The sequence below is a fragment of the Acomys minous genome (genome assembly GCF_964271855.1).
Source record: "Acomys minous genome assembly, chromosome: 12".
Lineage (NCBI taxonomy): Eukaryota > Metazoa > Chordata > Mammalia > Rodentia > Muridae > Acomys > Acomys minous.
In genome coordinates, this window is record NC_140493.1 from 98943522 (window position 1) to 99187314 (window position 243793).

The 243793-nt window shown below is 45.1% G+C and overlaps 4 protein-coding genes, 1 long non-coding RNA gene and 1 pseudogene across 21 annotated transcripts in view; 2 read left to right on the top strand and 4 right to left on the bottom strand.

Annotated features, from left to right (window-relative positions):
• The window catches only part of SMURF2 (SMAD specific E3 ubiquitin protein ligase 2), a 101469-nt gene extending 69393 nt beyond the window's left edge, over positions 1–32076 (bottom strand). For both annotated transcript variants that reach the window (XM_084748519.1, XM_084748518.1), the window contains exon 1: positions 31515–32076. In XM_084748519.1, coding sequence (XP_084604645.1) covers positions 31515–31566 — 52 coding nt within the window. In that variant the 5' untranslated portion in view covers positions 31567–32076. The remainder of the gene's footprint in view (positions 1–31514) is intronic.
• A 63894-nt stretch (positions 32077–95970) lies between these two features.
• On the bottom strand, positions 95971–107999 carry KPNA2 (karyopherin subunit alpha 2). The gene is made up of 11 exons (XM_084749224.1): positions 107831–107999; positions 105970–106066; positions 105023–105160; positions 100933–101021; positions 100223–100491; positions 99773–99867; positions 99412–99675; positions 99007–99240; positions 98424–98606; positions 96742–96891; positions 95971–96307 (listed from the first exon to the last, which is right to left on the bottom strand). Exons 2-11 carry the CDS (start codon positions 106042–106044, stop codon positions 96215–96217), a joined length of 1590 nt encoding a protein of 529 aa, XP_084605350.1. The 5' UTR covers positions 106045–106066; positions 107831–107999; the 3' UTR covers positions 95971–96214.
• A 17547-nt stretch (positions 108000–125546) lies between these two features.
• On the top strand, positions 125547–129884 carry LOC311578605 (UPF0450 protein C17orf58 homolog). Of its 4 annotated transcripts, none has more exons than XM_084748555.1 (4): positions 125547–125680; positions 127488–127952; positions 128050–128244; positions 128985–129884. In XM_084748555.1, exons 1-4 carry the CDS (start codon positions 125605–125607, stop codon positions 129176–129178), a joined length of 930 nt encoding a protein of 309 aa, XP_084604681.1. In that variant the 5' UTR covers positions 125547–125604; the 3' UTR covers positions 129179–129884. The 4 variants fall into 4 exon arrangements, with proteins under 4 accessions (XP_084604681.1, XP_084604683.1, XP_084604682.1 ...); XM_084748557.1 differs by having other exon boundaries at positions 128050–128152; XM_084748556.1 differs by having other exon boundaries at positions 128053–128244.
• Positions 129885–134093: 4209 nt separating this feature from the next.
• On the bottom strand, positions 134094–236455 carry BPTF (bromodomain PHD finger transcription factor). 12 transcript variants are annotated; one of them, XM_084748478.1, is made up of 33 exons: positions 235671–236455; positions 210869–211691; positions 197431–197654; positions 194764–194967; positions 194061–194249; positions 186501–186683; positions 182091–182278; positions 180101–180456; positions 179509–179640; positions 176742–176871; positions 176075–176213; positions 174796–174975; positions 170686–172963; positions 166017–166141; positions 164600–164728; positions 162072–162222; positions 161763–161805; positions 158701–158944; positions 158220–158381; positions 157850–158001; positions 156285–156393; positions 155428–155645; positions 152474–152690; positions 151797–151882; positions 150993–151571; positions 149783–149865; positions 149348–149573; positions 145149–145489; positions 142798–142971; positions 141932–142124; positions 141136–141220; positions 138723–138909; positions 134094–134991 (listed from the first exon to the last, which is right to left on the bottom strand). In XM_084748478.1, the coding sequence occupies exons 1-33, from the start codon at positions 236314–236316 to the stop codon at positions 134955–134957; spliced, it is 9213 nt and encodes a 3070-aa protein (XP_084604604.1). In that variant the 5' UTR covers positions 236317–236455; the 3' UTR covers positions 134094–134954. The 12 variants fall into 12 exon arrangements, with proteins under 12 accessions (XP_084604604.1, XP_084604599.1, XP_084604606.1 ...); XM_084748473.1 differs by having other exon boundaries at positions 150993–151882; positions 186501–186680; XM_084748480.1 differs by having other exon boundaries at positions 151416–151882.
• LOC311579039 (large ribosomal subunit protein eL30-like) lies at positions 199232–200384 on the bottom strand (annotated as a pseudogene). Its single transcript has one exon. The product of its transcript is annotated as a large ribosomal subunit protein eL30-like (transcript).
• Positions 201231–210861, top strand: LOC311578622. The gene is made up of 3 exons (XR_014772912.1): positions 201231–203061; positions 207047–209363; positions 209552–210861. It is a non-coding gene; the product is annotated as an uncharacterized lncRNA (long non-coding RNA).
• Positions 236456–243793: the final 7338 nt, after the last annotated feature.

Consider the following 243793-nt stretch of genomic DNA (forward strand, 5'->3'; position numbering starts at 1 on the left):
GTCTCCTTGGGCACCAGGCACACACTTGGTACACACATACGTAGAATAAAAATAAATAAATCTAAAAAAAATTAATATACCTAAACTACACTGCACAATAATTTATTCTTCCACAGAATATCAAATGAGATGCGTTATTACTGCAGGGTTCAAGTATGTAGTATTTGTAATCAAGTCTAAAACATTATGTATAGACATGTCTGCATCATTTCCCGGACATTCCCAAATGTCCTTTACCTTGTATTTCCAGCAACACTTTAAAGAATGTGGTTTTGTTTAAGCTCTAAGTACCACACAAGAGTTAAACAAGGGCCGAACACCTGCATTTGAGCCTGGTGCTGCCGTTTACTGGTGTGTAACCCTGAACACTAATGCGCGCTATGCCCCAAAGATACTTCATTTGAAGATGAGACTTCTATAAGTTACCTTACACTGTTGTTTTAAAGACTAAACAAACATGAAATATTCAGAGAAGTACCTAAAATATGATATAGCAAGTGCTCAGTATATATTAGCTATTTTTATTCTTTCTCCTCTAAAATTTCTAGTTGAGATATGTTTACTAACAAGAAAGGAGTCTTCTCGTAATCTAATAAGATGTTTATCTTAGTGCTAGCCTAGGTGGCTTAAACATCAAACACTAATTATTGGGCTGGAGAGATGGCTCAGCAGTTAGGAGCACTGTCTGCTCCTCCAGAGGTCCTGAGTTCAATTCCCAGCTATCATATAGTGGCTCAGAACCATCTATAGTGTGATCTGATGCCCTCTTCTGTCATGCAGGTGCTCATGCAAATGGAGCACTCACAGACACAAAATAATTCTTTTTTTAAAAACCACTATTTCTCAAAATTCTGGAAAATGTAAAGTCCAAGATCAAGTGCCAGCACACTGAGCGCCTGCTGAGAACCTTCTTCCTGGATTGTAGGCAGGCATGTTCTTGCTATATCCCTATAAAGCAAAGGGGGGAACCTTCTCTTGCATCTATTACTAATCCTATTCATGAATGTTCTACCTTCATTGACCTAATTCCTTTCCAAAGGCTCCATCTATAGACAGCATCCATCCCTTAGCAATTAAGCTCTGACATACGACCTGGCATGGGGGAAGAACACTCCGTAGCACAGCTTACGCACTCACCAAGTTTTCCAGTAAATGCTGACAAGTAAGTCCCCATCTGCATGTCAAGCTTCACTTCTCAACCAAACTCGAAGTCAATGTCAACTGCCCAGCACACACTCCTTACTTAGACGTTTCCCTACAGATTTTATTTATTCAAGATGGAATTCAGTTTCCCTAGTGAGCTCCCTTTTTCCTTATGGCCCCTCTAGTTCTATAAACTTCGTGACATGTTTTCAAAACACCCAGAAAGCAAATGTCTAACCTTCTATTTAAAGAAGGTGACAAATGGTATTGCTTATCACTTATCTGTTTCCATTTTCAATGTTCACATGTGTGTAATATATCTAGCATATTTTATAATGTGTAAAAACTTCCCCAGAGTATACTGAACCCTACAAGTACGCGCGTTACATTTGTTACATTTTCTTTTCTTCTTCTTCTTCTTCTCCTCCTCCTCCTCCTCCTCCTCCTCCTCTTCTTCTTCTTCTGAGACAGGGTTTCTCTGTGTATCCTTGGCTGTCCTGGACTTGCTCTGTAGACCAGGCTGGCCTCGAACTCACAGGGATCCACCTGCCTTTGCCTCCCCAGTGCTGGGACTAAAGGCGTGCACCACCATGCCCAGCAAGTTATATTTTCTTATACACACAAAAGAAAAACAGGATTTGTCAGCAAGCCTGGCACACTGAATTCAATCCCAGAAGCCACACGGAGGACGGGGTGGAGGGAGAGAACTGACTCCGTAAGTTGTCCTCTAACCAATACATATGAGAAGGGCCACACGGGCACCGACACACAGACACCAACCAACCAACCAACCTCACAAATAAATGTGATAAAAAGGAAATATAATAATTATAACTCCTCCTACTCTGTCACCTCATAAATAAGATGAAGACCTTTCTACCTTGGCTTTATCCCTGATAATCCTACTACCTCAAATGTGATTATTCCAAGTAACCCTAAAAACTATACCCACTCTATTAAACTTCAATTCCACGTTAAGAACTTTTCTGGCTGGCTGGCTGTTTCATGTATGTGTGCAACTCTGTCTGTCTGCCCCTCCCTCCCTCCCTCCACCCTCAAATTCTAGATTCAATTTTCAACCTTTAATCAAAGGGCATAGTGACTTCCCTACTCCTACAAAGATGTGTCCTAGGGAACAGCATGGGTGCCCCATGACTATCATAGGCAAGCCAATAGTATGCATCTATTTTAAAAATGTACATCTCTTTAAGAAAGCTCTCTTCTATTTTACTATTGTATTTTTGATCATGTGTCTGTGTGTGAGTTTGTGGATGTGGATGCAGATGCTGAGAGGCAAGGAGAGCTGGAGCCGCAGGTGGCTGTGAAAAGCCTGAGGTGGATAATGGGAACCAACTCAGATCCTCTGCAAAAGCATATCATTCTCTTTAAGTACTGGCTGACTCTATTCTTTCTCACTTGGATTTTGATTTTTCCTTTCCTGTGAACCTCTAAGAACACTTTGACTTTACCTGTTTCCAAGGTCTTTCTCACAGTGATATATCAGTAGTTCATGTGACATTTTTATCTTACCTTCTGTCTCACAAAGCTGTTTTTGTTTTTGTTTTAATGTGGCTTACTCATATATCGCCTACACGTTGTTACATAACTTAAAATATAATATGCACTCAAATATTTATCAAATCAACAAAAATACTAAGAAAATCACTGACAAAGCATTAGGATTAAGAAACTACTAACTAAATAATGAAACTCACCCCTTGATCCCTAAGCTAATAACATTTTTTGTTCAAATCAAGATGGTCCCAAAATTACTTGTATTTGTTTAGCCATCTCTGTTAGCCCTACTATCTACTGGAGTCCTTTACACATAACAGCCCTCACCGAGCCTTTCTCTAATACACAGCAGAAAGAGATACTGATGCATAAGTCTCTAGCTACATTAGTCTTGTTTCTACAACAATGTGAATAGGATAAACTTTCTGACTGTCAAAACTGTAGTTCTCCAATATCTCATAATCTCCTAATAAAGCAAATCACCAAACAGGCTCCATTATAAATGCAAGCCACTAGAAAACATGGTATAGAAAACTACAAGTGTAAAAAGAATTACAAAGGCCAGAAGACCTACTGAGACAGGCAAAGGTTCTTGCCATGCAAACCTGACCTCTCTCTAGCATCTACATCCTTGAATCCAAATGCTACTAACCCAGGCCACCTAACTGCTGACCACAGTGTAAATATGAACTGGGTGGCATAATCCTAACTCAGACATACCATAAAACTAGGAACCACTAATGTCCTAATTTCATACCATATATATACTACAAACCACCTACACCAACCAGACCTGAACTTACCCACAATAAATGCAGGTATCACCAGACAAGACCACTCAAAGTTTTGGCTTATCCAATGGGATTCTTGGCTGTAAAGGACTACCCCGCCTCTCCACGCCTGAGCTTAGACGCTGTGCTGGATCAGGTTCTCTGCTTGACAGCCAAGCCTTTTCACTTAGTGCACTATCTTTGAGCTCTAACAACTTCTACATTTTAAAAGTTTTGAAGGCCTCTGAAACATCATATAATTAAGTTAACCCTGACAAAGGCAGTCCTGATTTTGCCAGGTTCCTTGCACCTAATAGTGGTGATTCTGCTGAGTCATCTGTCCTGCTTTCACAACTTTATAGTTTTGATTTTGTTTTTGTTTTTCTTTCTGGTTCAGGACCATCTAAGTACCTCTGGGTAGACATGGAAAACAAATTTAGTCTCTTCTTTGTTTAACCTAAATCAGATGGATGTTATTCTGTGTATGTTCTGTCATCAGCCACCTAAGGCCTGTCTCTGGGACATGGTATGGGCGAATACAAAGGACACGAATACCGGACTACAGGATCATCCCAACTGCATAGGTACTGTAATCACAATTTGTCTATAAAATGACAAATGAAACACAGACAAACAAATCCTGTGTGTGTGTGTGTGTGTGTGTGTGTGTGTGTGTGTGTGTAATACTACAGTATAATCATACCAAGGACAGTTTATACTTTCAGAGGTACTTTGGAGAAACTTGCAATTCCAACAAAGGCCTTATATTCCCACTACCTACCCCCGCCCAGTATCTTAGAAGCAAAGAAGGTAAAGCCCACAAAGCAGAACTTTGCCTTCTTACTGACTTACGAGACAGCTAAAGCTTCAAGTGAGTCATGTCTCCGAATGACTCCCTAGCAAAGTTAACAAGTCAACTCTCTGTCCTGACTTCCTGCCTTCAAAGTTCATCCTTTACTCCATCGTCTGGAATCCTAACATTCTAACTCTTCATGTAAACACCTGACATTTCTTACCATAATAGAGTTTCCTTGTGTCTTCCCGCCTTAGTTACTATGTCCTCCTCTGTTGTGGAGCAAAGCTAATACAAGACAAGACTACCTCACAGTTACAATTAAAGACCTAAGTCATTTTGCTTTGGTTGGCTGGTTTTTGAGACAGGTCTTGGGTAGCCTAGGCTGGCCTGAAACTCACTATGCAGATAAGGATGACACTGGACTTCTAATCATCCTGCTTCCATCTCCCAAATGTTGGTGTTCCATGTATGTGTCGCCATCCCATGTGGTGCTGGGAGTACTACAAGCACTCTACCAAACTGAGCTACATCACTGCTGCCCATCATTACTGTCTGTAAACCCTGGCCCCAAGAGACGGTAGTCATGTTTTCTGAGGTTAGATTACTTTTAGACATTTATATACCCAGGCCAAACAAAACATCACAAACTTATAAACTACCAGTTTCTCTTAAAATGGTCCCCAAGAACGAGGCTGGAGCCGGGCATGGTAATACACGCTTGTAATTCCTGCCATTTGAGAGACAGAGGTAGGATGATGAAGTGTTCAAGACCAGCCTTGGCCACAGAAGTTTGAAGACAGTCTGGACTATATGAGATCTTGTTTCAAAAAACAACTACAAAAACCTTCACCAGAGTAGGAACCTAATATGCAGATCAGTTATCATTAATGAAAAGGAAGTTGTTGTTTTAAGCTAAAGAAAAGGGGCATGCTCACTTAGAGCAATGCCGGATTTTCTTACCAAAATTAATTGGACAAAGTCCAAATTGCAAGCACAATCATTCATAAACACAAAATTTAAAATTTTTTCAGGTAGTATTTTTAGGAAGTAACACTAAGGGCCACTTCAGTCCCCGTTAGTAGATCAACACCAGAAATAACCATATTGGTAAGTAAAACGGCAATGAACTTGCAAATATGTTATTCAGATGAAATACAACAAAATACTGTCTAAATAGCATACAATAATAAAATCTCAAAAACCCTCATGTCACATGAAATTAAACAACTTACTCAAATACTCACTATCTTCATCTCTGATTGATAAAGGCAATAATTATACAAGGGAAAATACTGACTACACACACACAAAAAGAAAGAAAGAAAGAAAGAAAGAAAGAAAGAAGAAAGAAAATCAGTACTAGAAGTCTGTCTTTAAAATTGAGTGAGTGAGATGTAAAGTGAACAAATTAAAAAAAAAAAAAAATAGGAGTCAGGCATGGTAGCATACACTTTTAATCCCAGCACTAGGGAGGCAGAGGCAGGTGGATCGCTGTGAGTTCCAGGCCAGCCTGGTCTACAGAGTGAGTCCAGGGCAGCCAAGGATACATAGAGAAACCCTGTCAAGAAAAACCAAAAAATAAAATAATAAAAAAATTTTTAAACTGGGTGAGCTCTTGTTGCCAGATTAGAAATACGGGAATGGTACCCTGCTGAGCAGCATTTTGGTAGCACTTTTGTATGTTGTGCTCTTATTAGTCAAAATGAATTTAATCTTCTGTTAAGGGCCAGTTATTCATGGATACAGAGACTTCTATTTCTATTCCCACTGTGCACTAGTAAAATAAGTATAGTATTTCCAACATACCTATTAGCCTTCCAGTCTCACAACTTTTGCCAATTTTAATTAGCTCAACAGAAAAGGATATGTGAATGCCTCTGCTAGCTTTTACAGGGTTGTGTCTTGTTTTGTAATATCTTGTCGAATTGAATACAGAAGGTACATTCTCAGTGACCCCAGAAAGGTAGAATCAAAACCAAATTACACCCAGTAAACACCTCTGCTTCCTGTGCTTACTGAACACAGATCAGATCAGACTGCAGATCACCCTGAAGATTCTATCAACATGAACAATGTATGGAAGCTGGCCCCAATTAAGAGTTCAAACTGATCCCCAGACTCTGATCCTACAGACTACTCCATCCCTTTTTGACAACTCTGGCTAAATACTGTTGTTGAACAGTTTATTTTTAAAATGGCAATGCTGGGCTGGAGAGACAGCTCAGCAGTTAAGAGCACTGACTACTCTTCCAGAGGTCCTGAGTTCAATTCCTGGCAATGACATGGTAGCTCACAGCCATCTATAATATGATATGATGCCTCTTCTGGCGTGCAAGTGTAAATGCAGATAGAAAACTCAAATACATAAATAAATAAATCTTAAAAAAGAAAAAAGATTTTAAAAATCTTTTATTACCAGTACTTGGGAGGCAGAAGCAGGTAGATCTCTGAGTTCAAAGCCAACCTGGTCTACAGAGCATGTTCTAGGACAGACAGGGCAACACAGTGAAGCCTTGTTTAAAAAGAAAGAAAAAAAGAAAGGAAGGAAGGAAGGGCTGGAGAGATGGCTCAGTGGTTAAAAGCACTAACCGCTCTTCCAAAGGACCCAGGTTCAATTTCCATAACCCGCATGGCAACTCACAACTGTCTGTAACTCCAAGATCTGACACCCTCACATAGACATACATGCAGACAAAACACCAATGCACATAAAATAAAAATAAATTATTTTTTAAAATAAATAAATAAAAAATAAGAGGCATTATTCACGAAGGTCCTACCCTTACCACTCAAGTAAACACTCAGCTCGCTGCACCTGTGAAATCCTATCAAAAAACTTCTTTCACCAAGAAGTTTAACAGAATTTCTAATATCTTCAATACAGAAACTATCATTCATATTATCCTTGAAGTTTCAGAAAATTCTGTTTTTTTCTAACCTCAAGTTTTACTAGCAGCATTAATAGACATGCAATCACTCCTCAGTTGATTTTCTCAGTCTTATGTCCAAAGGGTACATTAACTTTCCTCAAAGAAAAGGAACACACTTAAACAGCTGTATCAGGTCCTCCCACCAACAGCTACAACAGTCAAATTTCAAGGTGTTGGTGCACAGGTTTAGGTGAACATACTGCCAGTCCTAACCAATGGATGTCTATGTCCTCAAACAATCTTAAACCGAATCCAACAACAGTCTCCAGAAGCAGAGAAATATGCAACTTGCCCCAGAACTTCAGATCAAGCCGATAACAGCTCCTGCACAGGATATTACTGGGAAAAAACAAAAACAAAAACCAAAAAACTAACTTGTTCCTTTTAAGTATTGTTATAGCATTCATCTGGTGATTTAGTTCAAATATGACTGTCCAGCCATGTTACACAACAGTCTGGACACTGGCCCTGCATTACACCATAATTTCAAGACACACGGGACACTTACTGGCTAAATCACTGTTTCTCTGTATCACCAGCAGATCACAGAGACCTTGTTTCCTCTTAGAGAAGAGGAAACAAGAGACATTCTGTGGCTGCTTAACTTTAAAAGACCTACTACAGTTTTCCTTCCCCAAAGCCCACTATTAAACTCTGTTGGATCAAGTTCCCTGCAGGGCAGTAAAACTTTTCAATGCTCAATTTTTGGTCTTAGTCTTTTTCTTGTAACTGCTTTAAGGGGTTTCCCCACTATTAAATTCTATTTTTCTCTCTCCTCAAATTTAACAGCGTCATCAATCCACACAGAGTCACACACACACACACTCTCCCCGCCTGCCCCCCCAATCCACTAACTTCTTACAGTAAACTCTCTAAAACATAAACCAGACCACATCACTTGCCTAAAGAGGCTTGAGGCTTGCCAACTCACTTAAACACACATGGTACTTTATGACTTGCTCCCTGACCACCATCTTCTCCAGCCTCCTCTTTCACTACCCCCACAAGGATACCTTTTGTCTACCATTCTCCTTCAGAAACAGAATGTCTCATTCACTATTCCTCAGCTTCCATACCTACATAAACCCTTACAAATGGAGCACAAACATCACTAACCAGCTACTCAGAGTGATCCTTACCATATGTTCAGATGACCTGGTTTTTATTTCTCAGTCTTCTCAGGATACAATGTGTATCTCTGCCACAGCACTTACCAATGCACACTGAAATACTGCCCTGTAAGCTGTCTTAACAACAAAGGCAATATCCAAGTATCTCTTATCCTACTTAGTGCTGACACATATCAAGTACTCAGTGAATATTTTTTACTGAATAAATAATGCTTTCAGTATTTTGGACTTGTATTGTGTTAATGGACTAAGTCTATTTTTTAAGAAGGAAACAAAATCTTTAAGTATATGATGTGTATAATGTGTATGTGTCTATAATGTATACATGTACAGAAATGTATACATGCATTCAAAAATGCAGCTCCTCCCATAACATTTTGCTATTTACTTATTTCAAGGGCTACAAAGAAAGTATCTTCCCTCTGCTACACCAGTTTCATCTATCCCCAAAACATAACTATAAAGAATACAGAAGAACACATAACAAAGTAAAGCAACTAGCACTGCAGCAGCCCAGGGTAAGCCACAAGTTTCTAAAGAGATTAAATTTCCAGAGGGGCCAATAGAGAAAGAATCCTGAAAAAACAATCTTAGAGTAGAAATGGATATTCAAGGACCAAATCTTTAAGATGGCTTCCTAGTAACACTGTAGTAGAAAGAAAAGTGCAAGAGAATAAACTGATGTCCACCCACCAACCCCCCCCAAAAAGATAAGCAATGCTAAAAGAATCTGAAGAGCAAAGTAGTGAAGAGAAACAGAAAGCAGTGTTGGAAAGACGGACCGGCTCAATGGGTAAAGAACTTGCCACACAAGAGTGAGGATCTGAATTCAAATCTCCCGAACTCACACAGAGTCAGGCCCAGCATATCTGTAATCCCAGTGCTCCTATGGGGGGAGAATCCGAGTTTGTAGACAGCAAGCCTGTCATAGACTAGTTAGCTTTTTGAGATCCTGTCTCGCACAAGGTGGAAGGCAGGGACCAGGACCCAAGGTTCTCTGACTTGCACACCACAATGTAGTATTGTGTGGGTATGCACACACTCATACACATGCACATAAAGCAACAGGACAGAACTAAGAGAACCAAGGACAGCATTTATAATAAAAAGGTAAAATAACTTTCCACAATCAAAGAAATCCTATTTGAGCTACAGGAAGAGCTTAGAGCAAACTAGTCTATAAAAAAGATAAATGTGGTGACAAACTAAAAGAGAAATGTTTACTTGAGTCCAAAGAAAAATACAGAGAAAGCTATCAAAAGCAACAACTCTAAGTATCAGCTGAGTGCAGAACACTTTGGAAATCAAGAAGAAAGTAACACACTGAGTGCCTAGAAAGAGCTGTTTAATATTTTAAACAAGTGTCAGGTGTGGTAGTGTACATCGTTAGTCCCAGGGCCTAGTAGGAGAGACAGGCAGATAGATCCCTGAGTTTGAGGCTAGCATGGTCTATAGACAGAATTCCAAAATAGCCAGACCTACACAGAGAAACACAGGAAAAAAAATTTTTTTAAACAAGTGTTTAAAGCTAAGAGGCCCGAAACTAGCCAGGCGTGGTTGAACACACCTTTAATCACAGCACTCCATAGACAAAGGCAGAGGCAGGTGGATCTCTATAAGTTTGAGGCCAGCTTGGTCTACAGAGCAAGTCCAGGACAGCCAGGACTATAACAGGAAACCCTGTCTCAAAAAACAAACAAACAAACAAACAAACAAACAAAATATAAAGTCCTGAAACTATCTGTATTGCAACTATACTCTGAGTCCCTCTCAAAAGTATCTATAAATCCCACCTCAGAAAATAAAAGCCTTACAATAGGACAATCAGTGACAGAATAGTCGTCTGAGGTGACTGGAGATATCATTTAGTTTTGTCTCCAAGCAGAGGTAAAGTATATAGTTAAAGCACATGAAATAGTAAAATCCTGGGAAGAGGTTGTGTTGTTTTGTTTCTGAAGTCTTCATGCCTGGATGAAGAAGAAAATCTTTGAGAGATTATCACCAAACTAGAAATCTCTATCAATCTGTGGTTTTGTTCAAATTAAATGCCACAGAAGAAACGGAGCCAGATGCTGTGTAAGTATAAAGAGAGCTCACCCACCAAAATGCAAACCAGTTCCTGCTGCCCCACCCAAACTGGCCCAACAGGCTGGGTGCAAACAGCAAGAGAATTGTCTGTTAATATCATCAAACCTAAATATTCATATTTAAAGAACACCTATGGCAGGAGGAAAAGATATAAATGACAATCCAGTGTTGAAACAAGCTGAACATAAAGGTTTCAAACTGTTCTTGCTCAACTCTGAACATGGGTGGGGTGTTAGAAAACTGTAAGATCTACCCAGAGTTTACCTCTCATTAGCTGAGCCGGGCAAATTGCCTTTATATGCTTCTTGAAGGCTCTCACTAAGGACTTTCTGTACATGAATAGTGAGAACCTAACAACACAAGCCCAACACCTTCTTCGACCAGCACGCAAACAGCTCTTGGGTGTCTCTGAATAGCATCTGTAAGTAGTCAAATGTCGTAGTGAGGTAAAGAGAGGTAAAGAAGGCCAGTGGGATAACTCGGTGGGTAAAGGTTGCCACCAGGCCTGAATTCAATCCCTGAAATGCACATAGTAAAAAGAGAAAACCAACTCCCAAAAGTTGTCTGCACACCGTGCACAATACCCCCACACAAATAGTTTTTTTTAGAGGGTCAGGGAAACAAGGGAGTGTCTATTAGACTACCCTGGGCAAAAGCAACTTTAGCAGAGCACTGGACAAAGCCTGAGTTTGTACATAAATAAAAAGTGAAAACAAGGCAGAAGTGAAAGCAGACTACTCTTTTTTAGAAAACAAATGCAAGAAAGAGTTAACAGATATGGGCTACATCAGGACTCTTACAATGAGAAACATATATAGATTATTACAAGTTCCTGGTGAGGGAATTAACCGATTTTGACAGATGGAGAACACACCTTGACTGGTCTTTGAAAACCAAGTCAGCTCCAATGATCTACTCTTTCAGAAGATAAAATGTACTTAATCACCTCCTTAAAAAAAAAGAAAGAAAGAAAGAAAGCTGACAACACTCCATATTCTACTGCTGCCCTCTGCTCAGGCAGAGGAAGACTGTGAAGAGCAACAGCACTCATTAAGTGCACAGTACTTCCCAGGCCCTGTGCAGAGCACTCCGTATATTTCATTCACATCTCTGAGTTTACAGCCTTAGTCCTGCACTACAGAAGGAACCAGAGATCAGAGAGAATCCACATTTCACGCTACACACTACCTCTCATCATGTTAGCCACCCCTATCACTCCAGGGTGACTCTAAGTGTCTCTTTTTTAAAACGGGGAAAAGACAAAGCTTTTACTTTCTAGAAGCTTCAACTGTTAGCATTAATTGCAAATGTCTCTATTAGCTCCAATGTCTGAAACTAAACTAACCAAAACATCCTGTTTAAGCCACTCCTCATGGTTAAGAAGGGTCCGTGCCCCTGCACACTCCTAACCTCAGCTCACACAGGGAGCATGTGCCAGTTCAACTAAATGCATCCAACTGACTTGTACTCAGACAGCTGCCAAGAGGAGCCCAGGTGTGGGGTGTACCTAACCCATCCTTTTCCCCTTCAGCTACAAGAAAATGAACCTAAAAGTATCTTTTTTGTTTGTTTTTCGAGACAGGGTTTCTCTGTGTAGCTTTGGCTGGCCTCACTTTGTAGACCAGACTGGCCTTTAACTCACAGAGTCCACTTGCCTCTGCCTCCCTGAATGCTGGGATTAAAGGCATGTGCCACCATACTGGTCTACAAAAGTAACTTCTTAAAGAAAGCAAAACAAAAAACTGGGGTGTCCAGACCTCTGTATCAGGAGAACTAAAGAATTTGGGAAGACTAACATAACTTAGAAACAGGAGTAAAAGATATCTGTCTCGGTCCAAACACTTACCTAGCTTGTGCCTAGGGACAAATCACCGTGACATCAGTAGGGTTTTGTTTTGTTTTGTTTACTCATCTGCTTTGCAGTATGGATTTAAGATTAAGTGAAATGGTTTAGCTAAAGAACTTCTTAAAATATAGAAAATAAAGCCTGGTGTTGTGTCACACGCCCAGAGGCAGAGGCAGGCAGATTGCTGTGAGTTCGAGGCCAGCCTGGTCAACAAAGCGAGTCCAGGACAGTCAAGGCTACACAGAGAAACCCTGTCTCAAAAAACCAAAAACAAACAAGCAAACATATAGAAGGGCAGCTAAGGGGTAACATCTGGAAAAGCCCTAGATTCAACCTCTGGTGGTAGGGGAGACAGCCAGAGAACAACCTAAGGGATCAGCTCTCTAGTTCTACCATGGAAGTCTACAGAATTAACCTCAAGTCTTCAGACTTGGCAGCCGTGCTTTTACCTGCTAAAGCAGTAGTTCTCAACCTTCCTAATGCTGCAACCCTTAGGCACAGCTCCTCATACTGTAACCCTCACCCATAAAATAATTCACTGCTACTTCCTAACTGTAATTTTGCTACTGTTATGAGTTGTAATGTAAATATGATATGCAGGATATCTAATATGCAACCCCCATGACAAGGTTGTTCAACCCCCAAAATGGTCACAATCCACAAGTTGAGAACCACTGTGCTAAGACATCTCCCCAACCCACATGGTAATGACTGGAGTAAAAGGCAGTCTGTCTGCACTCGGGTCATAGCAGCTGAGCAGGTTCCCTTGAGACAGACAGCAAACCCTTGGAGGTGATGCATACCTGTAATCTCAGCTCTTGGGAAGCAGAGAATCAGGAGTTCAGGGTCATCTCAGCTACATAGTTCAAAGCATACCAGGGTACATGAGATCTCAAAAAACAAGCTAAAATTTAAAAAGTAAACAAATTTTTATACAGTATAGAAATGGAAACAGAAAAATGAAATACTTTTTACTAGCATCTTCATTTATACTTACCCTACTATTATTCCAAATTCTAAAAATGAGTTTGTATTACCTTAGTAAAAATAATATTGAACAAATATTAAGCAAACAACAGAATAACTTCTAATTGTGTTAAAGTCACTCTAGTGAAAGCTTAACTTCCAAACTCTATTACCTTCATGGATTTGTTATTAACATAATACAAATTATTTCTCTAGGTGTGGTGACACATGCCTTTAATCCCAACACCCAGAAAGTAGAGTTCAGTTATTCTCTGTCTAGGCTAGCGTAGTCTGTTTACGTGAGTCCCAGGATCCTAGGGCTACACAGTAAAACTCTGTCTCAAAAAAGAAAAGAAAGAGAGAATGAATAAAAGAGGAAAAAAGAATTATTTTACAATTTCAATTAATTAGATGCATTGTAGCTGACACTAAGATTCTTACCCTATAATTCTGAGACTTCAATATGCCTGATATGCTTAATATGCCTAAGAGACAATAATATGACTAAAAGGCCAAACAAATCTTAAGAACATAGGCAATTAGACAAAACAAAATACTGCAGAGTTTTATATTATCAATGTAAAAAGCCCTCATATTAAACAGAGATGCTAGGGAGCCTGAAACAAGACTGACTGAGTCCAGTAGCTTAGGACCAGCCTACACATCATAACAGAACCGTATCTCAAAAAACTAAAGGCATGTGAGGCGACACAGCTATATGGGAGGCTGATGTAGGAGCCCCACAAGCTCAAGGCCTGCCTGGGTAACTTAGTTGAGACCCTATCTTTAAAAACAGAACGAACTGGGGATATATAGCTCAGTAGTAGGGCAATTGCATAGCATGCACAAGCTCCCTCATCTACTTCTTCAGTACCACAAGCAACAAAGGGGTGGGCGCTCATATTATGTATTTGTACAAAAGGAGGGGAGGAGACTTTTTGAATCGCTATTTCCTCAAAAATGTAACGTATAGCTCTAGAAATGCTATGTTTGTACTTATTTATTTTTCATATGTATGTTTGGAGCTAGAGATGTAGTTCAGTTAGAATATTTGCCTAACATATCCAAAACCCTGGGACAAATTATATGTAGAACCTAAATTATATGTAGAAATTGCACAGGGGATATAGAATTTTAACTAAACTCTAATTATAGGAATGGTTATAATTTTGAGCAGCATAGATGAAACTGAAGAATGACCCAGAAAGAATGGTCCTCTGAGAACAAACAAACAAAGATGGGAAAGGAAAGTGATATCTAGGAGGGTGAAAAGGATGGGACGAACTATGTTAATTTTTGGTGTCTTTATTGACAAGCTAAGAAGCATGAATCCAATCCTGTCCACAAAAGAAGATTAACAATTTCTAAGCAGGGAGAAGACAGGATCAGTGTGCTGCTCTGGAGGAAATAATCTGTCAGTGACGTCCAGAATAAGCTACAGGAGAAAGGAAAAACCATGTATGGGGAGAGTGCTCAGCAGCTTGGTAGGGAAAGGAACTTGCCACCAAGCCTGACAACCTGATTTTGATCCCCTGATTCCACATGGTAGAAGGAGAAAACCAACTCCCACAAGTTGTCCCCTGACTACCTGTCTTAGTTAGGGTGAAGAGACACCATGACCAAGGCAACTTTTACAAAGGAAAACATTTAATTGAGGCTGTCTTACAGTTTCAGAGATTTAGTCCATGGAAGGAAAACATGGCAGCATGCAGGGAGACCTGGTGGTGGAGAAGGAGCTGAGCACTATACACCTTGATCCACAGGCAGCAGAAGGAGACTGTGTGTCACACTGGGTATAGCATTAAGAATATGAGACCTCAAAGCTGACACCCACCGTAACATGTTTCCTCCAACAAGGCCACACCTCCTAATAGTGACGCTCTTTATGGGCCAAACATTCAAACACATGAGACTAGGAGGCCATAACTATTCAAACCACTACACTGCCATATGTAGGCTGTGGCATGTGGCATGTGTACATACACACATACACATACATACACACAATAAATAAGTAAATATAATGAAACTTATTTCAAATGTATACTTTTATAATCAATTTTTAACTGATACTATAAAAATGGCAAACATTTCAGACTTCAAAATATAGCTTCATCTCAACAAGTTTGTATCTATGGACTCAATAAAGGACTAGAAATTACTCAAGAAAAAAATGAATTTATAATGAACATGTATGTAGACATTTTCTCCCTCATTATCAATCAGCTATTCAACTTGTTTTTGTTTTTGTTTTGTTTGTTTGTTTGTTTTTGTTTTTGAGACAGGGTTTCTCTGTGTAGCCTTGCCTGTTGTGGACTCACTTTGTAGACCAGGCTGGCCTTGAACTCACAGTGATCCACCTGCCTCTGCCTCCCGAGTGCTGGGATTAAAGGCGTGCGCCACCACCGCCCTGCTGCTATTCAACTATTTAATTCATTTATATCAATTAACTATTCAAGCATCAACTATTTGTAACTATTTAATTCATTTACCCTGTATTAGGAACTATGTATGGATGGTTTATGATATATGAGAGGATATATGTAGGTATTATGTAAATATTACATAATATAAAATTTTATATAAAGGGCTTGAGCACCCATGAATCTTCATACATGTGAAAGTTCTTGCAACTAGTTTCTCACAAACACTAAGGGAAGAGTATCAAACTCAGATTTGACTTTATTTGCCTGGTTGGTTGGGGTTTTTGGTTGGTTGGTTGGTTTGAGTTTTTTGTTTTGAGGCCAGGTCTTAGGTAGCTTAGACTGGCCTCAAACTCACTAGATAGTTGAATATGACCTTGACTCCTGGTGCTACTGTATCTACCATACAAGCACTGGGATTGCAAACAGGCACCATCACTCTCAGCTCTCAGACTCAGACCTCATTACTTAGTACAAAGCATTGAATTACTAACTTTATACAATTAGTACAAATCACACAGAATAAATCCCAAATTTTCAGCCTAAGAAAAACAAAGCATAACATTTAAGAATAGTAGTTCAAAGGACAGGTCATTAAAAAAAGTTATCTCCAAAAGTAAAGCTTATGAGTTTGTAGTTTATATCCAATCTATATTAATAAGGCTCTGATGCTAAAATCCATTCAATAACAAACGGTAAGACTGCAAGATCCTGAAAGTAAACATATTACTAAGACAGGAAAAGTTTACATTTTAGAAAAAATATTTAATCCAATAAACAAAGCAACCCCAAAGTGTTCCTGACAGTCATTCTCAGCAAATAAAAAAACAGTGTGTCTGTGTAAGAGTGGGAGCTCTTATCTTTTTTCCATGGCAGGCAAGATCACTCGGTGGATACAGGTGCCTTGCCACCAAGGCCAACAACTTGAGTTTTACTCCTCGGTCCCACATGGGAAGGAGAACCAACTTCCCCAAGTTATCCTGACTTACACCTAACACACGCACACACAGAAATGTAAATTATTTATAAAAATATTTTTTTCTGTTCAGTGGCACAGTGCTTGGCCCAGGTTTCAATCCAATAAGGCCACAAAACAAAATAAAAATTCTTTTTTGCCAGGAATGGTGGCATATGCCTCTAATCCCAGCACTCAGGGAGAGAGGCAGATGGATCTCTGTGAGTTCAAGGCCAGCCTGGTCTCCAAAGCAAGTCCAAGACAGCCAGGGCTACACAGAGAAACTCTGTTTCAAATAAAATAAAAACCAAATAAGTAAATAAAGTCATTTGTGGGTGATAGGGCAGAGTCTCTCTATGTAGTCTTGGCTGTCTGGAGCTCACTGTGTAGACAAAGGCTAGCCTTGAACTCACAGAGATCTTTCTGCCTCTGCCTCCTGGGTGCTGGGATTAAATGTTTGCACCACCATACCAGCCTAAAGGTTCACAATTTTTAAAAGGACTGTTTCTATGATCTACAAAACTGAAATACTAAATAATTTACACTGTTCATTGCTGAATATTTGCATAAATATTTATATAATCAATTTTCACAAGTTTGATTTTTGGTCATTTGTAAACAGTTTTACTCTAGACCCTCTACCAAGAAAAACAACAACACTGCCCAGAACTCCAGGGCCCTATCCTGGGTCAGTCTGCTTCCTAGCACATCATCCCAGGATTTCCTCTGCTCTGCCTCTCTCTCTGCTTCGCCCTTTGCAGGTGGGATTTCGACCGCCCTTCCACTCTTCTTTCACATTAAGGCCTTCGCTGGACATACCCTTTCAGTAGCTCTCTAAGACAGCAGGAAGCTTAAATAATTTTTTTCTGAGAACTGGCAGTTCCAAAATGCCCTTATTTCAGCATTTGTGAGCATCACTGGGTTCTGACAAGAAACTATCTTCCTTCAGAGCTCCAAAGGTACCTTCCTCTCATCTTCCTGCTGATGGTACTGCTGTTGGAAGTTCTAATTCTTCTTTTACGTGAAAGCACATAGGTGAAAAGGCTCTTCCTCTCCAATTTGGCAACAGATGGTAGCATCTGGCAAGGTAACACAACCATCTTCATTGGAAGACTCCAAAATTCACAGTGTTTTCTCTGGGGCTGTTTAGTTTTGACAGAAAACCCTTGTTCATAAAGTATAAAATACATAATTAGCTGCTACTGTTCTGGAAGATGAACAGTGGTGAGGGGCTGGAGATTTATCATTTAAGCTATAATCAGAGTCCTTGTTTTCAGACAAGCATTTCTTTTCGACTCCCACAATGCAATGTATTCCTGAGTCTGGAACCAACTGGGTAAACTTTTCTCACAAAATAAGACTTAAACTTCGTGCAGGGTGAGAATACAATCACCTGCCTGACCCAGGGGAAGTGTAGAACCTTTCCAAGACTTCCTCTCACCAACACCCTCAGAAACAGTTTGCCATCTCTACCTCCCGTCTTTCTAGAGAGCCATGACAGGAACTGGCTACACTCTGCACCAACTTGCTAGTTTCCTTTGCACCATCTACAATCATGGATTTCAGATTTAAATTAATACTGCATCAAGACTGATTCATCAATTTTAGCAAATACACAATACTGTAGTAAAATAGTTGACAAATAAGGAAAAGTGGGTTTAGAAAATATAGGCGCTATCAGCATCATAATTTTTCTGTAAGTTTAAAACTATTCATAATTTAAGTTCATTTTAATTAATTATGGATGGGTATCTTGCCCACATGTACATGTATGTACATGCAGTGCCCACAGAGGTCAGAAGAGGGACATCAGATTCCTGGGACTCAAGTTATATATAGATGGTTGTGAGGTGTCGTGTAGGTCCTAGGAATTGAACCCAGGTCCTCTGGAAGAGCAGCCAAGGCTCTTAACCATTAAGCCATCTCTCCAGCTCCTACAGTTCATTTTTAAGATAATAGAAAGCAATAGTAGAAATAATTCAAACTTATTTCTTTCCTTCTACTTTAAGAAGCTGCTCCATAGAAGTGTTTTGTAGAATGGCTGAAGAAAAAGCACACTTGAGGGGAACACTAACATTCTTTGATTCTTTTACTATTTTTATTTTACATATATGGGTGTTTTTGAATGCACGCATGTCTGTGAACCACATGTGTGCCTGGTACCCATGGATGTCCAGAACCATTACAGACAGCTGTGAGTCATTGTACAAGTGCTGGGAATAAAAGCCCAGGTCCTCTACAAGAGCAGCCAGTGAGTGCTCTTACCCCAGAGCACCCCTCCAGTCCCATTCTGTGATTATCTCTTCTTCTTCCTCCTCTCCTCTTTTACTTTTTCGAGACAGGGTTTCTCTGTGTAGTCTTGGCTGTCCTGAACTGACTTTTGTAGACCAGGCTGGTCTCAAACTCAAAGAGATTCACCTGCCTCTGCTTCCTGCGTGTTGGGATTAAAGGTGTGCACCAACACTACTTAGCTCCATTCTTCAATTCTTAACCCTGAAGTATAAGCTTTTTCAGTATAAAAATCAACAGAGAACTAAGAAATTCACATTATATAAGTTGTTCCACTCAGATGTGTCTGTCTTCCTGTTTTCCATTGTGTGTCTTTTTAGTCCTTTACCAATAACATTGGACTTTTATAGTCAATAAAAAAAAAATTGTCGCAGCCAGGCACAGTGGCACATGCCTGTAATCTCAGCACTTGGGAGGCAGAGGCAGGTGGATCTCTGTGAGTTCGAGGCCACCCTAGTCTACAAAGGGGGTCCAGGGCAGCCAAGGGTACACAGGAAAACCCTGTCTCGAAAAAAAAAAAAGTCATAAGTCTTGAGACTGTTGACAGTAGGTAATCTAGTAAAATGCCATGACATTTCAGAGGTAGAATAAAGAAACAAAAGCTAGAAAATGAGGCAAGCATGGTGACCCATGCCTTCACCTTAGCACTATGGAGGAAGAGGCAATAGGATTGAGCTCAAAGCTAGTGTGATCTACAGACCAAGTTCCAGTACACAGAGAAACCCTAGCACAAAAAAAAAAGAAAAAAGAAAAAAAAGAAAGAAAAGAAAAGAAAAGAAAAAGAAAAAAGAAAAGAAAGAAAAAGAAAAGGAAAAGGCTGGAAAATGGTATCTGTTAGATCCGTATACAAAAACATATACAGGAGTTAAAGACATGATTTAGCAGTTATGGGTACTTGTTGGAGAGCATACAGGTTCAATTTCCAGCACATACAGGGTAGCTCACACCTGTCTATAACTCCAGGGGATCAAACATCCTCTTCTAATTTCCATGGTATACATGTGATGCACACACATACATGGCAGCAACTCATAAACATAAAACAAATATTTAAAAAATAAATATAAGCTGGGCGAGGTGGCACACGCCTTTAATCTCAGCACTAGGGACACAGATGCACGCAGATCTCTGAGTTTGAGGCCAGCCTGGTCTACAAAGGGAGTCCAGGACAGCCAGGGCTGTTACACAGAGAACCCCTATTTCGAAAAACACACAAATAAATATAGTACCACCTAAAACCCCAAAAAGTAGTATCAGCTGCTGCCACTGCCACCACATACAACAATTGTTAAAATGCCTGTAAATTCACATTTCTTTGATCCAGAGACAGGGAAGTCTACATTCCCTCAGCATGAATTTAGAAAAACTTGTAACTCACTTGCTTGTGACTAACATATAGTAAGGCCTTTTCCAAGCTTGGTCAGAAAAGAAAACACTACTTACGCCTTGTTCCCTGGACAGTTCCTTGCAAACCCCCTTGTCAGCAACAGAACTGCCCTAAAGCTGCCTAACGGGATGACCTGTCTGCAAAGAGAGGCCATATGGAAGCTTGGACGTGACCTGCAGAGAAAGAAATGCCTGGCCAGCCCTCAGCTATGCTAGTTCCAGCTGCCATCTGAATAAGCACATGACAGATACAGAGCCAACAGTGTCCAGTGGATCCTCTTCCCAAGTTCCTGACCCACTAGAGTCATGAGATAATAAAATTATTGGGAAGAGGGCAAGTTTGAGAGTTACATTTTATAAAGAAACACTAAAAACCTTTTACACAGCAAATATAATTTTGTCGAAGACTTTTCTTCATATCATATAAATCACTCAAGTTTTTGTTTTGTCTTCTTTTGTTCCAAATAACTGTGAGAATAATTTGTTTGGCTAGCAATAGGGTGATTTTTTTCCCAATAGAAATTAGTTTTTATACATTAAGAGATTTTAAAAATCTAAGGGATAGGTTGTGTGTTGCTCTTACAGAAGACCTGAGTTCAGTACCCAGTACCCATGTCAGGCAGCTCACAACCACCTGTAGCTCTAGAGGGATGCAATGCCTCTGGCCTCAGCAGGCATCTCCCTGACATGCACATACCCACACGCATATACATACAACACATAACTTAAAATGATTTTTTAATCTAAAAAAAGCTATCTTTTGGCAAAGAGGATAAATTAAAACAAAGTATAATGACTCATTTGTGAAAATGCCATAAAGAAACCTATCACTTTATATACTAACTCAAAAATTAATTTACAAAAAGGAAAGACAGCAAACAAAAACTTATTTTTTAGAAGACATTGAGTGCATTTTAAATGACTTGTCCAAAAAGCAGATACTGGTAAATAAGCTAGGATTTCTTATTAAATCAAGATAGTTTTCATTATTTCACTGAACTAGCAGCTACACTGATATGGGCTGCCCTCAGTAATGGTCATCTCATTTTATCTTTTTTTTTTAAGTTTTATTTATTGATTATATATACAGTGTTTTTGCCTGAATGTACACCTGCACACCAGATCTCATTGTAGATAGTTGTGAGCCAACATGTGGTTGCTGGGAATTGAACTCAGGACCTTTGGAAGAGCAGCCAGTGCTCTTAACCTCTGAGCCATCTCTCCAGCTCTGTCATTTTATCTTTTAATTACAAGTTTAATTTTTTAAAAAAAGTTGCAGACATTCAAAACAAACCCTACTGGGGGGAAAAGACAGAAAAAAGAAAAGAAATGAAAAGCAAGATACATTCTGGTGTATCAACACAGCTGGCCTACAGCCTCTACAGACTGCTTTGCACCATGGTTCTTATAAAGAGGAAAGGGGATAATATTCTCAGCCTGGCCACTGAACAGAGCTTGTTAATCCAGAGCCTGGTGTTACAAGCCTTCTAAACATGATTATCTATTATATCCTTAATGTCATCACTGGATCTTTCTTAATCAAAGCAAGCCTGTCATTTATTACATGAACATCAACTATCAAGCAGAGCAAGTTATTAAATTTACTCTCTTTAGAACTATATATTATTACATTACCCCTAAGAATGACTAGCTTTTAAAAATGTTTTTTCCTTTTTTCTTTGTATGTGCAATGGTGTCTGTACAGAACGTATGTGTGTATGTATGTGTGTGAACATGGGCAGGTGCATGCCTCGGTGTGCATATGGAAATCAGAAGACAACCTTCAGGAGTTAGTCTTCACCTTTCTACCTCGTTTTTGAAGTAAATCTCTCGGTTTGTTGTGGTGGTTTAGTTTTCTGAGACAGGATTTCTCTACGTAACTATGACTGTCCTGGAACTCATTCTGTAGACTAGGCTACCCTCAAACTCACGGACCTGCCTGCCTCTGCCTCCTGAGTGCTGGGACTAAAGGCGTGTGCCACCACTGCAAAGCATTTTTGGTTTTGTTTGGGGCTTTGTTTGTGAGGCTAGCTGCTCCACAAGTTTCCAAGAGACTCTCCTGTCTGTCTTCTACTTCCTATATGATTACGAGGATGACAGATACCTCAGCTTTTTACAGGGTCCAAAGGACATCAAGTCTGTGCTGCTTGTGTTTCTACCCAGTCATTTTCCCATTCCCTATGCCTGTCTTTCAAGTCTCACTGTCTTGCCTTGGTTGGTTGGTTCTGTAAGATCCTATAGCCTCAGCCTCCCAAATAGCTGGAATCACAAGTGTGTCCCAATGTACTGGCTCAGATTTTTCTTCTATTTTTTGGGGGGGTGGGGGTGGGGTGGCGCAGGGTGTTTCCAAACAGGGTTTCTCTGTGCAGCCTTGGCTGTCCTGGACCCGCTTTGTAGTCCAAGCTGGCCTTGAACTCACAGAAATCCGCCTGCCTCTGCCTCTGCCTCCCCGGTGCTGGGATTAAAGGCCTGCAACCACCACCGCCCGGCCAGATTTTTAAGATTTATTTTTATGTGGATGAATGTTTTGTCTGCATGTACGTCTGTGTACTGTGTACCACATGCATGTCTGGTATACTTGAGGTCAGAAAAGGGTGTTAAGAGTCCCTGGAAATGGAATACAGTTGATTCTGCTATGTGAGTGCAAGGAACTGAACCCAGGTAGTAGGTGCTCTTGACCCTGGGGCACAAACTTTTTAAGTATGTTTGTCACATATCCTTTTTTTAAAAAACATTTTTACACATTCAGTTAAAAAAAAAAAAAACAAAATTCTGAAATACAAATTATCTTCCTATTACTGACAGATTGTGCATATAAATTTTTCTTTCTTCTTTCTTTTTGGGTTTGTTTTTGTTTGTTTGTTTGTTGAGACAGGGTTTCTCTGTATAACAGCCCTGGCTGTCCTGGACTCAATTTGTAGACCAGGCTGGACTCGAACTCACAGAGATTCACCTGCCTCTGCCTCTGAGTGCTGGTATTACCAGCATGCACCACTGCACCTAGCTCATTTGCACTTTTTTCAATTCCACTCACCTTGAATTCACAAATACAATACTAAAGTAACATGTATCAAGTATTGCTAGATACAGTGTTCTTTTTATTTTTTAAAGATTTATTATTTTTTATGTATACGATGTTCTGCCTGCATGTGTGCCTGCCCACCAGAAGAGGGCACCAGATCTCATTACAAATGGGTGTGAGCCACCATGTGGTTGCTGGGAATTGAACTCAGGACCTCTGGAGGAGCAGTCAGTGCCCTTAACCTCTGAGCCATCTCTCCAGGCCTAGATACAATGTTCTGAATGTACTGAATACTTCATGACTTCTTCAGAAATTTAAACTATTGTTTCACCCTTCCTTTACAAATGATCAATTTAACCAATCCATATTTTGCTTTGGTTGTTTGTTTTGGTTTTTTGAGACAGGGTCCCTCTGTGTAGCCTTGGCTGCCCTAGACTCACTTTGTAGACCAGGCTGGCCTCAAACTCACATTGATCAGCCTGCCTTTGCCTCCCAAGTGCCAGGATTAAAGGCGTGCGCCACCACACCTGGCTTCCAATCAATCCATGTTTTTCTTTCTTTACAAAGTTTCTAAGAAAGTTATTAGAAAGCCAGGTGTGTGGGAGCTGGAGAGATGGCTCGGTGGTTAAGAGCACTGATAGCTCTTCCAGAGGACCAGGGCTCAATTCCCAGTACCCATATGGCAGCTCACAACTGTCTGTAACTCCAGTTTAAGGGAATCTGACACCCTCACATAGATATACTTACAGGCAAAACACCAATGTACAATGTGCCACCATGCCTGGCTTACATGTTTATTTTTAATGGAAATAGGAGTTGCCTTTCTCAGTGTCTAACCCTTCAGTCCCATTTATTCCAAGTACACTCATTTTGTCTTTGGTTTACATGCCTTCAACTGGACAACTACCTACCTGTGCAGAAAGGGCTCCATCTGCTGGTAGGAGAAAACCTACTACCATTATTCTGCTAACTGAACAAGCAACAAAATATAAAATGACTCCTAATAACGTACTGCTATACAGACACATCAGTGCGACCCTGAAACCTCATCAGAGATGCAGTCTCCTGCAGTAAATTAATATGGAGACCCACGATGGACAATGTGAAGAAAGTAAAAGACTCTAGAGCACTCAGTCCTAAATGAGATGTCTATCAAACACCTCAAGGCTCAGGCAGGACCCATGTGGAAAGACTGTAAGATCAAGAGATGGTAAATGACTCCAGGGAAACACTGGTGCGTGTATGGACTCAGAGACTGTGGCAGCATGCACAGGGCCTGCACAAGCCCAAGACCTGCACAGACAAAAGTCTAAGCACTGAGAAGCGGAAAAGGACACAAAGTCCCACCCCTAACCAAGAAGCTACTTGCAAATGAATCTGCTGGGAGAGAGGAAATCAGTTTTCTCCAATGGCGCGAATACTAGGTACATCGAACAGGGCAGGTGTATGCGCAGGAATGCTTGCCCAACACAAGAGACTCCATGGTTTTTGTGTGCTTTTTTGTGTGTTTGTTTTGTTTTGTCCTTTTAGGCATTTAGTTTGTTTTGATTTGTTTTTGAGAGAGAAAAGAACATGAAATTGGGTGAGCAGGGAAGTGGGGAGAGCTGAGAAGAGCTGAGGAAGGGAAAATATATTGTATGGAAAAACTTTAAACCAATAAATACACACAAAAATGTTTTTTTAAAAAAATCTTAAAAGGCCAGGCGTGGTGGTGCATGCCTGCAATCCCAGAACTCAGAGGCAAGTTCAAATACAACCTGATCGTGCCAGGCGTGGTGCCACACGCCTTTAATCCCAGCACTCAGGAGGCAGGAGCAGGCGGATCACTGTGAGTTCAAGGCCAGCCTGGTCTACAAAGCGAGTCCAGGACAGCCAAGGCTAACACAGAGAGAGATCCTGTTTCGAAAAACAAAACAAAAAACAAAAAAACAAACAAAAAAAAACAAAACAAAACAAATACAGCCTGATCTACAGAGTGAGTCCAGCACAGCCAAGGCAACACAGGGAAACCCTGTTTCAAAAAACAAAACAAAAAAACAAACAAACAAAAAATTGGGGGAAATGTTCAAAAACAAAAAACAAAAAAAAGCCTGACAATGGTTTCTATCAAATTCTCTTACCTGGTTCTCCTAAAATCAGTCTGCAGAACTTCTGTTACAGTCTAACTGCCATATTACTGCTAGGCTACTTTTAGTAACAAATGTAATAACACTTCAGCTACTTCAGTGGATCCCATCACCTTAAAACACTCGCAAACTTCTTTGCAAACATAACAAGATCCTAAAAGGAGCAGTCTCTGTCTCTTGCCAACTCCTACCCAATGCAACAGTCATAACAATTACCTGTGGGACTGTGTAGAATTACAACAGGTCTCCAGCATTCATTCAGTAAAGTGTCCAAATCTCCCAACTTATGCTGACACAGGGACCTTGTCTTCGTGGAGTTTACAGCATAGAAGTAACTACACCAGAGAAAGGGTCTCAGAGTCACAGAGCAAAGACCAATGCAAGTCAGAAAAAGTTCGAAGGATAATAGTAATTTTTGACTGACCCCTAAAACAATTAATTAATTAATTTAATTAATTATAAAGTGTAGGAATAACTCCCAGGGCCAGAGAGATAGCTCAGAGGTTAAGCTCACTGAGTGCTCTTTCAGAGGTCCTGAGTTCAATTCCCAGCAACAACATGGTGGCTCACAACCATCTAAAATGTGATCTGATGCCCTCTTCTGACCCACAGATGTACATGCAGGCAGAGCACTGTATACATAATAAATAAATAAATAAATAAATATAGATAGATAGATAAAAAAGAATAGCTCCCAATAATTATTTTTCCACACAACTCATAAGTTTTTAACACACTCTCTAGTCAGGTAACTTGAGTTCTGGAATGTATTTAACTTCCTACTTCATACAGCTGTTATGTTATACAAACAAAAACTGACAACAGATGGAAATATGACTGTCTAATTTTTTGTTTATCTGTGTGTTCACACCCGTGTATACAATTTGCCAGATCATAAGTGTGAAATCAAAGGATAACTTTCAAAAAGTAGTTTCCTACTTCTATCATGTGAATCTGTCATTCAACTCAGGTCATCAGGCTTGGTGGCAACCTTTGCTTGCAGAGCCATCTCATTAGCTCCAGGGTCCAATACTTAACACACGTCAAGTATACAAAACATTTAATAATGCGGATTACAGCAAGAATTAGAGCCGCACACCTGTAATCCAGTACAGAGGAGGTAAAAGCAAGAGGACTGCTACAAGTTCGAAGCCAGTCTAATCTACACAATTAAAACTCTGTTGCCTTACAAAACAAAAGAAAATTTTTAAAAATGCTGGCGAGATGGCTCAGCCGTTACGAGCACTTGTTGATCTTAGAAAGGACTCAGAATTTGATCCAAGCACCAACATGGTGGCTTGCAATCATTTATAACTCCTGTTCCAAGAAGTCCAATGCTTTCTTCTGACTTCAGAGAGAACCATGCACACACATACATGTAGGCAAAACACCCACACAAAGTAAATATTCTAAAATGTTGACAACAACAGTATATTTCAAAGGTTGAGTTTTTTTTTTTAATAAATAAATAAATAAATAAATAAATAAGGCCTGGATGTGTAGTCTGCAACTCACTATACGCACCAGGCACAAATCAAACTCAGAGAGCAGTCTGCCTGTGGCTCCCACGTGCTGTGACTGAAGGTATTACACCACCACACCCATCGATTTTAGCATTCTTAAATATGAAAGTAACAGTGAACAAAAATGAGAGCCAGTGAAAAAACTACAGGAACAAAGTTAAACAACTTATCAACATTTACCCAGGCCCACACTTCTCTACACAGACCATGTAATTCTTACCCTACACATTACAATAATACAATAACTTACACTCAAAATTATAATGAATCATAAGTAGAACTTCACATTCTATTAAATATTATCTATTTTAAAAGAATAAGATATATTAGGGCCAAGACATATAGCTCAGTGGTAGAATGATAGCTTGGCATGCACAAGACTCTAGATACAATCCTAGATAGATAGATAATCAAGCTTATGTGCCTCACGTTTGACTACTCACTTTACCTTGAAAATTGAAGAAAAAGAAAGAGCGGGGAGGGAGAAAATTGAATTATATCAGAAATGGTGGCACACACCTGTAATCCTATAATTTAGGAAATGGAGGCAGAGGGGTCAGAATTCCAAGGTCATATTTAGTTACACAGTGAGTTTGAAACCAGCAAACCACATAATCTGTCTAAAAAATATATGAACGAAAAAAATTGAGTTATATGCTAAATGTGCTGTTATATGCTAAGTAAGATGTTGACATGCCTTTTTAAAAAAGATTTATTTATTATTTATACAATATTTGCCCACATGTGTGTCTGCCCACCACAAGAAGGAACCAGATCTCATTACAGGTGGTTGTGAGCCACCATGTGATTGCTAGGAATTGAACTCAGGACCTTCGGAAGAGCAGACGGTGCTCTTAACCGCTGAGCCATCTCTCCAGCCCTGACATGTTGTCTTTATACGGTTCCTACTGCTATGACGAAACACCATAACCAAAAGCAAGCTGGGAAGGAAAGGATTTATTTAGCTTATACTTCCACACACATCATCGAAGGAAGTCCAGACAGAAACTTAAAAGGCAGAAACTTAGGAAACGGGAGCTGATGCAGAGGCCATGGAGGGGTGCTGCTTACTAGCTTGCTCCCCATGGACTGCTCAGCCTGCTTTCTTTTAGAACCCAGGACCACCAGCCCATTGATGACACCAGCCACAATGGGTTGGACCTCCTCTGTCAATCACTAATTAAGAACGTGCCCTACAGGCTTGCCTGCAACCAGACATTATGACTGTATTTTCTCAATTGAAATTCCTCCTCTATGATAACTCAAACTGACATAAAACTAGCCAGCACACATGTTATTTAAACTGACATAAAACTAGCCAGCACACATGTTATTTTAAAAAAAGAAAAGGGGGGGAGGGGTGGGTAGTGGTGGCACACGCATTTAATCCCAGCACTCGTGAGGCAGAGATGTGAGTTCAAGGCTGGCCTGGTCTACAAAGTTAGTCTAGGACAGCCAAGGCTACACAGAGAAACCCTGTCTTGAAAAACCAAAAAAAAAATAAATAAATAAATAAATAAATAAATGATAGAACATATCGTATATTCACCAATGGCCTATGGGATCTCAAATTTTATATTAAATTAGTTCCACCTTCTTAGCATAAATAATATTGCAGTTTACTAATGGGAAATATCTGTGGAAAATATCCATTGTGGGCAGAGATCTCATGGGGGGTGGCAGCTGAGACAGAGACAGGCAGTGACTGGCTATGAAAGAATTGTTAACACCTTTCCAGCAATGGGTAATTCTCCATTAAGGATATAATTAACTACAGCCCATAAAGCACCTTGGAATCAAAGGTATTCTATAAATGTAAATTTTTAAATGGTTTTAACTTAGAGCAAAGAACAGTGATCTTAAAACAGCTTACAGCCCAAGTGTATTATAAACCAAATAAATGTTAACTGTAGGATATTTTTTTAAGTTAGTTTTTTCCTCCATTAGAGAACTCAGATATAAATGAACTGCTAAACACTTAATCTAAAGGTATGCCAAACATTTCTTACGGTCTTAACAAAGAATCAACATTTTTTTTTAAAACAAAAAGAGGCCTAGGTTAAATATTTTATTTGGCTTCTCAAGATGGACTGAGAAGTTGGGCACCAGCTCCAGACCAAGTCCTGGACGCACATCAAACACAGCCCTGTCATTTATCCAGTCAGTCAAAACAATCTTTTCCATCTAACCCTTTTATGTTTGTGTCCTAAAAAGCTGCTAATTGAATCCAGCTCTTGAGATCTATTTGTTAAAATCCATACTGTTTAATTTGCAAATGATGAATAAAAATGAAAAAAAGTTAAGTTAAAGTTCCTTACAAAACAGGAGATTCCCCCATTTGTAATCAAAGAGAACAATATTTTTAGTATTTGTCAGATTTTGAGAAAAATATTCACAGGCAAATTCCCAATGGCTTTAAGAAATTGGGATTAGTTCAACTGTTTTTACAATTAAGAAGAGAAGACAGAGTATTTAAAATTCTTGAGAAAAAGCTAAGTATACAAAATCACTCTATAAATTTAGTCTAAAATATCCTCTTGCTCTGAAACTAAGTGTGATCTTTTTCTTCTCAAACTTCACTCGCGGGAAGTTTCCACAGTGCAGTGGTGATCATGTTCACCTAACAAACTTCACTTGTGAAATTTTGTAAACTATCACATGCTGCAAGAAATGATGGATAAATAAATATAAGATCTACTCAGTCACACTAACTCTCAAGCACTGAGGTGGCTGGAGGTGTGATCAGACGGACTCACAGGTGGAAGGAGATCGATCCGACAAGCTGCCCTGGCCATACTGCTCCACCGCCGTGAGACCACAGACAGACAGACAGACAGACAAATGAGGAGAGGGGGAGGGGGACATAAATGTAATGAAAACCCCAAAACTAATTTTACCTGAAGAAAATCACAATCTCCACCGCCCATATATATATCCAAGAAGAAAATAAATTTTAACAGCTTGTATCTGATGGTTTTGCGCACCTACACTCACAATTTATTTCTATAATTACTGACCTAATAAGAACATCAACAGGTAAACTAGAGCAACGAAGACCTTTTATAGTTGTGTTCCACTGACTCCCTCAAATGAAGGCAATAAAGATGACAAGCAAAGTATCCCCAATCTAGCTTTTCCACTAAGAAACAGTTTATGATATCTTGTAATCTTCCCTAGGGAAAGAAACACTTTCAGGTCAGATATGTGTGTGTGTGTGTGTATTTTTTTTTTAAACTACTGGAGATGAGGGTGGCGTGTGTATATGAGCACAGGTGCCTGTGGGAGGCCAGATGCATCAGGTCCGGTGGAGCTAGAGTTACAGGTGGTAGTACGCCAAGGAACAGGGTTGGGGGCGCTGGGAATAGAACTCAGGTCCTCTTAACCACTGAACCATCTCATTTTTAAGCTGCAGCCAACATCCATTCAAACTAAATTCTCAAATACCAAATTCACTTCAAGTTTTCTAAAAAGTACAGCCAATGGACAGGCATTTAACACACAAGTATTTAACTACAAGATCTGTCCACATAAAGTTCCGAGTTTAGTGTGGGCAAACATAATTACGGTTTATTCTTCAACGGCACAAATACATACAAACCCTCTACAAAATGCCATCTTCTTCACCACACACATCTGAATATAAATGTGGACAATTTAATTATTGTGAATGACGTGACTAGCATAGGGACAGTACTTTCAATTACACTCTTTAAACCAAATACAATTTTTCCTTAAAATGAGGGTGATGTGGCCACGGAAGACTGTCACAAGTGGCATCGTAAGCAAATTATAACTGTAATATGTTAACAACTCGATGCACCTGGGAACATAAACAGTTTTGTCTTCTCTTTAACAAATCCCTCTGAGCATTGTTTTCCATTTAGAAAAGAGCGAGAACCGTAGAGAGAACCAGAGAAAAGTCCGCTTATAAAGTTTGTATGAGCCCAGACTTAGAAACACATCCAAAGCAAGTGTTTCTAAACCAGGTCTAGAGTTAAGACGTGAGCCACCAGTCCTGCGGCCTACGAGGAACAACCCCAAACACGCTACCCTACAATCAAACAACTTCCAAAACACAGAGCGTACAACGAGCCGGGAGTCGTGGGATCAGGCAGACACACCGGAAAAGCCAACCACAGAGTCGTGCGTTTTAAGGTGTGTGGCACTGGCCACAGAGACTGGCAGCTGGAGAGCAAAGGTTTCACAGCCGGGCACAGAGGAGGGGTTGTCCAAGTTAACAACCCGGGAACACACACACACTCCCGTTAAGCACTCACTCCATATTTAAGGAGTGTTTACTGCGCGCAGTCAGCAACCGGATTCAGTAATCCCCCTTCACGACCCCACCTGGGCAGTAGCCCCGGGGCTGCTGCTGTGACCCCAGGAAACAAGACTTCGGGACCTCAAATCCGCCCTCCACGGGAGACCCACGGGCCACACTTGGCGTTCTGAAGAATTTCCCAACCCCTGTTAAGTGGTTCTCCAATGGGTGCCCGAACTAGGCCTTCCCACTCCCGGATTCCCCTCCAACGCACCACTGACCGCGACCCCGGCCCTCCGCCTGGCCACCGGCGCCGCAGCCCGCCCGCCCGCCCGCCCTGCTCACCTGTCAGGCGCAGCTTGACCGGCCCGTTCCTCCGGCCTCCGGGGTTAGACATGTCCCCGGCGGTGGGTGGGGAGGAGACGGCGGCGGAGGCGCTCGCGGCCGGCGGGCGGGCTAGGCTGGGCTGGGACGACGGCGAGGCGCGGAGGAGTCACCACAGCGGCCGGGGCCGGGGCCCGAACAGCCCGCGCCGCGTCCGCCAGGGCCGAAGGGTCCCGGATGTGCCGAGCGCCGTCGCCATGAGCCGCGGAGGGAGCGGGACGCAGAGCTCCCCCCTCCTCCCACTTCTGCTTCCTCGGCCCGGCCGGGCCGCACAACAAAGCGGCAGCCGCGGCCGGCCGCGCCGCCTCCGCCCCGCGCCCCCGCCGCCTCCTCTCCTCGTGGCCCTCCTCGGTCTCTCCTTCTCGGTGCCGCGAGGCCCGGGAGACGACGGCGCGAAGTCTGCTGAGGCGGGCGGGTGCTCGGCCGCTTCCTCCTCCGCCCGCCCTCTTGTCTGAAGGAACCCGGTCCTGGGGCTGCTGCCGCCGCCGCCGCCGCCGCAGCCGCCGCCACTCGTCGGATCCTGGGGGCGGGGAGGAGACGGGGGGCGGGGCCGGCGGCGGGGCGGGGTGGGCGTGGCTGTCGCGGGGGCGGGGTTGTGGGCGAGGTCTCCTGCGCCTGGGGCGAGGGAGGAAGGCGGGACCCCGCGCGGGCCGCGGGGAGCGCGTGCGCCGCGGCCCAGACTCGGCTCCGAACTCCACCGCCCGGCGGCGCCGGCTCTGTGGCACCAGACAGGCCTGCTGACCAGCTCACTAAAAGAGAGCCTGTTTCCCTACAGGGCAGACTGCCCAAATTAGACGCCACTGCGCGCCCTGAGAGGCTGGCGAAAGTAAAGTTAGACCCGAGTTAGAAGAATTAGTTCGACGAGTCGCTATTCCCACAGCGAACGTTCCAGCAAATTCCCAGGAGTGCACAGCTCTTAGTTTTGTAGTTGCCACCTCCACAGGCTCACCGGGTGGACCAGATCCGGTTACTTACCTGCTGGGGCTCCTCTTTTTCCAGCAGCAGGACAAGGAGAGGGAGATGATACAAATAGCGCCAAAGATTGTGAACACGATAGGTGGGCACTGTGTAAAAAGCTCACGGGGTACTGTACTTTGCTATCTCAGGAGAAAAAAAAAAAAGATAGTGAATATGACTGCCATTCCGGCAAGGTAACTACACTAATGTGAACTTATTTTTGATGACTAGTACAGGTGTTTTTTTGTTTGTTTGTTTGTTTGTTTGGGTTTTGAGTACAGCCTAACAGTGAACTGTATTACATCAGCCACAACGCATGTTTATGCAACTGTGTTGACCATGTAACATGGAAGATTTTATATGTGATGCAGGGTTCAAATGGAGAATACAAGTGATATGTGTACCCAACGGGAACAATGAAAAAAAAACGAAGGATAAGGGTGTGGGTTTGTATCCGTGTTAGTTTTGCTTAAGGCTGTTAGAACATTAACGCCATTTAAACTGGTCGCTGAAATCTGGTACATTTTAATCCTAAACATTGTAAATGGCTCATTCTCCAGATGAAACCCAAAAGGGTTTTATCAGTGTGAGCACACTCCTACGGATTAAAGTGATGCTGAAATCATAAATTCTAGCAGTAAGACTTAAAATACAAGAGGCAGCTCTAGAAAGTCAATCAAGAAATAATGAGTGCTTCTTATTCACCAAGCGATGAACAAGGGCCCTTAAGAAACACTTCTTTGTGCTATGGTAGGAGCTGAAGGCTCAGGAAACAGTTCCCACAGGAGTTATTGCAGCGATGGAACAACGGCTACATCGCTGTTTCAGACGCTGGGCTGTGACAATAAACTGAGCAGGCTGATGTATGCATTCATATTTTCCTGGTTCTTACGGCACGCACTTTGTTCCCAACCACCCACTAGCATAATTTGTAGCTTGGTATTGGGAGATGGAAGTTAAATGTCAGAAAAAAAACGGTGGGAAGCCTGGCAGGGGATGTGGGGGGCTGGAGGGGGCAGACCGACTGGTGTGAATTTTAAGCAATACCTTCGAATATGGGACAGCTCTGGGGGGAAATGGGCATAGGCATAATGTTCAGACAATTTTGTTTGGGCTTCCCTAAGTATAATGCTTTAAAGCCATTCAGTACGGGCTGGGGAGAGGGCTCGGTGCTGAGGAGGGTTTGTTGCTCTTGAAGATGATCTATCTGGGTTTAGTTCCCAGCACCCACATGGCGGCTCACCATCACCTGTAATTCTAATTCTGGAGGATATGTGGTCTTTTCTAACCTCTATGGGCACCAAGCATGCATGTAATGCACACAGATACATGCAGGCAAGACACGCATACACATGAATATATCTCCTTTTTTTTTTTAGCTCAAAATATAAATAATAAACAAAAGCACTCAATATGTTGATAACCTCTGCGTGTGAGTGTTAGGGATCAAACCCATTGTTTTACGTGTGATAGGCAAGCGCATATCACTGAGCAACGTCTGAAGCCCCTATAATGATCCTTGATTTATTATTTTATTTTTTATTTCACAGACAGAGTCTCACTGTGTGACTCTTGCTGACCTGGAAGTTATTATGTAGACCAGGCTGGCCTTGAATTCACAGAGATCCATCCACATGTGCCGCCGCGCCCATTATTATCCCAGTAATAATCTTTTCAAAGCTGGGTACATGGATGTTCATTTTATTATTATTGTGTTTTCCTTAACACTTAAATGTTTAATGTTGACTTTAATTAGTAAATGAAATAAAGATCTTAGATGGCTTTTAAAAAATGGTAAAATCCAAAGGACTAGTGTTAATAGGAAAGTCACTCCCAATGCAGCTCTTGACTAAGAAGCCACAACTAGTGTATGCCCAAATCAGAGATGTGTGTGCCAGAAAGCTTTAAGTGAAAAAGCTTTTATGCACACACACCTTTGGATATTTTGAAAGTACACAGAAACTATGCAGGGACTATCAGTTTATCCCTAGAAATTGGTAAGAACAAAGATGAAAAGCAAGGCACATGCCTTTAATCCCAGCACTCAGGAGGCAGAGGCAGGCGGATCGCTGTGAGTTCGAGGCCAGCCTGGTCTACAAAGCAAATCCAGAACAGCCAAGATAACATAGAGAAACCCTGTCTCAAAAAAACAAAAACAAAAAAAATCTTTCAAGAAAAGGAAATAACATTGCACAGGAAGAAATGGCCATTCTCTACCCAGAAAAAATATTACTATGAGATTCATTCATCCATCTAATGATTTTTTGAACTCCTTCTATGTACCGGACACAGTAGTAGGCCTGTACTGAGATTAAAAAATAATAATAATTAAATATCAGTCTAGTGAAGGAAAACTGTTAGGCTGAGAAATGGCTGGGGATGTGGATTGCTATGTCTAATGTACAAAGCCCCAGGTTCAATCCTCAGCTTGTATAAAACCTATACGGCACATACTTATAATCCAGTGCATCATTGGCTATACAATGGATTCAAGGTCAGCCTGGGATACATAAGATTCAATAATAATGATGATGATGATGATGATGATGATGATGATGATGATGATGAAGAAACGAGAAAGAAGGGAGGGAGGAGGAGAAGAAGGACTCATTAACTGACAGGGTTTAAACATCTAAATAATAGGACTTTTTCTTTTTCTTTTCTCCCCCCCCCCCCCCCCCCCGAGACAGGGTTTTTCTGTGTATCCCTGGCTGTCCTGGACTCACTTTGTAGACCAGGTTGGCCTTGAACTCATAGAGATCCATCTGCCTCTGCCTCCCGAGTGCTGGAATTAAAGGCATGCACCACTGTGCCTGGCCTGTGTGTGTGTGTGCGCACACGCGTGTGTGTCCTGGCCTGTGTGTGTGTGTGTGTGCGCACGCGTGTGTGTCCCAAAGCCATCTGACAATGAAAATGCAGGTTCCTAAAGCCCATCCATGGCCCAATGAAACAGAATCCCCTGCAGTCAAGGTGAGGGCTGTTTGTAAAAAGCTCTATGGACATGCAGACGAATAACCAAGTTTAGAAACTACCAGCCCATTGGTTCTGGGACTTGAGTATGCATCAGCATTACCTGGAGAACTTGTAAAACCCAGAATCCTGCACCCCACACCTGGGGATGGGGCTGATGGGGGGGGTCGGTCTAGAGTGGAACTCTGTATTTACTTTCATTTATTTATGCATTCATTGTTATTGTGTATGGGGGCAGCAGAAGCACGCACGTGTGTATGGAGTGTGGTGTGTGTGTGTGTGTGTGTGTATGTGTGTGTGTGTGTGTAGGTCAAAGGATAACTTTGTAGAGTTGGCCTCCTTTCAAACCTTTACATCAAATTCAATTCATCTGGCCTGCAAGGCAAATTCTATTACTCTTTCCAAAGGCCCTATTATTTCCTCCCTTCCCCTAACCCTGCCCCACCCCCATCCCCTTGCCAGAGATGGACCCTAGAGCCCTATGCCTGCTAGTCAGGCACTCTGCCACAGAATTATACCCAGCCCTGGTTCAGGGTTTCATGGAGACAGTGTCACTCTGTGGTTTAGGCTGCTAGGAACTCACCAGCAACCCAGGCAGACCTCACACTCACTGCAAACCTCCTGCCTCCCCCTCCAGATTGCTGGCCCAGGTGCTGCAGTTGCCCAGGTGATGCAGTTCTTCTCGCCAGAGCGCTTTGCTTTGAGAGCACCTGCGCCGCCGTCTAAACGGCAGCACTAAGAGAAGCCGGATGCTCATTAGAGTTGATCTCGGCGTCAGGTGCACCTTGAGCTTCATCACAGCAACAAGTTAGGCACGGTTTTGAGGGCAAACAAAGGAAAGATAACAACTCTTGAGGAAATCATCCTTTGCTTTCTCCCTTCAGTTGAAACCCATTTCCAATGTAAATTGTGTCAGCACATACCTTGGGCACGTATGGGAATTGCAGAAAGCTTTTCAAAGCTACTTTTCTCCCATGTGACTTCTAATTTGCTCTCTGCAGGATTGTACCGTGAACCTTTTATGGAATCGTTGGTTTAAGCATTTGTTGTAAGTATACTAACACCACCAATTTTATACCGATGAAATCAACCTTCGGGACTGAGGAGATGGCTCAGAGGCTAAAGCACTTAGCACACAAGTGTGAGGACCAGAATTTTAATCCCCAAAGCACACATAAAAGTCAGGAAGGTATGGCGCGCCCCCGCCCAACCCCAGTACAGAAACAGGAGGTCCCCAGGGCAAGCTGGTTAACTAGAGTGCCCAAATCCACAAGCTCTGGATACGTCAAGAGACCCTGCCTCAGAACTCAGCATCTGTTTTTGGCTTCCATAAGCACATACACACACCCACATACATGCATACCACAGATATACACATGCAAAAACATTTTTTTCCTCATAAATACCACTTAACAGAACCTTCCATGTGGTAAGTTGGATGGGAGAAATCTACAGCTTATAGCACTTATCACCACGCTTTAGGACCTGAGTTCGAACCCGACCAACAGAAAGAGGAGCAGAAAGCTTCCTCTGGCATGCACTTTTGTTCCTGCTCTTCACAAGCTGGGATGGGGAGCGAGGTGGACCGGCAGGGGTTTGGAGACCACAGGCGTTGGTGAGCACAGGAGAAACAGACTTTTAGGGAGACAGCTTCAGTGAGACAGCTCCTTTAACTCGGGGGAGGGGGGCCAAACAAAGGCTATTTAAACCTTTAGGGAGTGGGTGAGGGCTATTGGGGTGAGTGTACATCATTGGCTAGGGTCAAGGTGCTGAGGATGCCTCATTTGCATAAGGAGGAATTCCAAGTAGTGCTGGACATAAGGAAACCTGTAGCCCAGCCACCAGACTATGTGACCACAAGGGTGTTGTTAGAGGCGGGAGCCATAAGGCTACCTGCATAAGGCTACTCGTATAAGCCAGGTGTGGTGGCTCATGCCTTTAATCCCAGCACTCGGGAGGCAGAGGCAGGTGGATTGGATCACTGTGAGTTCGAGGCCAGCCTGGTCTACAAAGCAAGTCTAGGACAGCCAAGGCTACACAGAGAAACCTTGTCTTGAAAAACAAAGCAAAACAAAACAAAAGGCTGCTCATGCAGACCCAGGGGAGAGAGGGAATGGTCCTACTCCCGCCAGTCTCAAGGAGAGAGTTTCAGGGTTTGGACGCGCCTTGACCTCATTCTTGCTCCTGGCCAACTCCCCTAGTTGCACAGCTCCTCAGCCCCACATGCACACACCCACACATATATACACATACACAAATGAATAAGTAATTTTAAAGATATTATTAACAGCATGGGCTAAGGAATATTTTTTAACCAAAAGATTCATATATTGTATTGTATTGCATATTTTACTAATAACTTAGTATGGTGTCCTAGACCAGTGGTGAAAATCCACACACAGCTATAAGAATACTTAAAATCCTTTGTTTAAAACACGTTTCTGTTTTCCCAGGCTAATGTTAAATGTGATGTGACTTGCAAGAAAATGCTTACCATCTGGACTTGGTATTTCTTCTGTTCCAGCCATTAATATATTTTTACATGGAGGTACAGTCTTCGCTACTAAAAAAGAAAAATGTCTGAAGTAAGGTTATGTTAATAATGGCACTCCTGCAAAGCTATTTTTATATTAGTGTGAATTTCTAATTTCATACAGCATATGTGCCCTGGAAAAAGCAGGCATCAGGTACTCAGTTTTACCACTTTTTTTATTTTTTATTTTTAAATCAGCCCTAGCCGGGCGTGGTGGCGCACGCCTTTAGTCTCAGCACTCGGGAGGCAGAGGCAGGTGGATCACTGTGAGTTCGAGGCCAGCCTGGTCTACAAAGTGAGCCCAGGACGGCCAAGGCTACACAGAGAGACCCTGTCTCGAAAAACCAAAAAAAAAAAAAAAAACCAAAATAAAAAAAATCAATCAGCCCTTTTCTTTTTTTTTCCTTTCTTTTTTTTAAGATTTATTTATTTATTTATTATGTATACATTGCTCTGCCTGCTTGTACCCCTGGAGGCCAGAAGAGGGCATCAGATCACATTATAGATGGTTGTGAGCCACCATGTGGTTGCTGGGAATTGAACTCAGGACCTCTGGAAGAGCAGTCAGTGCTCTTAACCACTGAGCCATCTCCCCAGTCCCCTTTTTTTTTTTTTTTTTTTTTTTTTTTTTTTTTTTTTTGAGACAGGATCTCTCTGTATAACCTTGACTATCCTGGACTCACTATGTAGACCAGGCTGGCCTCGAACTCACAACGATCCGCCTGCCCCTGCCTCCCGAGTGCTGGGATTAAAGGTGTGCGCCGCTACGCCCAGGCCCCCCCCCCCCATTTTTAAAATGTTATGAATTCAACTTAACATTAAGTTGTCACCAGACACAACAATACTCTCCTACAATCTCAGCACTGGAGACTGAAGTCGAGGATTACCTCGAATTCAAGGCCAACCTGGGCTATTAGTGAATCACAGGCTAGTTCAGCTGCTTCCAGACCCATTCAGCACTGGTGAGACAGCACCTCCCACCACCCCCACACCCAGAAGCTACCCTCAGTGTGAGTGAGCCTCCCTCTCCCACCACTGTGCACTCTTCCTTGCTTCTGCCTTTGGGCTGGCAGGCGCACTCACACTTAGTCCTGTTCCACCAGGGTTCGCAGCTAAGTCACATTCTGAACTGCCCCACGGCTTCTTCCCACTGTGGATCTGCTCTCCAAGATGGAAACTGAAGTCCCATCTCCTTCTAATGTCTCTCCAGACCTGTGTGCCCCACCCCACACCCCCATGCTACGCATTTGTCTTGATATGCTAAGCTGACAGTCCCTGAACACCTCCCCTCCTGAGGAAATCTGCCCAGCTAATGACTGGAGAAGAGAGAGTACCTTGGGCTCCACTCCAGAGATACTGAGTCAGTCTCTGGGTCGAGCAGTGACTTTGCATTTCCCACAGCTGCTGGAGGAGCAGAAAGCATGCTGTGAGAATCATTATGTCATGTAAGCAAAGCCCCCCGGGTAGCCATGTCCACAGTAGGTGAGTGTGGCATCAGCTGATTTGGAAATGGTTAACTGAGAAACCAATCTAATTCCCTGCCCATGGAGTGTGAGATGGCGACACTGGCCGACTGAGCAAGCCATGGGGAGCTGGGTTGATAGATCATAGGGTTGGCAGCTGATGAAAACCATGGGCCTTTCAAACAGAGAAGAGCAGAGAGGTCTGTAGAAGGAGACTGGCGTGGCAGGTAGGAAGGCACTGTCAGTCTAAAATCTCATGAAGGAGATGAAGAGAATGAGCAATTTGTGCCATTATTTCTAACCGTGTGTACACCTATATTTCATCCCCAAAAGATCTGGCCTGGTTAGTTCTTTTGGTGGTGGTGGTGGTGGTGGGTTTTTGTTAGTTAGTTTTGTTTTGTTTAGTTTTCTCCACCTTGACACAACATAAAGCCACTTGGGAAGGAAGAACAGCAATTAAAGAATGGCATCTGTCTGACTGGCCTGTAGGAAAGTCTGTGAGTGTTGGTTGATGATTCATGTGGGCGGGCTCAGACCACTATGGGTGACACCATCACCAGACCGGTGGGCCTGGGCTGTATAAGAAAACTAGCCAAGGGCCTGCAGAGATGGCTTGGGGGGGGGCGTGAAAAATGGTGGGAGCCTGCCCTTGCAGAGAACCCGAGTGCAGCTCCTGGCCCCCACACGGTGGCTCACAACTGCATTTAACTTGAATTGATGCAATGCCCTCTTCTGACCTCTGATGCATGTAGTTTACACACACACACACACACACACACACACACACACACACACACACACACTGAATAAAGACTTTTAAAGTTCTGAAATGAGCCGGGCGGTGGTGGCGCACGCCTTTAATCCCAGCACTCGGGAAGCAGAGGCAGGTGGATCCCTGTGAGTTCGAGGCCAGCCTGGTCTACAGTGCGAGTCCAGGACAGCCAAGGCTACACAGAGAGACCCTGTCTTGAAAAACCAAAAATAAATAAATAAGTAAGTAAAATAAAGTTCTGAAATGACAAATGTTGCTTGTGGTATGTTGCACAGGGGTGACCACAAAGCAATCACCAGGTACCCATGGATTTCAAAAGATTCATCACCCACTAAATTCTGCCCAGCATCAGATTTTTCGTATATAACCCTTTAGAAGACCTTGCCTGATTCAACCGGTTCTCCGGCCACTTTCTGTAGCTGGTTTAATTCAGCTCTAACTATCCACTAACTGTCCACAGGACAGAAACAAAAAAAAACAACAAACAAACAAAAAACGTCTGCAAAAGACCCATTACCTATCCCCTCACACCTACGTGGTTTTGTCTTAAATTGACTGTCATCCCCTCCGCCTAAGTGTTAAAGCGAAAGCAGATCTCTATTTCAAAGTAGTGTCTAGGCAGTCGCTCTTATGGGCAGAACTGTGCTCCCAGAAGTGATGTGTCAAAGCCCTAACCCTAGGCTTCCTGGGAATATGACCTCAGGATCTTTGCAAGTGCAGCCAAGTTAAGCTGAGGTCATTAGAATGGGTCCAAACACAGTGTGAATGGTAGCTTTCCTCATTTGCTTTTAAGTGGTACCTTTTTAAAAAGTTGAGAATGCTAAAAAACAGACTGGAAAATTCCATGTGATGACAGAGACAGAAACTGATGTGATGCAGGGGGATGGCAAGGAATACCAAGGACTGTTGACCACCACCAGAAGCTAGAGTCTTTTTGTCTTGTTTTGTTTCTTAATAATGGGACTTTTTTTTCTTTTTTTTTTTGTTTTTTGAGACAGGGTTTCTCTGTGTAGCCTTGGCTGTCCTGGACTCACTTTGTAGACCAGGCTGGCCTCCAACTCACAGTGATCCACCTGCCCCTGCCTCCTGAGTGCTGGGATTAAAAGTGTGCGCCACCACGCCCGGCTGAGGCTAGAGTCTGAGAGGGGGCAAGTTCTAGTTTGCTTTCTGTTGCTGTGAGTTACAAAAATAAATTAAATTAAATTAAAACCAACCAAACAAACACTGTCCAGTGCTGCAGAGATGGCTAAGTGGTTAAGAACACTGGCTACTGTTGGGGAATAGTGGCACATGCCTTTAATCCCAGGATTTAGGAGGCAGAGGCAGGCAAATCTCTGTGAGTGTGTGGCCAGCCTACTCTGCATGGATGAGCAGTGAACCCCTGTCTCAAAACCAAAAAAACAGCCAGGCGGATTGCTGTGAGTTCGAGGCCAGCCCAGTCTATAAAGTGAGTCTAGGACAGCCAAGGCTACACAGAAAAACCTTGCCTCAAAAAAATTAATTAATAAATAATAATAATAATAATAAATAAAATAAAAATTAAAAACAGACAAAGACTGACTGCTCTTGGAGAGAACCTGGTTTTGAATCCCAGCACCCTCATGGTGGTTTACAACCATCTGTAACCCCAGTTCAGAAGGCTCTGACACCTTCCTCTGGACCCCACAGGCACTGTGTACATGTTGCACAAACACATTCAGAAAAAAACACTCATACACATAAAACATAAAAAAATTAGCTGAGCGGCATACAAGCCTATAATCCCAGTACTCTGGGAGGAAGAGGCAGGCAGATCTCTGTGAGTTCAAGGTCAGCCTGGTCTACAAAGTGCATCTAGGACAGCCAAGGCTACACAGAGAAACCCTGTCTCGGAAAAACAAAACAAAACAAAACAAAAGACTACACAGAGAAATCCTGTCTTAATAATAATAATAATAATAATAATAATAATAATAATAATAATACCGGGTATGGTGGCATATGCCTTTAATCCCAGCACTCAGGAGACAGAGGCAGGTGGATCACTGTGAGTTCGAGGCCAGCCTGGTCTCCAAAGAGAGTCCAGGTCGGCCAAGATAACATAGAGAAACCCTGTCTTGAAAAACCAAAAATAAAAATAAAAATAAATAATAATAATAACAACAACAACAAATAATAATTTAAATTTAAGACAAAAACAAAACGGTTATCCAAAATCAAAACCAACTTAAGAAGAAAACTTTTTTTTTTTTTCAGTTTACACTTCCAGATCGTAGCCCATTACTGAAGAAAGCCAGGACAGGATCTGAAGCAAACAGCATGAAGGAATGCTATTTAGTGGCTTGCATTCAGGCCCAGAGTTTTATTACCTGTGCGTCCAGTGCCCACCGGCCTACGGATGATACCACCCATAGTGTGCTGGGCCCCCCTACAACAATGAGCAATCAAGAAATTGCTCCACAGACAAGTCTCCAGGCCAGCCGATGCGATGGCGGCAGCGCCTCACTGGAGGACTCTCAGGTATTGTCAAGTCAACAAAAGATTAGCTATCCTGGAGCACCTTGAATTTACACTTCCTGCCCTCAGAACTGTTGCCTCACATGCTCAGGGCCCTGGGTTAACTCACAAGTACTGGAGGCTGGCGTGGGAAACAGAACTCTGTGAGAATAATTTCCAGTTATTTCGTGCCATCCAACTTGGACTACTTCATCACAGAAGCGCTGAGAAACAAAGCCAGGGCTTAAGCCCTTTCTGTACCAACTCAGATACAGTACAGGTGACAAGGCTTGGGCACACTGCACGGCTGATTGTCATTATTCCTTGACTTGATGTTACTGTGCTTGTACGTGTGTGGGTGTTTGCGTGTGCAGTATACACGTATGTACTTGTCATTGTGTATGTGCAGGAAGAAGTCAGAGGTCAACATCAATTGCTCTCTACCTTTTCTTTTCTTTTTTTTTTTTGTTTTGTTTTGTTTTTTTTGTTTGTTTGTTTGTTTCTCAACACAGGGTTTCTCTGTGAGACCTTGACTGTCCTAGACTCACCCTGTAGACCAGGCTGGCCTCGGAACTCACAGGGATCCACCTGCCTCTGCCTCCCGAGTGCTGGGATTAAAGGCGTGCACCAGCACTGCCTGGCTATGTACAGTATTTTTTGAGACAAGGTATCTCCATGAGTGCAGACCTCACATTTTCAACTAGACTGGCTGGCCACCAAGCTCCTGAGACGTGCCTGTCCTTCACCTTCCTAGTTCAGCAGATTACAGCGCACCCTGTACGTGAGGGCCGAAGGGTACCAGAGATCCGACCTCGGTGTACCCACTGAGCCATCTCCTCCATCCCAATACTATGCCTTTTTGTTTTGTTTTGTTGCCTGAGAATCATGAAACTCAAGGCCAATTTGCATACCCATTTTTGAATGTCTAAAATATACAAAACTAGCTTGCTAGCCTGTGAATTCTGAGCTAGAAGAAAATGTAATTTGAAGAGATTGCGTATTTTCCAAAGCCAATTTGGTGATTTAAGCATGGAAGAATTACAATGAAATGTTTGCGGAGTTATCTGTGCGTGCTGAGCTGTAAGCCGATCTCATGAAGCAACGCGTCTTTTCGAGGTGAGGTAGCAGTCCTGTCCGCCCCCCACCCCCACCCCACCCCACCCCACCCCACTCCGCGCACCCCTGGGAAAGGGAGCGAGCCACCACTCCGAGGCAACTACTTTGGACAACTGAGCTACACGAGCAGACCAAAAGGAAGTCGCTTCCAATTATCTTCAAAATACACGCTGTAGTAGCTACAACACGATTCTCTAAGGGCAGGGGAGGAGATGGGGAAATATTTGTGCGATGCAGTCTTTATGGGTAATGCAGAGACTATGGGCCAGAATGAGATCAACATGACTCCTAAGCTCATGTGTCAATGTCAAGCCACAGCTTAAAAAAAAACCCTCAATGGCTGTGTAACCTTTTGGACCCAGCCCACACTACTCTGAGTGGCATTCCTGGCATTGCCTCTGCCAGTTCCTCCTCCTCAGCGCTACCTGAACACTCTCGCCTTCCTGGTTCCTGGTTCAGTTCTCTTCTCACCTTCAGCTGTCTGCCTGCCTTCCAGGGTGTGTGCTGTGTCACAGCAGGAGGGTCGACGTGTGTGTGTGTGTGTGTGTGTGTGTGTGTGTGTGTGTGTGTGTGTGTGTGTGTGTGTGCGCGCGCACCTTTCACATAATACAATTGACTACTTACTTGATAGATGGTAACAGTTTCGTGTGAATTTGCCTGCTCCTGTGTTTCTTAGAGGTGTGTCATGTTGCTTAATTGTAATTAATTGGGATAACCACTAGAGAACCTTTTCCACCTTCCTTCTCCTAGATGAAAAGAAGCAGCAGCAGCAGCAGATGGTGTGTGTCTGTCTGTTTGTCTGCCTGTCTGCCTGTCTGTCTGTCTGTCTGCATCTGCGTGTCTATGTCTGTGTTAGAAGTTAATCCCAGGTGCCTTCTTCAATCTCTCTTCACCTCACTTTTGAGACAAGGTTTCTCACTGAACCTGGAGCCAGACTGGCAGACCAGGCCCCAAACTCTCGGACACCCACCTGCCTTTGCCTCCCCACACCAGGCTTCCTGCCTGACTTTTTTTACATGCCTTCTGGGGGGCTTCGTGCTTGTTCTGCGAATTCGTTACTAACTGAGCCATTTTCCCAGCCCCTGTCATCTTAAAAGGCAGTCATAGCCTGCTGTTGTGGCACACTTCTGTGATACCAGCACTTGGAAGGCTGAGACCATGGAGTGGTGAGTTCCGGGCTAGCCTGGGCCACATAGTGAAACCTTGGTTTTCAAGGTGGCAGCCCTAAAATGTCTCCCTAAAAATCTAGGCTTCTCTTTGAGGTAGGGCTGGGTTATGGCAGAGCCTCCATGGAAGGTTGTCCAAGTAAGACGGACAACATGGAAAAAGTACACAGGGTAGGTATACTAAAGGTCACGGGAGCCGGGCGTGGTGGCACACGCCTTTAATCCCAGCACTTGGGAGGCAGAGAGACAGGCGGATCTTTGTGAGTTCAAGCCCACCCTGAGCTACAAAGCAAGTACAGTACAGTCAAGGCTACACAGAGAAACCCTGTCTCAAAAAAACAAAAACAAAAACAAAAAACGTAGGGGAAGTCAGTCATGTTAACTGACATCCAGTTGAGTCAGAAACAAAGAGCCCTATTGAAAACTTATTCAATGACTTTTTTTTCCCAAGACAGTTTCTCTGTGTTAGCCTTGACTTCCTAGACTCACTTTGTAGACCAGGCTGGCCTCGAACTCACACCAATCCACCTGCCTCTGCCTCCCAAGTGCTGGGATTAAAGGCAATGACTTTTTTAAATAATTTATTTATTTTTATTTTATATGTATTGGTGTTTTACCTGCATGTATGTCTGTGTGAGGATATCAGATCTTGGAGCTACAGACAGTTGTGAGCTGCCATATGTGTGCTGGGAATTGAACCCAGGTCCTTTAGAAGAGAGTCAGTGCTCTTAACCACTGAGCGATCTCTCCAGCCCAAGGCAATGACTTTTAATGTCATTACAAAACAACATAGTGCCGGGCATGGTGGAGCATGCCTTTAATCCCAGCACTCGGGAGGCAGAGGCAGGTGGATCACTGTGAGTTTGAGGCCAGCCTGGTCTACAAAGTGAGTCCAGGACAGCCAAGGCTATACAGAGAAACCCTGTCTTTAAAAAACAACAACAACAAAAACAATATAGTCTTGTTTTTTTCCAAAGAGGAAAATGCTAGAATGTATCCACTTCTTGAAACAGTAGATAGTGTTAACTATGGAGCTATTTCCTTACCTGCAGAGAAGCATTAAGACCTTAAAACAGTGGTTCTCACCTTCCTAAGGCTACACTCTTGAATACAGTTCCTCATGTTGTGGTGATCCCAAACATAAGGATAGTCTCACTGCTACCCCATAACTGTAATTTTGCTACAGTTATGAATCATAATGTAAATATCTGTGTTTTCCGATGGTATTAGGCAACCCCTGTAAAAGAGTCACTCACCTCCAAAGGGGTCACACAACTCATAAATTGGGAACCACTGCCCTGGAAGATGCCAACCACATTGTCGTGTGCCTGCAGCCCCAGCTTCTGGGGTTTGGGGGGGTTTGTTGTTTTGGGGTTTTATAGTCCAGGTACTTTGCGGGGAGGGATGTTTTGTTTGGTTGGTTTTGAGACAGGATCTCATTTTATAACCTAGGCTGGCTTGGTACTCACTAAGTACCCAGGCTGGCTTGGTGATCATTAAGTACCCAGGCTGGCTTAGTACTCACTAAGTACCCAGGGTGGCTTGGTGCTCATTAAGTACCCAGGCTGGCTTAGTACTCACTAAGTACCCAGGGTGGCCTAAATGATCCTCCTCCTTTAGCCTCTAGCGTGCTGGGATTACAGGCATGAAGCACCACACCCAGTTTAGAATTTTTCAAGAATTGTTTTCTGTATTAAACCCTAGGTGGCCTTTCCTTTTTTATAACTTGTTATTGTGGCTTTAAACTCCTACCCACTGAATTGGTTTGGACCCTATTGAAAATGAAACCTACAAATAGATATCAAGACACATGTTGTACCCTACAGTCCCACACTAGGAACCTAAATTTAAGGAAACAATCAGGTGTGCATAAAACAAGGTTACTCATCCTAACACTACACAGGAGAACAAGTTGAGAAAAAAACACAGAGATGTACAAAAGGAGATTGGTTTAAAAATAATTGGTATAGTCACATGATAAACTATTATGCAACCATGGAAAATCGTGTTCCCAAAGATTTTATTTTTTTTTCCTTCAGATGTTTTTATATTTAAAAAACATGAAAAATTCCCCTCCCTCCCTCTCTCTTTTCCCTAAGGGCAACAACCGTCATGAATTTGGCATGCGATCTTTCTGTGCAGGTTTTCATGTTTCATTTTATTTAATGACAAAAAAGGAATGCATTTGTAATATAAATATATGAAAAAAAATTTTAAGAAAGGAAAAAAATGTGTGAGGAATAATCCCAAACCCCATCATTAACCAAATATACTTTTCTGTTCATGAATTCAAAATGACATTTACTAAGAATATGAGATTCGCACCACTGTGCCGGAGCGTGTAATCAGTAGAGGGGGTAAAATAACCAAAAAGGATGCCAAACAGGCACACTGTTTAGATCTCTCAATGATCTTTGTAAGGGTAAATGCATGTGAGTGCAGGTGCCCGAGAAGGGCCACAGGCATCAGCTCGCCCTGGGCCTGGAGTTAGAAGTGGTTGAGAGCCATCTGGGTCCTGGAAGAGCAGCACCTGCTCTTAACCACTGAGCCATCTCTCCAGGCCAGCCTGTATCTTTTGTAAACATTGTACAAAGGAGGTGGAGTGATGCACACCTGTGATCTCTGAATTCTAGAGGTAGAGAGGCAGGAGGATCAGACATTCAAGGCTGCCGTTACCCAACAAGTCAGAGGCCTGTCTTGGCTACTTAAGATCCTGTCTCAAGGGATGGGATGGCTCAAGCCTTTAACCCTAGGCAGAGGCAGGCAAATCTCAGTAAATTCGAGCCTAGCCTGGTCCAGGACAGCCAACTCTACACAGAGAAACCCTGTCTCAAAAAACAAAACAAAATAAAAACAAAAGATCTTGTCTCAAGCCAGGCAGAGTGATGGTGGTACACGCCTATAATCCCAGTGCTAGGGAGGCAGAGGCAGTCAGATCTCTGAGTTTGAGGCCATTCAGGTCTACAGAGTGAGTTCCAGGACAGGACAGTCATGGCTACACAGAAAAACCCTATCTTAAAAAAAAAGGCCAGGTGGTGGTGGTGCACACCTTTAATCCCAGCACTTGGAAGGCAGAGGCAGGTGGATCACTGAGTTCGAGGCCAGCCTGGTCTACAAAAGCGAGTCCAAGACAGCCAAGGCTACACAGAGAAACCCTGTCTTGAAAAAACAAAAACAAAACAAACAAAAAAAGATCTGTCTCAAAAATCAAAACAAACAAATAAAGGGTAAGAGGAGAATACCCATTACCTCTTAGAATGACTTTTTAATGTTTCCAGTACCCATCAGAGTGAATCTCATTTTACTGAAAATGTTGCAACAAAGATTTTTCTTGAACTTCTTTGCCACTGGATATAAACTAGCCCAACAGACTTCATTGGGACCTGTTAGTGTCCCCAGTGTCAGACATTGTCTGAGTGGGAGGGAACAACAGAGAAAACGTGATGGTTTGAATAAGACCTATCCCCCACAGCCTGGAGCATTTGACAGGTTGGTCCCCAGTTCACGGCACTGTTTGGGGGCATTTAGGAGGAGGGGTCTTGTTGGAGAAAGTGTGTTGCTGGAGGCAGGCTTTGAGAGTTAAGTGATGAGGTAGTCTGTTCTCTGCTTCAAGTTCAAAATATGAGTCTCGGCTTCTGCTCTAGCCACCATGCCTGCCTCCTGCTTCCTCTGTTCCACCCCCACCCCTGGATTCTATCCCTCTGGGGCTGTAAGTACAAATAAGCTCTTTTTAAAAGTTGTCTTGGTCACAGTGAATTATCATAGCAATAAAAAAAGTAGCTAACGCGGGCTGGAGAGATGGCTCAGTGGTTTACAATACTTGCTGCTCTTGCAAAAGACCCAAGTTCAAGACCCAGACTCCACATGGTCACTCACAACTGTCCATAACAGTTCCAGGAGATCCAATTCCAGGGGCTCTGGGAGTTGTCTTCTGGCCTCTGCAGGCACCAGGCACTACATGGTACATAGACATACATATAGGCAAAATGCCTATACCTATAAAATGTAAAAAGTTTCAAAGTTGCTGTTAGTTTTGGGTTTGGTGTTTTTTTTTTTTGTTTGTTTGTTTGTTTTGTTTTTCTTTTTTTTTTTAAGATTTATTTATTATTATATATACAGTGCTCTGCTTGCATGTACTCCTGCAAGCCAGAAGAGGGCGCCATATCACATTATAGATGGTTATGAGCCACCATGTGGTTGCTGGGAATTGAACTCAGGGCCTTATGGAAGAGTAGGTGGCGCTCTTAACCACTGAGCCATCTCTCCAGGCCTTGGTTTGGTTTTTCAAGACAGGGTTTCTCTGTGTAGCCTTGACTGTCCTGTAGACAAGGCTGGCCTTGAACTCACAGCAATCCACCTGCCTCTGCCTCCCTGAGTGCTGGGATTAAAGATGTACACCACCACGCCAGGCTTTGAGGTCATTTTTAAAAGATGGAAGGAGTGAAAACTGGTCTCCACATAAGGCCCTATACTGGGACATTCTATGATGATGATGATGATGTATGCAGTGTTCTGCCTGCTTGTACACCTGCAGGCCAGAATAGGGCACCAGATATGATTATAGATGGTTGTGAGCCACCATGTGGTTGCTGGGAATTGAACTCAGGACCTTTGGAAGAGCAGTCAGTGCTCTTAACCTCCGAGCCATCTCTGTAGCCCTACTGGGCCATTCTTAAAACTACCATGAAGTGGGGGGGTCAGGTTTCTAGTCACCTGCCCACAGCATCCTGACTACGCCATCCAGTGAAGCCCAGGCTACCTGGTAGACATCACATCTGCATCAGTCAGCAGGTCCCAGGCAAATCGTCACTGAGAGGCGAGTGCTGGGAACAAGCAAGATTTGACAGACTTTTCCAGGTGATAAACATCTTACTACAGGAGCCATAAACATCCCTGTTGTAAGCACTCAAGGCAAAACGCAGGCCAGTGAGATAGCTCGGCAGCAAAAAGCTACAACCCGGGTTCAGTCCCCCAGACATTAAAAACCCAGATGTAACGGGGTGCATCTGTAATCCCTGCATCCTATGGCAAAGTGGAAGATGGAGACAGAGGAACCATCTAGAACTGTGCTGGCTAGCTAGCTTGGAATACACAGCATGGTAGAAACAAGAGAGACACCACGCCAAAATGAGTGAAAGAATGGACCCTCCCAAGATGTCCTCTGACCTCTGCACACATATGGTGACACACAGGCACCCATTTTTTGTTTGTTTGTTTGCTTGCTTGCTTTTTGAGACATGGCTTCTCTATGTAGTCTTGGCTGTCCTAGACTTTACTTTATAGACCAGGCTGGCCTTGAACTCACAGCCATCTGCCTGCCTCTGCCTCCCGAGTGCTGGGATTAAAGACATGTGCCACCACGCCTGCCTATAGGCACACATTTTTAAGATGCTAAAGTAGTAGGAGTAGGTATGGTTGTGTGTGTGTGTGTGTGTGTGTGTGTGTACATTTCAGAAAGGGGGGTTAGAGTTGCCTCCTGGATGCCAATCCCTGCGCCAGGACTACGACTGCAAGAAAAACACAGGCACCAAACCAGAAAGGGTCGATAAAGTTCAGTTAATCATTTCCCCCCAACACTTGCAAAATCTGAAACCAGTTAATAGTTGAAGGAAAGAATTCAATATAATTATAATTATAAAAGTATTTATTAAGAGACAGATCATGGCCGGGCGGTGGTGGCACACGCCTTTAACCCTAGCAGTTGAGAGGATCTCTGAGTTCTAGGCCAGCCTGGACTACAGAGTGAGCTCCAGAACCACCAAGGATACACAGAGAAACACTGACTGGAAAAAGAGAGGCACAGAGACAGAGAGACAGAAAGGGGGGATCTTTTAGGACTGGGGACGTAACCAGGCGGTGCCTGCTTACTTAGTATGACAAAGCTCTGACTTCCATCTCCAGTGACCCATAAAGATGACATTGTGGCACACATCTGTAATCGCGGTGTTAAGGTTGTAGAAATAAGAGGGCCAGGAGTTCAAAAGGCCCCGACAAGAGTGTAGGTCGGGGAGAGAGAAGGAAGAGGAAAAGAAGGAAAGGAAAAAAGGGGGAGTCCCGAGTGAGGAACAGGAAACAGATGGCATATCACCTCATGTAACAAGATGGTTTTAGACAGAGTTGGTTTTTCATGGTTGGAGTCTCGGTGGGTCAGTAGGTCCTTCATGTTTGTGCCTCTATCTCCCTTTGGGGCTTTGCCCCCATCAACTCTCCCCACGACCACAGGATGATGGCTCCAGCATCATGCCCCATCTACAAACGAAGAAGCCCAGCTTCGTCTCTATCCCTGATCTTCTGTTTATGGGGGGGGGGGGGGAGGGGTTGTTCTATTTTGTTTTGAGACGGGGACTCACGTATATCAGGCTAGTCTCAAATGAATTTTCTATGTCCTCAGGGATGGCCTTGAAATCCTGATCCTCCTGCTTTGGCCTCCCAAATGCTAGGGTTATAGGCATGCTCCCCACAGCTGGCTTCCTCTGTCTTCTTCTCAGACGTGAAGGAATCTCTACCAGAAGCAACTTCGCAGCCACCTGTTTGCTCTCACTAGAATCTGATATGTTCCCACTTAGGCTAAACACTAGAAATGGTGACGGGGGGGGGGGGGGAAGGGGGGCGCTGGAGAAGGGTCTCCACTGAGAGGCCGCTTGCCGAGCACGCGCGAGGTGCCAGGTCCAAGGCCCGGGCTGTGAACTGGGCTTGGCAGTAGCACGACCCTGTTATTTTAGCACTTGGAGATGGGAGCAATGCGACATTATCTTCAAGGCCAGCCTGAGCTACATGAGACCCCCATGTCCAAATAAGTAAGTCATTAAATAAATAACCTTTCTAAATATGGCCAGGGATAGAGGTTGGATTGAGCCTCAAAGACTGACTGGCATGTAGAAGACCTAAGTGCGGGCAGAGTCTGTTAGGAAGTAAATATGGGGGCTAAGAATGGATATTGGTTTGTTTTTTTGTTTTGTTTTTTTTTTTGTTTTTTCGAGACAAGGTCTCTCTGTGTAGCCTTGGCCATCCTGGACTCACTTTGTAGACCAGGCTGGCCTCGAACACACAGCGATCCGCCTACCTCTGCCTCCCGAGTGCTAGGATTAAAGGCGTGCGCCACCACACCCGGCTAAGAATGGATATTGGATATGTTATTTCAAACGATATTAGTTTCCATGTTTCACAAGTGAGAAAATAAAGTTTGGAGGCATGAAAATGAATTGCCCAGAGTCACCCAACTAGTCCATGGAAGAGGCTGGATGCAGGCCCAGGTCTATGACTACAGTGCCTAAGACCTCAGCCACTACTACATCAAGGGCGGTATCTACGATGCGGGAGCTGGGAATATTTGGCAAGAACAGAGGATCTCCAAACTGGCCTTGACATCAAGTCAAAGGAAGCCGGGCAAATGTGACTTGATCTCCCTAAGAGGGCATAACACTCAGCTCGGCTTTGCAATAAACACACTCATAATTTAGTGAGTAAAGCCACAACAATGTATTTAGCTTGCAATTAGATGGGTCAGCGACTTGGGCTGAGCTTCCCGATCTCAGCTGGATGTACTCAAATCTCTTTGGTGAACGGAAAGGTCAACCAAGGACTACCTGGCCTAAGAGGGCCGCAGTTGGAGTGGCCGGCTTATTGTTCTACAAGGTCCATCATCCCCTAACAGGCTAGCCTGGGCTTGTTCACACGCAGGCTGGGCAGGATACCAAGAATGGGGGCGGGGGGAGAAATACATGTGACCTCTTGAGCTCTAGCTAGGCTCTAAGAAGAATGACTTTTTAAATAAGAATTAAACTTAATAAAGAAGTCTTCCTCCCAGAAAGACTGATGCCCTGACACACTACCATGCTGCAATAAATACTCTGCTCCCTTGGTACCTAGGAAGACGTCTCAGTGGCTTAAAGTGTTTGTTACCCAAACATAAAGGCCAGAGTTCAGATCCCCAGCAATAACAAAAAAAAAAAAAAGCAGGGTGGGTGGGTAGCCCAACTATAGTCCCAGCACTGGGGAGACAAGGACAACAAGCCCCTAGGACAAACTGAGAAGAAAAAAAAAAAGAAACAGTCAACATATTTGCAGGTTCAGGGAGAGACCGTGTCTCAAGAAATAAAGTAGAGAGGCATCAAGAAAGGCACCTGATGTCAGCCTCTGGCGTGTGTTGCATGCACACACGTGTACCTACATATATACAGCATTTATTCACACCTGCACACACTACACACACATTAAAGAAAAAGAGCCAGGCGTGGTGGCACGCGCCCTTAATCCCAGCACTCGGGAGGCAGAGGCAGGTGGATCACTGTGAGTTCAAGGCCAGCCTAGTCTACAAAAGGGAGTCTAGGACAGCCAAGGCTAACCCAGAGAAATCCTGTCTCAAAAAACAAAACAAAGAAGAAGGAGGAAGAGGAGGAGGAGGAGGAGGAGGAGAAGAAGAAGAGAACAAAGCATCCCCACATTTGCAGTACAAGGGGTATTCACTTGGCTAGCCTAACTCATAGTCAGCATCCCCTGGGCTCCTTGGGGACAAGGACACTGAGCCAGAGCTGTGCAAGGAGCAGTAGAGCATTGGTTCAATCTGGAGAGCTACAAAAACAGCTCCACGGTCAGCAGACTGAGGCTGGGACAAGGCCACCAGAGGGGAGCGTCTAGAAACCAAATATTTAAGACCAAACCCAAAATTCCACCCACTCTATTTGTGCCCTGCTTCAAAAACATACTCCATATGGCAATCAACCAGGAACATCCTTTCTACTATGCTGGCAAAATAAGCATAAGGTCTGCACTCATCCAACAAATATTTATTGGCCAAACCCCATAAACTTCAAAGAAATTGAATTCCCTCTTAATTAGCAAGTCGGTCTCTGTTAAAATACGCTGCAGAGGGGTCTGGGGATGTGGCTCAGTTAGTAGAGTGCCTGCCTAGTATCCAGGAAGCCTTGGGTTTGATCCCTAAGTACCCTGTAAACTGAGCACAGTGGTGCAGTCTTGTAATCTAAGCACTTGGGTGGGGGGTGCCTAGAAGACCCAAAATTCAACAGCACATCCTGGGCTACCTAGGAAGTAGAGGCCAGCCTGGGCCACACAAGACCCCGGCTCAAAATAAAATCCTTCAGAATGATTCATGATATCTTTATAGGGGCCATGGGAGATTCCTTTTAATATCAAAATTTTTTTTACTTATACAGCTGTTAGAGCAAGCCCCTAGGGTGAAGACGAATAGTTCACTTGGTAGAGTGCTTGCCTAGCACACTTGAAGGAACCCTGAGTTTTACGTCCAGTACCAACCACACAGAGTATGTATTATGGGGCATTCCTCACCTTCAGCTACAAAATGAGGTTGAGTTCTATGAAAACCTGCCTCAAAGGCTGGAGAGATGGCTCAGCGGTTAGGAACACTGACTGCTCTTCCAGAGGTCCTGAGTTCAATTCCCAGCAACCACATGGTGGCTCACAATCATCTATAACGTGATCTGATGCCTTCTTCCGGCCTGCAGGTGTACAGGCAGACAGAACACTGTATACATAATAAATTAATAGATTTTTTAAAAAGAAAGAAAATCTGTCTCAAAGAAAATGTGCATGTGTATATGTGGGTGTGTGTCTGTGTGTTAGAGAGATGGCTCAGTAGTTACAGAGCATGTACTACTCTTGGAGAGGACCCAAGTTTGGTCTCCAGCACCCTCTTTGGGCAGCTCACAACAATCTATAACTCCTCCTCTAGGGAATCTGATGCCATCTTCTGGTCTCCAAGAGTACTGCACTCATATGCACAAACCCACATACAAACACACACATATTTACATAGTAAAAAAAAATAAAAATAGCCAGGCGTGGTGGCGCACGCCTTTAATCTCAGCAGTTGGGAGGCAGAGGCCAGCCTGGTCTACAGAGTGAGTCCAAGACAGCCAGAGCTCCACAGAGAAACCCTGTCTCAAAAAACCAAAAATATTAAAAGAATAAAAAATAAATAAAATAAAAATAAAGCCAGCTATCTGGAGGCAGAAGCAGGTGAGTAGTGAGTTTGAGAACAGCCTAGTCTACACAGTGAGTTCCAGTCCAGCCGGGGATTCATAGTGAGGCCCCATTCAAAATATAAATGAATTAACAAAATAAAAACATTAAAAAATTATATGTATTGGGGCTGAAGAGATGGCTCAGCAGATAAGAGCACTGTCTGCTCCTCCTGAGTTCAATTCCCAGCCACCGCACAGTGGCTCACAACCATCTATACTGGGATCGGATGCCCTCTTCTGGCATGCAGGTAGAGCACTCATATACATAAATAAGTAAATATATATCTTTAAAAAATAAAAATGTATGTATTTTAATAAATCTGAATAAAAGCAGATGAACCATTTTTTCTGAATTTATCTAAGCTCGTTCAGTGCTTTCCCTCACACTTTACCTCTTTGTACTTAGAGGTTTGACACATTCCGGATCTGACATCTACGGCAGCAAGCACAGCTGTCCTGCATTTCATCTAATGAGCCCATTCAGAAAGTTGCCCACCATGGGGCTAAGCCTGCACAGTGTGAAGCCTGGCCCATAGCATTTCCGAACGCAGAATCTGGTTCCTGTGAATTCTCCTAACAAAAGAAGTTTGCCAAAATAAGCAACTCCCTCCAAATACAGGTGAAATAATAGTCTTGCCGAGCGAACCCTCGCAACAGGAAAACATACGGAGTTAGTTCACCCTATGTTCTCAAAAAGCAGTTTCCATAGGACCAAAGCCACAGAAAGCCATCCGTGCAGTCTAGAATAGGAGGGAATTCCTGTCCTGCCTAGTTGTGCTGGGACTCCATGCTTCAGGGTAAACTCAAGGGACTGCCCACTCCAAGGGCAGAGTACCCAGAAGAGTAGAGGTTCTTGGGTTCTTCTTTGGCTTGTTCTTGAAGAGGCAGGAGTATAGAGACCAGGCATGGATATTAATGTAGAAAATACGTAGAATGTAGAAGCTGGAGAGATGGCTCAGAAGTTAAGGTGCCTGTGTGGCAACTGACAACTGTCTGGAACGCCAGTTCTAGGGCACTTGACATGGTCTTCTGGCCTTTGCAGGGACCAGGCATGCAGGTAGTGCACAGACATACAAGTAGGGGAAACACCCAGATACATACATGCATGCATACACACACACACACACACACACACACACACACACACACACACATATATATATACATGCATACATACATGCATACATACATACATACATACATACATGCAATATACAATATAAAGCTAGGACCTATCAGCTGCATTGCTTAGTATCCACTGTGAGTTCTTTTGTTAAAAAGAACAATTTCTATCTCAAAAAAAAAAAAACCAAAAAGAAAAAAGAAAAGAACAATTTCTAATATGACATTTATGATCATATTACAGCTAAATAATCTCTAATACATTTAATTTACAGACCATCATGGGCCACTAAAAAAAAAAAATACCATACAGGTGAACTACTAAGAACTAGCATTGGCCAGGCGGTGGTGGCACCTACCTTTAGTCTCGGCACTCAGGAAGTAGAGGCAGCTAGATATCTGAGTTCGAGACTACAGAGTGGGTTCCAGAATATCCAGGGCGTTGAAAAACAAAACAAAAATAGCATTAGTGGGCTGCAGACATGCTCAGTTGGTCTGAGTCTGCTGTACAAGACCTGAGTTTGAATCCCCAGCACCCATGTAAAGTGCAAGATACCGTGGTACCCAGCTGTAATTGTCTGGAGTGCCGGGGTGAGGAGGCTGAGGAGTTGAAGAGAGACACGGGTTGCTGGAGCCCTAGTCAGTCAGACTGTGAGCTCCAGGTTCCAAAAAAAATAAGATCAGGGAAGCTATCTGACATGGACCTCTTGTCTCATACATGTGCTCACCAACTGTACACATCCACTCAAACAAGTAACACACACACACACACACACACACACACACACACACACACACACACTTAATGCCAAGGGCTGGCGATACGGCTTAGCTGGTAAAGGGCTTCCTAACATGCACTTCATGAACCCAGGCATCATAGTGTACACCTGTAGCCCCAGCACTGAGGAGCTGGAAGCGGGACGGTCAGAAGTCTATGGTCATACTTGGCTACACAGGAAGCCTCGAACCCATCTGAATTGCATGAGACCCTGATTTTAAAAAAAAAAAAAATACAAAATAAAAGAATCAGCACCATCATCCTAACATTTGTTTGGGAGGTCTACGTGGGAGGCCTGGGAGTTCAGGTCATCCTCAGCTATACAGCAAGTTCAGGGCTAGCCTGGGCAAACGTAAACCCAGAGACAAAGAGCAGAAATAGGAGAAGGACCATCAAGGACCAAAGTACAGTCAAGGGCACCGAGGTGGTGCTGGAGGTGTGAAAACTGCTCCTCTCACCTCCAGCTCCTGAAGACTGCAAGTCCATGCACGCGCCTCATGTCTGGCTTATATGGAGAAAGTGGAACGCAAGGCTTCTTACTTCTACGCAAAGCATTCGACCAACACAGCTTTATCCTCCGTGGCCTAGCATGGCCGGTGGCCCTGAGTTAGCTATCCAGAATGAGGTGGGAATTAACTGAAAAAGAAAAGCTACATGATTCACATTATCATCAGCTGCTATACATCCTGTCTCTAGAAGAAGAAGAAGAAGAAGAAGAAGAAGAAGAAGAAGAAGAAGAAGAAGAAGAAGAAGAAGAAGAAGAAGAAGAAGAAGAAGAAGAAGAAGAAGAAAGTGTGATTTCCAAGTTCCAAAAGGTGAAAGATCCCTAACTACACACACACCCCCTCCCTGTGTCTCTCAGTGAGTCACGGCACTCCTCCCTCCTGCTCCCCCCCCCCCCACGGCAAACGGAAAGAGCAAGATCGAGAGGGTCTTGAGTGTCTGCCGCTTGGGTAGAAGTTGACGGAGAGACGTGAGTCAACAGCAGCCGAGGTGGAAATGACCTCAGGCGGTTAGTTGACAGTGGGGCAACTCTGAATCATTGCAGTGGCACGGGCTCCTGCCTGAAACCAGGGGGTCCGTGGATGACCTGACAGCGCCCCTGTACTCACTCACACGTTCTGTGCAGAATCAAACCAGGCCAGCAGCAGACCTAGCAACGCGGAAACACTTGCGGGTCTGGGTGCTGTAAAAGAGACCCTCGGGATGCCGAGGGATGTGAGGAGCAGCGTTCGGAGATGCTGAGAACGAAGGCCTGGGAGCATTGTGATGGTCCACACCTGCCACCTCAGAACCGAGGCGGTAGAGGTGGTCAAAGCCATCCTCCTTGTTAGCTACACAGCGAGGGCCAGGAGAGATGAAAATTTGAATTTAAAAAGGGTGGAGGGCGATGAAGAAACGGCTCAGTGGTTAAGAGCACTTGCTGCTCTTGCAGAGGGTGGAAGTTGGTTTCCCAGCACCCACTTCGAGCAGATCACCATCTGCCATAACTCCAGCCCTAGGGGGCTGGACACCTCCTTCTGCCTTCTGGGAAGGGGAACCCATACACACACAGGCACAGACACCCACAGACTTAGACAAAGACACAGAAATAAAGAGGTAGGGAGGCTAGGGAGATAGCTGAGTCAGTAAAACGGTTGTAAGCAAGAGGACCCGAGTTCAGTCCCCAGTTCCCATGCGAATGTGATGGAGACGTATGCTTGTGAGCTCAGTGCTGGGGGAGTGGAGAGACACTAACCCCTGGGCTTACTGGCCCGCCAACCCCCACTAATTGGAAAGCTCCAGATGAGAGACACTGTCTCAAAAAAAAAAATCCTGTTATTTGTAAATTAAACAGTGATAATACTAATGAAAAAAAATCAAGTGTTATCTAGCTTATGGATATTGTTGTTATAAATGTTTACCATAATTGGAGCTGGCTGTGGTAGAGCATGCCTTTAATCCCAGCACTCTCGTGGCAGAGAGGCAGGTGGATCTCCGTGAGTTCAAGGCCAGCCTGATCTCTACAACAAATTTCAGGCCGGTCTGGGCTACACAATAAGACCATGTCTCAAAATCAAAACAAAACCAAGTAAAGTAATAATTGTTGTTTATAAAATTAGAAAGTGAGGGCTGGAGACATGGCTCAGTGGTTAAGAGCCCTGGCTGCTCTTCTAGAGGACCTGGGTTCAGTTCCCAGCACCCATACGGTGGCTCACAGCCATGGGTAGGTTCATTTCCAGGGAATCCAGGGCCCTCTTTTCACCCCTGTGGGCATGTGGTACACATACATACATGCAGCCAAGACACTCATATGCATAAAATAAACAAATCTAAAAAACAAAAATGCATTAAAATGTATTTTCTAGCTGGGTGTTGGTGAAGCCTGCCTTTGATCTCAGCACTCAGGAGGCAGAGGGAGGCAGATCTCTGAGTTCCAGGCCAGGATGGTACAGAGCGAGTTCCAGGACAGTCAAGGCTACACAGAGAAACCCTGACTCAAAAACACACACAGGCAGAAAGAAAGAAAAAAAAAAGAAGGGGGAAAAAAGGTATTTTCTGCTATTCCCAGTGATTATCACTCTTATGATTTTTATATGATTTTGAACCTTATGTTATGCAAACATAACTTTTTAAGTAATATTTTTCTGGTTAATGAGTAATGTATGTCCAATTTAGAAATTTTAGGAAATTAGAAAAACACAAAGGAGAAAATTTGAAGTGCTCAAACATGACCAGTTTTTTTTAATCGTTTGTTTGTTTGTTTGTTTGTTTGTTTTTTCAAGACAGGGTTTCCCTGTGTAGTTTTGGCTGTCCTGGACTTGCTTTGTAGACTAGTCTGGCCTCGAACTCACAGCAATCCATCTGCCTCTGTCTCTCAAGTGCTGGGATTAAAGGAATGTGCCACCACCGCCTGGCCTACTACTATTATACATGCTCTCTATCCACTTTTTTTTTTTTAATGTCACCTGAATAAATTCCATAATTCATGATTATCCTATAAAATTAGGTTTTTTTCATTTAGCACAAGACTCTTTCCTAGCATTAAGTAGTACTCAAATGCAAACAATGGGCCGCATCCTATCTTATCCCGTAAGTGTGCCTTCCCCTATTGATTTTGTTTAAGTTGTTCCTAAGTTTTCACCAGCATATGTCTGTAGTGATTAGTCTTGCTCAGAACCATTGGTCACTTTGTTAGACTGAGCCCTGGGACTGGGGATGCCCTGAGGCCAGGGCATGAACTCCAGCAAAGAAAGGTCGTGTCTCCTCACATGCTCCCTGTAGCCTTCCCAGTGTGTGTCTTGAAAGCTGACAGAACAGAAGGGGAAATTCTCCAGAAGCAGATTTTTCTCTAAACTAATTTTTCGAAAGACACCTTCCATGCTTTTTTTTTTTTTAAGATAAACATTGGTAATTTAGATTTTCCCAGATAAATTTTCCATTTCTTTAGGAATTTTCCATTTCTTTAAAAAAAATATCTGCATGGGGGTTGAGTAGGTTTCTGTTTGCTCTCTTGGTCTACAGATGCTTATTTTCATTGGGAGTTGGTTATAAGTTATTATTGGTCTTATACAGAGAGGAAACTAGGTTGGACTCAGAGACGTCTCTCTTCTCCTTTATCTTTCTTTCATAGGTAAGGAGATAGGAGCTGAAAAGAAGGAAAGGGGGATATAGAAATATAGAGGGAGGATAGAACAAAAGGTAGATTATTGAATCTACTCCTCAACTCAAGGCCTTAATTATTACTCACAAATAAGGTTATTTTAACTTATTGGTATAGAATTTTGTATATTGATGCAAATCATGGTCACGTCAAATACTAGTCTAATTTTATCACAAGAATATATATCCTAGGTCTAACAGATAAATATGATTCTATAGATATATAAGGTAAAATAGTTAACTAAGGTCTTCAAAAGCCTCAGAGTCCTACAGAATATGGCACTTAAAGATGTTTTTATTATTATAAAGATTCTTTGACAAGATAAATTAACTCCTGGCAACACCCAGCCTGCCTCAAAGAAAATGATGAGCATCAAAGAACCTCCTTATGGCCTCAAATGTGGCACCCCCGGCACTGGACAAAATGTCCTCGTTTCTGCCACAGACAGAGTTGATGGCTGAACTCTGCCAAGACAGGGTAAGCAAGTCCTCAATAGTTCCTGCCTCACAAATATGTCTCTTAGATATATTGGGACAGAAGGCTGAAGATGACGTTCCAATATTATAGAAAGTATTGGGTAGCTGTTTAGAAACCAAACTGTTTCTGTCATTTTTTTTTCCCACTTTGGAAGCTGCTAACCTGCACTTCTGGTTCACTCAGGTATTTAAGTTTTATTCCTTGTCAAGTCTCTGATGGGGTTGAAGACCAGATAGTTTAGTCTTACAATTAAGCTTAGTTGGTTAGGGGTTAAGATGTTTTTAGATCACGATAGATGTTTTAAGTTAATAGAGATGAGATATGATAGATATTTATTTTCATTCAGAAATTTAGGCCCAACAGGATAGGAAAGAGGTTTACTTCAAGTTTGCCAAATACAAATAGCCAAATCACTATGAACGGAGCATTTATATAATTCCTTATTGTCTCATGGTTCTTCCTGTTGTGTGTAGCTTATTTTATTCGTGGATAATAAAATAAATTTATATTTAAAAAATACAGAATAAAAAATCTGCAATTCACTGAAAGAGAATTGGTTTTATATGCTGTCACTTTATGTTGACTTATTTATTTTATTTATTTTAAGGCGAGTTGTCACTACGTTGCCCAGGTTTGCCCTGAACTCCCAGGCTCAAGCAATCCTCTTGCCTCAGTTTTCTTATATTAGGAAGAGTTTCATAGAATTAGTTACCTCTTATTTAATGGAAAAAGTAATAGTTTTATTAAGATATATTCCACGCATCATCCTACATCCTTTTAAAGAGTGCGTTTCAGGGTTGCGAATACGACTGAATGGTACAGTGCCTATTGCACATGTGTGAGATCCTAGGCTCAGTTCCAGGCAACATAAAAACAAATACATAGATGTCAGCAGGACGGCTGAGTGGATAGAATAACTTGCCACACAGGCCTGATGACCCAAGTCCAATACCTGGAGCCCATGGGGAGAAGAGAGACCTGACGCCCAAAGCCGCCCTCTGGCCTACACATGAGTACTACTGTGGCACACGTGTCACCTCCCACTTACATCATCCGCATACACAGTAATAAACAACGTGCACGAGGGCTGAAGGGATTGCTCAGCAGCAGTTAAGAGCACTAGCTGCTTTTCCAGAGGACGCAGTTTCAATTCCCAGTTACAACCAGGTATAACTCCAGTTCCAAGTGATCTGATGCCTTCTCCTGGCCTACATAGGTATTAATCTGGCTCGCACATGGTACACAGATATACATCAGGCAAACACCCATACATAAAAAATAAACTGAAATATACAAAATTCCATAGTTTTAGTATTTGCAGTCATACAGCCACGCCACTCTCTAATTTTATATGTACATATGTTATTTATTTATTTAACTGTTTTCTTATTTATTTAAGTATTTTGAGACAGACTCTCATTGTGTAGCTCTGGTGGGCATGGAACTCGATATGGGGACCAGGCGTAGTGACATGGTAGAGCACTTACCTAGTATGTGTGACGTCCTAGGTCAAATCCCAGGAGGCCACCCAAAAAAAGACATTTTAGCATTTTGGGGTACAGCTTTGCCAAGGGTTGCACTAACATTCATCTATTTCCAGCAATGGGTAAAACAGTTTCTTCCACATGAAAGCATGCACACAGTGTTCATAGCAGCGTTATTCAAAACAGCCAGAGATCAAAACAACTCACAAAGCCACTAACTGAGGAGTTGATAAACAAAATGTGCCAGCTACAATAGAAGGACAGAGAATGTTCTTCTCAGACATAAGAAACAGGGAAACACTGATTCGTGGTACAACGTGCAAGGACCTTGAAGGCATCCTTGCCTGGGTGTGGCCATGCCAGCAGTCTCAGCATTTAGGAGGCTGAGGCAGAGGGATTGCTAACTGTAGGCCAGGCTGGGGTACACTGCAACGATGTGTCTGTAAACAAAACAGTCGTATATTGCATGGTCCCATTTATATAAATTGCTCAGAATCAGCAAGTCCATAGAGGCAGAAGGGAGATGAGTGGCTGCAGCTGGGTTGGGAGTGGGTGACATGCCAGTTAATGTAAGGGCTCTTTCTGGGTTGATGAGAATCTAAAATAAGACACTGGGTATAGTGGGCACACATGGCCACTTTAATCTCTTTCATCTCAGCACTCAGGAGGCAGAGGCAGGCATATCTAGTGAGTTGGAGGTTGTACTGAGGATTGAACCTAGGGTCTCATGTCCAACTCGCATATGTACACACACACACACACACATACACAGACACACACACACACACTGTTGTATGACAAAACTTTTCCCAGAAGCTGCAACACACACACCCATCTGCTCACCCCACATAGAGAACACATGACAGACTAAAGTATGGATACGCCCAAAGTTAAACTTGGTGAAACATGAGTTTTACTGATGTTACTTACAGGCCTTGGATGAGGAGTCGCAGTAGCAGAAGTGACTCAAAAACGGCTGCATCACCAAAGTCATGGATAACGGCTCACAAAGCTGGGAACCGGAAGCGCACTGCACACAGCCCAGAGGCAGGCAGCTCAACAGACTAGCGCTTTAGTTGGTCTACAACCCTTCCAGGCAGCTGGGCTGGGTTCTGCTTCTTCCGGGCAGCTGGTCTGGTCTGGGTCTTCTTTGCGCCTTGGTTTCATACCTCAGAGTAAGGCTCTCAGCTTTTGTTGCCTACTCTGGTAGGACAGAACGTAGTGAGTCTCATCAGTTCCGGGGCCTTCCTGAAGCTCTTTTGTTGTTCACCTTCCTGTTTCAGGAGTTTCCCTATAGGCTGAAGTGTTTCAGTCTCAGAGAAAACTGTTCTACAACCACAACACAAAATACACACATGTGCACGCGAGCACGCACGTGTTTGGTTTTATTTTATTTTAGCTGTGTGTGTATGGGTGTTTTGCCTGCACGTATGCCTGGGAATGTATGCCTGTGTCTGGTACACACAGTGGCCCGAAGAGGGCATGGATGGAATTGCAGCCAGTTGTGAGCCACCATGTGGGTGCTAGAAATCAAACTCAGGTTCTTTGGAAGAGCACCTTAACCAGAAATGACTCAAAAATCGGCTTGACCCATCTCTCCAGTCCCTGGGGCTTTTGTTTTTGAGACAAAGTCTCTAGCCCAGAATTACCCTAATCTCTTTAAGTAACTGAGGCTCTCCAGGAACTTTGGCTCCTCCTGGCTCCGCCTGCTAGATGCCGAGATTATTGCAAGCAATCACCACATGTAATTTTTTTTTTCAAGACAGAGTCTCTCTGTGTAGCCTTGGCTGTCCTGGACTCGCTTTGTAGACCAAGCTGGCCTCGAACTCACAGTGATCCTCCTGCCTCTGCCTCCCGAGTGCTAGGATTAAAGGTGTGTGCCACCACGTCCGGCTTCATGTAATTTTTTTTCAAGTCTCATATTTTTTTTAACTCCATCATCCCATTTCTCAAAATCTGACTCAAATAAATACTGTACAAAGCAGGAAATCATTCAGCATACAGTTGCTAACCGTATCACTTAAGTACCACTGCCCCCCCCCCCAACCCCTGGCTTCTCCAGTGAAAGAGACAAAATAAGGAGAGCAGGTTCTTTAATCATTAAAATATCTCCAGAGACAACCTGCTATCTTTCTTTTCTCCAAAGGGAAAAGCAGCCAGTCTCCAAAGGGGCCAGCCTGGGTGACATTTGCTGCGTGGCTTTCCCATAAGGTCTCTGGAAGGAGGCTTACAGAAACCTGGCCACCTCTACCCACTTCTCCAGGATTCAATAAAGTTAACCCTAAGTCAAGAGGTGGAGCAAGAAACCAGCTGACAGGGATTAAACAGAAAGGAGGGACTTTGAGTTGAAGAGTATTTAAGACAACCTGGAAATAAAAGGGATCTTTGGCTTTTAGCTTTTGGCTTTTTCCTCCTGGACTGTCCAGTGAGCTAGCAGGCCTTTTCTTCCTGGCTTGTCAGCTGAGCTAGCAAGCTTTTGGCCTTGAGCTTTTGGTTTTTGGCTTTTTCTTTTGGGATGTGAGCTGAGCAGGAAGGTCAGCTGGGTGCTTTCTCTGCTTCTTTGAACTAGCAAGTTTTCACCCCAGCATCTGGCTCCTGAGCCTTCATTGGCAAAACTGAACGATTTGGGATTTTCATTCATTATAAAAATAGGGTATAGGATAACTTACTTCTTTTGTTTTGTGTTGTTTTTCGAGACAGGGTTTCTCTGCGTAGCCTTGGTTGTCCTGGAACTCACTCTGCAGACCAGGCTGGCCCCTAACTCACAGAGATCCACCTGCCTCTGCCTCCCAGGTGCTGGGATTACAGGTGTGGTGCACCACCACTGACCGACAGGATAACTTACTTTAAATTTCTGTACACACATTTATTTGTTGTTTATTTGCTTGTGCTCATGCCTGTACATGCCGTGCCATGCGTTCAGAGGTCAGAGAATAACTTCCAGAGTCAGTTTTCTCTTTCCACTCTGTGAGTTGCAAGGCTTCCTGAGGCTTGTGCGGAAGTCTCAACCCACTGAGCCTTGTTGACTAAGGATAACTTAGTCCATTTTTTAAAACGGTGCATGACACTTTATTCAGTCATCTTGTTTACAATTGGAACTCGGGGAATTTAAAATTATCATCCTTCCCCATGAAACTTCTAATTCACACCAGAAAAGGTTTTGACCTCGCAGCTCTCGCTGTCCTGCGGCACTCTGTCTAAATGAAGCCTGATGAGCCGGCACCACCCAGTTTCACCCAGTTCCCCTTACCCACGATTTTGCGTGGGAAGACTAAGTCCTTGAGGGTGGCATGTGCACCGCAGTTAGTCGGGGTGCGGCTTCTGGCGCTCCTCCCGCTCAGCCAGAGTCCCTCTCTGAGCCACGAAGACTACGCGCATCCCACTAAACTTTGTCTCCAACTCACCAACTATGCAGGCTGGGATTTTCTGGGAAATTTTCAGCTGAGGAATTGTTGCAAAACTTACGCTAGCATTCCGACCACCACCAGCTTCAGTCGCCCTGGCAGAGGTGACAGACAGCGAGTTCCGCATCCGCGTGGGAGATCTACGCTGAGCTCTGCAGGGCCTGATGCCTCCAGACTGCAATCCTCCAGCCTCTCCCCGTCGAGATGCACAATCTTTGGGGAGCACCTGCTTAGAAAAAGGCCCCGCTTTCCCATTATCTGGGTGGCCTAGTCAATCTTTCTTTTGCCAATTCATCAAGACTGTAGTATATACAGACACGCCGTGTGCACGTCTCTCATATGTTTACAGCGGGTTATGTTTCCTTTCCGGGCTGGTCTGGTATAGCCTGCCCGTTTCCCATTAAGAGAATGGGTCTGTACTTTGTCAGTTTATGGGAGCCTTGTGTACATTAGGGAAACGAGCACTTTCTGTATTCTAAATTGAAAATATATTTCCCCGGATTGTCTTCTGACTTCGCTTGATTTCCACCATGAAGAAATTATATTTGTATGTAATCATTATTTACCCATTTATTTTATGGATTCTGGCCTTAGTTACACACTTGGATGAAATTTCCATTATTAAATAATAAAATAGTCTCCAATGACTTTTTCAAGTGTTTATATAGGCTTCCTTTTTCCTTTCTCTCTTTTGACATCCAATTCATTTGGAGTCATGCCAAAGATAAAATTTTGAATGTTTCCCCTAAATAGTTACTCAGTTGCCCCCACACTATTTTTTAAATTATCAGTATTTTCCATTAATTTATCGTATGTTAAATTCCACTGTCAACATTCAGGTGATATTTCTTTACAAAAATATATGTGTGTGTGTATTATACTGAATGTAGTCATTCCCTTTCCACACTACATTAACATTTTGAATATTCTTTTTTTTTTTTTTGGTTTTTCAAGACAGGGTTTCTCTGTGTAGCCTTGACTGTCCTGGACTCACTTTGTAGTCCAGGCTGGCCTCGAACTCACAGCGATCCACCTGCCTCTGCCTCCCGAGCGCTGGGATTAAAGGCATGCGCCACCACGCCTGGCTTCAACATTTTGAATATTCTGTGGGAGAGGCCTACTATACAATTCTGGCTAAACCCTAGTCTTGTGATTTCCCTTGATGGATATTACACATTAAAAGCTACAACTATAGCCGGGCGTGGTGGCGCACACCTTTCATCCCAGCACTCAGGAGGCAGAGGCAGGCGAATCACTGTGAGTTCGAGGCCAGCCTGGTCTACAAAGTGAATCCAGGACAGCAAAGGCTACACAGAGAAACCCTGTCTTGGGGGGGGGAAAAAAAAGCTACAGCTATAAAGATCAGTGAGATGGTTCAGCCAGTAAAGACGCTTGGGCCTTGGGACCTGGGTTAGAGTCCCTAAGAGCCACATGATGGAAAGAGACAACCCACTCTTGCAAGTTATTCTCTGACCCCCACCCAGGAACAGCAGTACACACACAGTAAGTAAATAAGAATTTTTTTTTTTAATTCAAGCTATAGTTATGAAGAATAGGCCAGGGCTGGAGAGATGGCTCATCCGTCAAGCTCACTGGCTGCTCTCGCAGAGGACCAGGGTTCAGTTCCCAGCACCCACAAGGTGGTTCACAACTGTCCATAACTCCAGCTCCAGGGGGTCTTACCTCCTCCGGCACTAGCTATGCACATAGTTACACACACACATACATGTGGGCAAAACACTCATCCACGTAAAATAAAGTGAGTCTAAAAAAAAAATGTTTTTAAAGAATTTGTCAAAACATGGGAGGAAATGCTTCCAATGAAATTTGCCAAGTGAAACAGGAAGGAAACTTTACAGAATCCAAGAGTATGACTACATTCGGCAAACACGCACAGAGGCGAGTCACATGGCCAGACCCCAGAAGGCAGAGCCATGTTGCTGGAATGTGGGAGGACTGATTCTTTCCCCCCCCTTCCCCCCTCTTCAGCTTCTCTGTGAAGTGGTGACATCAGCATAATTTTCAAAGTTTTGCTTTTTTAATAACGGCATTTTGCCCATGTGTGTTTTTCTTTTCTGCCTCAGGAGACTTTATGAAAACGATAGTCAAGAAATAAAAGCTTGTAAACCCACAAATATGGGGATGGGGGTGGGGGTAAGGGAAGTGGGGAAGGACAGAGGAAAAAGATCTCAGGGTTGGAAAATTCCAGAATGTCTTGGGAGGGAAGGAGCCGGTGGCGGAGCGGTAACAGACACCACAGAGCTGTGAAGGGAGAGACCAGAAAGCCTAGGCGGGGTGGTGATTAAAGTGAGGTATGTCACTTGTGGACAGGACAAGAGACTCCTCTGCTGGGACACAGGGCTGACTCACTGTGTGTGCCCTGGGGCCCAGACACCTAAAAGCACCCTTGCCTCTTTTCTCCCAACTGCACAAGGGCCGCTCTGTTTAACACCCCAGGCTTCGACTCTGGAGAGGCAGGAGAGCCGCTTAGTGTTGGGGAAGGTATGTGAACTGGCTGGAACAAAAGATACAGAGCCGGTGGGGGAGGGGCACTGCCAGTCAAGAAACCCTTCAAAGCATCCAGGAGCCTGCCGTAAAGCTGCAGGTGCAGTCTCAGGCAGGAGCGCAGGCGTGGCCCAAATGCTCCTGTCCTGATCCCCCAAAAACACAGAGAAGGCTGTGGAGGTAGCGCCATCTCCAATATTACAGGAGAAGGAGGAGGAAGAGGAGGAGGAGAGTTTTAACTGGAGCAGTGATGTCCCACTGTGTAGACAGGATCGAGGTGAAACTCCTAGACCAGGTGGGTATCCACCTCTAAAAGCTGATGACGTGGTCTCCTTGGTCCCCACTTGCTCACTTTATTTTCCCTTAGTCTTATCTTTGTTTGTTTGTTTGTTTGTTTGTTTGTTTTTCGAGACAGGGTCTCTCTGGGTAGCCTCGGCCGTCTTAGACTCACTTTGTAGACCAGGCTGGCCTCGAACTCACAGCGATCTGCCAGCCTCTGCCTCCCGAGTGCTGGGATTAAAGGTGGGAGCCTGGCCTGCCTCTACTTCTCAGATCCTGGGATTACAGATGTGTGCAATCCCGCCCAGCTTCTGCAGTGGCAGGGAGTGAACCTAGCACTTCGTGTGTGCTTGGCTAACCCACCGAGCTGCATCCCCAGGCCTCAACTTCATGTATTTTTGTCCTAGTGATAGAGAGCTGACCCCTAGTGTGCGATGTTGTTGTCGTTTGTGAGTCACGACCCAGGGACTCTTCTACTGACTATACTCCCAGCCCTTTTTTTAGTTTGGACATTATTTTATTAAGTGATTGGATTTTACTTTTCTGTTATATTTATAACTTGGGGGGGGGTCTGTATGTGTCATGGTGTAAATGTGGAGGTCAGAACTCTGGGGTACTGGTTCTCTCCTTTCACCAAGTGGGCCCCAGGGATCAAGTGCGGGTCATCGGGCTTGGCAGCTTTGCCCACTGAGCCATCTCACTTGCCCTTATTTATTGTTTTAGGGTCAGGGTCTTACTACATAGTCCAAACTGGTTTGGGACTCTCTATCTAGCTGAAAACGGTGTCACACGTGTGCTAAGGCTACAGGCATGCACCACCATACCTGGCCAAACATTGATGTTATCTTTGTCTCCCTGTGTTCCCATGCACCCCACCTTTTGGCCTCCTAGCAGATCCTGTGACAACCCCTTCAATCTGCTGCCTACCAATGGCTACCACCATGTACCCAAGGCACCAACCTCTCCCTAAACTACACAGGTCCCCTCAGAAGGGGTCTCCCTGCTTCCGCATTCTGCCCTCGCCCCCTTCAGGTAACTGTCACTATAGCTCCCCAAGAATCCCTTGTTGGTGGCGCACGCCTTTAATCCCAGCACTTGGGAGGCAGAGGCAGGCCGATCGCTGTGAGTTCGAGGCCAGCCTGGTCTATAAAGTGAGTCTAGGACAGCCAAGGCTACACAGAGAAACCCTGTCTCGAAAAACCAAAAAAAAAAAAAAAAAAGACACAAGTCACATCCCTCTTTATTAAAAGCCAGTGGCCTCCTGTACAATGTGGAAGGCATTGGTGGCACACACCTGTAATCCCAGCACTCAAGGAGACAGAGGCAGGTAGAGCTCTATGAGTTCAAGGCCAGCCTGGTCTACTCCAGAACAGCCAAAGCTACACAGAGAAAGCCTGAGATTTTGTTTGTTTTATAGGCTGGCCTCGGAACTCACAGAGATGCGCCTGCCTCTGTCTCCCGGAGTTTGGGATTGAAGACATGTGCCTCCATGCCCAGCTGAAGGCTCTCTGATTTTAATGCCTACAACTTTCCTCCCCTCACTCACTCTATGCCAACTCACCTTTGCACCAACTCCTCCCTTTGCCCAAGAAGGTTCTTGGCCTCCCACAGCTCCAGCTCCTCTCCTCTTTCTCCAAGTGTTTGCCCAAAATTCCTTTTTGCTCCAAAAGCTTCTCTAGCCATCGAGCGTAACGATTTACACTTCCCCTGTACCCAGAATTCATATGGGCTTTCTCAGCTTTGTTCTCTCTTCTTAGCATTTATCAGGATCTCGCACGCTATAATATTTTAGATTTACATTTAGATTGCCAATTGTTCCTTCCCGTGGAACAGGGTTGCTATGAGGACGTTGATGTCCAGGCTTTGTTTACTGCCGTAGCCCAGCATCTTGAACGGGGCTTGGCACATAGTAGGCGCACAATAAATATTTATTCAATCAGTGAATGGATGGACCCTTGCCCTAGGTCTTTTCCTGATTACCTGTGCCCAAGAAGCTGTCGATCAATAATGGTTGCTAAGCACCTGCCAAAGGTCAGATGAAAATACACGTCCCTTTGTGCTCTCCTGCCGAGGCATGCAGGGACCTGGGAAAGGCAGAGAGCTGCGATGGATATCTCTGATGGGGGAAGGAAGATGGGATCCCCTACTAGAAATAAGAGGAAGGATGTCTCCGCCCGTCTGAGCTCTGCCTGGCAGGCTGCCTGCTCCCAGAAACAGGAAGTATCCAGAGGGAAGTGACTGCAGACATGGAGAGGGATAAAATGCCCTGCGCCTGAGACAGAACACTTGAAGCTAGTCATTCTGGAGCCTTCCAAGAGTCCATTCCTGGGGGATGAGTAAAATCCGTTCCACAGTGCCTCCATGACTCATTTTGGACGGCAAGCAATCTGCAGCTTCAAGTCAGGGCGAGCGGGAGAGCAGGTGCTTCCTCCTCTGGGGTCTCCAGCTGGGGTGACTGGAAGATGAAGGTGGGGGCGGAGGTAGGTGGTACCATTGGCCTGCTTCTGTGCCAGCACCTCCTAGAGAGGAAAATGTACCCCCACACACAACAGGCTAGTAGGAATTGGTGCTGCATCAACCACAGCTTCTAGAAACACCTATGCAAGAAAATATTCCTGAGGTTAAGATCTAAGGACTAGTCAAAGCAGAGGCAAGTCACCTCATCATCTTGTCTTCCTTGGCCTGAGGCCAGAGGCAAACAGCCTACAAAGCCACTACCCAAAGATCTGTCTCTTTTTTTTTTTTAAAGATTTATTTACTTATTTATTATGTATACAGTATTCTGCCTGCACATGTGCTTACACACCAGAAAAAGGCCCCAGATCTCATTATATAGATGGTTGTGAGCCAACATGTGGTTGCTGGGAATTGAACTCAGGACCCTTGGAAGAATAGCCAGTGCTCATAACTTCTGAGCCATCTCTCCTGCCCAAGGTCTGTCTCCCTAAAAACCTGTTTTCTATTTGTTCAGCTATGTGTTTTGAGACGGGATTAAAAACACACTGATAAAAACAACTTGGGAGAGAAAGGGTCCATTTTAACTTACAGTTCCGGGTTACAGTTCATCAGAGCAGGAAAGTTAGTTACAGGAGTCTGGGAAAACTGATCACATATCTATAGTCTGAAGAGAGTAGGAAACGCAAGCTTGCCTATACTCAGCTCGCTTTCTCCTCTTCCACAGATCAGGATCCCCTGTCTAGGGAATGGTTCCACTCACAGTGGATCTTCTTACCCCGGCTAACATTGAGAGATAGCTCAGCCATTAAGAGTACTTGATGCCCCTGAAGAGTACCTAGATTCGGCCCCTAGTACCCATACAGTGGCTACTTCAGGGGATCTGCTGTAGCCTTGCTGGGCTCTGAAGCTCAAGCCCTGATTGTTGGCCAAAGGACAGTAAGGTCATAAAACACATTCCAGGAAACTGATGAAAAATAAGTTGGCCAAGCTGGGGGTGGTGGCACACACCCGTGATCCCAGCACTCAGGGAGGCAGAGGCAGGTGGATCTCGGTGAGTTCAAGGCCAGCCTGGTCTACAGAGTGAGTCCAGGACAGTCAAGGCTACACAGAAAAACCCTGTCTCAGGAAGGAAGGAGGAGGAGAAGGGGAAGGAGAAGGAGAAGAAGAAGAAGAAGAAGAAGAAGAAGAAGAAGAAGAAGAAGAAGAAGAAGAAGAAGAAGGAGAAAGAAGAAGAAGAAGAAGAAGAAGAAGAAGTTGGCCATTTAAGGACAGCACTACAAACACAGTGCTCAGGTGGAAACAGGTCAACACATCAATTCACTTCCAGAAGAACAGATAACCACCCTGAGTAACCACACTGATCTACCTACGGACAAGGCCTGGGCTTCATGTTAATGATGAAACACAGTGGGCAGCTCAAAGCTTAGGATGTTATTATGAGCACTTAAATCATGCTAATAAAAGCTGCAGTTGTTTTCAGTCCCTCCCTGAAAACCAGAGCAAGCCATCTGCAAGCCTGCCCTTTGATAAGGCTTTAAAGATAGCAGGAGGTGTCATTCCCATGTGTGGCTTCTCACTTGCTTATTTACAGAGCAGAGCTCATACTTTAAGAATTGCATTTGTGATTTCTCTTGGGCATGCACTGACTGATAGGTAGAGGGAAAAAAGAATTTCAAAGGATTTCTCAGCCTGGTATTTTGCATTTGGTCTTGAACATCTTTGCAGTGGTCAGTGTACCTATCTCTACAGTGTGCATGCGGGCCTGAGTTCAACCCCCAACGTGGGTGATGGCGCACACCTGTAATGCCAACAGGAACATGAGGAGTTCAAGGCCATCCTCAGTGAATTTGGGGGCCAGACCCTGTGTCAAGGGAGAAAGGCAGGCACTTTTGGGAGATACCCAGAAAAGCAGAGGAAGGAGTGCCAGCTCTTGGGATGTCTTTTTTTCTTTTTTTGATTTTTCGAGACAGGGTTTCTCTGTGTAGCCTTGGCTGTCCTGGACTTGCTTTGTAGACCAGGCTGGCCTTGAACTCACATCACTCCTCCTGCCTCTGCCTCTGGAGTGCTGGGACTAAAGGCATGCGCCATCATGCCCGGCCTGTCTTTGGCTCCCTTAAGACTTTGCTTTCTAAGCCAGGCATGGTGGTGCATGCCTTTAATCCCAGCTCTCAGGAGGCAGAGGCAGAGGCAAGTGGATCACTGTGAGTTCAAGGCCAGCCTGGTCTACAAATCGAGTCCAGGACAGCAAAGGCTACACAGAGAAACCCTGTCTTGAAAAATTAAAAAAAAAAAAAAAAAAGACTCTGGTTTCTCCTCATGTCTCCCTGGAGCCTGGAGATGCAAGCAAAGCAGCCATTCTCCCTTGAAGAGTCAACAACACTTCCTAGCTGCCTGGGACTAAAGGTTTTCCCAGGAGGTGGAGCTCAAGTTTGAAAACCAAGTTAGGACACCCTAGGACAACCTGGACAGTTGTTTCCTCTATGCCCAGGCAAAGGAAGCCTAGTCAACGACTGGATTGCTAGGTACCTCTTCTTCACAGTTTCACCGTAGTCAGTTCGGAAATTTCTAGAATGTATACCTTCAGAGACTCCCATCGCCTGGGCCTACTTAAGTCTCATGTCTACCTGTGAGGCAACTACCCTGACAGGAGATGGCAGCTGGCAGCAGATGCCTGGAAAACGGCTGAGACCAGCAAGTATGTCCCACTATGCAAAGCCATTTCCCCGAACCCCGGGGTGGCGTCAACCTCTCTCAAGTTTATCCTCAAATGAAGCCATTCCCAGGCTCTTCTCTGTGGGGTCAGAAGAGGGGTCACTTTCACTGCCACTTGAGGGCTGGTATCCTCACAGGACACGTCTGGAAAGAAGAGAAACCACCCAGAGAGGAGCCAGGGTTGATGTCCAAGCTGCCAGAGACAGAAGCCACAGACCTCAGTCCACTGCTGAGGAGCCTGAGACACAGCCACCCAGGATCAGGGCACGCATGTCAAGCAGCACATCAGTGACATCTTCACATACTTGTCTCCAGAACCGGAGGGAGGGCTCGGGAGCTCAGAGCACAACTGCTCTTGCAGAGGACTCGAGTTCCATTTCCAACAGCTCTTGATCACCTGTCACCACAGCTGTAGGGCATCCAACATCTATGGTTTCCAGGAGTAACTGCACTCACAAGTCCACGCCACCATACCAAATCTCTTTACGTGTGGCCGTGTACCGCCTGTGTGCCAGGTGCTCTCTGAACCCTGGAGAGGATGTCGGATTCCCCGGACCTAGAGTTAACAGATGGTTGTGAGCCATGGTGTGGGCTCTGGGAACTGAACCTGGCTTATCTGCAAGAGCATCTGGTGCTCTTAACCACTGAGGCCCTTTTCCAGCCCCCAAACGCATATATTTTGAGAAAAGAAATTACTGAGGGCCTGGGAATGTAACTCAATGGTAGAATGCTTACCGTGCACCCGGCTTGGTCCCCAACGCCTACAAAACATTGAAACAAGATTGAACAAATAAAGAAATGGGAGGCAGAGGACAAAGCTCCCCTGTAAATGGAATCTGAGCAATCTCCGTAGATGTGGTCCCTCTCGGGTGAGAACTTCACCCCGCTCAACCGTGGGTGCTGTGCAATGCCATCCAGTCAGAGAGCACAACACGGAAAAGCGTGGTTTTCTGGTGGAGACACCGGTCAAACACCATCGGAGCCAGGTAACTTTAAAAGAGAGAGACAGCAACCAGGTGTACTGCATGCCTGTAATCCCAGCACTCGGGGGAGGCAGAGGCAGGTGGATCTTTGTGAATTTGAGGCCAGCCTGGTCTACAAAGCCAGTTCAGCACAGCCAGGGCTACACAGAGAAACCCTTTCTTGGGGGAAAACAAAGACAGACAGACTAACAAGATGGTTCAGCAGGTAAAGGTTTTGCCACCAAGCCTAATGGACCTGAGTCCACACCCAGAACCCACATGGTGGAACACGGTGGAAAGAGAGAACTGACTCCCACAAGATGTCTCCTCTCTCTCTCTCTCTCTCTCTCTCTCTCTCTCTCTCTCTCTCTCTCTCTCTCTCTCTCTCGACGTCCTACATGAAGGCAAAGAAACGGGGTTGGCTGGGTCAAGTCCCAGTCCTACCTCTGTGCATTCCTGGGGCAGTGAGCCTCAGCTTGCCTATCTGTGAGAAGACCAGAATGCAGCGCCCTTTCTCAGGCCTCAGTAGTAGCAGGTGCCGGGGAAATCTCCCGCAGCATTTGAGAGAGCTGGAGTGGAGGACAGAATAGCCTAGCAGAAGGAATTTGTGGTCACTTCTCTGCACTGGGGCAATCCCCTCTCCCTCCCCCACCCACGTCCATCAGCCCTTCCTCCAATCTCTGCTCAAAGCAGCAAATTCAAGGGCCTTTCAGACTCTCTTGGTCAGCTTGACTTTGTCGGCTTTTTGCAGCCCAGAGGGCACACTCTTCAGAACACAATGTTCACGGCAGCGCCTCTAACCACAAAACCCCAAGAGTCTGAACACTGAGACACTCAGGAAGTGTAAGGGTCCTCTCGAATTCAGAGGCCCGGCCCAGCGCGCATAGCATGGGAATCGCATGCATCAAAGGCAGGAAGTCCCTGACAAGTCTATCCCATAAGCCACCAGACGCTGGTTACCTTCATGTGGCTGAACAAGAGGTCGAGTTCTCAGGGTGGGGCGAGGTGGTCTGGGGCCTTGGCAGCCAGGGCGGAGCCCAAGCCTGAGGAACTAGACCTGAGAAGCAAAGCCTGAGCTCTCCCCGACCTTCACCCTCACCGCCCCCCACCCCCACCCCCAGGAAGCCTGGCTCCTGGCTGCTCAAAGAGAGGCTGGTAGTTTGGGTCTCTGCCTCCCGCTCTGGGATAAGTAGTATTTGAATTCCTGCTTCCTTTCCTGTTTTTCTTTTCTTTTTTTCTTTTTTTTTTTTCCCTATACATTCCACAAAGAAATATTAAGTGTGTACTGCAAATCCTAAGGGTAAGACCCTAGAGAAACATCTAGAAGAGCAGGTGGCCTTCCTTGAAGTTCCCATTTGTCAAATGTCTTGCCGGTCCTGGGTAGCTCAGTGGCCCAGGGTGCCAGCGCCCTGCCCTGGGAAGGAGAGGGAGGATAAAGGAGGTTAGGGATGGGCACAGTGCAGGGCTAGTCTAGCAGGTGACGGAGGTCTGACACAGTCACCTGCCTGTGGCGATGTCCCTGCCGCCACACTGGCCCCAAAGGAGAGAAAAGTCAGTGTACCATGGAGCCCTGGTAGCCAGCTTCCCAAAGGCAACTGTGTATTTAAAACACCTAAAGCCACACAAACCGAGCAGAAAGTGAAAGCAAAGAACAGACCGTAAGAAAAATCAGAATGAGACCGGGCGTGGTGGCGCACGCCTTTAATCCCAGCACTCCGGAGGCAGAGGCAGGTGGATCTCTGTGAGTTCGAGGCCAGCCTGGACTACAAAGTGAGTCCAGGACAGCCAAGGCTACACAGAGAAACCCTGTCTCAAAAAACAAAAAAACAAAAACCAACAACATAGAAAGAAAGAAAGAAAGAAAGAAAGAAAGAAAGAAAGAAAGAAAGAAAGAAATATCAGAATGGAGGGGCAGTGGGCCAGAGGGAGATGGCATGCCAGCTCCTGTTTGCAAGGCCTGATTGAGGGCCTTCTAGAAGATTTAGTTATGATGCTATCGGGCATGCTCACCACTCCCACAGCGAGGGAAGCCCACAGCCCACCGTAGCTAATCCTTGTGAATCAGACCAGAACCCAGGGCAGCCACAGGGCTTTTTGCTTTTTGTTTTTTCCTAATTTTATTTGTGTGGGTGTTTTGCCTGTATGTATGTGTCTGCGCACCACATGTATGCAGTGCCCTCAGAGGCCAGAGGAGGGTGTTAGTCCTGGATTAACAGACAGTCGTGAGCTTCCATGTGGAAGCCAGGAACCCAGGTCCTCTGGCAGAGCAGCCAGTGTTCTTAACCACTGTGCCATCTCTCTGGCCCCAACATGCAAGTTTTTAAATTTTGCTTGGTTTGGTTTGGTTTTTCTGAGACAGGGTTTCTCTGTGTAATGCTGGCTATCCTGGAACTCACTCTGTAGTCATGGCTGACCTCAAACTGAGTGCTGGGATTAAAGGTGTGTGATCCAATGTGCACTGTATACATAATAAATAAATCTTTAAAAAAACAGAAAAATTTAGATATTAATATATATGTATGTATATATAAAGAGAGATAAGTATAAATATACAGGTTGTTTTATTGTGTGTATCTCATTGTGTCTGTGTGCGTGTGTGTCTGTGTATGGATATGTGCACCTGAGTGCAGGTGCCCTTGCAGGCCAGAAGAGGGCATAAGCTCCTCTGGAGGCAGAATTACAAGTGGCTGTGAGCTGCCTAATGAGGGTGCTAGGAGCTAAACTCAGGTCCTCTGCAAGAGCGATACTTGCTCTTAACCATTGGGCCATCTCTCTGACCTCAGATGTACAGAATTTTAAGGTGTAAGCGTGTGATAATTCTGAGCACTCCTAATGAACACATGACAAGTGACTTCATAGGGGAATAAAACAATAAAATGATTGTCAAAGATTGATCTCAGAAACCCAAGAATCCATATGATAATAATAAAATAGCTTCCCTGGCTACCCTGGTTCAAGGTGATTTGCTGAAAATTGGTGGTATAGAGGAAGGAGTTTGAAAGCGCAACAAAATAGGAACGCTTAGATGGATTACTTATATATGACATCTCGGCGAATCAAAACCATCTCCCCTGGCCCAGAGGATATTGCCTTTACTAAGACTTTGAGAAAGTCTGGCACAGTGGCTTAAGTCTTTAATCCTAGCACTTGAGAGGCAGAGAAAGGTGAGTCCTGTGAGTTCAAGGCCAATCTAGTCTACATAGTGTGTTTCAGGATAGCTACAGCTATATACTAAGAGCCTGTCCTGGAGAGAGAGAGAGAGAGAGAGAGAGAGAGAGAGAGAGAGAGAGAGAGACAGACAGACAGACAGACAGACAGACAGAGACAGAAAGAGACAGACAGAGAGACAGACAGAGACAGAGACAGAGAGACAGACAGAGAGACAGACAGAGACAGAGACAGACAGACAGACAGAGACAGAACAAACCACGTTGAGAAATGTACTGTAAGCGGGGCATCCATATCCTACATTATCTCTGCCATGACTGATTTACTGTTGCTGTGAATCAGAGATGAGGCTAGGGATGCTGCAAAGAGTTTGGGGCCCTTGTTATTTTTCCATGAATGTTTATGTACTGCAAGTGTGTGTGTGTGTGTGTGTGTGTGTGTGAGAGAGAGAGAGAGAGAGAGAGAGAGAGAGAGAGAGAGAGAGAGAGAGAGAGAGATCCAGAGAGAGATCCTGTGATCCTGTGTCAGGGGAGTTTAAGTGTGCATGAGTTTGTGTGTGTGTACACGCATAGTGACTAGAAGTTGATGTCAGTTGTCTTCCACACTCACTCTTCATCTCGTTCCCCCCCACACACACTTCTTTATTGTAGATTGTTTAAACTATTTCGTTTATTTACTTTGTGTGTGTATGTTGGGACAGGGCTGGCAAGTGCCATAGGACGCATGTAGAGGGCAGAGGCCACGTTGTGGGAGTTAGTTCTTCCTTGCAAGCATGTTAGCCCAGGGACTGAATTTAGATCCGGACGGCTTCCCGGCTTAGTGTGTGAGGGAAGGCTTGTTACTGACTGAACCTGGAGCCCACTGGTCTGTGCAGCTTTAGAGACTGGTCCATCACACACCACACATGAGGTGTCCACATCCTGACCCTCAGGACCTGTGCCTACATTACGCTGTGGGGCAGAGAGGAATCAAGGTTGCTATTAGAATTAGGTTTGCTAATGAGATTACCTTGAAATAGAAAGGTTAGCTGGCTTGTTGAGTCCCATAAGTCGCCTTAAACACAGACAAGAGGGGCGAGAGCAGTGTCCAAGCAGAGCCACAGAGAGTTACGGCTGCCTAGGAGGGGAAGGCTATGAGCCACAGAACACACGCATCCCCTAGGAGCTGGGGAAGAACACCTTCTCCCCAGAACCCCAGGAAAGGACATAGCCCTGTGCATTCTTTAATTGGCTTAGTGGGTCCCACTTCAGACTGATTGTCTCAACTCTAAGAAAATGGGGGGTGGGGGGCGTGTCTGAAACCTACAGTATAGACCACTACTTGTTGCATCCTTTTGCCTCTGCCTCCAGAACGCTGGATTTACCAGCACACACCACCATGCCTGCTATGAACGCGTTGTTTGAAGCTACTAAGTTTGTGACAACTTGTGACAGCAGCCTGTAGACTATTAATATACTCCCCAGTGGTGCTCTGAGCCAAGGAGGGAGGAGGTGATAGGAATGGCTGAGAAGAAACAAAAGATTGCCTCCAACCCCCCAGTAAATCACCAAACAGCAAACCAGCCAGGCATGGAGGCCGAAGAGCGAGTTCGAGGCCAGCCTGGTTGACAGAGTGAGTTCCAGGACAGCTAGTGGCTGCACAGAGAAACCTTGTCTCAGACAGACAGATAGGCAGGCAGACAGATGGACGCATGGACAGACAGACAGACAAATAGATAGATTAAAAAAATTTAAAACCCAGAGCACCTCATCTGAGCATCATGTAGTTCAGTGAGAAATATTGTCTCTCCCTGAACCTGAAGCTTTCCAATGTGACCAGCCTGGCTGGTGGTCTCCAGGGATCTGCCTGTTGTCTGTTTTCCCACCAGCACTAGGATTACTGGTGCATGCTGCTGTGTCTGGCTTTTATGTGGCTACTGGAGACTCCAGACTCAGGTAGGTCCTCGTGTCTGTGTGGCAAGCTCTCTATTCACTGAGCCGTCTCCCTAGCCCCAGTTCTTGGAGGTCATTAAACACTCTGAACTTACATAGCCATGGTTACTGTATAACTTTACTAAATTTACTAAATTTACTAAAAGTACTGAAACGTATGCCTTTAAAGGGTCAGTTTCATGACTCATGAATCATATGCCTTAATTTAAAACCTATATGGGGTTTACCATAGCAACAGAAATAAGGGAGGGTGCAATATTTGAAACAGAAACAGACACTTTAATAAGAAAGGAAAAGCTAGCTGGGCATGGTTGCGCATGCCTTTAATCCCAGCACTCAGGGAGGCAGAGGCAGGTGGATCGCTGTGAGTTCGAGACCAGCATGGTCTACACTGTGAGTCCAGGACAGCCAAGGCTACACAGAGAAACCCTGTCTCAAAAAACAAAAACAACAAACAGAGCTCTGCCTGCATGTACACCTGCAGGCCAGCAGAGGGCATCAGATTATACATTATAGATGGTTGTGAGCCACCAGGTGGTTGCTGGGAATTGAACTCAGGACCTAACCCGATGTGCACAGTACAACAAACAACAGAAAGCCCTGTCTCAAACAGAGTGGAAAGCAAGGGCAATGCCAAGGTTGCCCTCTGGCATCCACATAGGCACAAACTCACACTTAAACACGTAGAGACACGAAGGCCAAAATACTTAGTATTATGCATATATTATCATAACAAAAGAGACGATAATTGATATTAGACCTTCTAGATAATAGGTATTTTAATGGTTAATCCCCACTGTCATTTGTCCAGATTTGGAGTCACCTGGGAGACGTACCTTTGGGGGTATTGAAGGTATTTCCAGGATGTAACAGTAAAGAGAAGACACGCTCTGACTATGGTTTGAGTAAGAGTGGCTGCCATTGGCTGATACATTTGAATGCCTGGTCATCGAGGAGCGGCACCCCTTGAGAAGGATCAGGAGCTATGTGTGCTCCTGTTAGAGTAGATGCTGCCTTGTTGGAGGAAGTGTGTCACTAGGCCCAGGATCTTTTCCCCTTCCTTCTCCCTAGAGGTCCCGATACACATCTCTCAGCCACCTCTCTGGCACCGTGTCTGCCTGTGCGCTGCCACGCTCCCCACGATGATGTTAGTGGGCTAAGGCTCTGCCCCCGGAAACAAGCCCCAGTCAAACGCTTTCTCTTGTAAGAGTTGACCATGGTGTCTCGTCACAGCAATGGAACAGTCACCCCAACAACGGACAACACAACGAGCTGCAGCATTCCTCACTCTCAGCTCCTGACTGCGGATGTGGCTGGACCAGCTGCTCTCCACGTCCCTACATGTGACTTCCCCATCAGGACAGACTGCCCCAAACCATGAGCCAAAACAGACCTTTCCTCCCTTAAACAGCTCTGGTAGGTATCCTGTCACAGCAATGAAAATCAAGAAACTACTACAGGGGCTGGGGAGACGGCTCAGCGGTTAGGAGCACTGGCTGCTCTTCCAGAAGAGCTGAGTTCAATTCCCAGCAACCACATGGTGGCTCATAACCATCTGTAATGGGACCTGATGCCCTCTTCTGGTGTTCATGAAGTCAGAGCACTCATGTACATAAAATACATGAATTAATAAATCTTTGAGAAACTATTACAGATCAATTCTGCATTCAGAAGAAACGGTAATCACACAGCAACATCCAGTAGATCAATCTCTTTCCCAAAAGTTTCAGAGAAAGGCAATCTTAAAGATGGTGGGGAGTGCCGGGTAGTGGTAGCACATGCTACCAGCACTCAGGAGGCAGAGGCAGGCAGATCGCCATGAGTTCAAGGCCAGCCTGGTCTACAAAGGGAGTCCAGAACAGCCAAGGCTACACAGAGAAACCCTGTCCCCCAAGAAAACCAAAAATTAAAAAAAAAAAAAAAAAAAAAGATGGGGGCTGGAGAGATGGCTCAGAAGAGCACTGACCGCTCTTCCAAAGGTCATGAGTTCAATTCCCAGCAACCACATGGTGGCTCACAACCATCTCTTCTGACCTGCAGGCAGAATGCTGTATACATAATAAATAAATAAATCTTAAAAAAAAAAAAAAGATGGTGGAGAGTGGAGAGCTGGCTCCAAGGTTAAGGTATGTCCTGCTTTTACAGGGCTGGAGAGAGAGCTCAGCAGCTAAGGAACACTTGCCACTCTTCCAGAGGACCCAGGTTCAGTTCCCGGCACCCACATGGGGACTCACAACCACCCTGCAACTCCAGATCCAGGAGATCAGACACCTCCTTCTAGCACAAAGCACACATGGTGCATAGACATTCCTGCAGGCAGCCAGGCGTGGTGGCACACGCCTTTAATCCCAGCACTCTGGGAGGCAGAGGCAGGAAGATATCTGTGAGTTCGAGGCCAGCCTGGTCTACAAAGAAAGTCCAGGACAGCCAGGGCTACACAGAGAAACCGTGTCTCAAAAACAAAAACAGAAACAAACAAGCAAACAGAAAGACATTCATGCAGGCAAAATACTTAATACACATAAAATAAAAATAAGTAAATTAAAGAAAAAAGTGTGTGTATTGCTTTTACAGATGACTAAAGTTGGGTTCCCAATACCCCTGTCAGCCCACAACTTTCAGCTCTATGGAATCCTATTCTCTCTCTGGCTTCTGTAGCCCATGCACTCACATTCACAACCTCACACAGAGACACACATGTATCATCATCATCACAAAACAATAACAATAACAATAATGCCAGCTGTGGTGCCTGTTCTTGGTTATCAACTTTACTACATTTGGAATTAACTAAAATCCAAAAATAAAGGACACACCAGTGAGGGATTTTTGCTTCATTTGAAGTACATAGATTCACTTTTTGTTGTTGTTGTTTTGTTTGTTTGTTTGTTTGTTTGTTTTCGAGACAAGGTCTCTCTGTGTTAGCCTTGGCTGTCCTGGAGTCACTGTGTAGACCAGGCTGGCCTCGAACTCACAGCGATCCACCTGCCTCTGCCTCCTGCGTGCTGGGATTACAGGCGTGTGCCACCATGCCCGGCTCATAGATTCACTTCTTAACCAGATATTGATCCCAGAAGACACACCATTGGTCTAGGCCACACCTTCTGCTGGAAGCCTATATAAGGATTTGGAGAAAGGACGCTACGCTCTTCGCCTGCTTGCCCCTGCCTTGCTAGGGCATCCATTCTTCACTGACACTAGAGCCTGCTTCTGGATCCCAGCCTATACTGAAGACCAGCCGAGACGTTCAACCTCATGGTCTGACTGAGCAACTAATGGATCCTTGCCACAAAAAATTGGACATGGTGACATATGCTTTGTAACCTTCGCACTGGGAGGTCGAGGAAGGAGGATCAGAAGTTGAAGGTCATTTCAGCTCCACTGTAAGTCCTAAGGGCTATCCCAAAATATGCAAGATCCTGTCTCAGAAAAACAACAGAGAACTATACTGTATTAATAAATGAAGGAACACTAGGCATGGGGGCGTACTCCTTTAATCCCAGCACTTGGGAGGCAGAGGTAGGAGGATTGCTGTGAGTTCGAGGCCAGCCTGGTCTACAAAGTGAGTCCAGGACAGCCAAGGCTACATAAAGAAACCATGTTTCCAAAATAAATAAATAAATAAATAAATAAATAAATAAATAAATGAAGGACAGTGTGATGGCATACCTTCACAATCCCAAATATCAGAAGCAGGGAGATTGGAATTTCCAAACCAGTCCCGGGTGTAGAACAAGATTTTTGTCTTAAACAAATCAACATCAACAATAATAAAACCAAAGGCAAGGTTTGCGGGGGACGGGGGGAGCCATTCTGAAGCCTCAGGATGCTGCAGACCCTTGACAGAGCACTTGCATACTATGAGTGAGGCCCAGGGCCCAATGCTGACACTATTCAAAATAAATAAATAGAAAAGAACAGTTGTATACACGTTACCTTGAGGGGAAGGATACAGGAAAGGTGAGAAAGGTGGGTCACAACAGCAAGTATCCAAGCATCTGTAGAAAACCCTACAATAGGGGCTGTAGAGATGGCTCGGTGGCTAAGAGCACTGGCTCATCTGGGTTCAATTCACAGCATCCACATGGCAGCTTACAACTCTGTGTAACTCCAGTTCCAGAGGGGATCCAATGCTGGACATCAAGCATGCGTGAAGTGCACACACAAACATGCAAACAAAACACTTATATACGTGGATGAACCGGCTATGGTGGCGCACGCCTTTAATCCAGCATTTGGGAGACAGAGGCAGGCGGATCACTGTGAATTCGAGGCCAGCTTGGTCTACAAAGCGAGGCCAAGGCAGCCAGGACTACACAGAGAAACACTGTCTCGAAAAACCAAAACAAACAACAACAACAACAAAAACCTAGAGTAGTCTTCACCAGGTAGACACCCCAAAGCCACCAACAAAACTGTGGGAGTCTGAAGGACACACAGTCACCTTTACTCTGCAAATAATCTTATCCCAGGCCGCCAGACGTTATTTCTCAAAGGAAGGAGATTGGAGCTATCTTGCTTATGAATTCATGTTTCGGGGTGGAGTGATTAAAGAGCTTGGGTTGTTTCCTGGCAGTGCACACTGAGCCAGCCTGGAAGCCTCAGGCCCCAGCCTGGCTGACCAGGAGCCAGCGTCAGCTTCGTCCCACGCTTCCTGTCCGGCCCAAGCAGCCTGAGTTTCCTGGTGACCCTTCCCTGCACCCAGCTGATTCAAATGCTTGGCAGGGGCTCAATGCCAACTTGAAAATCAGAGGCAGCCAGGTTTATTTCAGATCTCCAAACCAACAGACGAGAACTCAGCTTCTACGTGTGAAAGTTAGTAACAAACATGCCTGTGACAAGTAGGAGAAAGCCCCCCTGCAACTTCAGCATTTCAGAGGACAGTCCATCTTAAAAGCTAACCCACCAGCATAATCAAAACAAATAACAAACAAGCCTGGCGTGGTGGCACAGACCTTTAATCCCAGCACTTGGGAGGCAAAGGTAAGTGGATCGATGTGAGATCAAGGCCAGCCAACAAAGCAAGTCCAGAACAGCCAAGGCTACACATAGAAACCCTGTCTCAAAAAGCAAACAAACAACAATAACAACAACACACAAACAAACAAACAAAAGAAAGAAAGGCCAGCGGTGGGGATGTACAATGGTGCTGCATCTTCTACGCCTGCCTTGGTTTTCTTGTTTTGGTTTTGGTTTTGGTTTTGGTTTGTTCTGTTCTGTTTGAGACAGGGTTTCTCTATGTAGCCCTGCCAATGCTAGACCTGTGCTGTGCTCTGTAGACCAGGCTGGCCTGGAACACACAGAGATCCGCCTGCCTCTGTCTCCAGAGTGTTGGGATTAAAGGTGTGCACCCCCACCCCACCCCCCAAACTATATGAGTTTTAGCACAGCAACAGAAATTGACATATAAGTCACACATGATATTGACAACAGTCTTGTGAGTATACAATACAAAATGTCCCCATTTTATAGATAAAGAAATGTTCAGCGACTATAACAAACAGACCTGGGTGGCCACACAGCTGGTAAGCAGTAAAGCCAGACTTCAGCAAGTCCTTATGACCCCAAGATTTTGGCTCTTTCTCATCTCATCTCCTGCCAGTCACTAACTGCTAAGACTGGGGGCTCCATGTTTCCTGTGAGAGAGCATCAGTGTCTGTGGTGTCATCTCATACCACAGCCAACCACCCTCTACTTGCCCATCCACCATGTCCTGACCCACTTACAGATGCCCAAGGCCCAAGACAAACACAAAGCTCTGCTCTTGGGAAGAGGAGACTGAAGATATGGCTCAAAGGTTAAGAGCACTGACTCCTCCTCCAGAGGTCCTGAGTTCAATTCCCAGCATCCACATGGTGGCTCACAGCCATCTATAATGTGATTGGGGGCCCTCTTCTGGCCTGCAGGTGTACATGCAGACAGAACATTATATACTTAATAAATAAATCTTTAAAAGCACACACCTTTAATCCCAGCACTTGGGAGATGGAGGTAGGTGGATTGCTGTGAGGCCAGCCTGGTCTACAAGGTTACACAGAGAAACTCTGTCTCAAAAAGCCAAAATAATAATGATAATGATAATGATGATGATGATAATAATAATAATAATAATAATATAAAGTGCCCAGACAGAGTTTAAGACCACTATTCCATGCGCCTATATTAGCAGGGCCAACTTTCTCATGTCCTCCTCAACATATACTTATAGGGTCAACGGAGAATATAGAAAAGCCTGTAGTTGACCTGAAACCTGGAGGAGAACTTGGCCTAGAAGAAGCTTCATGTTTGTTGAGTAAATAAATATGCATCAAGTTGTGGGTTCAAACACTTTAAAATGCCAGGCAGACAGTCACAATGAGCAGTATATTAGGGTGCAGCAAGGACTGGTACAGAAAGAGTACATATGTCATAGCCAAGGGGACAGCCACTGTTCAGCTCTGGCTATGGGAGAGCGGGCCCACTTATTGCTACATCTGAGTTTTTCCAGACTAGCCAAAATCTGAACTCTTCATGAGGAGCTCTTGATTTTTTTTCACGTTGTGAACTAATTTTTATAAATTCTTTTAATTAAGTGAGGGCCAAATGAAACACGCGTGCTGGATGAAGGCCTGCTCAGAGGACAGGCTTGGAACTTCAGCTCTGAAACTGCAGAGCATCCCAGCGTTTCGGGTGCCAGGCACTGAGTTTTGCTTTACATGCTAGGCAGAGAAGGCCACAGCAAGTGAAACAGATCCAGGCTCACCAGCTGCCACGAGCCATCTCCATCCAGATGCTCCCTTTGGAAAGATCTGATTCAGGCATGCCCAAAGTACAGGCAGGAACTCTAAGGGCAGGGCCACTGGCTGGTTTGATGATGTGATTTACTGAATTTAGGGGAAGTGTCTCTCTTTGAATGATCAAACCCCAGAGCATCTCTCGTGCTAGAGGCACAAAGACCAGACAACCCCTAATGGCCACGCCTGCTTAAGGGGAAGTCATTCTGAGAGAACTGAAGACAGACCAGAAACAGCATGCTGGTGCCCTAATATGGAGGTTTAAAAAGTCCCCACCTTAAAGCCAGGCATGGTGGCCCACACCTGTAATCCCAGCACTCAGGAGGCAGAGGCAGGCAGATCACTATGAGTTCGAGGCCAGCCTGGTCTACAAAGTGAGGCAAGACAGCCAAGGCTACACAGAGAAAAACCCTGTCTTAAAAAAACAAAAAAAACCCAAAAAGTCCCCATCTTTTACCCAGTGGTGGCGCACGCCTTTAATCCCAGCATTCAGGAGGCAGAGGTAGGCGGATCTCTGTGGCATCAAACACAGCTAGTAGATGCTATTGTGCAATGGGAAGGGGAGGTCATCTCAGTTTTCTGCCCAAAAATCTGTCTCCTGGGTCTAATCACGAAAGGACACCAGAAGGAGCACCCTGACTCAGAGGCTGCGGAGATCTGACCATAAAACACAGTGGCCGTGTCCTGCCACTGGAGCGGGAAAGGAAGACAACAGGGCACAGGAAAGTCTGAGGTGTAGGGTTTGGGGTTTGGATTTTGGTTTTTGTTGTTGTGGTTTGGTTTGGGGGGCAGTTGTTGTTGTTTTGTTTGTTTGTCTTTCCGAGACAGGGTTTCTCTGTGTAGCCTTGGCTGTCCTGGACTCACTTTGTAGACCAGGCTGGCCTTGAACTCACAGTGATTCGCCTGTCTCTGCCTCCCAAGTGGTAAGATTAAAGGCGTGCGCCACCACACCCAGCTCCCCTGTCCCTTCTAACCATCTTTCTCTCCTACTTAGTGTTGGGGAGTTGGAAGAGAGGTAGAGACATAAGACACCACAATTAAGTAGATAAAAAGTATGCTTACAGGCCTCGCTCTCTGTTCAATTTTTTAAAAAGTGTCTCTGTATGTAGCCTGCCAGCCTGGAACTCTCTATGTAAACCAGGCTGACATCAAACTCATGTCAATCCCCCTGCCTCAACCTCCTGGAATTATCAGTGTGACCCATAACACCCAGCTTCCCCCTACAACAACAAATAACAACGAAGGTATGACAGACTGTGCACAGGCATGTGTCCACACCCCTGTTGACACTGACCTGGGATGCTGAGGACAGGGGACAGGTCATCCCAGCAACCATGAACACATGCAGCAAGCAGAACTTGACTTCCAAACACCATTTTCACCAAACAGAACCAGGGTCCTTGGAGAGAACTGGCTACTGCAGTGGCCAGGACAGGAAACGCACAAAGGAGCCTGGAGTGACTTGTGTTGAGATGCTCCAGGAAGGACGGATCATGGCAAAAATAGGCCTAGCAACCAACTTACCAGGTTTCCAGTGGCCAAACACGGTATGAATTCAATTGCTAAACAGTAGGAGTAAAAAGGTTATAGCCCGTGGAGTCCACGCGGCCGCTCAGGCTTGTCCAAGAGCACGGAGTGAGGTGGTGCCACAGATGTCAGACACTCAGTCCTCCTTTTACTTTCAGGTTTTTTTTTCTTTCACTCTTTTTTTCCTTTTCCAGATGTGAGAAGTGAAAAAGATATGACACACGACACAAGCTATCATCCCCAGAATTCCCAGACAGACCCTCCAGGACATATGGACTTTGCATGTTCGGCCAGTGTCCTTTTCAGCTTCCTATCGCGTTTGGGGGGTGCCAGTGAGGACCAGCTGTGAGGGTAAGGCAGGCAGAAGGCCAGGGGAGGCTGGCCAGCCACCCTTGCTTCCCATGAGCCTAGGGCCAGCACTGAGGGTCGGGCAGGGGCCCTCCTGCAGAGCGAGGTCCCCCACATCTGCTTCACATTGCAGGATAAAAACAAACGGGTGTCTCAGCTGGAAAAGGCCCAGTAGACTTAGCCAAGCCATGTAGCTCGGACAGCAGGGCACAGCGTCACCTCTTCCATGGGTCACCAGGCCTGGAAGCCTCCCAAGGGTTTTGCAGAGGGAACTGCAGTTGGGAAAGAGGCTGGTTTTCTGCAAAGAACTACATTATCTGGACCCAGCCCCACCTAATGTACAAAACAGCTTCGTGTGTCATCTGTCCAGAGGGGCTGGTTCTCGGACTTGCGGGTGACTCATTTCAGCATAAGGCTGGAGTGACACAGCCCCTCCACCTCTGTCTGCCCAGAGTGCCTCATGTGGTGTAGCAGAGCAGCACTGCTGTGGCGTCTCTGAGCCCATGTCCCCAGCAGTAAAGAGGTATGGTTCTTTCTTTACAGTGCCATGGAAGTCTGTTCAAGTGACTGGTAGAAGGCACAGCTTTGAATCAGAAACTCCATGCTCACTCGGGTACCAGTCTGTTTTCTGTTGGCTCTGAAAAAGTTTAAGAAGTAACACAAGAGCTCACTTTGGTAGCATATATACCAAAATTAGAATGATACAGAGAAGATTAGCATGGCCCCTGTGCAAGGATGGCACGCAAATTCCTGAAGTGTTCTGTTAAAAAAAAAATTAAAAAGTTGCCGGGCGGTGGTGGCGCACACCTTTAATCCCAGCACTCCAGAGGCAGAGGCAGGTGGATCTCCGTCAGTTCAAGGCCAGCCTGGACTACAGAGCAAGTTCCAGGACAGCCAAAGCTGTTACACAGAGAAACTCTGTCTCCAAAAACAAACAAACAAGAAAGGAAGAAAGAAAGAAAGAAAGAAAGAAAAAGGAAGTAACACAAAAGAAAGACCTTTCCTTCCAAGCTTTACACCCTGGCTGGGACAGGGGGTGGATAGGTTCATCATGCCAGTCCTGCTGTGTGGCTGTAGGAGACATTTTATTTATTTATTTATTTGTTTGTTTGTTTTTTTGAGACAGGGTTTCTCTGTTATCTTGGGTGACCTGGACTCACTTTGTAGACCAAGCTGCCCTTGAACTCAGAGCGATCCGCCTGCCTCTGCCTCCCGAGTGCTGGGATTAAAGGCGTGCACCACTAAACCCAGTTTGTAGGAGGCATTGCTAATCTCCCGGAGACTGTTTCTTCTTGCTCCTGCCTCCCAGGTGCTTATGGGAAAGGGAACTGAAGGGGCGTATTCGCCAGAGAGTGACATGGTGTGAGGTGAACGCTATTCTTCCTTGCTTCATCGTGAAGACTCTGTTCTAAAAGGAAGTATGTCGGGCTGTGCTTTAAAACCAGCAATGGCCCTGCAGTAAGTCAGGAGCAGACAAAAGCAAGCCAGGTTGACTCTGCCGGCAGACCAAAGCCGAGCTCCCCCTGGGCTCTACACAGTATTGGGGCGGGCGTTTCCATGAATGCACATATCCTTTTTCAAAAGCCAAGACCCAGAGCCCTTTATGGATAAGATCCAGGAGACCGCTTCCCTGGAGGTTTGAAAATGTAGAAGTTGACTATGCTTCAACAAATCATCTGGCCTCATAGTAATGGTCTGGTGTGTGTGTGTGTGTGTGTGTGTGTGTGTGTGTGTGTGTGTGTGTGTACACATGTGGGTACAAGTGTTGTACCTGTGCACACCCAGAGGCCAGAGGAAGAGCCCTCAGAACTGAGTTACAGGCGGTTGCAGATATCCAGTTTGTTACATGGGTGCTAGGTTCTCAACTTAGGTTCTTCTGATCCAGCTGCTAGAGCTTCTTGGTTGTTTATTTTATTCTGAGGCGGGTTCTCTGTGTAGCCCTGGCTGGGCCGTGTCCCGAGCGCAGGAACTAAAGGCACATATGCATTCACCACCCAGCCTGCCAACGTACTCAGCCCCACTCACGATATTTTTAAAAAGATTTATTTATTATGTATACAGTATCCTGCATGTACAACTGCACAACCGAAGAGGGCACCGGATCTCACCATAGATGGCTACGAGCCATCATGTGGCTTCTGGGAATTGAACTCAGGACCTTGGAAGAGCAGACAGTGCTTCACTTACTGTTCTTGCAAAGAACCTGAGTTAGGTCCCCAGCAGCCACGTGTTTGGCCTCCTCAAGTCCCCACAAACTTTGTACATATTTATACAAACATGTATAATTTTTAAAACAATAAAAATAAGAGGCAGGGTGTAGTGGCACATGCCTTTAATGCCAGCACTTGGATGGCAGAGGTAGGCAGATCACTGTGAGTTCGAGGCCATCCTGGTCTACAAAGTGAGTTCAGGACAGTCAAGGCTACACAGAGAAACCCTGTCTCAAAAAACCAAAATAAATAAATAAAATAAATCTCTAAAAAGAAACCCCACAGTGACTCCTGGTGGCAAACTGAGCAAAACCAGAGCACATATAGAGGTTAGGTATCATCTGAAAATTCAATTTAGAGGGTGCCCTCCTCTGGCCTCTGTGGACACAAGGCACAGTATACATACATAAATGCAGGTCAACCCTCAATACTTTAAATTAAATAAACATAAATTTCATTTATTCATCAAGAATGGTGGCATGTACCTTTAATTCCAGCATCCAGAGGCAGAGACAGGTGGCTCTTTGAGTTCAAGGCCAGCTTTCAATGTTGGGCACTTGGGAGCAGAGGCATAGTCTAGACCACATTCCTAAGCAACCTCCCTTTACATTGGATTTGATTCAGAAATTTAGACCTGCCCAGCGGTGGTGGCATGCCTTTGATCCCAGCACTTGGGAGTCAGAGGCAAGCATATTGCTGAGTTCAAGGCCAGCCTGGTCTACAAAAGCTAGTCCAGGACAGCCAGAGAAACCCTGTTTCAGGAAAACAAAACAAAACAGAACAAAACAACAACAACAACAACAACAAAAAACACAGAAATTTAGACCCAAGAAGATGGAAAGATGTTTAAGTTTGACAAATACAAATAGCCAAATCACTATGAATGTAACATTTATATAACTCATGATTGCCTCACGGTTCTCCCTGCTGTATGTAGCTTGTTTTACTCATGTGTAATAAAATAAATGTTAAAAAATAAAATATGAAAAAGAAAAGAAACCTTCCTTCAAAGGCCACTGGACACTAAACCCTTGTGATATTGTACCCCAGTGCATTTAAACTAATAGAAATGGATTTATTGGGAGAGAAAAAGGAAGAAAAAAACAAAACAAAAACAAAGGGGCTAACTCTATGTGCACACCTGCAATGCTTTGGAAGTAGAAACAGGAAGATCCAATGCTACCCTCAGCTCCGGACGTTGTGAGTTCAAATCCAAGTTTTGCTTCCCCCTTGCCCCCCACCACCCCCTCTGCACCATCCCTGGTTTGTTTGTTTTTTTTCCTTTTTGATCCTAATATTAACTGAGAACTGGTATCATATAACTTCATTAGGAAGTAGGTACTAGTTCTATCTTTGTTTTACTGAGCTGTGAAGCACAGAGAAGTCAAACAAGTTGCTGAAGGCCACACAGCAGGGTCAAGTGTCCAGCAACTCAAACGCGGTGTAGTTCAAGAGCCAGACTCTGAGTGCCTAAACGCTACTGCCTCCCTGTGGTGACTTTTCTAGTTGCAAGGGATCTTCCCAGCTTTTAAACCCCTCCTTTGCTGAGACTACACAGCCAACCTGGTCTACAAGAGATTTGCCTCAAAACAGACAAAATGAATGAGTAAAGAAATCTCTGGGTGTCTCTGGGGGCTTTTCCCTAGTGGCTGACTCTGGCTTAGCCTAGGGTACCTGAGTCTTTAAACCAGGGTTCATATCTGTAACTCCAGCATTTGGGAAGCTGAGGCAGGAGTATCATTGTGATGTTCTGGCAAGACTGGGTTGCAGAGTGAGGAATTACACTCAACAATAAGACAGCATCTGTAACCTCCAAGCTACTGACATCTGGGCTGGACAGCTCTTCACTGAGGGCTAGTGTGTGCATTGTGGATGGTTTAGAGGAGTGACATGGCCCTGTCTCACATGTGACAACCAAAAATGTCTCCACACTGAGAAATGTCCCCCAAGGGACATTTCAAAATCTGCCTATAGAACCAACACTTTAAATAAACTAAGATCTGAGCCAGCATAGCTTTAATCCCAGCACTCGGGAGGACCTCCGAGTTCAAGGACAACCTGGTCTACAGAAAAACCCTGTCTCGAAACAAACAAAAAAAAAAAACTAAAATCTTGTTTTAGTTTTTTAAATTATTATTTGTTTTCCCTTAAGCCATTACCTGAAAGCTTGCTCCAAGGCTTCAACGACCCAATTAGAAATGCCAGCCATTTGAAGGCTGCTGAAGGCTAAAGCAAAGGAAGGGGGCAATTAATTACACACTGCCTAACTCACTTCTTCCTTGCAGTGTTTTGGGCCTCTGGCTTCCCATCTGGCCACTGTTTGAATTACTGTTGTGCAGGGTGGCCAGTCTATCTCAGAGCTGGCTGCCTTTCAATATGGCAGAGAGAACTGTCCAGCTTAATTAGCCCAGACTCCTAAGTTTCCCTAAGAAGACAAGATACAATGGAAGCCCAAGATTCTCCAGCAACCACATTCTTAAAAATAACATTCCAGCCTGGTGTGGTGGTGCGTGCCTGTAACCTCAGCACTTGGGAGGCAGAGGCAGGCAGATCTATTGAGTCTGAGGCCAGCCAAGTCTGTTGCAGAGAAACCCAGTCTCGAAATACACAAACAAAAGGGCTTACTGTGCAGTGTGCATGTGTTTGGACAGTGAAGGTCCCTTGTGAACTGCATTTGAGACCAGAGAGGCAGAGACAGAGAAACGGGACACACAGAAACAGAAAGACAGAGTCAGCAAGCACACACTTTTTTTCCAGTTTGCTGACCCTCCTAGTCTCTGGAGCAGGAAATTATTTTAAGTATTTCCTGAACAGCTGAAGTATGTTAGAAACCTGCGAGCTCTCTCCACATTAGCTCCAGGAAGTGGGCGATGGATAGTTTCTTTACACAACGGTCTGAGCCCTCTTCCCCCATTTTTACCTGAAAGGGACAGAATAGTGTCAATGTGGAACGTTCAGAACACAATCTCAAGGTTTTTTGTTTGTTTGCTTTGGTGCTTTGTTGTTTGGTTGGTTGGTTTTGAGACAGACTATCATGAGCCGGGCTGGCTTCAAACTTGCTGCGTAGTCAAGAATGAGAAAAATGATCTTGAACTTCTGATTTGTCTTTCCCAGAGGCAAGAGCATCCTAGTCTACACAGGGAGTTCCAGGCCAGTCAGAGAAATCTTCAGGTGGGGTAAAAATGAAATTAGCTTCTTCTAGTTCAGGCAGAATTCTACAACATATCCCAAGAAGAAACTGCAAGGCCCCACCCAGTCGATCTCCCCATGCCTGCCTATAAATCTCCCAGTGTGGGAGTTAGCATTGTGTCCAAGCAAGTGTGAACCTCCCAAGCACTGTACTGGGGTACTGTTGGGAGACACCTGGGAATCAGCTGCAACCTTAATTAGCAAATTCCCCCAGGATGATTACCACAGCTGAAACACTGGGGTGTGGCGGGGTACCTCCAGGGCAAAGAGGAAGGCCGGGAAAGCAAGTACCCCTCAGAAGAGAGACAGCTCCCAGGGCTCCCCAACACACACATGAGGGGACCTGCAGGGAAACAGCCTAGTGCCAATCCTGCAGCTCCCCATTCTGAGGAGACAGAGGCTGCTCTGAGTTTTAGTGTTTCATCAAGCTTTTGGAATGCTTGTCAGCTGTTCCTCTAACAAAGAGACCAAGATGATTAAGTTATAAAGGGGTTTGTTTTGGCTCCTGGTTTGGGGCCTCTGGTAGGGATGCTGGATGGCAATGAAAGGGGCTGTGTGGCAGAGAACACTGCCTACGTCATAGCCAGCAAGCAGAAGAGAAGAGATCAAGGTCCAAAAACTGTGACTGCAGGCAAACCATCACCCAGTTGGACTGGGGTATCTTATGCAACTGTTCTAATGGCCAGCAAGGTAAAGTAAAACTCCAATTACTCTGTCCAGGAGTGCGGAACAGGACTAAAAAGTAACCATAAAGGACACCAACATGGAACTCACCGGAGACAGCTGCAAAGTCTATGTAATTCAGCCAGCCACTTGGGGTGATGGTGGGCTTCCCACCCTGGGAGTATGGTCAGTTTGTCAGTAACCTCTGGTAAGCACTGCTCTGGTTTCCTTAAGTCCTCATGGCCCTAAGACAAGGTTGAGCAGATTCTCTGGCCCTCGCTGTGAGCCTGAGAAGAGTCCACAGTGATCAACTGGTACCTTTAACAACTCAGTTAAGAACCTATGCTGAGCTGGGCAGTGGTGGTGCAAACCTTTAATCCCAGCACTTGGGAGGCAAAGGGGGGCAGATCTCTGTGAGTTCGAGGCCAGCCTGGTCTACAAAGTAAGTCCAGAACAGCCAAGGGATTACAGGTGTATATCAGCGCTCGGCTGTGACTGACAAGGAGGACCTGGCAAAGCGGCACATACCTGTAATCCCAGCATTTAGAGGCTATATGGGAAAATCCTTGGTTTGAGGCCAGCCTAACAAGAAATAACTAGAAAAACAATACACTTAGCTAGGGAGGCAAGATCAACACGGAACAGAAGATGCTCCTGATGAGCAGCTGGAAATGTCTGCCAGACTGAGGTGGAAGGTTTGGATTGTTTTGTTTAGTTGAGGCAGGGTCTCACTATGTAGCCCTGGATGGCCTGGAAGTTATGTAGACCAGGCTGGCCTCTACATCTCCTCAGTTATCTGCCTACCTCTGCCTCCTAAGCACTGGGATTGAAAACTATCACACACCTGGCAGGGTATTTGTCAGACACCTAGCACGGAGAGCCTGGAAGCAATGTATGAACTCATTGGTTCCAAGGGCTTGGTGCATAAACCTCACATACGGTGTTAGTTAGGGGTTTGCAGACATCAGAATAATACTTCCAAACTATGCCAACACAGCATTTAGCACACACAAATGCTCAGAACTAAACTTCCCTAATTGATAGCCTGGGTATTTCTTTGACTGGGGTTATAAACGTTGTTAAATCCCTGAGCTGGAGCGATGGCTCAGAGGTTATGTGAATCCCACTGAGACCCAGAGACTCATGACTGAATGTGGACCTTCATCAGAAGGTATCTGCTAGTCAGAGACAGGTAGTGCTGGTTGTCTCGTCATGTGGGGGATACAAGGGCAAGCCCCGAGACTCAAGTGCTCACACCACATCCTTGGTGACTGCAAGCATGGCCACCTGTGGTTAGCCATTGCAGGAAATTTCCAACAGCAAAGCACAGAGTAAAGAAGAGTGGAACTTAATCTTTATTTACAGGACACTGTAGGGTACGAAATTCCACAGAGAAGTAAGAAACTCAAGAGGACAGCTTCATACAGTATGTACAGTTCACAACTGTTCAAGTATAGTTTCTTTGTTAAAAAGTGCTAAATAACAAACCACATTTAAAAAGAGTTCTTAGTAGAGAAACAGTAAGACAAATTTATGAGGAACACAGCACACAGAAACAACTTTGTGCCTCTAGACATTAGAAGTTAAAGGTGCCGGGAGCCCCATCCTGAACTTGAAAGGCAAAGCCTTCAGAGGTAGTTTCTGGAACAACGTTTTGATCTTCCTCTTCCTAGAAACAGTAAAACAAGATAGAACCATAAGCATGGTGCATTCTTAGCAGTACCCTGTCTCAAAGCCTAGCCCTGGTACAACAGAACTGGCTGCCAAAGCTTAGCTGATTCCTTAGTGCTGAGAGAAGGCTCTGGATGGGCTGAAGCACCCATCACTGTACAATAGGAGACCTTTCAGACAGAGAAAGGTTCTGGGGTTGGTCCTTCTCCATAAACTCATGTCTCAGAATTCCAGGTATCTATGGCTGTTCACATATCATCAAGCCAATACTATAGGAGCAAATACATACATACAGCAAGTCTTAGCTGTAGTGGTGCTTGCTCTCTGTGAGGGCATGGAGCAAACCATTCACAAAGGATCAGAATTTAACGGGCTTGAACATACCATCAACTTTTGTATATGTTCCAAGCTGTTAACATGGCCATTACTCACCTCCACTGAGAAGTACTTCTCAATTAAGCTTAGCGAGGCCTTGTATACAGACTCATTTTCATGGCTCTGTAGTGCTTCAATTTTGTCCAAGCCTCCACATTCTTCAATCATTATACTGAGTTTTTCTGTCTCACCTAGTTTCTCAGCAGCCTTGAAACAAACACAATTCAAGTTTACTACCTTTACTCTATAAAGGTTAATATCAATCATATATAAATACGCTTCTTTTTTTTTTAATTTTTAACCTTTACATGTGCATTGGTGTAAGGGTGTCAGAATCCCTGGAACTGGAATTACAGACAGTTGTGAGCTGCCATGTGGGTGCTGGGAATTGGAAGAGCAGACAGTGCTCTTAACCACTGAGCCATCTCTCCAGTCCAAGTTTTTTGTTTCTTTTCCAATTATTTATACAGTATTCTGCCTGCATGTATGCCTTGAGGGCACCAGATCTCATTATAGATGGTAGTGAACCACCATGTGGTTGCTGGGAATTGAACTCAGGACCTTTGGAAGAACAAACAGTGCTTGTAAGCACAGAGTCTTTCTATGCGGCCCTGGCCTGCCTAGAATTTGCCATATGTATACCAGGCTGGTCTCAAGCTCAGGGATCTGACTCTGCCTCTCTTATACCACACTTGGCTATTTTTTTTCCTTTCCCAGAGACAGAGTTTCTCTGTGTAGCCCTAGCTTTCCTGGATCTCCCTCTGTAGACCAGGCTAGCCTCAAAACAGTGTTTTTTGAGACAAGGTTTCACAGCTTGGTAGGAACATTACAGCTCTGTGACACTGCCAACATCTGCTGTACACAAAGTTCACAGTAAAAAACCGCACAATGGAAATACAAAAACAATACTTTAGAAAGCAGCCAGGCATGAGGGTGCTCTCCTTTAATTCCAGCCAGGTTGATCTCTAGAAATAGTTTAGTAGTTAAGAGCACTTGCTCTTCTTGCAGAAGACCTGGGGTCAGCTCCCAGCACACACACTGCAGTTCACACCTCTAACCTCAGGGACTGAATGCCCTCTTCTGAACTCCTCAGGCACCAGGCATGCAGGCACATGGTGCACTTACATACATGTAGGCACAGCACTTATACTCAACAAGCTAAATAAATTATTTGTTTTGAAACAACTTAACATGGGCAAGAAACTTGGCTAACTGGAAACAGATTTACATGCATGGATAAAAACGCTAGTGTCTCTTAACTCCAGACTCAACTTTATTTTGTGAAAGGATCTCATTCTGTGGTCCAGACTGGCCTTCAATTCATGGCAGTCTTCTCCTATGTGCTAGGATTATAGTTATGAGCTACCAATACCAGCTTAGTTAACTCAACTTTAAGGTTCCAGAATCAGAAATATATTTGTAACACCAGTTACCATATAAAACTGACTGTCATAGAGAACATCTGGGGCAGAGGAGTAGGATCAAAAAAAGAACTTCCTAATTGGGAGTTCAAACCAGACTATGCTACTTGATATCCTGCCATTAAAGAAAATATTTGTTTTTCAATATATGGGGTCTCTGTACAGACCAGACTGGCCTCCCTACACTGGGATTTATAAAGAGCGAGGCTGCACCTTCTTACTCGGACCATCAGTAAGCAAACTTCCCTGGTCATCTTTCAGTACTTAAGAGTCAATGCCAACCCAGACTCAAGCCAACAAGGCCTTGCTAGGACTTACCTGGAAGATATTTGCAATGGCATCCAGAATAACCAGAATAATTTTGGTATCTTTCGCACTCAAGAGGTTCATCAAAGGTTCTATTATGCCACAATGAACAAGATACACAATCTGCTCAACAGTGCCACCACTGGTATAGTTGGTTACGGCCCACACAGCTTCCTTCTGTGTCTTGAAGTCAGCCTGACAAGAAGAAAATGGGTTTTAGTTCAGAAGTCCTAACAGTGAGACTCCAAAAGGTTCTGTTCTACAGACACCAACTCACTACCTACTGGTTCCACCCAGCACTGTGTGGTGCTGTCTGTTCCCTAACAAAGGGTCAGGGCACAGACACTGATGGCCTTTCAGACTCTTCAGTAGTTATTGTTGTTGGGTTTTGAGACAAGGTCTCTCTATGTAGTCCTGACTATCCTAACACTTGCAGCTTAGATCAGATTGGCCTTAAACCCAAAGATCCTCCTCTCTCTGCCTCCCAAGCTCAGGGATCATAGGTGTGCAGCCACGCCCAGACTCTTTTAAGATTCTTATCAAGCACAGGTTGCCATAAATGTAATCCGTCTCGGAACTGCTGAACTCTCCTTACCTTAGAGAGGACACCAACAAGAAACGGCACTAGACCATGATTCACAACTTGCTGTATCTGGTCCTGGCGTCCAGCTGTGATGTTTGACATTGTCCACGTGGCCTCCTTCTGAATGTTAGTTTTGGGGTTCGTTAGCAGGCTGGGGAAGACTGCAAGTGCTCCTGCATCTATCACAATCTGCGTCTGTTCATCTGTTCCAGTGACAATATTCCCTATGGCTCTTAGTGCAGGAGTCTAAAAAGAAAGAAAAACTGATGTTGATTAATTATAGATACTTTGTATTTTTTTTCTAGTACTGCTAAAAAAACTATCTACTCTAAAAGTTCTGTGACAGTCACAGGCAGTATCTCAATACTATCAACTGATTATGCTCCTGTACTCATTAATGAAAAGGCTAACACCTACCACAATTGGCAATTCAGTAGCTCCTAGAAGCTTCACAAGCTGTGGCACAACTCCTGTCTTCACAACCATCTCAATGCGCTCGTTCGGGCCGTCAGTCAGGTAGGAAATAGCCCAGCAGGAATCTGCTAATACTTCTGGATCGTTGTGATGCAGGAGACGAACTAAAGTAGGAAGAATCTGCTCAACAGCTTCTAAGGGGGGTGCGGGATTCTTGTTTCGACAAAGGTTTGAAAGGGTCCACGTAAGATTACGTAAGTAACCACACTGGGGGAAAGAAAAATTAGTTAAAAGCCTTGTCTTTGAAAAAACGGGGAAAATAAGAACCGAACACTAAGTGACGTTGCTTATGGTATTAACTTACTGCCAAGGATGACAGATCAGGAATTGCAAGAAGCACCACCAGCGGGTCAACTGCACCGTATTTGATAACTAAGTCTCGGAAAACTGAACCATCACCTGAAATAGAAAGCAAGATTAGCTGGGCATGGTTGTAAACACCTTTAATCCCTTTAATCTAAGGATCTATTTCTGTTGAGTTCCAATCTAAATAGTGAGACCCTGTCTCATAAAAATAAAAGAGCAGATTAACGAGCATACTTATCCTGAGTAATCAACATTCAGCTACTGAATGCACTATCAGACAGCCCTAGCGCAAATCCTTCTCCAGTAGCATTGTTAAATACCCCTTCCGCTCCTAATAAGGGCTTAAAGCAAGCGCAAACCTTGACACAAAAGTCACCAGGACTTTTAACACCGTCCCTCTTTAATCACATTGGACACATTCAGTCCAAAGAATTCTAAGTGCAAGTACCTGCAATGTTTCCAAGTGCCCACACAGCTTGCTCGCTGATGTGAGCATGGGGAGACGCCAAGAGAGAAATAAATGCTGGGATAGCTCCTCCGTCCACCACTGCCTTGGTCTGTTCAGATGTTCCAGAAGCAATGTTAGTGAGCGCCCAAGCAGACTCAAACTGAATGGGACTACAATCAGTTTTGCCCAAGAAGGACACAAATTTGGGGATCAAACCAGCTCTGATGATGTTGTCTATAGGAGGCTGTTTCTCCCTAGAAAGCAGTTTCCTAAAGGGTAAACAAAAAGACGTTGAAGTTGATTTCTTACATGCCTTGAAAGGTGTCTAAAAATCTGAACAAAGTAATTGATACATGCATAATATCAATATAGGAAGGCTGAGGCAAAAGGAACGTGAACTTAAGGTCAACCTTGGCTACATGAGATCCTGTTTAAAGGGACGGTGAGATGGTTTAACAGGTAAAAACTGCTTGCCACCAAGCCCGACACCCTCAATTCAATGCCCAGGACTCACATGGTAAAGACAACTCCTGCAAGTAGTCCTCTGATTTCCACAATAAACAAACAAATAAATAAACTTAAAGTAAAAATTGATGAAACCAGGACTGTATAAGCTTTACTTTACTCATCCTGTCTGTTTCACCACACCTCCCACCCCATCTCAAATGGCTACTTTCTTAGGTTACACATGCCAAAGCCTGCAGACCTACCGAGCAGCTTGTGTAGCTTGGAGCTGGCTTTCCAAATTGTTGCTGTTTATGCCTTTAACAATGTCCTCAACAGACCAATTTACAGTGCCCTAAAAGAAATGCAGTATTTTGCAAATTATTATTTTTTACTAAATACCGAGTTCTGTTCCTGATTTCCCTCATTAATAAATTATGACCTGAGCTGGTGTAGTGGTGCACGCCTGTAACCCCAGCACTCAGGGAGACAGAGGCAGAAGGATGTCTGAGTTGGAAGCCAGCCTGGTCTACAAAGTGAACTCAAATATACTTTTTTTTGCTTCCTCTCTTTCTCAGATATACTTTCAACAAAGATACATGGCACTACAGTCAATGTCTTAGATCATGTATGTCTGTTTTTGACACAGGATCCCTCCGCGTAGGCTTGGCTGTCCTGGAACTCGTTATGTAGACCAGGATGGCCTAGAACTCAGAGATCTACTATCTCTACCTGCAAAGTACTGGTGTATGGTGCGATAATAGGCAGTGGTGGCGCACGCCTTTAATCCCAGCCCTTGGGAGGCAGAGGCAGGCAGATCGTGAGTTCAAGGCCAGCCTGGTCTACAAAGCTAGTCCACGACAGTCAAGGTCACACAGAGAAACCCTGTCTTGAAAAAAACATAACAAAACAAAACGTGTATGGTGAGCTGGGCATGGTAGCACACATCTATAATCTGAGTTGAAGGCCAGCCACGGCTGCACAAAGAAATCCTGTCTTGAAAAACCAAAAGAAGGCTGTATCCTACCACTCCTGGCCTCATTTCTTGGATTTTTATTTAAGATTTTCATCTATAAATCCCCATAATAGTTAACTTTTATGTTTTGAATCATTGCAGAAAGGCTTGCAGTGCTCAAACAAGTATAAGCTATTATTGTTGCTCTTGGCTGCCCACCAAAACTTTATGCTAAGACTCGAACACTGAAGACACCATACATTTTGGCTACAGGACATGAGAGTGAAAAAAAAAATCAAGTTCATCCTGCCTAGCATGGGGTACCCACTGGTTCAATAGTGACACCAATACTATGGAGGTAACCAACTGCTCTCTGGTTGTATTTAAAACCTGCTCCACAGCCAGGCGTGGTAGTGCATGCCTTTAATCCCAGCTCTAGGAGGCAGGGGCAGGTATATCACTGTGAGTTTGAGGCCAGCCTGGTCTACAAAGCAAGTCTAGGACAGCTAAAGCTACATAGAGAAACCCTGTCTCAGAAACAAAACAAAACCCACAAAAAAAAAAAAAAAAAAAAAAAAAAAAACCTGCCCACAAAGGGAGATCTTTTCCTGAAAAGTCTGGCAAGGAATCCCTGCTGAGAGGTCATAGGCCCTAGGGGAAAGGCTCATGACATCATGTCTGTGTAGCCTTAGCTACTCTGGACTCAGTGTGTGCACCTCACTGCCTCCCCAGTGCTAGAAATAAAGGGGTTCAGCTCTGTGCCTTATTCAGAGAAGCTTCTTTTGGCAATGGATGGTGGTTAATACAGAGACTCACAGATAGCTAAAGTGTTGAGAATTAGTGATGATATGCTAGCTGCTAGCTGTAAAAGGAACATCTGTAAAACACACACACACACACACACACACACACACACACACACACACACACCCTGTCTCAAAAAAACAAAAAAAAAAAACAACAACAAAAAAACAGGGAACTGAAATACCCATGGAAGATTAGGCATTTTACTACATCATCATGAAACGGGGAAGAGCGCATCAGGCACTGCTCCTTCCTGGGGGACTACTGCTGACAGTTAATGGAGTGGGGACTTGCATAGGGGTATAGCCACTGACAAGCCATCCATGCCCAGACAACAAGCTGCCGCCCACACTCTTGCAAGCAACCATAACTAAGCTCAGTGGGTCAAATATCAAACAGACATGAAGAAAGCAAGCATTGTTGGGAAGAAGAGTTTCAGCAGAACAAGATAGGGTGAGACCAGGAAACAGGGTGAAAAGGACTCATGATGCAAGCATATAAACATTCAAATAATACTAATAACAAATAAGATAATGTCTATGAGATTAAAGGCTAACAAGAAAATTTTAAGCAGCAAATTATAAGACAAAGAATGGTAAAGGAAGGTAAATGTAAAAAATATACTAGTAAGTGCCCAGTATTGCCTTCCTCCTGTACTGTGAATCAGAGACTAATCTGGACCATGTAATAATATCCTGCTCCACAGGACAGTACTGGTAAATCTAAGATAGGCCTCACTCATGGGAAGGCTATCATGAAGCAGTATTTCAAGCAGAGAGACCATGTCAACACACAGTACATTTTAAGAGATGTAGCATCATGCAGTTTTGTTGTAGTAAGTGTTAAGTATCTAAACTATATAACGCAAGACTATTTTGCTTCCTGGACTACAAAGCTATGGAGCATGTTATATTGTACGTCGCAGGCAATTCTCACACAGTGGGAAGTTTATATGTATCCAAATGTATAAGGCCGGACATGGTGGCGCACGCCTTTAATCCCAGCACTCGGGAGGCAGAGGCAGGCAGATCGCTGTGAGTTCGAGGCCAGCCTGGTCTACAAAGCGAGTCTAGGACAGCCAAGGCTACACAGAGAAACCTTGTCTCAAAAAAAAAAAACAACCAAATGTATAAATGTAGAAAAAGTACAGTAAGTGATAGACTAATGAACTGGGTGTGGTGGCGCACGCCTTTAATCCCAGCACTCGGGAGGCAGAGGCAGATGGATCTCTGTGAGTTCGAGGCCAGCCTGGCCTACAAGACAAGTCCAGAACAGCCAAGGTTACACAGAGGAACCCTGTCTTAAGAGAGAGAGAAAAGAAAGAAAGAAAGAAAGAAAGAAAGAAAGAAAGAAAGAAAGAAAGAAAGAAAGAAAGGCAGGCGTGGAGGCACATACATCTTTAATCCCAGCTGTGAGTTCAAGGCCAGTCTGGGTTGTCTGTGTAACAGCCCTGGCTGTCCTGGACCTGCTTTATAGACCAGACTGGCCTCAAACTCAGAGATCTGCTTGCTTCTGCCTCCCAAGTGCTGGGATTAAAAGTGTGTACCACCACCACTGTGATTCTTAACAGTAGTAAAATTACAGTTATGAAGTAGTAATAAAAATAACTTTAAACATAAAGAACTGTATTAAAGGGCTGCAGCATTAGAAAGGCTGAGAACATCCAAGGACGCCAAGCACCCAAGGCCAAGGGAGGACTAACAGTGAGGTCCAGACAGAACAGGCTATATAGAATATATCACACCAGCCAGGGTTACAGCCAGGGTTATACAGCCAGACACTGTCTCAAACATTAAAAATAAAAAAGGAGCTAGAAAACTTCAAGTGGAACTAACATGTCAAAGTATTTAGCTAGTAGCCAGAAATACAGGGACGTCAGAAGAAAGGTCAGAAATAAATAAAAGAAAGCTATGTACTTAGTGTAGTCATGTGGTAGAGAGCTACCCTGGCCTTCATCTCCAGCACTGCCAAAAACCAAAACAAAACAAACAAAACAACCTGGTGCTAGAGAGATGGCTCAGTGGTTAGAGGACAGCAGGCTTCCAGAGGTTCACTTCTCAGCACCCACAAGGCAGCACACAGCTGGATTCCCAGCTCCAGGGGAACTAACACCCTCACCACACAGGCACACATGCAGGCAAGACACCAACACACATAAATTAGTCACTCAAAAACAGTAATAATAGCCAGGTGGTGGTGGCGGCAGCAGTAGCACATGCCTTGAATCCCACCACCTGGAAAGCAGAGGCCAGCCTGGTCTACAGAGTGAGCACCAGGACGGCCAGGGATACAGAGAGAAATCCTGTCTGGGGCATGGGGGGCAGGGGCAGTGCAGTAACAACAAACTGAGCTGGAAAGATGACCCCAGCAGGTAAAGGTATTTGTCACCCCAGTCTGGTCCACTACATTTGATCCCTAGAATCCTTTTCAAGAAAGGTAGAAGACAATCCACTCCTAAATTTGGCCTTTGACACAACACACTATGACATGTGTGCACCTACACGCTACATCATTCCTGTCACGAAAAAACAGACAAAAGAGAAAGAAGGAACTTCCCTAACTTCCAGGTTTCCATGAAGGCAAATGTATTTACTTACCTGATTGTTGCGGTTTTCCTGCAATGGAGAAGTAGCATCATCTGGAAATGAGCTGACGTTCCTCCTTTTCAGCATCTGGTCATCTTTCTTAGCTTTCCTCAGTTCCACATTAACTTCTATTCGGCGGCGCCGCATTTCCTGAAGAAAGGACAATATCTTGTTTGTTGTCTTTCACATCAGTTTTTACTGTCAGATGATTTCTCTTTAATCCTTCAAAGGCCAGCAAGAGATGGTTCATCCAATAAAGGCACCTGCCACCAAGTCTGAGGACTTCAATCCTTCAGAGTCACGTAGAGGAGGGAACCAATGTCTCTAAGTGTCCTCTCACCTCTGCATGTGTGCCAGGTAAACACAAGTTTTTATACACACGTACACACACAAAAAGTAAATAAATGCAATTTAAAGAGTTTTTAAAATACCTAAGATAGTGGGAGGTGTTGGCACATGCCTTTAATCCCAGCACTCGGGAGTCAGAGGCAGGTGGATTGCTGTGAGTTCGAGGCCAGCCTGGTCTACAAAGTGAGTCCAGGACAGCCAAGGATACACAGAGAAGCACTGTCTCGAAAACCCAAAACCAAAACTGAAACCAAAAACAACAACAAAAAAAACCCTCAAACAAACAAAAAGAAAATACCTAACACTAGCTGGGCATGGTGGTGCACACCTGTAATCCCAGCACTCGGGAGACAGAGGCAGGTGGATCACTGTGAGTTCGAGGCCAGCCTGGTCTACAAAGTGAGTCCAGGACAGCCAAGGCTACACAGAGAAACTCTGTCTCGAAAAACAACAAAAAACCAACCAATCAAACAGAAAACTAAGAGATAAAGTTCAGGAGCAGAAAAACCCACCTAAGCTGAGTGAGGTGGTGGGTTCAATCCACAGTACCTCAAAAAATGTGTTCTTTCATTTAGAGGTGTATACATAGGAAAGCAACAGAAGGCACTCACTGTGCTGTCTTTTCCCTTGTTCTTGAATCTGTTAAGCCGGGCAGCTGGTGAATTAGCATTCTCGTTGGTGGACATGGCTGCAGGAACACAGGGAAAGCTAGTAGACAAGAGAGATGGAAAAAAAAAAAAGACAAAAAGCACTTTTTAATAAAAACACGACATAAGCTGGGCATAGTAACATCATGCCTTTAATCATAGCACATGGGAGGCAGAGACAGGCCTGTGAGTTTAGGGCCGCCTGATCTGTAGAGAGTTCAGGTGAGCACTAGGTCTTTCTAGCTAGCCTTAGTTTTTTTGTTTGTTTGTTTTTTCGAGACAGGGTTTCTCTGTGTAGCCTTGGCTGTCCTGGACTCACTTTGTAGACCAGGCTGGCCTCGAACTCACAGTGATCCGCCTGCCTCTGCCTCCCGAGTGCTGGGATTTAAAGGGGTGTGCCACCACGCCCGGCTTCTAGCTAGCCTTTAATCACAGGACTTGGGAGGCAGATCTGAGAGGCCAGCCTGGTCTACAGAGTGAGTCCAGGACAACCATGGCTACTTAGAGCAACCCTGTCACAAAAATAAATCCCACAGGTTTCAGCACTGTGGCTATAGTATTGAGTAAGCCATAATGCCCTCTTAAAAAGCTCTGGCAACCAAACTGGCAATGAGAAACCAAGTTTTAGGGCAGGTTGTGGTGACCTACGACTTTAAGTCCCACGACTTTAATCGCAGCACTCAGGAGGCAGAGAGAGGCAGGTAGATTGCTGTGAGTTCCAGGCCAGCGTGGTCTACAAGGTAAGTCCAGGAAAGCCAAGGCTATACAGAGAAACCCTGGGGGGGGGGGGGGGCAGGGGAGAGAAAGAAACCTATTTTTAAACAAACATAAATTTTCCACTAGCCACACTTTTAAAAGGCTAAAAAGAAACCAATGGAATTTAAGACTTTTACACAATATAGCTAAAATATTACCATTTCAGGATGTCATCAATATAGAAAAATTGAGATGTTTTACTCAATACACCTTCAAAATCCTATGTGTAGTTTAAGCACCCAGAGCAACATCTCAAGTTAGATTAGCGGCTTTTCACTCATGGCCTTAAACCGGGATTAGACGGGGCGCTTCTTTCTAGACTCAGTTAATAAAACACCGAATAGGAGAACCCGGGCTGCCATATACGTCCTTAAGGCAATAAATGCACCTATGGTTTTGTGTTGTTGGTTGATGGCCGAAAGGAATACATACTAGCAACTTCTAACATGTTACATTAAAAAAAAAAAAAAGTGGTTCGTTACATTACAGAAGCCTCCACAACCATCCACCGCCGTCACCGGTGACATTTAGCCCTGAATCTTCAGCACCCTGCACAGACTTCCAGCGAATGCATCCAATTAGGATGACATCAGCTGTGGTCAGTGGTGCCCGATGTACCTCAGGTGTGATCGCCACGGGGCGAAAGGAAATCACAAATCCCCTGGCAATCTGCTAGCGTTAGCTGCTTCGCGTTCGGCCTCGACACTGACGCAGGTGACCCGGGTCAAGTGTTTTAACTGCCACCTCCATCTCCGGCCCCAAGCCCGGCGCTCTCCCTAGGCAGAAGCGGCGGGGGTGGGGGATGGACAGCGGCTTCGCCCGTCCGCTGCCGCCCTCCGGTCCCCTGCGCCGGACCCTCCGGTCCACGCCGCACCACACCCCGGACCTTCTTCGCAGCCAGCCCTGACCGCAGCCGGACGAAACCCTGCCGCTGGGTCAACCAACCCGCCCCCCGAGGCCTCGTCTGAGCATGGAGGCCCAGCTCACGGCCGGGCGCGGCCTGCTCCCGCCCTCCGCCGCGCAGCCCTCGGGCCGGCCGTTACCACCCAGGGCCGGCCTCGGCTCCCACCTGCACAGCGGGCTCAAGCGTCCACGGAAGGCGGTGCGGGGCTCTCAGGCTAGCGGGTCAGCGGCCCTCGAAACGTCCAGTGCGACTCAGCCCTCAGACTTTGTGCCTCGTGCTGCCGGCCGGCGCGATTTAAATTTCCCGGTGACGCCGCCTCCTGATTGGCTGGTTTGAGCCTAAGCTGTGCGTTCATTGGCAGATTTGAAAAACACGTTAGGCGGAGGGGGGGTGTGTGGGACGCGGACACAGGGCCGTGGGAGGTGGAGGGGGGCAGGTTGGGGGAGGGGGTTGGTTGGGAGGGTAGCATCGCGAGATGAGGGCGCGGCCGGGCAATCCCAGAGTGCTTTGCAGAAGGGTGACGCTAGAGCTCCGCACACATTGCTAAGGGTTGGGTGTTGCCTCTTTCTATACGGAATGCTTGGTAATACTGTTTGCTTTCTCTGAGCCTCTCCTTAGGCAAATACATGAACTTATTATTACACTCGTTATCGTTAAAAAAAAAAAAGTTTAGCCTGGCGAATTACAGCACTCGGGAGGCAGAAGCAGGAGGATTGCTGAATTCAAGGTGAGCCTGATCTGCATAGTGAGGCCAGTCACAAAAAAACAAAAACCCAAACAAACATACAAAAATAATAATACTAATAAAAGAGCTTAACACAAAGACATTGATTTTTTTTTTCCACGACAGAACTCAACAAGAGATTTAGCAAGGGCTGATCACTGGGAGAAAGTAGTAAAGTGGATGCGTGGCTCTTATTAATTATATCACTGTATTGTTTGTACTATTATTATTTTTACTGTGGGGAGTGGGGTTGACACAGGCTTTCACAAAAGGGCCGAGGCTACCCTTGAACCTGTTGCAGTCCTGCCTCAGCATCAGTTCTGGGATTACATGCATATGCCACTTTAGCCAGTTGTGTGTCAGGTTTGTATTAGGTTACTTGGAAATATAAAAAGACAATGAAAGCAGTAAATATAGTTTTTTAAAAAATATTTAATTTTAATTTATGTGCGTTGGTGTGTGGGTGTCAAATTTTTGGAGTTACAGACAGTTGTGAGCTGCCATGTGGGTGCTGGGAATTGAACCCGGGTCCTTTGGAAGAGCAGGCAGTGCTCTTAACCACTGAGCCATTTCTCCAGCCCCAAATATAGTTTTTTAAAGCTTATTAATGCCTGTTTTCTCCAGCCCCCCCCCCTTTTTTTTTTCTCTGTGTAGTTCTGTCTATCCTGGAACTCACTCTAGACCAGGCTGGCCTCAAACTCAGATTCTGCCTCCCACGTACTGGGTTAAAGGTATTCACCACCACCAGGCTTCAAACACTTTTTAAATTTTTCGTTAATTCTGAACACAGAATCAAAACCTTTACCTAGACTTGCTAAGTGTTAGCATTTTATCACATTTTTCTTTATATGTAAAATGTACACAAGTGTACCCATGTGAGTTTTATATATATATATATATATTTTTCCCCCCTGTCCTTTTGGTAGTTTCAAAATTATCTCTTTAGCTGGGCATGGTGGCGTACGTCTATAATCCCAGCACTCAGGAGGCAGAGACCAGTGGATTGCTGAAAATTCAAGGCCAGCCTGGTCTACAAAGTGAGTCCAGGACAGCCAAGGTTACACAGAGAAACCCTGCTGGGGCAGGGAAAGAAAAAGAAAAAGACATTTTCTTATATAATCACACAGCAAACCCTCCAATTTCATGGTCTACTAAGTTCAGACATTAAAGACGTTTATTAGCATCAGGATTGTGAACCATTTTTTTTGTGTTCCTCCTGGGTCCTTTAATGGATTAGTGTAGGAAATCTGTGGTGGTTTATTTTGCACACACAGATGCAAGCAGTACAGTCTGTTTATTCTCAGGCACTCGTGCCAGAAGCTCCAAGGCAGTTGCTCCCCATCTGACCCACTAAATGCAGGAATGAGAAAGGAATCTCCTCTTGACCAATCACTGCCAGGCCTTCTCTTGGCTCCCGTGAATGGGTCAGGGGCAGGCACATGACCAAATCCATCCAGTTGGGAAGCCTGTGAGCTTTGTTTAGTGTGAGGTTTGCAACAGCTTCTGAAAGGAGACTTGAGTTTTAGAACTCCGAATCAGGAACTTGTAGAAAAGTGTCGAGGCCTCTGCTCCACCACCTTCCCGACTTCTCGAAGCTGCCAGTGTAGCTCTGACGTTTGTGCTCAGAAAACAGTGGTTTCTGTCTTCCCAGAGTGTTTCTGTTGCTACCCATGCATTCGCTGTCACAGGTAGAACGAAACCATAAATCCCTTAGTGAGTTGTCCCAGGTTTACAGAGACAACCAATGGCTCATGGGAGTCAAGCGCACAGTACTAGCACTTGAGAAGAAGTGCAGTATACTGTCCGAAGTTGCCCTGACCACCACGTGTGCTGGGGCAATTAATCCCAGCAATTTAGAGGCAGAGACAAGTGGATCTCTCTCTCTGTGAATTCCAGGCAAGCCCAAGCTGTTCCGTGAGACTGTGAAGGAGCTGGAGAGATGCTCAGCTGTTAAGCATAAAGGCTGCTCTCTCAGAAGGCCTGGGCTCAGTTCTCAGCACCTGCCTTGGGTGGCTCAAAATCAGCCCCTGTGACTCCAAGAACTTAAATTCCCTTCTGATGCCTGAGGGAACCTGCATACATATGGCACACATGCCTCTCCTCCACATAGACACATAAAGAAAAACAAATCTTTTCCCCCAACATAATATTTGTGTTAATTATTTTGAAAGTCTGTACCTCAGACTCACTTTGCATTCCTCCCAGGTCTACTCTCCCACCTTCCTGCTGCCCCCAACAAAGAGCCCCAGCAAGTCCAATTTGTGTTGTTCCATACACTCAAGGAAGCATGGTCAAACTCCGAGGGGCCAGCCCCTTAAAGAAAACTGAGCTCTTCTACACCTTCCAGCCAGAGGCATCAACTGTGAAGAGCTGCGCTTAGCATCTTTATCACAGTTTCCCCCCCCACCCCCATGATTTTTGTTTGTTTTTCGAGACAGGGTTTCTGTGTGTACTCCTGGCTGTCCTGGACTCACTTTGTAGACCAGGCTGGCCTCAAACTCACAGGGATCCACCTGCCTCTGCCTCCCCAGTGCTGGGATTAAAGGCATGTACCACTACGCCCGGCAGCTTTTAAGGACTCTTTTCAACAACTTCCTGACTGAACTGTTCCTCTTTTTTGGGTGGGTGGGGGTGGGTACCACAGAAGCCTTCAATGTTTCTCATCCTCAATTATGAGCCTGCAGTTGACACCACTACAAAAGAAGCTTCCTTGCCCATAGCATTGGATGGGAGCTTGGGTCACGGCATCACCTTAGTCCCTGGTAGCAGCACAGACCAGGGACATACGTGTGGCAGGACCATGGACATCAGCTTGGCCTCCGGTGATAACACAGACCATGGCCTGGGTTCAGTTCTCAGCATCTGCATTGGGTGGTTCAAAAGCAGTCCCTGTAACTCCAGCTCCAAGAACTGATGCTCCCTTCTGAAGCATGCATGGGGCATATGTGCCCCTCCCCCACATAGACACACAAAGAAAAACATTTTTGTTGTTTGTTTTTTCGAGACAGGGTTTCTCTGTGTAGCCCTGGTTGTCCTGGACTCGCTTTGTAGACCAGGCTGGCCTCAAACAGCTATCTGCCTGCCTCTGCCTCCCGAGTACTGGGATTAAAGGCGTGCACCACCATGCCCAGCTTGGTTATAGGCATTTTCCAGAATGTTCCATTTGTTATTTGGGATCTGGGATCTAAACTCCAGAACTCATGTGCAAGAAGGGCTCTTAGCTGCTGAACCATCTCTCTCTGTCTCAATATGGCATTTTTGAGGCCCTGAAATTTTTCTGTATGATGCTACAAGTAGAGACTACATAACAGGGTCCATCTGTAAGAACCACAGAGTGTGCCAGGTGTGGTGGCGCACGCCCTTAATCCCAGCACTTGGGAGGCAGAGGCGAGTGGATCACCGGGAGTTTGAGGCCAGCCTAGTCTACAAAGTGAGTCCAGGACAGCCAAGACTACACAGAGAAACCCTGTTTCAAAAAACAAAACAAAACAAAGCAAAAACCACAGGGCGTACACAGAGTAAACCCTAATGTTAACAATGCATTAAAGTAAGGTCATCAGCCATAACAAATGTACCATTTAATGCAAGGTATACTCAGGAGAATTTACAGAAGGTGAGCATGTGTCTTGAGAATTCTGTACTCTTTGCTCATTTTTTAAAAGGTCTATTTACTCATGAGTGCCTGCCTATATGTCTATGTACCATGGACAGCCTGTGCCCGGTGCTTGCAGAAGCCAGAAGAGGGGGTCAGATCTCTTCGCGATGGAGTTACGGACAGTTGTGCGCCACCATGCAGATGCTGAGAATCAAATCCAGTGTGTCTGTAAGGGCAACAAGTATTCTTAGGCACTTAACCATCTTATTTTGGTATGAGGTAGAAGTGCTTTATACATACTTCCCAGTTTGTCAAAATAGTAAAAATATGGACTTAGGCAGGCAGAACTCTGGCCCAACTATTCTTGTTGTTTTTGTTTTTGTTTTTCGAGACAGGGCTTTTCTGCTTAGCCTTGGCTGACCTAGACTCACGTTGTAGACCAGGCTGGCCTCGAACTCACAGCCATTCACCTGCCTCTGCCTCCCGAGTGCTGAGATTAAAGGTGGCCCAACTATTCTAACTGAAAACAGAGCAACAATGAGGAGTTGAGACTTAGCCAGGTGTGATGTTACAGGTTTAAAATCCAAGCTGTGGGGAGGCAGAATAGGATTGTAGAGTTTAAAGCCAGGTTGAGGCTGTCCAATCTACATAATTAACCCCAGGACATTCAGGGCTATATGGAAGAAAAGAAAAAAAGCCCCGTGCACATGCGAAGCAAGGTGGTGCACGCCTGTAATTCTAGCACTCAGGGAGGCAGAGGCGGGCGGATCTTTGTGAGTTCGAGGCCAGCCTGGTCTACAAAGTGAGTCCAGGACAGGCTAAGCAGAAAAACCCTGTCTGGAAAAACAAAACAACAGCAACAACAAAACCCCCAAGGCCTTAAAGGAAGCCATGCCTCTCTCTCTGATCATGAGGGAAAGAGGATTGCCACTATAGCTGAGGAGACAGCCTCACCCACACCTGTTTACACATCATCATCAAAGCAAATTAGCAAAGGATACATAAGAGCACCGGCTGCTCTTCCTAAAGGTCCTAAGTTCAATTCCCAGCAACCACATGGTGGCTCACAACCATCTATAACAAGATCTAGTGACCTCTTCTGGTGTGCAAGTGAACGTGCAGACAAAACGCTGTATACATTAAAAAAAAAAAAAAAAAAAAAAAAAGAGCCTTTCCCAGATGCATAGAACTCACAGGCTACAGTTAAAAAGGAAACAAACGACTATCATTCACACCAAACGGGAACGGCACACACAGTTTTTTAGTTAACCAACTCCAAGTAGTAAAATTAGCAGCACTTTTGATTTTCTATATGATGTCTTATATGCTTTCCCCGTTTCTGTGATGAAATATCAGGAGAAAAGCAATTAAGGGGGAAAGGGTTTATTTTAGCTCACAGCTCAAGATACAGTCAGGCAATCCATCACCGTGAAGTGACGGCAGCAGGAAGCAGCGGATCGCATGGCTGGTCCCCGTGCTAGGTCGTTCCTGACACGGCGGACCTGAGAGTCTACCCACACAGACTTACGTAATCAAGTAATTCCCACAGACATTCCAGAGGCCCATCTCCCAGGCGATTTTAACCTGACAACACTAACCAACCATCACATTTAGATGATACACATGTAATGTATTCTTACATTACAAAGAAGGGGAATTACCTAGCCATAAAAAACAGAACCAAAAAACTCCGAACCCCCCCCCCTTTCTTTTCGAGACAGGGTTTCTCTGTGTAGCCCTGGATGTCCTGGACTCATTTTGTAGACCAGGCTGGCCTTCAACTTAGAGATCCACCTGCCTCTGCCTCCCTAATGCTGGGATAAAAAGGCCTGCGCCCACGCCGCCCGGCTTGAAATTGTATATATATATATATATTTTTTAACCTAGCAGGAAAGAAATTTCATGAAAACAGAAAGTCAGTTGTTAACCGAGTATCACTTTGTATTTAGAGACATTGTCTTCACTTCCCCTATAACCTAAGCGGGGGTGGGGAGAGTTGGGGGGGGGGAGTATGGGACCTGTAGCCAAGTGGCTGCTGAGAAAGGGCAGATCAGAAAGTTTCCTTGGGCTGGAAAAGCATGTTCACCCTCGAATATGCCAAGAGTCCACAGCACATACTTGGTTACCATATCAGTGTTGTTGAGTAAAAGCAAGAAAAGGGAAATGAGGCTGGAAAGGCAGGGAGTTTTAAGGTGATGAGAAAGAAACGTCCTGGGACCTTTGGAAAATGCAGATGCTGCGTCCTGCACAAGGCCAGCGAATTGGAATGGAGGAGAAGAGCAACGCAGCGGCTGTTTTAAACTTTCCCTGCGGCCAGAGCTTTCTCCAAAAACCCTCCGAGGAAGCGGGACAGCGAGGAGGAAAGTTTAAGCTAATCCATCTCAACAGACAGCAAACCTGGCTGCGGCGCAGGCGCACTGAGAATTGGGGTCTAAGGGCGCTGGAGGGACTGCGCAAGCGCAGTCGGCCAACGGCGCGGCGGGTGGGGCTGTGATGATCACATCACGTAAGGAGAGGGAGTGAAGAAGCAAATCCTGTGGTGACCCAGTGGCCTAATGGATAAGGCATCAGCCTCCGGAGCTGGGGATTGTGGGTTCGAGTCCCATCTGGGTCGCACGGGAACTTATTTTCTTGAAACTGAAGAAGACAGACAATATTAAAGTCTATTGTTCTGGTTTCCTTCCTTGATCTCGGAATCCGATTTTTTGAAAAACTACGCAGCGTTTTTAAATAAAAAAACTTTGAGCCCAGCGTGGTGGCAAACGCCTTTAATCCTAGCACTCCGCGGGCAGAGGCAGGCGGATCGCTGTGAGTTCCAGGCCAGTGTGGTCTACAAAGTTAGTCCAGGATAGCCAAGGCTACACAGAGAAACTCTCTCTCGAAAAACCAAAACAATAACAACAAACTACTTTGTCCTTTAATAGCATGTCTATTGCTTTTTAAAACATTTTTGTTTTCTTTTGAGGTATAATTAACAAAAAACTGTATAAGTTTAAAGGGATTTTATTCGGCTGGGTGTGGTGGCGCACACCGTTTAATTCCAGCACTCATGGAGGAAAGGCAGGCGGATCGCTGTGAGTTCGAGGCCAGCCTGGTCTACAAGGCGAGTCCAGGACAGCCAAGGCTACACAGAAAAACCCCTGTCTTGAAAAACCAAAACCAAACCAACAGAAAAGTTGTGACATTTCTTCCATATCTGCCACTGGTCGACACAGCCCTGGGGACAACAGTGACCCTGTGTCCTGGTCACCTCAACGGAAGACTGCGTTCAAGAAGCACAGGTTCAGATTCCTCAGGCACTCTCTGCCCTCGGGGCCTCTCACCTGGCTTCTCTGTTGTCCACAGGGCTCACCCTACCGTCCACGCGCATTCCTCTCCTTGAACTCCTCACCCCGTCTCCTCTCTGGCAGATGCTCCTTAGCTCTGCCTCGGATCACTCACCACAAGTCAGCCGGCTTCGAAGCGGGTGCTCCAGCTTGCCGTTACTGAGTTCCAAACTCCTGGGCTCCTTTTCCCCGCTTTCCTTGTCTCAGAGGATGGCCTCCGGCTTCATTGTCAGGCCTCTGCAAGGAACTCCTGCCTGTTCCTCAGGCTCCCACTTAGTGATCCCTCTTGGAAAGGGACAGGGTCTTGCTTTCCCGCCACACCTGTGTCTGCTGGCTCTTTACTCTGAGCCCCAAAGCATTCAACTGCACCCCAGTCCTGATGACTTCTTTTCTGGCTTTGTGGCAGTGTGCATGAGCGGGGCATGTCCTTTCTCGACGAACTCAGGCTGCTCCAAGAACGGCCCCTGTGTCCAGTGCCTTCTTGTGTGCCACCCACTTCCTTGCCACCTGGCACTGTCTTCCTCAACCACGACCTCTTACGTGGCATCATTTTGTCTAAATTTACAAGCATGTTTTCTCTTCCTTCCCAACACAAGACTCTACCACAGTTTAACTTCAAATTTCCCCTCCTTGGGTTTTAGTTGTTTTTTCTTTTCTTTCTTTCTCCCCCTCTCCCCCAGACAGGGTTTCTCTGTGTAGCCATGGACTCTTTTTGTACACCAGGCTGGCCTCGAACTCACAGTGATCCACTTGTCTCTGACTCTTGAGTGCGCAGATTAAAGGTGTGCGCCACCACTCCCAGCCTAGTTGTTTTTTCAAACTCAAACTTTTTTTGTTTGTTTGTTTGTTTTGGTTTTGGTTTTTCGAGACAGGGTTTCTCTGTGTAGCCTTGGCTGTCCTGGACTCACTTTGCAGACCAAAGTGGCCTGGAACTCACAGCGATCCACCTGCTTTTCCCTCCCAAGAGCTGGGGGAAAATCAGTTAACTTTTGTAGGTGTTGTGGTGCACACCTTTCCTTGTGGCACTTGGGAGGCAGAGGCAGGCAGATCTCTGGGGGTTTGAGGCCAGCCTGGTCTATATAACAAGTTCTAGGACAGCCAAGGCTGCATGAGAGACCCTGTCTCTAAAAAAAATTAAAAAAGTCAAAACAAAAACAACCCACAAAACAGGAAAATTGGTTACATTTGAGGGCCAAGCGTGGTGGCATGTGTCAGGCATGTGTGTGGTGCACATACATACATGCAGGCAGATGGATTACTCAGGCACATGACAATACACAGAAGCACAGGTAGGGTGCTGTGTGCATGCTAATATAGCATCACCTGGGAGGCTGAGCCAGAAGGACCTTGCACTCAACATTACAGCTCTCTATGTAGCTCAGGCTACACCCTGGATTACATAGAGAGACCCTGTTGAAAAAAGTTACTATTTTTTTCCTTTAAGACAGTGTTTTGACCTGATAGGCTGTGATCACATGGTGGGGAAGGAGGTGACCTTCTGTCACAGGTCTAGGGGAGGGGAATAGGGTGAAAGAGGGAAGGAGCGGGGACAGGAAGATACAAGTGAGGGGATAACAATCTGGATGTAATCTGTCTTTTTTCTTTTTTTTCAGAGCTGAGGACCTAACCCAGGGCTTTACGCTTGCTGGGCAAGCACTTTACCACTGAGCTAAATCCCCAACCCCTTTAGTTATTTTGTCTTTTTAAATTAAATTAAATGTAATTTTTTGGGATGTAATCCAAATAATAAATTTTAAAAAAATATTTATTTATATGAGTGTTCTATTTGCATGTATGACAGAAGAGGGCACCAAACCCCACTACAGATGGTTGTGAGCCACCATGTGGGTGCTGGGAATTGAACTCAGGACCTCTGGACATGCAGCCAGTGCTCTTAACCACTGAGCCATCTCTCTAGGCCCAGAATAATAACATTTAATAAATAAAATAAATAAATAAAGGCCTAAAACCCTGTCTCAAAAACCAACAACAGAAAAATGGTTTAATTTTCTTTCTTTTTTTTTCTTTTTCTTTTTTTGGTTTTTTCGAGACAGGGTCTCTCTGTGTAGCCTTGGCCATCCTGGACTCACTGTGTAGATCAGGCTGGCCTCGAACACACAGTGATCCGCCTACCTCTACCTCCCGAGTGCTGGGATTAAAGGTGTGCGCCACCACGCCCAGCTACTAATTTTCTTTCTTTTCCTCTTTCTGTGTGTGTGTGTGTGTGTGTGTGTGTGTGTGTGTGTATGTGTCAGGGGTTGTGGCTGGGAGGAACAGGATCTTACTATGTAGACCAGGCTGGATTTTAACTCACAAAGATCTGCCTACCTGTGCTTCCTGACACTGGGATTAAAGGTGTGTGCGGCTGAGCAAAAAAGCAACATCTGACAATGCATTTTTTAAAAGTTACCTTCAGAGGGGCTGGAGATGCCCTCTTCTGGTATACATGTGTACATGCAAATAGAGCATTCATACAACCAATAAATACAATTCTTTTTTTTTTTTAAGATTTATTTATTATGTACAGTGTTCTGCCTTCCTGTACGCCTTCAGGCCAGAGGGCATCAGATCTCGTAGATGGTTGTGAGCCACCATGTGGTTGCTGGGAACTGAACTCAGGACCTCTGGAAGAGCAGCCAGTCCTCTTAACCTTTGAGCCATTCCTCCAGGCCATAAATACAAATCTTTACAAGTGGGAGGCAGAGGCAGGTAGATCTGTGAGTTTCGAGGCCAGCCTGGTCTACAGAGTGAGTTCCAGGACAGCCAAGGCTACACAGAGAAACCCTGTCATGAACCCCCCTGCAAATTTATTCATTGCACTTGTTATATGTGTGAGTGAAGGCACGCTATGACACATGTGTAGGGGTCAGAACATAACATACATGAATCAGGTCTCGTCTTCTACAACATGGGTCCCAGGGATTGAACTCAGATCATTAGGCTTGGCATCAAGCACCTTTGTTCACTGAATTATTTCTCTCACCCAGACAATGTAATACTATATGCAAAAAAATTCTAAATTATTTAGCTGGGCAAAAAGATAGGAGAGGGGGCTGGAGAGATGCCTCAGAGGTTAAGAGCACTAGCTGCTCTTCCAGAGGTCCAGGGTTCAATTCCCAGCACCCACACAGCAGCTCACAACTGCCTCCAAATCCAGCTCCAGGGCATCTGACACACACATACCCCCCATATATATATATTATATTTTTATAAAGAAGACTATATTATAAAAATAATAAATTATAAAGAGTAACATATATTACTCTTTAAATTTCAGTTAAATACAGGATCCTATGATCTTCCCTTGTGTTGTGGTACTAGGGATGGCAGAACTAAGGGCCTGGGCACTTCTAGGCTCACTTCTTTCATCTTTCTTTTGATACAGGGTCTCCCTTGTGAGCCCAGTTGGCCTTGAATTTTGTTGTCGTTGTTTATTTTGTTTTTTTCGAGACAGGGTTTCCCTGTGTAGCCTTGGCTGTCCTAGACTCCATTTGTAGACCAGGCTGGCCTCAAACTCACAGGGATCTGCCTGCCTCTGCCTCCCGAGTGCCAGGATTAAAGGCGTGCGCCTCCATGCCCGGCTTGGCCTTGAATTTTTTAATTCACATTTCTTTATTTATTTGAGGGGGACAGACATGTGCTACAGAGCCCTGGTGGCTATGAGAGGATGACTTTTGGGGGTCTGTGCTTTCTTCCCGCCATGTGGGGACTGGCATTTGACCTCAGGTCTTCGGGCTTGGTGGCCTTGGAAATGCTGTTCTTATGAAGGAAATAGAGAGCTCCCTCTTTACTACTTCCTGTCACTTAGGGAAGCACAAGCCACTTCCTTCAGCTGCATTTCCTGGTGCCTGCCCAGGCTACCTTCTGATTAATAGTTACACCCTGTCTCCCCTTGCGGCTAGCCTCTCCATGTCATATGAAGGGAGAGCAGGGCCATCTCTGAAAGTCTGAAGACCCTGGAAATCTCTGAAAGTCTGAAGACCCTGGACATCTCTCTGAAAGTCTAAAGACCTGGAACATCCCTAAAAGTCTGAAGACCTCGGACACGTCCTGATACAGTGACGCCAATGCTGAACGAGGACTATTAAGTGTTTGTGAGTTATTTAACGGGAACCAATATGACTATATAATGTTTTGCTATTGAAAAGGAGTTTTTGCCGGGCGTGGTGGCGCACAGCTTTTACCCCAGCACTCAGGAGCCAGAGGCAGGTGGATTTCTCTGAGTTGGATGCCAGCCTGGTCTACAAAGAGAGTTTCAGGACAGCCAGGGCTATTACACAAAGAAACCCTGTCTGGAAAAAAAAAAAAAACCAAAACAAAAACCAGGGCTGGGCATGGTGGCACACCTCTTTAATCTTAGCACTTGGGAGGCAGAGACAGGCGGAACCGTGTGAGCTCAAGGCTAGCCTGGGCTACCACCCACCCACCACCACAACACAAAGAGTGTATTCAAGCCTCACTTCTAGAGCCTAGAGAATTTGGTCCACTAGAAGGTGTGACTAATGAGATCACTGGCCAAGTGACCTAGCTGAATCTCCAGCTCACTTCTCCTTAGAGACTGTAGAGATGGCTCAAGTCCCGCCCCTCAGATGTCCTGCTTCGCTGGTGACTCAGCCTCATCTGGAAACTATAGGGGTGGGTGGGGACCCTCCGAAGGCTGTCTCAATACCAAACGTGCAGACGTGACTCAGAAAGTTCAGGAAACCAAGACACTTCTATCTCTTGGCAAATTCCAGCACATGAAACACGTTCAATAAATATTTGTCAAGCAGGAGGTACATACAAGTGAGGTCCTTCCACTGAAGGGGATGCGGAGCATTATCACGCAGGTAGACACAGGAAGCCGAGAGAAGCCAACACTGGCCTACATTCCAAGCATGGGAGTGACGGTGCTCCTGGGCGCATTGCGAAACAAACACCTTGCTGGTCGACACCAGGGAAGGAAAACGAGTTTCGTTTCTTTTGAAACAGGCTCTCCTTACACATGCTGAGGTTCCCTTGAACTTACCACGTAGCGCTGGCTGACTCTTTCCGTGGGGTAGTCTTTCCTCAAACTCCTCAGGGCTCGAGTTACATGCTTGACCCACCCCCAATATGGCTTATGTATGCACAGGGACTCTGCTCAAGTCAGTTTCTCATTGTGAGATTTTTGTGGCCTGGAGAGATGGCTCAGTGGTTAAAAGAGCACCTGCTGCTCTTCCAGGGGATGCAGGTTCGAATCCCAGGTACCTACAGAGCATCTCGTAACTGGAGTTCCAGGAGGCTCCAACAACTTTTTCTGCGAGCCCCTTAATTGAGGCTCTTTCTTCCCAGGTGACGCTAATTTGTGTCTAGTAGACCAACACTAAGCAGCACACTGGCCGAGAGCTGGCCCTGGATTCTGGGAGTTCTCACAACTGGGGCCATCCTGAGAGTCCCTAGGAATGCTGGGAGACAGCGTGACACTCTCCCTGCCTCTCTATTTCTGGGTGTGGGTTGTGGACATGCACAACATTTCTTACATAGTGGAATTCCAGAAACACCCTCAAACTGGACCTGGGTGACTTGAATGTAGTCTGGGGAAGGCGAGTCTAAGATGTGGTTGTAACCAAGGAAGCTTAAGCCTAAATAAATTCTACTTAGCGTGAGAAAAGAAAGAAGCACGTGGGAGAATTAGAACAGCTCATGTTTACAACTGGGTGCCCAGAACAGGAAACTAACAGTGCTGTTGGGAGCCATCGAGTCATATTCACAGGCTGCTGTGACTGGAGAGGCTATTTTTCTCTAAAATTTTATGAGTACAAATTTTGCTTGTGCCTGTACCAGGTGCATGCAGTACCTGCAGAGACCAAAAGACGGCGTCAGATCCCCCGGACCTGGAGTTATAGATGGTTGTAGGCTGGCAAGTAGGAACTGAGTCATCTCTCTAATATTTCCCACATTTTCATTAAAAACAACAAACAAACAAACCAAACCCAACCCAAATATGTTCTCTTACCCTCCTTCTTACTTTCTTTCTCTCTCTCTCTCTCTCTCTCTCTCTCTCTCTCTCTCTCTCTCTCTTCTCTCTCTCTCTCTCTCCCTCTTTCTCCCTCTGGGGTACCCCTCCCTCTTTCCCTTCTCCCCCCATGCTCATTTAATAAACCTCATATAAAATAAAAAAATCATTTATTTAATTGGATCTGGTGGCACATGCCTTTAATCCTAGTACTTGGGAGGAAGAGGCAGGAGGATCTCTGAGAGTTCGAGACCAACCTGGTCTACATTGTGAGTTCAGGGACAACCTGTCTCATATATAGCTAATGTAAATATATATACTTATATATAAATTATCTACTTGTGTGTGTGCATGCTTGTGCATAAATGTGCATGCCACAGTATATGTGTGAAGGGCAGGGAAAAACTTGCAGAAGTCAATGCTTTCCTGTCACCGCAGGTATTCCCTAGCATCACAGGGATTTCAGCTTGGTGGCAAGCACCTTCACCTGCTGAGCTATCTGCTGAGACACCTCGGCAGCCCTGGAAAGGCTGTTCTACTGAAGGAAACACTGACTTTCGTTTTTTTATTTTTGTTTTTTAAAAAGATGTTTTTCTGGGGCTGGAGAGATGGCTCAGAGGTTAAGAGCACTGGCTGCTCTTCCATAGGTCCTGAGTTCAATTCCCAGCAACCACATGGTGGTTCACAACCATCTATAATGTGATCTGATGCCCCCTTCTGGCCTGCAGTGTACATGCAGGCAGAGCACTGTATACATAATAAAAAATAAATCTTTAAAAAAAAAAGATGTTTTTCTTTATTTAATATGTATTCAGTATCTTGCTTGCATGTATGCTTCTGTGCCAGAAGAGGGCACAAGATCTCTCCAGCCCTCTGCATCTACTTTCAGAACAACTTGCCTGCTGGGCAGCGGTGGTGCACGCCTTTAATCCCAGCCAGAGGCAGGCGGATCTCTGTAAGTTCGAGGCCAGCCTGGTCTACAAAGTGAGTCCAGGACAGCCAAGGCTACACAGAGAACCTCTGTCTTGAAAAACCAAATCAAACCAAACCAAACCAAAAAAATAGAACAGCCCGCCTCCTTCAGCTGTATTTTCTAGGCTGCCAGGTAGCCTTCTGATTAATAATTGTACCTCTGACTCATCTTGCTTGTAGCCTCTCCATGCTGAGTTAAGAATTAAGAGTCTGGCGCTGGAGAGATGGCTCAGTGGTTAAGGAGACTGACTGTTCTTCCAGAGGACCTGGGTTCAAATCCCAGCACCCACATACAACTCACAACTATCTGTAACTCCAAGACCTGACAATCTTATATAGACATAGATATACTTGCAGGCAAAAACATTAATGCACATATAATAAAGGTTTAAAAAAATGAATTAAGAGTCTGGCCAGGCGGTGGTGGTGGCACACGCCTTTAATCCCAGTACTCGGGAGGCAGAGGCAGGTGGATCCCTTTGAGTTCACGGCCAGCCTGGTCTCTGGTCTATAAAGCAAGTCCAGGACAGCCAAGGCGACACAGAGAAACCCTGTCTCGAAAAACAAAAAACAGAAACAAAACCAAAAAGAATTAAGAGTCTGTTTATAAGAGTCTGGGCCTCGGTCTACCAACAAAGCTGATGTCAGCACGTTGTCATATTCTAGCTCTATTTTTTTTTAAGCAATTAAAAATTTTTATTTTATGTGCTTTGGTTTTTTGCCTGCATGCATGTCGGAGTGAGCGTGTTAGATTTTGAAGTTACAGATAGCTGTGAGCTGCCATGTGGGTGCTTGGGATTGAACCCCGGTCCCTCCTGAGGAGCAGTCAGTGCTTTTAACCACTGGGCCGTCTCTATCTCCTCTGGCTCTGTTTTTATTGTTTTTCATGTTTTTGTTAGTGCTTTCACTGTGATCCAGGACCCATTCCCCGCCCCCACGCCCCCCCCTTGCCTCTCAAGTGAGCATGTTTGCTTCCCCCCAACCCCCACCTCCCCCCATCCCCTGTTGCCTCTCAGGTGCGCAAGTGTGCCTTGCTGCAGCCCTCAGACCACAGTAAACCTACCTTAGGATCCTGTTCTACAGCTTCCCTCTTGGATCCCTCCTTGGACAGGATCTCAAGGTTTAAAACCCTCCATGGGGGGCTGGAGAGATGGCTCAGAGGTTAGGAGCATGGAGTGCCCTTCCAGAGTTCAATTCCCAGAAACCATATGGCGGCTCACAACATCTATAATGAGATCTGGTGCCCTCTTCTGGCCTGCAGGTGTACATGCAGGCAAATAAGACCCTCCATGGCGCGTGCCTTTTAATCCCATCACCCAGGGAGGCAGAGGCAGGAGCATCTCTGTGAGTTTGAGGCCAGCCTGGTCTATACAGTGAGTTCCAGGACAGCCAGGGCTATATAGAGAAACCCTGCAAAACAAAACAAAACACAAACAAACAAACAAACAAACAAAAGACCCTCCATGTTACCTGCAGTCTGTTTTTTGTATTTAAGTGTAGAATGTCAAAGTATTCACTTTTGTTTGTATACACATTATGTTTATGTGTAAGTATGTGCACCTGAGTGTATGTGCGTGCACTGCATGTGAGCAGGACCCCTGAGAAGGTCAGAAGAGGCGTCTGGGCTCCTTCAAATGGGACAGAAAATTGTGAGTCCCATGTGGGTAATGGGAACCGAACCGACTGCTCTTAAGTCACCAGCCATTTCTCCAGCCCTAAATTTGTTTTGTTTTTAAAAACAGCCTGTGTCTTTGGAGACACTAGCTGTGATTATACTGGGAATACTTTTGAGACAAGGTCTTCTGTACCCCAGGCTGGCTGGCTGGCCTCAACTCCCTATGCAGCTGAAGATGTCTGCGGAGCCCCAGTCTTCCTGCCTCTCCCTCAGAGTGTTGGGGTTACAGGCATGCTGTACACACCTGCTTCATGAGGTGCGGTGCATGCAATTCAGCCCATTGCTTCATGCATGCTAAGTAGACATTTTGCTAACTGAGCCCTAGAATATTCTTTTTTTTTTTTTTTTTTTTTTTTTTTTTTTTTTTTTTGTTCCTCTGTGTAGCCTTGGCTGTCCTGGACTCCCTTTGTAGACCAGGCTGGCCTCAAACTCAGTGATCTGCTTGCCTCTGCCTCCTAAGTGCTGGGATTAAAGGCGTGAGCCACGCCCCTCCACCCCCCACCCCCACTGGCTCTCACTCTGTAGTTTCTGAGACCACAGCCTCAAGCATTTACTAGCACTGTAGTTTCTGGCTCCAGGATGTCAGTACCTTTGTGCACCTCACTCAAAGCCATTTGTCTCAGTGAACTCCTGCTTCCACTTGGCCTTGAGGCTGTGGACTGATGTAATCCCAAGGCTTTGGACTTGTTCTGGAGAAATGACCCCTCTTATCCCCCTCACTCCCTTCCCTTGGCAAATACCATCTGAGGGAAAAGGGCCTTTTGCTCCAGACCAATAGAGGTAAGATGCTGTGTCAGGAAGCTGGACACAGCAGGAAAGGAGTTTGCTTTTCTTAGAAACAATAAAATGCCTGCCTTTCCCCAGGCAGTGACATGGCCCCAGCATTGGAAAGATGGTTTGTCAATCTTTATGCATCCAGGATAGGCTTGCAGGATAGACTTGGTCAATCTCTGTCCAACTGAAAACCAGTTATAAATGGAGGGAGGGAGGGAGGAGAAAGGGAGAAGAAGGGGGGGGAGGAGGGAAGAAGGCTGGCAAGGGAAAAAATGTGCTAGGGTCGTGTGTTCTCCCCCCCCTCCCCCCCCTCCCCGGTTTCTGGTTCTAGAATATCAAGGTTGCATGTATAGTCAAACAGCTTTGCCAAACTTGGTTTGTCAAGCAATTGCCTCACACGTTCTGGAATGCAGTGTTTTTCTTTTTTCTTTTCTTTTCTTTCTTTCTTTTTTTTTTTCAATCAGGAATCCCCTCTCCCCTCCACAAGCCCAAGCTATTCTAAGCACTAATTTATTTGTTGTTGATTTCATTACTCACTTTCCTTCATCCTATCTTTCAGTCCCCTCAAAACCCCTCACTCTCCTCGACCCTATCACCTCACCCCAAGCATGTCACCCACTCAGAGCAAGAAAGAGCTCAAGGCCATGATGTTCTCCTGGCCCACAGATCTCAGTCAGGACCACACAGCCGACCCCCCTCGGAAAGAGGGCGAGATACTGGCCGCTCGGTTTTGTTTCAATGGTCTGTGCAGCCTGCGATGCCCGTTTCCCCAAAGGCTGCCCCTCATTAGCATGAACGGGGGTGGGGGTGTGGAGAAAGGGGGCGGGGGGGGGGGGGAAGGAAGCGAGCCAAAGCCCTCGCTGCGTTTTCCAGCACGGGGAACCCTGTCTACAAAAATGACAGCTCGAGCCCTCTGGCTTCTCTGTTTGCTCGTCGGATGGTCCCCCGAAGCCCCGGTGGCAGAGAGAAAAGGTGAGGTCGCTAAAACGCAGCGTCCCGGGGACCGGGAAGAGGGCGAGATGCAGGGCGGGACGAGGCAAGGGTCAGAGCCTGCGGGACAGGCGACTCTAGGTCTGAGTGCGTGCCAGGGAGCGGCGACATGGGTCTCCCAAGATTTCATGTCCCTTGCCAGCCTTTTCGGAAGGAACGACGCCGGTTCAGCTGCTGAACCGATCGCTTGTGAGCCAGGCAGGCTGGAGAAAACTTTGCATGTTAAATAGCTGCATCCCGGAGGAAGGAAAGTGTCAAAAGCCGAGGCGCGCTGTGGACAGGCTCCCAGGCTAGGGATGGTGACACACAGGCCAGCGATGGTGTCACAGCCCTGGGCACCTTGTTCCCCTCTGCACAGCTCTGGTATAGCCTCCGGTATACTTGAATCAATCCTTCTCTCTCTCTCTCTCTCTCTCTCTCTCTCTCTCTCTCTCTCTCTCAAATCAGGTGGTCTCGGCGGGTGATGTTTTTGTTTTGCTTTTGTTAGGATGTTTTGCTCATTTCACTATCTCTCGGAATAATAGCCTCCACACCTCACCCGGCAATTTATTTTAGTTTTTTTTTCCACATGGAAATTGAATGACTTCAGTGGCATTTGACCCCAATATCAGACCATCTTTCCCATAACAACAGATGGTGATATCAGTGGGGAAGCAGTTTGAGGTCAACAGTTGACAGGAGTTGGCTAGCCACCAGAACTTTTTTCGTCTGTGCTTGGTGCTTCGGTTTAAGTGTCAGTTTAACATAAGGGACATAACATAAAAAACATGAACTGTATAAGTAGTTATTTCTGCTGGGAGGGAGCTGGTTTTTCAAGGAGATTATTCATTTGGCAAGATACACCACTATAAATGAAGTGTTGTCAAAACTGCAAGGGGCAGGACAAGCTCTTTAATGCAAACTGAGAAAAGTAGGTTCTGGGCTGTTCTTGGCTGGAGGGGCCCTGGGGGTGATGATCTTGTGTAACTGGGCACTGAAAGTTGCCCAGATTTCAACCTGGCTGAAGTTTGTGCGCCAACCTGTATGCAGAGCTGAAGAAAATCATTAATCCTTTTTTTTTTTTAAAGTGTCTTCATGATGTTTGGGAGATTTTCTAATAGGGAGGAGTAATGGAACTAACGTATGCTTTTATGTATGCTTTTTTTTTTTTAAACCAGGGGCCTTTGCCTCCAGCCAAGTCAACCCTTTCTAAGCTGTTGTTTACTAATAAGTGGTGTCCAAGAAGCCAGATGAAAATCTTCTCACAAATGCTTAATACTGCTGAGACCAGGATGACAGTGTAAACACGGATGGGAAAACCAAATAGTTCTGTTGTCAGGGGCGCTTAAACAATTAGGAGAAACCTGTAACTCGAGACGTTTCCCCTTGTGGCTTGCTCTTGGTATTTTTTCAACAAACTGTAAATAGCTGCACAAATGTGCATTCGTGTGTGATATATTGAAAGGTAAATACGTTTAACCAATGTTGCCGGAACTGTTTAGCTATAGAATAATTAATAGAGCCATAGATTTGGCAAAGTTCCTTAACAAAATTATGCCTTTAGGCCTCTTAGCACCATTCATAGATGGACTTATTTATTCCTTTTTTTTTTTTCTTGGTTTTTCGAGACAGGGTCGGATTTATTTATTCTTAGGTTCGTTTGCCACTCTAGCCCAGGTTGACCTCGAACTCGCAGCCAGCCTCCTGTCTAGGTCTGGGGCTGCAGGCGGTGGTCCTCTCTTCCAGGGCTCGGGCAGTGCTCGCTCCCTTCGCGCCTCCCTTGGACTCACCGCCTCGCTCTCTCCCGTAGCGCCGCCTCGGCCCCGAAAGCCCGAAGCCCCGGAGACGCCGGGTCCGCGCGCGCCGCCGCTGCCCGAGTTCGCGCGCCGCCCGCGCGCCGCCTACGCGGGGCCGCGCGCCTGGCCGGATCCCCGGCGCCGGAAGCCTTCCGCACCGCCAGCTGACAACCGCGCCGGCTTCCGGGATGCCGCGCGCGCGCCCGCAGGGCTTCCGGGCCCGCGCCTCGCCCAGGCGGACAACCGCGCGTCCCCGCCCGAGGACTCCCCGCGGCGCGCGCGCTCTCGGGCCCCGCGACCCCCGGCCGCGCGCGCCGCCGGCCCCGCCCACCCGAACCGGCCGCGCGCCGCCGCCGCCCAGCCCTCTGGAACCCCGCAGCCGCTGCCGCCCGAAGACGCGGAGCCGGAGACCCAGCCCTGCGCGCGCGCCTGCAGCGCGGACGCGGACGAGCGCGAGGCCTACTGCGCCAGCGAGTTCGGTGAGCGCGCCGCACCCTCCCGGGAACCGGTGCGCCCGTCCCGTCCCCACCCTGGCCGCGGTTGTAACGCTTTTCTCCAAATCCTGTTTTTCCAAAGCAGCCGTGAACGGAATCGTGCACGACGTGGACGTGGTGGGCGCGGGCATGCGGCTGGTGACTCTGCTGGTGGACCCTGACGGGTTGTACAAGATGAACCGCCTGTACATCACCCCCGACGGCTTTTTCTTCCGCGTGCACATACTAGCCCTGGACTCCTCCAGTTGCCATAAGCCATGTCCAGAATTTAAACCTGGTATCGAAACTGACCCAAAAGACCAGTTCACACGTGTCCTTCATACTGCAGTTCAGCTTTTGTTGGTCACCCCAGTTCCCCTTTCATAGAGTAGGGACGGACGGGGGACTCACACATGCCAGACAAGCACAGCAATCAGTTACACTCCCAGAATTTGTCTTTTTGAGACAGGCTTTTGATACTGAGTCCAAGCTGGCCTCGAGTTTATCGTAATCCTCCTGCTTCATTCAGCTTTACACATGCTGGGCTACTGGTGGGACTGTAGTCTGGCCAATAGAATTTAGAGGCTCTCTCATGAAGGGGAGGACGCCGATTCGCACACTACAGGACAGGCATCTTGCTAAATAGGGTCAGAAGTTCAAGGTCATCCCCTACTACAGAGTTCAAGGCTAGCTCTAGCTAAGAGACCTCGAAAGAAAAAAAAAAAAACCCAAAAACATCCTCACATAGGTTCAGGACAAAACACCTTTTCAAAAGGGATGCCTAAGAGGTTCTCTCCTGCATAGCACAGAGTTGAGAAAGGCCCCTCTGGGGCGGTGGCAGTGTCCCCTATTTTAACTTCTCCCTAGAGGTGTCCTTTGGTAGACTGCTTTGTTCTGAAATGTTGTCCGCGGCTTCTCTCTGCTGTAGGTTTTTCACCTGTTGCCAATAGTTTACATAAGGTGCAGCCTGCACAGCTCAGATATCATCGTTTCTTGGCATTTAAATGACACAGTTTCTCTTACGGTTCCTTTGTGCAGGAAACAGATATATTGTGATGGGCCACATCTACCACAAGAGACGCCAGCTCCCCAAGGCTCTGCTCCAGGCCCTGAGAGGGCGCCTGCGTCCAGGAGACGGATTGCTCAGGGGCGGCAGCAGCAGCTACGTGAAGAGGTTTAACCGAAAACGGGAGTGGCAGGTTCGAGGTGCTGCGCACACCCAGTGCATTTGAACAGACCAACTTGGCACTTGTGGGTCTCAAGACTGGGAACCTGGCAGTAAGGCAGGGAAGGTCGGTCGTCACATAAGCAGGGGGCTTCTATGAAACTGGGCCCACAGCTAGCTAGCTACCTTCTGAATGACTTGTGCAGCTTAACTCTAAGGCTGTTACTTTATTTACAACATTCTGACAAGGTATGCTCCAAAGTGACAGACAGCAACACACACAGCATGGACACTGACCTGCTAGGTGAACAGAGGCACACCACTTTGTGTTGTTTTTAAGTTATTTTAATACTTTTTTTTCCATTAGAAACAGTTCACAAAACATTTCTTGAATTTAAATGTACAGCTTTGAATCAGATTTTGTATTTAAAGCATCAAGTTTTGAGTTCCACATGTCAGAGTAAGCATCCTAGTCAAGCCATTTGCATATGGAATGCCATTTAGATCAAACGCTAGGGTCAGAGCCCAGGCCAGCTATGAAAATTATACATTTCAAGGGCTAATTCAAGCAAAACATCATTCAAAGTGCGTTCCTAGTGTACCAAAATACAAGGCCCTATGTGTTGTTAGGCCTCCTTGCTCCCAATAACCTGTTTTGTGCCAAACTGGCATGATTCCAGCACTTTTTCTGGTGTATGTGATGTCATTTTTATGTTAAGACCCAGCCACATGATTGTGTAGGTAAAACAGTAAATCTTGCCCTGACATCAGTCCTTGGATGCACCTGGCTCACCTGGCTTCCCCCCCCCCCCCATGATGCTGAAGATTTGAGAAAAAGCCTTTCTCAAACTTTCTTCTCAAATCCTGGAAGCAGTGTTCACCAGTGAAGGGCTTAGCACAAACACCCGAGTCCACAAAGACACACTGATTTTTTTTCCTTTCAGATGACCAAGCTCTATCTGTTATTTTGAAGTGCTGTGAACAGCCACTAAGCATGAAACAATGGCCCTTCCGTCACTGCCCTGGTGAGGTAGGCGCAGGTGGGCGTCTGTGAACTCCAGGCCAGTCAGAGCCACAGTGAGAAGGGAGGGCAGGAAGATGACTGTCTAAAAGATAGAGGGACACTGGAGCTGCCTGGCAAGCCAGCAGCAATAGCTGGTGACAGCCAGCGGTGACGTGCACCTGCAGCCCGGTGCTTGTGAGCCCGAGGTGTGAGTTCAAGGCCAACCCAGTCTCAAAAAAAAAGAGAATGCTGGGCGAGGTGGCACAAAGGTTTAGTCCCAGCACACAAGAGCTCCAGGACAGCCAGGACTACATAGAGTCCCTGCCTGGGCGTGGGCGTGGGGGGAAAGCCATGTGCAGTATGACTGGTTCCTCTTTGGCCTCATATATGGGACACATTAGTAAATAAAGCTGAGAGGTTCTTCGATTTTGTGGTAAACCATTACTAAGGGACTTTTTTTTTTTCTTTTTTGGTTTGAGAAAAACAAGTTATGTGTAGCCTTTGGCTGGTACTTGCTATGGAAGCCGGCTTGGCTCCATACCTTGGAAGTTCCCGGGAAGAACAAAGGGGTCTTACAAGCTCTCCGAAACTGCCCCGCACATTCCCAGGTTAAGGTCTTTTAGAGTTTTCCAACGATGAAATGTGTCCGAGTTCTTTAAGATATTTTCTCTTTGGAATACTAAGTATGGTAGTGTAAGTCTGCAATGCCAGCACTCAGGAGGCGGGGGCAGGTCTAAGTCATCCTTAGCTATGTACGTGTGCAGTCTGGGCTGCAGTCCCTGTCCGAGAGGGGTAGTGGGGCTTTGAGGGATAGCAGATGTCATGATCCTTGCCGCTTTTGCAGAGGACTGGAGTCCAGTTCCCGGCACCCACACCAGGTAGCTTTCACCTCCCTGAACCTTTAGCTCTAGGGCGCCTCACACCCTCCAGACACAAATACATAAAAACACAAATGCCAGACCCCCAGGTTCGATACACTTGGAGGTCAGGCCACTTGATGTAAGAGACTGCCTGGATAAAAATAAAGCCGTAATTCAAGGTTGGGTCGGGTAGGCAAGGCTAGTGCAGCTTAGTCAAGGGCAGCTAGCAATGGACTGGAGACATGAAAGAACCCTGGTGATTCCAGATTAGCAAAACGGTTGGAAGGACCACTTCTCAATACTCACACAGGACTTTGGTTATAATTTCTGATTTTATGGGAAAATGTAACGAGAAAATCATTGTCTCTAATCCTTTTGTCCCATTGATGGTGCCCCCTCCCCTGCACCTCAGTTGCATTCAAGGAGGCAAAAAGGATTTCCCCCCCTTTTTTTTTCCAAGACAGGATTTCTCTGTGTAGCTTTGACTATTCTGGACTCACTTTGTAGACCAGGCTGGCCTCGAACTCACAGCAATCTGCCTGCCTCTGCCTCCCAAAGAGTGCTGGGATTAAAGGTGTGAACCACCATGCCCAGTTGTTTTCTTTTCGTAGGGAAAGGGCTGAAAGAGAAATCCCCATCCCCTTTTGCTTTGGGTGACATAGCTTCTAAAATCTGTCTCTAGAACATCACATGGCATTTTGCAGTGTTCTTCTGAAATCATTTTTAAGGTGACCAAGTGAATGCACATGCTTGCAGGGCCCCTCTCAGTCTGAAGATACAGCATTTTGTTTAGTTGAAATTTGGTTTTCACTGCATCAAGGGGTGTACTATTCTCAGAAATGCCTGTCTCAGAATGTCATCCTGTTTATCTAAAAACTCCTTAAACTACTCCAGATGACACCCCCCCCCCCGGCCCCATCCCCCACAACATATCAGCTATTGCTTTGCTCTGGAGAGATAGCTTAGCAGTTAAAAATCACTGGCCACTCTTGCAGAGGATCTGGGTTCAGTTCCCAGCATCCACATGGTGGCTTAAGTCAGTAATTGCCTTTTTTTGGGTATTCAGTACTTTTCTGACATCCCGCGGACTCCAGGCACACACGTGAGGCACACATATACACGCAAGCAAAACGCTCATACACATCAAAATAAATAAACTTACAAAAAACTAAGTAAATACAGTCATCCTGAGCATGCAGCCACCAGGTGACTCCTACATCAGAAACATACGAACCGAGATCTGACCTGACACAAATGAACGGAGACGGGAAGAAGTTTTATTTGCAGATCTTAAGAGGAATGGTTACAGTCAGCAACATATTGTTAGGGTCCCTACACAGCACTCCAGGCCACTCCAAATAGAAAAAGGCCATTTTTTTTTTTAACTATAGAAAACATCTCCAAAAGATCACAATTTCTTTGACCTGCCATAGGGAGGTAAATACAAACCTTGAATAATTAGCACAGGAGAAAAAAGCCTTACGGATATTATGAAAATATCTCTTAAGAAACGGTCTCAAATTGTGAATTTGGAGATGAAGCACAGGAAATGCTAAAAAATACTTTTAGCCAAAGAAATCTATCACAGCAAAGAAATACAACTTACAGGCGCAAAACCTGGGTGTATCACAAATGCACATCGGACCACTTGGCCTGCTGAAGCGAACAGTGTAGCGTTTTTTTATTGAGTAGCAGAAGTTTGTCAAATGAGATTTGTAGAAAAGCAGCTTTTGAAATAAGAATGTACGTTTTTCAAAAATTCCTTTTGAAAGACTAAAGCTCTATAGTCTGATAAAATTATAAAATGTCTTTATATGATGATAAAAATTGCAAAAGTCTTTACACCATTAAGTACACAAATATGAAATTAACATCTTCCTGGTCTCAGAAATCCACAACCCACTCCCATCCCCCCCCCGCGTCTCTGTACAACTTGGCAATGCCAGTAACTTCAGAAAAAAATATCAAACAGCGAACGGACCAACCATTGTTTCATTAGAAACTGCACAGAATCCAATGTCAAAAACATTACTTTATTTTTTAGGATGAAATGTCCTATTAAGTACAAAAAGAAGTCTTTAGAATTTGCTACAATTTGTTAAAAACATAGCAATCTATTGCCTACAGGTAGGGAAGCTCTTGCTGCAACAAGCTCGAGTGGTTAAGCCCATATATACTTAGATATATAAATATATAGCACAGGAATTCTGGGCGTGGCCAGATGCAGAATCTCTTTGTATCATTAAAATGTACAATTCCTGCATCAGCAACACCGCCTGCTTACAACATTGAACATTTTTGTGTTTGTTTGTTTGTTTGTTTTTGGTAAACGAAAATGACAAAATAGCCTGTACTTCCACCTTAAGAGTTTAAGCAAAAATTTTGTTACCATATTGAGCAGGTAAGCCTCTTTAGCTGTAAGCATAGGCTAAAGGGACATTTTATATACAGAGGGAGTGGGCTTCGTTCAGCGGAGCACGTGAGCCCAGAAGAAATTGTACACCTGAGCCTGTGATAAGAAAGAACTGCCAACTGTTGCCACAGTTTCCTTTCCAGAAACTAAGGGCTGGGGAAGGCTTTGCATAGCAGGGAGACGCCAAACGAACAGAGAAGACTTTTAAAAAACAAACAACTAGGTAGATTCTAGAGCTCAGCAGGACAAGGCTAATGTGGACTAGTGCAAAATCTAGGCAAACGTCTGTGAGGCTGGCTGGTTTTCTCAGCACAGTGAGCAGCACAAAGGGGAAGGCGCCTCCGAGGGCAGGAGGAGCGTGCAGAACACACCCGCCTGCCCTCTCCTCCACCCTGCTCTGTGCGGCTCTTCTGTGCTGCAACAAGCCAAACCCAAAGGGACCCGGCCGACACAGGCAGCTGTCTGTGATTGGTAATTTGCCTAGAATCACAGAAGGTGGGGATGAAGGCAACCTGTTCTGAGGCATAGTCCTGTTATTACAGTATGACCAAGTGATGCGTGGGGTCAGCTCCCTGGAGAGTTCCTCTGATGTGGTGACAATGGACTCATGAAAGGAAGGGCCTCTGCCTGTCACTCCCGGTGGCCCTCCCTCTCCCCACAAAGGTTTACAGGTAATCATTAGCGCACATTCAAAGAGACCTCCATCTGTGGGAGAAAAGTTATCTCCATTTATTTCGATTCATATACATCCATAGTTGAATTTTAATACAAAAAGAAAAAAATTAGAATCTGACAAATGTTTACAAACAAGATACCTTCAAATAGATTTTGCTCATTTAGCCCGGTGCAGAGTAAATGACAGTCTGTACTGGTGTATTCAAGGCAACGAAGTCTGTAGTCCAGGACCACTTAGCCCAACCTTTCTGTAAGCTTCATTTGTGTCTACTGTGAACAATAAACTCATTGTTGATTCCCAGTTGTGTGTGCACATGTGTACATAGCAGCTCCTTTCATAGAAAGAAAAGACACCTAGAGGTCGCCTTGTACTTCACCTACAGGAACCATGATAAGATAGAGGATGGATGCACGTAACCAGGGCTGGATTTTATAAGAAAAAATAATTAGCTGACAAATGAGGGCAGCAATAAAAAAGCGTCTTTTTTGCAACAATAAATAAATACAGTCAAAAAGTTTTCTGTGAGACTCTAAACAGCTTCTTCACTGAAGAGCAGACGTGGCATTTCCACGGAGTAACACTTGACCCCATAGCATCTTTTTTTTTCTTGCTTTTTCTTTTTTTTTTTTTTTTCAATAAACAAAGTTTCCTGCTTTGCCACAATAGTAAAGCCATTTGCTCTCTCGACAAGACAACGGTGTCGTTGACTTTGCTTTTCCTTTGTCCGTTGGACAAAATTGACCAAGAATACAACTGGACTGTTGTGACCAATAGGAAGGAGGCTATGGTCAAGTCTTGTCAGGGTAGCCTGACTGAGAACACCTGGCGCTTTAGTTTATAGTTGAGAGCGCCAGCCTCTCGCTGTGTCTAGCTTAGGTGACACGCTGAGCTCTAAGGAGCTGTAGACTGCAGCTTGTTGTTATGAGACCTACAGAATACAGAAAAAAGGGGACAATTAAGCACCCTTCGTTTTTGAAGCAATGATCCTTTTTGTGGATGCCAAGGCCAGTCTGGGGAAGCAGCCATGCTCTCTCACTCATCCTTGGCAAGCAAATATAAGAAAATTATCATTTAACAAGTCTTTAAACTATAGTATTAAAACTTTTCACTGTACAGTAAACATGGTAGCTCACTGGAAAAAGCCAATGTTTAAAAATATATGTATATATATGTGAATATATATTGTTTATTAAGATTACACCATTTTCAACAAATAGAACAAAGAAGACATTTACAGAAGCATTACTGTAGTAAAAAGTGTGTGTGCCTGTCTATTTACAACAATGCAAGAAATGGAAAGCTCTATCTGAAGACAATAGCAATATTAACATCACATTTTTCTATTCAAGTCCAGAAAGTCCTCCTCTTTTCACAGTTTTATTCACAACTTCTGTTAGTGACTAAGTTACTGTACAGGTAGCAGGACTGACTTTTTATATCGCAGTAGCAGTAAGTACAGCATCCCGAGCATTCACAAGTCTTTAAACACATTGTCCAGCACGGCTGCCAGAATAAAACTTTTATGTATCTACACATCTGTATTTAACAATAAAAAATTATATTAACTAGCTTCAACTTTTGGGAGGGGAATTTTGAATTAGGCAATCACGTGGTACAATAAACAGTGACCCCAACATCCAGTTCTGATTCCAGTTAAAAATTCAGACTAAAGATATCACAATCTGTAAGAAAAGAAAGAACACGGATGGTATAAATGATGAATCAGAACAAAGTAATGAGAATAATGTGCACATAATCCTGGAGAGCACACAGTAAAAATGGGAGGTGTGGCCAGGGTAACAGCGGAATGGAAGAGGGCGCACAGAGCCTGTGCTTTGCTAGCCTAAAGCTGGGAGAGCAAGCCAGCGGCCTCCATGCAAGCCTTTGCTGTTGAATGCACCGGTGCAGAATTGAGCCGAATTCTGAACTCATCTCCAGTGCCCTTGGCTGCACACCAATGCTTTACCGAACAGAAAGCCACAGGAAGCACCATGGCTCTTCGTTTGGCAGCACAGATAAGACTCAAAGCACCCAGCTTCCAGGCCCCAGCTCCCTCAAAAGGCCTGTCCAGGTTTAAAAAGGCTTTTACTAACCGCACAGGGGCTGTGGCGGGGACCTCGCCCTTTGCTCCGCTCTCCTGGGCCTGGGTAACTGCTTCTTTCTCCACCCCTAGCAGCTGCACTCCTTGCATGGCTATTTCTTCCTCAACAACTTTATTTTGTTTTGGCCGATGAGAAGTGAGCTCACCACCCGCTTGTCTTCTGAGCCCTCTGTACTGCGCTAGAAGCTGCAGCTCTAACGCCACACCTCCTTAGACTGACTTGTAAAGACAAAGCCTTTCCTCCTGACACCTAACCGTTTGCTTATCCTTACCTTTTGTATTTTTTGCTACTTCAGTGCTATGCTTTTTGGGCTCCAACCAATTACCTAACGTCTGAACCCTTTGCTCCCCCAGGCATCCCTATCTTGGGCATAGTCTATTGTCATCTTCTGACCTGGACAAGTGCTGCGCATACTGACTGTACAAATGTCACTGGAGGGTCTAGGCATTCGATTGGTTGCTGGCACCTTTTTCTTTTTCTTTTCACTTCCTTTCTTGTTTCTGCTAGAACATGTAGTAGCAACCCACGAAGGCCCTGTCCTGTCCTGCTTCTACTCTGTTCACATGCAAGGTGACAACCATGTTTCCCGAAGAGCTGGGATTGGCCTCCCTTCAGTCTAATCTTCGCTACTCACAGGTGTGTTCTGTTCTACCTGTACCAAGTTCTCATTCTTTCTTGGCTCTACTTTTCTGCTCCGCCCTGGACCTTTTCTTTGCAGGCTTTCCTGCCTGTCCAGCTGTCCTCTTCATTAGAACAGGCTATAGAGTGGGTGTCAGGCCACCAGGCACTGTGACATGCTCTGTGCTTACTGACAGGCAGCTAATACTCTGCTATTAGAAACAGGGTCTTTGGTGGCAGCAGCACATGCTTTTAATCCCAGCATTTGGGAGGCAGAGGCAAGCGGATCTCTGTGAGTTCGAGGCCAGCCTGGTCTACAGAGTAAGTTCTAGGACAGCTAGAGCTGTTATGCAGAGAACCAACCAACCAACCAATCAATCAAACAAACAAAAAAACCCAAAACACAGGGGGCTGGGTCTCAAATTTGCTTTAGATGAAGGATGAGTTTTTCAGTGTCCCAAGTGACATTCTGGGGACGGTTCATTGTGTCCGGGAGGATGACCTGCTCACTGTGGTGAGGCCGACAGCCTCTCTGTCGCTACCAGCACCTCCCACACAGGTCCATGGGGCTCAGGCTGCTTCTCAGTGTGGTTTTCTATTGAACTTTGGAATTAGCGTATGTGAGGTTCTCCCTGCAACATGTGGGGACCACTGCTGAATGCTCTAGAAGAGTCTGGATTAGGTTTGCCCTGAACGCATGAGCGGATTTCCCACCTGCTAACTATTGATAAGATTTCAGTGTACTCCTTTTTGGTTTGTTTTTCTAGACAGGGTTTCTCTATGTAGCCTTGGCTGTCGTCGACTCCCTTTGTAGACCAGGCTGGCCTTGAACTCATGTCAATCTGCCTGTCTCTGCCTCATGAGTGCTGTGAATTAAAGGTGTGTGCCACTGGGCCAGACTTCAGTGTACTCTTTATTATTATGAACTTACCTTTTAAAACCCTCCGCTACTATGCATGCTCTTATATCATGTCTAAAGTACAGCTCTTGCTATTGGAGAAGAAAGACAAAACAGACCCAAGACCTTGCTCAGAGGGAGGCTATGGAGGCAGAATGCTGTGGCAGTGTGTGCACTGGGGAGCACGCAGTGCAGTGCCTTAGCTCCACCTTGGGCTGACAACACTGACTCTAGTACTCGGTACGGAATCTAAACCACACAGAGGCCCAGGCCCCAGCCCATCCAAGCTCCACGTCATCTTAACGTCTAGGACTGACCAGCGGGGGTATGCGTGTGGGGTGGTGGTGAATGGAGGCAGCAAACCTCTACAGGATGAAGAACGTCATGAGCTTGAGATGTGGTTGAAGTAGAGAAACAGAAGGGCACAAAGGTCATGGTGACAAAACTTCATGCAAAGTTGCTCAGTGCTTTTATGGTTTAGAAAAACTGAGGACTAGCACAGCCTAGAGAACACACTAGAAAACCTGCAGTTGACGACTTCTAAGATACAGCACAAGTAAAAGTCCTCTTGCTGGATTTCTCCTTGGGTGGCCAGAACTCTCCCTGCTACACAAGGCCTGCAGACAGACTCCCGTGGACAGCATCTCACAGAGGGATCTCATGTTCACCACAGTAACAGACACAGGCCTTTCTCATGAGCATGCCTGCTCCCATTCTGAAGAGTGGACCACAATGCCAAGGCCTTTATTTGTTTTTGTTTTACTATGTAGACCAGGCTGGCCTGGAACTCCCAATGAAGACCAGGCTAGCCTCACACTCACAAAATCCTCTGACGCCCTCATGCTGGAAATTAAAGTTGTGCACTGCCATACCTACCATAGTGCTATAGTCTTGGCTTTGTAAGAATAGTTGTTGTTGTTATTATTATTATTAATCAGAGGAACAAACTTACTACGAACACTCCATGGCCATTCCTTCAGTAGGGACAGTACAGAGTTTGAAGAAGTGACTCAGTCCAGAACACTCAACACCCATGCTTACCTGCTGGCCTTGAATCCTTTCAGTTTCTGTACAAAGAATGATTCGAGAACTTCTGCACACTGGTAAAAAGGGGAGTCACTGGGGTTGTAGTAACGGCAGTTATCGAAAATTTTGGTCATATCTGCCACGAACTCTGTCAGCTTTTCATAATACCGTTTTTGTATTCTTTCTTCCATGGTGGCAAGGTCTTGAAAAGATAAAACATAAAATATTTTCAAAGCTTTAACAGTTTCCCCAATGTGATCATGTCCTGTGGCTCTAATGAACCCAACATGTGTTTACTGCAACCGCTACTCCACGCCTGGAGGCTAGGCTGCAATTCACGAGGGACATCTTAGTGGTATCCAGCACTGTTTCTAAGACAGAAACCCTGGCTGCTGCCAAGAAGGTTCCTCTATTTTCAGTGTACCACACAGAGCAGTTGTCCACTCATTTAACCGTTTGTTTTGTTTTTTCGAGACAGGGTTTCTCTGTGTAGCCTTGGCTGTCCCAGACTCACTTTGTAGACCAGGCTGGCCTTGAACTCAGTGATCCACCTACCTCTGCATCCCAAGTGCTGGGATTAAAGGCATGCGCCACCACCACCTGGCCTCATTCAACCATTTTGAGGTAATGGAAAAAACGCCAATTGGACCTGTGCTTATGTAAAGTATGGGACGCACCACCAGGATCGACAGAAACAACAGACACAAACAACTATGCATATTGACCAAGGTTAATTAAAATTCAGAAATGTGATCTTTAGTAATACCAGTTTGGTTCCTTCAACCCTCAAAGCAACCCCCCATTGTAGTTTAAAGTGTTTTGAGACAGGGTTTCTCTGTGTCACCCTGGCTGTCCAGGAACTCATTCTGTAGACCTGGCTGGCCTTGAACTCAGAGATCCACCTGCCTCTGTCTCCCAAGTGTCGGGCAATTCACCATTTTAAAGTTAGCCCACATCATCTAGATATTTTTATGCATATTTATTAGCTTTTAGTAAATGCACAACCGTCTCTGGGAATGCTGAAGCACAGTAACCCCAGCACCCAGGAGGCTGAGGCAGAAGGATCACACGTTCAGAACAGTAAGAAGGGAATGGAGGATGAACTTAAGCTCGGCACAGATGGTAACTCATACCCTAGGGTGTCTTCAAGTTCTGTGGCATGTCTACATATAACATCTCCCCAGTGTTAACAAGCAGGAGAGACAAGGAAACACCCTGGCTCTTTAAAAAAGAGTGAGTCAGGAGCGGCATTCAGGCCTGTCAGCCCTGCATTTTGGGAGCTGATGAGGGAGGATTGCTTTGAGTGGGAGATCAAGGCCAAGGTGGACCCTAGAAGGAGGTTTGTCCCAAACCCTACTCATCAAAAATAACTGTAAACGTTGAAACTGGCTAATAAATTAGGAAATATTCAATTTCTCTCTTAAAGATTTATTTATTTATTTATTAGGTATAAAGTGTCCTGCCTGCATGTATGCCTGTAGAGGACACTAGATCTCATAGATGGTTGTGAGCCACCATGTGGTTGCTGGGAATTGAACTTAGGACCTTTGGAAGAGCAGGCAGTGCTCTTAACTGCTGAGTCATCTCTCCAGCCCCACATTCAATTTCTTAAACAGCATGTCTGTGTGCTAAACAGGAGGTGAGAGGGAGGAAGAGCAAGTCCTATCCTTGTGCTGCAGATGGCATTAACAACCATGCATCTGGGTGCTGGGAATCAAATCTGGGTCCCCTGTCAGAGCAGCGAGCGGTCCTACCCAGTGGGTCATCTCTTGAGTTGTAGCAAATTCAACTTCTAAGCCACACAAAGCCATTAGAACCCCTATTTTGAAGAGATCAACAGCATCGACTCTCACGGGCTTCTAAGTATGTAAGGCGAACACTCAGATGGATTTAACCGACTTCTTCCTCTCATCCTCTTTGCATTCCCTCCTGCCCGTTTCTGTTTGTTTGTTTTTTGTTTTTGCTTTTTCAAGACAGGGTTTCTCTGTGTAGCCTTGGCTGTCCTGGACTCGCTTCGCAGACCAGGCTGGCCTCGAACTCAGAGAGATCTGCACCACCATGCCGGGCTTGCATTTCCCCTTCTTGAGGACTACTAGTGTTTGTTCTCCTGGGGAAGGCTCTCTACTAGTAGTCGCTGAATTTGCTTGTCCATCAGGCCGGGCTCACAGACTGCACTCACTTTCTGTGCGGCTGCAGAGTCCTCTACTTACACACAGTTTGACTGACAGTTTATTGGATGTCCAGTGCTTTGCCATCACAAGCACTGTTGCCATGAATATACTTGTCCCCAAGCTAAGTTGCCGGCTCAAAGGCATGCACATAGTGACCGATACAGTTACAGTGTCACCTGCACGCCCAGGACATTCTCACAATGCATCAGCTTCATGGGCTTCTGAAGCACATCTCCCTATCCAGCTTGAACACTTACCCATTGGCTCTTTAATGACACCGTAGTAATCTGGTGCATCATTGGGGTCTACCGGTTCAAGGAAAGGCCAGGCCATCTTATGGGCCTAGAAGGAAGAACAGGAGGCACCCCGTCAGCGGAAGCTCTAGCATACATACTAATAGTCTCAGCTGCCTCACTGGACCAACAGACCCTGGGAATTCAAGTGAGCCTTACACTTGACAAGTGAGACTGGTCACGCAAGGTGACTCTGTGACAGGCACAGGTTTCCTTAAATGAGCAGGACTCACACAGTCCTCCCAGGTGGCTCCCAGGTCCTTGGTGACAGGAGCGGAGCATGAAACCTATACCCTGGTTCCTATGTGACGACCTGCCAGCTGGGGGATGCTGGCCTGGCAACCCCTTCAGTGCACTGGGTGTTTGTAATGAGGTGGCAGACGGAGACGGATGTTGAACAGCGCTTTGACGAGCGATGGGGCTTGCTTTCCAGTTCTTCTGACTCTTGAGTACGCCAGAGATTTAATATAACATCCTGTCTTGACACCTGGCTCCCACACTCCCAACATTCCCTATTCCTTCATTTATAGTGAGAGAGTAACCGGACTTGAACCAAACTATCTTCTTATCAGTCTTCCTCAAAAGTAAAACTGAAGTGAAATCAAATGGCCTGACACACTCTGGAATGTTAGAAAAGCAACAGTGGAAGTGGCACCGTCAGTAAAGTTCATGTCACCAGCACTTTGTCCAGCCCGGAGCATGGAGCGCTCGACCCCCAGACATGTCTGCAGTGAGGCGGGTTTGGTCAGCAGCTTCTCACCTGTAAGGAGCGCAGCACCCTCTTCAAGCCTTCATAGTCTTTCTCTGTCAGCGGCGTGAGCACTGTCATGGCGTCCTCTGTCGACTGGCACTGTGGGCAGACATACTCATCAATGAGGTCTGCCTCACTCTGCAAGATGCCAACACAGCGCCCGTGGTACCAATTCTGACACCGGTCGCAGCCAATATAGAATCTGCAAGATCCAAAATGGAAATGTGAGGCCAAAAACAACAGGCTGCTCCTGCCTAAACTTTAACTTTAAAAACCATCATGCAACTGAAAACCGGCTAACCCCTGGGGCATAAAATAATTTTAGCATTACGGTTGTTTTTCTACACGAGACTGACATCCCAATGTGTTAACCAAGTACTTTGGATGTTAAGAACAGTAGTAAGCATGTATTAAAAAGTACTGTGTACTACTGGGAACCAATCCGAAGAAACATGTAAAACGTTTGATTGGTTTTTAAAGCTCAAAATAGGCCACAAAAACAAAACATTTTTCACATGTCCCATATCAAATGGAAGTTCAAAATCAGTGAGCTGGTAACAGCCACAGCGAACCCCAAAGGGTGCTTTCTCCACCTCTAACAGAGCCCCACTTCAGACAGACAGGCTGTTTCTATCACAGCACTTTCTTACATGTTGAAGAAACCACATTGCCCCCAATGCAACTCAATCATTCACTAGGAAGCAACATACATTTTGAAGGAGAGGGAAAGAGGGAAAAGAGAAAAAAACGGGAAAGGCTTTGTAATGTAGGTGTATAACACACAGCAGAGAGGCCCTGCTTTTCATTTTCAGGTAAGTGACCAATCGAGCAATGCAGCTTCCTGAATTGTCAAACAGATGCTCTTATCAACTCACTGTGACTCATCATAAGGTGTCCTGCAGATACAGTACAATTCCTCACTGCTGCCCTCTTGTGCCCGCTTACAATCATTACAGATGTACACATCCATTTTCTTAGCCTCCTTTTCTGTGATGCCAACACATTCTCCATGATACCAGTTAGTACAAAGATCACAGCCAATATAGAACCTAAAAGTGTTCACAATGGAAATGACAATGTAGTTGTCATTTTGATCTGCATGGTATGTAAATCTGTCTTCTCTACTCTGGTTCACTTTCTTACAGGATAATTTCTAATTTCTGCAATGAGTCAGCTATAGACCCTGAATGCAACCATTCTACCAGTGGCACACTACTGCATCTAATACTGTACCAAGGGTGGACACGTCATCACTCACATAGATTTCAACAAACACACTGTGTAGTGAAATATGGGTCTTTAAAAACATACGAGAATTTGAAACAAAAACAAAAACAAAACAAAACAACACACTGATGGTGATGGCTCCCTCTTAATGAATGTGTGTGAAACTGTAACAGGCACAGAAACCAAAGCCAAAGAATCAAAGACTTACATCTGTCAAACCTATGCCACAAAAGCCATTTCAATACCAGGGCTATTTCTTAGATAGGTTTGAAAATGTATCTCACGATTTAAAATTGGAAACCAAGCAAAGCGCACACACCAAGGAGAAGTTACAGTACAAGGAACATGCAGGCCAGCCAAGTGTAGAGGACAAATGGTCAAACATGGTATGAAGGAAGCCAGGGGAGGTCCATGTATGTAGTCATTCCTGTTTACTTAGGTTGGCGAGGGCAGTGTGTGAGGGAGGAAGGCAAAGGAGCCCAGGGAAAAGCCACCAGTGGCTCTTTAAACGTCTGTATCCACGTTGGTGGGAGCTGTGCAGGATTGTGTCAATCACAGGCAACCAGGTGAGACTTGCAACCACTGGTACCCTTGCACTCTACCAAGCTGTGGTCATTTCACCTAGAGGAATGCCTCATGACTAGGGAGTACTGCGCAGTGAGGTGCTTACACCTACTCGCAGTGACCCTTTCATTTGAACCCTGACTCCGCCATGGCCTGCCTCGGGTTAGGACCTGCTGAGCGACTTTACATGTTGCCTCTTTAAAATGCTATGATCTCTGGCAGGCCCTTGGCTCGGTCTGAGATGTCAGAGAACACCGGTAAGAAGACACTGCCTTCCTCCAACTGTGACAGGGTGATGTCAATGGCAAGCAGAACCAATGTGAAAGAGCCACAAAATAACAGGCAGGCCCTACAGAATGAGCGCACGTCCACGTGGACCTCACTTTAAGCAATGTCAGGATCCCAAGACGGTTGTGTGAGGTGATCTGCTGTGGACTGAACACTCTGTGTCAGCGCCAGGCTGACCTCTGTATAAAGTCCCCCGCCCCTGGTGTGTTCTACTTAAAGTGAGGCACACTTACTTGTACTAGGTACAGGGGACATTAGCTCACAGGGTGCCACTCTTCACATGATGGACACACAATGGGAAGTGAAGACGTCTACACTGCTGAGTTCAAAAGGCACCTTGTCCCCCAGCAGGGTTTCCACCTGACATTTGCAAACTGATGGTGATTCAGGGACCATGGAGTGGTTTCTGTACCACCACATACACAGACAGTAAGAATTTCTAATTCTAAAAAAATTTTTTTTAAAGCACAGTTAAACTTTTTGGTACTGTAAAATGGTGATTCCTGGCAGTTTACAAACACTGGCCTACATCTGCATGTTCCAGGCAGAAGTTAAATACATCACTGAATAATAGCAATGCCCCCCCCAAAAAAAAGAAAAAGAAAAAGAAAAAAAAAGAACTAATATCGCTAAAATCTCATTTATGTTACCAAATACAAGTCATAACTGTCAAAAACAGCTTCCAATTGCCATGCTCATCAATTTTTGAATGTGAAAGTCACAAAGTGGGTGAAAGGAAGACTTTTTAGCTTGTTTCCAAAAAGATAGTGGAAACTTAGACAACAATATTTAAGTTGCAATTTCTTTATTTTTTTTAAAAAGGGAACTGATGCCGCCTTTAGTTCATCTGCTTTGGGATGGACTCTGGGCTTTGGCCATGACAGAAAAGAGGCCAGAGAGCTGGGACGACAGCCTTCTGCAAGATGCGGTGCTGGCAGATTAAGAGCTAGTCCACAAAGAGCATTGGGAAAGCAAGAGGCCACAGCAAGCTTGTTTTTGACAGAAAAGGCCATCGCTGAGGACAAGCAAGCCCCGGGAGCGAGTGGACAGCACCCTTACTGCACTCCTGCTAAGTCTGATGAAGCCTCACCCTCACCCAGTGCTGCCCACTGCTCACTCAACAGCTAAGCTGGGGGGAGGCACGTACTTGGACTCATCATACGGTGTCTTGCAGATGCAGTACAGTCTGGTGTCCTTCTTGACCTCCTTGGAGGTGGTGGTGATCATCTTCTTCTTCTTGGACTTGGAATCCTTCTCCTCTTCCCGCTTCCTCTTCTGGGAAGCGACAGGCAGAGGGGCTGCAGGGTGGCCTGCAGGTGGCAGACTGTGTGCCGAGGGAGGTGAAGGAGAAGGAGGAGCTGGAGGAGCTGCCGGTGCTGGCACTGGCACTGGCGCTGGCACTGAGGGTGTGGGCACTGTGGCGGCATTGTGCACCACCTGTGCTGCATCTTTCTCCCTCTTCATTTTCAGGTCTCTCTTCAGCTCTTCCTGTGGCCAATGAAGACAGACAAATGATCACCAAGGTTACAGGAAGGAGCTGGCTGGACATTACCCCTACCTGACAAACAGCTCTTGTTTATTGTTGTTTCTCTGTGCAGCCCTGGTTGTCCTGGAACTCACTCTGTGGATCAGGCTGGCCTCAAACTCACACACTCAAGAAATCGACCTGTCTCTGCCTCCACCTCCTAAGTGCTGGGATTAAAGGCGTGTGCCACCAACATCTGGTTTGTTTTTCAAGACAGGGTTTCTCTGTGTAGACCAGGCTGTCCTCAAACTCACTAGAACCACCTGGTTCTGCCTCTTGAGTGCTGAAATTAAAGGTGTGCGTGGCCACTACCAGGCTTAAGTAGCTCCTAAAAGAATCAGTCTGTATATGAACTGAACATAAGACCCCAAACGTGGCCTGGCTGGCAGTGAACAGGATAAGAGATAGACTGACCTTGTTTACCACACTTTGTTTTCTAAGTGGGTTCGCAGTCCCAGCATCCAATAAATACAAACAGAAGGATAAAAAGTTACAAGTCCTTCTCGGCAACATAGTGAATCCGAGGCCAGCCTAGCCAACTTGAGACCCTATCTCTAAACAAAGGAAACCACCCTAAGGAACACCACCCTCCAAGAGACACTATTCTTTCTCTATAGGTTTGGCCACAAACTAGGATTCTGGGCTCCAGAGATGGTTTTGTGGTTACAAGTGCTTGTGACAAAACCCTGATGAGTTCAATGCTTAGAAAGCACAGCAGGACAGATGTAGGAGCTTACATGAGGAACCCAGCATTAGACAGAGATGAGAAGAGGCAGAGGCAGAACCAAGACAGAACCATCTCAAGTCTACCCTGGACCCCCTGCCCCTCCCCCTCCCCCTGCCTGCATACCCACTTATTTTCTGGAGTAGTTAACTATATTTTCCCCCCTTAAAATAACCACAAAAAGAGCTGTGTGGTAGTGTCACATGCCTTTAATCCCAGCTCTTGGGAGGCAGAAGGAGGCAGATCGAGGTCTACAAAGCGAGTTCAAGGACAGCCAGGGCTATGCAGAGAAACCTTGTCTCAAAAAACCAAAAATAAAATAAGAAGCAAGGCCAGCCTGGTCTACACAGTACCATGGTTCTTAACCTGTGAGTTACAATCCTTTTTCACATGGGTCCCATGTCAGATATTTACAGTATGATCCACAACAGCAGCAAAATTACTGTTATGAAATAGCAACAAAAACAGTTTTATGGTTGGGAGAGCATTCCCCACAGCATGAGAACTGTGTTAGAGGGCTGCAGCATTAAGAAGGTTGAGAACCACTGAGTTCTAAGACAATCAGAGCTATACTGTGAGACCCTGTCTTGAAAACAAAACAAAAACAAAAAGATTAGCTGGTGGCTAGCTTGGTCTACAGAGAGTTCCAGGATAGTCAGGGCTATACAGAGAAACCCTGTTTAAAAAACAAACAAACAAACAAACAAACAAACAAACACAACTCCCCTCCCAAACTGCCAAGTAAGGACACATTCACCATCTGTTTGAGTGATTGCTACTTTACTTCTCTGTGTTGGTGAACTAAATAGACCCCCTACTCCTAAAACAAACATCTGACTCACCTTAGAGATGGAACCACTTTTTAAAAATGCTAACCTACCTAGTCTTAAAAAACAAAACAAAACAAAAACAAAAAACAAAAAAAAAACAACAAACAAAACAAGCCTGGTGTTGTGACGCAGGCCTGTGATCCCAGCACTTTGGGAGACAGAGGCAGGCAGATTGAGTTCAAAGCTGCCCTGCTCTACAAACGCTACACACAGAAACCCTGTCTTTGGGGGGTAGGGGCACGCAAAACAAAAAACAACCGCTGCCCCCAAACAAAATCAAAACACTACGGCCCCCACTACTGTTAGGGGTGTGCACGAGCGCAGTGAGCTCTTCTCACCTTGCTGCTGCCTTCACTTCAATTCTAGACAGACAGAGTACCCAGCAGCTACAGGGCTAACTGGGTGGGTGGAATCTGCAAACCTACAGGAGCTTTACAGATTCTAAAGGAGAGCCTTCCCTGGCTTGGTGGCACAGGCCTGTAATCCCAGCATTCAAGGGCTGAATTAGGAGGCCCAGGAATTTGAGGCCAGTCCTGGGCTAAACAGAGATCCAGTTTGAAATAAACCAAAGGCAGCCTTATATGCATGTTTATAAGAAGATAAAAGCAAAGAAAGGGTAAAACCATTCCAAGGATTTCCCTCCAAATTTCAAATGCAGAAACTGTTTGTTACGGTTTTTTTTTCCGTCAGTATTTTTGGGTTTTCTGTTTTGCATTTCAAATTTTAATATATCTGAATTGTGTATATTTCTGTCTTTGGCACTTTTGGAACATGTGCTCATTATGTAGCCCTGGACGTCCTGAAACTCGCTCTATACACAGGGCTGGCTTGGAACTGGTACATCTGCCTGCCTCTACCTCTTAAGGCCTGCACTGCCACTGCCCCAGTCCTGAATGGTCTCTTAATGTCATGTGTGAGGCTGTCATTTTAATGTTTGATTCTCTATGACTAGCTCTCTTACCTGAAATGGATCACAGCACCAAGAGGAAGGCTGTATTTTATGTTTTCTAACTGCTGTGAAAGTGCTTGCTTCCTCGGGACACTGTGGCAACAGATGTTCTCTCGGGTAACCAACTTCCTTCCTTTCTTGGTTTTTTTTTGTTTGTTTGTTTGTTTTTTGTTTTTTCGAGACAGGGTTTCTCTGTGCAGCCTTGGCTGTCCTAGACTCACTTTGTAGACCAGGCTGGTCTCGAATTCACAGCGATCCGCCTGCCTCTGCCTCCCGAGTGCTGGGATTAAAGGCGTGCGCCACCACGCCCAGCCCTTTCTTGTTTTTGAGACAGGGTTTTTCTGTGTAGCCTTGGCTACCCTGGGTGCTTATGTAGACCAGGCTGCCTTTGAACTCACAGAGATCCGCCTGCTTCTGCCTCCCAAGTGCTGGGATTACAGGTGTGTACCACCATGCCCCACTCAGGGTTATTTCTAATGCTGGCAACCTTAATGCTGTTACAAGTTTTAATGCGGTTTCCCTGGGGATGTCACTATAACAACTGCATCACACACAATAATAATTCTGTCTTCTTTCTTGCAGTTTGTGTCTCTTGTCTTTCTCCAATTAATAACCTGCCAGCTGGCCTGTCTGGTTTGTCTTCTGTTGGGAAGACCACAACATTCCAGATTATCTAATGCTGTTTGTTGATCTGACGGGTATCTTACTGAAATGCACACGGCACCTTATGGGATGCTCTCGATACCCTGCTTCTTTTTCAAAGCTGGGTAAGTCATGCGTGAACGGACTAGCAGTGCCACAGGGTCACTTTCAGGCCAGGGGAATTCGTCTCTCTTTCCCCCCTGTTTTTGTTGAGATAGGGTTTCTCTGTATAGCTCTCTAGTCCTGGAATTCACTCTGTAGACCAGGCTGGCCTTGAACTCACAGCAATCCACCTGCCTTGCCACCCAAGTGCTGGGATTAGAAGCATACGCCACCACTGCCCATCTTTGAAAAACTGTCTTTCTAAGTGGGCACTTGTTTTCCTCCGTTCATACACACAGCCTTCTTTAGAGCCGTGTTTCTTGATGAGTGGTGGTGCAGACAATAAACGCCACAATACATCCACAACAGCTAAGACAGCTCAGCTCTCTCGGAGTGGAAGTAGGAAGACATACTTACAAAGATGTGCCTCGTCTCAAAATCTATCTGTGACTTTTACTCTCCATGCTACAAACATGCAAATATAAATTCTAAAACGTGGAATTTTAAGTTTAGCTAAAAATGGAAGGCAAGCAAGTGCGTCCCGATGTGGTCCTGGGGAGGACCGTGCTCCCACCTGCACTTGGATCTGCAGCTCCTTGTCCAGGAGTGCCCTCTTTTTCAGGATCTCGGCTTTCAGTTGCTCCTTGTGTTTGAAAAGCAGAGCAGAGAGCTTGCTGGCGTTCTGTTTGCTCCGCTTCTGCTCCACACTCTCCTCTCGCTTGCGTTTCTTTGCCGCCTGTTTTTCTTCTTTATCTATCTTATCCAGAATATACTTCATCACCTGGTTACAGACAATCATTCTAGAGAGAAACACACAACCTCTGTAACGCTGGCTGTCTCACCCTGAAAAGCAAGGCACGATGCATCTACATCCCTAGATGATGTGTAAACTGAGCGCAGAATTTCAAGGAGTGCTGACTAGGAGCACTCCTGGCATGAAACACGAGTAAGACCAAAGCCAAACCAAACCGTGCAGACTCTCTCAGGTGGGCCCTAAGTCTCTCCCTACCTTTGATTTTCTTCTCTTTCAGCTGGAGTCATGGTCTTTTTCTGTTTTAAATGTTCTATTACAGCATTATGCTTCATCACCACCTTGAGAACAGAACAAATCCATAAATGCACATTTTATAACAAACACAGTTAAGTTAGCACACAGCCACAAGTAACAAGTAACAACACACGTTAAGTGTTTGAACTGGTGAGAGCTGCCTAATGAATACAACCAGAATAGAAGCTGCTGGGCGGTCCCAGGTTCTTACCATGCACCAAGTCCTGACTTAAGCTAAGCACTTGACATTGTTTTTCCTCTATGCTAACAGTGGAATATAGGGCTAGTTTTTCAAATAAACACTAAGATGCAAAGACATTAACCAACATGTTTGAGGTTAAATGGTAAGTAACACAGCCCCAAATTGCACCTAACTGCCATGCTCCACAGGCCTGCACCCACTGTGCTGCCACCAAGGGCCAATTCTGAAGCGTACCCTGCCCCATATAAAGATCTGAAAGACAGGTCCTCAGTTTACAGATGAAACAGTCCAAGAGCTGGGATTTGAACCTGTCAGAGGACTTGGGTTCATAGGAATATTAATTTACACCTTCACACTCACATACATGATGGCAGTGAGTCCTAACAATCCCACGTGGCTGACACCGCTCAGGGAGACCGAAGCCTAGTGCTGACGGGGCACATGGCTGCTCACAGGGTGTCCTCAGTAAGAAGGCAGGTCACCAGCTTCGGCAGTTTGGGCAGAGCTCTGGCTGTCTAAAGTGACTTACTGCACCCAGACACCACCCCAAGAATGCCCCTGCTGCACAACACCACATTACATCAAACTCTGGGCAAACATCTGGGTTTAAGACATTTGTACAAAGGTGTGGCAGGCAATGCAAATGAACTGTCTGTCCACAATTTGCTTAGTCCATAGGCAAATGAAGGAATGACACTTGCAAATCAAATGACTTCAAATGAATCTCTACATTGTGGGGGGGGGGGCTTACCTACCAGGGAAAAGTGCTTCCTAATAAGCACAGATGCTAAGTGTCCAATAAGGAGCCCCAAACCGGAATGGGCAAGCAGTGCTTCTACTCTCCCTCTGCTCCTGTACACCAGTGACTCTGGCTCATTCAGGAAGCCCAGCACAACCAAATCACTAAGTCTACCGCACAGCACAATAATTCACGCTACGGAACATGCTGCTTTGACTTAATAACTTTACCTGTTTCTGAATGATTTCACTTTGGTTAGAAGCTTGGAGGGTGTGTTCACGCTCAATTTCTATCTGCTGCTTCTTCTTTTGCTGCTGATCCCTGAGTTGCTGAACCCTCTGCAACTGCTCTTGCACACTGGCTGCCTGCACTGTGACCACACTCTGAATATGCTGAGTCTGCACAGCACTGTTTTGCTGAACTTGAATGGGCAACTGCAGTCTGATTTGCTGGGGCACACCACCTTGCTGAGCCTGTATCTGAGCCGCAACCTGTGACTGGATCTGAGAGAGAACCTGGACTTGCTGGAGAGGAGGCACAGGAATGACTTGGGGCTGCAGCTGCTGTGCTTGTGGCTGAGGACAGGATGGGGATGGAACAGCAGCGTGATTTAATGTCTGTCCTGATGAAAGAGTTTGAGTTGAAGACTGTACCTGGGGCTGTGACTGTGGCTGGCCTTGGGAAGGTGCCTGCAGAGATGTGGGGGGCAGAATTGGAATCGGCTGTGAGGCAGTAGTCTGAACCTGGGGCTGCTGTCCAGGAGTCACTTGGGAGGGACTTGATGGACGTATTCGAGTCAGTGGTGGGCTCTGGACACGAACAGGAGACTGTCCTTGGACACTGCTCTGAGGCTGACACTGTGTTGCAACTTGGGGTTTAGATGACTGTGCTTGGGAGGGCTGTGCTTCAGGAGGGACATGGGACGAGACAGCTGCTGGCTGGGTCTGGACTTCAGGCTGAGCTGGGGGCAGGGGTGGGGGCGGGGGCTGTGCTGCAGGCTGAACAGCCTGTGGCTGGGCTTCCGCACGACTCACACTCGATGACTGAGTTGGTGCCAGGGTTGTAGCTGGTTGTACCTGGGGCTGGGGTGATAATTTACTTTGTTTTTGTTCACCTGAACCTGTTAAAAAAAAGAAAAGCAAAGTGATTTATGTGACGTTAGAAGGGAAGACTATGGTGAAAGAAGAAGCTGATGGGGATTTCCTAAAGCCAAGAATTCTGTATGTCAGCAGAGAAGACGTAAACCCTGCACTCAGATTCGGCCTCTCCTCGGCCGGGGAGCCGGGACCACTTCCTGCATGCCTTCCACGTGTCACCAGGCATTCAGAGGCAGCCTTTGTCAAGTGTTACTCTTCTGCTATGTACAGCATGGTAACAGGCTTGTAGGAGGCTGACTGAGAGGTCTAGGCCCGTGGCTCTCAAGCACAGGTCACGAGCCGGGTGGATCTACTCTCCCATGGCTTATCTCCAGGGCACCACCAAGGCTGTACAAGGAACATAGGTCTGGGCACCATGGTATCCATTATTCTGTTCCTCCCTCCTTGCTGTTACTTTTGCTTTATTTTAGTTGGGAAGAGGTACAGGACAGGGAGTCTAGGCACAAGGCACGAAACAGAGGCAGCCTGCGTAGCTGTTATGCTGGCTGGAAGCAGAGTACTGGACCCTGTGCGACGCACACGCCCAGCAATAAGGATCAACCCAGCGTTTCTACCTGCTGCTGTGGTATCAGTGCTGCTGCTGCTGGCGGCCGTGGCTGCTGTAGTCAGTGGGGTAAAGAGGAACCGCTGAACGGTGCCATTTGGCATTGCAGCTTGCATGAGCTGCTGCCCTGGCCCTGGAAGGACGGTCATCCCCTGAGGTATCAACTGCAGCTGTCCAGTGGTTTGACCTTGTCCTTGAATTACTACTGTTAAACCCTGGTTGCTGCCCTGTGGAAAAAGTAGACAATATATATGCTGTTCAAATCACAAAAGTATTTTTAACGAAATCATACAGGTTACACCCCCATTCTGCAAGAAACCCAGGAAAAAGCTTTCTGCTACTTCCTGAGTTCTGGTAGTTTAGGAGAGAGCTATCATGTTCGGGTCAAACTAAATTTTGGTACCCTAGGACAACCTGGAACCCACTATGACTTGAGCCGTCACACCTGATTCTTACCTTAAACCATTTTCATTTACATAATTTTAAACTTTTCATATATCTTTATATATGGTCTGATTTCAGTCTCACATACTGAGAGTCAGTGGCTTGGCAGAACCAATCTTACTATAATCCCTAATCATTATTCCCAATTAGGAAACGCAGAAGAGTGAAGGTCTACCTAGGTATGGTGGCACACATTCAAAGGTAGCCAGATCTACATATTAACATCCTGCCTCAAAAACAGCATCAGAGTGCCAGACTACAGTTCTCAAGCCCTAAATCCAATGCCAGACCACAGTTCTCAAGGCCCTGAATCCAATCCTCAGAGGCACAAAAAAGGGGGGGAAAAAGAAAAAGAAAAAGGCTTTTGCCAACGTTAAACATGAAGCAGGTATTCTGGGGTTGGCTTCTGTTGTTGTACAATATGAGCATATCAAACTTCTTGTGCTCTCAGTTGAGGGGCAAGATAGCCGAACCCAGGGCTTTTCCATGGGAAGGCCACCAAGTGTGTCTGTGTTTCCACAGAGTCTCAGATACAGAATGGCAGAACACAAGAGCCAGGAGAGCCACTAAGGTCCAGGGTTATGAAAAGGGAACCAGAAACCAAGGACTCTAAAAGTATAGGCTCCTGTGTGTAAGATGCAGTAGGCCAGCAAGCCTGACTGCGGCAAGCGCGGGGTTAGGAAGCACAGTCAGTGCCCTGAGCTACAAGTCTGCACTTGGCTCCATAAGTCCTGCCACCGCCCCCCCACCTCCCCCGCCAACTGCATTTGTTCTTTAAGAAATAAACATTCTGTGTGTGACCAAAACCACACAAATGCCAGGTTTAAGTAATAGTTACAAAACAAACAGCAAAATTCTGTGTGTTTAAGTGAAGCCATGGGGCTGGGCTGCCCAACAGGGAGTGCTTGCTTAGAAGACTTTGATCTCCATAGAGGAAGGAGGGAAGGGAAAAAGAGAAAAAGAGGTTAATAAAAAAGAAAATAGTTGGAAATAGTGGCACATGCCTTGGGAGACAGAGGCTGGTGGATCTCTGTGAATTCAAGAACAACCTGGTCTACATAGCAAGTTCCAGGACAGCCAGGGCTACACAGAGAGACCCTTGTCTCAAAACAGACAAAAAGAAAAGGAAAGAGAAAGTGCTCTGTGAGTTTGAGGCCAGCCTGGTCTACAGTGAGTCCAGGACAGCCAGGCTCTTATTACACAGAGAAACCCTGTCTCAAAACCGAAACCAAAACCAAAAAAAAGTGGGCATGTTGTCTTTGTGATCCCAGAATTTGTCAGTCAGGTGTGAGCAAAAGGACTGGGAACTTGAGGCCAGCTTGGGTGACAAAGTGAGACACCCCCAAAACATAAAGTATGAAAAATAAATAAAAGAAAGAAGGAATGAGAAAATGAACTGATGGGACCGCATTTCAACTGGCAGACCCACAGCCTTGGGTCTGATCCACAGCATCTCCTGGCCTGGGTATGGTGGCAAACACCTCTAAGCCCCAGACTACACAGCTTTATCTCAGGATATATGAAACCTTGTCTCAGGATAAAAGAAGATAGAAAAGAACAATGAGTTCATCCTCAGAACGAGGTGAAAGGCATTAGTCCAAGTTTATTAGCCAACCAGGCCAGACCCTGACTGAAAAGCCTGCCTCTCCTTCCTGGTTACAAGGTGCCCACTTACAGGGAGTCCACCATGCGTATTAGGAGCACTGCAGTAAGCTTTTTTGTTGTTGTTGTCTAGTCTGGCCTCGAACTTGCTAGGTTGTGAAGGAAACGTGAACACTTCTGAGACTCCTGTTTCTACTTCCCAAGGGCTGGGTCTATGGGCATATGCTAGCATCCTCGATTCATGCAGCGATAGAGAGCTAAGCCAGGGCTTTGTGCTTCTACTTAAGCACTCTAACAACTTCAGTCTATCTCCAGTCTGACTTTGTGGGTTTTAGTTTGATTTGTTTTTGGCGTGTGGGTATATGGTGTATGTGTGCTCACTCATGTGTACACATAGAAGTCAGAGAATAGCACCGTTTGTCTTCCTTTATCATTCTCTACATTGTATTTTTTACTAAAGATTTATTTATAGATGTAATTTATACATATATGTGTACTTGCATCATAGAAGACGGCGTCAGCTGGGAATTGAACTAGGGCCCTCTGGAGGTGCAGACAGTGCTCTTAACCTCTCTGAGCCATCTCTCTAGGGTCCCCTCTTTTTGTCTTTTCTTCATACTTGTTTTTCTAATTACCCACTTAAAACAAACAAAACAAAAAAGCCAGTATAGGAACTGGAAAGATGGTTCCAGTTAAGAGTGCATTTGGAAGAGCAGCCAATACTCTTAACCGCTAAGCCATCTCTCCAGCCTGTTTGTATAGTTTTAAAAGATTTTTAGTTCCATGTGTGAGCATTTGCCTGAATATATATCTTCCCAGCCCCAAGCAACAATTTCTTAAAATAAGTATACTTCAAAATTTACCTAAGATCAAATGTAAACTTGAGGTTACCTCTCAAGTTGAGGCTACGTTACTTACGTGGCCCTGTGTTAACTGAGTGAGCTGAGCCATGGTGAGCTTCACCTGCCCTTGCTGAGGACGAGGGGCGTGTGGGGATGAAGGCTGTATGGTCCCAGGCGCTGCTGCTGGAGTTAAGCCTTTTTGCACAGGTGCTGAAGAAGTCGGACTCGGAGCAGAAATGGCTGTGGAAACCGGCTGCCCCCGGATGATCTGAGTCACCACCTGTTGGGGAGCACCTGCACAAACAAGACACCCGTCACTCAGTCTCTTAGCATACTTTGAATTAAAACAGTTTGCCACTTCAGATGAATATTCATTTCGATCTTGAAAAATACATTTGGAGGCCAATAATCTAAGATGAGTTCAAACACAGGACCACAGCCAAAGGTGCCTACTGACTTCAATAGAGTAAAGAAACAACAGTCTAGACCAAGCTGCGTAGCTAGCACACCCCTGCAACCCCAGAACTCAGGAGGCAGAACTCTGACTTCAAGGCCAACCTAGTCTACAGAGTGAGTTCCAGGACAGTTGGGGCTACATAAAGAGACCCCAAAATAAAACAAAAAACAAAACAAAAGGCATTCTTTTGGTCATGTAGTAAACTCTCGAATGTAATGGCTAATGTTTTTGGGGGTTTTTGTTTTTGTTTTTCGAAACAGGGTTTCTCTTGTGTAGCTTTGGCTGTCCTGGACTCCCTTTAAAGACCAGGTTGGTCTTGAACTCACAGAGTGCCTCTGCCTCCGGAGTGCTGGGATTATAGGTATGAGCCACCACACCCAGCCCAAATTTGTATTTTCTAATACAGAGAGGCATGCCACAATTTCCCGAGATGTGTTGTCCAAATACTCAGATACTATCTCCACATGCACAAGTACCTGGCTGCACCATCACAGGTGTTCGAATAATAGCCTTTCCTAGTGTTGACTGCTGGAGTGGTGCTCTAATCACAGTCATACCAGGGCGGATTTGAGGCCCTGCGATCACCTGTGGATGAACAAAGGACAATGAATTAGAACTGCTTCAGCAGGGGGTGGCGGCATACACCTTTAATCCCAGCACTTGGGGGAAGAGGCAGGTGGATCTGGAGACAAGGCTGGCCTACAGTGAGTTCCACGATAGCCAGGAAAAATCTTGTCTCAAAAACGAAAATCAGGGCTGGAGAGATGGCTCAGAGGTTAAGAGCAGCGGCTGCTGCTCATCCAGAGGTCCTGAGTTTATTTCCCAGCAACCAGATGGTGGCTCCCAACCATCTGTAATGAGATCTGGTGCCCTCTTCTGGAGTACAAGCTTATGTACAGGCAGAACATTGTATACATAATAAATAAATAAATCTTTAAAAAAAAGAAAAGAAAGAAAGAAAGAAAGGAAGGAAGGAAGGAAGAAAAGAAAACCAAATAAAATCAAAACAAAAGGAATTAAAACTGCTTCAAAATTACCAAAACAGAGTAGGTTTTTCTCCTATACCCTGGTTGCTCTGAACTCACTATATGGACCACCAGCCTGTCCTGGAGCTCACAAAGACCTGTCTCTCCACCACTACATTTAAAACTGCATTCAGTGTTGTGGGATTCTGAGGAAACTTTTTGATTCAAAGGCGATAGGAAATTCGGGGCCATTGATGACAGCTACTCAAGGAAGAGGCTACAACCCAACATCCTTTCAGCTATGAAAGAGCAACAACAATGAGCATATTACGTCAGTTTCATAACTAGAGCCAGACCATTGTGAGTTTAAAACTTTTTACACGACAAGCCAGGCATGGTGGTGGTGCATACCTTTAATCCCAGCACTCGGGAGGCAGAGGCAGGCGGATCAATGTGAGTTCGAGGCCAGCCTGGTCTACAAAGTTGTGTCCAGGACAGCCAAACCCTGTCTCAAATGCCCCCCCCCACCCCAAAAATCACCCTTTTCCATTGACAGTCGTTCCAAAGAACTGTTGTATCTAATATGTCACGTACCAGGTGACGCACATACAGTGTACTTTCAATCAGTCTTTTTTTTTATTAGAAAGAGTACAGATGAACGACAAGTACAGGTGAGACAGCGTTCTTGCCGGTGAGCGGGACGGCAGGACAGTTAGTCAGGAAGTGAGTGCAGCACACTCAGTGCTGTCCATCAAGTCACACAGCTTCCTCTAGAAAACACTGCTGAGCCATAACTACTTATGAATAGTACCAATATGCAATTAACCAAATGCCGAAATTAATATCATTTTTGTTCATTTGTATAAAAAATTATATATATATATATATATATATATATATATATATATATATATATATATATATATATATCCTCCTCCCCTCACCCCCTCCAAAATTGGCACTTCATAGATTAAATGACAGAAAGATGAGCTGAAGTGATGCTGGAAGAGGCCACAGAAATGTCACCCCGACGTGCTCCATATTCCTCAACAGAGACATCCCGGGAGACCGCTCACCTGTGAGGTGGTAGTGGTTCCCGAAGAGCCGGACGTATTGGGCCTAATTGTGACGGTTGCGGTCCTGGGCTGGAATGAAGTAAAGGTCTGCTGACTTGGACCTGTTGTCGATGGAATGATACCCAGGACTTTCTGCTGCACCTGGACCACGCCTTGAAGAGAGATGAAGAAGACGTGAAGCACCACCCTTCAAGGAAGGCGAAGCGTGAGGTGCTGTTTGGTGTCTGGGGAGAAGCTACGTGTGGTGGATTGCAGAGTGGGCTACACAGAATGTGAGAGCTGACGACTGGACCCAGTGAGGAGGAGATGGAGTGATGGCGACAGCATGGTCTGGCGAAGGTGAACTCAAATCTGCGACTGATTCCCTTACCTCCTTGTGTTGCTGGCACATTTACAGCGACAATCTTGCTGTTTGCAGGAAGTGGCAATTTGGTAATTACTTTTCCTGCCATAGTGACGGGATTGCCTGTAATTTGGAACGTCTGACCTGTGCTGGCAATGGTGGTAGCAGAGGTGGCAGCTGTGCTGGTGGCTAATGGGGTATAAGACATTTAATAAGCTTTAGATTTTAAATAACCAGCAGCGTAGTGACTTCTAGGAAGGGCACTGATGCATGAAATGTGGCTCACTCTGTATTTACTAAACACTCCTCTCTGCTCCAAGTGCGCTCTGGGAATACTGAAGGTAAGGACTGCAGAGAGGGCTCCACAGAGAGCGCCTAGGACAAATGACTGTCACAGCCTGCCTGTGCAAGCAGTGGCAGCAGCAGAGCAACTCTCTCAGGAAACGGAAGGTTAGAAATGCCTTTCCCATCCCAGAACAAAGCAATGTTTTATTCATCCCGGCTCTACCTGAACTGGACTGGCCTTGCTTCACCCACGTGGCAAAGGTTTGATGGAAGCTCTTGTTTTGCTGGAATGTGACTGTGGCAGGAGACCCGACCTTTGTGGCTAGGACCATTTTTGTTCCAGGGGTGACCGAGCCACTTAAGGGAGCCACCATCACCTTCTGTGCTGGAGAGACAGTAGTGCTCGTGCTGTTTGTCTGGGATGTGGTGGATGCGGCCACTGCAGGCTTCTGCTGCTCCAGACGTTTCTGAGAGCCAAGGAGAGGACACGTGAGCTCTAGTTCTCCAGGACAAAGCCTGCGATACAGGATCTCCAAAACAAGAGCACGCTTGTCTAAACTCACCATGATTCCTTCATGAAGGTTCTATTTCCAAGTCGCTACATCATTATAAATTGTTCACAAATAACAAATTTAAGTGATCAAAATGCTCTATACAATATTCCAGCATTCAGAGTGAGAACGGGTGTGGGAAACCTTACTGGAGCAGGACACTTGCGACTCGGTGTGAGAGGAACAGGAAGAAAGGGGTGGGCCTGATTCATGGCCGTTGTAGCGTAGGTTAGCCAATCATAAAGAACATGAGGGTAGTTTTTATTATTACTATTCCGGTTGGCAACCTTGTGATCAAGCTAAATGGAAATTACAAATAGTTTTGAGGCGTTATTACTGTTTGTTTATAGTCAGGGTCTCATTCTGTAGTTCAAGTTGGCCTGGAATTAACTCTGTGCAGCCTTGAACTTGAAGCAATCCTCCTGTTTAGCCTCCTGAGTACTGGGAATATTTCGTGTACTATATACGTAAAAGGAACTTTTAAAAAATTATTTATTTTTATTTTATGTGCATTAGTATTTTGTCTGCATGTATGTCTCTGGGTATCAGATCTTTCAGTTACAGACAGTTGTGAGCTGTCATGTGGGTGCTGGGAATTGAACCCGGGTCCTCTGGAAAAGCAGTCGGTACTCGTAACCTCTGAGCTATCTCTTCAGCCCCAGTAAAAGGTCTTTTAAATGCTTTATACAGAAGGGGAAAATCTCTTCCAGGGTTACTAATGAAACAGCTCAACTGAAAAGAGTACTTGCCTGCAATGCACCAGGCTCTGGGTTCATTATTCTGCACTGCACATAATAAAAATAAAAACAAAAACAACAACAACAAAAAAAAAAACCCCACAGGTAAAATTGGGAGTGGTAGGCACATTTGTAATCCCAACTCTCATGAGAATTTTCAAGTTTAAGACCACCCTAGGCAACAAAGCAGGTTCTACGCTCAAAAACCAGGCCAGGCCTGGTGGCACAAGCCTTTAATCCCAACACTGTGAGGCAGAGGGAGGTGGTTCTTTGTAAGTTCAAGGCTTGCTTCTGCTATATACAGAGTTCCAGGACAGATAGGACTACAGAGAGCCCTTGTCTCAACAAACAAACAAACAATCAAAGCAAAACAGGTGAAGGAAAACTTGCATGGCTTTTGTTGTTGTTGTTGTTGTTTTGAGACAAAGTTTCTTTATGTAACAGCTCTGGCTGTCCTGGACTCACTTTGTAGACCAGGCTGGCCTTGAACTCACATGACCGAGATTAAAGACTTGCGCCACCACACCTAGCCCAGCTTGTATGTTTTAGACTGCTAGAATTTATGTACAGGTTATTAGCAGTGGTCTAATAAGCAACACCACAGGCTTCCACCTGGGAAACGTTAGGTAGAACCGACTGCATGTGTAGTGCATCATTTAGCAAAAATTTACACCAAATCGGGAAGCTGACACTGTGATCGCTAAACATGAAGAAACCAAGGCTCAGACAGGCTGTGCAATTGTCCCAAGGACACAGTATTAGCTCAAGATGGAGGTGTGATTAACGCCATTAAGATCCACTCAAAAGGGTGAGTTTAAGGATGCCTAAGCCAGAGAGCAACACTGTGTCTCAAAACCACAAAGTCTTGGACATGGAGGCTCATGCTGTAAATGCAGTACACAGGAGACAGAGGCAGGAGGACTACCATGAGTCTGAGGTCGGCTTCAGGTACACATTAAGATCTGGAAGAGCCTGGGTTACAGTAAGACCCTGCTTCAGACCCTGCTGACCCCAAATCTCAGGGCTTCACCTCCCCTCTAGTCACAGCCCTTCTGTTCAGATTGTTTTTGTAGACAGCACATGTGTTTGAAGAGAATTTGAAGTATTTTATATCAATGCTTATTTCCCAAAACAGAACAACACATAATTAAGAGTATTTCATTAGGAGAAATGCACTGAAACTTAAAGTGCTACTTCACAACTAGTTAAGAAGTGCCATATTAAGCTGTGCTGCAGCGATGACGTAACACACCTATAAAAGCAAAGAACAGAACAGCTAGCCAGTTGCTATAGGAATAGATGCTTGTGATTTTCTGTACATTTCTGTACGCTTTATAAAATATGAAAGAAGAATAGCTATAAACCTTAATTTTTTTTTTTAAGTTTAAAAAATACGTGCAGCTGGGCTGGACAGGTGCTCAGGACTTGTGAGCAGTGGCTGCTCCTACAGGGACCTGCACAATCCTCTCTAACTCCAGCTCCAGGGAATCTGACACCCTCTTCTGACAAAACACTAACATACATAAAGTAAATATTCATGTGTAGCCATGTGAACAACTCTGTAAAAACATAAATAAAAACCCCAAAGCACACTATGTTATCTCTAGTCTCTGTAGTTACACATTCAGCAGAAGCAAGCAGCAATATAGGGGACGCTTAAAAAGTGAACACTGATTACAATGAACTTAGAGCCTTGGTGGAATTTACTTCTACACAGGCTGCATTAGAGCTCAGCAGGAAAAAATTCTTTCTAGAAACTACTCAAGGAATCGTAACAATAAAAACCAGAAGGAGGATTCAAATCATATGCAAGGTTTACAGACCCACAAAACTTGTATATCACAGAGATATTTTCAAGAAATGAAACTTGAGGTACACTTTTAAAATCCCATGTGAATATACAACCCCTGGGCCTTTCGTGTGTCTGAATTTGGCTACGGTCAGTCTGCCATGCAGCTCCCCCCATCCCCCAGCAATCCCACATGCAGTCCACTGACCTTAGCCTGCTGCTCCACCGCCTGAGCTTTCTCTTTCTCCACTCTGTGGGGGGAAAGGAGCAACTTATCAGACTCCGTTTATAAATGACATCTGGATGTCTTGGCATCATGCAGAGGCATGGACTACTTCTGTGTTAAATGAACTTTAAAATAAATTTAGAAACAGACCTTAGTGCCAGCCAGAGCTAGCAGTAAAATCAAAATGTAGAGAAAAATTAATCAGAACGGACAAGAGATGACTAACGGCACAGTCTTCTGCTTCTGAAGTGATAACACCTTCAAACATCTGACAGCATGTTAACTGTTTACCTCTCAGCAAAAGCCCTGATCTCCCAGAGTTCCAGCTCTTCCTCGGCCACCCAGGTTTCAATAATGACAGGGCCCGTCTGCTTGGGTGTTTCTGGTCTCTTTGGCCGCAGTGCACTTGATCGAAGGCCTTTCCTCTGAGGTGTGGGTGTTTCTTGGTGAAAGAAATCAGAATGTTTTCAACAATATTGTATCTATGGAGTTCTTCTGACATATCTCACCTCATCTCATGAGGCACGTGGTTGGCAAACCACATCTTTTGAGACAAGGTCTGCTATATAGCCCAGAATGCCACCACCAGCCAAACTTTTCCTTTTAAGGGGCCAGATACTGCAACTCCTTGAGACCATACAGACCAGATGGACTATGCCAAATCTGGATGTCTCGGTAGTTAAGAGTGCTGACTGCTCTCCCAGAGGATCTGGGTTCAATTCCCAGCACCCACATGGGAGCTCATAGCCCACCAGGGGATCTGTGCACCCTCACCCAGGCACACATGCAGGTAAATCACCAATGCCCATAAAATAAAGATAAATCATTTTTAAAAAGACTCAGCAGACAAGCAAACAATGCCTGAGTTATATGCAGCTGTGTTCCAATTATACTTCGCTTGCAACAGCAGGCAGTGGTCAAGGCTCACGGGACATGGCTCATCAACCCTGGTAAAGGGCTTCTGTCTGGAACTCTGCCTGGAACTCTGTTCCTTATCCTGCCTCCACACTTTTGAGACTCATACATTTCTGTCAAAGATTTAGTATGCTGGCATTTTTCTAACCGTGACACTGGGAAGGGGGGGGGGGGGAAGAGAACACCAAATTCCTGGCAATACCCCTCCAAGGATCACTTGAGACTGCCTTTCCTTGGCCTGGTTAAGATTCTGAAATGACAAGGGGTCAACTTGATGAATTTCCTTGTCAATGAAAAAGGGAGAGGAGCCCTGGTGAGGAGGGTCCCCCAACATGTACACACAGCAGCTGAGGTGTATAGGAATGAGCATCTTTGAGGGGCTCCCAGGAAGCACGGATAATAGCCATGAGGGAAGGGACTTCCCTGGCCCTCTGTGCTTGACTGCTCCCTCTTCTTCCTCACCAACACCACCCTTCTACATAAGCTAGAGCGAGGCTTAGAGTCACTATGGAGCCCATGGCATGCCATCTTCCTGCTTCAGCCCCTGAGTGCTAAGTCTGTACCACTGCACGCAGGTCACAGTCGGCCTCCATCTCTCCATCTTTGAAGGCTACAGCAAGCCTGGCAGTCCTTCCCAGCTGAGCGGGCAGTACCCATTTCCCCTCCACAGCATGGAGGGGACAGTTTACATTTATCCAATATAAAAAGGGGATCCAAACTGCTGAAGAACATATAGACACCTCCCAGTAAGATTAAAAACACTGTAAAGAAGGCTAAGCACTGAGCCTTGCCCAGGGCTGGGAGCGCAGAGGGGCAGTAGGACTGCACAAGCAGAGAGAGAAAGAACAGTGACTCAGAAGATGCTGGGTTACAGACAGATGGCTGCCAGGAGAGGGCCTGCCCGGAAGTCACCGACAGCCTATGTTCTGCATACCAACTGAGCTGCCCACTTTGGTGCCAGGACAGCAGTATTCCACTACCCCCAAGGCCAGAGCTACCGTATCTGTATTCTTTCAAATGGGGGTTATAGCCCAGCATCATTCACTAAAATGAAGTCTGAAGTTAGTATCAATAAAGGCATAATCTAGGGAAAATAATTTTTTTTAAAAGTATTTCTTTGGATACAAGTGATAGGATAACAATTGAGTTGTAATCTGAATAAATTAATTAAATAAAAAAACAAGAAAAAATAAAGTGTTTCTTTGTGAAGACAGTTCTCTTTACACACTTAAAATTTTTTAAATTTATGCATAATTATAGTATAGATATCTTGGGTCGCTTGCACTAGTTATATCATTGAGGGACTGAGGTTTGTTCTGGGTTTTTTGTTTTTGTTTTTTAAGATTTATTTATTTATTATATTCTGCCTTGCACGTGTGCCTGCAGGCCAGAAAAGGGAACCACACCTCATTACAGAGGGTTGGGAGCCACCATGTGGTTGCTGGGAATTGAACTCAAGACCTATGGAAGAACAGTCAGTGCTCTTAACCTCTAAGCCATCTCTCCAGGCCATTTTTGTTTTTTAAAGATTTATTCTTTTAAAAAATTTATTATAATTTCTTCAGATTACATGCTGAATGTTATAAGATTTATTCTTATATGAGTTTATATGCACACACATGCAGGGGCCCATTAAGTTCAGACAAAAACAAAGCCCTCAGCCCCTGAAACTGGAGTTATGAGCCAACATGTAGGTGCTGGGAACTGAACCTGGGTCCTCTGCAAGAGCAGCAAGCACTCTTACCTGCTGAGCCATCCCTCCAGCCCTAGTCTGTTTGGTTTTTAACTAGGCCTCATTCTGTAGGCCAGGCTAGCCTGTGGCGTCAGCTAGGTAGTTAAGGAGACAACTACTACCAAACCTCAACTAACAGCGAACACGCCAATCATTTTTTTCTATTTCTTACCTTTTGGTGCTTCTGGAACTCCAATGGGGCAAATGATTTTCCTGATACAATACTCAGAACGAATGCCGTAAGGACCCACATCACGCCTCTTAATTATCTCTGTGGTTGTGATTTCAGTTTCAGATGTTTCTATGGGAACATGATTTAACCTCCGTTAATAACCACCTGAAATACGAGGAAACTTAGAACCCAGTCGGTCCGTCTTTAAAGATGTGAGTCTCAGTCTGAGATGACCTTTCATAAACCCTGCTTCATCAGTGACCACAGTATGGAGCTTCCCCACCCCCCACCCCAGCATGAGGAGCTGCTGCCTGGCTTAATTTAGGGTTCTCGCCGTGCTGCTTAGGTAGCTCATATTCCTTTCCTTTTGGAAATGAGGTTTCAATCTATAGCTCCAGGTGGCCTAGAACTTGATATGGGAGCCCAGGCTGGCATCAATCTTGTGGCAATCCTTCTGCCTCAGTATGAGCAGCAAGAAGAAACAAATTAAGAGGAAAACAAAACAAAAACAAAAACGTGGTGGAAGGTCCAAGTTAACTCCTAGAGGCGGCACTCAATTAAAATAATGCCTGAGGTTCCGGGACTCTCAGGTTGACGGTCTGACCACTATGGGATGTAACCATCATTTATAGCTTTAGTTGGATCTTGGTGTGCCGACTCACCTATAATCTGAACCGTGACCTATGACCTGGATTTTATGGCACCCAGAAAACTTAAGGGTAAGCGTCTGTAAAATAAGACAAGTATTTAATAAATGGAGGCACTGGCACATCTTATTGCAGGCCAGGGGTCAAACCCAGAGCCTTGGACACGCTAGGCGAGGGCCACAGCACAGACTCAGCTCTAGTTTCCTGGGTTTGTTTTTGTTTTCTTTTTTAAAGATTATTTATTTATTATGTATACAGTGCTCTATCTGCACGGACACCTGCAGGCCAGAAGAGGACATCGGATCATACTATGGATGGCTGTGAGCCACCATGTGGTTGCTGGGAATTGAACTCAGGACCTCTGGAAGAGCAGTCAGTGCACTTAACCTCTGAGCCATCCCTCCAGCCCTTCCTCTGTTTTCTTGAGACAGTTACTCTAGCTGGCTTTGAGCTAAGGAGCCCAAGCAGGTCCTTAGTTAGACCCTCTTGCCTCAGCCTCCTAAGTAGCTGGCATTTATAGGCCTGTGCTGTCAGGTCTAGCTCCCCTTTTTTGCTACAGTCTCATGTAATCTAAGATGGCCAGTTCACAGGCGAGGATTACTCCTGCTTCCTGCTCCTCGGTGTTAAGGTTACAAGCATGGCCTACCATTAGCAGGTTACACAGTGCCAGGAACAGAACACAGGTTCTCATGCTAAGATATGTATGCACTCTAGCAGCTAAGCTACATCCCAAGCCCACACCTTTTAAACTTAAAATCAGGCTCCCTTACCTGTCCGTGTAGTCCCTCCTCCTGGAGGAGCCTTGGCAGCCATGTCATCCCATCTCAAACTGGCCCACAGCAACCGTAACATCAGGCTCACTCCTGCTAAGGACTTCACTGTCTGAAGTCTATACCTGAAAGAACAACCCAGACCAACTGCATTTAAACATACAAACACACTCTCATCCACACTCCTCTTGTCTTCTCTATGAAACTGAAGGATATGTTTTTCACTCGATGACCTCAGAATTTATAACGCGGCTCTGTAAGACTGTGGCATTACATAGTCGTTAAGATAATACCTTTGAGTTCCTAGGATAGCGTGCATTTAACAATGTTAAATCCTCAAGATTCATTTCCAATGCCATATAAATACGTAAGGTGTTTTATCTTTCTTTCTTTTGTATTTATTTATTTTACATATAAGTGCTCACTCTGCATGTACACTTGTGTACACGATGTGAGCCACTGTACAGACAGTGCTCTTAACTACTGAGCCATCTCTCTAGCCCCTTAAGAGGGACAAGTCAACAACTTATCAATATTTCTATAAATTTATTTTATAAAATCTAGTCTGCATGAAAAGTTATGGAGAAAAAGCAAAACCAGTAACTGTTATTCAATTTTATAGCGGAGTTTTAAAGCTAAAATCATGATGAAATAGTTTTTGGTAAAACAAACAAAAAAAATCTGAAAATGTTTATATTTTCTCACAGACTAAAACACTCTGTCAACACAAGAAGACCTTCCCCCACCCCCCTTTTTTTCCCCTTTTCCAACAGCAAGGAATTTTGTACCCACAGTGGCTCTTACCATGAATTCATGAGCACTACACACTGTAGTAAGAGTGACAACACTGCCTACGTTTGGAATCCTACGAAGAAAGCCATTACCAGACAGGCACAGCCTGCGGCAGCTGCTCAGATGAAGAGAAGGGAACCTGGGCTCTTGGTTTTTCTTAAGCATGAGTGTGAAGTCACTGAATATGATTTTCCTTTTAAAGGTAATACTAAAAAACACATCTGAAAGTAAATTTACTCAATGTCAATGAATATTTTATCCTAAAATGGAATTCACTGTAACAACCATGAAAGCAGCCAGCAGCTGCCAATTTCCTATGAAGACCTGCATAATCAGATTTCCCTCTGGATATTTTCACACTGTATGAAGTGGATGTATTGGCTGAACACAGTATAGAGGAAGCTTACATAATGGAAATACTTTCCTCCACTAACAGGCAGACAGTAAATCTTAGGACAATTCTGCACGGGAGAGGTGGTGCTTTCTCTATTACGATCACGTGAGAAAATGAACAACACAAAAAGGTAAAGCTCTAGTCAAACGGCCGCTGCGCCTCGCCAATTCCTGGCCCCAACTGTGAAATGTTTTTTTCCGCATTAACACCTCATGAATCCTCATCCTCAGCCCTGGGCAGAGCCTTTAAATTAGCAGCAAGATGATGCTAGTTGTAGGGATATCCTCAGAGAAAGGGCCTGTCACTTTCAGGCCACGCCCACAGAAAACCTTGTGGAAGTTTGGCATGGCAGGAAAACAAACATTTCTTTTCTTTTTTGGTTTTCAAGACAGGGTTTCTCTGTGTGGCCCTGGCTGCCCTGGCACGTGCTTTGTAGCCCAGGCTGGCCTGCCTCTGGCTCCCGAGCGCTGGGACTGAAGGCGCGTGGCAACAACAAGTACTTATTCCACCTGCCTCCCCCATTCGTTCACTAGGTCAAATAATAACCTTAAACCCGCCTGCTTCACACATAAACACCCTCTCACCTCCACTGTCCTGCGCACAGAACCCGGAGTCTTGTACAAACCAAGAAAGCACTCTACAAGTGGTCACTGGTATACTGGTTGCTGTAAAGCAACTCTACTTTAAAATGTAGGTTGTATCAGTGGATAAACACATCTTATAGATGATCAGTGCGCTGGTTCACTCACTCACTCAAACAACAATGGAGTGGGCAGCGTGTCAAGACTGTGATCGAAGCTGGGATAGAAGAAGTGTGCTAGCACAGACTGTTAGAGCTGCCGTAACAGAGGTGAGTACATAGGTCTGCCAGAGCCTCAAAACACATGCTAACAGCCGGGTGATGGTGGCGTGCACCTTTATTCCCAGCACTCGGGAGGCAGAGGCAGGCAGAGAGCTGTGAGTTCGAGACCAGCCTGGTCTACAAAGCAATTCCAGACCAGTCAAGGCTACACAGAGAAACCATGTCTCAAAAAACAAAAAAACAAAACAAAACAAACAAACAAAAAAACAAAGCACATGCTGATCAGACATGTGGCTAGCTCAATGAAGGCAAGGGGCACACACACGAGAAGGAACAAAGTGTGTAAAAGCCCACACTTCTCACACACCACATCCTGTGTTGTTATGGCCAGAGAAAAGGGGATGGGAACAAATGACAATGCATGGGAATAAAGCAGAAGTCAGAACAAGCTACGCAAAAGAGAAGGCTTAACGAAATCACAGGAAACTAGACGCTAAGGCTTCCTGTTCTCTCTAGTGCTCTTCAGGTGACACATGCTCTCTGCCGCCGCCCACCCCCCATGCAGTAGTCAGCAAGTCCCTCTATCACTCAGAATATTCCTAGCATAGGCAGACATGTTAGCAGGATCCTTGTATCAGCATTATGGAGAACAACTGCCAGCTTAAAATGTCAGTGACATAGAGTCATATCTGGGAATACAGGTTAAGGAAATGTATGTGCAGAAGTCAGAAAGGTTTTACTGCACCCATTACACAGTGTCAATTTTCCTATAGTGCTCAGTTTTAACATTACATTTAAAACTATGCATCATAAACAAAAAAAACAAAAAAAAACTATGCATCATACATGCAGCTGGGCCTATGTAGTCTTAGTTCCTTATGAGGCTGAGTAGGAGGACAGGAATTTGAGACCAGCCTGGGCTGCATAGTTAGACCCATAAGAACCACCCTTCAACAAATAAACAGATGAAAATCACACATCAGCTCTGGGAATTCTTCTACTAAGCAGCAAACACCTGAGATTCAAGGGCTAGTATAAAAATGCACTTTACACAAATAGTTTCTATAACAATGTTTTTCTTAAGTACCCTAAAATCAAGAATAACACATTCTTTAACCCATGATTCCATTAGTCAGAAGTGATAAATATTCATTTCAACTTCAACAAATTAAGAGCGTCCAGGAAGGTATTTCTTTCCATTAAAAAAAGAGAGACTGACCAAACAAACAGGTACGATGCGTGCCAGCACAAACCAAAACACTCTAAGCCAGGCGCCCACAGCACAGCATGCATGCAAGGGCTCAGTAGCGCCATTAGGATCGAGACCAGGTTCTCTCCAGGCTCAGAGAACAGTGTCTCCCAGCAAAACTACCTTTCTAAGGAGCAGAAGGGCAGCCCCCTGCCTGCAGGGCATCTTACTTCAACTACTTGTATGTATACAGTAACTTTTCCAGTGGGAAAGAAGTTACCTGCAGGACAGTCAAGGATGCACTTTGGGACCACTCTCAGTGAAGAAAGCAGAAAGTGCAGAGCAGTCCTACAATCCCATGAACTACAATGAAGAGCTCCTTGATTCCCTGCAGGGTTCTGCAAGTCCTTCATTGCAGGATCTGCAGAGAAAGTGTACTTTTCAGCTGTCTCTAGGGCATGGGCATGGGGTGATGATCCTACTCCAAACCAATGATGAGGTTTAAAAATGTGCTCATACAAACAAGCGGTCACCAGGCGGAATGAATTCCTTAAGGGAGGGCTCCCACTGACGACACTGGGTTGTGTGGTGTCCTCTGACACCAGCTAGCTGACTGGACTGTAAAGGACATGAAGAAGGATGACGCTGACAGCAGCTGAACTCTAAGACACTGGAATGAAGTCTTAAGAGGGATGATGCTTTGCTCAGCTGGATGATCATGTAAAACCAATGACAGCCTGCACCCCCCGCTCTCCAGGCCTTCTGTTCTTTCTGCTTACATTCATCCCTCTCAACACGGGTGAAAAGCTAGAGACAGAGACACGAAAGGACAGAACATGGAGAAGCATGTGGACCACCCACAGCACATGGAGTGCCGGGCTGGGGTCAGGAAAACCAGGTGCTGCGCTTGTCCTGGCCTCCGCGAATCAGCCCATGCCCATAGAGGAACTTCTGGGCACCCCCTCCTCCTAGTAACAAATGAACACAGGCTAACAACTGCCAAAAGTACACACTTGGGATTCTAAAAGAGATTACTTCTGCGTTTTAAGACATTGCTAAGGAAATGACAGTCTGCCCTTTCTTTCATAAATAATAACTGAGAACTCCAAAACACATTTATCATACAAATAAATTTCACTAGAAAGGTATGACATGACAGTCTTTTTTATGAATCCTGGGAAGTGGTAACCCCATTGATCAGTTGCCTTGGTGCTAAGCAAACAACAGGCAATAATTTGGGAAGTTAAGACAGTAAAAAACAAGCTTGGCATGTTCCTTTTGTCTTGGTCATGGATGTTAAAAGAATGTTACACTTTTGCCAACTCAATGGCTGCTGGGTAAACTCCAGCACTGCATTCCCATCACTAACCCTGGCCACTGCATATGTGCTTCCCTCTCTTCTGGCATCTCATTTAACTTAAAAATGATATTAAAAATTAAAACCGACCCTCTTTAAAAAGCACACTCCCCAATAACATTTTAAAGTACATACCTCCACGTGATACCGAAGGTTGGTCGAGGAGAAGGATATGGCCATATATCTAAGGCAGGTTTCGCATTGTAATTAAAGTAAGGGACTTCCCGGATCCCTCCTTTTCTGGCCAGCTTTTTCAAGTCATCGTTAGGCAACACGAATATGCTCTTTTTGCTGCTCTTAGTAACAAATTTCCTATAGGATGGCAGGGCTGTTCCTGAACGGGTCTTCTTGGGTCTTGAGAACTTCATCAGCTTTACTTTGTCTTTTGTGGAGTATTCTTTGCTCACTGTCATAGACGTCACCAGCGTGCTACCTGCTGTGGTCAGGGAGTCCGTCACTGTTGTAGTGACCACAGTTTTGCTCTGCTCCTTTACTGAGATGGTGTCCACACCGTTGTCTGGGGAGGGTGTGGAAAGCTTTGTCACAGTGGTAGTGGTAGTTGTGACAGTGGATCTTGCACAGTTTTCTGTGGAAGAAACCACAGTTTGCTTGTCCCCTTTTGCTACCTTAATGACAGTTTTTGATTCTGTGGCAACCGTGGATGTCAGCGTGGTGACTTCTGTGATGACTGTTTTTCTTTTGGATTCTCCATTGACACTCTCATCTTTGCTGGAGGATAGACCATTTTCATCCATGAGGTCCTTAGTAAGGCTGGAGTCCTCCCCAGCCCCAACAGGAGATGGAGTAACTTTCCTAACCTCTGGACTGTCCGTCTCCATATCTTCCACCTGGTTAAAGGAGTTACGTTCAGAGCAAGGGACTGGGGGTACAGATACCTGGGTACTGTCAGACTCTTTGGTGGATGGTAGGGTATGGAGGCGATCTTGGTGATTACCTTTGGCATCTGAAGAACTCAGTGAGTGTGAGTTGGTTTCTGAACTGTTTTGTTCATTGAAATCTTCCATGATGACATCACCATTAACGAAAGGCTTCACAGCAGATTCTTTAACAGCCAGTGACTTGACATTTCCATGGATGACTTTATTGATGTTATTGACCTTTGGCTCAACAGTACCACTCACAACTTTACCATCAGAACCATCTTTCACACATGGCCCCTTGAGATAGCCCTTAACTTTACTATCTTTGCCATTTATTTGAAATTTATTTGCCTTCTGTCCTTTCTTTTCCGACTCTCTATTTTCATTATTCTTTTTGTCAGTGGTATGTTTGAGAATTGTTTGGTCAGTGCATTTGTTAACTGGTCTCTCATCCAGCTTTTGGTGCTGGCCTGTTTTCTTACCATTTGCTTCAGTTACCTTACCCGGTAGTTTGCTTTCACAATTTTCAGTGGATTTGGAAACTAACTCATGTTTTGACAGTTCAACACTCTGCACATCTTGGGCTGGAGCTATGAGCTGCTCATTGCTATTCTGAACAATCATGTCTTCTTCACTGCTATCCTGAACAGACATAGTATCAGAACTATTTTCCAAAGTGCTATTATATTCTGAGTCACAACCTAGTTTTCCATCAAAGCCCATTGCTTTTGGTAAGGACCGGACATGTCTGTCACTGGTACTTTTAGGTACTGATGCAGGTAAAGTACTCTTGGAAGAAGATAGGATGCTGCCGCTATCCTCCTGGGAGTGTGGCTTCTTGCTCTTACAGATCAAAGTGCCAACACTGTCTGCATTGGCTGGTTTAGAGTTATCAATCAAAGAGTCACTTCCTTTTGTTTTAGTCTGATTTAGCTCCAGTCCCTTGCTGGCAGGTTCAGAGATCCTTGCATCTAGGCCACTGTCAACAGAGTTCTGTCTCTGACAGTTTGGCCCTGAACTCTGAATGGAGACATCATCTAATACTTGATCTTTCCCATAGAGCTTGTTTGTGCTCAGACTAGGACCACCGATGCCAAGAGCCAAGGACTCACTTTGTGAGAAGCCCTGGGCAGCATCTGCAGGGCTAGCCTGACTTGGACTGGGGCTTTGTTCCTGTCTAAACGAGTCACTCGCTTTTGTGGTTGCCAGTGACTCAGAGGAGGCTTTCAAAGCACCTGTGGGGGACTTGCCTGCCCCTTTCATGCCACTCTCCAGCTTTAGCTTTTCAAGGCGCTGTTTCTCTTCCAGTGTAAACTGTCGAACCCTCCGTTCCAGAAGCCCATCCAGCTTAGAGGATTTCGTTTTCTTTTTGTAACTAGTCCTTAGGTGGAACCCCTCACTGACGTTGACCACATCCACTTGAGGGCCCTCCTGACAGTTCACGTGTGGCTCTGTTTTCACATTATCATCAATCTCCATCGGTTCTTCCTTGAATGACTTGTCATTATCAGAATCTAAAAGTTCTTTTATATCTGTGATTTAAAGACATAGATAAAAACATAATTTTTACTCTCAAATGAGGAATTCATGAGACTATTTTCTTTTCTTTTCTTTCTTTCTTTCTTTTTGGTTTTTCAAAACAGGATCTCTCTGTGTAGCCTTGGCTGTCCTGGAACTTACTCTATAGACCAGGCTGGCCTCGAACTCACAGAGCACAGCCTCCTGAGTGCTGGGATTAAAGGTGTGTGCCACCACCACTCTGGCAGACTATTTTCATTTCTGAAAGTATCTACTTTTGTTATTTTTATACTTATAATCGACACTGTTAAACTTTAAATGGGGCTTAAAAGAATAGATACATTTCAAGTACTGGATGATTTTGAGTTTTGGTACCTAAACTGATGGGATTCTATATAGTAAAAACAGATTTCGCCTATGAATACATTATGCCTATAAGTACAGTGTCAATTATCAAGTGTGCTGACTTTGAGGTGTGTCACCCAGCACCCGGGAGGCAGAAGCACAAGCGGCATGAGTTTCAGGACAGCCTGGGCTACATTGCAAGCCAATCTAAACCAAAAATATGTGAATCGTCTTCATCTTATTATTTGAGACTGGGTGTCTCAATTGAGTCTAGAGTACAGCTAGTCTAGCTAGCAAGGCTCTGGCTTCAAGTGCTGGAATTGCAGGCAGGCTACCAATCCCTGAGTGAAGCGATGCATTCTGGGAATACAAACCCCCAGACCTCATACTGAAGCACCAAGCACACTATCTAGAGTCCAGCCCTCTAGCTTGGCTATGTAAAAAACATGAAGTTCAAGACACTTTTATTTATGTATCTCACTGGTCCTATGGTTCCTCAAAAGCTTACATATGGTGCTCCTATAGAGCCTGGCAGCCCCAGTACTTGGTACAACATTCAGAAGTGAAAGCCTGTGTCTACAGAAAGACCTGTACACAGAGCTAGTGAGAGGGGTCACGGTAAAGGCTTTGTTGCCATGTTTATGAGGATCTGGGTTTGATCTCTGGAACCCACAAAACAAATAAATAAACTTAATGCTTAAAACAAAAACAAAAAACCTCAAAACATTAGTTAGTTCTGGTGGCACCTTTAACCCCAGGACTCAGGAGACAGAAGCAGGGTAGATCACCGTATGTTCCAGGCCAATCAGAGTTACACAGTGAGTCCTTTTCTCGAACAAACAAAACCTAAAAAATTAAAGTGTTAATGTTCATAACACCTAAAAAGCAGAGACAGCCGACTATTCATTGATCAACGACAACCTACCAATACAGCGCAGTCTTCTCTGGAATATGCTATAATGTGGATTAAAAGAGGACAACACACTGCCTAATTTCATAGTAATGAAATGTCTAAAACAGACAAATCTACAGAGAAAAGAAAGATGGGGTGGGATCAGAAAGCAACTTCCGCCGGGCGTGGTGGCGCACGCCTTTAATCCCAGCACTCGGGAGGCAGAGGCAGGTGGATCGCTGTGAGTTCGAGGCCAGCCTGGTCTACAAAGTGAGTCCAGGATGGCCAAGGCTACACAGAGAAACCCTGTCTCGAAAAACGAAAGAAAGAAAGAAAGAAAGAAAGAAAGAAAGAAAGAAAGAAAGAAAGCAACTTCCTTTGGCATGATGAAAATGCTGTCAAAGTCTCACGTAGCTGAACAAGTCTGTGGACAGCTACAGCAGTTACATCCTGGTGAATTACCCACCGCATGAACTATGCTCTTAGGAGGACGAGGAGCTTGCTGGCTGGAACCTAACCCAGGACCCCCACTGCCCCGCCCCAGTATGCTCCTGACCCTGACCCAGGACCCCCACTGCCCCGCCCCAGTATGCTCCTGACCCGGCTGACCTTGGTCCTTCTTCGCAGGCACCTTGGATAACTCCATTGCACTTTCATCTGTTCCTGCTGTAGCGTCTGCATGTTTCACTTCACCTTTCTCAGAATCACACTCTGTCTTAATTTTTTTTGGACTTCGTGGACTTTTTCTTTTATCTGATTCATCCTTATTTTCATCTGTATTATTTTTAGCTAAAAAGAATCACATGTATGGTCACAGATATTCTGAATATTAGAGTATTTTGAAGATTTTAAAATTTATATGTATGTCTGTGTGACTGTAAGCCTATCTGTGTATAGGTGCCCTGATGGGTGAGAAGAGAAAAACCAAAGTCCTTAAGTTAAGGGAGTTTTGAGCTACTGAATGTGGGTGCTAGGATTCAAATTCTGGTTTCCACAAACATTCAACCTCTGAGCCACCCCTAATGAATGTATTTACCTGATAAGTACAGTCCATTATTTCTAATTTAAAAACAAACTTTAAGTTAATGCTAAGTCAAGGACGATCTCTATTGAGGAGTGACTCTCAATATTGACCTCAACATACCCAGCATACACAAAAGGGAGACATTTTTGAGCTTTATGATCAGAAGAACAACATCTAACACGGAGTCCCCGATTCATTCCCATCTGTGTTTATTGTGTAATAATGCTGAAAATTCAACGAGTGCTCTTTGGGCAGCAAGAACCAAAAAATCCCACAATTTGAAAATAATATTATAATTACATGACTGAGGTTTTTCCCCCCAAAGTTTATTTTTATGTGCATTCGTGTTCTGCCAGCATGTATATCTGTGTGAGGGTGTCAGATCCCCTGGAGTTGGAGTTACAGACAGTTGTGAGCTGCCAAGTGGGTGCTGGGAATTGAACCTGGGTCCTTTGGAAGAACAGCCAGTATTCTTAACCTCTGAGTCATCTCTCCAACCCCATGACTGAGTATTTTTGAAAATTATTTTCTCTCATTTTTCTTTAACTAAAATCCACATAGTGTATTTTTTACAGAGGACTCGGGTTCACAGTACCCACAGAAAATTAAAAAACAAGCCGGGCGTGGTGGCGCACGCCTTTAACCCCAGCACTCAGGAGGCAGAGGCAGGTGGACTGCTGTGAGTTTGAGGCCAGCTTGGTCTACAAAGTGAGCCAAGAAAAGCCAGGACTATACAGAGAAACCCTGTCTCAAAAAACAAAGAAAATTAAAAAATAAAGAAACAAAAACAAACCCAAACCATCAGCAATGAAAACATTAAAGACTTCGTATTAGCTGTGTCTATTAAAACAGTTGATAACTGACCTCCTTCGAAAGGCTTTCTGTAGTTTACATTAGTATTGCCAGGTAATTTGGGAAGAAACCTGTAAACATGTGTTTTACTAATCCAGCTCCAGCCGCCGTACCCTGTCACTCTGTATTCCTCTCCTTTCTGTTTCCAAACCTGGTGAAAATGAAAATACAATAGTTAAACATGCATATGTAGCATTAGAAGTATCTGTCAAACACAAGCTGAGAATCCGCAAACTGGGCCAGAGAGATGGCAGAGCAGGTAAGGGCAAACAGGCACAGCGAGCGTGACTACCTGAGTTCAATCCTTGGGACACGACGTAGAAACAAGAGGAAAAACTCCTACAAATTATACCGCAACCTCTACATGCGCACGACACCCCCCACATAAAAAAAATGTAATAAAAGTATTACACAAGTTCATTAAAATTATCAAATAATTCAATTTTCAGTAGGAATCTGAAGATTTGTAAAAGAACTTAACACTTCTGTTAAATTTAACAATGTTTTTACTTTTAGTTTCAATAAATTGGTCTCAAATTCTGAGAAAACCATGCTCACAAAACTAAAAGGCATGTTCACACCACCTCATTAACTCATGATCACCCACACAGTGGCATGCACTGTCACACCCACAGCACTCAGCAGTGGTGTGTACCGTCACACCCATGCTGACAGTTACCTGGTGTTTCACTGGAAATGTGTACTTCACCCATGTGGCTTGCTGCATGGTCTCCTCCTCCTCTTGTTTTTTCTCCTTTTTTTTAACTTTCTCCTTTTCTTCCCTTTCGATTGAAGTCATCCTATGTAACCTGAGAATACACAGATAAGAAAACCTAATTACTTTTAATTTTGAAAAATAAATAAAGATATGAATGTAAGAGTAAAAATTAGGAAGAAAACTGGAGAGTGCTTAGTTACAACTGTACACCCCAGAGAGTCTCAACAGACAGAAATAAGCAGATGTAGCATTCCCTAAGAGGAGATATCACAGCAGAAAACAAGTTAAAAAAAAAAAAAGAAAGAAAGAAAGAAAAAATATTTTAAAAATTAAAAAAAAAAATTAAAATTTAAAAAAAAAAAGAAAGAAAATAAAAAAGAATAGCCTTCTTAAACACCCCGCCAAAGAAACGCTAATGCCATACAAGCTGGTGCCAATAAGCAACTCATAGTATGACTTTTACCCAGCACAAACAGAGACTCAAAGGCCTCTCATGCCGAGCACTGTTTTCCTTTAGTGCTGGGGTTATAGCATAGGCCTTGGGTATGCTAAGCTAGCACTCTGTCACTAAGCCTTTCCACATCACAACACAATATTTTTGTTTCTTTAAGTCAGGGTTTCGTCTGTGGAACAGTCGTGGCTGTCTTGGACTCGATTTGTAGACCAGGCTGGCCTTGAACTCAGTGCGGTCCACCTGCCTCTGCCTCCCGAGTGCTGGGAGGCTGAAGGAGGATCTTGAATATTGAGTTTGAGAGCCATCTGCTTCCCACTGCACTAAGAAGGCTTTTGTGCCCTGTTCTGATTTGACCTCTGCTCACCAGGGTGACAACTGTGGGGGGAGTGAAGGGGGATACCTACTCCCTGTCTCAGAACTAGGGTTAAAGCAAGTGCCTCAGCAAGACACACCTGATAGCCCCAGGCGCAAGAGTAGGGTGTGACTGCGCCATCACCAGCAGTTCCCACAGCTTCCGGATTCCCAAGGGACCAGCTCCAGAGCTCAGAGGCGGAGCCATCACTATTGATGGAGCAGACCACTCTGCTGACAATGACCAGGAGAGACCCTGGGCCAAATGCCCAGCTTGGGCTCTGGCAAACAGATCCTTTCTCACACACATCTGTGATATGTGCTGACTGTGAGTAAAATTCTATTGCTTTGGTCACCACCAACAAAATCTTTTTTTTTTTTTTCTTTTTTTTTTTCCCCCAAAGCTGAGGAAACAACAAAATCTTTATGGGGAGAGTCAGCAATACAAAGAGATCTGCAGTCAGTCCTGTCTGTTGAGCAGAAAGCCCCAGGCACACCGATGTACCTGTAGGCTCAAGAGAGCCCCATGAGGACAGGACCACACAGCCCCAGCGGTCATTCCACAATACTCTGGGGAGTGTAGAGGTGACAGATTCTCCTTCCACTCTCCATAGTCATCTGAATGACAGACCAGGAGAATAAACTGTCAGCTCTATATCTAAGCTCCAAGCAGTGCCCAGGCCCTATGTGTGTTGTTACTGTAGAGATACAACATACAACATTGTGTGTCTTTGATCCTGAACGTGGAGAAAGCCCCCTATGATCCTCTCAGTGACAGGATGGCAGAGACCAGAAGTTCCTGTACTTGAAATACTGATAGCATCAATCAAGGTGCGCCTGGGCCTGCCATAAATCACAAGCCCAACCTGCTGCCTCATACCTTTTTTGAGGTTGAGTATCACACTTCAACTGCTGGCCAAACTGGGAGGGAAACAATACTGTCCCACTGGTCTCTAACGAGAGAAGTCATCATTCTCTGTCTCCTAGCCTTTCACATCTATTTCCTGTGCAATGCCTGTCCAGGTCCTTTGTCTCTCACTTGTACTGGACTATTAGTCCTTTTCCTCTATAAAAGGTTTTTGCCAACTGAAAAAAATTTCCATTTATGGTGCAAATATTTTCCCTCAGTTTGCCATCTCTTGCATTTGATTACAATTACAAATTCCACTCAGAATTTTAAATACATGTGTCCAATTTCCTCCTATGCGGTACCTGGGTTTTACATCTGTTTAAAAAGAAAAATATCAGAACAAGAATAAAAATTAATTCAAGCTTTGTCTTTCTTCTATTAGTACTGTGGGCTTGTTTAGATTTTTGGTTTGGATCTCTCTGTGTAGCCTTGGCTATCCTGAACTAGCCTTGTAGACCAGGCTGGCCTCCAACTCACAGGGATTCACCTGTCTCTGCCTTCTGATGCTGGGATTAAAGGTGTGCGCCACCACCGCCCTGTATGATTTTTAAAAATGTAAACTGACAGTCAGGTGTGGTAGCACACACCTTTAATCCCAGAACTTTGGAGGCAGAGGCAGGAGGATCTCTGTGAGTTTGAAGCCAGCCTGGTCTACAGAGTAACTTCCAGAGAAGCCACAGTTACACAGAGAAACCCTACCTCAAAAAAACCATATTAACAATAAAAAAAGAATAAACTTTTCTACATCTACTAACACCCATGGCATGCACAAGTACACACACACACACACACACACACACACACACACACACACACACACTATAAATTAAATTTAAAGTAATAACAATATATTTGATCCCTTTCATCCTCATTATAGTCCTGCATCCAAAGATTTCCTGGAGATCAGGAAGAAAGTCTTTACTGTGGTTGCATGGGCTTTTCCAAGCTTATTAATGACCCAGCGTCTCGGGAGTGTCAAAACTCACCATTCCCAAGGCTCAGAACTCACTCACCTGGTGTGTCCTAAAGACTCCCGCCATATTGGTAGCATCACGACAGGCTTAACTGCACACTCCAAAATTGCAAGTGCCAGTGCAAACTCCCTGGGTTTACTGCACATCTGGACGGCCTTGATCCAATTGGCCCTGTGTTTCGGGAGGAAGAAATATTATCACTTCACTCATTGTTCATCACTTAAAAAAAACACACACACATACACAACAGCCATAGTTTACCATGACTCAGCTTCATAGCTCAAATTCTACATGGCAAGAGTAAATACATAAGAACACCAAAGGTGCCTAACTCAGACAACAGGAGATTTTATATGCCAGGAGCATCTCGAGGCATCACTCAGACCTCCAAATTCCTCGACCTACAATATCCTTATCTTTGGTCTCCACTTAACTCCAGAGATAAAATTCTGATACCCAAAGTTATCCAAATATGAGTGCTGATTTGGTCTCTCTGAAGTACACACATATCTTCTGCTTCCTGCCTACTGTGAGTTCACTGGCAGTGACATTTTAAGGGGCACACCTATAAGGACCAATTTATAGGTAGTCAGCATATTTACAGCAATAAACTAGCTTCGTTTTCCTTTACCTGTGTGAAGCCCAATTGGGGTGAAGAAAGGACGAAGGGATGTTGCTCTCTAGCTGCGTGATGGTGAGTCTCAGCGTGGATATGGTAAGGACTTTGGACCCATGAACAGATCCGTTCCATTTGAACTCCCCAGCTGGAGTGAGACAGAATTTGTGTGCAAGATGCCTCCTCTTATCATGATCTTCCCTGTGCTGGTGCTTATTCAGAGCAAAGGAGTTGGTAGAGTACTGATTGTGGTAGACGCGATACTTCCCTTCTTGCCCCAACTTAAAATAATTGTTGATGTTCCCTTTCATAACCACTTCCTTTTTGGTGCTCAGCCGAGACACTTCTCCTTGGGAGTTAACTACCAGGACCTAGTGAAAAATTAAAGCTGTCATTATTTGTGTCAAAGAAGCAAGCTTTGTCTCTCAAAAACTGTAACCAATCATTCCAAACAGGCAACATCGCATGACTAAGGGACTAAAGTGAGGGGAGGGGGATAAAGAAAGAAACAGAAAGGAAGTTAAACTTGAAGTGAGGTTGGCGTGGGCTGGGTGTCTCTCACTCTAGTCCCAGCACTCAGGAGGCTGAGGTGGGAAGGCCACGAGTCCATGCTTAGCCAGGGCTACAAAGCCAGACTGTCTCAGGGCAGGGGACACAGGCTTCCAAATGGCTTAGTGGGCAAAAGCACTCACGGCATATGCCTGGTGACCCATCTTTAATCCCTTGATACCACAGAAAGCAGAGAATTAACTCCACAAAGTTTTGGACAGCCCCTCATAAATCTGGGTGATTGTGTGCATGCCCACACACTAACAAAATATAAGTTAAAAAAAACAAAAACAAAGCCAGGCAGTGGTGGCACACGCCTTTTATCCCAGCACTTAGAAAACAGAAGCATGTTAATCTGTATGTTCCACAGCTACACAGAGAAATCCTGTCTTGAAAAAAAAAAAAAGAAAAAAGAAAAAAAGAAAGAAAAGAAAACCCAAAAATAAATAAGTAAAAAGGTAGAAGCTGGTTATTTACAAGTAAGTAAGGAAAATATGACTGAAGAAGGAACTAAGCGTGTCCTTGATGATTAGGTTAGACACCACAGGCATTTCATGGACCTCAGATACACACGAGCCTATCTACCATCCTATGAAGTTTCTAACATATAGTTTAGTGAAACAGGAAAGCGTTGCACACACCAACTCCTAAAAAGCAAATGACTAAGAATCCTCTACTGCTGCTCTTTTCATGATTCCAATTTTGTCACAGGCCCTGGGGTCTTTAAATTGTTTCCCAAAATGTGGGGTCAATCTTTCAGTGGACCATAAGCAAACAATACTCTGTGCCCACAGCTGGGTGAGCAGAGACATCTACTGTCAGTTTTGATCCTGCTGATCAGTCAGGGCTGCCATGGTCAGCCCACTCTGCCCTACCAAGAGCTACAAGTTACAAGAGTTCTCAAGTGGGCACAGGAAATGGGCTACAGAAGGACATGGTGATGTACCTTTAACTCGAGCACTCAGGAGGTAAAGGCAGGTGGATCTGAGTTTGAGACCAATCTGGTCTACATACCAAGTTCCAGGTCAGCCAGGGCTACACAGTAAAACTAACTAACAATCGAGAATTATATGCAATGAAGCTGACTCTGTAATACCATCTGCTCAATGAATTTCTAATAAGCAGACAAAATTGTGCATATAAATGTATTTACCATAATACAAGCCTAACAATTTTGCTCTTGGTGCTCACCATAAGAAAGAAAATACAATTCAAAACTAGCTCTATAAATCTCCTTTATCTATGTTAAAGATCTTTAGGATACAATCCAATTCTAAATATTTATTTAGTGTGTGTGCCAGCCTGTGGGTATTGGCACATGTTGGAGGCCACAGGCATCAGGTCCCTTAGAGCTGGAGTTACTGACAGTCGGGAGGCACCCATGGGAAGAGCAGCCAATGCCCTTGACTTCTGGGCCATCTCTTCAGCCCCAGAACTGTGTTTATACGGAACACACCTCTTTGCCCTCCTTGAACAGTTTATTTGCTTCGTGGGCCGCAGCGGCCACCTGCTGACTCTTTAGCTGACTGAGTTTGCTATCTGGGTTCCGCAACCTGGTGATGATCCGAGTGGCACCAGACGTTCCTTTCCCAGCTCCAGGGGACTCGGCGATGTCTCCATTAGACTTCTCCAATCTGAAATCACCTATTATCAGATAAAAACGCCACCAAGTGTTGCTGACAGGAAGAAAACAACCAAGGATGCCTTATTTACCCAACACTCACATGACATACATATTTAACGTCCAAGAGAAGTAAGCAGATCATCTCCTTTCATAGGCGAAGCAAATGTTATCAATTCTTGAATGCTTTCCTCCACAGCAAACATCAAAGGCAAAAATATCCTGAGTCTTTTATCAGTTTACAGAAAACAGTAGTGCCTGTTTTGAAACTCATCTACTGAAGAGGGGCTCCCAGAAACTTGCAAACAATAAACCTAACAACTCAAATGCATATAAAAATGGTGCCTTCTATATCTAACGTGGACTTGTATATTTAAAGGATACAGTTCATTTTAGAAAAATTTCCCACTGAAGTTCATTTAAGTAACAATGCCCTTGAATTTTAAGGTAAGTAACAACTGACTTTTTCTCTAGAGCAGTTACACAATTATCCGTATAAACCCATTACAACAATTTTTTAACAGTAAGGATCTCTGAACATCTGCTTCAAAATTTTTTTGATAGTGACATATTAAATTTCCAGAGGCAATTTCTGCTTTATATATACACAAATTCTATGTTGGATAACGAATATACATACCCCAGCCATTCATCACCATGCATTTTCCATTGGCCACAAACCTGAACAAGACCTGATTTTTAACTTAAAACTTAAAAAAGGAAATTAAACAGTGTAGCATTGGTAAATCCAGGGACAGGAATTTACCATATTTTATAGGTGGTGGTTATTTTAGGCAAGTAGGGACAAATGCAAATAGGAAACTAGCTGCTCCTTTCGGGGACTCTTTAAATTAGCTGCCATCCTTCCCTCTGGAGGGATTATTCTGTCCACTTTTACTATGTGCTGAGTGGCAGATGAACTACAGCACCCAGACAGAACTAGACAGGACATGCTACCGTGCCACCAGGGGACTCTCCCAGCCAGGCATCAGCCCATGTTTTGCTGCTGCGGTTGTTGTTCTTTTAAAAGATTTATTTATTTTATTGTACATGTACAGATGTTTTGCCTGCATGCACAGATATATGCACTACATGCGTGCCTGGTGGGGTGGATCCCCTGGAACTGGAGTTACAGACAGCTGTGCGCCGCCATGTGGTGGTCCTCTAGCGGAGCGGCCAGTACTCCAGCCCCCCACATTTTGGTTTTTAAATCTGGTTTCTTCTCTCACCTCCTCTCTCTTTTCTTTCCTTTCATGGGACTGAATGGAGAGCCTTGCACATGCTGAGCAAGCGCTCTAGCACTGGGCTGAGTCCCCAGCTGAGAGTCTGCTTTTCTGTTAGTGAGCAGGAAGGGTGTAAATTAGAGGCTAGTAACTTGTACCTCTACAGCAGAAAGACTGCAGCTTGCAGGGAACAAGAATCTCCAATGCCCCAGAGCAGGTATAAGAAGGAAAACTCTGAGGAAGATGCTGATAACTTTGCTTAGTTTCCTGAACCTGACCCTACACCTGAAGCTGTCCTTGGATGTTCCTGTCAAGTCCACTAATAAGTTTTCATTTACATTTTAAACAAGGTAGATATCAGTTGATAGCAATAAATGCTAAATAATTCAGAAAGTACTTTAAGTCTTTGCCTTCAAAATATGCCACTGATTAAAGCAGGCTAGTAACCCTAGGTACTGCTGTCTTCTCTTAGACTCTGTGGGCTGGCGCTCAACTCTTGGGCCCACTTTTAGCATTCTCTAATAGACATTATAGGTACTGTCTGAGTTGAGCTGGGCTGCCTGAAAACAGAGAATAAATAGCAAGAGCTTTTGAAAGAAGGCCCTTAGTGTATAGGCACACTTTAACAGTGCTCAGATTTAACCCTCTGCATTTACTAGTTTAGTAAAATTAAAAGCAAGGAGCAACTTCATCCGTAAGGCCCAGAGCTGAAGACACAGCAAGAGGAGAGGCTCTCATGGAACACACTCTACTCAAGGGCCCACACTGCTGCCCCATCTCTGCAGTCAGCCTGCTGGCAAAGGCCTCTGAGGCGAACATAGGCAAAGGCTATTGGCCCACCAAACAAAGTGAGGGAGTAGAAGGGCTCATGTCCACGGAGCCTGAGGCAAGTTACTAAGCATTAGGTACTAGTGGGAATTCCTACAAATCTGTAAGGGAACGTTATACTGACATGGGAAATTGAGGTGGGCAACTCTCCAAAGCTGCCATACTGGCATGTCTGATTATTCCCAACAGCCCATCCTATGTAATAGTCCACAGAAACTAGGCTGCCAAAGCAGAATGGCCCCCAGCAGAACCTTTCTCACATGCCTCTCACTTCTTATCCATTGTCATTATCCCAAATCTACCCAAGCAGACCCTTTACTTTCAGGACAGTAATGTTAAAAACAGCTAAACTCACAATTTCATAGGGTTATAAGTTTAGGATAAGCCATATCCAACCCTGTCAGACTTAATGCACAGCACACAGAAATCTTAGATTGAGGCCCAGATATAATTACAGGTATTGGATGCAATGGGGGCCAAGGCGTCTGCAAGTTTTCACCCTATTAGACAGCAGCACGGTGAGTGGAGGCATGGGAACAGACGTGAGTGTGCCGTGTGCTGTGCTGAGCTACCGAAGGACTGAGCGGCAGCTACTGCTGGGCTTATCTTTGAAGCAGCCCTTGCCCTGTGGAGATCATTCCTACCCAGGCGAATCATATACTTTTGCTGGAGCCTATCAATAATACCTTGCCTGCCCTGGCCACAGGTGTGGAACAATATGATCCAAGGTAAGCCACTCAAATTCCTTCCTCAAAGACTTTTGATTTGGAGCAGGAGTAGGGCCTTTGCCTTTGGGCCACAGACCTTGGAAAGACATGAAAGCAAATTGCTGGTGCCATCTTACCTGCGACTTGAAAAAAGCCTGTCTGTATCAGGAGAGAATGAAATTGTCACACAAATATAAGTCAGTTCAAAAGTGGGGTGGGGTGGGGAGAGAGGGGAGAGAGAGAGCGTATGTGGGGAGGGGAGGTAGGAAGACAGAAGCAGTTGCTTCACTGCTGAATCCATGAACTCCCCAATTACATAAACTGACCCAATCCCCTGACATTTAAACCATTTTAAGATGGTCTGGTCTCTCACAACTGAAAAAGTCAACCTTATGCCGCATATGAAATTTTACTCAAGATAAATTTAAAACCGTTCTACAGACTTGTCATGAGGAATTACTCCAACTATATTAATATTTGTGAGATCATCTTCCTTAATAAGACACAACATACAGAGAAACCCTGCAGAAAAAGATGAATAAACTTAATGACATAAAAATGTAAAAAGTACAGACAGTAGAGAATTAAACACAAGGAACTAATGAACAGTCACGTATGTGGAACAGAATTAATGACTGTGCTACGTAAGGCAATCCTAAATACCAAAGCTCTATATGAAAGAGTGAGCAGGAACAGGAATCATCATAACACATGAAAAGAAGCACCACATTCCTAATCAGGGACACACATAATTTCCCATCAATACCTTCTTACCACTGGCAAAAAAAGATAAATGGTGTTAAATTTAGGTGTACAAATTGGGAAACGTACAAGTATAGAAATGAGCAGGATTGTCCCTTCAGGTGAGTAATGAGGCAATATCCACTGTTATCTGTTAAAGGTACCTACCATTTGACCAGCTGGTCCTTTCATTCACTGTGTCCTACACTGCTAGAAATACTTGCAGAATAGAGAGATATATGTGGAGGCTGGTAGATAGCATAGCACCACCAGGGTAATAGCCAAATACCATGCAGCAGCTAAAAACAATGCATTAAACTCTAACATGAAGAGTCTCTACCATGTGTCACTGGGCAGAAAACAAAAACAAAAACAAAACAAAAAAACAAAAGCCCAAGATGGTGAAAAACACATGCAGAATGATCCCATTTATATATTCAAAACAAAACAAAAAAGGCCAAAAAAAATTGTAAACATACTGATGCAAACATAATGGAAAATACAAAATACTAAGGGTAGTTATACTTCAGGAGAATAAAAAGGTTGCTATTTTTCTCCTCTTATAGGATTTTATTTGTTTGTTGTAAAACAAAAAGTGAGCTCATGCTAATTTAAAAAAAAACAAAAAACAAGAAACAAAATCCACTAATTCTTCCCAACCCATTAAACTTTGACTTTTAAAAAATGTTAAATGCTTAAAGAAAAAAGAAAAAGCATCTCCCGTGACTGGATGAGCATGCTCTTACCTATCTCTTCCTGAACAGAGACAGGTGTGTGGGAGTCTCTTTCTCCGCTCTCAGGGTCATCCGCTGCCTTAGCAGGGTCATGGGAAGAGCTGAGGTCACTGCTGCTCCTGTCCTCCAGTCTAGGCTGGGTGCAGGCAGTGGGAGCGCTAGTGTTACTGCTGTCACATGTCTTGTTAGAGTCTTCTAGAAAAATAGAATATCTGATTTTTACATGGAAAAATCACATCAAAATCTAAATGTCAGAAAAGCAGTTAACAGCCATAGGAATTCGTCATGATGCGAGTGTTAGAAAGCAAAGCCGATCGTGGAGGAAGAATGAAGTGCACGGTGAGAGGACGGGCATCAGTGCCCTGCAAGGTCCTGTAAGTCTCGTCCACCAACTCGCCGCTGTCTATCCTCAGCCAGCACAGGAAAAAAACAAAAACCACCAACACAACTACTACACACAACATGTGCAGGAAGCGGTTTTGTTGAGAAAAAACGCTCAAAGCACACAGCTTCCACTCTTACATTTCTAAAGTTTTCACAGACCTCTATTACAATGGAGTTAAAGATGACTCTTTACCTCTGAGGCCATCTATCTAAGTGTGGCCACCTTTTGGGTCATTTCACAGCATCACTAGCAGTTTAGTTCCTCAGCAGTATACAGAAATTAGTACTAGAAAAAATGGAAAGCCACGACAGTTCAGAAAGCAAGTCTCTGTCTGCATTTTGCAAACTACAGCTATATGGAGAGCAAGTGCTCTGGGGTCCACCTAACCTCAGTGCTCGATACGCTGAGACAGGAAGAAGATCTGAGCGACTGTCAGGCTAACTTGGACTTAAGTAAACAACTAAACAGAACAGAAGGGCATCTTATAGGAATGATGATGTCAGGGTTATCCACTACTGTACCTACGTGCAAAATTCCAGGCCCTGAACTCAAATGCTGCACATGGTAAATAAAATTAATGCTGTCTTTCAAAACAGAAACACCATCTTTCAGTCCAGCCTTCCGTCATCTGAGCCAAATGAAATATTTTGGGTCTCTGACTGGACCCAATATGATGGCTACCTAACATTAATCCACTTTGATATTTGGTTCCTTCATTTTTTAGACTAAAGCTGTCATTTTTCCTTTTACTGAACTCCCCAAAAGTGAGAGTGCTCACTGATGAAAGTTTTGTCTTGAATACAGATGCATTTTTAGATTTTAAATGCTCGTTCTAAGTCCTGGCAAGATGGCTGAGCTGGTGAAGGTCCTTTCTGTTAAGCCTGACTATGTGAGTTCCACCCTCAGGAATCACATGGAGAGGGAGAAAACAAACTCCAAGTCACCCTCTGAGCTCTACTAACATGCCATGTCACATCTTACCTGGCAGTAAATAAACAAATAAATAAGTAAATAAATAAATTTTCATGTTACTATTTTTCTACTATGGAGGCTGCAGACACAGCTCAGAGGTTCAGAGGATCTGAGTTCAATTCCCAGCACCCACATGAGGTGGCTCCCAACTGCCTAACTCTGGCTCCAGGAATCTGATGCCCTTGTCTGGTCTCTATGAGCACTTGCGCTCTACTCTCATCAAAACACACACACACACACCCCTTTGAAAAACTTTTCTACTATAGAAGATAAATGCCAAGCAAAAGGAAGGTAGTGTATCTTGGAAATATTAAAAATAATGCACATTCCAAAATGATTAAAATTTTAATTTAAAAATACAAAAAAACTTGAAAGCACTTGGTGAAAATGAACTGAAAAAAAAAAAACTAGAGGGGCTGGGGGTAGCTCAGTGGTAAGCACTTGCCTAAGCGTGATAAGCTATTAGGTTCAATCCGCAGTACCACAAAAACAAACAAAAAAGAGAAAAACACTTTCAAAGTAAGTAATTGCAAAGAAGGGGAAGAAGAGACTTATTTTGACTTAACTGTCTTACACTGCACCCAACAACAAATGTGTGTGCGTGCACATCTGTATGCTCATCAAGCATACATGAGACATTTATCAGTGTCAAGCTGGTGCCAGGACTATAGCGCAGTGGCAGGGTGCTTGCCTCTTGACGATGGGCCCTGGGTCCCACACTCAGCACCACCCAAAATTAATTATTTAAAAGGGAACATGACAGCAAAAACAAATTATAAGCTGCAACTCCAACAGAGCAGAGTAGACCGAAACTATATTGGAAGCAAAGACAGGAAAAGGCCTACACAGGAGAAAGCCTGCACAGAGGTCTTCAGAAGCTGGGCTATAGGGACAAAAGGGCAAAGAAAATAAAAAGGAGGAAATAAGAAAGACTAGAAGTTATTGAGCCAGAGAAAAGCATGCAATAGCTGGGTGCAGAAACCAGAGAACAATTTTATGGAGTTAGTTCTCTCTAATTTTATGTGAGTTCTGGAAATCAAACTCAGTATGGTCAGGCTTGGCCTGCAAGACCCACTGAGCCAACCCACCAGCCCCACATAACCTCTGACAAGCTTCTCACTGGCCAGGGACTCAGTAAGCAGGCTGACTGGCCAGTCTCAGCACTGAAATTATCAACCATTACACCTGACTTGTGCAGATTCTGGGGAGAGAATTCAGAATCAGTGGCTGAACTATCTCCCTAGCTGAGGACTACTGACACTGTTTAAATTGTGTTTATTTTTAGTGGGGAAGGGGCTGCAGGCAATGTATGTGCCATAGCACACATGCGGGGCTCAGACGACAACTTTCAGGAGCTGATCACCACCTTCTACCATGGTTCCCAGGCTTGTACGGCAAGTGCTTTTACACACTGAGCCATCTTGCCGGCCACCAAGATTATTTTTATAAAGATAAAATAAATCTCATTACTAAAGACAGATAAGGACATGAGAGGAAAGCTAATGTCACTTATGAAGTAGATGGGAAATCCTAGGCAAAATATTAAGAAATTAGATGAAGTAATTAATATATGAGAAAAATAATCACAACCAAGCTGTATTTAATCAAGGACTATGAGATTGGAATTAAAAAACAAACAAACACACAAACAAACAAAAATACAGAAAAACCACAGGAATTTTTGCTTTAGTGAAGATAGCCTTAAGGAAAAAAGACTTATGCTCTCCAACAAAACAAAACCAGAAATTGTACGAAAGAAAGGACAGGCACTTCATGAAAGAGAAAAATCAAATGTATACACTTGTAAACACACACACACACACACACACACACACACACACACACACACACGTCTGCAATCACCTGGTAACTACAGGTACAAACCACCACACAATCTCCCCACACACCATCTGGAAGGTTCCCTATATACCCTTGTCCCAAAGAAAAGAACAAATGACAGTGTTGATGGCACTTGCTGGCAATGATGTGCTGTCATGAGGGAGAGCTCTCACATCGTTGGGGATGCTTCCACAAGCCCTCTGGAGAGCCCCAGAACTTATCACAGGGTGTGTCTGCTTGATCCAGAGGCTGCATGAAGGCAAGCACATGCACACTTAAAGACCAGGAAACCCATGATTAGGTTTATGCCCCCAGAAATGCGTGTCCATATGTAAAAATATGCATAAAGAAATAATAATAATAATAATAGTATTATTAATGATGGCACAAACTGGGAACTATTTGAATAACTATCATTGGAAGCTGGAGAGATGGCACAGCAGTTAACTGCACTTGCTCTTGCAGAGGACGCAGGTTTGGTTCTCAGCACCCACAGTGGACTGTAACTCCAGCTCCAGGGATCTAAAAGCTCCTTCTGGCCTCTGATTTCACAAGGCACACACAGTACATATACATACTTGGAGGAACTCACAGATGCACATAAAAGCACATAAACAGGGTGGGGGGTTGGGGGTGTGTGTCCTGGAGAGATGGCTCAGTGGTTAAGAGCATCGGCTGCTCTTCCAGAGGAACCAGGTTCAATTCCCAGTACCCACATGGCAGCTTATAACTGTGTGTAACTCAAGTTCCAGTGGATCTGACTCCCTCGCACAGACATTCATGTAGGCCAAACATCAGAAGGACATTAAAAATAAATAAAGAAAAAGGTTTTTTAAAAGTATGTAAATGGTTAGATGACCATCAACATATAAAAAGGATATTATTCATGCTATATCTATACAATGGGGTGACAGCAAAAGATGATGCTCTGTACAACACTGGGTATTTTTGTTCTTACTGGTATCTTATTAAGGATATAAGAATTTTTAAAGTCAAATACCAGCTAAACATGGTGATCCATGCCTTTAACCCTATCTCTTTCTTGGGAAGCAGAGGTAGACAGATATCTGTGTTCATGACCAGCCTAGTCTACACTAGCAAGTTCCAGGCCAGTGAAGGCTATATAGTAAGACCCTGTCTCAAACAAACAAAAAATCAGACATTAAAAGTTATATATTATATTATAATTCAACCCCCCCCCCCACCTCTCTTTTTAAAGCAAAATCGGTAGCAGTTAAGAGCACTTGCTCCTCTTACAGAGGACTAGAGTTCAATTCCACAGCCGCAAGGGGACCTTCTGACCTTCTCAGGCACCAGACATACTCATGATATACAGATAAACACGCAAGCAATACACTCATACATATGAAAATAAATTTAAAAATTAGAAAAACAAACAAAAAGCCAACTGCACTGCTGGGATTAGAAGACAGATCAGTCTCTGGTGGGCGTGTGCACTGGTTCTCTAGGTGTTCACTTTGTAAACATTCATCATTTAACTAGTTCAAGAAAATATAACAGACCCAGAATATCTCTCCACCCAATCCAACCCTATTATTGTTTCAAAAGACTTCACTCAATGAATATCTATCATGGTGGTGTGAGTAGGTCTGACCCCCATAGACTCAAATGTTTGAATGCTTGGCCCATGGGGAGTGGCACTATTAGGAGGCGTGGCCTTGTTGGAACAAGTGTGTCACTGCTGGGATGGACTTTTGAGTTTCCTAGTGCTCAAGCTCCGCCCAGTGTGGAACAGTCTCCCAGCTGCCTTCAGATCAAGATGTAAAACTCTCAGCTTCCTCTCCAGCGCCATGTCTGCCCACATGCTGCCATGCTCCTCACCATGATGACCATGGACTGAACCTCTGAAACTGTAAGCCAGCCCCAATCAAACGCTTGCTTTTATAAGACCTGCCGTGGTCGTGGTGTCTCTGCACAGCAATAAAACCCCAACTAAGACGTCATATTTTTAATTTTTTTTTTTTGAGACAGGGTTTCTCTGTGTAGCCTTGGCTGTCCTAGACTCACTTTGTAGATCAGGCTGGCATTATTTTGTAAGTTTAAAAAAGAAAGCTAGAGGCTGGAGAAATGGCTCAGTGGTTTTAAGAGCACTGGCTAATCATCCAGAGGTCCTGAGTTCCAATTCCCAGCAACCAAATGATGGCTCACAACCCTCTATAATGAGATCTGGTGCTCTCTTCTGGCATGCAGGCACACAAGCAAATAGTGTTTATATACACAAATAAATAAATCTTTAAAAGATAAATAAATTAATTAAAAAACAATAACACAAACCAAGTGAGATGGTCCATACCACAGATGCTATTTTTAATCTGCCTGTAGTAATTCTCCCACCCCAAATCTCAACAACCTCCTCATCACTGAGCGGAGGGGGTGTGAACAGTGAGAACAGGGATTGGTTGGGGGCATCACAAAGCACACAGAACCCTCCCAATGCACAGAACAGTACCAGTTATTTGTTGGCTAAGTAAGAACATAGAAGCAGGGCCACAGGAGACAGCAGAGCATCTTCCTTGGAGGTGAGAATGGTACTGTTGAGTCAGCAAGGACTCACACTCTACTCTGGTCGTGGATGTATTCCCATGACAATTGAGTCTGAAACTTATTACAATATTAACTACTTGATAAAAACACAAAATGCAGGCTGGCAAGATGGCTCAGAAAGCAAAGGTACTTGCTGCCAAGCCTGACAAACTGTTCAATCTCCGGGAAGTTCAAACTCCAGCAAGTTGTCCTTGAGTCTCTACATTTGCTGTTGCATGGCATATGCATGCATGTACATGTGTTCACCCACACAAAACAAATAAATGTAAAGCAATGGCACACAAGGGCTAAGGATCTAACAGATCATACGCAATCAAGTCTGATTTAAGAACAGGTCAGTTATGTCATACCTAAAACCACTAGGACATCTAAGATATATTAAGTATTGATCAATCCAAAAGGGCAAATTTTTCACATTATTTCAGCAACAGTATTCCACGTCAAAACTTTTATCCTCAATTATGTGAAAATGAGAACAAAACTAACCAAAGCCTAGCCCCCAGTCAGTTGTAGAGCTGAGTTACAGACCTGTGTTTCTCCAGCCTCTTGGCCAACATTCCCTGGAGAACCACCTGCCTCAGTGACAGCTGTTTTCTAAGCAGTCAAACCCTTCACTGTAGTCTCTACTCCTATGATGTCACATCTCAACAAGACTTCTCTATTGTCCCCAGGTCAGTGGCCCAAATGCCTGACACTAAACCTACAGTGTTCTGGCCTAATTGATTCTTCTTTACTGTCTGTGTTCTGACACAGGGTCTCCCTGTGTAACCCTGTCTAGCCTGGAGCTCACCACACAAGGCCTTGAGTTGACTGTCTCGCCAGCGCTGACACTTCAAACTGAAGCACTACACCAGCCAATTGATCTGCTTCCCTGGAGCAGTTTCCTGATCTCCTGCACCTTCATGAGCAAGCACACTATCCTCAGCGTCAACTGTGTCAGACGGTTCTGCTGACAGATGGGGTTCACTTGGAGTCTATGTAACCTAAGCTTTCACTGGGGTTTTCAGCAATGCTCTGAGCTGGTTGCCAAAATCCTTCACATTCCAATCAGAAACCTGAAGGCCCGTGAAAGGCTGAATGGCATTATTTTATGGGCAGAAGCAGGCCTGGAAGGCACACAGCTTCTACACAACAGTGCTTTCAACACACCAGTCACATCCCAGCATCACTAACACACAGCATTAAGAGAACTCAAAGCTTGGAAATGACAATACTTTTTCATATACACAAAAAGGGCCTTTAAAGATTTTCTCCAACCATGACTTTGCAATATTGATTTTAGTCATCTGAATATATGTAGTATGATAATTTACTTCAAATAAAATTTCAATGTTAAAAAGGTTAAAGTTGGAATTGCTAGTTAACATATCAATGCATCTAGCAAAAATGTTGGTGATGATGGATTATCTACTAATATTATGGTCTGACATATAGCACTACATGAGCACATGCAAACAGAAAATTAATGTGTTAGTATGTAAAGAGCCAGAAGGGCCAAGTCACTCAACATGGAGACAGACATTACTATGTGAGTAACTCAAATCAAAATCTCCACCAGGATGGCCTGGTGACCAGGCATACAAATCCATCTAGGAAACACAAGCATGAGGACTGAGAGGGCATTGCAGGCACTAACTGAAAGGACATCTGCCAAACATCCATGTTAGGTGACAGTTTAGCAATCAGGAATGGCACTGTGAGCAAGCAGCATGAATGAATGCAGACTGTCAGGTTCTAGGTGACATGCAGCTTTGACTGCACAGGGAAGGGATCCCCCCATTACAGAGGCATTGATACGCTGCCCTCTGTACCTGGCACATCCGGGGGGAGCTCAGATGCCACCTTCTTCTCTGCCATGCTGCTGCTATCATGGGTGTCTGAGAGACAGCCCTCAGGGCTCCTCCCTTCACAGGGACTAGTCTCTTCTGAAGAAGCATTTGTTGTGTTGTCGCCATGATTTGCTGGCACAGAGTTACCTCTATCCCCAACTTCTGTTGGCTCTACAGCAAAACGCACAACAAAACTTTAAAGATATGCTTTAAAATTGGCTTTGGACAAGTGGCCACATTCAACCAACTACTAAAAATCATCAATCTCCAAAAATCCTACTTTTCTTTGATGGCCATCTCTTAAAGAAGTCAGGGTCTGACATAGTTTTGCAATGGTCATCCAAAATTAAGAAGCAGAATATTAAGAAGGTTTGAGAATTAATTTTTTAAAGAACATATTTTACCACATATCATGTATAATCTGGCATAAAAATAGTAACTTTTCATCACCAAATTTCATAGGGATGCCAACTGCTTCGAATATAACTATAACATTGTTGCAAATCCATCAATACAGAAAACTCATTACAATGGTTGTGACATTACAGGGAGACTCTTAGTTATCTTCAGGAATCAAAAATAGCTGGTTGTATAAAAAATTTCCATTTCCATCTTTCAAATAAAACTAGAGGTTTCACAAATAGCATCAATAAAATATTTCTTTTGAACCAAGTAATTCTTTTACCCTCAGGTTTTCCTTGCACAGGCTCTTCATCCAAGACTTTGTTGACACCGTCCTTTTCAAGGGTCCGGTCTTCCGACTCCTCCCTGCTCTTCTCAGCATCTTTGGAATTGTCGACCTCATTCTTGTCTTTTTCTATTTCTTCTGGGCCCTGATCACAGTCAATATCTTCCCCTCTTTTGATTCTTAAGGAGTCCAAAATTTCTTCTATAATAAAAAAAAAATGTAAACTGTTTTCTTTCCATGGCTAAATATAAGATTACTAACAAATGCCACTTAGAAATTTTAATGTTTGCTGGGCTTGGTGGTGCACACCTGAATCCAAGCACCCAGAGTCAGAGGCAGGTGGGTCTCTTGAGTACAAAGGCAACATGGTCTACATAACAGGTTCTAGGACACTCGGGCTACATAGTGAGATTTTTGTCTCAAAAAAGGAAAGAGGCGGGGGTGGGGGTGTGAAGGCTTAATGTCCAATATTGTTAAGTCTTTATTTTTATTTTTTGGTTTTTTGAGGCAGGGTCTCTCTGTGTAGCCTTGGTTGTCCTAGACTCACTTTGTAGACCAGGCTGGCCTCAAACTCACAGCAATCTGCCTACCTCTGCCTCCCGAGTGCTGGGATTAAAGGCGTGCGCCACTATGCGCAGATATCTTTAAGAAAGAAAATTATAGCCTGTCATGGTGGCACACGCCTGTTCATATTTTATGCATATATGCATAAAATAAACATCTTTAAAAAAAAAAAAAAAGACAACCTGTGCTCTTAACCACTGAGCCATTGCTCCATGGCCTAGCCTCAAACTCTTCCCACTTTACTCAGCGAGTGCTATGATTTCAGGCATGTGCCACCGCCCCATTAATTCTATTGCTTAAACTGTTCCACCTTTGACCTTTGAGGACTTTTCAGCGCTCTTTGTCCTCTTCATATGTCTTACCCATCTACCAATCCAACCTTTATTTTCTTTCCTTCCATTTTGGTTTACTGAGACAGGATTTCTCTATGTAGCCCTGACTATCCTGGAATTTTCTCTATAGACCAGGCTGGCCTCAAACTCTGCCTGCCTGCCTCTGCTTCCTGAGTGCTAGGCTTAAAAGTGACTGTCACTACACCTGGTTAAATCTTGATTCTTTTTATGATTAGAAAATGTTAGCAGGGCTAAACAGAGAAACTGTTTCCAAAAACAAAACAAAACAACAACAACAACAAAAAAACAGAAAATGTTTAGAACTATACAAGCTGGGTAGAGTGCAAGGGAATATCTGTACCCTGACCCATGTACATGCACATATTCCTGTATCTACATGTATGTAGCATATTTGTCTTTGGTTCATTATATTACTGGCCCCTTGTTTATTTCTTTTAAAGATTGATTTTTATGTATATGAGTGCTCTTTCTGCATGTACACCTACATGCTAGGAAAAAGGCATCAGATCTCATTATAGATGGTTTTGAGCCACCAGGTGGTTGCTGGGAATTGAACTCAAGACCTCTGAAGAGCAGACAGTGCTCTTAACCTCTGAGCTGTCTCTCCATCTCCACCAGCCTCCTTGCTTATTTTATAATGTCTCGCAGTGAGAAACTGGCTACGCTCTCCATAGACAATCACCCCACTGCTTGGATAACGACAGCCATGGCAAAGCAGCTTCAGAACTGCTAAACCAAATCCTCACGGGAAACACGTCTACCTCTACAGTGTGAGGTTTACAAAGACAAGGAAAACAGAGCGCTCCTCTTGGGGTTCGCAGTCCTGGTTTATATTGCCTTTCTTCAGTGTTCTCCACCTTCATTTTGGTTGTATTTGTTAAATTATGGTTATCTGGTCCATTTTCCAGATTTAGAAAACTTTTGTTGGGGAGTGAGGATGAACCTCAGTAACAGAGTGCTTGTCTAGCCTATCACCCCAGCAGGGAGCGAGAGGACAAAACACCTTCTGGGGAACTCAAGACGGTTGTCTAAAACATGTTCTTTTTTTTTTTTTTTAAAGATGTATTTATTTATTATTGGCATATAGTGCTCTGCCTGCACATACACCTGCAGGCCAGAGAGGGAATCAGATCATATTACAGATGGTTAACGAGTCACCATGTGGTTGCTGGAAACGGAACTCAGGACTCCTGGAAAAGCAAGCTTAGCCTCCCAGCCATCTCTCCAGCCCCTTAAAGCATGATGTTCTAAAGGCTGAGGACACGGGAAACAAGAACTGTGTCCATCTGATTTTGTATGGGGGGGTGGGGGTGGGAGTAATCTGGCTGAAATAAATAAAACATTCTATAAAGTTGTCTATAGGCTGGAAAGAGTGGACTGACGAAGACACAAATGAACCAGGCAAGGTGGAACATCCCTCATAGTCCCAATACTCTGATGGCTGAGGCAGGAGGATCATGATGAGTTCAGGGTCAACCTCAACCCATCCTGTCATTAAACAAACAGGATACGAATGACTTGTGGGTCTAGGGGGTACTATGACCAAGGCAAGAAACAAAACACTAAAATGTACAGCACCCTAATTAGCACTGGCATGGTTAAGATCACTATAGAAAACCAATGAAATAAGAATCAAAGAAAGGCATATTTAACTGGGACATCTTGGCACACTTTCAATGTTCAGAATGTTTACACTAAGAGGTTATCTCAAGTTTAACAACAAAAATTCAGCAAGAACGCCCCTCACCATTAGCTGCCGCTAGAAAGGACTTGTTGCTGCCTCGAGCTTTGTTGGTCAGGTCTTCAGTTACGTCCATGTGCTGGTGCATCTCTTCTCGAATCTCCTCAAGAATTTTGCACAGTTCTGCTTCCCAGTAATCTTTGTCTAGACAGTCTATTAATTCCGCAAGCTGGACTTTTGTGCTGTAGTACCAAACTTTCTTTTCATTTTCATTTTCTGTGTCTTCTTCTCTGTAGTAAAATCAGGGAGGAAGAACATTAGACACAACAGCACTTACCCAACAAGCATGTGCCCACCAAGTTCAACTGTGCAATGCCAAGACCGCGTGCTGACGCTCAACTGCTCTTCATCTAAACACCGTCTCATTGCCTGCATTTCTGAGCCCATGATACGTAGGTAAAAATAAGTGCAGTATTCCTGAGTAGAGAGCTTATTGCAAGTGCCTAACTTTAACACCCTGCACCATGATTGGAGAGCTTGGCAAAGAGCAGCCTAACCTCAAGCAACTCTCCTGCAGCAGCCGGTGAGTCTTAACCAGCACCTCTGGAAGTCACAGTTTGGGATGCTGTAAGCGTAGCGCACACTTATACAGTCTAGAAACATCTCCACCAGCTAGGAGGCTTCACTAAGTCCCAAGCCCTGTAGGAGCCGTATCTAATTCAGCAACAGTGTCTCCTCATCTCCTTTCTTCCTGTCTCTTGTTTTGTCTTTTAGATTTTATTTTCATTTATGTATGTGTGGCCTTTATGTGTAACTGTACCACATGCATGCAGTGTCCAGGGAGGCTAGAGGAGGAAGGATGCTGGGGGTCCTGGAACTGGTTGCAACCTGCCACGGGGATGCTGAGAATCTCGGCAAGAGCAGCAGTGCAGCCACCTCTACACACACCCCCCACCCCAAGAAGAAACGCTGTGCTGGGGGACGTGCAGTGGATGAAGTGCTGCTACAGAAGCAGACAGCCCTGAGTCCAGAGCTGCAGAGCTTAGGCCAGCTGTGGCAGGTGTGTGGGCTCTTTGCGGAAGGACGGAGGGGTGCGGGCACAGAGGAACGTAGGCACCTGGAGCTTGCTAGCCTGCCCATCTCACTAGTCAGCAAGCTCCAGATTCCTTAGTGATGCGAATCTCAAAAAATAAATTAATAAATAAATAATTAAGCAAGTAAATAAATAAATAGATAGAAAGCAACAGAAAAGGCCACCCTACATTGACCTCTAGCCTAGTATCAAGACAAATTATGTGCACAAGCCCACATGGAAAACCACGCGCACACGCATACACACACACACACACACACACACACACACACACACGGGCCTAGAATATAAATCAGGGCAGAATGCTCAAGGCCTGGATTCTAGCCTAAGATGTTACCAAATGGAAAAAATCTGGCTCGGCTGAATGGGCTCGGTCCCATGAATTTGACAACATGGGGGCGGCAAGCTCCTTCCAAGCCATGTACGCACCTCACTTGTAGAGAGAGGCTATCAGGCCACTGCTATCAGGCCACCGAGACTTGAAGATACTAGACAGCGCACCCATCACAGTGACTAGGAACATCATTATGTAGTATAGTAGAGTTCTATGTGCTCCACCGCATCTGGTGGCTCCTCCCGAGTGCTGGGATCTGAACTCAGGGCCTCAGGCTTATGCAACAGTGTTCTTTCGGGGGCTTTTTGTTTTTTGAGACAGGTTTCTCCATGTAGCCCTGGCTGTCCTGGACTCACATTGTAAACCAGGCTCTAACTCACAGCGAGCCGCCCGCCTCTGCCTGGGATTAAAGGAGTGCACCACCACGCCCGGCACAGGGTTCTTTCATATTGCACCATCTCCCAACCCCCACCCACACATTTTTTCTTTGGGTTTTTGTCATAAATGCAAAACCTTTTAAAACATTTTTTAATCTGATCTACATTTCACTCTAATAGATATTTCTACTAAGTAGTTATTTTGTTTTAATGAGCTCAGGTTTACTTTTCACCAGTCTGTTCTGGCATGGCTCTAGTTCTATCAGAGTCACCTGAGTCAATGACAGGCAGTGTGCATCCTCTGTAGTATTTTCCACACACTGTGCTCAATTCAGTATTTTTGCCATAGAGGTGATGACAGCAGTTCTGGCCAACATGCATAGTATTCTATTTCAGATTCCCTCAAAGCTGGGCACTTGTCGGCAAGGATAACCAACTTTGTTTTGCCCTGTCTGATCATCTTCAGAGTCTGTTTGTCTCAGCACGTATTTTCCACTTTTCCTAACAAGTCTGAGTCTAGAAGTGATCAACTCCAGAGTTTTTCAACTTCTGTGCAGCCACCATCTTCCTGCCTTAGATGCAGGACAGCTCCCAACCAAGAGCAGCTGTCAAGATGGCCAGGGAGCAAGTCTACTGAGATCTTATGACTAGCATTACAGTGATATTAATTGAATTTCCAAAGCTAACAACGTCAGTCTTCTCAGCAGATTCATTAAAAGGTCTTAAACACAGTGCTATGTCAAAAATTGACAATGTCAAGGCTCGAGAGATGGCTCAGCGGTTAAGAGCACTGTTTGCTCTTCCAAAGGTCCTGAGTTCAATTCCCAGATGGTGGCTCATGACCATCTATAAAGAGAGCCGGTGCCCTCTTCTCGTATGCAGGCATACATGCAAGCAGGACACTGTATATATAATAAATAAATCTTTTAAAAATTGACAGTGTCAAGTGCTTAGAGAGCTCTGACATAAGCTCTGACAGCATAAAAGCTATAGATAATTCTTTTTTTTTTTTTTTTTACTTTCTAAAACTTCAGTCTTACAGCTTTCTTACTGTAAAGAGTTCATGGCCGGGCGGTGATGGCACACACCTTTAATCCTAGCACTCTGGAGGCAGAGGTAGGTGGATTCTGTGAGTTCGAGGCCAGCCTGGTCTACAAGGTGAGTCCAGGACAGCCAAGGCTACACAGAGAAACCCTGTCTTGAAAAACAAAACAAAACAAAACAAAAAAGAGCTCATACTCTCTCTCTCTCTCTCCCTTGCTCCCTCCCTCCCCCCCCCCCACCTCCATCCTTCTCCTTTCCTCTTCCTGTCCCTGTCATGTAACCTGGCGGGCTTGAATTCCTCGTTTCACCTCCAGGATGCTAGAATCACAGTTGAGCACCACTGTGCCTAACTTAGAAAACCCTGGGGACAGAACCCAGGGTTTCATCCGTGACAAGCATACCCTTTACCACCTCAGTCATTCAGAAACACAGTCATGCTCCACATGATGGCATTTCAAGTCTACTGATGGAGCCCAGACAGTGGAGGTCCTATACAAGTATGCAGTCCAATGGCATAGGCCTATTAACTACATTCTATGATGCTTATTAATGAAGACAAACTTACCTATGATGCTTTTCTCAAAACATACCTGACAAGTAATATGTGGCTTGCAACTACCAATTTCAAGTGAGCAAAACAAACAAACAAACAAAAACATTCTGCCTAAGAACTATTTTAGGGGATGGTGCTAAAGAGATGGGTCAGTGGTTAGAGCATGTACTGCTCAAGCAGAGGACCAGCCAGCACCTACATCAGGTGACTGTACTACTCCAGTTCCAGAGGACCTGGTGCCCTCTTCTGGCCTCTATTGACACTGCACCCTTGTGCACATACCCATACATAGATACATAAAAACATACAAAAACAGAGGGGATAACCTAGATGGTAAAGGCATTTGTCCCCAAGCATGATGACCTGAGTTTGATCCCTTGAATCCACATGGTGGAAAGAGAACAACATCTCCCAAGTTATCTTTATCTTTTGAACACACACACACACACACACACACACACACACACACACACACACACACACACACGGGGGTGGGGGGGGGGATAAATAAATAAATGTTAATTTTTAAAGAATTAAGTTTCTTGCCAGGTGTAGTGGCCCATGCCTGTTATTCCAACACTTGAGAAGCAGGTGGTTTGCTCTGAGTTCAAGGCCAGCCTGGTCCACAAAGCTAGTCCAGGACAGCCAAGGCTACACAGAGGAACCCTGTCTAGAAACACAACCCCCGCCCCGCCAAAAATTAAAGTTTCAGAGTAGAAAGCACACTTGGGGAGTATAAGAGTGGAGTTGTGTGAGCAGAATTCTGAGTGCTTGTGAGAAAGCAAGATGAGTCTTGTGCCCTCAGTTTCTTCAAAAGCAGGGAACTGCTCTTGGAATATGCTTTCGTGCCCTTCCAGGTGTAGCATGCAGGGGTGAGACTAGTCATTACCACTGGCTACTGGTATTATTTATGTGCCATTTGCAGCTTGCCCACCACACAAGGCTTATCCTTGTACTGGACACTTTACTCATGTCTTCTTAAACCTCGGAATATAAACTGTCTGGTGCTCTGAATAAGTGGGCTATCGCATAAGACTTTAGTCGGCCTCAGTTTGAGGCTCCATTCCCCCAGGTTCACACTGCTAACTAGACTGGAAAGCAATTATGAAAATATGACAGTATAATAGGAAAAAATTCAAAGTGGAGAGTCTGCCAATTCCTTAGACTTCCTTTTCCTATTTATAACGTGTAGTCGGTATGTCTCCCACTGTGCGAGTGTGCCTGTTGAGGCCACAAGACCGCATGGCACCTCCTGGAGCTGGAGTTACAGGAGTCTGTGAGCACCTAGCATCGGTGCCCTCTGTTAGACCGGCCGCAAGCTCTTAGCCACGGTGCCATCTCTCCAGCTCCCCACTCTGCTGATTTCCTCAAGCAACCCACAAACTACTGAAAGGATCCCTAACAACTAAAGCACATGTGGACTCTTCTCTGGTCTCTGCGGAATTTCCCCTTACAACAACTCGCTGCTTCAGGCAGAATCCGCTCTACAGCTGGGTGCTTTCAATAAGTTTTTACTTATAACAAACTTACTCAAACCTGTGGTGATTACAACAGGTAGTTCTGATTCTGTGTGCCGGCAGGACGTGACCACACGTAACGCGCCCTCCACACAACCCCTTCCAACGGCTCACGGCAGCCGTGCTTTTTTACTCCACGTTCTCTACCCAGGCACGCGTGCTCCGCATGCTTCAACACCTCCACCCAGCCCCGTCCACACGCTCTGCACTCTTCACTGCCTTGCTTACACCGCTCTAAAAATGGAGTGCTGGCAACTACCTTTTATTCTTCTCATCAGAAATAAATAATACTCACTGGGAGCCGCCCCCCAACCACACACAGGGTTCCTCTTGTAGTCCTGGCTGTCCTGGACTTTGTAGACCAGGTTATCATGGAACTCACAGTCACATATATGACAGGTTTTCCCCCTCAGAGGTAGAATAAATTCATTACAAACATAGTAGCAAAATACTAAAGACAACTGCTGATGCCAAAGCCACCCTGCCTGTTCACACTTATGCTCTGGGACTGTCTGCAGTTTCTTTAATCAAAGCCAGTCTCCTAACTGTACAAGTAACAACAACCTCTCGCCGGTATACACAGGCGTTGATCTATGAGTCTATCTGGCTTTGGAGGACGCTCTGGTCCTCATGGCCTGTGAGTTCTAGCTCACTGGAACTGGCCCAGCTGCACACAGATGCTCACTGCCAAGGGTCCTCACCACTTTACTGCACGACAAGAAAAGACAGGGTAGGAAGAAAAACTCCTACGTATAGCTATGAGCAAACACATATTCCAGGTGTGCACTTTACCACTTGACACACATTAGGTAGGACTGACTTCTGAAGCAACGGTGAGTCTGAAAGTTTCTCATAGAAAGCTTCAAGCTTCTTCTGTCAACTCCACAGAGGAGGAAGAAGTCCTGTGATGGCTGATGTCGGGCCCTCAAATTCAGGTTTGCCTAAACCCTCAGTGTTACCTTGTTTGGAGATGTATTTGCCCACAGGTTTTGAAATGAAATCATTCCAGACTCCAATGACCTTACAAGAGGGAAGGAGGCAGTGCAGAAAACAGACAGCCTAAGGGACGGTCTGTCCAAGAGCTAGAGAGGCTCAGAGCAGTGTCTGAGAGCCTTCAGAAGGAGCCCTGCTTGTAGTGCTGTCAAAGCAGCCCCAGCAGATGCCCAAAGCTTGGTACCAGGAAGTGGAGTGCTGCTGGGAAACACTCTCCCTATGGAAAGGGCTTTGAATTGAGTATGGGGAAAAGGCTAAACAACAATCTTGGGCACTTGATAGAAAAGGCCAGGGCTGACCTGAAGCAACGGAATCAGCTGTTCAGCTGTCAACAGCCGAGAAGAAAGGATTCTCTGTCCCAGAACCTGGCTGACACCTTGACACCTGACTTCTGGCCTTCAGGGCTAGCTTCACTGTCACTAGAGTTTTGTCACAGTGACCCTCCCTCCTCAACAGAAGCAACAATTCATCACCGAGACACAGCCAGCTCCACCAGGTGAGGAGCACCTGTCCCACTGTCTGACCACCCGTCCTGATTCCATCCTGACTCCCCACAAGGCAAGTGATCCTGAGTAACAGCTGACTTCCCTCTGCTTCTCCACTGAGACTCTGACAGTTCTTCCAACAACATACTGTTTTTTAACTGTACACATTAAAATATGTAGGGGCTGGAGAGATGACTCAGAGGCTAAGGGCACTGACTGATCCTCCAGAGGTCCTGAGTTCACTTCCCAGCAACGACATGGTGGCTCACAACCATCCATAATGTGATCTGATGCCCTCTTCTGGACTGTAGTTATACATGCAGATAGAGCACCGTATACATAGTAAATAAGTCTTGGGGGGTGGGGAGGGTAACTTTAAGCCGGGTGTGGTGGCGCACGCCTTTAATCTCAGAACTCCGGAGGCAGAGGCAGGGGGATCGCTGCTGTCAGTTCAAGGCCACCCTGGTCTACAAAGTGAGTTCAGGACAGCCAAGGCTACACAGAGAAGCCCTGTCTCAGAAAAAAAAAAGTATCAGAGAGGAGTTGGGGATTTGGGTTTGGTTTTTTTCTGGACAGGGTTTCTCTGTGTAGTCTTGGCTGTCCTGGACTCGCTTTGCAGACCAGGCTGACCTCAAACTCACAGAGATCCACAGGCCTCTCTGTCTCCTGAGTGCTGGGATTACAGGTGAGCATTACCATGCCTGGCTGAACATGGGTTTTATACCCATGCACGCAATACCCAAAGAGGCCTGAAGAGGGCGTCAGACACCGCAGAACTAGAGCAACAGGCAGTTAGGTGCTGGTCCTCTGGAAGCCAATGCACCTTAACTCCTGAGCCATCCATCTCTCTAGCCCCATGGCCTTGATTTTAAAAGCTAAAAGAACTCAAGCTGCAGGCTTTCGAAATGACTGTTTAGAAGTTGCTGCAGCATACAATAAGGTTAGAAACACTGTTTGAAAATGTAGTGTGTGTGTGTGTGTGTGTGTGTGTGTGTGTGTGTGTAACTCAGAGGTATTCTGTCCGTTCCTTGAAGCTGCAGTTAGAGGCAGCTGTGAGCTGCCAGCCAGCATGAGTACACTCTAACCACTGTTAGCAACATTCTTACAAACAACTTCAGGGTTGGGGGCAAGTTATTTAATCTCCCTTAGCCTTAGTCTCACCATCTAGAAATTACAAGCAGGTGCAAAACCTGTATCACTGCACTGCTGTAAAGAACTGTATATAAAATGCTCAGGACTGCCGGGCGGTGGTGGCGCACGCCTTTAATCCCAGCACTTGGGAAGTAGAGGCAGGCTGGTCATTGTGAATTGAGAGTCCAGGACAGCCAAGGCTACACAGAGAAACCCTGTCTTGAAAAACCAAAAAATAAAAAATAAAAATAAAAATAAGCTCAGGACTTTGGACTGTTTTTACCTAAGTAGTTAGCTACTATTCACAGGTTTCTAAAGCTAAAGAAGACCTAGACCATTGATCATTATCTTCAAAGATGTCAATCTACATCTACACGTGCACCTGACACCTCTGGTCTCTATGTACAAAGAGTAGCTCAAGAAAAGACTATGGAAACCAAAAGGCAAGGAGAAGGCGGTCAGTGAGAGGCTACAGTAGGTAAAGGTGCTTGTCACCAACGCTGACATTTCCCAGGACCCAAATGATAGGAGCAAAGAGCCAACTGCAGAAGGAGTTCCACACAGGCACTGTGCACCATACATGCTCTCTGCTCTCCACCCAAGTAAGTAAGTGAAAAAGAACTTAGGGCAGGCTGGCGATGGCGCACGCCTTTAACTGCAGCACTTGGAAGGCAGAGGCAGGTGGATCAATTTAAGTTTGAGGCCAGCCTGGTCTACAGAGAGGCTACACAGAGAACCTCTGCCTCAAAAAAACAAAAACACCTTACAGCAATAGCTTGTTTCAAAACTAACAAAATAATTTTTTAAAAAGGAAATTTTTAAAAGACATAAATTCAGAAAAAAGGAAAGATAATTTTAAAAAGCTGAAAGCCAGTGGTCACATTAAAAAAGGGGGCTGGAGAGATGGCTCAGAGGTTAAGAGCAGTAACTGCTCTTCCAGAGGTTCTGAGTTCAATTCCCGGCAACCACCTATAATATGATCTGATGTCCTCTTCTGGCATGTAGGTGTACATGCAAAAAGAGCACTCCTATACATAAAATAAATGAATAAATAAATAAATATTTTTTTAAAAAAAAGAAAAGCCAAGAAGGCCTAACCCTGTTGGGGGGATGGTCTGATGTACTTTGATGCTAATTAGTGCTTACTGTCCCCGTGACCCAATTTTTGCTGAATAAAAAGCCATCCCACCTGGGCAGGGCAGGAGCTAGGTGGGGCTAGGAGAGGAAGGAATTCTGGGACTAAGAAGGACTGCCAAGAGGAAAAGGAGAGAGCTGAAGGGAAGAGAGGAGGCCGCCATGGGTTAGCTGGAGGAGAAGCACATGGCAGGCGGTGTGGATGGAGGATCCAGCCCAGATGAAGACCATGAGCAAGTATTTGGGATTTTGGACGGGAGGTAGCTTGATAGAAGTTATTAGAAGCAGATGGCCTGGGATTGAGGCAGGGATCCCATGCCTGCCCCACTATGGGAGGTAGTTTAGAGGATTGATATCTGTCCTGCCCCAAGTTAACTAAGGCTATTCTAAAATATAACAAGTGTCTGTATCTTTATTGATTGCTAGCTGGGCCTACAGATAATACTGATAATACAGATAATACATGTAATTTTAAAAACAATATAACCCCAAACTCGGCTGCTGAGAATCAGCATTCTACTCCTGGCAGGTATCGGGTAGGGGAGATGGGGGGAGGGTGCAGCTCTGAAACAGAGCTGGCTGCGGGTTACTTAAGCAGACTTCTAAGACCCCTCTCTCCTCTTCAAGCCACCAAAAGTCTAGTCTCCAGAAAATACAGGACAGCTGATATTCTCTGCCTCAAAAGCCCCCAGGCCTGGTATGAACAGATTCAGAACTGAGGCTTCCAGTGACACAAGAAACGCTGCATGCACAGCACATGCAAACCTGCTTCTAAGTGCACAGTGCAACCAGTCCCCTGTCTCCAAGCAGGATGCCAGAAAAGGCCTGTTCAGGCCACTCACCGACGCACTAGATTGATCTGAGGAAGGACACAGACAGTGGGGACTTCCTCCTAACACACACACTGTGACTGTCACCCTATAGTTAAGCTTGAAATTGACAAGGTCCACCCACTTGCTTAGTGCTTCCAATTAGCTGGTAGTTCCAGCAGCTTAAAACTGAAGCCGAAAAGACATCTGAGGTTAAAGGCCAAAACAGAGGCGGCTTAGAAATAAATTAAACCACGCAGCAATGGGGGAGGAAATGCAGGACCTGGGTGTGGCAGTGCACACCTGTAACCCCAGCACTCAGGAGCCTAAGGCCAGCCTAGACTCCTGGGTGTCTATATGCCAGCTCTTGAAAGGTTAAGGATGAAAGACTGCTGGGAATCTAAGGACAGCTTGTGCTACATAGAAACCCTGTCTCAAGGAAACCAAACAAAAATATTAAAATAATACCCTCAGAATGGTAAAACACTACATCCATAAAGTAAAATCAGGATTTTGTTATATTTATTAAAAGTAAAAGCCAGGCAGTGGTGACGCACACCTTTAATCCCAGCACTTGGGAGGCAGAGGCAGGTGGATCGCTATGAGTTCGAGGCCAGCCTGGTCTACAAAGCATACACAGAGAAACCATGTCTCAAACAAACAACAACAACAAAAAAAAAAAAAAAAAAAAAAAAGGAAAAGAAAGTGAAGACTCGGGGTTGTTATTTTTACAAATAGTAATAGGACAAACGAACTTTTTTTAAAAAATATATACAGTGTTCTGCCTGCATGTATGCCCTGTGCCCTAGAAGAGGGCACCATATCTCATCATAGACGGTTGTGAGGCACCATGCTGTTGGGAATTGAGCTCAGGAACTCTGGAAGAGCAACCAGTGCTCTTAGCCTCTGTGTCATCTCTCCAGCCTGACAAATGACCTCTTAAAACTAAAAAATATGCCGGGCGGTAGTGGCGCACGCGTTTAACCCCAGCACTCGGGAGGCAGAGGCAGGCTGATTGCTGTGAGTTCGAGCCCGGCCTGGTCTACAAAGCGAGTCCAGGATAACCAAGGATACACAGAGAGACCCTGTCTTGAAAAACCAAAAATAAAATAAAATAAAAAAGATGAGGCTGGAGAGATGGCTCAGCAGTTAAGAGCGTGTCCTGTTTTTTGTGGTTTGGTTTTGTTTTTTAGACATGGATTCTGTGTAGTTGTGGTTGACTTCTACTTCACAGAGATCTGTCTGCCTGTCACCGCCTCCCCCATACTGAGATTAAAGGGGTCCACCACCACACCTGGTCTTTTTCATGGGGTTAGTGGTGTACTCTTCTTGTAGAGTTCTGGGTTCAATTCCCAGCACTGACACAGTTCCAGAAGATCCAGGACTCTCTCTGGCCTCCATGGGCAGTGGGCACACACAGTACAAACACGCTTTTTTTTTTCCTCCCCAAGACAGGGTTCTCTGTGTAGCTTGGTTGGTGTGGAATTACTTTGTAGACCAGGCTGGCCTCAAATTCACAAAGATCCACCTGCCTCTGCCTCCCAAGTGCTAGGATTACAGGTGTGTACCACAAAACATTTTAAAAAGATAGACATTTTAAAAAGAAAGACAGACAGCAGATAAAATAAATAGATTTGAAAATACTGGGGGTAGATAGCCAGCTCAGCCAGCCATTAAGTCACTGGCTGCTCTTGAAGAGAACTCAGGATTGGTTCCAAACACCCACAAGGTAGCTCACACCTTCTATAATTCAAGTTAGAAAATCACCCAAGCTGGGCGTTGTGGCGCACGCCTTTAACCCCAGCACTTGGGAGGCAGAGGCAGGCGGATCGCTGTTAGTTTGAGGCCAGTCTGGTCTACAGAGAGAGCCCAGGACAGCCAAGGCTACACAGAGAAACCCTGTCTTGAAAAAACAAAAGGAAAAAAAGAAAAAAGGAAAACCACCCTATTTTGGCCTCTGCAGGCACTGCAGGCAATGGTGCAGACAAACAGACAAACCTGCTGGCAATACCCTCAGACACATACATTTTAAAAAAGTAAATACATGATGCAGGCAAAACACCAGTGCACATAAAATAAAAATGAAAAAATTATTGGGCTGGAGAGATGGCTCAGAGGTTAAGAGTAATGCCTACTTGGGGCTAGAGAGATGGCTCAGCGGTTAAGAGCACCGTCTGCTCTTCCAGAGGTCCTGAGTTCAATTCCCAGCAACCACATAGTGGCTCACAACCATCTATAATGTGATTTGATAGCCTCTTCTGGCCTGCAGGGGTTCAAGCAGACAGAGCACTGTATACATAATAAATAAACAAATCTTTAAAAAAAAAAAAAAAAAAAGAGTAACGCCTACTCTTCCAAAGGTCCTGAATTCAATTACCAGCAGCCATATGGTGGTTCACAACCATCGATAAGTGATCTAATGCCCTCTTCTGGCCTGCAGGTGTACATGCAGGCAAAACACTGTATACACAATAATGAATAAATTTTTTTTGTTTTTTGTTTGTTTGTTTTTAGAGACAGGGTTTCTCTGTGTAATCTTGGCTGTCTTGGACTCACTTTGTAGACCAGGCTGACCTTGAACTCACAGGTCTGCCTGCCTCTGCCTCCCAAGTGCTGGGATTAAAGACATGTGCTACCACACCAGCCAAATAAATAAATCCTTTAAAAAAAACTTAAATATATGGAATATAAGAAAAGGTGAATATTAGGGTTTAGAGATCAACATTTAAAAATAAAAAATCTAAGGGAGGCAGAGGCAATCACTTCTCTGTGAGTCTAAGGCCAGCCTGCTCTACACAGTAAGTTCTAGGCCAGCCAGAACTAATTAAAGAATGAGACTCTGTCCAAATAAAACAGGCAGGCATGCAGGCCTCAAGGAGGAAAACTGAAGAGGGAAGACAAAAGTCAAAGAAGGGCAAAACCAGCACAATGTTCAACAGCATAATCACACAAGACAAGCACAGAAGGGCCCATGGGAGAGAAGGCAGCAGCAGACGTCAGTACCACAGGAACTCACTGCCAGGACGAGCCAACAAAACACTCAATGGGTGACAACAGATCTGTCTGTTTCTAGAAACAGAAAATTCCACAGGCGTCTAGCAAAGTAAATCAGTAAATTACACAACAAATCAAGTGTCAGCTCTCAGATCCACTAGTGGATCACGGCTCTCCCTCCCTCCACACCGTACCCTGAACTCCATCACATCAGAGTTTTGTCTTGACCTAATTCCAGGAACTGGAAGAAAGCCTAAAACTGTAAAAGCTCAAAATACCAAGTGGTCTGTACCCTCCACCAGGGCTCTAAGGACGCTCCACACTCAGCCGGACGTCCTCAAGAGGCAGAGCAGAGTGAAGCTGGCCCCACGTGCCCTGTTTCTCTTGTGCATTTACTCACTTTTGTGGTGCTGGGAGTGAACAGAGGGCCTCACACACACTAGGCAAACACTTTTAACACTAAGCTTCCTTCCAAGCTGCTTCTTTTATTTTGAGCCAGGGTCTCACTAAATTGCCCAGGCTAGCTTTGAAACTCACTCTGTAGAGCAGAGCAGACCTTGAACTTGTGAACTTTCTGCCCCACAGGCCTGATTCCAAATTGTTTCTCAAAACCCCATGACTCAGACTACGATCCCGGGTGTTAGGATCTCCTGGGGACTGCTACCAATAATGACCGCCCAGGACCCCGCAGCTTTGCTCCTGCTGCTGCCCTATGCTGAAACTAAAGAGAAGGCTAAAGCCCTAAGACCAAGTAAGGCTCAAAGCTCCCAGCTGGCTGAAGCACCCCAGTAGGACACGGCTTCTTCCTCTGGTGCTGAAATGAACAGTATGCATGCTGCATCTCTCATGAACTCATTCACTCCACAGTTTTTAAAATACCACATTAATGCCATACTCCTTCCACCGCAAAAGTCTTTAACTGCAATTCATTAATAAGCCACAGGCTCGGCACAACGACGTGGGCACAGCTCTGCTATGCCAACCATGACGGAAGGTTTCCTTCTACGTATGTACAAAAAATTATAGCCAGATTTACTTACATTACGAGTCTTCGGTTTAAAAACCAGTATTTCCTCCGGCTTCTGTCATACCCAATAGGTTCGTGTCGAACATACGGTTTGTTCTTTTGGACTTCAGCAACACAGTCAGTCACACCAGGCACCTTGTGTGCTACACAGACCTCACACTGCCACTCGTCCTCTGGCACCTCTTCAAGAGGTGGCTTCACACATTCTAAATGGTACACAGCTGAGCATGTCTCACAGCAAAGCAAGTCTCCCAGTTTGTGACAGACCCTACAATGGTCGTCGTACTGGATGACCCCTTCCGACATCAGCTCCTCACGAGCAATGTTGGTCGTAAGGAACTGGTCCACTAGAAACTGGAGGACTTTGATCTTGTTCTCCACTGGTCCATATGGGTAGTCCTCGGCCTCCTGGTAAGGCAGGACATGATGGTACTCCTTATCACTCTCACAGTACACCCGCAGGACCTCCGGCCACGTCATCCCATCGATAAAATACAGGGTAGAATTCACACTGTCTTTCAGGTCCGCGGGGCCGAAGGTGGTGTTAGACGTATCCTCTTCGCGCAGAACCGCTTTCAGGAGCGCTACGTGCATCTCCGCCATGAGTGTGCACTGCTCCTGGCTCACCAGCGCCGCACAGAAGTCCTCAAAGCAAAACGGGGACAACCTTAAAACGTTGCCAAAGTTCCGCACAACCTCATAAATGGCAATGACATTCATTATATGCTCGTTAGGCACCATTAAATCCTCAGAGGACTTCGGAAATTCAAGGGGTGGGATGTCTTTTTCTTCTAATATTGGAGAGCGAGGCCGATGTACTCTTGGTTTTCGCCTACCTGTAAATAAGGACATGATGTCAGCACAGGTTAAAATGGCACCTTGCTCCTACAAACATACCATCAGCCAGGCTTTCTACAACACTGAAGCTAAGCCGGCACCAAGACCAGGGGTTAAAGGGTACAGCACAGTGGGAGGGCACTTAACCTAGCTTACCTAGGCCTTAGGGCCATCCCCAGAATTATAACATACCAAAAATAACACCAGCGGGAGTCAGGAGACAGAGGCAGGCGAGTTCTAGACTAGCCTGGTCTAAGTAGTGAGATGCCGTTTCAAAATAATAATTAATAATAACAACAAAAAGGTCAATGACTTAGGTTTTTAAAATTTTCTATGACATAGTCTCAACTGCGGCCCAGGCTAGTTTGGAGTTATATAGCCCATTTATAGCTGGAATTACAAGTATAACTGCAACACAATAAATTAGCTCTGATTGTTAAGGCTACCAAAAAAAATCTAAATTCAAAGTTTTTCGTTCAATTCAATTACTTGTTTGTTTGTTTGGTTTGGTTTAGTTTCATGAGATAGGGTTTCTCTGTGCAGCTCTGGCTATCCTGGAACTGGGACTAAAGGTATATGCCACTACTCCTAGCTTTCCATTCACCAATAAACCAGGAGTAAAAAATAAATAAATAAATAAATAAAAATAAAGTGTAGTCAATTACCTCCTAATTAACTAGGCACCTGACAAAATAAAAAAAATTTTTTTAAATATAAGGTGACAGCACTGGGGTGGGGTAGTAGGTCTTATACTGAATCAGACAGACTCCTCCCAACCAACAGGAAGTTCCCAGTGTGCCCCACTTTCACCAAAGGTGCTGCTGCAGGGAGCTGGTTAAGTTCAAGCTCAGGACAGGCAAGGGAAAGGCAAAAACAGGAAAGTTTCAGTACTGAAGAGGAGAAAGATGTCTTGCCTGGGAAACCAACAGAGGGCTGACATTCTTAACCAACCAATTAAGTGCACACAGGCTATACACTGCATGCATGCATCCATCCACACTACCCATCTGCATACATACACAGACAACGCACTAGATCTAGGTGGATGTCTATGCACAAACATACATACATTCTGCACACATACACATTCTGTGTATGTACACATGCACGAACGTTCACACACACACACACACACACACACACACACACACACACACAGAAAATTTAGTCTGTAACATGTTCACATACAGCATTTAACCCTTTAAACAAGTCTAAGGTGTTACAGTCAGCCTTACTTGTAAATAAGCCTTACAAGCAAGAGAGGGCTCCAGTGGGTAAAGACATTTGCCAAACAAGCCTGATGAAAACTACAAAGTTTGAGCCAGGCTTATTGGCCCACAGCTGTAATCCCAACATCAGGAAGCAGAGGCAGGCAAATCACTGTGAGTTCCAAGACAGGCTGAACTACAAAGGGAGTCCAGGACAGCCAAGAAAACTCCAAAGTTGTCCTCTGAACTCAAAGTGGCATGCCCCCACCACAACACTTTATACATGTACACAATAATAAATTAAACAAATTAAACTGAAGCTTAAAAAAGAAAGACTTATTGAAAGGAACAAATTATTCCTAAACTGTTCCTATCACATGTAATTTCTGGTACCTGTGAAACATGAATTTCCAAATTTCCAAAGTAATTTTAATAAGATTAACCAAGGCCGGCCGCATGCCTTTAATCCCAGCACTCAGGAGGTAGAAGCAGGCAGATCGCTGTGAGTTTGAGGCCAGCCTGGTCTACAAAGTGAGTTCAGGACAGCCAAGGCTACACAGAGAAACAAAAAAAAAAAAAAAAAAAAAAAGATAGGATCAACCAAGTTCACTCTTGTTCAGCTAACTCATATTAACCATGACAGTAGCTGAGTAGCTGCTCATAACTCCTCTCCAGCACCTTCCCTGGGTCTCAGGTACCTGCAAACAAAGTGGTACATGGTACTGGAAGAAAAGAAGCACCAAAGAGGGGGGTTGGTGAGATGGCTCAATGGTTAAGAGCACTGTCTGTTCTTCCGGAGGTCCTGAGTTCAATTCCCAGCAACACATGGTGGCTCACAACCATCTATAATGAGATCTGGTGCCTTCTTCTGGCATGCAGGTGTACATGCAGATATCCTGGGAAAGCAATTTTTCAAATTAGAGCATAGCCATACTTTCTGGTCACTGTTGGTCAGACAACGTTGAAGAACAAACACAGTGAGAAAGGCAGCTCCCCACCCAAACACACCTAGCAGGGACCAGAGACTTGGCCCTGAGGTTAACAACACCTATACAACCATCTGTCACCGCTAGGAATTTGACACCCTCTTCTGGATACCAGGCACGCACAGAGGGCACAGACATTCATGTAAACACTCATACACATAAAATAAAAATAAATACAACTCAAAAGTTAAAAATGAAAAGCCTTTAGTTCCAGCATTCAGGGAGGCAGAAGCAGAAGAATCACTGAATTTGAGGCCACCCTGGTCTACAAAGTGAGTCCAAGACAGCCACACAACTACACAGGGAAATCCTGTCTTGAAAAACCAAAATAAATAAACAAATAAATATTAAAGATGATTAAAAAAAATAAGGACAAAAAGGAAATGAAAGGAAGTCTCTGAAGCTGGTAAGAAAGCTCCCTGAGTGAAGGCATTTGCTACCACGTTTGATAACCCGGGTTCCATCCCAAGGACCCACGTGCTGGGATTCTCCCGAGGTTTCTTCTGCGCTTCATACGTCCTCTAGTCTTCATATGGTGTAGAGACAACAGAAAGATAAAGACAGGCAATTAAAAATGAAGTTTCAGGCAGAGCTAGTGTCGCATGCCTTTAATCCCAGCACTGGGGAGGCAGAGGCAGGTGGATCGCTGTGAGTTTGAGATCAGCCTGGTCTACAAAGTTAGTCCAGGACAGCCAGGACTACACAGAGAGACCCTGTCTCGAAAAATCTTTTTAGAAAAAAAAAGTTTCTTCAAGTCCCTGAAGCTAAAGTCTAGTCTGCAGTGGTGATTAGGTGCTCAGAGCCAGGGAAGGCACTCTAAAGACTGACCCTTGACCTTCGCTCATACAATTAACTGTTTTCACTTGCAAAATTTTAGGAATGCAGGAATCTGCCACTTAACAGTACTAGTCCCAAGACAAGAAACCAAAAGCTGCAATTCTCCACTTATCAAAAGACCTAGGGTCGAGGCCCTCTGCTAGTGAGGCAATGGATGGGATCTTCCATCCCACAACACTACTTCTTTTCTCTTACAAAATGGAGACTTTTAAGACCCTATTTTACTCAGAAGAGATTTAAATAAACCCTTCAGAGAGAGTGTGAGACCCAGGAAGAAACAGATCATCCTAACCCACAGTTAAATTTACATATGCCCTGCCTTTGTTTCCTGGCTTTCTATAAATTCTGATTAGGCCGCTCTCTCTGTGGGAAGGGTATCAGATTTCTTTCCCCTCCACCATTCGGTCACCTCCTCAGCTTTGGAACACAGGGGAGCTGAGGCAGCTCCTGCTGACTGAGAGGTAAAGCAAGAAGGCCTCCAGACTCCACATGGTGCATAGCTGGAAACACAAACTATGCTTTCATAGACTTACTATACAATATTGTACGCTACCCAGCCTCAACACTATAGGAGCTCATGTGGTTCGAGATGGGCTCTCTTGATGTAGCCCGGGCTGTCCTGGAACTCACTATGTAGACCAGGCTACATACATCTGCCTGCTTCTGCCTTCCAAGTGGGTCACCACTCCTGACTTGGGTTAATTTTTTTCTTTGTTTTTAATTCCAAGATAGACAGGGTGTCTCTGTGTAGCCTTGCCTGTCCTAGAACTCACTCTGTAGACCAGGCTGGCCTCTAACACAGATATCCACATTGGAAGAAATGTGCCACCACACCTAGCTGGGTTCAGTTTTTTGTTTTTGTTTTTTAAAGGCAATATAGCAAAACTTAAAAATTTACAGCCAAGCAATGGTGGTGCAGGACACCTTTGAAAGGTAGAGACAGGCAGATCTCTTAAATTGGAGGTCAGCCAGGCCTACAAAGTTCCTGCACAGCCAGGGCTACACAAAGAAACCTAGGGGGAGGAGGGTGCAGGGGGGGAAGGGGGCGGAGGGCGGGGAGGGGCCCTTTGCCTCCTCCATCTATTCCACAGGTGGATATACTCATAAATACGTCTTTCAAAAGTTTGTGACTTTTTTTTAACCTCAACATGCATCACTAGTTCAGCCAATTATAAAGCATCTACATGCACTGCCATGCTGAAACGAAGCGGCTGGCTGGAAATGCTGCTCTGGGTGGGAGCGCCTACCCCAGGTGCAAGCTATCACACCAGAAAAACAGAAAAGAATAAAAGTAGAATTCCCAGCCGGGTGAGGTGGGCGCACGCCTTTAATCCCAGAGGCAGGCGGATCGCTGTCAGTTTGAGGTCAGCCTGGTCTACAAAGTGAGTCCAGGACAGTCAAGGCTACACAGAGAAACCTTGTCTCCCAAAAAAAACAAAACAAAAAAAAAAACAAAAAAAAAAACCACCACATTATGAAAAGAAGAGACTTGATACCCTATGAGCATATACAGGGGGAGGAAGTCCCCCTCAGGCACAGTCATAGGGGAGGGGAGTAAGGGGAAAATGGGAGGGAGGGAAAAATGGGAGGATACAAGGGATGGGATAACCATTGAGATGTAACAAGATTAAATTAATAAAAAAATTATTTTGAAAAAAATTATAGAAAGTCAAAAAAAATTCAAGTGCACACCTGTAATCTCAGAACCTGGTAGAGCTGAGGGCAGCCTGGACTATTGAGTGCCAAACATGGCAGCACACACTTTTAATCCCAGCACTTAAGAGACAGAAGCAGATCTCTGTGAGTTTGAGGCCAGCCTGGGCTACATAAAGACCCTGTCTCAAAACAAAATAAATGTAATTGGCATCTGTTGTATTTCAGGCTTATAATCTCTTGCCCAACTCCACCTAGGAAATTAGGGTTCCACCCATGGGCTCCTTAAACACTCCTTCCTAAAACTGTGAGTAGATGCAACAAAATCACCCAGGCCAGCCTGGGCTGGAGTACGGGACCCAAGTACAGAAGTTTGGTATTGTGATTTTCTCCTTGAGGTGCAGCCAAAGTTTTAAAACACTAGAGAAACAAGTGGGGGGGGGGGGTAACTACACAACCTTCTGGAAACTAAGGAAGAAAAGTAAAAGGCTGCTGCCTCAGGAGGAATCAGTAGAACAGACCATGCAAAGGAAGCTGAGGCTTAAGGCAGACAAGCCTGTAAAAGGGAAAGTGGTCACAGACACATGGTCACAGACATGGTGCGCCAGACTTGCAGTGCTAAGGAAGTCTGCACTGAGTGCTGACCAAAGACAGCACCGTGGCTGTGTATACAACCCTTTAAAGGACCCGGAAGCTCTTGGAGCAGGAGGTATATTCCATGAAGAGACTGTCAATGCAGAGGCTCCTCTGTACTCAAACTGCTGCAGGGGTTTCCACACTAAAGCCTGCACTTTGGAAATACGACCAATGTCACAGTTTTCATTTAGTTTCTCATTTTTAATTTAAAAAAAATAATCTCAGCAATGAGGGAAATGCATTTCCTGCATGCTGGTGCTCTCCAATCAGTAAAATCTCATCCCTTTTCTATTATTTTATGTGTACAGCTATTTGCCATAGGTATTATTTTATGTGTACAGCTATCTTGCTGTAGGTATGGCTGTGTACCACATTCATGCCTGTTGCCCCCAGACAACAGAAGGGGTAGGTTATTGGAGCTTCTGAAAGTGGAGTTACAGACAGGTGTGAGCTGCTATGTCGGTACAGGGGATTGAACCCAGGTCCTCTGCAAAACCAGCCAGTGCTCTTAGCTGCTGAGCCATCCATGCAGCCTAAGAAAACCAAGAGCTCTCACTGGATGTTACATATATACCGGCTATAATGATGTAATTGTGTAACTGCGATGTATTTAACGTCTTTTAAAGGTTGTGAAGCAGCTGGCTGGGATAGCCCATGCCTTTGAACCAGCATCAGGAGGCAGAGCCGGGCAGGTTTCCGTGAACTGAGGTCAGCTTAGTCCACATATAGAATTCTAGGCCAGCCAAGACCTCATAGACACCCTGTCTCAAAAGTACCAAACCAAAAATTGTTAAGCAGATTCACAAGAATTTAGCAGGGCATGTTGGCATACCCCTTTAATCTCAACACCTGGGTGGCAGAGGCAGGCTGTGAGTTCCATGTGAGGTGGTTTTTTGTTTTGCTTTGTTTTGTTGGCTTTTCGAACAGCAACAACAACGACAAAAGTGACAAGGACTCTGATGTGGACCAGTGTCTCAATCCAGTAGAGGGCTATTACTTACAAGGCAATGTCCAAGTACATACATTTCAGCTGCCCTACTCCCTGGTTTTTCATGCCAGTTAGTTTTCAGAGTACTTTAGAGGTGCTAAAACTTGTGTTGGGCACTTTGGTTTTTTTTTTTTTTTTTGGTTGGTTTGGTGTTTTCTTTTTTGTTTTGTTTTGTTTTGTTTTGTTTTTTGATTTTTTTTCCCCGAGATAGGGTTTCTCTGTGTAGCCTTGGCTGACTTGGAATCATTTTGTAAACCAGGCTGGCCTCAAACTCACAGTGATCTGCCTGCCACTGTCTGCCTCCCAAGTGCTGGGATTACAGGCTTGGGCCACCACACCTGATTATCATATTTTTCTTCGCACCCACTCAACAAATAATTACTATTATTACTGCCTTTAAGAGATGCTCATAAAGCCAGGCATGGTGGTGCACGCCTTTAATCCCAGCACTCGGGAGGCAGAGGCAGGCGGATCGCTGTGAGTTTGAGGCCAGCCTGGTCTACAAAGCGAGTCCAGGACAGCCAAGGCTACACAGAGAAACCCTGTCTCAAAAGACCAAAAAAAAAAAAAAAAAAAAAAGAGATGCTCATAAACCGGGTGGTGGCACACGCCTTTAATCCCAGCACTCAGGAGGCAGAGGCAGGGGATCGCTGTAAATTCGAGGCCAGTCTGGTCTACAAAGTTAGTCCAGGACAGCCAAGGCTACACAGAGAAGCCTTGTCTTGAAGAAAAAAGATGCTCATAAACTGGGCGTGCTGGTGCGCGCCTCTACTCTCAGCACTTGGAGGCAGAGGCAGGTGTATCACTGTGAGTTCAAGGCTAGCCAGGTCTACAAAGCTAGTCCAGGACAGCCAGCACTACACAGAGAAACCCTGTCTCAAAAAACAAACAAACAAACAAAAAAGGGGTATTCATAGAGGCTCAATGCTCTGTCTGAGTTTCAGACAGTACCAGAGCTATGCTAACACCCCACCCGGCACTTAAGGTCTTTATTACTTAGGTGAAGTTCCTCCTCCACTGTCAATACCAAGCACCAGAGTTGATCTGTCAATGAAACTGCCTTTGAGAAATACCACATGTATTTTGTGAAGGTTAAAAAGAATTAAGAAGTATCTAACATGAGTCAAAATATCACCAAGAGCTACCATCTCAAGTTCATAGCCGCCTACCATGGCTAGTGGCTGCCATCTTAGCCAACACACACAGAACATTCCTACCATCACAAAAAGATCTATCGGGCAGATCAGACGTAGAAACACATCCAGGGAATACTGTACAGTAATGGGACTTCAACTATAACCCACTCTATTCTCAAGACGAGGCTAAAATACATTCTATATGCCTTTTTTTAAAAAGGAGAAAAGGAAACCAGGCCTGGTGGCACACACCTGTAATCCCAGTCCTTGGGAGGCAGAGGCAGGCAGATCTCTTTGAGTTCAAAGCCAGCCTGGTCTAGAAAGGGAGTCCAGGACAGCCAGAGCTCCATAGAGAAACCCTAGAGGGAGGGAGGGAGGGAGGGAGGGAGAGAGAGACAGACAGACAGACAGACAGAGAGACAGAGAGAGAGACAGAGAGAGAGACAGAGAGAGAAAGAGGGAGAGAGAGAGACAGAGAGAGAGAGAGACAGAGACAGAGAGAGACAGAGACAGAGAGAGAGAGAGACAGAGAGAGAGAGAGACAGAGAGAGAGAGAGAGAGAGAGACAGAGAGAGAGAGACAGAGAGACAGAGAGAGAGAGACAGAGAGAGACAGAGACACACAGACAGATAGACAGACACAGAGAGAGAGAGAGCGCACGCGCTGGCTCTTCCAGAGGTTGAGTTCAATTCCCAGCAACCACATGGTGGCTCCCAACCATCTATAATGTGATCTGGTGCCCTCTTCTGGCCTATAGGTATACATTCAGGCAGAACACTGTATAAATAATAATAAATAAATATTTTTTAAAAAGAAAAAAGCCATGTGGTGGTGGTGCAAAAATACACACTGAATGGGTTAATAATAACAACAACAACAATAATGAACAAACTAAGGACTGGCAGTGGTGCCAGCACTTAATCCCAGCACTCTGAAAGCAGAGGCAGGCAAATCTCTGAGTTCAGTTCAAGGCCAGCCTGGTCTACAAAATGAGTTCCAGGACACAGAGAAACCATGTCTGGGAAACCAAAACAAACAAATCTGTCAAACCTGACATGAAGACATGTAATCATAAGACCTTAAACCTGTCTCACTCACCTTTAACACACACACACATACACACAGAGAGAGAGAGAGAGAGAGAGAGAGAGAGAGAGAGAGAGAGAGAGAGAGAGAGGTGTGCTAAGCAAAAACCTAGTGAGGTTCACTGGTTGGAAGGGAATGCACTACGTGAAACACTACTACAGATTTATAATGTTCAGGCTGGTGTGATGATAAACTCCTTTAATCCCAGGCCTCGGGAGGCAGGGCAGGTGGAGGCAGGGCAGGTGGAGGCAGGGCAGGTGGATCTCTGTGAGTCTGAGGCAATTCAGAGCTACGTAGTGAGACTTTGTCTCAAATAAATATGCTAGAGTGGTCAAGCATGTGCTTAATATGTAAAGAAGGCCCTGTGTTCCAGTCCCAGGAGACTAAGTCTATCAGGTCAGGTTTATTAACATATTAAGTAGCATTTTTTCTAAAAGCTGAAAAAAGTAAAACATTAACAGGCCATAAAACATAAAACAGAGCAGGGCACAATGGCACGTTTGTAATCCCAGCACTCGAGAGACAGAGGCAGTCGGATCTCTGTGAGTTCAAGGCCAGCCTGGTCTACAAAGTCCTGGACAGCCAGGGCTACACAGGAAACCCTGTCTTGGGGGGTGGGGGTGGGGGGAGAACCAAAAGCATAAAACAGAGCACCTACAAAGCAGACACAAGGCCCCTGGCTCAGTCCCTCGCACCAGGCAAGCACACATGCACATGGACACGCACACTCACACAGGTGCACGTGAAAGTCAGAAGACAATTTGTGGGTGTGTGTTCTCTCCTTCTTCTATGTGGATTCCAGGAATCTAATTCGTGTCATCAGGCTTGGTGGCAAGTGCCTTTACCTGCTGAACCATTCTCAAACTCCATCAAAACTGCTTTTGTAAAAGACAGCTAGGGGCTGGAGAGATGGCCCAGAGGTTAAGAGCACTGACTGCTCTTCCGGAGGTCCTGAGTTCAATTCCCAGCAATCACATGGTGGCTCACAGCCATCTATAATGAGACCTGGTGCCCTCTTCTGGCCTGCAGGTGTACAGGCAGAGCAATGTGTACATAATAAATAAGTCTTAAAAAAAAAAAGACAACTAAATATTAATAGCAAATACATTCATGCATTACTAAAGATAAAAGGTGTCTCCTGTCACGATAGTGTAGGCCTCCAACCAGAGCCATGACTCGTAGCAATGAACATTTGAAAGTAAACATATGTTGACAAAAAGCTATACTGCATGATATACTACAGCTTCTGTGACAAGAGGTTTGTTTGTCTGTTTTATTTTACTGGGGGGAGAAGAGGGATTTTGGTGCATGACCCATAAATCATAGACATTCAATAAAAGTAAAAAAAAAAAAAGTGCCTCCTGTCCTCACATGCACTGAGGACCCTGTACACATGTAAGCTTATGCTCCTTGCTCCTATCTCCACTGTTAGGCTACCGGAGACAGGGCAGAATCACAACTCAGGCTACTCCAGCCATTAAGCACAAGGTGCCCAAAAGGAAAAAGGCAGTCTCCTAAGTCTACCAAGGGCCATCCGTAAATGCCGACTCAACATCAAACGCATATCTGAAACTGAGGCACATATGCTTTTGACATGTGCTGTTTTGGGCTGGCAAGATAGCTCAGTGGGTGAAGGCGTTGGTCACCACGCCTGATGCGCACTCAAGACGCCTCGCTAGAACTGGAGGGGAGAGGGGAGAACTGACTCTGACATGGTACACTCTCACACCTGAGCCTAGGAACATCTCACACACACACACACACACACACACACACACACACACACACACACACACACCTCACTCACAGATAGAACTTTCTTTAGACACAAAACCAAACTTTATAAGTGTTAACGCTTTGAAAGTGGAACGTGGTCATGTTTCTTCAAACAAGCCTGTAAGCGACTGTGCGTGTACCAGAAGGGAGAAGGGCAAAAGAAACCCCACCAGTGAACATGTGTATCTCTGAAGTGCTGTTCAGGTTGCATAACAGACTACATTGAGAACATGCCTGGCAAGAGGCAATGTGAACAGTGTACTGGGCGGGAAGCTGCACGTCTGGGCACACAGCAACTGCATCTACTAAGAAGTGACATGCTAAACTGGGCATGATGACGCATGCCTGTAATCTGAGGGAGGATTACTGGGAGGCAAAGACAGGGGGATCACTATGAGTTCAAGGCCAGCCTGGTCTACAGAGTGAGTTCCAGGACAGCCAAGGTTACACTGAGAAACTCTGTCTCGAAAAAGCAAAAAATACAAATTAAAGCCAGGCAGCGGTAGTGCACCCCTTTAATCCCAGCACTGGGGAGGCAGAGACAGGTGGATTCCGAGTTCCAGAACAGCCAGTGCTATACAGAGAAACCCTGTCTCCAAGAAACAATAAAACAAAACAAAACAAAACAAAACCAAAAAAAGAAGTGCCATGCTATGCACCACTGGCCAGACAATCTCTTAAAGTGTGTGAATCACACGACAGCCATGACCAGGGGAAGCCTAACAGTAACTTTCCTAGCAGATTTAAGGAGCAACTTTGTCACTAGGTCATCAAAGAACTCCAAGATAAGAAGTACTGAAAAGGACTAGTTAACTACTTTGAGAGATCCAGCAGAGGTTATATAGAGAATGCCCTGGGCCCTAGACGGTCACACTTTGGTTCACACACTAACTTTTTTTACAACAAAGGAAATCTGAGTTATCAAGTTAACTTTTCAACCAAGTATGAATTTGTGTGTGTGTGTGTGTGTGTGTGTGTGTGTGTGTGTGTGTAACAGATTTTCTAACACTGTTAACTGGCTGCCTCTTCGCTAACTACCAAGAACCATTAGTAATTTGTAAGTATTCTAAAGATGACCCCAATTCTTACTGCAAGAAATACAACACCATCGTCTCAGTGAACAACGCTCAGCCAACAGCCTTAATGAAGGGAACCACGCTACCCAGGCAGCAGGGTGAAAGAAAATGTCAGTGACCCAAAAGAGGCAGTGGACCCAAAAACCTGCAGCAAATCACCAAATGGCTCCTGGTCACCTGCAATGTATCTACTGCCCCTGAGGACCGCAATTTTATGTCATTTTAATGAATTACACTAAATAGCTCAGAACTAGCCAGAAAGCAAAAGGAATCCATTGCAAACTAGAGGTCTGGGTCAGGCACTAAGAGATCCTCCCTGCCTATATGTGGTAAGGAAACACAGTACAGGGGGTTGAACTCAGTACTTTGTACATGCTAGGGAAGCATTCTACCAACTGAGCAACATCTCAGTTCCACCAACTTTATTTAAAGAAAAAGATAGACAACACTACTGGGGATGAAGGGAGAGATGGCCTGTTGGTCAAGAGTGCTTACTGCTCTTGCAGAAAACCTGGGTTCAATTCCCAGCATCCACATGATGACTCACATCCATCTATAACTCATGCACACGATGTACAAACATACAAGTAGGCAAAACATGCATACACGAAAAGTTTACAAAACAAAACGGAACTGTTGCGGCTAACTGCCAGGGGTTTAAGAAGTGAACAGAGGAGCCAGGCCCAGCGGCATACATCTGTAATCCCAGCACTTGGGAGGCAGAGGCAGGTGGATCTCTGTGAGTTTAAGGCCAGCCTGGTTTACAAAGCAAGTCCAGGACAGGACAACCAAGGCTACACAGAGAAACCCTGTCTGGGGGAGGGGGGGGGGAGAAATAGACATGGAAGTTTGATATTCCCATACAAGACACACATTACCCAAGTACTGTACATACTGTAAAATATGAGCTTTTAAAACATTGTACTAGGGCTGGAGAGATGGCTCAGAGGTTAAGAGCACTGCCTGCTCTTCCAGAGGTCCTGAGTTCAATTCCCAGCAACCACATGGTGGCTCACAACCATCTATAATGTGATCTGATGCCCTCTTCTGGTGTGCAGGTGTACATGCAGACAGAACACTGTATACATAATCATAAATAAAATATTTTCTAAAAAGTAAACCTAAAGTATATCATAACTATTGCTTAAAAGCATTCATCAAAATTAGTCAAGTTCCATAAAAGACACCTATCACTATCTGAGTACCTCAGGCAACCAAAAATACTTAAGTGCTATGCAGCAAAACAAAAACAGCATTAGATACAGACTAGCAAAGAAACCATCTAAAACATATTTAGGGCTGGCCAGACAGTCAGCAGAAAACGGTGCTTTCAGCCAAGCAAGACGATTTGAGGACCTGATTCAGTTCCTGAGCTTACATGGTGGAAGGACAGAGGGACTCCTGAAAGTTGTCCTCTGACCCTAATACAAACCTGTGGCACAACTGCCCCTGCCCTGTGTAAAATAAATAAATGTAGAACATCGCAACTAATTTAATACTGTGTTTTCTTTCCTTCCTTTTGATACCCCTGTTTCCATCTCCCAAATACTAGAATTTTGTTTGTTTGTTTTTTGAGTCAGGGTTTCTCTGTGTAGCCCTGGTTGTCCTGGACTCACTCGGTAGACCAGGCTGGCCTTGAACTCAGAAATCCGCACCACTATGCCCAGCTTCCTCTTTAATCCCAAAAAACAATAAGGGCCTTTTTGTTTGTTTTTCTTTTTGTTTTTTTGAGACAGGGTTTCTCTGTGTAGCCTTGGCTGTCCATGGACTCACTTTGTAGATCAGGCTGGCCTCGAACTCACAGGGATCCACCTGCCTCTGCCTCCCAAGTGCTGGGATTACAGCTGTGGGCCACTGAGCCTGGCTCCTTTTTTCTTTCTATACCCACGCTAGCCTTGAACTCATGATCCTCTGATCCTTCAGTCTCAGCCTTCTAGTGCTGTGTAGGATGGAGGAAACCCTGAGTTAATGAACGTGTGTGGTGACAATAGTTCTGCCTGTGAAGGACTCCAAGGCCAACAGACTCACAGGAAGGTGGGAAAGGCATTACCCATATGAATCAAACACAAGAGGAATGGCAAAGCTCTCCTCAGAAGCTCAAATATGAGCATTTAGGAAGACTGGTCAGTGTGTGAGAAAATAGCAAGTACACTTCCTCCACATGGACATTCAGTCTGAGACTGCTGGCCTGGCCCTCAGACTCCTCCTATAGAGCCTAGTAACCCCTCTCCCGGGCTGTACCTAATGAGCATGCTGAGGATCCTTCCCGGTGGCCACAGCTAGAAAACCCACCTGATCCCAGCATCACTGTACTACATCTCATGTGTGTCTTTTCTTCATTCCCTGTGGCCCCTGGTCCTGCTGGGGCTGTGGGCATGCACCTCAATGCCAGGCATCCTTCCTCCTGCATGACTTCATTTCCACATGGGGCTGTGGTAGCTCATACTAACCATCTTAGCTGAGGTGGGCAGAGACTGCTGAGTTCCAGGCTGGAACTGGGCTACAAAATGAGACTCTGTCTCAAAATAACAATAATGGGGGGCTGGGGAAGTGGCTCAGGAGTTAAGAGAGGACCCACGTTCAGCTCCCAGTACCCAAATGGATGCTGCTAACCATCCATATGCCCGTTCCAGGGAATCTAATACCTCTTTCTGACCTACTTAGGCACCAGGCATGTACCTGGTACACATATATACATGCAGGCAAAACCCTCAAAACACCTAAATAAATCTTGTTTAGAAATTATAAACACAAACCGGGCAGTGGTGGCACACGCCTTTAATCCCAGCCTTTAATCCCAGGAGGCAGAGGCAGGCGGATCGATGTGAGTTCAAGGCCAGCCTGGTCTACAAAGTTAGTCTAGGACAGGCAAGGCTACACAGAGAAACCTTGTCTCGAAAAACCAAAATAAAGAAAAAACAAAAAACAAAAACAACAAAAAAAGAGAAATTATACCTGGCATGGTGATGCACAACTTCTTTTTTTAATGTTATTTATTTATTGTTTATACAGTATTCTGCCCCCATGTGTGTCTGCATGGCAGAAGAGGGCACAAAAATCTCATTATAGATGGTTGTCAGCCACCATGTGGTTGCTGGGAATTGAACTTAGGACCTTTGGAAGAACAGTATTCTTAACTGCTGAGCCATCTCTCCAGCACTCGGGAGGCAGAGGCAGGCAGATCACTGTGAGTTCGAGGCCAGCCTGGTCTCCAAAGCAAGTCCAGGATAGCCAAGGCTACACAGAGAAACCTTGTCTCCAAAAAACAAAACAAAACAAAAGACCCAGGTCCAATTCTCATCATCCACATGGTGTCTCACATCTTTCACACTAGCCTCATGGGACCTGACCCCATCTTCCGGCTTTTGAGGGCACCTGGCACTCGTGATGAACAGACAAACATGCAGACAAATCACCCACACATAAAATAAACACTTTATGAAAGTATGAAGGTGATAGTTTTAATACTCCAGTAAGGTGAAGAAAATCGACCAAGATGAGCAAGAGGAATCTAAACAGCAAGGATTGTGAGTCTAAGCAGGCTGGACCAGGTTGTTCCTGGTCTGTCAACAGATTACTGCTGCCTGTCAGTTCTACACCCTGTCCATCTGTGATGTCCCTTGTCAGTCACAGTCACAGGGAGAACAGGGTCTTAAGGGTGAGGAAAGGAGGGCCTAACCAAAGGGACCAAAGCTCCCGGCTTCCACCTCCCAGAGTCTGCCACACAAGCCCATTCCCATAGCCCGCCCGGGGCAGGGGGCAGAGGGGCTGCCCAGCACAACTCACACACAAGCTACTCACTGTCACAGAGTCCGGCACGCCTCACTGCTACTCACAGATCATGGTGCCTGACTGTAGTTAATGCTCCTGGCCCTCATTTTCTCTAATTCTCAAGTTTAACCTCCACAGGCACTGGTGGTCAAAACAGGTCTGTTTCCCCTCTGAGCACACTGCTTTCTTCGAGGCTTTCCTTCTCTGCACGTATGGGTCAACCTGGATTGAGCTGCCATACAGGACTACAGGATTCATCCAGGTCCCACCAGCTGGCTCACTTTCCTCCTAGCCATCCTGCTGAATCCTGGAGAAAAGTCTAGCATCTGAGACCACAGCCACCTAATCCTAGATCTTCTGCTTGATTCCAGGCCCCAGAATGAAGCATGTAGCACAGATGTGTGAGGAAGAGACAGAGGAGGCTTCACGCCGCCTTGCAGGTGCACCTGCTGGGGAAGGGGTGGCCACAGAGGCCTACCGTATGTCTCTGTGACCTAATGTGGCCACACTTCCACGCAGGGTACTGCGGATGAGAATACCACACAGCAACTCTGTTCCAGGGCGGAAATAGTGCCTGCGATCACCCAACTCCCCAATCCTTAATTCAGCAGGCCAGGGAGGACAAGTACATGGCCACAGCTGCGTCTCTAGGGACCGGCCCAGCACCAGGTAGCCAATCAGCTTCGCAGCTGACTGCTCTTGCTGGACAGCACGTGCCACTGCCCACACTTCACCATCAGTGCTAAGAGCACGCTGCTCCCTCCTCTGCCTCCCTTCTTACCATCCATCTCCCCATCTGCCCACACCAACCACCCCCAAACCAGGGTACAGACGCTGCCTTCTGTAAGTCTCCACTTTGTACCTCCCTTGAAGCAATCAGGAAGTGTGTATATCCTGAAAAGACACACTGGGTGACACTGCAGCAGTGAATACGGGCAGTGGAGTACTACGCTTGATTTCTGGGGGACCTACAGCTCATTCAGAGCATCTCTGCCACCAGTCTCTGCTGTCACAATCCTTAGAGGACACAAATCACTAAGGCTCCCAGGGGACCAGGGTTTTGTTTTCAAGTTATAAAAGATGCCGAATTTTAAAACCATCGCTAAATAGTCCCAGAAGTCTAATGCAGGGCCATTCTGTCTCAAGCTGAACATAAATCTTTTTTGTTTTTTATCAGAAATGCGAAATTTCAAAGTGCTATCAGAACTCTACCCAACATCTACTGAAAATGAATTTCTGAGGACATGGTAGTACATGCCTGTAGTCCCAAGGCTACACAAAATTAAAAAGGAAGAAAGAAAGAAAAAAGAAAAGGAAGGGGAAAAGAAATAAACTGATTTTTTGTTTTGTTTGGTAGTGCACACTTACTTTGTAAGCTAAGGTAGGAAGATTGCCAAATTCAAGGCAACTTAACAAGATCCTGTCTTTTAAAAAATTTAAAAGCCAAGTATATAGAAAATACTTATCTACCTAGGTTCAAACATCAGTACACAAAACAGGCGAGGGGTAAAGAGGTAAAACAACACAGATTTTTCTATAATATCCTTCTCAATATACCATGAAATTATGTCTACCAGATGAAGCGTGAAGGTTTTTGTTTTGGTTTGGGATTTTTTGTTTGTTTTTGGTTCTTTGGGGGGGGGGGGCAGGAGGACGGGTATCAAGACAGGGTTTCTCAGTGTAGCCTGGGCTGTCCTGGACTTACTTTGTAGACCAGGTTGGTCTCAAACTCACAGAAATCACCCTGCCTCCGTTTCCCTGAGTGCTGGGATTAAAGGCCTGTGCCACCCAGCTTCTGAGGGATTTTTTGGGTTTTGTTTGTTTTTTGGAAACAGGGTTTCTCTGTGTAGCACTAGCTATCCTGGACTCTCTTTGTAGACCAGCCTGGCCTCGAACTCACATCAGTCCACCTGTGCCTAACTCCCGAGTGGTAGGATTACAGACCTGCACCATCACACCCAGCTAATATATATGTTTTTGGTTTTTTGGGTTTTTTTTTTTTTTGGTTGGGTTTTGGTTGTTGTTGTTGTTGTTTGTTGTTGTTGTTGTTTCAAGACACTATTTCTCTGTGTAGCCTTGGCTGTCCTGGACTAACTTTGTAGACCAGGCTGGCCTCGAACTCACAACAAGCCACCTGCTTCTGTCTCTCGAGTGCTAGGATTAAAGACGTGGGCCACTACCGCCCAGCTCTATATATGTATTTTTACAGTTTAATTATTTAAACCTTATGGATGAGTGTTTTACCTGCATGTATGTTATGGACACCACGTGGATGCCTGCTGCCCTAAGAGGTCAGAAGAGGGCACTGCTTCCCTGGTCCTGGAGTTGTGAGCCACTATGTGGGTGCTGGGAATAGAACCTGGGACCTCTGCAAGAGCACATATGTACTACAGCACTGGGCCATACCTCCAAGCCCCCAACTTAAAAAAAAAAAAAAATGAGGAACAGGAGAGATGACTCAAAGATTACAAACACTGGCTGTTCTTCCAGAGATCCTGAGTTCAATTCCCAGCACCCACATAGTTTAAGAGTACTTAAGAGGCTGAGGATGGTAATGAGTTCAGGCCAGCCAGGAATTAGGTACTGTCAAAAAAGGAAAAATTCCCAATAAAATAAACTTTTAAAGCTGGGGGGGGGGGGCTGGAGAGATGGCTCAGCGGTTAAGAGCACTGACTGCTCTTCCAGAGGTCATGAGTTCAATTCCCAGCAACCACATGATGGCTCAATACCATCTATAATGTGATCTGATGCCCTCCTCTGGCCTGCAGGTGTACATGCAGGCAGAGCACTGTATATATAATAAATAAATAAATATTAAAAAATTAAATTAAATTAAAAAAAAAAATAAAGCCAGGTGTGGTGGTGCACGCCTTTATTCCCAGAACTCAGGAGACGGAGGAGGGGGATATCTGAGTTTGAGGCCAGCCTGGTCTACAGACAGAGTTCCACAGAGAAACCCTAACTGAAACCTCCCCCCAAAAAAATAAATAAGTAAATAATAAACTTGTAAAGTCTGTGACTTTAATAATATCTGTGTGCTGGTTAGTTTTGTGTCAACTTGATACAAGCTGGAGCCATCTGAGAGGAGGGAGCCTCAACTGAGGAAATGCCTCCAGAAAATCCAGCTGTAAGCCAACAAGCATGTAGGGCATTTTCTTAATTAGTGATGGGGGTGGGGGGGTTAGAGAACAGCCCACTGTGGGTAGTGTCATCCTTGGCTTGGTAGTCCTGGGTTCTAAAAGAAAGCAGGTTCAACAAGCTATGGGAGAGCAAGCCAGTAAGCAACACTCATCCTTGGCCTCTGCATCAGCTCCTGCCTTCATGTTCCTGCCAGGTCTGTGTTCCTGCCTTGGCTTCCCTCAACAACTGTGTCAGGATGTGTAAGCCAAAGGAACTCTTTATTCCCCATGTTGCTTTTGGTCTTGGGTGTTTCATCACAACAACAGTAACCCTAAGACGATCTATATCAACAGTTACATTACCTACCGAGTACGCAATAAATACATTAATCAATTACTTGTTATACCAGGAACTTTTTGTTTTGTTTTTTGAGACAGGGTTTCTCTGTGTAGCTTTGGCTGTCCTGGACTCCCTTTATAGACCAGGCTGGCCTCAAATTCACAGAGATCTACCTGACTCTGCCTCCCAAGTGCTGGGATTAAAGGTGTGCACCACCACTGCCCCAGGAACATTTTTGTTTTGTTTTGTTTTCCCATACAGGGCTTCTCTGTGTAGCCTTGGCTGTCCTGGACTCACTTTGTAGACCAGGCTAGCCTTGAACTCACAGTGATCCATTTGCCCCTGCCTCCCCAGTGCTGGGATTACAGGCTTGCGTCACCACTCTCAGCTATGTGTAGGCCAGACTGGCCTTGAACTCGCTATCCTCCTGCCTCAGCCTCCTTCAGCAAATCCTACCAGTGCGCACCACCACAATCGGCCAGAACTTATTTTTAAGTGTAACTTATTTGAGGTATCTACGTGCATTCTATTTAGTTAAGGTCTTGGGTCTGATGTCACCCAGGCTATGTGTGTATGTCACTATGAGGCTAATGATGACTGTGACCTTCTGTTCCCCCAGATCCACGTCCAGAGTCCTGGGATTACAGGCATGCCCTACCATGCCCAGTTTATGTGCTGGAAATAAAAACCAGGTGTTCATGCATGCTAAGCAAGCACTGTACCAGGTGAACTACACCCACGGCGCTTTTGTTTTGTTTTTCTTTTCTTTTTTGTTTTTGTTTTGTTTTGTTTTGTTTTTCAAGATAGGGTTTCTCTGTGTTAACAGCCCTGGCTGTCCTGGACTCATAGACCAGGCTGGCCTCGAACTCAAGAGATAGGCCTGCCTCTGCCTCCCGAGTGCTGGGATTAAAGACGTGCGTCAACACGCCAGGCTCCACCCACAGCTCTTACACTAGGAATCTAATATGCGGTAATATCAAGTCAATGTTCTGAACTACAAACACTAGCCAATCTCTTCTCTACTGTCTAAAGCACATCCCTCTTTAACCTTGACAATACAACATCCCTTCCCATCTTCCCTCTTTGGTCCTGCTTCTGTTTGTTTTTGAGACAGAGTCACTCTAAATAGTCCTGGCTGTACCAGAGCTTGGGTGGTTGTTGTTGTTTTGTTTTATTTTGCTTTTATTTTTATTTTTTGCTTCTTTTTTTTTCTTTTTTTAAATTTTATTTTATTAATTTATTTGTTTTTAGCTTTTTCAAGACAGGGTTTCTCTGTGTTTCTTGCCTGTCTTAGACTCGCTTTGTACACCAGGCTAGCCTGGTACTCAGAGTAATCCACCTGCCTCTGCCTCTGCCTCTGCCTCCCAAGTGCTCAAAGCTTGTTGTATAAAACAGACTATATCCAAACTCACAGAGGTTCTCTTGCCTCCAGAGTTCTCCAACTAAAGGCCTATATGACCACACCCAGCTAGACCTACTCTTCAGTGTATCTTTTTTTCTTCTGGAGACAAGGTTTCTGTGTGTAGCCCTGACTGTTCTGGAGCAGCGTAAGTGACTCTTCTTAGCCCACACACACACACACACACACACATTGACCTGAAGCCTCTTCCCAGAAGTACCAACAATACAACTAATGGTACAATATTCCTAGCTTAAAACAACTGATTGCCACCATGGATACTCACTGAAAACAAGTGGACAGACTCTGAAAGTCTATAGCAATTTTTTATTTATTTGTTTGTTTGTTTGTTTGTTTTTGGTTTTTCGAGACGGGGTTTCTCTGTGTAGCTTTGACTGTCCTAGACTTGCTTTGTAGACCAGGCTGGCCTCGAACTCACAGCAATCCACCTGCCTCTGCCTCCCGAGTGCTGAGATTAAAGGCGTGCACCACCAAACCCAGCCCTTATAGCAATTTTTTTTAAAGATTCATTTATTTATTATTATGTATACAGTGCTCTGCCTGCATGTACTCCTCCATGCCAGAAGAGGGCATCAGATCTCATATAGAAGGCTGTGAGCCACCATGTGCTTGCTGGGAATTGAACTCAGGACCTCTAGGAGAACAGCCAGTGCTTTTAATCGCTGAGCCATCTCTCCAGCCCGGCTCTGAAAGTCTAAAACCCAAAATGTAACATCCTTTTATCATAATCTGAAGAAGCAATTTGTTTTGAAAGACCAAACACTTCTTTAATCCCAGCACTGGGAGGTGGAGGCAGGAGGATCACTGTGAGTCCAAGGCCCGCCTGGGTCTATAAAGCACTTCAGGAGAGCCAAGACTACACAGAGAAATCCTGTCTTCTCAAATAAATAAATAAATAAAGGGGCTGGAGCATTGGCTCAGCGGTTAAGAGCACTGATTGCTCTTCCAGAGGTCATGTGTTCAATTCCCAGCAACCACATGGTGGCTCACAATCATCTGTAATTAGATCTGAATCTCTCTTCTGGCCTGCAGGTGTATGTGCACGCAGAGCACTGTATATATAATATAATATTAAAAACAAAAAAACAAAACCAAACACTCAAGTTAACTTCACAGCCAATAAATGTAGGAAAAGGCATGGCAGGCCACATGAAAGAGTAGTTTAAACAGTGGGCTCTGGCTTCAGGGATGCTCAACTTTAGAAGCATCATTCCTAGCACCCATGGCAAGAAGGTCCCACAATCTGCCACTCCAGCTCCAGGAGATCTGACACCTCTGGTCCCTGCACATACCTACACGACATGCACATCCCCTCACACAGACACACGTAATTTTCAAAATAATAATAAATATACATCTTTTTAAAAGTTCTAACTGCTTTTAGAGTCACTGGTTGAAGGGTTTATCCAAATCTAATTACATCCACTTTAGTTTCTTAAAACCTGAACATTTAAGCTATGACACCCACTACAGAATTGTCAAAATTCTCACCTACTAACAACTTATCCAGTCAGTCTTTCGTGTGTATCTGCCCCGTGCATGTCTCTTAGGAGCTAAGCATGGTTACAATAAAAACATACTCCTAAAGTTATCAATTCAAGCAAGCATAGTGAACTCCGAGGTAGGCTACAAGTGTCATTCAGAAATGTCATTGATGTACCATAAGTATACAAGTTTACCAGGCACCCTAAATGCAGAGAGGCAAATGGATCTCCTGAGTTCAAAGCCAGCCTGGTCTCTATCGTGAGTACCAGAACAGCCAGGGTTATGTAAAGGCCCCGTCTCGATAAACGAATGAATGAATGAACAAACACACACAAGTTTTACGTGGTTGTTAAAAAAGAACCCTCAACCACACCCTGCAATTTAATTCAGCAATTACATGACCATCAGTTCATCAGTATTGTGTGTTAGAGCTTCAAGGAGTTTAAAGTTAGCTGAAGTGCCCTGCCGAGGAAATGCCTCACTTCTCACTCAAAAACTAACTTCCTCTACTACTGTATGTCCGTCTTCAATTCAATTTTAGGCTTTTGATACAAAGATGCCCAATGCATAATTTATTTTCTTTCCTTTGGTTTTTTGTTTGTTTGTTTGTTTGTTTGCTTACTTGCTTCTCTAAGACAGGGTTTCTCCCTGTAGCCTTGGCTGTCTTGAATTAGGCTAGGCTGGCCTCGAACTCACAGCGATCCACCTGCCTCCGATCCAGAGTGCCTGGGGATTAAAGGTGTGCACCACCACGGCCAGCTTCCCAACACATAATTTCTTACAGTAAAATCTACGACTTTAAAAGACACACTGACACAGGTGGCAAGAAATGAAACTTGCTAAAGGACAGCCCCTTCCATGTCTTTCCTCCAAGCACCACCCTTCACCCGCCCCCAATACACTAGGCGTCAAGCAAAAGAAATGAGCTTTTTACACCTGATGTTAACACAGTACTCTGGTTTAATTCTCATACCTACAACAGTTAAGAACCTAAGCAATACTTTAAAAGAAAGAAAGAAACAAACAAACAAACAACTACTTCTACTTCCCTGTTCTCTGAAAATAATAGTACGGCAAACTCTCATAAAACAGACCCTCAGGCCGGGGCTAGTGCTACACACCTTTAATCCCAGCACTCTGGGAGGCAGAGGCAGGTGTATCTCTGTGAGTTCGAGGCCAGCCTGGTCTACAGATGGCGTCCAGGTCAACCAAGGCCACACAGAGAAAAAGAAAGATCCTCGGATGTGCTCATTAGCTTTTCTTGGTAAATATCCTTAAAATCAGATTAACAGAAACATGAAGGAGCCCGACAGTCTGTTACTACAAGTTAAGGTTCCCCCACACACACACACACACAGTTATTCGTTTAATACAAAGGAGCAACTTTATGTGTTTTACTTAAATAAGACACATATTTCAGGGCCAACCTCAAGAAACTATCTGAGAAAACATGGGAGAAATCACCATGGAGAAAACCCCTACTGACCCAGGAAGGACTTTTCCCCTCAGAAACAGAATAACAAGAAAAAGTCCTGTCCGATCCAAGGTGACACTTCTATACTGACTTCAAAAAGTTCATCTTTGACACTTAGGACAAGATGATGGAGCACACATCGTCTGCAACAGGTGCCACGAAACTGCATCTCCCACGCAACGCCAAGAGCAAACTGGTTGGGACACACGGCCCTGTGGTGTTATACTTTTATTTGAAACTTAACGAAAGTGATTTTAAATCGGAAGGATTGCCAAATTTGGTTTGGTCTGGTTTTCTGCTTTGCTCTTTAATCGGCCGTAATTTACCAGCAACTGTTGCACGCGCCCATGGGTACTCGAAGAACACAAACACACACACAGGACCAGCTGAAGCTTCCTGCTCACCGAACAACAACCCTTCCTCCCAACAGTTTTCAAACGATTGAACTAGGGGTGGGAAAGGAAGCACGTCTCTAAATTCTTTCTTTTAAGAAACAGATGATTTTCCAAATCTACAAGACACATTAGACATGCAACGGTTTGCAAAGCAGCCTTCTTTCATTGCAAAATAAAGAAATAAAATACTCATACCAAAACAAGGGGAGAAAAACCAACTCAACGGATACGTGTGTGCCAAAGTTTCAATCCTGCCTGGTGGAGACACCACACTTGGCACAAATTTTGAAGAGGAAAGAGAAAGGGGGGGTGGGGGGGGGTAGAGAGAAGGAAAGCGAACGAGAGTGTGGCCTGCAAACTGCAACAATGCAATCTCCATTTTGAACAATGCGCCTCTTTCCTCTTGCAAATCTAGTTTTGTTTTGTCTTTTTTTGTCACTAGACGCGCCGTGGCCTCCGCGTGGGGGTCAGGGCCGGGATGGGGGGGCGGGGAGGGGGAGCTGGGAAGAAGGATGCACTGCACTCGAGAGGGAGCAAGCCAGGGGGAGGGGAGGAGGTGGGGAAGGAGTCTCCAGGCGGCCTGGGTGGGTACCTGGAGTGCTGCTGTATGTGCTATGGCTCCTGAAGCTGCTTTCCGTGCAGTAACTGGCGTCGTCGTCGTCGTCTTCCATCTCCTCCGGATAATCGGAGTCATCGTCGTCTTCCTCCATGTCATCTTCCTCCTCGTCCTCGGAATCCTGGGTCTCCTCGGCGTCGCCGTCCTCCTCCTCTTCGTCCTCCTCCGAGACCATGTCCTCCTCCTCGTCGTCGTCGTCGCTCTCGTGGTCATCGTACACCACTTTGTTGACGGCGCGGCGGGCCGGGGTGGTCCGGGCCAGGTGGCCGCCCCCGCCCCCCGTCCTGCCGCCCCCGCCTCCTCGGCCCCCCCGGCCCGGGCCGCTGGCGCTGCTGGCGGAGGCCGGCGGCGGCGGCGGCTGCTGTTTCCTGCGGCCGCCCCCCCTGGGCGAGCTCAGCCGCGTCTTGGGCGCCACCTCAGCCTGGGCGGCGGCCCACCTGCCCCGACTGCTGCCGCGGTGCCGCGAGCGCAGCCCCCCGATGGGTCCGGACGCGGGAGGCGGCGGCGGCGGCGGCGGCGGCGGTGGTGGTGGCGGTGGCGGCGGCGGCGGCGGGGCCGGGGCGCAGCGCTCCGCAGCGGGAGCCGCGGGCTGCTTGGGCGGCCTGCCCCGCCGGCCCCTCATGTCGGAGCCGCGGCTTGTGGAGGGAGGGAGGGAGGGGGGGGGAGCGAAGGGGTGAGGGGGAGGGGCGCCGGGGGGCGCCGGGGCCGAGGGGGAGGGGAGGGCGCCGGGGCCCGGGCGGGAGGGGCGCGGCCCGGCAGCGGCGGGGTGGAGAGAGAAAGCTCAATCCGAATTGCCGGGGCCCCGCTCCGGATCGCCTGCAGCCGCCATCTTGTTTCTTCCCTCTCGCTCGGTGACTGGGGGAACCGACAGCGGCCGCAGGCCCGGAGCGCGGTCACGTGAGCTGCGCCGCCCGACGAGCCTGGGACAAGAGCGAGGCGGCGCGGCGGCCGCTAGGGGGAGCGCGGGAGCGGCGCGGCGGGGGCGGGGAGGATCCCGGGGCGCCCCTGCGCGGCTGGACGGCGGCGGCGCAGGGGCGAGAAGGGTGGCGTGGGGTGCCCCCCCCACGGCCCGAGGTCATCTCCCGGGAGACCCCATCCCCAGCTGGAGCTCAGGGAGACCTCTACGCTCTATGCGTGGCTTCCCCAAACCGGGATGGAAAACAGGGAAGTTTTCCCCCAGGTCGCTTGTCCTTTTGCGGGAAATTGATGCCGAAAAAAGCCGAGAGGGGTGTCGCGGAAGAGCTAGACCTAGAGACTGAGGGCAGTCGCCACGCAGAGCCACCCACGCAGGGACGGGAGGTGGAGATAAGTCAGTCCCACTACAGAGCTCCCAAAGCCTTGGATCTAGAGGGTCCTGAAGTTGTTCCAGAATTGCACGCCGACAGCCACACCCCCAGGGAGTCTCCACCCTAAAAGCCAGGGTTAAATTCCAGAGCGTGGTTCCTTGCAGCCTGCAGGCACCTTTCCTGCTTTCTCTCACCCCCACCCCTCTCCTCAGCGAGAACTTGAGATAGGAAGGATGGTGTCCTGTCCACAATTGGCTTCACAAAGTTCTGTGTTTGTGTCACCTGGAAATAATGTCTACCTGACAAATCACCAGTCTTTGTTTGGCCCAGGAAGCTAGTTAAACTGATAAGATTTCAGGCACATGCACCTCTAAGTTGCCAAATTGAGGTGGCTCGAACCAGTGTAGTCGGGCTGGCCTCTAGGAAGAAGTTTTAGGAACCTATAGAAGAAAAAATAGTTAATAGGAATCAGTCCAATAAATGGCCTATTACAATATAGTTAGTTCAGTGACTACAGTGAAGTGAAAATTTTAAAGAAGAGTACTAATGCCAACTAATTTATTATTTATTCGCTTTAATTCAGTTGATCTCTAAGAGTGGTAAACTTAACCACTGGGACCTAATAAGGAACCAAGGTAAAGAAAGTGAGGCACAGAGTTCTCTGGTAAATAAATTAGTATTTATTTTGTCTGAAGAAAGCAGCTATAGAAAAGAAGGCCTAAAACAGGCAAATCTTCAGATCTTCCTTGGTGATGGTGGGAGTTTTGTTTTATTAGGGTAGGGTCTCACTGTGCAGCCCTAGCTGTCCTGGACCTCACTATGTACATGCTTCTGCCCCCTGAGGTGTGCACCCACCACACCCTACAATGGTGGGCTTTTGTCACAGCCTCTCACTATGTACTCCAGGCTGGCCTCGAACCTGTGATCCTCCTGCTTCATCCTCACAAACTCTGGAGTTACAGGCAGGTCCCTCCATGCCTGTCCCAATCTTCTATATTTTTCAAGAGATTATGGAGATTTTATCGGTTGGTTGGTTTGTTTGTAGGTAGAGTGGCCTAGCCTGGCATCAAACTGGACTATAAAATGACACCTGCCACCCTGCCCAATCATGGTAGAAAAAACTGTATGTGTGTGTCTTGTTGTGTAGACTGAAGTTATTTAACAGGGGGCAGACAAGACGCCTCACAGGTAAAGGTCTTTGCTACCACACGCTTTGACCTGTGTTCAATCCCTGGAACCCACAGAAAGACAGCTTGCTGGGCATAGTGGCAAGCCTTTAATCCCAGCACGCACCAGGCACAGGGCAACACAGACCTTGACTCAAAAATAAAAGAGAAACTGAAAAGAAAAAATCCAGCTCCCAAGAGTTTCCCTCTGACTTCTAAACACAAGCTGTGACACACATACACAAATAAATAATTAAATGCCAAAAAGAAGCTGGGCAGTGGTGCCACAGGCTTTTAATCCCAGCACTTTGGAGGCAGGGACAGGCAAATGTCTGTGAGTTCAAGGGCAGCCTGGTCTACAAAGTGAGTCTAGGACAACCAAGATAACACAGAGAAACCTTGTCTCGGAAAAACCAAAAAATAAATAAATAAGATAAAATGCCAAAAACAATTTCTCTGCTTCTGACTCCGGAGTTCTGGGATTAAAGGTGTGTGCCACCATGCCTGTCAGGATACACTGTTAAACATTGTTTTTGAGACAGAGTGTTATGCTAGCCTCAAACTGGCTGTGTAGCTGAGGCTGTACTTGAACTCCTGAGGCTTCTCCCTCTACGTCACAGGCATATGACACTAGGTATAGCTCGCTCTTTTTTTGTTTGTTTATTTGTTTTTTGTTTTGTTTTGAAGCAGTGTCCCTGTGTAGCACAAGTTGGCCTGCAACTGCCACTTCTCCTGCCTTAGTCTCCTTAATGCTGGGAATAGATGTGTGCCAGTATTGGTTTGGGGTTTTTTTTTTTTGGAGGGGTTGTTTTTGTTTTTAATCACCATCACACAGTACTGTGCAGTCTAGTACAATCCCTGCCTTCAAATGGTCCTCTGACCTCAGCATCCTGAGCTTTTTTTAATATTTTTTTTATTTAGTTTTAATCTATGTGCATTGGTATGAAAGTGTCAGATCTTGGAGTTACAGACAGCTGTGAGCTGCCATGTGGGTGCTGGGAATTGAACCCGGGTCCTTTGGAAGAGCAGGCAATGCTCTTAACCACTGAGCCATCTCTCCAGCCCAGCATCCTGAGCTTTCAGACTCGTGGCCAGCTTTGAATAGGACAACAGCGCTGCAGATTGATGGATCAGATGTGTACTTTCCAGACACAGCCCAGACCCCATGGTTTTGTAACTTGTGACCCAAACTGTATATAGTATAGTGCTGCACACTATAAAGAAAGCAAGGATATTAGAAATGAAGACTGGCCGGGCATAGTGGCGCCTAGGACCCGGGAGGCAGAGGCGGGTGGATCACTGTGAGTTCGAGGCCAGTCTAGTCTACAAAGTGAGTCCAGGACAGTCAAGGCTACACAGAGAAACCGTGTCTCGAAACAAAAAAAGAACTGAAGACTGCCTTCAAAATTTGCAATCTAATGGTGAAGAAGGTGTATTTATGAACATAAATGTATAAACATAAAATGTGGACCAATGAGAGGTTTTTTTCTGTTTGTTTGTTTTTGTTTTTTAGTTTGTTGAGACAGGGTTTCTCTGTGTAGCCTTGGCTGTCCTGGACTCGCTTTGTAGACAAGGCTGGCCTCGATCTCACAGAGATCCACCTTCCTCTGCCTCTGTAGGGATTAACAGGTATGCGCCACAGCTCTTGGCCAGGAAAGGAATTCTTGAGAAGGATGCAGATAACTTTAGAATTGTGGGTTCCGAGTCTAAAAGGAATCCAACCTCTGAAACTGTCGCCTTCCATCTGCCTAAGGATCCTAATGCTCCAGGGAAGTGGAAATCTGAGTCCCAGCATAGTAAAGCAAGCCTACCACTTGTGCTCAGTGGCACAGGCCATCAAGTCAGTGGACCTCAGCTGGGCGTGTGGCGCACGCCTTTAATCCCAGCACTCGGGAGGCAGAGGCAGGCAGATCGCTGTGAGTTCAAGGCCAGCCTGGTCTACAAAGTGAGTCCAGGACAGCCAAGACTAACACAGAGAGACCCTGTCTCGAAAAACAAAAAACAAAAACAAAAAAAGTCAGTGGTGCTCAGGTAGGGTCACTATAAAGTCAAGTTCTCAGGCAAGTGCTACAATGTTTTTTTTTTAAAAGCTTTTTTTTTTTAAGATTTATTTATTTGTTTGTTTATTTATTTATACAGTGTTCTGCATTCATGTGAGCTTGCACGCCAGAAGAAGGCACCAGATCTCAGTATAGGGGGTGGCGAGCCACCATGTGGTTGCTGGGAATTGAACTCAGGACCTTTGGAAGAGCAGACAGCGCTCCTAACCACTGAGCCATCTCTCCAGCCCAAAGTGCTACAATGTTTAAAGGCACTGTTAATGGCAGTGAGTGGACTTGCAGAAGATGGGAGTTTTCAGTTCCCAACACTCACAGCAGGTGGCTCATAACCACCTAAACTCTAGCTCCAGGGGATGCAACTCCCTTTTCTAGCCTGCACTCTATGCAAATACCATACACACAGACGTAAAAATCAATCTTGTTTTGTTTTTGTGTTTTTTTTTTTTTAAGTTGCCAGACCTGGTGGCTCATGCTTTTAATACCAGCACTTTGGAGGTAGAGGCAGACAGATCTCTATGAGTTCAAGGATACAAAGTAAGTTTTAGGTCAGCCATGGCTATAGAGTGGGACCCTGTCTTAAAAATTTGGGGCTGGAGAGACTAGGGGTGGGGGAAGACACACAACAGAGGCAGGCCTAGTCTACAAACTTCCAGGACAGCCAGGATTAAAAAGAAAACATGGCCCGTAACACTCTTCTGACTTCCACAGGCCACACACAGACAACCACATTAAAAAATAAGTAACTCGGGAGGCAGAGGCAGGCAGGCTATCTGTGAGTTCCAGGCCAACATAGTCTACAAAGAGAGGCCAGTACAGCCCGGACTACAAAAGAAACCCTGTCTCGAAAAACCAAAAAATAAAAATAAATAAATAAAAGCTGGGCAGAGTTTCTCTGTGTAGCCTTGTCTGTTCTGGACTCGCTTTGGAGACCAGGCTGTTCTTGAACTCACAGAGATCTGCCTGCCTCTGCCACTCAGAGTGCTGGGATTACAGGCGTGCGCCACTGTGTCCAGCTCTGATGTTATCCTTCTTTGTTCTTGCTGGTTTTTCTTTTTTTTGTTGTTGTTGTTTTGTTTTGTGTGTGCGAGTGTGTTGTTGGTTTTTCAAGACAAGGTTTCTCTGTGTAGCCTTGACTGTCCTCAACTTGCTTTTGTAGACCTCCCTGGCCTCAAACTCACAGCGATCCACCTGCCTCTGCCTCCCAAGTGCTGGGATTAAAGGCGTGTGACACCACACTTGGCCTCTTTTCAATTTTTTTTTTTTTTAATTTTTGTGTATGGGTATTTTGTCTACATATATGCCTGCGCACTGTATGCATGCCTGACATCTGTAAGGCCAGAAGAGGGCTGTGGATGCTCTGGGATTAAAATGACAGGCATGAGCTACCATGTGAATGCTTAGAGGGGAGCTTGGGCAGACGCATGGATCTCTGAGTTCAAGGCCAGCCTGGTCTAGCGAGCAATTTCAAGGACAGGCAGAGCTACACTGAGCAACACTGTCTTGAAGATAAAAAAGCCAGTGCTCTTAACCACTGTACAATCTAGCCAGCCCAAGATATGGTCTTTATAAATCCAAAGAAATAGCCAGGTGGTAGTGGCACATGCCTTTAATCCCAGCACTTGTGAAGCAGAGGCAGGCAGATCTCTGAGTTCAAGGCTAGCCTGGTCTACAGAGCTACTTCCAGGATAGCAAAGGCTACACAGAGAAACTCTGTCATGAAGAACCAAATCAATTGATAAATAAGCCCAAAGGGAAAACCAGGTTGTGGTGGTGCATACATGTAATGCCAGCATTCAAGGGTGGAGCTGGTAGGATCAAGGGCAGCCTTGGGTACATAGTAAGTTTGAGGGTGACCTTGGCTAATTAAAACCCTGTCCAAAAACAGGGGGCCGAGCTCTTAGCCAGCACGTGTGAAGTCCTAGGGTTAATCCCCAGGATCACAAAGACAGACAGGAAAGGTTAGGGTGAGATGGCTCTGTGCACAGGGAAGCTTGTCCTTAGCCTGATGGCCTGAGTTTCATTCTTGGGATCCACATGTTGGAAAAAGAAAACCAAGCCAGAAAGTGGTAGCATACGCCTTTAGTCCCAGCACTCGGGAGGCAGAGGCAGGCGATCACTGTGAGTTTAAGGCCAACCTGCTCCACAAAGCAAGTCTAGGACAGCCAAGACTACACAGAGAAACCCTGTCTCAAAACACCAAAATAATAATAATAATAATAAAATAAATAAATAAAAATAAAAAAAGATTTGTTAAACCTGCAGTGGCATTCACACATTCACACAGTGGTGAACACAACAGACCGAGCCTGGCACGGCTTGACTTCTGTAAGGTGTCATGATCCCCAGGGAAGGCTCAGAAACTCAGGAGCAGGAGCTGGTTTTCACAGGTAATAACTGAGCAAAGTGGAGGTGGCCGGCATCTTTAGTCCAAGCAATTGGGAGGCAGAGTCAGGAGGATCTTCTTGAGTTCAAGGCCAGCCTGATCTACAGAGCAAGTTCCAGGGCAGCCAAAGTTGTTACACAAAGAAGCCTTGTCTCAACAAAAAACAAAATCAAATGAACAAAAAAGATGTTGAGAACCAGCCATGGCTCAAAAGGGAAAGTCACTTGATGTATAATCTGACGATGTGAGTTCAGTACCCAGGACCCACCTGGTTGAGTGAAAGAACTATCAAAAGTAAGCTGAGCAGTGATGGCGCTCATCTTTAATCCCAGCACTGAGGAGGCAGAGGCAGGTGTCTCTGGTCTACAGAGGGAGCTCCTGGACAACCAGGGAAACTTGAAAGAAAGAAAGAAAGAAAGAAAGAAAGAAAGAAAGAAAGAAAGAAAGAAAGAAGAGATAGTTGTCCTGTAACCTCTACCACAGCATTTGCCTTTAATCCCAGCACTCGGGAAGCAGAGGCAGGTGGATCACTGTGCGTTCAAGGCCAGCCTGGTCTACAAAGTGAGTCCAAGACAGCCAAGGCTACACAGAGAGACCCTGTCTGGAAAAGCCAAAATTAGTAAGGTGTGCACCACCATGCCTGGCTAATTGAACCATTTTTAAAGATTTTGCTTTATTATGATTTTTTTTAAGTTATGTGCATGTGTCTGTATATGTGTATGTTCATGTCAGTGCAGGGGCCCTAGGAGGCCGGAGGCATCAGAGCCTCCTGGGACTGAAGATAGAGAATTGTCAGCCGTCCAACATGGGTGCTAGGAATCTGAACTCAGTCCCTCTGCTGGAGCAACACATACTCTCATTAACCACTGAGGCATCTCAGCGCAGAGTTGAACCATTATAGTAGAGATGAAGGAGAGAGAGAGAGAGAGAGAGAGAGAGAGAGAGAGAGAGAGAGAGAGAGAGAGAGAGGAAAACACCTCCTGTGGACACCCAACAACCACCTGCATTTCAGGAGCTGGGGGGGAGGGGAAGTGGCTGGAGATGGTCTCAGTGGTGGAGCGCCTGCCCATTGTCAAAATAAAAGCAGAGACTGGAGGCAGAGCAAGGCTGAGGATGCAGCACAAGAGCTTGCCCATCTGCATAAAGCCCTGCATTCAAGCCTGTAATCCCAGCACTCAGGGAAGCAGAGGCAGGGGTGGGGATT

Bases quoted from the DNA above. Each gene is read 5' to 3' on its own strand.
- BPTF (XM_084748469.1), bottom strand. From the start codon at position 236,316: ATGAGGGGCCGGCGGGGCAGGCCGCCCAAGCAGCCCGCGGCTCCCGCT. The intron at 197,655-210,868 runs GTAAGTAAATCT...ATTTTACTACAG, and splicing joins TTAAACCGAAGACTCGTAAT to AGAAGAAGACACAGAAAATG. The intron at 151,883-152,473 runs GTAGAAACGCTG...TTTTTTTAACAG, and splicing joins CACTGATACCACAGCAGCAG to GTTCAGGTGAACAAAAACAA.
- LOC311578605 (XM_084748555.1), top strand. From the start codon at position 125,605: ATGACAGCTCGAGCCCTCTGGCTTCTCTGTTTGCTCGTCGGATGGTCC. The intron at 125,681-127,487 runs GTGAGGTCGCTA...TCTCTCCCGTAG, and splicing joins CCCGGTGGCAGAGAGAAAAG to CGCCGCCTCGGCCCCGAAAG. The intron at 128,245-128,984 runs GTATCGAAACTG...TCCTTTGTGCAG, and splicing joins ATGTCCAGAATTTAAACCTG to GAAACAGATATATTGTGATG.
- KPNA2 (XM_084749224.1), bottom strand. From the start codon at position 106,044: ATGTCCACCAACGAGAATGCTAATTCACCAGCTGCCCGGCTTAACAGA. The intron at 105,161-105,969 runs GTGAGTGCCTTC...TCCTTTCTTCAG, and splicing joins ACAAGGGAAAAGACAGCACA to GAAATGCGGCGCCGCCGAAT. The intron at 99,241-99,411 runs GTAGGTGTTAGC...CTTTCTTTTTAG, and splicing joins CTACTGAATTGCCAATTGTG to ACTCCTGCACTAAGAGCCAT.